The sequence below is a fragment of the Marmota flaviventris genome, chromosome 17 (genome assembly GCF_047511675.1).
Source record: "Marmota flaviventris isolate mMarFla1 chromosome 17, mMarFla1.hap1, whole genome shotgun sequence".
Taxonomy (NCBI): domain Eukaryota; kingdom Metazoa; phylum Chordata; class Mammalia; order Rodentia; family Sciuridae; genus Marmota; species Marmota flaviventris.
In genome coordinates, this window is record NC_092514.1 from 56,220,188 (window position 1) to 56,437,577 (window position 217,390).

At 47.0% G+C, this 217,390-nt stretch overlaps 10 protein-coding genes and 1 non-coding gene across 23 annotated transcripts; 7 read left to right on the forward strand and 4 right to left on the reverse strand.

The window, feature by feature from the left end:
* Positions 1-10,068: 10,068 nt before the first annotated feature.
* Positions 10,069-16,713, reverse strand: Ormdl3 (ORMDL sphingolipid biosynthesis regulator 3). Of its 4 annotated transcripts, none has more exons than XM_027923128.2 (4): positions 16,588-16,713; positions 12,866-13,059; positions 11,972-12,123; positions 10,069-11,599 (listed from the first exon to the last, which is right to left on the reverse strand). In XM_027923128.2, exons 2-4 carry the CDS (start codon positions 13,037-13,039, stop codon positions 11,464-11,466), a joined length of 462 nt encoding a protein of 153 aa, XP_027778929.1. In that variant the 5' UTR covers positions 13,040-13,059; positions 16,588-16,713; the 3' UTR covers positions 10,069-11,463. The 4 variants fall into 4 exon arrangements, with proteins under 4 accessions (XP_027778929.1, XP_027778930.1, XP_071459898.1 ...); XM_027923129.3 differs by having other exon boundaries at positions 12,866-13,064; XM_071603797.1 differs by lacking the exon at positions 16,588-16,713 and adding an exon at positions 16,086-16,104 and having other exon boundaries at positions 12,866-13,064.
* A 12,181-nt stretch (positions 16,714-28,894) lies between these two features.
* Positions 28,895-30,086, forward strand: Lrrc3c (leucine rich repeat containing 3C). The gene is made up of 2 exons (XM_071603918.1): positions 28,895-28,935; positions 29,280-30,086. Exon 2 carries the CDS (start codon positions 29,317-29,319, stop codon positions 30,079-30,081), a length of 765 nt encoding a protein of 254 aa, XP_071460019.1. The 5' UTR covers positions 28,895-28,935; positions 29,280-29,316; the 3' UTR covers positions 30,082-30,086.
* Positions 30,087-45,132: 15,046 nt separating this feature from the next.
* Gsdma (gasdermin A) lies at positions 45,133-54,740 on the forward strand. The gene is made up of 11 exons (XM_027923152.2): positions 45,133-45,346; positions 45,545-45,725; positions 48,403-48,568; positions 49,401-49,497; positions 49,974-50,021; positions 50,387-50,413; positions 50,945-50,965; positions 51,584-51,738; positions 52,608-52,722; positions 53,899-53,972; positions 54,498-54,740. Exons 1-11 carry the CDS (start codon positions 45,133-45,135, stop codon positions 54,738-54,740), a joined length of 1,341 nt encoding a protein of 446 aa, XP_027778953.1.
* A 3,498-nt stretch (positions 54,741-58,238) lies between these two features.
* Psmd3 (proteasome 26S subunit, non-ATPase 3) lies at positions 58,239-75,071 on the forward strand. The gene is made up of 12 exons (XM_027923132.2): positions 58,239-58,629; positions 61,693-61,883; positions 64,425-64,562; positions 66,193-66,329; positions 67,443-67,633; positions 67,766-67,869; positions 72,136-72,250; positions 72,352-72,471; positions 72,557-72,660; positions 72,932-73,087; positions 74,395-74,445; positions 74,613-75,071. The coding sequence occupies exons 1-12, from the start codon at positions 58,410-58,412 to the stop codon at positions 74,688-74,690; spliced, it is 1,605 nt and encodes a 534-aa protein (XP_027778933.1). The 5' UTR covers positions 58,239-58,409; the 3' UTR covers positions 74,691-75,071.
* A 6,140-nt stretch (positions 75,072-81,211) lies between these two features.
* On the forward strand, positions 81,212-84,811 carry Csf3 (colony stimulating factor 3). Its single transcript, XM_027923142.3, has 5 exons — positions 81,212-82,473; positions 82,639-82,799; positions 83,163-83,270; positions 83,398-83,544; positions 83,882-84,811. The coding sequence occupies exons 1-5, from the start codon at positions 82,365-82,367 to the stop codon at positions 84,044-84,046; spliced, it is 690 nt and encodes a 229-aa protein (XP_027778943.2). The 5' UTR covers positions 81,212-82,364; the 3' UTR covers positions 84,047-84,811.
* Positions 84,812-86,194: 1,383 nt separating this feature from the next.
* Positions 86,195-110,266, reverse strand: Med24 (mediator complex subunit 24). Of its 7 annotated transcripts, none has more exons than XM_071602896.1 (27): positions 110,225-110,266; positions 109,587-109,755; positions 109,419-109,501; positions 101,428-101,466; positions 100,940-101,013; positions 100,358-100,590; positions 100,166-100,222; positions 98,699-98,810; positions 98,410-98,560; positions 98,047-98,160; positions 97,467-97,514; positions 96,942-97,024; positions 96,590-96,676; positions 95,903-96,014; positions 94,896-95,038; positions 94,413-94,450; positions 93,800-93,882; positions 92,943-93,121; positions 92,726-92,825; positions 92,238-92,413; positions 89,790-90,054; positions 89,365-89,546; positions 89,072-89,162; positions 88,628-88,727; positions 87,283-87,363; positions 86,795-86,943; positions 86,195-86,656 (listed from the first exon to the last, which is right to left on the reverse strand). In XM_071602896.1, the coding sequence occupies exons 1-27, from the start codon at positions 110,225-110,227 to the stop codon at positions 86,540-86,542; spliced, it is 3,069 nt and encodes a 1,022-aa protein (XP_071458997.1). In that variant the 5' UTR covers positions 110,228-110,266; the 3' UTR covers positions 86,195-86,539. The 7 variants fall into 7 exon arrangements, 6 of the variants coding, with proteins under 6 accessions (XP_071458997.1, XP_071458999.1, XP_071458998.1 ...); XM_071602898.1 differs by having other exon boundaries at positions 109,591-109,725; positions 110,225-110,241; XM_071602897.1 differs by lacking the exon at positions 100,166-100,222.
* LOC114081698 (small nucleolar RNA SNORD124) lies at positions 94,082-94,185 on the reverse strand. The gene has a single exon (XR_003580843.1). It is a non-coding gene; the product is annotated as a small nucleolar RNA SNORD124 (small nucleolar RNA).
* Positions 110,267-120,064: 9,798 nt separating the features above from the next.
* Positions 120,065-144,461, forward strand: Thra (thyroid hormone receptor alpha). The gene is made up of 9 exons (XM_071603472.1): positions 120,065-120,273; positions 131,681-132,034; positions 134,410-134,477; positions 135,227-135,327; positions 137,261-137,408; positions 138,024-138,229; positions 139,363-139,509; positions 139,967-140,225; positions 141,083-144,461. Exons 2-9 carry the CDS (start codon positions 131,982-131,984, stop codon positions 141,331-141,333), a joined length of 1,233 nt encoding a protein of 410 aa, XP_071459573.1. The 5' UTR covers positions 120,065-120,273; positions 131,681-131,981; the 3' UTR covers positions 141,334-144,461.
* A 145-nt stretch (positions 144,462-144,606) lies between these two features.
* Nr1d1 (nuclear receptor subfamily 1 group D member 1) lies at positions 144,607-152,118 on the reverse strand. Its single transcript, XM_027923118.2, has 8 exons — positions 151,471-152,118; positions 148,401-148,733; positions 148,046-148,134; positions 147,798-147,942; positions 146,844-147,484; positions 146,357-146,542; positions 145,713-145,923; positions 144,607-145,091 (listed from the first exon to the last, which is right to left on the reverse strand). The coding sequence occupies exons 1-8, from the start codon at positions 151,499-151,501 to the stop codon at positions 144,892-144,894; spliced, it is 1,836 nt and encodes a 611-aa protein (XP_027778919.1). The 5' UTR covers positions 151,502-152,118; the 3' UTR covers positions 144,607-144,891.
* A 20,725-nt stretch (positions 152,119-172,843) lies between these two features.
* On the forward strand, positions 172,844-186,905 carry Msl1 (MSL complex subunit 1). 2 transcript variants are annotated; one of them, XM_027923116.2, is made up of 9 exons: positions 172,844-173,943; positions 176,879-177,102; positions 178,774-179,156; positions 181,063-181,110; positions 181,572-181,636; positions 183,005-183,072; positions 183,484-183,608; positions 183,775-183,847; positions 184,361-186,905. In XM_027923116.2, exons 1-9 carry the CDS (start codon positions 173,176-173,178, stop codon positions 184,449-184,451), a joined length of 1,845 nt encoding a protein of 614 aa, XP_027778917.1. In that variant the 5' UTR covers positions 172,844-173,175; the 3' UTR covers positions 184,452-186,905. The 2 variants fall into 2 exon arrangements, with proteins under 2 accessions (XP_027778917.1, XP_027778918.1); XM_027923117.2 differs by lacking the exon at positions 181,063-181,110.
* Positions 186,906-189,176: 2,271 nt separating this feature from the next.
* Positions 189,177-215,439, forward strand: Casc3 (CASC3 exon junction complex subunit). Of its 3 annotated transcripts, none has more exons than XM_027923120.3 (14): positions 189,178-189,465; positions 189,849-189,876; positions 190,269-190,306; positions 205,230-205,388; positions 205,475-205,626; positions 205,968-206,144; positions 206,312-206,997; positions 210,819-210,883; positions 211,181-211,295; positions 211,526-211,624; positions 211,860-212,074; positions 212,873-212,995; positions 213,142-213,205; positions 213,769-215,439. In XM_027923120.3, the coding sequence occupies exons 1-13, from the start codon at positions 189,235-189,237 to the stop codon at positions 213,163-213,165; spliced, it is 2,112 nt and encodes a 703-aa protein (XP_027778921.1). In that variant the 5' UTR covers positions 189,178-189,234; the 3' UTR covers positions 213,166-213,205; positions 213,769-215,439. The 3 variants fall into 3 exon arrangements, with proteins under 3 accessions (XP_027778923.1, XP_027778921.1, XP_027778922.1); XM_027923121.3 differs by having other exon boundaries at positions 213,774-215,439; XM_027923122.3 differs by lacking the exon at positions 213,142-213,205 and having other exon boundaries at positions 189,177-189,465; positions 213,774-215,439.
* The last annotated feature ends 1,951 nt before the right edge of the window (positions 215,440-217,390 follow it).

A 217,390-nucleotide genomic window follows, 5' to 3' on the forward strand; every position in this document is an offset into this window, starting at 1 on the left:
CTTTCCTGTAGAGGTAAAATTTATGAACCTGGTCCACCCCCATGAGACCCCATTTTTGTCTGCCTTTCCCTTAAAGACCATCTCCCTGTGTTTTTCTTTCTCTTAGCCTTGTCCTGTTAAAATGAACCATCCTTCTTTCCAGACACCCACCATCATTGCCTCCCACTTATCTTGGCTTCCATTTCCCTAGTTTGCCCCCAGTTTAGTCCCAACCCAAAGTTCTCCACTTCCAGGAAACCAAAACTTGGTTCTTTAGTTTTTGCCATCAAAATGCAGTCCTCAGACTACACTAGGAGTAAGGAGGATTTAAAATTAGCGAGGAAGTTAGCTGGGCACCAAGGCACATGTCTACAATCCCAGCTGCTCATGAAGCTGAGGCAAGAAGGTCACAAGTTCATGGTCAGTCTAAGCAACTAAGTGAGACCCTATCTCAAAATAAAAAGTAAAAAGGAGTTCGGATGTAACTGAGTGGTAGAGTGCACCTTGGTTCAATCCCCAGTACCACAAAAATAAATAAAAGAGGAAGTTAAATAGTGACTCTCAACTTTGTTCATGAGCACCTGGGAAATTATTACAGACCCCTATTCTTAGGCCATACCTCAGACCAGTCAAATCAGAGTTAATGGAGATAATACTCAGATATCATTAGTTGAAAAGTCCCTCCCCCAGGTACTTTCAAGATATAACCAATGAGCCGGGCACAGTGGCACATGCCTGTAATCCCAGAGTCTTGAGAGACTGAGGCAGGAAGATTACAAGTTTGAAAGCAGCCTTGGCAATTTAGTGAGGCCCTAAGAAGCTTAGCATGACCTTGGTTCCCTTATTCTGAATGTGCATCCTGGTCTGGGGATATGATTCAGTGGTTAACCGCCCCCCTCCCCCACAGTGTTCAATCCCTGGTACAAAAAAAAGAAAAAAGAAAGAAAGAAAAACAAAAAGAAAATGCAACCAATGAGAACCATTATGTTTAGAGGAGACACATGCAACCTCCACACTAGAGTTAAACCTTAACCCAAATCCCCATGCCACCACTCAGTTGACCCCACCCACCTGGAAGTCTTGGCCAGTTGGGCCGACAGGTGGATGGGTACAACCACCCTGAACTCACTGGGCTATCATCCTTACCTAAACTTGATGAACCACCACCGTTCTATGCAAAGAAGAATTTTAGAGACTCTTCAGTTCATCTCTAGTGCCCTATAGACATTGTTCGACCATGGATGAAACTTCTACTCCTGGAGCCAGAATCCTCACTGCCCATTCCAGCGAGCCCGCATTCTCATCATTGTGTGTAAACAGCAAAGCTGTATTTGCAGACCCCTTGCCCAGATGATTGAAGAAGCATCCAAGGCCCAAAGACAGGGCAATGTGTCCTCACTCACCCAGACCTCTATCTTTATCTCTTCCCAAGTCTTCTTTGGCAATACAATCCTGCTGGGATCCAGGAAAAAAAACAGAAATGGTTCCACAGAAAGCACATTTAGAATCACAGGAATCTTCTGGCCTAGCCCCTTCATTTTAAAGTCAGGAAAACCATGACTTGGGAGGCTGTGGAGCTAGGGAGGGGCAGAGCAGAACTAGACCTAAGCCAACTCCAGTCCTGTGCCCTCTTCACAGCCAGTGCTGGCTTGTGTGGACTAGCCAGGTAATGCAGCTGTGCTGCCTGGGCCAACAGGCCTTCAGCGAGGGTACTTAGCAAATCAGGTTGTCCTGGCAGCAGTCTGGAAGCCCAAGGCCAACATTCCACTCAGGTTTCTTCTCCAACAGGCAGATTTTCCCCTTTGCTATAGTTCCCATCTCTGGGTACATTTTACTACATTCTCAGCCTTAACAACTATACCATTCAAGGTTATTTGTTGTCCTCTGTTTAAAAATGATATCCTTGGGGCCAGGGTTGTGGCTCAATGGTAGTGTGCTTGCCTAGCATGTGTGAATGCACTGGGTTCGATTCTCAGCACCACATACAAATAAATAAAATAAAGGTCCATTAACAACTAAAAAATGTTTTTAAAAAAATGATATCCTTGCCCATTCTGGAATGATGAACATGAGGCCCAGCACCTCACTCACCCTCTGGAAAGGATTTCATTTGTCTTGCCCCAGAAATTAATAGCTAAACTAGCACAAGAAAGGCAGAGAGGGAAAGAAAGGCAGAAGCAGTGGGGGTGGAGGGAGGACCAGTTTTCTCCCTGTAAATTTCTTCTTTCCAGTCCCTCCCAATACCCACACCTTGCCCTCAAACTCCCCTCCTCCCCCCCCAAAAAAAAAGAAAAAAACAGGATAAACCCCACTACTACTGGGAGACTGAGCTGGGAGGTACCACATCTAGGAAAGGGCTGGTGGTGTGATCAATCTCAGCTTCTCAATCCTGAGTCAAGGGTTCCTCTTCCCTGGAGCTGTCCCCACATCTCCAGGCTCACCAGCTGCCCAGCCCAGGCTGATACAGAGCCTGACTCAATCTATCCCCATCCCATTGGGGTGTTCAGGGACCCCAGTGTACTCCCACCAGGCCTTGCATACTCATTCTCTCCTTGTCCACAAAAGGAACTGGTTTTTTTAACTATTATTTTTTAGTTGTAGATGGACACAATACCTTTATTTTGTTTATTTATTTTTTATTTCTATGTGGTGCCGGGGATCAAACCCAGTGCCTCACACATGCTAGGCAAGCGCTCTACAGCTGAGCCCCAGCCCCGGCCCACAAAATAAGCTGTTTTATTCAATAGTCCACGATCTGCTCCCAGAGGATAGTCACTTCCCTGAAGTGCTGGGGAAAAGGAGCTCACACTGATGGATCTCTAGTTACTCAGTTATAACAGGTTATCTTGCCTGGTCTTCAAAAAATTCCTGTGAGGTAGACATTTTTATCTCCATTTTACAGATAAGGGCTGAGGCTCTGAAAGGCAAGTCTGTGAGTCAGTAGCATGGCTAAAAAAAGGGGCAGAGCTGAAGTTGAACCTGTGTTTGACACCAAACTTATGGTATTCCCTCTGTCCATTCAACAAATGCTTTGTTCTGGGCACTGTGGCTCTTGCCCTCCTGCCTGCTGGAAAGGAAGAAAGACAATGAGCAAGAAACAAAACCCCTGTGTAATTAAGAACCGTGGGGAACACTGTGGAAAATGAAAAGAGGCCATCCCTAGTGAGGGGAGGGAACTTGACCCCTTGCTTGGGGCAAGAAGGCCAAAGAGCAGCCAGAACAGCTCAGGGAGGTCTGAAGCAAGAGCTAAGAGCCAGCATCCCCTTGAGCTGCAGTGGGTGGGCCATGGCTGGTTCTCTCACCCCCTCTCCCAGGATCCTAACCTTGTTTTCATAGCTGAAAAAGAATTTCCAGATCAGGCTTCAAATGTTATATTGCTGTTCTCCTTTGAAGATTTTCCTCCTCTTCTGTCTCTAGACTTTCTGACGTCAGGAACAGGTCTTCTTTTCTGTTAATTTTTTTGGAATGAGAGGGGTAGTTTCTCCTTCAGCTTCCTGGAGAGAGAGTGGGGGTGAGAGGTGAGAGTTCAGAATCTCAGGCCCCACCTTCCACTGACACCCCTCCCCATCCATCAGCTACTTCCTATCTGAAGTTAGAAAACTGGAACACAGCACCCATCATAGCTGGCTTTACCCACTGTGGGTGGGGAGTGGGGATGCAAAGTGGGAAGAGAACTCACTATTGTTGACAGTAGCTTCTGCACATCATCATCAACAGTGAGATATTCCAGAGGAAGCACATTTAACCCTCGCCACACACTTATGGTGTGGGCAGAATCACATCCATTTTTCATATGAAGAAATTGAGGCTTAGTGATGGGTTGTGGATGGTTCAGGGTCAAACCCAGGTCTGTGTGAGTCCAAAGCATATGCTTTTCCCATGACACTGATCTGGGCGTCTGGCAAGTAGGCACCCCCTTCTCTGAGAAGGGGTTCCAGCTCCTTACATTGGTCCCTGGAGCCCACCTGGCTATACTGCCTGCCCTTGAGCTCCTGAGGCATCTCTGATTTCATAAGGAAATTCACGTTGACTTAAAATAGCTTGATGGACCTTCTGTTATTTGCAACCAAAGAAAGCCATGCATTGCTGCCTCTGATGATCTTCCCCTGCCTATCTAGTGTCCCCATGTATAAAGATCATACACCCTCACCCTAGAAAAAAACAGGCATCCCAGAAAAAAACTGAGCTCCCTTAGAAAAACCCTGGAGCCTGCCCCCAGCATTGTTATGGTAAGCAGTGGGAGTTCAAGGGACCGATGAAACCTCACTGAGGTCCCTAAAAAAGGGAAAGACACCTTCTCAGGGAGAGCTATCCTGGAGAACTGTGGGCTCCTTCCCCTGAACTCCTCCTCCACCACTAGCAATTCCAGCTGGGTAAGAAAAGACCAACACCCCCAGCAGCAGAACTGTTGCTGAGGGTGAAGCTGGTGATGTCCCCTTAAGTCAGGAAGCACATGCCTTCCAGCTAGCAGAACCTCCAGGGCATTTGATTGGTGCCAGCTGTGGGTGGGGTGGTGGCAATTTCTGTGCAAGAAATGTTCTGCAAGCGGTGTTTCGATTTTACTGTATGCTTTACTTCAGCTCTTTTGTTGAGCACCTGCTGTGTGCTGGGGGTAAACACTGAGAGGTGAGTAAAGTCAGTCCCTTGTCATGAGTTGCTTCCAGTGCAATGAGGAAGGAGGACATGGAACCATGGGCTTGCTCAAAAGAGCAAATCAAGCATAAAATGCTGGCTCTGCCACTCAGTACAAAAGAGCAAGGAGTGGCCTCTTAAAACCAGCAGAGGAATTTATCACCCCTGAGGGCAGCAGGGATGGGTGGGAATGGGGGGCACCAGAAGAAGGCTGTGTAGAGGTTACTCCTGGAGAAATGATCAGAGAAGAGGAAGTGGGTTTGAGTGAGGAGTGGGTTGATGCGTGCCAGGATGGGGTGTGAGAGGCTGCACCAGCCAGGGTGGCGCATGTATGCCCTTGGTGCCTAGGATGGGCTTCTGCCCTTTTCCCTTCTCACTGCTGACCAACTCCAGCCTCATTTGTTCACAAGAGATTCCAAAAATTTCTGGTGTATACACTTCTTCACCATCTTGGTATATACTTCTTCACCATCTTTCCCCCCAGAAGCCACCAGCAATTATTTCTCCTTTGGATAATTTCACTATCAACTTCAAGTCCTTGTTGTCCATTATTTGTATCTCAACTTCTTTTTTGTACCAGGGGTTGAACCCAGGGGACTCAGCCACTGAGCCACATCCCCAGCCCCATTTTGTATTTTATTTAGAGACAGGGTCTCAGTGAGTTGCTTAGTGTCTCACTTTCACTGAGGCTGGCTTTGAACTCGTGATCCTCCAGTCTCGGCCTCTGGAGCTGCTGGGATAACAGGAGTGTTACTGTGCCAGCTAATTCAACCTTTGGACCTGGAAAGATAAGGGCAAAGGCCTCACTAAAGCTGACCCAAAAAACCTTTCTCTGGAACACCCTCACACAGTGCTAGGTTTGGCCCACCTTCTTACCAAATGACCTCGAGTAAATTTTACCTGACCTTCTCAAATTTGCTTCCTCATCTATAGCTGAATATTAACAATATGTACTTCCTTTGCTTAGGGAAATTAAATAATGCAGGTAGCCTTTAACAAAGTGCCAGGCACACATTCCAGGGAGCTAGTCTTATTTATTTGAGAGGCTGAAATGAGACAAGGAAAAATAAAGCTAAAAAAAAGTAGGAGCCCTTGCCAATTGGAAAATAAAAATTAAGCAGAATTAAATCCCAGGCATTTGTATGAACCATGCAGATGGAAAGTGAGGCAACTCTGGAATGTTGCCCACCTGCATGGGTTCTGCCCCAACTGATCAGGGCTAATCACGGCACTGATGCTGAGTCAGCAGCCCTGTCAGGGTTAGTGAAGGAGCCAAGGGCCATTCTCTGAGGCCTTCCAAGTATAAACCTGCAGAGGAAGGAGAGCCCCAGCTGATGGGTTTGGAGAACAGGACTGGATTTCCAGAAAAAAAATGCATTTGGAACTGGTGGAAACAGACAGGAACAGTACCTGAAATCAACCCTACACATATGACACAGTAATATCTCAAGGCATGTACTTTGTCAGAGAGAAAAATAATAAAATTTTATATGCCCAAAGAGTACATTATGGAGAAGTGGAGCAGGGAAGAGTAAATTTAAAGTAAAAAACTTGACAAATACTTCTTCAGCCAGGGAATCAAGGTCAATATCAAAGTGATAAGACATGTTAATACTATATACCCCCAATATAATGTGATAAGAACAGTACTTTACCATGGTCTTCCTCCTCCAAATCCATACCTACAGTTGAACATGAAGAAAAAATGAGAAAAATTCCAATAAAGGGACATCCTACAATACATCCAACCGGTACTACTCAAAACTGTGAAGGTCATCAAAAACAAGGAAATCTGAGAAACTGTCAGAATCAAGAGGAGTCAAAGTGCTGGGCACAAAGGTGCACACCTGTAATCCCAGTGACCGGCTGAGGTAGGATGATGACAAGTTAAAAGCCAGCCTTGGCAACTTATCAAGGGCCTAAGCAACTAAGCAAGATCCTTCTTGTCTCAAAATTAAATATTAAAAAAAAAATTGAAGACTAAGGATGTATGTATTTTAGGGGTAAAGTGCTCCTGAGTTCAATCCATAGCACCAAACGAGGGCGGGCGGGGCGGGGGGGGGAGGCAAAAACAACATGACAACTAAACATAATATGGGGTCTTAAAATAGAAAAAGGACATTAAGTAAAAACTAAAATAATCTGAAGTAAGGACTTTAGTTAGTAAAAATACAATAACAAAAAAAAAATGTGCACTTTAACCATACCAACAGCACCATAGAGTTGAAATACAAATATATTTTTGAAAAGAGAGCAGGCCAAGTTGCCGAAAATGAATTCATAAAACTATTTAATTTAACATCATTGCAAGGATTTTTTCAGTTTGGTTTCACCTCTGCCCCTGAATTTTGTATGCAAACAGATAGGCTTTTCTTTTTTTGTTTTTATTTTGGTTCTTTGTTGTTTTGTTTTTTGTTTTGTTTTGAGAGACACAAAGATTTATTTAGGAGAGCAGAGATATTCAAGGGAGAATGTGAGCCATCGCCAGAGAAAGAGACAGCACCAAAAAGGTTCCTTGAAGCAAGACCCTGTCTCAAAATAAAAAGAGATGGGATGTAATTCAGTGGTAAAGTGTACCTGGGTTCCATCCCAATACCAAAACAAAACAAAAGGTATGAGGAGAGCTCAGCTAATTTAAAAGAAATCTCTACTTCCCCTTCTCCCTTCCCCCATGCAGCTCTTCGGTGTGTTTCTTAAATTGGGGTGTGCAGACGTGATATACAAATCAGTTGGTTGGCTTGGCTGATGGCAGTAGGGAATTGAGAATAGAATAGAGTAGGGCAGTCAAGACTCTCTGCCTAGTCCACCTCCTACTGACCTGGGAGCCCAGCTCCAACTGTCACATGATGCTTCGCCCTCCTGCAGTCTGTACTGCAAGATGAGGTCTGTTCTGTAGTAGTGCCATCCCCAGGGGCTCCTCTTCTCCCTCATCAGAGAGAAGCAGTGGAATCTGCCAGCATCTAGGATGCTTCTGATAGCAATCATATCCTCTCCAGCATCCACCTCATCCAGTCAAATTTCTGTGACATCCTCAAATACACTAAGCATTGTGCCTGGACCAACTGGCTAAAGGAAGCTAATTTCAGTTTGCGGGAGGAGGGTACGGTTTAGGTATTTAAATCTTCTACCTTCTGCAGATTGGAATCAAGGAAGAACCAAAGTTTCCAGACAAGTAGGACCTAGAATGGTTTACCTTCCCCGTTTTTAAAAGTAAGGCATGATAAATAAGAGTAAAAACACAGATCCCAGATTCTCCTCTGCCCCTGTGGAACCCATCTGGAGGAAGGATGGAGTAGGGATTACCCCAAACAAGCAAAGTGAGACCCATTTTTTGCATCTCTCATAGCAGAGTTACCCCCTGTTCCAAGGGGCATGAAGACTGGAAAAGCAAGCCCCTTCATCCCCCAGCCAAACTGTCACCAATGTGACAGAGGAACTGGGAAGAGATAAGGGACAGAGCATCTAGACTTCACATGACCAGCCCCAGCTGGCTGTTTCTTCCCCTGGCTCTGATTCCTGGCCTCCTTCCCTTGCTGTATTCTACAAGGCAGTTGGGATGGGTACTCCTTAGCAACCATTTGCCAATGGGGTGGTGATTAAGTTGGCCTCAGAAGGAAACAAAGCTTCCCTAGATCTGCTTCCCATCCTACTTCTGGCCACCTTCCCCTCAGTCCCTGCTGCCTGACCCAGGCACCTACTCACCTGCTCCTTTTCTGCCCCAGCCCCCATTGTGGAAGCCAACTCTCAACTTACTCCCAACCTGGAAATTCTTCTAGGTGTTTGGAAAGAGTGACCAGGACCACAGGCCTAACTCAAAGGCTACCAACCTTCTCTCTTGTCCTCAGCTACTCACCAAAAATAGAAATTATCAGAATTCCCTGTCGGATCTCTACATAATTCCTGGCCTCAGAGTCTCAGGAAGACATAAAATATCTCAAAGTTCTCCAGGTGGAGCACTTCTGGGAAGGATGGGTAGGGCTACATGCCCCACCTCCTGGGCCTTTAGATAAGCCTCATAAGCCATAGCTGGGTTGGAGGCAAATTAAACCAAAACCTCTTCATTTCTTTCGGACCCAAGGAGTAGATGGGAGATCCTGATAGATATCCAAGGTGAGTTTGAGCCAGAGAATGGTATAGAACAAGACAGCCTGAGCTGTGCTGCTATCCAGTGAGTTAGAATAGAAAAATGGAGGGCTGGGGATATAGCTCAATTGGTAGAATGCTTGCCTTGCATGCACAAGGCCGTGGGTTCAATCCCCAGCACCACCAAAAAAGAATAGAGAAATGGCATATGGGTGGATATTAACCAAGTGTCAGCAAGCAATGCATGGCTGTCAGGGACATGACAGTGACCTAGGAACCAGCACACTATGGTGGGCAGCAATGAAGACCCCCCAAAGAACAGCAGTCAACACCTGCAAAGAACAGGCTGGGCCAGTAAGAACTCAGCCTCCCCACCTACCACATACCCCGAGAACCCTCTCAGGGAGATGCAGGTCCTCCTTATCTGGATGCCACCTACTCTTCTTCATCGACTTCCTTCTCCCCCACCCCTGTGTCTTCCCTCAGCTATAACCACCTATGTGAGTCCAGACTGTATTCTGGTCTCTGCACCCCTCATTTCTTAAAGAAAATGGTGACAATTAATCATATGGCTCACAACAGAAGCCATATGATTAAGAAGCACTATACAGCAGAGGAAGAAAATTGAAACTTAGAGAAATACTTGGAGGAGGCCACATAGCAAGTGACAGCACTGGGATTGGAACAGAGGTCACTGTTGATGTTCCCTGAACCTTGCCCCAACTGCACTCTTTCCAGCCATGGAAGCAACCCAGGCAGTCCCATTCCCAGGACTGGGCCCAGTGGCTGCATTTCTCCTCCCACTGCTGTGTGGCCCCACTTGGGGAGTGGGACGGTGTCTGGCCTTGGGCAAAGATCCTGCACTCTTCCAGACCCCCACTTCAAGGATGTCATGAAGCAGGACCAAGACTGGAAGAGCCAGGCTGCTGGGGGGAGGTCCTCCCTCCTGTCTGGGACTTTGCACCTGTCCTGGGAGTAGGAGATAATGCGGCACAGACACCCTGAAAAGCCATGTCCTCAGGAGATAAGGACTCCTCTTTCTCGAGGCTATACGAGCCTCAAGAAGTCCTGGGGTTACCTCTTCCCTTCCCACTTATGCTCAGAGACTAGGAAAGACCTTGGAAGAATGGAGAGGGATGGGGAATTTCAGAGGGAAGGGCTGTCCCTCTCACCCCCACCACTCCAGTTGTAAAACCATGCCTGGACTGACCTTCTCCCTGGTCACTGAAGGGCCCCTGCCTATGAAGTCAGAGGTGCATGGCCTAATGGGGCCTAAGAAAAACCAGCAGTCCCAGAGTCCCCACCACTGTGTCAGCAGGAGCTGCTGCCCCCTCCCCCAGGGCCCTCCAGGAAACAGAGGCCAGACACAGAGGAAACAGGAACATATTGCCCTTTATTTGCGTTTCTCAGAATACTGTACAAAGGGAGTAAAAATCCTATTCACACTTTGCTTAGAAAGATTTAAGGTGAAAGTTCCCTGTGATACGTGGGGTGGGGATGGGATAAGAGGCAGAAAACAGGATGAGTGAACTCTCCTCCTCCCTCAGGCCCCCCAGCAGAGGGCTCAGGCACTCACACCTTTTCAATGTAACATGCTCCCAGTAGGACTGGGGAGGGGAGAAGGCACCTCCTCTCTAGCCAGCCCCACCTGTCTCCCTCCTTGGATTGAGACAGTCACTGCAGCCACCACCCTGCCTGACCCTTCAGCCCACCACCAAGTGGAGGTGGTTTCAGAGCCCCACGTGTACCTGTCCCTCAAAAGGCCCTGCATGGCACCAGTCTGAACAGGGAGGTCACAAGGTGAGGGACTATGGAAGGGCCCCACTGTCCACTGTTTCTGTTGCAGCTTCCTCACACCCAGAGGACAGTGTCAAACTGTACCTGTGCTCACAATGACATAGCCTCTTCCACCCAAGTCCGCCCCTCACGCCAGTCCAGGAGTTTCAAACCCACAGCCACTTCCCTAACCTCTCCCCAAGACCATGGGTGAGGAGGAGGTAGGACTAGCTTCTGCCCACTCCCCTTTTATAACACACCTCCACTACTGCTGAGGCCCATTCTTCTAAGACTCGGATCACTACCCCACACTTACCCACCAATGCCCTCTCCCCAACCTCCACTGGGACCAGATGGCAAAGCCCTAGCCCTTTGCCTCCGGAACCAGGCCATGTATGCCCCACCACCACCTCCCCTCACCCTCCCCGCTCCCATCCAGCACCCAGAGTAGGGTGCGGGGGAGCCACCAAAAGCCTGGGACTAGGATCAGACAGCTCTCTACCCAGAGGAGTGAGGTACTGTCACTCACTTGCTTCCATAGATACAAAAATACACTGTCGTCCTATAGCCTGAAGAACCAAAACGAAACAATTCAGAAGCCGTACCTTCCTCTGCTCCCTCACAGGGGTTAAAGTGCTTTGGCTGCCTGAGGGTAAACAAGCAAGCAGGGATTTCTCCCTTGCCTCCTGTCCCAACCCCGGAGATCTAGGTCCATGTTCAGCCCGGGAGCCCAGCCCTTCCATGACCACCCCATGGAGTCTTTTCAAAAGGCAAAAGGAAAGAATCAAAAAATCAGAATGGGTTAGAGCCCAGGGGCCCACCCCAACCCACTACAAGCTACTCCAAGTCGGCTACTGGGGAAGCAAGGGGGAACTAGGCCCAGAGGCATGATCCCCATCTCCGGCAGTGTCCAGAGGCTCCTTGTCTTCAGCATCACAGCAAACGCCTTCCACCCCTCCCCTGCCACCCCAGGCTGGGGAAGGGGCTGCACCCTCAGTACTTATTGATGCCAAAAATGCGGACTCCATGGAGCTGGGGCAGCTTAGGGATGAGAACGCTCATCAGAGACACAGTGTTGAGGATGAAATGGATCTGGTCGTACTTGGTGTAGAAGCTGGTTAGGAAGTACCTGGAGGGAAAGGTTAGGGAGAGAGATGAAAGAATGGAGGTCACCTCCTCCCTCAGAATTCTGACCACTAAGGATATAGGAGGTGTCTCCACACCAGAAGTGGAATGGCAAGATCTCCCGGGCTACCGCGGCCCCTGTCAACTCAGCCCCCTCCTGCACCCAGGCCTGTGGGCCAATGTCTTTCCAACTGAGAAAAGAGGGCCAGGGAGGCCCAGGCCTGAGTGCAGTGTAAGACCCAGGGATCTTTCGCCTTCCCTTCTGTTTATTCCTACATCAAGGGCCAGAGTTGGGGAGGGATTTAGGTCTGGCTGGACCCAGGCTTCCCCAGGCCTTGTCCTGCCTGCTGGTGTCCTCACTAGTGAAGGCACTCACAGCACAATGGGCGTGATGGTCAAGAACTTCCGAGAAGCCGTGAACTGGACCCCGTAGTCCATCTGCTCCCAGTGGGTCAGCAACCTCGCTTTGCCCTGGTCTGGGGTCTCGAAGGGTGTCCCTTTCACTGTGTGCAGGAAGATGTACATGCCCTGGAGAGGGGTGCCTTCGTTAGAGGATACAAAAGGCCAAAGGGCCCCCAGCTTAGCTCCTCCACCCAGTCACAGAAGTAGTTCCAGGTGATCTGCAGCCTCCCCCTGTTGGGCAGGGGGATATGGGCTGGAGGCCAAGATGGAGCAGCTGGGAGACTGGCAGAACAAGAGGACTCCAGGGGGAGAGGGCAGGCCTGGAATGAAGAGACTGAAAGGAAAAGAAGTTAGCTGAAGAAAAGGCATAGAGATGCTACCTTCCGGCCCAGGTGGAGCCTCCACGAGCCAGAAAGGAGGGGCAAGCTGAGGGGGACTGAACCCCTGCCTGTCCACCAAAGGAGTAAGAGGCAATGACTGCTAAGGGGCAAAGGAGGACCGGAGTGAGGGGTAGCATGAGATCCTGACTTGGGGAAGGAGCCTTTCTGCTCCAGGCTAGGTACTAAGATTCCTGGGTGCTGGGGATACTTCAAAGCCCTTGGTTCAGTTCTCAGTAGCCATCTTCCAAATCCACAAGCCACCCCATCCAGGAGATGTAGACAACTCTGCAGATTTGATTCTTCTTATAGGTGTGTACAGAGCTGAAACCCAGGAGGAGGAGTGGGATGGAAAGGTAAGAGGTAGGCCTGGGCGCTGGCAACAGCTGTTGTCAGGTCATCACCCTGCTACCCGGCCCACGTTTGGCAGATTCCTTCTATTCCTCAGCCCCATCAAAGAGCAGCACATATGGTCAGATGCAGGTTCTCACCATGTTGTGGATGAGGTTGGTGAGGGTCCAGACGACAGGGACACTCACGAAGGGGATGCTCAGCAGCACGACATGAAGAAGCCCAATGGCGAGCACGTAGGAGAGCCAGATGCCACGGCTGTTCATCACCCGCGTATTGGGGTTCACTTCGCTGTGTGCTGTGCCCACATTCATCCTGACACCCCTCTCCGCTGCTGCTCTGCAAACAAGCAGCACAGGTGAGACAGGCCACACCACTTCCTCTGCCCCCTCACACCCTCTGGATCTTCCTTCCCTGAGAACTCCATATAGTCTCACTGCTTCGGTTCACAAGAATGGAGGCTGGAAAAAAGTTTATGTGTACTTGGCTCTAGTCATTTCCTGCTGCTGGGGTGGGAGTAAAACTGGGCTGTACTATGCATCATCCCATCAGGACAGTGCCCTATAAGTGCCTGGGGACAGATCATCAAAAGATATTCAGGTCCAGAGCAGAGAAATCAATGCCCATCCCCTGCTATTGCACTTCCATGAGGGTCCCCTTCCTACTAGGGGGAGAGAAGAGGCCTGCCCCCTAGAATTCTCCCTCAGTGTAATTCCTGCTGGCTCTGTCTCAACTGAGGACCTGTTTCTCCTACCCTAAGTCCTTTCCACAGGAGTAAAAGAAGGTGAGGCCTGTGGGTGAAGTACTTTGAGGTCACTATTCCCACCCACCCCTAATTTTCCAATCATAGATCTCCCCAAAGTTTACCCAGGAGGACTGAAGGAGAAAGAGGGTGGGAGGAGAGAAAATAGCATTAAGAGACAACATTTGCTCAGATCTGGAAGGCTCCTTTTTGGTGACACAAAACTATACACCCAGACATTTTATCCATTTGGCAGACACTCAGGCTAACCCTTGGGATGCCAGCCATTCTGGTGTCAAATCTCCAGGGCCCTTTACCCCACCAAAATTCTCCCTCAGCATGATTCCTGCTGGTTCTGTCTCACTGAGGACCTCAGTAGACCTCTCCTATTCTAAGCCCTTCCTACAGGAGTAAAAGAAGGCAAGCCCTGTGGGCACAAGCAGTAGTGGATGAAGTACTTTGGGGTCACTGTTCCCATCCACCCTAATTCTTCGATCCTAGATCCAAACTTTGGCCCAGGAAGACTAACAGAGGAGAAAGAGAGGGGAGGGAAGGAAGGATACAGAGCATGGCCAACATCTATAGTTCCCACAGGCAGCTGGAAGCCAACCTCCCAAGGACACGAAATTGTACCAGCGACTTCCCTCCTGCCTTTTTCCTTCCCTGCCCCAGCCATCCTCACCTCAACCTCCATTCTCAGCACCTGTTTCCATGTATTAACACTGTCCTTTCCCCTGCCCAGTCCCAGTGTTAGAAGCCCTGCAACAGGAGGAACCAGAAGGCTGCCCTTGATGCCCAGGAAATAGTGATCCCTATCTAGAGTGGGCAGAGGGGAGAAAAGAAGGCAGGAGGGGGAAGATCTGCCGCTTGTCCAGAGCCTGGTTGTCCCCAGACCCCTGAGGGTCCTATGACTAGCAGAAGGTGGGAACAGAAGTCACCTGTGTACTGCTCACCTCCTTATCTAAAGTAGGGTCTTGCCTGCTAAAGACCCCAAAGTCATCATCATGGTAGCAGCCCCAAATTTCCTGGTAATACAAAAAGGAGTCCCAGACGGAGATATTCTAGAAGTGCCCAGAAGACCACCTCTATCACCCCATTGGGCCAATCCCCTCAAACTCAGAAACTACATCTCCTGGCAGGATCCTAGCCAAGCCTGCACAAGACCCAATATCCTCATGGGTTAGTTCCTTACTTACAGAACAATGAGAGCAAGTTTCCTCTTCTTAAAACTCAAAGCTTTCAAAGCTTACAAACACAGTTTCCCAACAAGTAAACATTGTCAACCTCTTCTCCCTATTTCTCCACTTCTGGGAGAAGGATCAGTTGATTACTAATGGAAATGACATGTACCCGCAGACACCAAAGTCCCAAGAGTGCGTTCTGGCTGCCAGATTTTTTCTTAGTTTATGAATTGCTAATGTCTATTTTTTGGGGGAAGGGGGTGGTGGTATGATAGGGTTTACTTCAGGGTAAACGCTGGGTACACGCTGGTGGAAGTGATGCTCCTGGGGCCCATTGGCCCAGCCCATTAAGCTGGATAATTGAGCCTAACAGAAACCCAAGGAACTAGAAAATCCGTTGTTTACCTTCCCAGAGCCTTGGGACTTCAGTTACCCTAACACAGCCCTTGGGATACCTACTACGCAAAAGCCTCCACCTGGGACAGGGGCTGTGTCTGTCTAAGAAGTGAGGCCTCTGAAGGACTTACCACTATGGAGTGGGAAAAAGCTCTCCAGAAACTGTTGGCCCTTCCTTCATAAGTCAGACCTCCAGGGCTGTAGGTGCAGAAAGACTTCTAGCCCTCCCTAGCATTTTGTCCAGAAGTGAGAAAAGCCTTGCTGGATCTCAAATCATAAGACTCTACTCCCTCTTCTGTCTAACAGTGCATCCAACAAAGCCCAAAGAGTCTAGGAGGAACCTTGATCTAGGTCCTAGATAACACCTTGGGAAGCTTCTTTCTTAAGCCTGAACACTAGGTGCCCTGAGAGCAGGAAACCCTATTAGACCACCACCCCCTTCCCCCAAAAAATAGACATTAGCAATTCATAAACTAAGAAAAAATCTGGCAACCAGAACGCACTCTTGGGACTTTGGTGTCTGTGGGTATATGTCACCTCCATTAGTAATCAACTGATCCTTCTCCCAGAAGTGGAAAAATAGGGAGAAGAGGTTGACAAAGGCAGACAGGTCCCCAGCAGCTGAGGCTCTAAAGTTTTGCTGCCATAGCTGGCAGGTGGCTGCCATCACCAGCCCCTGATGTGGTTTCATAACCTGCCTCAAACTAGAGCCTGCAGCAACTCTGTTCTGTTAACCACTTTTTTGCTGGTAGTTCTTTTCCCCTCCCCCTTGGCTCCACACAGGAACATCCCGGCCCAACCAGTCTGTCAGACACTCACGTCAAGGCCAGAGTGCGCCCCAGGGCAGCCACTAGGTAAGTGTTTCCCATTTCCTCCCCCAGGTAAAAGCAACCCTTTAAACAGCAAGCCTCCTGCCTTGTGGATGATGAGCCCAAACATCCAGGCCTGTACCCTGAGGACCCCAAAGGAAAGTCCGTGGCAGCACACCACATGACACTACCACTCCACCCACCCACAACTTGCAGGACCAAAGTGGCTCACCTCTCGCTCTGGTCCAGCCTCCCAGACTCGAGGGGTTGGTGGGAGTGGAAAGAAAGGGAACCCTCTCCAACCCGGGGGCAGGGAGGAGCGAGGAGGCGGAGTCCTCACTATTGTTGGGGTTTTCGGAGTGGGACTTCTGGCACGAGGGCCTCCCGCTTTGCTTTCCAGCTAGGGACCTGACACTCGGAGCCTAGCAGGGTCCGGGGCCCCACCCCCCATCTGCATGCATTCACCAAGCCAAAACCTTTATCCCCTTAGTCCAGCCTCTCCCCGCCCCCCACCCCAACCGAAACACTCCTCCCCGAAGTCCTACCCCAGGCCTCCTACTCCTACTTTCCTCCTCCGGCACCTCCTCGTGTGATGCAGCCCCCTCCACCCCCAACCACCCTACCCCGATCTCCAGTCCGCGGCGCCCCTCCAACAGCCCCCAACTTCTCTGTCGCCCCTCCTCTAGCCCCAGGCCTTCGGATTCCGCCACCCGAAGCTACCGGTCCGAACTCACCGTGCGGAGCGGGAGGTCGAGGGCCCGGGAGGGGTGCCCGGGAACAGGGGCCGCAGCTGCTTCAGCAGCTGTAACAAACAGCGGCGGCAGCACCCCGCTGGCAGCTCCGGCCGAATCAGCGCCTCGCGCCGGCCCCCTCGACGTCACCGCCGCGCGCAGGCCTCCCGGTGCCTCCTGGGATTCGTAGTTTTGCTCCGGCTCCCGTTCCCGTTCCCGCTCCAGCCACTCTAGGGCCGCACCGCCGAACGTTTTGCGGCGACGCTAGAGTGAAATCAGATGGTGTTAGTTCGGCGCGTAAAGACCCCACCTTTTGCGCCTGCGCCCTTCAAGCGTGATTTACTCTTGTCTCGTTTTTATTTTGCTTTGTTTTGTTTTTACAATACTGGAAATTTAATTCAGGGGCGCTCTACCACTGAGCTACACCCCCAGCCCTTATTATTTTTATTTATTTATTTATTTTGAGACAGAGGCTCCCCAAGTTGCCCAGGCTGGTCTCGAACTTTCGGTCCTCCAGCCTCAGGCTCTAACTGGGATTGCAGTAGTACGCCCTCACGTCCTGCTCCCTACCCCAGTTTTTCTAACGAGAAAACCCAGAGCTTTAAGTAACTTGCAGTAGAACTCCGTTGGGAGAGACTGACCCATGTGCAGCGGTTTTACCACTACACCTCACTCCTTGTGCTCCGGCCCCAGAAGGGCCCCTCCAGAAACTGAGTAGCCCGGCCCTTTGCCCTGCCGTATTTGTTGCCTGGGTTAAGGGTCTGTAGGGCAGAGAGCAGAGCCTGTCCAAACCCTGCCTACTTGACAAGTGACATTTGATCCAGGCTGGCCTGAGCCCTGCTGCATCCTGGGTCACTTCAGGCATCAGAATAAACCACGTGTCATAGAAAGATTCTTTGATGAATAGTTAGGAGCCTGAGTTACTGTCTCGGGTCAGCCTGTGTGGCTTTGGGTGGGAAGCTGTGGTCTGCAATTTTCATGTCTGCATGCTCTCAAGGCAAAGGCTCAGACTTTACAGCCAGGTAGACATAGTGTAGGCATTCCTTTATCGGCAGTGTGATCCTGGGCAATTACTTTATTTGTCTTCACCTCCACTTCCACATTCATGAAACCCTACCTCCAAGGTTGTTGTGTGAATTCAAAAGAATGTATGTAAAACACCTATCATATTGTAGGAAGTTGAACTAAAAGGTTCTTAAGGTCTCCTGGGTCACTCCCACTCTCCATGCAACAAGAGGGCCTTGTCTGGGTAATTTCCACTCCCCCACCCAGCTCCTCTCTAAGTCCACACGGCTCAGCAGGGCTGGAAGAGCAGGATCAGATGATGTCATGGCATGCCAACCTGGCTGGCTAGACATGCACCCTGAACTGAATGTGTGGGGACAAGAAGAGGGCTGGCCCAGGAAAGCTGGGGAGCACTTTCTTCAGATCACCAACACCTTCTCAGGGGGCTGCTGCTAGGAAGCAATTGTAACAAAGCTGGAGTGGGACCCCCAGCGGCACCTAAGCTGGCATCAAGCTGCAGAACTGGCAGCTCCTCAAATATTTCCAGGGTCAGTGGCCCAAGAGTACTCATCCCAGGATCTAAATAATCAGCCCAGATGGTGAAAAGCTGTCTTGTGTCCCCGGAAGTGCCTCCTGGTTGGTGGAGGCCCTTTCCTTAATATTCATCCCGCTATAGACAGTTGTCCTCACAGAAACTTGCCTGCCCTTGAGGCAACAACAATATCTCTGTTCTGTCCAAAGTGAGCCTGCTTGACTTTTCTGACTTTTTTCTGGATTTCTTCCATCCTCCATCAAGTCCATCCAACCGTGGATCTTTGCTAGTTTCCTCATATCTCTGTGAAGTTCAATGACCATACAGAGTCCCCATCTCCAACAAGGCTCTGACTAATACAGAGTCAACGGAAAGATCACTGCACATGTCATAGCCTATTAATAACTCCTGTTATCAAGGGTTTTTTTTTTTTCACAATGGGAATGAACAGAATTCTGACTCACTCTGGTTTTGTGGTATATTGTGGATCACTTTATGCTTTATTTAGCCAGAGTCCTGTCATCATCTTTCTCCTGTAACTCTTTGCCCTTATAATTACTGTGTCTTCACCAAATATCCTGAGCATCATTCAAGAATGAGTGACAGCACTATTATATGGTGCCAGGGAACACACAAACCCTTGGACAAACAATTGGCACTCTGTGCCAAGAAGCTGAAAAATTGTTCATGCCTTGGAAAGAAAAAATTGTTCACACTTCTGGTAGCACATTCTAAGGAAGCCATTGCATGTACAGGAAAAGATGCAATGTGTGAAGATGTCCATTCCAGAAATATTTATAGTAGTGGGAGACTGGAAGCAGCCTAAGTACCCAGGAAAAGGTTATGGTCAGGCTGGGGATGTACCTAAATGGTAGAGTGCTCGCCTGGAAGTGCAAGCTGTGGGTTTGATCCCCAGCACTGCAAAAAAAAAAAGTCATGGTATATCCAACTATATGGATATGAAGCCATTTAGTACATGATTGTGAAAACTCTGGCAGTATGAAAAATTGTTTGCTAGGTTATATGAAAAGATAAGGGTCAGGCACTGTGGCAAACATCTGTAATTCTATCAGCTGGGGAGGCTGAGGAAGGAGGATGGCGAATTCAAAGCCAGCATCAGCAAAAGCAAGACACTAAGCAACTCAGTGAGACCCGGTCTCTAAATAAAATACAAAATAGGGCTGGGGATGTGGCTCAGTGGTTGAGTGCCCCTGAGTTCAATCCCCGGTACTCCCCCCCAAAAAAAAAATAATAATAAGGATACAGAATATCATAAACATTTCCCAGGGATGTAATCAGCAAAGGGAAACTCTCTTAAATAAGATAGGAAGTTTAAAGGGGGGACTTATAGATTAAAATAAATTAAACGGTATATAAACCAAAAGCCTTATTTGGATCCTGGTTCAAACAAACAAACAAAAAAAACTTTAAAAAAAAAAGATTTTATTTAAATATCAAGGGAATTTGAATGCTGACTAGGTATTTGATGATAAATTATACATTTTAGGGCATGATATGGTCCTGCAGAAAGGTGTTTTTAAATTTAAAAAATTACCTTATCTTTTAGAGATATATAGTAAATTATTTGTAGTTGAAATGATACAATAACTGAATTGGCTCTAGAATAATCTGGACCAGGGAAATAAACAAACAGATCATAAGGTGATAATTATGGAAACTAGGTGATAAGTTCATGAGGTTCCTTATATTATTTTCTGTATTTTTTTATTTTTGAAAAGATAAAAAAATAATAAAAAGATTTTCTACACATGCATATACATTGATGATCAAGATAAGCAAAATTAGGACTGGGGTTGTGGCTCAGTGGTAGAGCACTTGCCTAGCACATGTGAGGCACTGAGTTTGATCCTCAGCACCACATAAAAAATAAATAAAGAGGCTGGGGATGTGGCTCAGTGGTAGAGTGCTTGTCTCACATGCGCGGGACCTTGGGTTCGATCCTCAGCACCACGTAAAAAATAATTGAGTGAAATAAAGGTATTGTGTCCAACTATAAAATAAATATTTTTAAATAAATAAATAACATAACATAAAGTTATAAATAAAAGTAAAAACCATAATCTAAAAAAATAAAAACAATAATTAAAACTAGAGCTGGTAAGATCCTGGCACCAGGTTCAATTCCCAGCTCCTCTAGTTAATGCTGTGTTACGTTAGGCAACTAACAAAACCTGACTGGGCTTCAGTTACTTCCTTTATAAATGGAGATGATGACAATCATAATACATGCCTCATGTTGTAAAGATTAAATGGATCAATAAACCTGAAATGCTTAGAACAATTCCTGGTACATAGTTAAATGCTCCATAGGTGTTGCCTTTTAACAATTCATTCCACATTTGAATGATTTGGGAGGCTCTACTAGGCTATGGAAATGCAACAAAATGAAAACAGACCTTGTATTAGGGATTCAGGGCGATCTTTTTCATTCTCTAGTTTCGGACTTTGTGTAACGTGATATTACTTTTAAATGTTTTATGAAATGTGTTTTTAAAACAGAGCCAGCTGCGGTTACAGGCTCTCCCTGCCCTCTGGGAGCTGCTTAGTGTGCTGAGGTAGGTTAGCCAGCTTTCCCAGTGGGGGTGGCCAGACAGCCCCCAGTGGGCAGAGATGGCCCTTGCAGGCAGGCAGCATGATAAACAGGGAGCAAATTCTCTGAAAGAGGGCAGTGGCAGAAGCCAGGAGGCAGGGCATCAAGAAGAGGAGTGCCTTGCCCTAAGTCCTGGGGAAGAGAATACCACTCCTCCCCTCCTACCACCTCCTGTCCTCGACCTCCTCTCCACTGCTTCCTACAGGGGAGGTGTTGAGGTCTACCCAGAGCAAGGAAGGCAAGGCTGTTGGTTTCAATGACAGTTGTGTTGTTTTGTTTGGGGAAGGGGCACCCCGAGCTTATGGAGGATGTAGGGATGGATGCCAAACAGAACAAGGAGAATCAAGTGACCCTCCTGAGGACTACTAAGCAGGGGAGAAGCCAGAAGAGGTGCAGTGGGCACAGGTCGTGTCTCCAGGGGGTACTCCATCCTGACTCCCTCACCCAGCCCTGTGGTTGGCCCTTTGGGGCTGCAGAGGAAAAGGGCTGAGCCAACACTTGGGAACCAGAACCTCCCCTCTCTGGGAACAAAGTGTGGGGAGGTACTGCAGGAACCCTTCAATCTGCATATTCCCTGATATGGAGAATTGAATAAAATAGTTTCTAAAACTGGAACTATGCCTGGCTTGGTGGAGCAAGCCTGTAATCCCAGCTGCTAGGGAGGCTGAGGCAGGAGGATGACAAGTTTGAGGACAGCCTTGGCAACTTACTGAGATGGTGTCTCAAAATAAAAAGGGCTGGGGATGTAGTGCAGTGGTAGAGCACTTGACTAGGACGTGTAAGGTCCCGGGTATTACAATCCCAATATTGCAATAAAAAAAAAAAGAAAATGGAAACTATTACAAAGCAAAAGTACAGTGGAATGCCGGGTGCAGTGGCACACACTTGTTAAAAAAAAAAAAAAAAGTACAATGGATATAAAGTCAATAGATTTAAGACAAGACCCTCTAGCACTCTTCCAATTGAGTTTCTACTGCTAGCAGGTCTCACCCATCTGGAAATGCAGACCACCTTCTTCCCCTGATGGAAGCCAGCTCATCCTACAAACATAATTATAACAAACATTATTCAGTGTTTGCTGTGTTCCAGGCACAGGATAAAGAGCTTTATATGTACAAACTCTGTTACAGCCAGCTTACCATGCTAGCTGCTCCTTCTGGGTCTTTCTCACATTTGCATTTCCTGCACTGAGCAAATCTTAGCAAATGTTAGCTGAAGTGCATTTCTGAATATACACCCCAGATTGCAACCACTCGGAGCTACTTACCTTGCTCTCTCTCTCTCTGTTGCCTCAACCTGTAATGTTTTCCTCTTGGTCTTTCCATCTAGTAACCCCCTATTCATTCCTCAAAGCCTAGCTCAGCTGTTACCCTCTCCAAGGTCCAGGCAGAGCCCACTGCTCCATCCTCTGGACTCCTGGGACAATTGCAAACCTCAGCTAGACCTCACCCCTAGGTGAGGCTAGTGGCTGTATTTGTACACATACTAATCCATTCCTATTGTATGGGGGATATTTAATTATCTCTGCATCCCAATGCCTAAGAGACCCTGGTGTTCAGATGTGTGTTGAGCAAATGAGAAAGTACATTGAAGGGTGGGAGCTTGAGATGCCTACACTTTGTCCTTTTCTACAAGGAATAAGAATAGCAAAGACCTTTCTGCCCATTCCCCTTAAACTGCCCAGTAGTCTGGCATTAGATGGGTCATGAGAGGGAAAGTAACTACCCTCCTTCTTTCCTTTCAATTACCCCTTCCATGCAGACTGGACCTGAAGCTCTCCAACATCAATGGGACAGAAGACTGAGAGGATTACTTTCCTAGCCCTGAACTTGGGAGCCAGAGCCCTGCCCTGCCTCAGCTTCTCCTCTCCCTACCATGGTGAACACACTGAGCATCAGGCTAGAAGGGATCTCAGAGTCTGTGAGGTCCAGAGAACTGAAGGCCCAAGGGGACTGAAGAAGGATGTGCCCAGTAACATAAATATCAGGTGGTCTTGGCCTGCCCAAGGGTGTTACCATATACTCCACAGGCCATAGCAAGGCATAGAATGCCACACTAGGCATTCCTCCCCTGCCATGGCTTCCACTCAGGCCCTTATCATCTCCCACCTGGACTGTTACTATCTCTGGTCTTCCTTCCACCAACATGTCCTGCACACAACCAGCAAAGTGATCCAAATATCAAATCTAATTCAAAACCTCTTCCATCCATTAGCGCTGCCAATGTCTCAATTCTTACTTGGTATACAAGCCCACAAATATCTGGTCCATTTCCACTTCTTTAGCCTCTGCTACCAGCTGTTCCACCGGCTCTACAGTCTGGAAGTTAAGCTGTTTCTGGCTTCCCCACCTGAAGAACCCAGCCTTGAAGACCAGCTCAAAGGTCACTCCTTAGTGAAGCTTTGCATGATACCCTAGGAAAACTAGTGTACCGGTGAGAAAAACCCAAAAGAAGCAATGATTCTTCCCCTAGGTGAAATCTAATGAATTACCTGAAGAACTGCTTAAAACCCCCATCATCAGACACATGCCAGACCTCAGATGCATCCTTGTGGTGGACCCTGGCATCATTTTTTTTGTGTGAATTTTTTTATACCTTTATTTATTTTTTTATGTGGTGCTGAGGATCAAACCCAGTGCCTCACACATGCTAGGCAAGTGCTCTACTGCTGAGCCCCAGCCCCAGCCCCCAGGCATCATTTTCAAAGACTTCTAATGTGCAGCCAAATTGAAGTAGAAACTTACCTTTCTCACATAATGAATTGAAAGGTAGGTCGTAGCTGGTGTTATTTGAGTGATGTCCTGGCCATCATTTCAGTGATGATCTTGACTCTTCCTTCCTGCTTTATTGCCTTATGATCATGAGATGACTAGAATTGACCCTCCTTGTTAAAGTAGGGAGAAGAGCAGGGTCTAGTCCTATCCTCTCTTATGAGCAAGTCAAAGACTGTCCCAGAGATCCTTTCAGCCAAACTCCTACTTAGATGTCATTGACCAGAACTGGGTCACCTCCAGTTGTCAAAGGAAGTTAGAAAAGTGGGCTGAAACAGAATCCCTGATACCCGAAGGACCAATCAGTTTTAATCATCAGGGACTGAGTACTTAGCTCCTCCCCAATCATGTGTGTTACCACAGAAGAAGGTAAATAATGGATACCACGTGAGCATCCAGCAGGTTCTGCCGCATTTCTTCTCTCTGTGTGCTTCAAAGCTCCTTGTATGCACAGCAGTTCTGGCCATGTGTCAATGCATGGAGACATGCATTGGCATGTCTATGTCTCTTCTAGACCAACAGTTCTCAATTTAGGAATACCCAGAGAGACTAGTGCTCAGACCATCCACGGAGATTGTAAATTTTTTAAATATTTTTTTAGTTGTAGTTGGATATAATACCTTTATTTTATTTATTTTTATGTGGTGCTGAGAATCGAACCCAGCGCCTCGCCTCACACGTGCTAGGCGAGTTCTCTACACTGAGCCACAACCCCAGATCCCCCACATTGTAATTTTAATTACAGATGAATCCTCTGCATAAGTGATTCTAAGATGCAGGATGAGTTTCAAGAACCTCTGCTACAGACCAGCACCTTGAGAACACGTCTGTATCTTCTTCAACTAGCACAGTACTTGGAACACAGGGCTCTCAAGAACTCCTCACTGAATGAGTGAACAAAAGAATGAATGTCAGAGAAAAATTTCTGCCAAGCCCCAGCCTTCAGTGTGTACCATGATAACTATGGGTCCTGCCTCCCTTCAGATCTCCCCTTTTTTTTGAGCCCTGCACTCAGCCTCCTTTAATGAACCATAACCACAGCCCCAGGTAGCCCCTTCCATGTGCATAGATTGCCTGCCTCTCCCCCAGCTGCTGTGCTGGGTAGCCCAGTCCCACTCTTGCCTGGCAGCTGTCTTAGTCTGAGAAGGAGATAACTCTCCATCAATGACCAGGGTCTACTGTTATGCCTTAGCTAACCCCTCTGCTCAGTATGAGAAAGCAGCAGGAGGGGAAGGGTTTCACAGCTTCCTATTCCACATTTAGCCACAATCCCAAAATGGACACCCAAGTATTCAGTGGCAGTGTGCCCAGCTTAACTAACAAGAAACCTTACAGAGAAAATGTTTGCTTCTCCTGCCCAAATGTAGAAAATGTATTTGTATCTGATTCCTTAGATGAATATGAGCCTGAGAGATGCTGAGAGATGCCTCCATTGATTCCATAACAATGAGTCAGGGATAAGTAGATCCCCAGAGGTGACATAATGTGGTATTCTACCATCTGATTCTGACCCCATCATGCTTCTGAAACTGTTCATTCCAAGTTAACCCACAGGGTCTCTCTCTCTCTCTCTCTCTCTCTCTCTCTCTCTCTCTCTCTCTCTCTCTCTCTCTCTCTCTCTTCCTGGTTTCCATGTCTTGAGTTGCTTTCCTCCACTACACCATTCACCCATAATGTTCTGCCTCACCCTGAGCCCAGAGAAGACCAAGTCAAAGATGAAGAGAGCTCAGACCAGCATGGAAGAAGCATTGAAGCAGAAAAGTTGTTTCTAATTCTTGGAATACTGATCCATATTTAGAAGCTTTCCTCTGTCATACCTTTCTGCCATGATGTTCTGCCTCACCTGAGAGCCAGAGCAATGCAGTGGATCGATAATGGACTGAACCTCTGAAACCATATTGTGTCCAGAGAAGGGGGGATACTCCTGACAATGGAACAAGACCAAGTTCATGCAGGAGATTCCCCAATGAAAGAGAATCCTAACCTGAAATCGGTGGAATGGTAGGTCCTACCCACAAACAGCCACAGAACTCGGGAGAAGCTGGACACTCCTCATGCCTTGATAAGTAGAAATTATTGAAAAATAACTGTTTCTTTATGGGTCTGCCATTCCACTTGGAGAAATGAACCAGGCAGAGTCAAGCGGATTGCTGAATGCCTAATAATGCCCTGATAAAATGTACAAAATAAAGTACTACTCTGGAATGCAAGTCATTCCACACACAAAACAGCTATTACTTTTCAGGTAGTTCTTGACTTTTCAGGCTTTCTATGAGAACTCATCAGAATAAAACTAAATTATTAGTTTTATTATGTTAACTTCTAATGACATTGCAAATGGTTTTGGGACTGCTGAAGAGAAATGGAAAAGTCTCTTAATCTGAAAATACCTGAATTACAGCTTTTTTTTTTTTACCTTTACATTCTCGTATGAGTAAAAAACACAATAATGTAAGTCATTCATTTTATATTCTTTGATATATTTGGGAGGCGAGGTACCAGGGATTGAACCCAGAGGTACTTAGCCACTGAGCCACATCCCCATCCCTTTTGGGGTTTTTGTTTTTGTTTTTGTTTTGAGATAGGGTCTCAATAAGTTGCTAAGGCTGGCTTTGAACTTGTCATTCTCTGGCTTCAGCCTCCTGCTGGGATTTAGGCATGCACCATCAAATCCAGCCTTTGATATATATATTTTTTTAATTGGGTGATTTAAAATGTAAAACATTTACATTAGCAATATAATTCATGTGAAACAGTATTCAAAATATTAGCATATTAATATACTATCTGTTAGAAAGATGAAGCACAAAAGTGAGGCTTATAAAAAGTTTTTAACAACATGGAAATGCTAAAAGTATAGTGTTAAAATTTTTAAATGGCAAAACAAACTGGTGTTTATGCAATTTGATCTCAATATGTAAAACAGGTGTATGGTAAATTTAAAAGACACATACAGAAAAGCAAAAGTTAACCCACAGGGCTAACTTCATTCATGAGCAGGCAACCTGCGAAGTGACAAGAGGCCCTGTCCTGTGCTCAGAAGGCCCCACACTCTGCTGACACTCTCTTGAAATACTTAAGTTTTTGAACAAAGGGCCCCATATTTTCATTTTGCACAGTGTATGATCCTGGTCACCCATAATCTCTTAACAAAATCCAACCAAGTTTTCCTCTTCAAAGGTCTGCACAGCGTCTGATTTCATCTTCCTTTGAGCAGACTCCCCCTTTCTAGTCTTTGTGACACCCCACACTACGGTTCTCTTCCACCTTTCAGACCTAGTGGGAGAGTCAAGGTTCCTGCAGGTATCATCAGGGACCAAAAGACAAAGACACAGGGTATTAGCAAGTGCAGCATAGAGGTAAGAGAGGTGCCAGTGGAATGGGAAGTGGTCGGAAAATGAATCAGGAATCTTAACTATGGTCAAGTTATAAGGCCACTGACTTACTGTGAGACTCTGGTCACATTCTGGATCTCACTTTACCTATCTGCAACCTAAGAGGGTTCAACTATATGGTCCCTTCCTTTGAGCTCCATGAGGCTCCAAATCCAGCAGCAAACTGGAGATGGAGAGGGTAGAATGGTACCACACAAAGTGAGGCTGTGGAGTGGCCAAGAGAGTCAATATAGTTGAACTTGAAGGTCATGGGAATTACAGAAGGAAAAATCACCATGAGCTAAGGGATTTAATGGGTTATTCACATACATATTCATCTCCATGAGCTCCTGTCACTCCTGCCCCTGCAGAACACAAGAGATGAGGTGGAGAGGGAAAACTTGTCCTGGGTGCTAAAATCATGAAGGCAGACCATAGTGTGTTCTGGGAAACAGTGATTGTAACAATTAGCATCTGCACAGTGCTTCAGAGCTCCCTCATGTCCAATTCACCTGGTGGATCCTCTCACCCTGCAGCAGTATCCTCATTTGCAAAGGCAAACATGAGGACTTGGAGATACTGTGCCCAGTGCACACACAAAACATGTCTTCTGGCTTTGAATCCTTCCTTCCCAAAGTGCCAACCTGGGAGGCCAGGGCCCCAGCACATGGAGAAAACTTGATTCTGTTACAATCCAGAACATAAAGTTAGCAGGAAACCTCCTGGGCCACTTGATCAGACTTCAGGCAGCTTTAAGAACCCCTTCCAGCCTCGGTGGCACACGCCTGTAATCCCAGCAGCTCAGCAGGTGGAGGTAGGAGGATGTCAAGTTCAAAGCCAGCCTCAGCAAGAGGGAGGCGCTAAGCACCTCAGTGAGAGCCTGTCTCTAAATAAAATACAAAATAGAGCTGAGGATGTGGTTCAGTGGTTTAGTACCCCTGAGTTCAATCCTGGGTACCAAAAATAATAATAATAATAATAATAATCCTTTCCATCTGACATTGTGGTTTCTGCCTGTAATCTCAGATACTCTGGAGGCTGAGGCGGGAGCATTTCAAGTTGGAGGCCAGGCTGGACAACTTAGGGAAGCCCTGGATTCAATCCCCAGTACCGCCCCCCCCCCAAAAAAAAAAACATCCTTCCAATTCCTAGAGGGACCAGACCATCAACCCACCCCAAGAACAAAAGAAAATTTAATCACAGCGCCCCCTGGCAGGCAAGAGGGTTAGCAATGTGAGAAGCCAGTTTAGGTCCTCTGAAGAGGTATAGGGAGGTTTGCTTACCATGAAAGACTGTGGAAGAATGTCCACAAGGTGTGGAGAGTAGAGAAGAGCAGTGACAGGAATGGAGTTGGAGGATACAGGTTGCTGGAGGCAATGGATGTGAGATGGGGCCCTCCCACTTCTGACCTCCGAGACTGCCAAGCAAGCAGTCCTTCTGTCTGGCCAGGCTCAAGTCAAGGTTCTGGGAGGTAACCTTAGCACTGCCTGGGAGAGAATTAATGGGAGATGGCAATGATAAGGACTTCGGAGGGGGGAACCCAAGGCAGGGAGTGGACTTGGGACCTGGTCTCCCACAGCTGAGTTCATCAAGGTCCAGGATCTGCTCTCCCTTGGCATCACCTGGCCAGGTCATGGCTCAGGTATCCGACACCTGTGGCCCAGAGTCACATGCAAGGAAACCCAATACACTTGGGCCCCAGGCCCCAGCTTCCAGCTGCTATGAGCAAACAGGTCTTCTGAAGGAGGGAGCGGGTCTCCAAGCCCAGCAGCAGGGAAGAGGACAGCACAGGGAAGGACTCTGCCATCAACAGGGGTGAGAGGCAGGGAGGAGGAGGGAGAGGCGGAGGGAGGACAAACAGAGCTGAGTAGAGGGGTGGATGCTTCTGGAAAAGGGTTTGATGGGCAACAGAGTAGTCATGGAGCTTAGCTTACCTAGTCAAATCAAGTCTAGCTGCATGCTCTGAAGTCCTATCATTAACCTATCCTCCTTGCCTCCTTCACATGAATGCCAACCAGATCTTCTGACGCCTGCCGGGCTCACCTAGCTGTCGCCCAGGTAGGTAGGAGAAAAGTCGTTATTCCAACAAGGAAATCAATACCCAGGCAGAAGAAGAAACTTAGAAACCCCCAGACTCATACCAACAGGGCCTTGGACCAAGAGACCTCATAGATTAACCCTTCCAGAATCAACAAATCCTAAGTCTCTATCCAAAGAGCCCTATTGAGATGTCCTAGATCAAGAGAGAACCCAAGGAGGAAGTAAGAAAGTCACCCAGGCTGAGAGAGCTTCCAAATGGCCCCAATCCAAAGACACTCCACAGAGGGACATCAGGAAGAAAGAGCTGGCAGTGGGAATGGAATTTTCTTTGCTCTTCCTTCATGTGATCTTCTCTTCCCCAGATCCTACTCCACTCCAGGACTATGCCAATCTGTGGCCATGCTCCCACCAGCTGTTCGCCTCCTGCCCCTCCTACTGGTGATAGGCACAGGGGGTCCTGTGCCCAGCCTCCGGTCACCTCCCCAGGGCTGCTACGTGGCACAGGAAGCTGGTGAGAGGACATTCCGCTGCAGCCAGGCAGGCTTGAGTGCTGTGCCCTCGGGCATCCCCAATGACACCCGCAAGCTCTTCCTGGATGCCAACCAGCTGGCATCACTGCCAGCTGGTGCCTTCCAGCACCTGTCCATCCTGGAAGAGCTGGATCTGTCCCATAATGCCCTTGCCCACCTCTCAGGGGCTGCTTTCCAGGGTCTGGCAGGCACTCTACGCCACCTCGACCTCTCTGCCAACCAGTTGGCCTCGGTGCCTGTGGAGGCCTTTGTGGGGCTGCAGATCCAAGTGAACCTGTCTGCCAACCCATGGCGCTGTGACTGTGCCCTCCAGGAAGTGCTCAGGCAGGTGAGACTGGCCTCAGGCACCGGGACAGGCATCGTGTGCGGCCCAGGAGCCCGACCAGACCTTGTAGGGCAGGAGTTTCTGCTGCTGGCTGGGGAAGAAGAGCTGTGTGGGACAGGGTGGGGAGGGGCTCAGAGGAGCACTGACGTGGCCCTGCTGGTCACCATGGGGGGCTGGCTGACACTGGTGGTGGCTTATCTGGTCCACTATGTGTGGCAGAACCAGGATGAGACCCGGCGCCCTCTCAAAAGAGTCCCTGTGCTGCAAGTACGCTCTGAGGACTCCTCCACACTCAGCACGGTGGTCTGATAAGCAGAAGCACCCACAATCTCAGTCCTATGCTCTCCCTCTTCCTTTCTGTTCCACCCTCACCCCACCCTCTTTCCTGTCTCCCCTAAATACCTGATATCTCTCTCTCTCTCTCTCTCTCTCTCTCTCTCTCTCTCTCTCTCTCTTTCCCCGTACCAATAGTATACTTGGTACCTGGATTTTTACATGCCTCATCTGTGCCTGCATTGTGCTAGACTCCTAGAATGCAAAGCTCCCAGGTCTATGGTTGGGATTGGGGCTGACAGAACAGAGCATAACCCCAGGTGGTCTATGCTAACTCAAGGATAGGTGCAGACAGCCACCATGAAAGTGGGAGCCTGGGCCTGGCTCTGGGTCACCTCAGAGGTGTCACTATAGAGATGTGTGAACTGATACTTAGGGAATGAGGAGGAGTTGGGGCAAAAAAGAGGGATGGGCCTTGGTGCAAGTTCACGTACAAAGGCAAGGAAGATGCGAAACAACTGGAGTATCCAGGCAGCAGCAACCCCTACCTGGGGCTGGGAGAGAGGGTTCAAAGAGGAGTGAGTGGACCGTGGACCAAACTGGAGGTGAGGACAGAAAGACAGGGTACATACCACCTGATTGAGGCTCCTGTGGGCTCCTCCTCTCTGCTCCCTCTGCTCTACTGAAAAACTCCCTCTTTCTTCTTGCCTCTCTTGTTCCTGGTCTCCTTTCCCTGTGCCCTCTATTGGGGATCCCTTGGCTCAGGGTCCCCTACTTCCTTTCCCAAAGACTCCCATCTTTCTGCTCTTTCCTCTATATTTATACACTGATGTGTTCCCTGAGCCCTTTCCCTTGGGGGAAAGGTGGTCTCCTCTAGGCGGGGGTGGGTGACTGCAGAGCTGGGGGCAAAGAGGAGATCCCAGAACATCACTGGGCAATAAAGTCCATTTTATGAATGCCCCAATCTCTTTCTTATTGTATTTGATTTGTTTGTCTGTTTATATACTTATTTATTTTTGTGGAACTGGGGATTGAACCCAGGAGCACTCTACCACTAAGCTACATCCCCATCCCTTTATTTATTTTTTTTTATTTTGAGACAGGGTCTCACTAAGTTGCCCAGGTTGGTCTCTAATTTGCAATCCTCCTGCCTCAGCCTCCTGAACAGCTATAATTACAACACACGCCACTGTGCCTGGCTCCATATTGTTCTTTTTTTTTTTTTTTTAATGTGTGAACTAGCAGTAAGGAATAAGAATTGGAGGGGTGTTGAGCTTTTCTCCACCCCCTTTACCTCCCCTGTGATGGGGGTGCTCTGATTGGGCTGAATGCCAACTTCCTCTCTCCCCTCCTGCCTCCCAGCTCCTGATACCAGAGTTCAACTGTTAGGGAAGCCAAGGCATATGAATGAAGGATGATGGAACTGGAAGAGTGGAGGATGAGAGGGAGCCTCCAGGGAGGACCAGCAGGGAGGAGGGAGAGAGGGCAGTGCCCAGACACTAGTTATCAATGAGCAGTCTCCAACTTGCTGGCCCAACCAGCCTCCCTAGGACCAAGAAGGGGTCAGGGGAACTGTTACCTTCTTGGCAATCTGTCTTTTCTCTCAGAGGGTGAGCAGAATGCAGAGATAAACCAGGTGTGTGCAAAGTTAATAAAAGAACTTCTTGGTAGGATACAGGGGTCAGGGGGGAAACCAAGTTGGGAAAAGGAGGGAGCATATGATATATCACTAATACCACATAGACCTCTTAAGAAACCCAAGAGGGTCAACACACTGTCTGCAGTTGGATAATCCTCCATTCAGGATTATCCACCCATGGGGACTCCTTGGAAGAAAGCTATTTTGGGAAGCTCATGCAAGCCCAAATAGGAAGTAAAGATAGGAATCACTGAATAGGGTTCCCCAGACACTGGGGCAGAGGGTAGTCACTCAAAGAGTGGCAGAGAGAAATCCATTACCTCCCCTGATCCCACCGCCCCATCCTGCCTTCTCTGTCTCCTTTCTTGCCCTTCCCTATCTGTGTTTTGTTTGTTTATTTTTGGTTCATGGGATTAAACCCAGAATGAGCTACATTCCCAGCCTTTTTCAATTTTATTTCCAGACAGGGTTTTGCTAAGTTGCCCAGGCTGGCCTCAAAATTTCCATCCTCTACAAATCCTTCACCCCTTTTGTTTAATTCCTCTAAATTTATTTTGTATTCATTTTAAACTATTGCAAGTAGCACTTTTTTCTTTCATTATCTAATTATTTATTGTCTGTAAAAAATAAATATATTTGATTTTTGAAAAAGAAAAAAAAAAGAACTAAGAAGTGAAGTCAGAGAAAACTTAGGAAACCGTTAGTGATCTTAGCCAGTGGAAATTCACCAGAATGGTGGAGTCACAATCCAAATGGGAGTGAACCAAAACAAAAGGGAAATTAGGAAATGAGAAACATTAGATTTTGAAAAATATGATGGAAATGAAAGTGTGAAGAATTATGGGAGGTAGGGTACAGATGGGCCATAGCCAGAGAGAGAAAAAAGGTTAAAGGAACTAGTTATTAATGTTTCTTTTTCTTTTTTTTTCTGAAAGAAGTGGAGAAAGAGAATCAAAGGTTTAGAAGCTGAGAAAGAAAGAACAAAAACAGTGAATCCTCCTTAATAAAATATATTTTGTTCCATGTATGTATGAGTTTGTTGGGATGAACCCTACTACTATGTATAACCATAAAGCTCTAATAAAAAAAATCGATCTTCTTTCCTCAGTCTCCCAAGTAACTGGGATTACAGGCATATGCCACTGTGCTAACCCTCCCCTATCTTTCTATCCCTCCCCTCTAGATCACCAAGACCCTCCCCATCACAGCCACTCCAAGTCTCAACTCCTGACTTCATTTAGGAAGCCCCAGCTTGATTCATCCCAGAAAAACCTGGGATCCACCCCCATCATCTTTTCTTAGCCAACCTGGGCCTCCCTGTGTCCAGAGATGCTCAGGGATGACGAGTTCTTTCCATTATGAGGTAAGGGAATTTTCAGGCTCCAGTTCTAACTATCCATCCTGGCTACGCCTTGGCCTGGGCCCTGGAATCCTGGCCCCATCCCTAGTAAAAGCAGCATCAGTCCCTTCCCTGCCACTCTCAAAGAATGTCTCACTCTGCTCATCCAATCAGGTTGGGGCTTGGCTCCCTGGGTTCTAGAAAATAAAGGTTGCATTGGTAGGGAGGTAGGAAACAGCCATACCCCGGGTCTCTGTTAATGGTGCCCATTCCTGGAGCCACATTTGACTCTCTTTCATTCTGAGCACTGAGACTGCATCTTTAAGTCTGCAGAGAGCCAGCTTGGACTCCCCCTACCCTGACACCTAACCCCTACTGTCAGGGTAGGAAAGGATTCAGGGAAGGGGGCTTTGACTGTAGCCCAGCTCAGGAGGGATCTTAGAGCCAGGGCATCCAGAGCCCTGGATAAATGTTCCACCAGTTCCCCCCTGGCTCCCCTCCAGTTCCAACTCCTTTCCTTCTTGAGAGCTAGGGCAGCAGGAATGGCAGAGGGAGTATAAGGGGAACAGAGATGGAGGGCTAGGGGGAGGTTGTGACAGAGTTGGCTCCCCTCCCCAGGAGAGAACCCTTCACCCAGCCATTTGGGAACCATGAGTCAAAACTTGGAAAGAAGAAGATGCCAGAAGCTATAACTTCAGCTCAGACTACCACGGGGTAGAGAGGCGCTTGCCTGGAACAACAGTCACTAAACCCCAGGGCCCCTCCCTTAACTCCTGGCCTCTGGCTTGGGCAGGCAAGAAGGAGTGGCATCACTGGCTTTACCCCCATCCTCATCTCTGACAGGAATCTGAGAGAACATTGGGCCCCGGTGAGCCTGAATGGCCTCATTGATGTTGTTCACTTCTGACCCTTCTGCCTGGTAGAAGGGAAGAGAGTGTGCTCCGTCAAGACCAACCTCTCCCAAAGGGAGGTATACTGAATCCCAGAACAAAGCCACCAGCTACCAAGAGAGCTCAGCCAGCTGCCCAAGCCCTGCTGTGAGGCAAGAATGAGGCAGCTCGGAACAAGCATGGACAAGTAGCATCCTGGAGCCAGTGGGCAGTGGACAGGGCTGGGAGGAGAGGAGAAGGCCCTCCCAGCCTTCCACTGCCAGCTTCTTTATGCCCTATGCTGCCAAAGCTTGCAGCCCAACCCACCTTCAGAGACCTTCCCCCCACCCACCTACCCACCCCTGTCTGAGGGAGAGTGAAATCAATCCTGAACTTCAGGAAACCAAGAAACCCCAGATTCAAGGCTGAATAAGTGCTTATAAAGCCTCATTAGCTATGAAGGGAGATGGGTGAGAGTAAGCCAGCTCCCTGGGATGAGGGTCTGCAGCCAAGGATGCGCAGGATGTCAGAAAGAATCAAGACTAGAACCCCCAAAGCCCCTGATCCTCTGGAGCACACTCATGCCTTCTCGAAGGCAATGTGATGAGGAAGATGTAGGGAGAGAAGGGTGTGGCCTGGGGTGCAGCTGAGATGGGAAGAGGTCCTATCCACTCCAGATCTCTTAGTCCAGCCTTTTGCTGCCTACCACAGGAAGCTCAAGAGGCTGTGGGAATGCTTGAAGGAGGCCAGGTTGGAGAAAGGGACAAGGCTGGAAGGGGAGTCCCTGAACTGTCCCTGCTGCTACGGGGGACTCAGGTTGGGATCTCCAAGGTGCTTCTCTGCCCACGCCACCTGTGCGTTTTCCCCACTCCTTCCCTCACACCCCCCATCCTCCCCTGCATTCCTCCATAGTGGCACTTTTCTTTTCTAAGGGCTTTTCCATCTATCATTTCACATGCACCCTGTGAGGAAGGTTAAGTTGCTTTGTAACCCTCATTTCAGAGGGTTTAGGAAACTATACTTGGAAAAGTCCAGCTCCTTAGCCGAGGTCACAAGCTGCTGCTTGAGGAGTCTGTGAGTCATGCTGGACCATTCTGCGTTTGCAGACTCCCGGTTGGCACTCACTGCTTGCAGCTCTGCTGCCAGCAGAGTTCTTCCCTGCTCCCCCAGGGTTCTTTCTTCCATCTTTACCTTCCTCTTCCTGTTTTTTGGTTGGCTGCTGTCTTCCTCCTGGGCTGTTTCACCATCATCAATCTATCTTGGGAGCCCCCTTGGCCTTTCCTCACTAGCTGCAATCCCTGGAGAGAACAAGGTACTAGAATAAGGAAGCTTGTGGCCTTCCATTTCATTTTGGGTTCTGTCTCCCAAACCAGACTCTCCCTCCCCCTCCTGGGCCCCTCTCACCCCCTACTCCATAGCCCCTTCTCTGTGGCTGCCTAAGGTGTGCAGCTTCCGTTCTCTTCTCCCCTGTCCCAGGAGACCCCATCTGGGGTGGAGTGGCCTGGAAGGGCAAGAAAGTGTCAGTGATTGCCAGTGTCCCATTTCTGACCCTCCCAGGCATACCTCTCCCCTCCCCCATGTCATAATCTGATGGGGCTGGGGAAGAATAGACCAAGACTTAGGATGTTAGAAGAACACAAAGATCCCCTTCCTAAGCCTAAGACACCTGTCGAATCAGGATCTGAAGATCAGAGCCCTTTCTCAAGACCTTTCTCAGACTGGCAGGGAGTGGTGATGACCAGAATACTAGTCACAGGTTTCTTGGGCTCTTTTTGATACATCCTGTCTGCCCCATACCCTTCCCTCAGCCTCCACCACCCTGCTCTAGGAAAGTTGAAGCTAAACCCACCCAGGCTGCACTGAGGTGCAGGAGTATGCTTCTTTACCGCGACTCTCAGAGCTTGTGCTTCTGTCAATCTATCCATGGCAGTTACTCCAGGTGACAGGGTGTGTCCCTCTCCCTCTACAGAATCCTCAATGCCCATCCGAAAACCTTGTAAGGAGTTGAGCTCTGCACCCCACGCCAGACCCTGCTCTGGCCAGGGGTGTCTGAGAAAGGAAACAGGACGTCAAGCCCCGTGCTGGGAGCGAGGGACTTGCTGGGTGAAGACATATTGAGGCGGGTGGAAGACGGATAAGAGTCCGAGTCACTACTATCATGTATCCGATGCTCAGTCTTTCAAGCGCTGCAGGCTGAAGTCAAGGATTAGCTATTGTGCGGAAAAGATAGACCCCGGCGCCGACCGCCAGTGTCGGGAATGGCTCACTGCTGCGCCCGGCAACCGGCTGCAGGAGCTGGCAAGCGCAGTGAGCAAAGGGGCTGGGTAGAGTAGAGTAGACGGCCTGCAGATAGCAGAGCCTGGGTGTTGACAGTAGCCGGGGGCGGAGCTAGGTGGTGATTGAAGAGCTCGAAGACAGGAGGCGGGGCTTAAGACTTCTGAGGGGCGGGGCTGAGCGGGGAAGGCAGGACTAGAGGAGCACTAGGCGGGGCATAAAACGACTGGAGGTGGGGCTCGACAGTGCCAGCAAGACAACGCGAGCTCCAGGCTGGGGGTGGGGGGGGCGGGAGTAGGTGGTGGCGGCAGGACTAAGGAGGCGGGAGGCGTGGCTTAAGAAGCTAGGGGCGGGGCTTAAGAGCCTCCGGTCGGCGCTGCGTCGCCTGGGCCGAACTGTACGCCCGCTGCCAGGCCTGCGTGGTGAAACTGTCGGGAGGTGGAGCAGGGTGGTGACAGCAGGGCTACCAGGGGTGCAAGGCGGGGCTTACCATAGCTGGGGGTGGGGCTGATCGTCCAGGGGCGGGGCTACCGGCGGGGCGGGGGGCAGTGGTGGACTGAATGAGGCGTGGCCGGCCTTGCTCACCTGGATTATCTCAGTACATGCATCCTCCAGAGAAGCCTTTCTTTTTCTTTCTTTTTTTTTTTTTTTAATATTTTTAATTGTTGATGGACCTTTATTTTATTTATATGTAGTGCTAAGAATCGAACCCAGTGCCTCGCACATGCTAGGCAAGCACTCTACAACTGAGCCCCAGCCCCAGCCAGAGAGAAGCCTTCTTTATCCTGAGGGAAATACTGGGCCCTTAGCCTGAAAGAATGCCCACTTCCCTTTCTCAGGAAGCTCCCTGTATCTAACTGGGGGACTATCTGACATAACTCATCACACCCCATCTCTCTGCCAGGTGATCAGGCCCTGGATGTTAACGAGACAGTGGTTCTGGGAGAGGGAAGCAGAAACAGTCTTAAACGGCTGCAAGAGACTTGTAGCAAACTCAACTCCATGCTGACAGGGAACATCGTTCACCTGCTGGGGCATTGCCTGGTGAAAGTCCAGTGAAGGCAGTCTCTGATGTACTGGCTTACCATTAGATAGGATGGTACCAAGCACGAACCTATCACATAATGTACGGGTCCCAGTACAAAATGAAAATGCAGAGCCCATTATTAAACAATAATTGAGAATTATTATACAATGGGATGGGGTTGTGGCTCAGTGGTAGAGCACTTGCCTAGCAAGTGTGAGGCCCTGGGTTCGATCCTAAGCACCACATCAAAATAAATAAATAAAATAAAGGTATTGTATCCAACTACAACTAAAAAATAAATATTAAAAAAATTATTATTCAAGCTGGGCCCAGTGACACAGGCCTTTAATCCAAGTAACTCTGGAGGCTGAAGCAGGAGGATCACAAGTTCAAGGCCAGCCTTAGCAACTTGGTGAGGCCCTAAGCAACTTAGCGAGACTTTAAAAAATAAAAAATAAAAATAAAAATAAAGTGTGGGAATGTAGCTCAATGGTAAAATGTCCCAAGTTCAATTCCCAGTGCCCGAACCCCCCAAAAAATATTCAAGATGGCAGCAGCAGAGCATTAAAGCAAGCATGAACCTGTGCCACTGCTTAAGTTGCAAGCCTATGAAGCCGGCCCTGGTACCAAGTGACAGGGTGCAAACCCTATTGTCCTCTTCTCCAGGGGAAAGGTGAAACCACCTGTCTCCCCTCCTCCTCACCCCCTCTTTTTTACAAGATATCTTTCCAGGAATCTCCTATCATCCTGTGCTGGAGGGGAAAGGGTGAATCAGCTGCCTACTGTCACTTACATACATTCTCATAAGGCCGAGCTCCCCAAACCACCTTACTATCCCCTGCCTCCTGGAGGGAGATGGCATGCACCTGGTCCCTCACACCAACAGTTGCTGGCCATGTCTGTGGAGAGAGAGACCATTCTCCAATAGACCAGCTGGTGTGACATCTGGGTTGCAGGGTGAACCTGGGGGTGGCAACTAGGACAAAATTGAATTTGATCTCATCCAGCTCCATTCCCTCACTCATAATTGAGCACTCTCAGGCCCTAAGAGCATGAGGGACTTTCATGAGGGTCACACTTCAGGCTCCTAGTAGAGCTCTCTACAGAACGTAGGTATCCCAGTTCTTAAGCCTTGCCCATTTCTGCTCAACTCTAGCATGAACAGGTTGGAGACAAGGGGAGGGGAGGAGTGGCAAGCATGGGGATAGAGGCTGAAATTTAAAATGTCATTGCAGACTTTCTCTGAAGTTGGTAGCTCTCCCAATGCAAAGTTATCTTGTGATGTTTTTCTCTATGGTGAAGATGAAGCCCATCCTGGACCAATATTTCTTCCAAAGGGAGACAGTTCCCTTCTGTCTTCTCTGTAAGCTGCTCAGGGGCTTCTGGAGGGAGGAGTTGGTGACTAGGCCCTGATGGAACTTTGTGGCCTTGTCATACAAGGGGACAGACTCCTCTACACCTGGGAGTCAAAAGCCTGTCACTGTTCTGTGCTCTGTATGCCATCCTTTCCATATTTTAGGTCCTGGCCAACAATTCCTAGCTCTCCAGATATTTTTTCCACTAAAGATCCCAACTCTGGGGGCTGGGGATGTGGCTCAAGCGGTAGCGCGCTCGCCTGGCATGTGCAGCACTGGGTTCAATCCTCAGCACCACATACAAATAAAGATATGTCTGCCGAAAACTAAAAAAAAGTAAATATTAAAAAATTCTCTCTCTCTCTCTTAAAAAAAAAAAGATCCCCAACTCTGGCTAAGAAATATAGAATAAATGAGGCTTGGGACAGGCCTGGAGGAGCTGGTAAAAAAAAAAAAAAAGCAGCTTTGACTCCAAACTTGCCTTAGATATGAAGGTTCCATCTAGGACCCAGTCTCTTTTTAGCAAGGTTCAGGAGATGACATCCATCAAGAGGGCTACAAGATAGACGAGAGCTCAGACTCCTACTCCTGCCACATCCATCAGCAGGGGCTCAGGATGAGTTGGGGTGCTGGATGATCAGTTGACAGAGGAAACTTATCTGGGTTCAGGCTGCCACTGGCATTGTGATCCTTGGCTGAATGAGCCGAATGGGCAAGGGAATTGGCAGTGGGGGGCTGGAGACAGGGCTGACACTTTGAAGTTTGACACTGAATTTGGTGCATATCAAGCTGAACATTAATATCTACTCAACTAGGAGTTTGGGGGTGTCTTGAGCTCCAAAGCTGATTTAGTAATTCAGGAAGAAACCTCAACATTTTTAGGGGATAAGGAAAGAATGTGAGGGGCTGGGTTTGCAGCTCAGTGATAGCATGCTTGCACAAAGCCCATGCTTGATCCCCAGTGCTGCAAAAAGAAGAACAAAGAAAACAGTGTGGGAGTTTTGCTTTGTTCAGATTGGAACATTTGTGGAAATATAGCTCACAATCTGTGATCTGCACACCAAAAGTTCCAGCCTCCCATATGAGATATAAAACACAACACCCTGTGAGCATTCTTCCTACCCCTCCACCAGACGGTCACATCCCCATTCTAACCCATCTTCATATCCAGATTTTCCACCTCATTTTTCTCAAAGAAGATCAGGAAATATATATGTAGGAGGGGTCACTGATGTAAACTCTCCAGGCATCCCATTTTATACAAGGGGTTCCCCTATCCTACAAGTATGTTCCTGATTCTCCTCAGCCCATAATCCACAGAATTGCAGCTTATTCCCATTCTTACCTGTGTCAGTCAGTGGCTTCCACCTATCTATCACCATCTATCCTTCTCTCTTTCCCTTTTTGGCCCTTTCCATAAGGAAAAATCAACCACAATAAAAAGAAAAAATGAGTAAGGAAATAAGGCCCTGTCCCAATGTGTGTCTGCAGAGCACATTCTGGGTCAGACAGACATTAAGATTTCCAAAGAGGGGCTGGGGTCGTGGCTCAGTGGTAGAGCACGCGCCTTGCACGTGTGAGGCACCGGGTTTGATCCTCAACACCAAATAAAAATAAAGGTACTGTGTCCATCTACAACTAAAAAAATTTTTTTTAAATATTTCCAAAGAGCAGGTGGCTGGGGCTTCCTGCCTAAATTAAGGCAATTATTCTCTTTCAAGAGTCCCGCACAAATTTTGAGCAACCCCACACAAATTATAAACTTGGTCCTCCTCCTATCACTTACCTTGATTGGCCACCAGAGGGAGATGAAGAGCAAAGCAAAGCGGCCACCTGCCTCAGCACCTTGCACAACTCCCCACCCTGCATGGGCCAGTTTCAGCATTAGTCACTTTTAATTGACCTAAAGAGTTCTTACAGATTCGTCACTTTTTTAATTTAATTTTTTTAATACTGGGGATTGAACCTATGACGTTGCCCGAGATTTATCAAACTTAAATCTCTTACAGTGCAATTTAAACTCTAAGCACTGGGAGTACAGATCAGTGGTAGAGCAGTTGCTTAGTCTGCATGAGGCCCTGGGTTTAATCACTAGTGGAGGGAGGGAGGGGGAGAGAGAGAGAGAGAGAAGGAAGGGAGAAAGGAACATCCCAGGGACTTTTGACTGACCTCACAAGCCTTTATATCTTCTCTCTTCCTTGAATCTTGTAAACCCTATGCTTAGAACATCACCAGGCAGTTTCGTGGAATGGTGCAATGGGGTGGAGTGGGGATGGAGGTGGGACAAGGAGAATGAGGACAGGTTGGAGAGATCAGAGTGGACAAAGGAAGGCAAGAGATATGAAAGGAGCAAGACTTGTGGGCCAGAGGAGAAAAAGTCAGCTAGGTGGATTTTTTGAGTCCTCAGAGCAGAAACACATATGACTTTCCTAAACCAGTGTTCTCCAAATCTTTAGAAAATGAGCTAGATCTTGACCTTCAGCCCCTGGAAGGAGATAGAGGTTAGGAAGTAAATCGCAAAAGTCTGGCAGAGGCAAAAGTGGGTTGGCAAAAAGGCAGAGAATGGAGCTTCCTTCCCTAGGGCTGATTACGGGACAGAAGACTGCACAGCCCCAGGGCTTTATGCTGGATTGCAAGTGTCTTATCGATGCAGTGATTCAAAGAGACAGAAATCCAGAAAGAACCAGGTTAATAGAGAGACAGATGGAAAGAATATAACATATGTGGAGAGCAGGCTATGCTCTGCTCTGAGTTAATCCATGATATATAGAACAGCAGTTTTCAGGCTGTTCCTAAAACTTTGTAACTCCATTTTGTAAAGAAGTAGTTCACCATAAGCTACTCCATTTTGAGTTTAAGTGCTGAGGTGTAAGGTTTCTATATCTTGTTTATACAAGTAAATAACCACCATCTGCCTGACACAACCATAAGGCATAAATAGATAAATAAATTAGTCATGCTAATAAGAATGACCACCTGTGAACTATCAAATTAATCAAAAGCATGTGGATGCATGGGTGTATCATGCTCATATCGGAGATACCAGACAACCAAAAGAAACAACCATCTCATCCGAGACCCATAAAAGGAGAACCACCCCAAGAGTGGACACAGTGGCACCTTAACCTCATCCTCTGGTCACTCATCACCAGCTTTCTCCAGGAAAATCATCACAGTGACAAACCTCCAAGTCTCTGTCCTTGGGTTTTAGCAGCATTCAGTTTCTCCTGGCCCAGATGACCACACAAGTCCCACTCCATTCTGACGTCTCAAACTGACATTCCAAGGTGACACTGTGAAACTGCTGTCCCTCTGAACCTTGGCCTAAAATGAGTTTCTGTGTTTTAACAACTCTGAGCCCTGAATAATTTCTTTGGCTGACCATCTACAGGGACATTACATTCAGATAGTCTGTCTTTACTCTGAGTTCAGCCTTCTAAACCCCTGTGGCTGCCTTAACCATTTTTTAACCTTTCAGTAACACACACACTCACACGTATAAAGTAGAATTTGTGACTTGAGAGTGTTATAGATATTAAACATTAAGATTAAAATTTAAAAAAAAGAGATTAAAATTTAAAAATCTGCCTGATTTAGGACTACCAGATGATCCACAAGTATTCAGTAAACTGCCGCTGATTAAAGTGGTTTAGCCTATGAATTTATTATTATTCAATAAATTCTGACATCATGGCAAGATACAAATATGTTTCATCTATGTGTTCATGACAGAGCACACTCAGGACAACATACAACACATTTCTACATACATGCACACTTGTGACAGGGACCAAAAGACTAATGACAACCTTCCCACACACTCACCTCCCCAACTTTGCCTCTTCTAAGGAGGAGGGACATTGGATGGCCTATGCAACGGTTAGAGGTGTTGAAGGAGGAAGTGTATGATAGATACACAAAGAGGGCAGGGGTGGATGAGAAGGGAAGCAAGCAGTGTGGTAAGGAGTGGGGACCAGAGAGGCAAAGGCAAGGTGGTTTTCATTTTGTTTTGTTTTGTTTTAAAACATAGGGAGGAGCCATATGGGAGCATCTGTCACACTGAATGAGACCTTGAAGACAAAAGTAGAGTAATGAAATGTTTAGGGAGTTTTACTGAGTCTGGGTGGTCTCATCTTCCCATTCACCACCAGCTCCTCAAGGAAACCTCCAGAAAAGATCAACCGTACTCTTCACGTCCTTCATGTTCGTATTACTTTTTCCATGAGCACTGCTGAGGAATGCCTCACGGTGAACGCAACAGCTCATGGGTGTTCAGGACCCATGTGCACACATACGAGACCACGGAGCCCCATGCTACAGGCCTTGCGTGTAAATCCCTTAACTTGTCATCTACAGAGCTAGGCATGGGTGTCAGGTCTCCTTTAAAATTCCTTCCAGGCCCAGACAGAAGACAGAAGCAGGACCTGAGTGACCTACAGTGAGACTCCTGACCCCCCTCAACAGGCATCTTGGGCTTTTCCAGTAATATTGCTACTATGCCTCTGCCTCTGTTGACAGACATGTGTGCATTCAGTGTTCCACGAGCAGCTGAGACACAGAACACTTTACCCCAGAAAACCTCCTGGCCTAGCTCCCTCTCTGCCTAGACTTATGTATCTAGCGGTAGCAGAGATATGTATATGGGGCTAAAACAAATGCACTGAGGCAGGGATGGGGAGGCTGACACACAGGTCGGTGAAGAACAACTTCTCAGCTGCTCTGTTCTCTCCTGGAATCTCTTCTGGAATCTTATCCCCTTATCGCACCTGTAAGGCCTACCATGAATCCCAGATGCTTCCTGATAGACCACGTTCACATCAAAACAAAGATGCCGTCCCTCCTCATTCATACACACATACGCACACACGTGTGTGTGCACACACACCCCCACTCCCTCTGCCTCTCTGTACCTCCCAAAGATGGCCACAAACTAACCTTCACCTGCCACCTAGCTCTTGGCCCGGTTGCCCCCACCTACGCTAACACCTTCCTGGCAGCACCCTATCCACCCCCTCAGCCCTTTGGATGCCAGAGCCTGGGGGCCTGGGGCAAGGCGCACCTGGAACAGGTTGATGCTGTTCTCCCGGAAGTGGAGCGGGAGGGGGTGGGGTCACTGAGGCAGGCGGGGTCCCTTGAAGCCTATATCCCTGTCTCCACAGAGGCATAAAGCAGCCTCTCCTGGCAAAGGACAGTCATCCTCTCAACCTACAGGCAGAGCAAGCCCTGGGCCCTCACTCCACACCAGGTTTCCTGAAGGACCCAGAGCATCATTCCCTGGTAAGAATTTGATGACGGGAGAGGAGGCAGGGGACAGTTTGGTGATCTAGGGAGCTGAGTGGGACCAGAAGGGCAGTCGGGTAGGTATCCTGATAGATCTTGGGGACGGAAGGGGAGGTGGCCCAGTGAGCGCCTCTCTGGTGAGGAGTCCCATGTGCCCCCAGTTATCCCCAAGAGGTTGTCCTAGCCCATCATGGTCCTCCCAGGAGTAAGGGGTGACAAAGCACATTGAAGCATGAAGAATGGCCTCACACATCTGTGACTGTGCCTCCACTTCCCTGACTCTGTGAGGTACCACAAGAAAGCAAGGCACTTCCAGGCCAGCTGGTAGGTTCTCTTCCACCCACAGGGATAATCTGGGTGTGCCTCCAGCTGCCCAGCAGAGCACCTGGACTTGAACATCAAAGACAGAGATCTAAGATGGTGAAGCTCGGGCTCTCGTAGGCCCCACATTCTCTGAGGCCCTCTTACCCCAGCATGTGTCTCCCAGGGCTGCATTCATTCATTCATTCATTCTTTTTTCTTTTCCGCACTCATTTGCCAAGCTCCAACTCTGTGCCAGGCACTGCCTTGGTACTGATGCTACAGAGGTGACTAAGACCCATTGCCAGCTGTCGGGGAAGTCGCAGTAGAGTAGGTGAGTCAGGTGAAGAGATCATAACAACATAAAGTGGCAGGTGTTTCAGGAGATGTACACAGCACTTGGCTGTGAAGTCACCAGATGCCTGAAGGAGTGAGGGGAGGTGTCACCAGGGAGTGACCTAAATTGAGTCTTTAAAAAATGAATAGGAATGCTTTAGACTGGGAAGAGGGTATGAAAAGCAGAGAGAACAAAGGCAAAGAACATCAACATGCCTGGAGCAGTGGGGCAGCCACCATGATGGGAAGTGAACCCCCATCAACAAAGGGCAGCTAGTGCAGTGCCCAGCTCTGCCTTCCCGCACCTTGACCCCAGTGGTGGCTGCTTCCCTGGCAATGGCTGCTCCCAGGTGTGAGAGAAAGCTTCACTTCTACAGCTAATGAAATGCTCCATCCAGGCTCTGTGACTGTGAAAAAAAAAAAAGAATGTAGACTGAGAAAAGAGCCCTTTGGTTGTGGCTTCCCTAGCCCGCCATGTAAGCTCTGGAACCTGAGTCTCCTCACCATAACGTGAAAACTTCTCGGGTTCTTTCCAGGTCTAACATTTGAGAATTCAGGCATCTTTAAGAGCTCCCCCTGCCCCAGAGCAGGGTGGCTCCCCACGGCAGGGACCTTACCAGGTCCTTGGCAGCCATCTGGACAGTCTCATCTCTCTCCTCACAGGGACAATGACCATGTTTGAAAATGTCACCCGGGCCTTGGCCAGACAGCTAAACCCTCGAGGGGACTTAACACCCCTGGACAGCCTCATTGATTTCAAGCGCTTTCACCCCTTCTGCCTGGTGTTGAGGAAGAGGAAGAGCACACTGTTCTGGGGGGCGCGCTATGTCCGCACCGACTACACCCTTCTGGATGTGCTTGAGCCAGGCAACTCACCCTCAGGTGAGCCTCAGCCGTGGGACTGGATTCTGAGGGGTGCTGCCGGGTAGGAGTCAGGCACCTGCCCCACGAGGAGGACTGGGAAGCTCCTCTCTGACCTGCTATGGTTAGGAGTCATCTCCTCGACAATCTCATTAGGAGCTGAACAGATGACAGAGAATGCCTCTCACCCCAGACCCTTCTATCTTCTCCTTCCTGCAGATCCAACAGACTCTGGGAACTTTGGCTTTAAGAATATGCTGGACGCCCGAGTGGAGGGAGAGGTGGATGTACCAAAGACGGTGAAGGTGAGGGGGACTGCCGGGCTCTCCAGGAACAGCACGCTGGAGGTCCAGACACTCAGTGTGGCTCCCAAGGCCCTGGAGTCCTTGCACGAGGAGAGGTGAGAATGGAAAGGGCACAGGGGCTAGCAGGGTGGGGTGGGGTGAGGCAGGGCATGGAAACGGTGCATTGGGCCCTGAGTGAAAAGGTGAGACCCTCACACTGACCTACGCCAATGTGGTCACCACGGGGAGTGTATTCAGGCCATTTCCTAAGCACTCCTTTCTGTCCTTCACTACCCCCAGTGTCACACACACCTGGGGATGAATGCATCCACGTTCATGAGACCTTGGAAAAGTCATTTCTCTCAAAACTTCAGTTTTCTGAATGATGGAGTTAGATGATCATTCCTAAGGTTCCTTCCAACTCTAGAACTATTAAATGCCTTAAAATGGGGAGGGGCCTGATCTTAAACTGCTCCCCCCTGAAGCATGAGCCCAGTGGTCTGCTCCCATAAGTGAAGCTTTCTGCCTGGCCCCATACACACACCAAGCACACCCTCGGGGATGCTGTCCCAACAGCACATGGGGTGTGGCAGATGCCACATTGATGCTAGGCTCCATGTATGTTTGGCTTGATGGGGGAACTGACTTTCAAGTAGTTAAGTAGTGGTTAAAAAGAAGAGGTAAGGACTGGGGAGTCCAGCTGGAAGGGCTGGAGTGTTCAGAAGTTACTCAGTAAACATTTGCACCACTCTGGTTGAATGAAAAGCATCCTGTTTTGGGCTTGGGTACCCCTCGAGCATCTTTGTCCAAGAACTCTGTGACCTAGGAAGGTGAAAACTAACATATCGGCAATTACTAAAATCCAAGACAAGAAGTGGTCAGTGCCAGGGGAATGAACCTTGTGGAAGGCCATAGGAACTTCTCATCAGGGAAAGAAGGTAAGACCCCACAGAGGTGGTGGCCCATGATCTAGGGCTTGAAAGATGAAAAGAAATTATTCACCAGGGCTGGGAGAAGACACACAGGTGAGACCTCTCAAAACCAATAAGAACAGTCCATCTGGCAGGTGCAAAAGAGGCACCCGTGAAATAAGAAGAAGATGCAGGGTGGACTCAGCTCATGGAGGATCAGGGCCAAAGAAAGGAGGTGGACTTGTAGGCTCTGATGTGTCCCATGACAAGATGGAGGAAGTTGTTGGATAGAGGAAGAGGGAGAGGGGTTTGAGAACCAGGAAAGATACCGTTCTACTACCCATCAGAGATGTAAAATGACGACAAGAGCTGGGCGAGAGCAGCTGGAATGAAGACAGAGGAACAGATGGACAGCCTATTCTATGCAGAGGGCAATAGAATGGCCAGATGCAGTGGGGTATGCCTGTAATCCTAGCAATTTGGGAGGGTGAGACAGGAGGATTACAAGTTCAAGGCCAGCCTCAGCAACTTAGCGAGGCCCTAAGCAACTTAGCAAGACCCTGTGTCAAAATAAACTACAAAAAGGGCTGGGATGTGACTCAGTGGTTAAGTGACACTGGATTCAATCTCCACTACTACTACTACTACTACTACTACTACTAATAATAATAATAATAATAATAATAATAAAGGCAATAGAATGGACTTGGCTTGGCAGCTGATTGCAGGGTGAGGGCAAAGATTTTGTCAAAGATGACCTTGCGTTTTGACCCAGATTGTGACATTATGAGACATTGAAGGTGACATTACAGGTGATAAGAAGACAGAGGTGAGAAGTGGATCTGTAGAGAAAGATTGTGAGTTTCTCTTAGACATTTTAAATTTGTGGTTCTGCTTTGGCATCAGCTGAGAACGTTTAACAGGTAGTTGGAATCAAGGACCTAGAGATCAGGAGTGAGAAGGTGCTTTGGGCCCTCAAGTAAAGACACATATGTGTTGAACAGCAAAATAATACTGTAGAAACTGGGGGGAAAGTTGGAGGGATTTCCAAGAGCAGAGGGGTGAGAACAAGATCTCTGAGAACATAGCATTTTATGGAGCCAAATAAACTGGAAAAGGGGGATTCAGACAGAATGGGTAAGATTCAGGAGCCAGAAAGACAGGGGCAGAACCAGCATGGTATAGTGTGCTCAGAAACCAAGAGAAGACAGAGTTGCCTTGGACAGCAGGTGCAGTGTCATTGATTTTGATGAACATTGATTTTTGTCATTGTGATTTCAGCTAAGTTGGGGAAATAGAAGCCAAGTTATAGAGAATTCAGAATTCAGGGCAGTGAGGAATTAGAGAGTGGGTACAGTTGGGTCTTTTGAGATATTTGCCAATAAAGTAAAGGAAAGAAATAGGATGGTCATTTGAGAGAGTAACTGGATCAAAGGAAGTGAGTTTTTAGGATCAAGGACGTGTTTATATGAGGAAGTAAACAGAAGGAGAAAAAAGAGAGGAGAGACTGGTGTTAATGGCAAGAGATGAACCCAGAAGAGATGAAGTGGAAGGCAAGGAAGGAGAATCATGGCCAAGCAGAAGGAGAAGAGGAAAGGAAGCAACCATGAGGCCCTTTCTGGGCCAGGTTCTGTGCCAAATGATGACCTGGTTTACCTCCACACTGGAGGGAACCATCTTTATCCTCCTTTTATAGATGAGGCAACTAAGCCTCAGAGAAGCTGTAGTTGATCTGGGTTTCCAACTCAGACTGATCCCAGAGTCCTTACTCCTTCCCTGTCACCATAATGTCCAGTTCCTACAAATGACCGTAGAAAAGAGAAGGGCATGGCCCAGGTGGGGAGAAGCTCTGGATGGTCCCCTTATCCTTCTTCTGCCACAGGAAGCTGGCAGCAGATCACCCTTTCCTGAAGGAGATGCGAGATCGTGGTGAGAATCTGTATGTGGTGATGGAGGTGGTGGAGACGGTACAGGAGGTCACTCTGGAGAGAGCCGGCAAGGCAGAGGGCTGCTTCTCCCTCCCGTTCTTTGCCCCACTGGGGCTACAGGTTTGGTTCAAACACACACACACACACACACACACACACATAGGCATTTGCATTCCCAGAGGTTTCATTAACTTTGCTGGACAGGTACCCACTCAGGATACTGAAGAAGACTTACTGACTTACCCCTTCTCCTACCTCCTCAAGATCCAAACCCTAGTTGGCCAGACACAACCCCCTTCTCCAGTTGATGGTGCCCAGTGTGAGCAGATCTCTATTCCAGATGCCACAGGGAATATTGGGAAGGGGAAACATGCTCCTGAGTTTTCCCTCATAGTACTCCCAAGCTAAAAAACAGAGCTCCTTGCTCACAGAAAGTTCTCAGGCTCAAAGTCAAGATGCATCAGTTAAATCCCAGAGACTACAGTCATGGGAAATTCAATGGAAATACGCAAGGCTCACATACCTATACCTAGTAAGTGTAAATATTCAAGGGATGATTTGGCATTTGGGGACAGGAGGAGAGATTAGTCATGAAAGACTTCTGAATGAGGTAAGCAAAGGACAGATGGAGAAGAGAAAGAAGGAATCAGGGCCTGGAGGTGGGACAGGGTGGTGTACAGGTACTTGATGGAGCAGGTTGGCCCAGTTCCTTTCATGCATCTGAACCAGGAAGAATCCTGGATGGGCACTGGAAATGAGTGGGAGGGCTTCAAAGCCCGTTCCACAAGTTCAGACTGGATAGAAAGATGATCTGGGACACTACTGAATGGTTCCCAACTTGCTATCTCCCCAAAGCTCTCAGGCCTGGCTTTCCACCTGCCCCCACCACCACTCCCAATGTCTCATGCTTAGGATTTCTGCAAATTCACAAATCCTCATTGTCTAATTCTAGGGATCTGTAAACCACAAGGAGGCTGTAACCATCCCCAAGGGCTGCGTCCTAGCCTTTCGAGTGAGACAGCTGATGGTCAATGGCAAAGATGAATGGGGTGAGCGGAGTCCTGGAAGATTTTTCCCTAAGATGACAATTACTCGCATCATTACCAAGGCATCCTGGTCCCCTCTTGTGGCCATGTCAGGGAATGGCAGAAGGAGTGTATTGTATCATCCAGTGCTGGGGACTGAGCCACAGGGCCTGCTCCAGAGGAAGGGGGAAGGGGCTTCTGGGTTCTGAGCATCTGCTGGGTGCTAGGCATTGTGGAGGCTGGGACAAGGGACATAAAACTAAACAAAATCAGCCTCCACTCTCAAGAAACCAAAGGAGGATCAATGCCAATACTAGGATGCCAAGTAGAAACAGTGCTATCTAGGAGAGAACTTCAAACTTCCTGTAGTGGAGGTCGAGTGGAGAATTAGATGAGCCATTTGAGGGACAGGATCTAGCCCTGAGAAAGGGGCCCTTGGGCTTGAGGCTGGAGAAAGAAGGGTAAGCTATCTCCTGATCTTCTTCTCTTGCTCCTTGCAGATATTCCCCACATCTGCAATGATAGCATGCAAACCTTCCCTCCAGAAGGTAAGTGAACTGGCTCTCCACAGCTCCTGCCCTGCCCTCTACTAGCAGATTCTGTAATCCCTCTGGGAGCCCCCTGCTTTTGTCTCCCACATCCCAGAATATCTATCCTCAACTTTAGGAAAGACAGAGGTATATAAATAGTGCCCACAAGGGACAGAGAGAAGGACAGAGACCAGAGACACAATCAGAAGCAGAAACAGGACTCGGAGTCAGTGTGTGTTGCCAAATTGTGGGAGTGGATGAGCTAACAGGATCTCCATGTGTTTGTATAATCATCCCCCATGAAGCTACCTTGACAGATGCTTTAGACAAAAAAGGCAGAAATTAGTTTTATGCTGACCGATGTGCATTGTTTCTCTCTTCAGAAAAGCCAGGAGAGGGGAAATGCGCACGTAAGTGATCCTATCACTCAACTGCAACTTTCTTGACTCTAGTTTAAAAAACACTAGTCTTTTCCCCTCCTGCGTGAGACTGACAGGGAAGAGGGCAGAGCAGGTCTCATTAGCAATTGTCCCTGACAAATGGCAGAAATTCTGCTAGCTTAGGAAAAAGCAGTGGAAGGGGGAGACCTTTGGACAAGATGCCCAGGTGGTCTGATATCTCAGACATTTATCCCCAAAGTCCTTGGTAGCTATAACCTATTTCAAACATATGTGTTACTCTGCCACCCAGAGACAAAAACTGAGTCACAGTGATGCCAACTCCATCTGGATGCCCCTTTTCACATTCCTGATAGCTCTTCTCCTGACCCATTCCTGATTCCCAGGAATGGTGCAAGAGTATCTTTAAGATAGTTGGGATCTCCCAGGAGCCAGACTGGACCTGTTACCGCATTCCGATTAGTGTTTCATGCCCTGGGGATGGCTGCCAATCTGAAGGTCTGTATTCTTATCTATTTTGTTTGTTTTTCTTATGTTTTCCAGTTATCCAGGCATCTGATGTTGGTAAGGAATTTTGTTTCTTCCAAGATTTTGTCACGAAGGTGGCAGGAGAAGCATTAGGGTAGAGGGAAGGCCAGGCAAGGGCTGAGTGCCAGGTTCTAGGGTTTGGAGCCACTTCCAGGGAACCACTTTTCTGGTGCAGAATCAATGTATTCCCTGGATGCCAGGCCCCGAGAAAGCCAAGTTCTGGTTCATGCTCTCCCTGGATACAGAGCCACTGCTCTCTGAAGCATCCCCGTCTTGGCCTTTAGGAGGTCACCAAAGTCATTCTCCCTTGTCTACTAAATCTTGAGAAGGGAGATTAGACCTTCCTCTCAACGTTTAGCTGGCATCTCTGAGAATGGGAAGTTATTTGCTTACTGATACAGGATGAGGCCTGGGGTCTCCAGGATGATTAATTGTTGGATTAGATGACACCGCCTTGCCCCACCCCTTCTGTTGGGGCTGGAGGATAACTTCATAACTCTGATCCTTGGTAAAGAAAAAAAGGCCATCTCAAGCTGGAAGCAGGGGATGGAGCCCTGAGTGGGGCGAGGGGAGGAGCCTAGGGGAGAACACTTTCTAAAAGAGAGGAGAGGCTGTCAGTTGAAGGACTGGTGTGTATATTTCCTGTCCTCATAGGGGAGGTACATGAGGATTTTGGGACACTGAAAGAAGAGGTTCAGAGAGAGACCCAAGAAGTGGAGAAGCTGAGTCGAGTGGGGCAAAGTTCCCTGCTCAGCTCCCTTAGCAAACTTCTAGGGAAGAAAAAAGAACTCCAAGACCTGGAGCTTGCAGTAAGTCCCCAGCAGGAGGATGGGAGGTGTGGCAGAAGGAGGGGTTTGGGTGGTGGGCATTTGGGGCACTGCTCTTGGTGGGGATACCTGACAGAGGCAAAAAGTGGCCAATGGCCAGGAAAATAACTTCCCTGAGACTGGGCAAGTGCCCCCAGGCTACCAGGTGACCACTGCCCTCTCTGTCCCCTGAAAAAGGCCAAACCATACAGGTTTCCCTGAGATACACACTCCCTTTCATGGACAGAAGGTGGACAGTAGACCAAAAGTGCCTCTGCTGGAAGGAGCCAGAAGCTTTCCAGAGTCCAGAATCCAGTAACCAAGGAACGCAGGAGTCTAATCCTTTACAGGATTTGTTACTACATAAAGAGAAACTGGGAAAAGGGAGAGAAGTGCCATGTATCGAGGGACTATCATGTGTCAGGTGCCACCTGTTCAAACTTTTTTGTCATTTTTTGGTACCGGAGATTGAACCCAGGGGCACTTAGCCACCGAGCCACATCCTCATCCCTTTTTAATATTTTACTTAGGGCTGGGGATGTGACTCAAGTGGTAGTGCACTCGCCTGGCATGCGTGAGGCACTGGTTTCAATCCTCACCACCACAAAAAAAATAAATATATTGTGTCCACCTAAAACTAATATATATATATATATATATATATATATATATATATATATATATATATATTATTTATTTTATTTTATTTACTTAGACAATGTCTCAATGAGTTCCTTAGGGCCTCGCTGCTGAGGCTGGCTTTGACCTCCCATCCTCCTACCTCAGCCTCCCAAGGCCCTAGGATTACAGGCGTGAATCACCACACCAGGCTTGTTTGGGCAATCTTAAATGTCACCTACCTTTTCCCACAGCTTGAAGGGGCTCTAGACAAGGGACATAAAGTAACCCTGGAGGCACTCCCAAAAGATATCGTACTATCAAAGGAGGCTATGGATGCTGTCCTCTATTTCCTTGGAGCCCTAACAGGTAAGTAGGGAATAAAATCTTCACTTTTTCAGTGATAGAAATGAATCACCTGAGTGAATACCAGGACATTATACTACAGTTTTTGTAGTTTATATATACATTTTTTTAAAAGAGTAGATTCTTTTTTTTAAGAGAGAGAGAGAATTTTAATATTTATTTTTTAGTTTTCGGCAGACACAACATCTTTGTTAGTATGTGGTGCTGAGGATCGAACCCAGGCCGCACATATGCCAGGCGAGCGCGCTCCCACTTGAGCCACATCCCCAGCTCTATATATGCATTTTTAAAAAGTAGTTCTATTCCTAAGGATTCATTTGATCTCTCTTTTGTGTATGTGTATATTTTGTTGTTATTATTATTTTTGGTATCAGAGATTGAACCCAGGGATGCTTAACTACTCAGCCACATTCCCAGCCCATTTTTATATTTTATGTAGAGACAGGGTCTCGCTGAGTTGCTTAGGGCTTTGCTAAATTGCTGAGTCTGACTTTGAACTCCCGATTCTCCTGCCTCAACTTCCCAAGCCACCACATCTGGCTCACTTGATCTCTTTGGATAACGTGAGAAGACAGTCTTTCTTATAGATTTGGGAATTAAGCCCACTTTTTTCAACTACATATATAAACCTTCTGCACATAGCTAAGCTCACACACTTCTATACTGATATCTGTTAGCTTTCATTTCTGAGAGTAACATCCTATAATCTTGTCTCTACATTCTCTCCTTCCCTCTACATGAAACATCCCCCCACTTAGAAAACTCTGGTGGTTGGAGTCAGGTGATAGGTGGCGAAGAAGGGGAGGAAACAAGGAAGAAAAAAAACTCTCTTGTCCTTTAGGTATAAGCTGAGGTGTTTGTTCCCATAAGAAGGCTGCCTTCAAAAGCCAGAACCAAAGTAGACCCCTCAGCCATGGCTCCCTTAACACCCCAAACTGTAATTCCACTACAGTTTCTTTGTCTTCTCTATAAGACTGCAATTTTCTTGAGTGAAGGGAGTATGATTTTTACATAACACCTGGCAGAGAAGCCTAGCATAGTGCAGGCATTCAACCATGAATGAAGGAATGAATTAATCAATCAATGCGTGCCTGAGTTCCAGAAGTATACTATTTGGAGTCTGCTATCCTCTCTGCACCAACAACATACATCTCTTTCTCTGCTTTTTTTTTTCTCCAGTGCTGAGTGAAGCCCAACAGAAGCTTTTGGTAAAGTCCATGGAGAAAAAGATCCTACCAGTGCAGCTTAAGCTGGTGAGAAATACACACACACACACACACACACACACACACACACAGTGTCAGGCAGAGTTCAGGAGGAAGTAGCTAGAACCAATGGAAAGGTATAGATTTAGCCTGATGACAGAAGAGTCTGGAAGGCCTCTCCCTTATTCCAAGAGCTCATGCTCACTTCTCTTTCCATGTTTCTTCCTTTTTGTTATTTCACAACAAGGGGAAGGGCGAATTTCTGGCCATACTCTGGGTTTATCAGCCTGTTCTTGGGAGAAGAGACAGAAAACTGGCTTTGCTTATTCCAAGTGATGTAAGCAAATCTTTTAATGTCTCTGAGTCTATCTCGATTTATTCCTCAGTAAAATGGGGCCAAAATAAATGCACTGCTGATTGTATAGGGCTGTTAAAAGACCCCCATGGAGCTGTAATGTGAAAGATAAGGAGTTATGATAAGGAGAATATAACCTTATGGTTTTTACAAAGTCGGGAAGAAGAAGAGAGCCTTCTAGATCTTCCTTTCCATGATATTTTGTTTGGTTCTTGCAGGTGGAGAGCATGATGGAACAGAATTTTCTGCAGGATAAAGAGGGCATTTTCCCCCTGCAACCTGAGTTGCTCTCCTCCCTTGGTGAAGAGGAACTGACCCTCACAGAAGCTCTAGTGGGGCTGAGTGGCCTGGAAGTGCAGCGATCAGGCCCCCAATACACGTGGGATCCAGACGCCCTCCCCCACCTTTGTGCCCTTTACGCTGGTCTCTCCCTCCTTCACCTGCTAACTAAGGCTTCCTAATGAAACTTCTGTCTGCCCCCTGCTCCCCAGTGCCTGCCCAGACTCACAGTGCTGTGTCCTTAATACCCAAAGGCATTTCAGAACTACCAGGACAAAGAGGACTAAAATCCTAATTGATCACCCATGATAACCAAGTTCTACCTGCCCCACTCTGTATCTCACCCTCTACCTCCACAACCCACTAAGCTGGTCTGCTAATGCCTAAATCCTGTAGAAATAGAAGCACTCAACCTTTAAACTATGAGCCATTTCAGCAAAACTGAAAAAAAAAAAAGATAAATTAGTTTCCTATCCTAATCTCTCCCACTTGTGCTTAGAAAAAAACAAGCTTTATAGGAATTAGAGGAAATTAGGATAATGTGTCTTTTGGTGTTTTTCTTTAAAGAATTTGTCATGGGATGAACCAAACAGCTATGTACAACCACAAAGTTCTAATAAAAATAAATAAAAAACAATTTGTCATAAGGAAATTCTTTATGCCAAAAAAAAAAAAAAAAGAAAGAAAGAAAGATTAACCTACTACCTATGAATCATATGTACAAGATACTACTCTACTGTCCTCAGGTCAGTTGGAAAATGCTTAGAGAACATTTATAAGGGTATAGAAAGTGGAATGTAGAATGACAAGATCATCAAGGCATCTTGTCTTCAAATAAAAACATTTGGAGTCCTCTAGCCCTAGGTTGAGGGATTAGGGGTGGGAAAAAATAGAGCTAGTACAAGCACACAAGAAGAAAACTTTCAAGTTTGTTGATTAGAAAATGCAGATGAATCTTTAAAAATGGAACCCAAAAATGAGATTGACCCAAAACTTTTTTTTTTTTTTAAATTGTGTTATCTCCACCAGGCATAATGGTGCACAAATCCCAGCAACTCAGGAGAATGAGATAGGAATAACACAGGTTCAAGGCCAGCCTCCGCAACTTAGTGAGACCCTAAGCAACTCAGTGAAACCCTGTCTCAAAATAAATTTTTAAAAAGGGCTGAGAATGTTGCTTAGTGGTTAAGTGCCCCAGGGGTCAATCCCCAGTACCCAAAAAATCCCCAGTACCCACCCCAAAATTGTATTATTTTCTTCTTTCAGCTTTCTATCTTCAATTCAGGGTGATTGTGGGAGAAAGCAGTGTGCATAGGTTTGACCTATTGACCTGCTAATATGTGTATTGCACTCTCATTAAACTTCTATGTTTACATCCTTCTCTGTCTAAAACTGGGCTTGAACATCTTCCACCAATCCTTACCACCCCCACTCCCACTCCCACCCACAGTGCTGGGGATTGAACCCAGAGGTGCTTAACCACTGAGCCACAACTCCAGCTTTTTTATTTTGAGGCAGGATCTTGCTAAATTGCTTAAGACCTTGCTAATTTGCCGAGGCTGTCTTTGAACTTCTGATCTTCGTGCATCAGCCTCCAGAGTCGCTGGGATTACAAGTGTGTACCACTGCGCCCAGCTCCACCAATCTCTTTTGAAGTAGTTTTATGGGAGGGATAATCTCTCCAAGGCTTTCGACCCTAGGAATCAAACTCTCCCTCTTCTTAGCCAGCACTTGCCCAGGCTAATTCCCTCACTCACCAAGAATTCATGATCAACTGCCAAAAGCTTTGTGTTAAGCCACCTCCCACTTCTGGGCATCTTCCAAAGCCTCACTAATTGCTCATGGACATCTTGGGTTGTTATCTGCTGACTTGGTTGTTTTTCCCTTGTGATGTAAAATTAATAGACAGGTGAGTTATATCTTAACTATCCAGAAGGGTAACTTGGATTGTAAGGATGAACAACACAGCAAGTCTATATTCTGCCTTTATCATTCTCATCCACCTCAGCTACAGATATGGTGTTGTGAAGAAGACACTTTAATGTGTTTACTCCAGTGATGATTCAAAAGAATGTTATCCAAACTCTAGCCCTGGGAGGTGAGAGGACAGGAAGGACTTGGTCAAAACATGTTCTTTAAAACTGGAGCACACACTTTTTTCATTTAGCAAGGTGGCTGTTTAATACAGGCAATTATTTGCAGCAATAGTATGAAAGGAAGAATACAAAAGATATGTTAAGATATCACATATAAGGGCTAGGATTGTGGCTCAGTGGTAGAGCACGGGCGGAACCCGGGTTCGATTCTCAGCACCACATAAAAATAAAGGATGTGTCCATCTACAAAAAAAGATATTCTCTCTCTCTCTTAAAAAAAAAAAAAACCATATCACATATATTCATATGAATACGAACCAGAATATAGTCAAAACATATCCTCTGCCTCTAGGTTCTTGCAACAGGGCTAGATTGTGTGAAGGATCCATCCAAGGTCTAAAACTTAGAACTTCCATTTATGGAAAAAATCAAGGTTCCAAGATAGGAAATTACTGTATTGTATCTTAAGAAACTGGAACCAGTATCCTCCTACCCTACAGAATCACTGGGGGAGTTCTTTGAAATGTAAGTGGGCAGGGTTTCTTTCTGGTCCAATTTAAGGCCCCTCAACAGGTTCCCTAAAGCCTCTGCCAGTGGAGACTTTCCACCCTTACAATCTGCTGCAGGCCAGAGCAGACTGTCCACTATCTTACCTTCGGACACCTTTCCCCCACCCCTCCCCGCTACTGTACTAAATTCTTGAGCAGTTTTCCACACCCCCACCCATGCCTTCTGCTAACCTTCATCCACACAGAGAGTGGACCCCTATCTTTTATTAAACTGCAGTGATTCTACGCAAACACACTCTCCCCCATTCACACTCCCAGGCTGCAGAGATTTGGTGAGGGAGGGTTAGGGAGGGTGGCGGTGTACTGGGGATTGATAGAACCCAGGAGCACTTTACCACTAAGTTACATCTCCAGCCCTCTGTTTTTAAATTTTGGGACAGGGTCTCGCTAAATTGCCCAGGTGGGACTTAAATATGAGATCCTCCTGCCTCAGACTCCCGAGTCCCTGGGATTATAGGCGTGTGTGCCTGCCACCGCCGGGCTAGGCTGCAGAGAAAGCAGTAAACTACAATCTGACAAGGAAGTCCGGATCCATGGGTTTCTTCCCACTCCCCAATTCCGTTTATTTAAACCCCAACAGCCTAGCCCTCCTCCACAGCCTTCTTTTCTTGCCTCGCGCTGGATGCCCCGGGCAGCCGTTGAGCACGAGCCCGGCGGATCCCAGTGGCCACTCGGGACCCAGCAAATTCCTCGAGCCTGGACACAAAACCCGCCCGGCAACTTGTGACGTCATCTCGCTCTACGCTCGGATAGGCCCTACCCACTCCATTCTAGTTGGGGTACTCTTAGAGTCCGTTGTAGTCCAGGTTGGAGTCTGAGGGGACCTCTGGTGGACACCCACAGAAATGCACTCGAGGAGAAGTTAAAATCAACACATTTAAGCACTTCAAAGAAAGCCCCACAAACTCATACAGGCTCCTCCCCGTCCTTCCTCCAAGATCCGCCTTCATCCTGCACTTCGGCTGTTGACTTCTTTCCCCTTAGTTGACTCGGCCATCAACCCACGGGGCCTGGCGTTTCCCAGAAGACCCAGCGCCGGGAAGGGGTTTGCAGCTGCTCCGTCATCGTGCGGCCCAACGCGAGCCCGCGCTTGTGTGCAGGCCCGGCTCGGTTCCTGGTCCCTGGTACCAGGATTCACGCGAGGCCCCGGCCTCGTTCCCCGGACTAGGCCGCGACTCCGAGCGCCATGAAACAGGAGGGCTCGGCGCGGCGCCGTGGCGCGGACAAGGCGAAGCCGCCGCCCGGTGGAGGAGAACAAGAACCACCACAGCCCCCGGCCCCTCAGGATGTGGAGATGAAAGAAGAGGCAGCGACGGGTAGCGGGTCAACCGGGGAGGCCGACGGCAAGACGGTGGCGGCAGCGGCTGAACACTCCCAGCGAGAACTGGACACCGTCACCTTGGAGGGTACGGGAGCCCGGGTCGGGGAAATACCAAATCAAGGGTGACAGCGACCCGAGTGATGCGGATTCTCCCTGGAACACCAGCGCAGCCTCCACCACCCTCGATTCCTTGGGTTCTGTCATTGGGCCTGGGGTCGGGAGTGCCTGCCCCCACTACCCTGACACTCTTCTGACCTACTCCACTTACATCCTATCCAAATGATTCTTGCACCCTCACCATATGACTTACCTCTCTAGAATCCATTGTGCGTGCATGTGTAAACTTGTGTAAAAGGTGCATGAATAATACAGATTACATGTTCCCTTAGTTTAAAGAGTGTACAAAGGGTTTCTGTTGTCCTACCTGCCCTTAGTAAACTTCCCTAACAGCGCCATTTAAACCTATTTTATTGTTTACTTATGTCTATAGTTGAAGTGCCCAAACGATCCCCTCTCCTTTCAGATCATTACTCCCTCTTGATATCCTAAGTGTTTAAACACATACACACTTTCAACTTTGTTTAAACTTTTGGCGTTTTTGAGTTCCTAATTATCACTTTGACCTCAACTCCTATATACCAGTACCATTCTGTCCAGTACCCATTTCTTTCCTCCTGGGTGCCATTTCCCATTCTCTTTTTCCTGTAAGCATCAGTTTTGCATTTCCCATGTAGAACATCCTGTGCACATTTGGAGTGGGTAGAGAGAGACTTCCCATGTGACCCTGATTCTATTTTCTGGCTTCTGGATCAAGTGGGACCAGACTACTTATTTAACTGCATGAGAAACTACTTTAAAGCATTGATATAAGTAAAGCTATGCTCCTTGGTGATGCTTTTGAGGATTTGATAGTGTTGACTGCATCAGCTCCTGCTCTGAAGTTGGGCAACAATATCATAGAAGGTCCTTTTACTAAAAGGATAGCTAGTAGCAAAGGTGCCATTCAGCATTACCTGTGGGGTAATAGATACATGTGTTTATTTTTTTCCTTTTTTTTTTTTTTTTTGGTAGTTGTAGATGGACAGAATGCCTTTATTTTGTTTGTTTATTTTTATGTGGTGCTGAGGATCAAACCTAGTGCCTCATGCATGCTAGGCAAGCACTCTAACACTGAGCTACAGCCCCAGCCCTACATGTGTTATGAACACTTTCTTTTTTTGGGGGGGGGTGGGGAGTACCAGGGATTGAACTTGGGGACACTTGACTATTGAGCCACATCCCCAGCCCTTTTTTGTATTTTACTTAGAGACAGGATCTCACTTAGTTGTTAAAGACCTGGCTTTTGCTGAATTGGCTTTGAACTCAAGATCCTCCTGCCTCAGCCTCCCAAGCTGCTGGGATTACAGTCCTGCACCACTGTGCCTGGCAACACTTTGATTTTCGTGTTTTAAAGTAGTTTTTATTCATCAATTTTGGGAAATATAAAAAGTCTAAATTAACAAGGGAAAAAAATCCAACCATGGTTATTTTTTTTTTTCCTGTGAATTTTTGATCTAGTCTCCCATAATTGAGAGATACAATTTGGGTCAAGATGGAACTAAGTACAAATAATTTCCTACTTTTTTCTTTTTTCATTTAACATCTATAAAGATAACATTCAATTTACTCTAGAAACACATATCAAATACCTAGTATATTGGTTAAGAGTACAAGCTCTGGAATTAGTTTCCTCATTTGTATAGGTGAAAGGGATAGAACCTATTAAATGTTAGTATATCAATAATGTGTCCCATATACCCTGTGCTAATTACTGAATATTCAAAGGTGACTAAAAACTGCCACATTGCACATCTGAAATATTTGTAGGGTTTGAAGGTATAGCTAGTGGAAAAGTGCTTGCTTAGCCTGCACAAGGCCTTAAGTTCAATTCCCAGATCCAAAGAAATAAAATAAAAGTATTTTTAGTTTCATTCTTTTATAAATAGCTTTACATTGTTCCTCTTTGTATCCAGGTGTTTTTGGTTTTGTTTTGGTACCAGGAATTGAACCCAGGAATGCTTAACCACTGAGCCACATCATCAGCCCTTTTCTATTTTGAGACAGGGTCTTACTTTTGCTGAGGCTGGCTTTGAACTAAGATCCTCCTGCCTTAGCCTTCCAAGCCACTGGGTATGCATCACCATGCCTTGTGTGCCCAAGTTTTTAAATCTATTCTTATAATTATTTCTTGTGCTGGGTACATGAGCAAGGTCCTGCATCTGATCCCCAGTATTGGGGGGGGAAAAATTTTATTTTTTTAAGTATAGGTTCCCAGAATCTACATGCCCAAGTAAAGTTTTTGATACTGTCTAGAAAAACTGCTGATTTACATTATACTCGCAGAAATATTTTTTTTTAGTTGTATATGAACACAATATCTTTATTTATTTTTATGTGGTGCTGAGGATTGAACCCAGTGCCTCACATGTGCTAGGCAAGCACTCTTCCACTGAGCCACAACCCCAGCCCAGCAGAAATATTTTTTATGCTACAATGTGTTTTCATTTTTTAAATATTGCTAATTTGGTAATATTAACATTTGCAATTATTCAAATACTAGCCAAATATATTTTATGTGACTGTTTGCTAATTGCCTTTCCTCTTCTGGTTTATGACCATTTTTATTTTGAAATTATGGCAGTAGAGTTTCTCTAAACTATTTATACAAGCTTTTTATAGAAAAAAATATGAATCTTTGGTTACATTTTCTGGTAATATTTTTTTTTGTTTACACAATTATTCAAAAGGTTTTTTTGCAAAATCAGGTTCTTCCATTGCACGTATATACATGTGTATTTGTCACATTGTTCACAGTTAGAAAGTTTCCTATTTTGAAATCTAATAAATTTCCTCTTTTTTTTTTTTTTTTTGCTTTTTTTCTGATTTTTTTTCTTTCTTCTCATTCTGTCATCCTCTGCCCGTCTATATTTTTCCTTGTCTCTTGGTTATGTCTGAAAAAGAGTGTATAAATCTATAAATATTGCTTAACCGTATTAGGGCAAAAGAAGTGATTGCATATTCTGCCCTAGAAGCTCCCTAGAACTGCTTGCCCAGAGTGGTGATAGAATAAGAGGAGTCAGAAATAACGTCTTTTTCTTCTCTTTTACAGACATCAAAGAGCATGTGAAACAGCTGGAAAAGGCTGTTTCAGGCAAGGAGCCAAGATTTGTCCTGCGGGCCCTGAGGATGCTACCTTCCACATCACGCCGCCTCAACCACTATGTTCTGTATAAAGCTGTGCATGGCTTCTTCACCTCTAATAATACCACTCGAGACTTCTTACTATCCTTCCTAGAAGAGGTAAGTGGGTCAGTTGAGCTTAAAAGGTGTGGACTTGGCCTCAGACCTCCAGGATAGAATTGAAGACCTCTCTTACAACCTTTTGTGGCATCAGGAGTCAAACCAGAGCAGCATATTTAACACTTACTTGCCCAATAGCAAGGGATCTATCCTTCTCTTGTATGGTGTCATTCTTCTAAATCAGGGAATCCCTGATTTAGAAAGAAAAAACAAAAACAAAGCAAAAAAAAAAAAAAATCAGTATTCAAAAAGAGTTGAGGTATAGCTCAGTGGTAGAGGGCCACTGTGTAAAGGGTGCATGAATAATACAGATTACATGTTCCCTTAGTTTAAAGAGTGTACAAAGGGTTTCTGTTGTCCTACCTGCCCTTAGTAAACTTCCCTAACAGTTAAACTCATATTTGAATTGAAATCCAAACTATTTAGTACCTATGGGACTTGGACTGTGACTTAATCTCCCTGTACCTTATCTTCTTCGTTTGTTAGATGTGATGAATAGATTAGAGGTAGGGTGGAGCTAGTACAGAAAGCTCTTAAAACAGAGCCTGGCATATCATGGATGCTGATGAGGTCTGTGTAATGGGTGGCTGTGTTCTCCATGGCAGGAGAGACCTCTCCTTTGTAGTTATGGAATTCCCTCTTCATTCATGGTACAGTCCAGATCTTAGCCTTCCCAAACCTCTCAGACTTTCCAGCCACTGGCATCTCCCTAAAATCCTATGCACTCAACAGTCTATAGATGTGAAAATCCCTGGAGGCAGAACAATGAAGAGTTTATTATCTGGGAAAGGAGGAAAGCACACCCTCCCCAACCCCACTTTAGATGGTTTTAACCTTCACATCTCTAAAGTCACCACATGTGATTAATTTTGGGGCTGACTTAACACATTATGTCTTCCAGTGTCAGTGACTAGATCAAAAATGTCAGTGACTAGATCAAAAATAAGTATTACATATATATGTCAACTTTATTTCCTTTGTTCACTCTCCAAAAAAACCCACAACTTTTTCTTAGTCTCATTTTGCCTCTTTTTCCCTCCTTGCCATACTGGGGATTGAACCCAGGGGCCCTCTACCACTGAGCTATACCCCAACTCTTTTTGAATACTGATTTTTTTTTTTTTTTTGCTTTGTTTTTGTTTTTTTCTTTCTCCTCTTTCTAGTATCCTTTATCCGTCTGTATTTTTCCTTATCTCATGGTTATGTCTGAAAATGAGTGTATTGATTCTATAAATTTTGCTTAACTATATTAGGGCAAAAGAAGTGATTGTATATGCTGCCCTTTAATAAGAGGCTCCCTAGAACTGCTTGCCCAGCCCTTTTTATTTTTTTGAGACAGTCTCCCTAAGTTGCCCAGGTTGGCTTTGATCTTGCATTCTCCTGCCTCAGCCTCCTGAGTAGTTGGGATTACAGGCGTGTTTCATTGTTCTCCGCTTATGTCATTATTCTTGAGTTCATCTTTAGAATTATATCACTCATTAAGCCCTGTCTGGTAGGATTTACAATGGTTCCAGGTGTAGTGTTTTATTTATTTATTTATTTTGAATTTTTTAATATTTATTTTTTAGTTTTCGGTGAACACAACATCTTTATTTTATTTTTATGTGGTGCTGAGGATCAAACCCAGCACCCCGTGCATGCCAGGCGAGCGCGCTACTGCTTGAGCCACATCCCCAGCCCCTGTAGTGTTTTAATCTCTACTTAGATTAGAGTCTCTTTGAGGAATCCTCACATTGTTTTTTTTTTTTAAAGAGAGAGAGAGAATTTTTTAATATTTATTTTTCGGTGGACACAACATCTTTTATTTTATGTGGTGCTGAGGATCGAACCCAGCGCCCCGTGCATGATAGGTGAGTGCGCTACCACTTGAACCACATCCCCAGCCCCTCACATTGTTCTATATGGTCCCATTGTATTCAGAAAAGAAGCCTATGATACGTCTCTTCCCCTTTTATTTTTTAAAAAAACAGAAGGCTTATTTTTTTTTTTTTTAGTTGTAGATGGACACAATACCTTTATGTTATTTGGTTTTAATCTTTATGTGGTGCCAGGGATCAAACCCAGTGCCTGACATATGCTAGGCAAGCGCTTTACCACTGAGCCACAACCCCAGCCCCTTCTACCTCTTTTTTGTATTTATCATATAGCCAGTCTCCTTGACTCCCTCAGGAAAAACTGTCTTTGTTTTTTTCCTGGTACTGGGAATTGAACGGGGGCACTCGACCACATCCGTAGCCCTATTTTGTATTTTATTTAGAGACAGGGTCTCACTGAGTTGCTTAGCACCTTGCCATTGCTGAGGCTGGCTTTGAACTCTCAATTCTCCTGCCTCAGCCTCCCGAGCTGGGATTACAAGTGTGTGCCACCATACCCAGTGGAAAAACTGTCTATTTTATTTTATTTTTAATCTCTAATGCGTAGCAAAATTTTGGAACATAAAAGGTATTCAGGAAACATGTTGAAACACATTGTGGGTGCTCAATAAATTCTCAGTTGATTGATCTGATTGAGCTCTTCCATGGTAACTTTCTCCTCTCCCAGCCCATGGACACAGAAGCTGATTTACAGTTCCGGCCCCGCACAGGAAAAGCTGCATCAGCCCCTCTCCTGCCTGAAGTGGAAGCCTATCTCCAGCTCCTCATGGTCATCTTCCTGATGAACAGCAAACGCTACAAAGAGGTATCCAGGACGCTGGGAGAATGTAGTGAACCCAAGCAGTATGAGGGGTTTGTGGGGAAGATTGTCCCAGGTGAAGAAATGGAGATAATCACTGTTTTGTTTTGTTTTCCCCTTAAGAACCATCCTGCACACTCTTTTCCAAGTGGGTATGTGTTTGACCTCAAAACCAGGGAGATCCCCGTTCTACTACTTTCTGGGCACCATGGGAAAGGGCTGGCCATGGTCATTCTATCCCTGTCTTTGGTTTGATACCAGTATAATGGATTCTTTTGGGGAGAGTAGGAGGCTTGAAGACAAAGACCTGGGTTCCAATCCTAACTGTATCTTAGGCAAATTTAATTTCTCCTAGCTATATGTAAAAATGGGAATAACTGTGCACTTTACAAAATTGTCACTAGTATTGCTTTATGTAACATGCTTAGAGGCTGGGGATGTAGCTCAGTTGGTAGAGTGCTTGCCTAGCGTGCACAAGTCCTTGGATTCAATCTCCAGCACCACCAAAAAAAAAAACTTGTTTAAAAAGTTTTTAAACACTTCTGCACGAAGTAAACTTTCATTGTATTTTAATAAATGTCAACTATTTTTATGGGACTAAAGAACTCCATTTTGGATACAGGTTAAGCATCCTTAATCCAGATGCTTCAAAATCTGAAATTTATGGTGCTATAAAAGGAAAATACCACCCCTGACCTTATATGACAGGTCTTAGTCAACAGACGTGCACAAAAAGTACTGTATAAAATACCCTAGGTGTGTAAAATGCCTATGAAACATGAGTAAATTCCATGTTTAGATTTGGGTTCCATCCCCAAGATATCTCATTATGTATATGCAAATATTCCAAAATCTAAAAGAATCCTAAATCCAAGATACTTCTGGTACCAAGCATTACTAGTAAAGAACATTCAATCTGTACCACACTTCTACCACCACCACCCCAGCTAGGGCCAGCTTCCTCCTCAGTCATAGCCACTGTCACAGAAGGCTGCTTAAGAAATGACAGGTGTTACTCTTCAACTCCTTATTTTGTTTATTTCTTTCCTCATCCTGTTTTGTTTGTTTGTTATTGAGATCAAATTCACCCCTTTGATGTGTACAGCTCAGTGGTTTTTATTATATTCACAAGGTTGCATAGTGGTCAACACTAGTTCCAGGACACTTTTTTCACCCCAGAAACACCATACCTGTTAGCAGGTATTCCCCATCCTCCCCTCACCCCAGTCCCCAGTAACCACTAATCTGCTTTCTGTATCTATAGAAAATTTGCCTACTCTGAATCACAATATATACAAAGAAGCCTTTGCATCTGGCTTCTTTCACTTAGCATAAGGTTTTATAGATTTATCCATACCTAGTGTGCGTCAATCGGTTCTTCATTCCTTTATACGACTTAATAATATTCCATTATATGAATATACCACATTTTGTTGATCCATTCTTCAGTCACCAAGGAACATTGGGTTGTTTCCGCTTTTGTTATTATGAATAGTATGGTTATGAACATTTCTGTACAGGCTGTTCTGTGGACATGCTTCGAGTTCTCTAAGAGAGGAATCAACTGGCTCATATGGTAGCTCCATGTTTAACCTTTTGAAGAACTGCCACTTGGTTCTTTTGGCTTCTTCCTCAGGCACAGAAAATCTCTGATGACCTCATGCAGAAGATAAGTACTCAGAACCGCCGGGCCTTGGACCTTGTAGCTGCAAAGTGTTACTATTATCATGCCAGGGTCTATGAGTTCCTGGACAAGCTGGATGTGGTACGCAGGTACAGATGGCCAGGTCTCCCTTGGCAGCCCTTCATCATCACTATGGAACTATGGGCATGCAGAGAGCAATGAGCTGGTGGGTATAAAGTACCCAGCAGGTAGTGGGAACAACAGTTTATATGCCCTGAGTATGGAGGGGTGATCTTGGACAAAGGAATGGAGATAACCACTGGACTGTTAAGAACTGTCTTCCCACGGGGTGTGATGGCATGTGCCTGTAGTCCCAGCGACTCAAGAGGCTGAGGTAAAAGGATCGAAAGTTTAATGTTAGCCTCAGCAACTTAGTGAGACCCTGTCTCAAAAAATAAAAAGGGCTGTGGTTGTACCTCAGTGATAAACACCCCTGAGTTCAATTCTGAATACCAAAAAGGTGGGGAAGGAACGAACTATCCTCTGGCTCTTTTTTTTCACCCCCACATCAAGGGAGGACTGAGAAGTAGGTTAGGAATGAAAGGAAAAACTGGAAAATATTTTCCCCTTCTACTCAAAACCTACAGTGGCTCCCCATTTTTCTCAAAGAGAAACCAAAATCCTCCCATTAGCTCATAAGGCTGACATGTCCTATCCCTTACCACCTCCTTGACTTCACCTCTTTCTGCTCTGCCCAGCACACTCGGTACCCTCAACCCCATTAGCCTCCTGCTCTTCCTTGAGCAGGCCAGGCGTAGTCTTCTTCAGCCTTTGCACTGGCTCTCCCCTCTGCCAAGAAGGCTTTCCTCCCTGCCTTTTTCAAATCTCCACTTAATTGTAACCTTCCCAGTGAGTCCCGCAGTGATCAAGCTATTTGAAATCACAGTTACATCCTTGCTTCCTGCAGTCCCCATTGCACTTACTCTGATTTCTTCTCAGCCCATACCACTACCACCACCATCTGTCATGCTACATAGTGCCATGAGCATTGTCTCTCCATGAGGTTCCCTAAGAGCAGGGTTTTATTCTTTTTGTGCAGCTAGCATGGCACTTCACACAGCTGCCAGTCTAGAGTTGAATATTCAGTGAGTACCCAGAAAAGCAGTTTGTATCACATTTTTAGGAATCAAGAGAGAATGCAGAGTCAAAGACAGTTCAGAGAGTTGTGGCTTGAGGCCTTTGACATCCTTTCTTTCTTGAAGCTTCTTGCATGCCCGACTCCGGACAGCCACCCTCCGGCATGATGCAGATGGGCAGGCCACCCTGCTGAACCTCCTGCTGCGGAATTACCTACACTACAGCTTGTATGACCAGGCTGAAAAGCTGGTGTCCAAGTCCGTATTTCCTGAGCAGGCCAACAACAATGAGTGGGCCAGGTACCTCTACTATACAGGTGAGTAGAGGGGCCTGATGACAAATCAGAAGAGGTCTCAGGCTTACTTAATGCAAACTTTCTAAGGGTTGGTCCGTGTGCTCTCTGGTGATGGCACCACTCTCCTGACCATTCTTCTTTCCTCCACTCCAGGACGAATCAAAGCCATTCAGCTGGAGTACTCAGAGGCCCGGAGAACGATGACCAATGCCCTTCGCAAGGCCCCTCAGCACACAGCTGTCGGCTTTAAACAGACAGTAAGTAGCAGTTGCCATCATTCCTTCACCTCTAACTCATCTGATACCACTTCAATTTGCTTTGATGTCCAGGGTGCCAGGAAAGGCTTCCTTAATCTTTGTCATCATCTGGTCCCTCAGCGCACATCTGAGATCAGTGCTGTCTGTGGCCAGGGAACCCAGAAATTTCCTTGAAGCTGATGGGCCAGGTGGAGACTTAAGAGCTGTGGGTCACCAAGGAAGTTTTGAGCTTTGACTTTGGTATTAGGCATTGTGATGGACAGGAAATGGCATTCTTAAGGATAACATTTTGAAGAATTAAAGAATGTTGATTCAGGCTTGCAGGCCTGAATAAGGTCTCAGAAAGCAGTAGCTCGGATTTGGACTTTGTTTTCCCCTACTGAAGACCTCTGCTTCTGCCTTCTGCCTTCTGCCAGGACATATACCACACCCTCAGTGCCCGACAGAGAACAGGGTGGATATGTTTAATGATTGGGTCAGTATAGTGGAGATTCCTTTTGTATCTCTTCATAAAGGCAGAGAAAGACAATTTTATTTTTGGTCTAATAATTAAAGAGATCAAAAAGTTTAAATTTGAACTGATTTTTGGAAGATGGATAGAATTTTCATAGAAAGAAATGATTTTCCAGACACATTGGCATGTGAGTAAATGATTAGATTACTTAAAACCTAAGTCACACTAAAGTGTCTTTTAAGAAACCGGGTGCATGCCTGTAATCCCAGCAGCTTGTGAAACTATGGCAGGAGGATTGCAGGTTTGAGCCAGCCTTAGCAACTCACTGAAACCCTGTGTTAAAATAAAAAATAAGGGGCTGGGGATGTGGCTCAAGCAGTAGCGCGCTCACTTGGCATGCGTGCGGCCCGGGTTCGATCCTCCAGCACCACATACAAACAAAGATGTTGTGTCCGCCGAAAACTAAAAAATAAAATATTAAAAAAATTAAAAATAAAATGTAGCACAGTGGTAGAGTACTTGCTTAGCATGCTTAAGACCCTGGGTTCCATCCCTAGTACTGAAAACAAACAACAACAACAACAAAATACAAATAAGGAACACACAGAATGTCTGGTGCCAGAGGAAAGGCTTTTGGGGGCAAAGCAATATTTTCAAACTAGACATAAGGTTTCCATTTGTCCTGTGGTGGAGCCAAGTGGCAGGAAGGAGCAGAGAGCTAGAGTGAGATCTTTGGCCAGTTGAGAAAGCCTGGGAAGATGAAAGGGGATGTCTGTATATTTGTGCGAGAGCCTGCTTCCCTCTGCCCTTCCCTTTACCCCGAGACCCCAGTTTACTGCATGGGAGGCACCTGGGGTTCATAATGAAGGCAGGCATTTCTAATAGGCTCTCAGATGATGCCAGTGCTGCTGGTACATGGACCACACTATGAGTAGGTGGGTGGCTCTCTGGCTCATGTCCTTCAGGGATAGAGGAAGGCCATTTAGCATCTGTTAACACAACTGCCTTCTCTCAAAACCTGATGTCTCTCCTTACCTCTCCTCCCACCCCCAAAAACACCCAAATTTATTATCTTAGCTGAGCATGGTGACACATACCTGTAATCTCAGCTACTTGGAAGGCTGAGGCAAAAGTATCACAAGTTTGAGGCCAGCCTCAGCAACTTTTTGAGGCCCTAAGCACCTTTGTGAGATCCTGTCTTAAATAAAAAAAATAAATAGATAAAAGACTGGAAATGTAGCTCAGTGGTGTAGGCAGGGCTAATGTTCCTCTGTGGAGGCTCTAGGGAAGAATGTGTTTCTTTTCTTTTCAGCTTCACCTCTGCTTTCTTCTTGGACTCTGCCTCCCTTTCTGCCTCCTTTTCCACTTTTAAAGACTTGCCTTGGGTTCTCCCAGTGACTTAATCCACCTGGGCTACTAAAATAAAGGACCATAATCTGTGGATGGTGCATTAAGAAAATAGATAGAAATTCATTTCTCCCAGTTCTGGACTCTAACAGTCTGAGATCACAGAACCAGCACAGTTGGGTTCTGGTGCGACTCTTTTCCAAGTTGTACACTTCTCGCCTCTCACTGTGTCCTTGCTTGATAAAATACCCTTACTTCACTCATTCTTTCCCTCCTGTTTTTACATAAAGGTAGCTTCTCAACTGTATTCTTGATCCTGTTCCTTCCTGTCTTCCAAAGCCTTGGCCTGACACCTGTTCGCTTAAAGTCTACCCAGGAAAGAAGTTCTGCTGCTTTCCCCTCAGGCAATCACACCCGCACTGTCCTGGCCCCTCACTGGCAGTCCACTGGCCAAGCACCTCATCAGTCATTTCTTTCCCTCTGCTTCTTTTTACTTCCCCAGTCCCCATCAGAACACCTTGAAAGCTTACCTGCTCATAGTAACATCCACATTCTCTCCTCCAGTAATCTTGCACATTCAGAACTTCAACCCTCGCCTCTGTTAATTTTCATTCAAGTCTATTACTAACCATGTGAGTTTGCTTGGGCTGCCACAAGGCACCACAGCTTTGGTAGCTTAAACAGAATTTAATTTTGTCCTAATTATAGAGACCAGAAGTGCAAGATCAGGCTGTCAGCACAGTTGCCTTCTTCTGAGGCCCTCTCCTTTGTTTGTGGATAGCCATCTTCTTCCCATATTCTCACATGATCTTCCTTCAATGGGTTTCTGTGCCCTGTTCCCTTAAAAGGATGCAAGTCATACTGGGTTACAGCTTATCTGTGTGACCTCATTTTACCTTAATTATCCTTTTCTCCAAATATGGTCACATTTTGAAGTCCTGGGGGTAGTCTTCAGCATCTAATTTTGAGGAAGGATATAAATCAACCCAAAACATTAATTCTGACTCCTCTTGTGAACACCAGACCTGGAACTATAACCCCCTCATCACTGTAGACACTCCCCGATTTTTCAAACTCAGCCTGTCCCTAACATATTCCTTTTTGCCCTTATAGCCTTTCCTTCTACTCTGCAAGAAGGAACCTCGGGGTCATCTCTGACCTCCCCTTCCTTTTCCCCCTTACTGAGTTGACTGCTGAGTTGGCTCACGTCTTCAGTATTTGCCTGCACTTTCATGTTGCCAGCCCTCTTCTTTGAGCCACTGATCCTCCCCCTAGCATTCTGGACCATTGGGACTGGTCATGTTCTTCCCCTCTCTAGCAACCCAGCTCCCATGCAGTTGCTAACTAAGCAGAGCTTAGGCCTGCCTTTCCTTTGCCCAGGAAGCCTCCCTTGCTCTCCATCATCCACCCAGTGGAAGGCCATAATACTTTCGTGAGGCAGACAGGCCAGGTGCTGTTATTCTTATGTTCTTTTGAGGGATGAGGAAGCTAAGGACCTAGTGTTGAGCACTTCCTGGCTCGCACAATTAAAAATTGGACCTCACATGTCCAGGTACACATTCTGAACTGTTCAGCCTCACATTCAAGGTGGCACATTTCTCCTGAGGGCTCCTAGGCACTTTTCCTGCCTCTTTAATCTTCTCTCTTGGCTCAAATGTGCTCCCTCCTTTTTCTCTCTGTCAGAATCCTTAAGGCGCTCATTAAATTCTATCATTTCCATGGATTTCCCCTCTCACAGGGATTATGCCAAGCAACAGGCAATCTCATGGGTATATGTGGGGGGTGAAGAATCTTTGCCTAGCTGTGAACATAATCACATACTACCATTTTCACCCTCACCTCTCCTGTGACATTAGCTGTCTGTGTCCCTGTGCCTCCTGCTTGGTTGGCAATCCCCTCCACCATAGTTTCCCTTCCACGGTGCTAACCCTATAATGGGCGCCATTCAGAAACACCTCACAATCCTATGGAGGCGGAAAGGCCCCATTTTCCGGCCAGCCTTCTGTGTCTGTCCCTTGCTCCCTCACTGAGGTCTGCCAGGCCCTCCCTGTGCTTCTGCCTCTAGCTAGATAAGTAGCTCTACACATTGTCCCCCTCCTCTCCTCCAGTAACAGTCCACCCGTCAGCCTCTCCAGAAGATACAGTCTTCCCCAGGCCTCCTATCCTGTCTGTCCTCTGTCTGCTTCAGAGTGTTGCCTTTGCAGAGCAGTGTGTGCTCTGATTGCCCAGATGAAACTAAGCTGAGGGCTCTGTGTGGCCCAAGGGTCAGCTGTTCTCAGTACCTGGCTGCAAAGATGTAGCTTTGATTCTCTGCCCAGCATGGGTCCTCCGGGATTTTCCCCTCCCTGGGAGCCTCATCTCAAGGCTGCCCCCTAGTATGTCTGACTGATTGAAGCCCCGTTTCATTTTCTTCTTCCATGGTGGGACTCCCTGCCCATTGTGCTCCCATGTCATGCCCTGTCTAGGTGCACAAGCTTCTGATTGTGGTGGAACTGTTGCTAGGGGAGATCCCGGACCGGCTGCAGTTCCGTCAGCCCTCCCTCAAGCGCTCACTCATGCCCTACTTCCTTCTCACCCAAGGTAAGGCCAGTCCCCTCCCAGAGCCTGCCAGAGCCCTTCTTTGGCCTCTCTGATGCATGTGCCCATTTGCATTATCTAACCCATGCCTGTTCCCCCTGCAGCTGTCAGGACAGGAAATCTAGCAAAGTTCAACCAGGTTCTGGATCAGTTTGGGGAGAAGTTTCAAGCAGATGGGACCTACACCCTAATCATCCGACTTCGACACAATGTGATTAAGACAGGTATGGGTCCAGGTCTCTGGCAGGGTTTCTCCAAGGGACAGTGTCCACACCAACCCTGCTCACCCCAATGCACCTTCCTCCCCAGGTGTGCGCATGATCAGCCTCTCCTACTCCCGAATCTCCCTGGCCGACATCGCCCAGAAGCTGCAGCTGGATAGCCCAGAAGACGCAGAGTTTATTGTTGCCAAGGTGGGGCTGGGTCGGGAGCTGTGCTATCCCAGGTTCTCACCTTCCTGCCTGTTTCAGGGCCAAAGTGGGAGGAGATTGGCCAGAAGGGAATAGGTAAAGCAGTGGCACAGTCTCTTCAGGAGTGCCAATCATTTGCAGAGAAGCCAGGAAGTTACCAGAAAGAGTGTGGGTGTGACTTTGTGAGAGTGTAAGGATGACCAGGCAACAGGATGGGACAAGAGGTTCTCAGATAGGCATTCTGGTAACCTTTCCTTCTTTGGGGGGTTTGCAGGCCATCCGGGATGGCGTCATTGAGGCCAGCATCAACCACGAGAAGGGCTATGTCCAGTCTAAGGAGATGACTGATATCTACTCCACCCGGGAACCCCAGTTGGCCTTCCACCAGCGCATCTCCTTCTGCCTGGACATCCACAACATGTCTGTCAAGGTGCGAACCCTTGACTGAGGCCCAGTCGCCACCTACTTCTGAAGCCACTGAAGTGGGCAGACAGGCGCAGTGGGGGAAGGACTCTACCAAGGTTCCATAACCACTTGCCTACGGGACTCTGCTGCCTTCTGTTGCTCCTTAGGAATGTGATTGCTTGCGGGGCACCAGACAGCGAAGCTGGCTGCAGGGCTCTAGGTCCGTGTTCTTTGAGCTAATGGTTAGGTACTGCCTGCCTGCCTGCTTGTTTGTTGAGTAAATGACATCACCATGTGAATTCAGGCACGTGACTAAATCTAAACCATATAAAATGTAGGGCTGGGTTCCACAGGGGTGATAAGCCCTTGTCCTCTGTCAGGTATTGAGTGTGATGCTATTATTTTGTGTCTACCATTGTTCTTTTCTCCAGTCTTCTCCCAGGAAACCAGGGATATTACTGCCTTGCTTAAAATCTGCCAAAGCCACAGTCAGTGGGACATGCAAGATCCTTTGTAGGGATCCCTTCTCATCCCTTCTCACCTCCCCTTCTACCACTCCTTCCACCCCCAACTTGTGCTACCCCTTAGGCCAGGCTTTTTCACATGTGAGCCCTCCACCTAGAAGGCCTAGTCCCTTTCCCATAACCAGTGCCTCCTTCCTCCCTCTTCATCTCTCTACCAAAGAGCAGGTCAGCAATCCTTCCCTCCAGATCCTTCCAATCTCCCGTTTTAAGCATTTACCACCTGATATTATAATAATTTATTTCTGTGCTGGGCACTACCACACCTACTTGTAATCCCAGAAACTTGAGAGGCTGAGGCAGGAGAACGCCAAGTTCAAGGTTAGCCTGGGTACCTTAGTGAAACTCTGTATCAAAAATGTTTTAAGCCTGGCACAGGGGTGCACACCTGTAATCCCAGTGGCCCAGGAGGCTGAGGCAGGAGGATCAAGAGTTCAAAGCCAGCCTCAGCAAAAGTGAGGAGCTAAGCAACTCATTGAGACCCTATCTCTAAATAAAATACAAAATAGGGCTGGGAGTGTGGCTCAGTGGTCATGTGCCCCTGAGTTTGATCCCTGGTGCCTAAAAAAAGAAAATGTTTTAAAAAGGGCCAGGGATGCAGCTCAGTTGTAGAGCATCCCTGGGTTCAGTTCCCAGTACTGCAGAAAATAAAAATAATTCATTGTTGCACCCAGCTCCCTAGTCAGCTAAAGTAGAGATGGTCCCTGGTGTTCAGATCTTGTTATGGTAACCTTGGAGGGGTGTGTTAAGTGACCACCTCCCCTGTGGTTCCTCCCCTGCCTTCATCCTGCTCTTCTTCCTGCTCTACTAGGCCATGCGGTTTCCTCCCAAATCATACAACAAGGACTTGGAGTCTGCAGAGGTGAGCTTCCTTCTTTTTTGACCAGACCGAAAGGCTGACTCTCCACTCAGAAAGCGGGGAGGGAAGTGTGTGGAGAGCCAGGAGCTGCTCTGAGCTTGGGCAGTCCCTGGCCTTGGGTGAAGCACCCAGGGAAAGAGCCCAACCAGCCCTCACCCATCTCTCCCCAGGAGCGGCGTGAGCGAGAGCAGCAGGACTTGGAGTTTGCCAAAGAGATGGCAGAAGATGATGATGACAGTTTCCCTTGAGAGGGGGACAGGGTGGGGGGGTGAGTGGGGACTGGCTCTTTATATTTCCCCCTAAGGGGTCCCCTGCCCAGGGATCTGGCCCTTTTTTCCTATACACAGCTCACAGGCTGCATGTGTGCAGGGGGTGAGGGGTGCTGGGAGCCGGCCACCCCTACCTCACCCCAGGCCCCTCTCCAGTGGTGACTTAGCACACAGTGGGGAGGAGGGCAGGCAAGCAGCCTCCCCAGGGCAGGGTCCTGGCTAGTGGTGTGGGCAGCCGGAGGGGAGGGACAGCCCCGTGCTCTTTTCTAGGCAGTTAGGCCTAGAGTTGGAACGTGTTGGGTTGTTCGTTTTTTTGAAACTTCAATTATGATTTTTAAAACAATAAAAAGTTCTCCAAAACTCCTTGTACATCCCATCAGTAACTGTGCTTTGCTCTTGCTGCAGTATTGATCAGCCTAGATTTTTTTTTTTTTTTTAGGGCTAAGAGTCTTTGCCCTAGATCTGAGGACCAGTGTGTCTATAGAGAGGGGAGCAGAGGAGGGTGAAGAGGCTGAGCTGGGGTCAGTAAGAAGGGCTCGGGTTTACTTTTACCTGACTCAAATACAGGGCAAATCACAAAATCTCTTTGGTTTCCCTTCCTTTCCTACATTTATCAAAAGAATCAGATTCAGTGGCCTCCTGGTTTTTCAATGTCAGAAACCTAGGCCTCAAGAGGCTCAATAAAGGGCAAGTGTCTGACACTCCACTAGGGGACACAGGGGAGCAGAGTATGGTCAGGTTGCAACAGGCCAACTTTGGCCCTATGGAGTATGGGTGAGCTGCTCCCTGAGCATCGTTGGGGGTTAGCAGGGGCTACGGGGCTGTCTCCAGGTAATTCCAGATGCAAATAGTGAGGAAAACGTCTGCCTGTGACCAAGTCTCCCAGCCACTCCTGACCGAGCTCCCTATAACAACAGGACAATGGAATTATTCCTGTTCACTGGCTGGCACCTGGGACATTGCTGTGCATGTCCTTTTGTTCCTGCCATGCTCTTGGAAAACTGTGGACTTCTGCCTCCACCCTCACTGCCTGCCTCACCACCTGGCTGAATTCTGCAGGCCCTCCAGGCTGCCTGCCTCCAGGGGCATCCATGCCTCAGCTTAGGGGCCACTCAAATGCTTTTGTTAGGAGGAGGCTGCTGGGGAAGCCATGTCTTCTGCCTGTTGGTGAGCTCTTCTAGAGCTGGGCTCTGGCCTCCTGGCCTCGGGTGCTCATGCACCATGCAAAGTGCACCATGCATTCCTCACCAGCTACAGATTGATTCAACGTGTGTTTTGACCCAACCTTGCTTTTGTTCCCAATTCCTGCCCTGGTCACAGTGATCTGGCATGGCCACATCCCTTAAGCTAATGCCACCTCGATGTCACAAAGTTGGCTGTGTTGAAATGGCACCACCTCCTGTTTCCCAAACTCACTCTGCAATGAGTCCTCTTCTTGCCTTGAATATAACCCTTGCAACTTATTTTAAAATGGTACTGGGACTGGCAGCTCTTTTTAAAACTGATGTGTTGTATTTTCCCTTCCTTTTCTTCCTCTCCCCCCCTCCCTAACCATGAGAGTAACAAGATTAACCTTCCCGGCTAGGTTGAGTTATCTGGTCTGCTCACCTTAGTAGGAATGAAGGAATCCAGACTTTGGGGTTGGCACTTGCAGATCTAAAAAATGCCAATCTCTCAAGGCTATAAATGAATTATGACCCCCCACAGGGCACACCTGGAGTTTTCCTCTCTTTAAAAGATATCTTCCATCTGGGCATGGTGGTGCATGCCTGTAATTGTGTAATTGCAATGACTCAGGAGGCTGAGGCAGGAGGATCACAAGTTTGAGGCTAACCTCAGCAATTTAGTGAGACCCTAACTCAAAAAATTGAAAGAAAAGAACTGGGATGTAACTTGGTGGGGAAAGTCCCCCCTGGGTTCAATCTCCAGTAGGGGGGGGGGGGGGAAGGAAAAGGTTTCTAGCAAAGAATCCCACTGAACTACCTTCTTCCTTTTCTCCAAACCTTGTCCTCATTATTGGAGCAGCATCAGGGACAAGGACTAAGCTTATGTATCAACTCCTGAGTCTGTGGAAGATGATTTTATCCTAGTGTCCAAATTCTTAATGTTTGTTGTTTGTGGTGCCGGGGATGGAGCCAGGGCATTGTGCGTGGTTGGCAAGTGCTCCTTGCTGCGCAGTTTCTCTTGCCTGCCACTAGTTGTAAGGATTCCCATCCTTTCCCTATTTTATCCTCTGATTTTGCTGACCAAGGGTGAGGCGGGCCATGGATGCAGAGCACCATCTGTGTCCTTTAATGACTCTGGGGCAGTTCCTGCATGTCAGATGTATAGGGGGCGGAGCATGGAGGTGGCCCCAACCTGAAGCCCACTGCACCGCAGGCTGCATGCGCTGCCTCCTCCCGGCCTGAGGGGGTCTGTTATCTGGTTGGTCTGTCTGGTTCTGGATCTCATCCTCCCGGCCTTTGACCTCTTTACCTGACCTCCAAACTTGGCTTTCTGAGCCTGTGGTTAGGAGGCTAGTACACACAGGAAGGAGCAGGAGCCTCAGCTCTCTCTAGTCCGCTTGAGGTTTCTAGTTACAGGCAGTGTTCTTGCCAGCGATGCCACCTCTATGAGGTTACGAATCTTGAAAGTCAGTGCTGACCCAACTCAGGCCCTCTCTTGGTTGGAAAAGGATTGGTGAATTTGTCACGTCACTCTCTTAGGGGGAATTGGGTTTATTTGCCATGATTTCCTGGTTCTTGCCCTCTTCAAGCCTATGGACCCTTTTTCCTTCTACTCGCTGAAAGTTTCTTGTAATTCCTGCCCACTGGCTTGGATTTTACTTCCTGGAGAAGTTTAGTGTCCCTTTCATGTTTGGAGAGTTCATAATATTCTGTATTTCCTGGTTTTGTTCTTTAGTTTGAAAATTAGATAGGACAAAAAAAATAGCCATATACTTTCTACCCAAGTTTAATCAATGTTAACATTTCATTCTTGTGTGAAATGCTAATCAACAAAGAAATAAAACAGGTTTATTTGTTTTTGTTTATTTTTTGGTACTGGGGATTTAACCCAGGGATGATCTACCACTGAAGTATACTCTTAGCCCTTTTTATTTTTAATTTTGAAATAGTCTTGCTAAATTGCTTAGGATCTTGCTAAATTGCTGAGGCTGGCCTCAAACTTGTAATCCTCCTGCCTCAGCCTCCTGAGCTGCTGGGATTAATAGGTGTGTGCCACAGCACCAAGCTACAGGTAATTTGGAAGTTCATCTTGCTCCTGCCGCAGAGGCAGCCACTCCCATTAATACAGCGGGTAGCTTTCCAGTATATCCTTTTATATTTTTACTACAAAATATCATTAAATTTTAATGGGAGGCTGAGGCAGGAGGATTGTGAGTTCAAAGCCAGCCTCAGCAAAAGTAAGGCACTAAATTTTCCATAAGTGGTGCATCACATGATGTAACTCGCTCAGTTCTCACTGGATATTGTTCTGATTCCTGGTTATGTGTGTGCTCAGACCATACAGCCTTGCCCCTTCCCTGTGGAGCTTTCATTCTGTGGAAGAGGGAGGCTTATATGATGTTTTTTAGCCATTTCCCTGCTAAGATGCATTTAAAACATGTTTCCAAACAACACTGCAAAGAACTCTGTATATGTCCCCTTGTACATATTTACTATGTATAGTCGTTCCTCTATATCAGGGGGATTATTGCTTATGGGACCCCCATGGGCACAAAATCAGAGGATACTCAAATCTTTTGTATAAAATGGTGTAATATTGCTGGGCACAGTGGTGCATGCCTATGATCCCACAGCTTGGGAGGCTGAGGCAGGAGGATTGTGAGTTCAAAGCCAGCCTCAGCAAAAGTAAGGCACTAAACAACTCAGACTCTGTAAATAAAGTAAATACAAAATAGGGCTGGGGATGAGGCTCAGTGGTCGAGTGCCCCTGAGTTTAATCCCCAGTACCACAAGAAAAAAAGGCATAGTATTTTCATAAGACCTCCACACATCCTTCTGTATACTTGAAATCATCTTTAAATGCCTTATAATACCCAGTAATATATAAATGTTATATAAATTGTTGTTATACTGTATTGTTTGGGGAAAAAAAAGTTTGTCCAGTTCAGTACTGACACAATTTATTTTTTCTGAATATTTTTAATCTGAGGTAGGTTAAATCTACAGATGCAAAGACCAGGAAGCTGAGAGAACTGTACATAGTTAGCAAATTTAAAGGATCATAGAGCAAATTCATAGCCTTTTGGCCATATGTTCTCTATTACAATTCATCAATTTTGCTTTTCTAACACAAAAGCAATATAAACAATATGTAAATGAATTACTTTGGGGATTTGAATTTCAAATGATTTTTGTGTGTTATTTTTGTTCCCCCAACCAGTTAAAAATCTACAGGCCATTCCTAACTTAGGATGTACAGGCCTCATCAGCCCAGAGGTTGAGTCTACCTCTCCTGCTCTAGACAGGCCTGAGAGGTACAACTGCTGGCTCACAGGACATGCCCATTTCCACCTTGACTAGATGCCATGAAGGTGCCCTTCAAGGAGGTTTTACAATTATACTCCCCCCAGCAACAAATGAGTGTACCCCAGAACCTTATAAAGATGCTGAACCCAGCACCAGATGACAACAAAGTGTGAGAGGAAGTTGCCAGGAGTTCTGACCATTAAAAAATACCTGGGAAGCCAGGTGCAGTAGCACACATCTCTAATCCCAGCTACTCAGGAGGCTGAGGCAAGAGGATAGCAAGTTTGAGGCCAGCCTGGGCAACTTAGTGAGAGCCTGACTCAAAATTTTAAAAATTAAAAAAGGGAGGGTGGCTGGGGATTGTAGCTCAGTGGTAATATGTTCCCCTGGGTTCCATCCCCAGCACCTCACATACAAAAAAAGAGAGAAAAGAAAAAGAAAGAAAAGGGGAATATCTGAGAGTGGGAGGGGCATAGCTCAGTGCTCAGTGGTAGCACACTCACCTAGCATGCACAAGACCCTCAGTTCCACCCTTAGCACCACACACACAACACAAAGAACTGCCCGCGAGAGGATGGAAGGATATTGGAAGGATGGACAGTAGGGGTTTCTAGAGACAGATCACTTTAGCCTCTAAGCTTCTAATCTATCTAGTCCCTATGTGTTGTGGCTGGTGATAACAAGTCCTTATGCTCTGGTTATTATCCTCCCCTGGGTAGGACCAAAGTCTGGATTGAGCCATTACCCAAAATGTATGCTATCTGGTTGGGAAGACAGCATAATGAGGAAAGAGCAGGGCTTGGGGAAGAGCACCTACTACAAACCAACCCTGGCTCTTCCACAGACGACCTTGGTCAAGGACCTTCACGTCCCCTCTCCCTTTCTCATCTGTAACATGCCAATTGGCTGACAAAATGAAATGACAAAAGCACAATGAAAGGTGCCTACACGTAAGAGGTGCCCAGAAGGGCTGTGGCTGTGGCTCAGTGGTAGAGTACTTGCTAGCACGAGTGAAGCACTGGGTTCAATTCTTAGCACCACATAATAAATAAAATAAAGGTTCACTGACAACTAAAAAAAATTCAAAAAAAAAAAAAAGAGATGCCCAGAAGTGCTGGCCAACATTTTTAAGAATGCTGCCCTGGCCAGGTGTGTTGGCATATGTGTGTGATTCCAGCAACTCTTGGAGCTGAGCAGGAGGATCACAAGTTTGAGGCCAGCCTCAGCAACTTAGTGAGGCCCTAAGCAACCTAATGAGACCCATCTCGAAATAAATATAAAAATGGCTAGGGGCCTGGGGATGTGGCTCAAGCAGTAGTGCGCTTGCCTGGCATGCGCGGGGCACTGGGTTCTATCCTCAGCACCACATAAAAATAAAATAAAGATGTGTGTCCACCGAAAACTAAAAAATAAATATTAAATAACTCTCTCTCTCTCTCTCTCTCTCTCTCTCTCTCTCTCTCTCTCTCTCTCTCTCTCCCCTCTCTCTCTCTCTCCCTCTCTCTCTAAAAAAAAAAAAAAAAATTGGCAGGGATGCGGCTCAGTGGATCAGCGCCCCTGGGTTCAATCCCCAGTACCAAAACAAAAATACAAAAGCCCGCTGCCCTCCTGCCCTCCTTAGTTCTCTTGAACCCACCCTTCACTTCTGAGGAGTTGGGCACAGATCTGAGTGTCATCCTTATGTGAAGGTGAACTAACTACTAAGGAGCAAGGAGCGCAGCGGGGACAGGAAAGCAAAATGTGAACAGATTGGCAGGTGAGGTCCCTGCCAGTTGTGGCCACCAGAGGGCCCTCCCGCCCCAGAGATGGCCCCGCCTGCTCAGACACCCGCTCTCCACATTCTGTAGGCTCCTTGAGGGTAAATTAGTTCAGAAAGTGGACAGCCTGGGGTGAGGTCAGTCAGACCAGGTAGGCCTCGTCCCTCATGGGAAAATCTCGGGACTGAGGCAGAGCCCAGGTTGGAATTCCAACTCTGCTATCTGCAACCTTGGGCAAGGCACTTCCCTCCTGGCCCAGTTCAGAGCTGAGATGAAATTGAGATCACTTCAATGCTAGGGGTGGAGATTGGCACTTTCTCCTTTGTCACTCCCAGCCCATGTCCACTTCAGAGCAACACACTCTGGCTGGTAGCCTCTTCTCTGGGGCAGTGGGTTATCAGGGAAGTCACATGTCCCAACCCTGCCAATTCCAAAGCTCCAGGAACTCTGCTGTCCAAGGGGTAGTGCACTGGGTAGTGCGCAAGGAGGTGAAAGGGCAAGGTCACGTGAGCCAGAGCCCCAAAGGGTCTTACTTCATTCAGGATGGGCATCCTGTTTCCTCAGGCTCTGCCGGGATTCCAGGGGCTTAATGGAATGAGTCATGGGTGGGAGTTATTGGGGAGTTCCCAGCTAATCAGCTTGGGACAGGACAGCCTGAAACGAGGGATGGTGCCTATCCAAGCTTTGGGTGGGCACAGGAGGCAAGACCCCAATATCTCAGGTCCCTGTCCCTGCAGGAGTTTGGGAATAAGAATAGGGACAACTAGCTTTTGCCTTCTCTTTTAGAATTTGTTTTCACATTTTTACAGTTTATTGTGTGCCCCCCATAGCAGAGTCATAGTTGGTACATTCTCCTCCATGATTTGACCTAAGACAGTAACACAGCTAGGGGCATGAAATAAGAACAGCTTAAGTTTCTAAATTATGTCTCTTTTTTAAAAATATCTTTTATTTTATTTTCTAATTTGTTCTAATTTGTTATACATGACAGTAGAATGCACTTTGACACATTGTACACAAATGGAGCACAATCTTTTAGAATTTTTACCTAAGATAAAGCGAGGGGCAAAAGAAGCTGCCCAGCACATCTGCCAGAGGGAGGGAGGCAGCGTCAGGTCAGCAGCCTGAACAGACTCTTGCCTCCAGGGCTCTGACCAGCCGCATAGCCTCCTGACAAGTTCTGTTCAAATACCCTGGGGGCAGTTTAGGCCTGGGTGGGGCTGGAAGGGGGAAGAGAGTTTGAGGGGGACTAGACGTCAAAGAAGGATCAGAGATTCCACAATTTCACAAAACTTTCGCAAACAGCTTTTTGTCCACCCCCCCTGCATTGTCCTGGACGCCAAATTTGCATAAATCCTGGAAGTTATTACTAAGCATTATTAGTGGCAGCCCCAGGTAATTTCCTCCCAGGCCTCCATGGGGTTATGTATAAAGGCCCTCTGGAGTTGGCCCCTGACAGAGCCCAGAGCCTGCAGCCCAGACCCCACAAGACCATGGCTGGCCCTGCTGCCCGGAGCCCCACGAAGCTGATGGGTGAGGATCCTGGCTACCTATTTGCTCTGGGTTTGGGAGGGGGTCCAGAGTGGCAGAGGGGCTGGGATCTCCTTTCTGGGCTGGGGGATTGGAGACACTTGGCCTTGTCCCCGGGAGGGAGCCAGGTGGGAGGGGACAGCATCTCCTGAGCAGGGTCTGCTCCAGCCCTACAGCTGCTGCTGTGGCACAGTGCATTCTGGACGGGGCAAGAGGCTGTGCCCCTGGACCCTGCCAGCTCCCTGCCTGTCCCCCAGAGCTTCGTGCTCAAGTGCTTAGAGCAAGTGAGGAAGATCCAGGCCCAAGGCTCTGTGCTACAGGAGAAGCTGGTGAGTGAGACAGTGGAAGCCGCCTGAGGGTGTGGAGGAAACAAGACCAGAGAGAGAGAGAGAGAGAGAGAGATGGAGGGAGCAGGGAGGAAAGGGGAGCTAACTGAGGGAACTGAGAAGATGTCATCAGGAAGGGGCGCAAAGAGTGAGACACATGGGGGACATGGAAGAGAATTAAGAGAGTGGAGCTGAGGCCGAAGGGCAGGGCCCAGGGCAGTCAGAATTGGGGAGCAGAGTAGAATGGGGCTGAGAAACTGGGCAGGACACTAAGGGAAGGGAAGCCCAGGGAGATGGGAAGGCTTAAGGAGGAGCAGCCTGCAACCTGGCCCTGGTGAGTGGTCCTCAACATCCTTCCATTCCCAGTGTGCCACCTACCAGCTGTGCCATCCTGAGGAGCTGGCGCTGCTCGGCCACTCTCTGGGCATTCCTCAGGCTCCCCTAAGCAACTGCTCCAGCCAGGGCCTGCAGCTGGTGAGTGGCTGGAGGGGAATGGGGAGAGGCGGGTCAGAGGGAGGGAGCACACCCCTATGCCAAGGTGCCTGGGAACAGGGAGTGGCCCACCCCATGCAGCGCCTACCTCTCCTACTCTGCTCTCCAGACAGGTTGCCTGAGCCAACTGCAGAGCGGCCTCTTCCTCTACCAGGGCCTCCTGCAGGCCCTGGCAGGGATATCCCCCGAGTTGTCTCCCACTGTGGACATGCTACAGCTGGATGTTGCCAACTTTGCCACCACTGTCTGGCAGCAGGTGAGCCCTGGAGAGAGAGGCAAGTGACTGACGGGGGTGGAGACCAGGTCATACTGCCATGGCCACACTACATCCCGGAAGCTCGCTACAGTCAAGAGAGCATTCTCGGGGGGCCTTGTGCAGTCAGCCACACCCCTGCTTTCAGGACTCTCCTGCTGGCCTACCTCCAGTCCCTCCAGCCAAGGGCAAGGAGTCAGGTCTCAGACCTGAGTCTCAGTTCCACCATGAACTGCGTGGCTGCCCACAGCCCTGCGCAACAGCCCCCTCCAGTGTTTTCTCACTTGCAGCAACTCCTGCTCAGCAGAGCCTGATCCCTCATCTCTTCTTTCACCTGCAGATGGAAGACCTAGGGGTGGCCCCTGCTGTGCATCCCACCCAGGGCACCATGCCAACCTTCACCTCTGCCTTCCAGCGCCGGGCAGTAGGTGTCCTGGTTGCTTCCCGACTGCAGAGGCTCCTGGAGCTGGTGTACCGGGTTCTGCGCCACCTTGCTGAGCCCTGAGCAAAGCCCTCCCCACCCAGTGTATTTATCTCTATTTAATATTTATGCTTATTTAAGCCTAATATTTAAAGTCAGGGAAGAGAGAACAGAGCCCCAGACCTCTGTATCCTTCCCTCCATCTCCGAGTTTCATTCTCCTGCCTGTAGCAGTGAGAAAAAGCTCCTGTCCTCCTGTCCACTGGGTGGGAGGTAGATAGGTAAATACCAAGTATTTCTTCTTGGAGCTGCTCCCTGGCCCTAGCTCTGTGGGGCACTAAGAAGAGCCACAGTGAACCCTGAGGTATCTACCTTGGGGCCCCAGGAAGCATGAGAAGGTCTCCCATGTGGGAGACAAACCAACCCTGTTTAATATTTAAACAGCAGTGTTCCCCAACTGGATCCTTGTATCCCTCGTTCTGGTCAGCCAAGTCCTGTGTCCCCTCACATCCCCATCCCCATAGGCATTATTAAGTCTCTGGAGAAACACAGGCAGCCGGGACTTGGAGTCTTGGACCTGGAATTTGTTGAAGAATCTAGTTTCTTTCTGTTTTGGGGGGCATGTTTGACTCCCAGTACAAGGAGCTCAGACATCAGTGTCCTTGGGTTTCTTGCCCCTGTCCCCACCAAAGTCAGATTCTCCTTTTAGGACTGGGATTAGGAAGGGAGAAGACAAGGGGCAATCACGAAGGGAGTGTGATGTGAAAGGAAGCCCAAGCTCAGCCTCTACCCTGTCCCCACTCTTCATTGTAACCATGCTGAGGATAATAAAGTGTTTGTCTCTAGTAAATGTTCTTCTTTCTTCTTGAGTCCAGCTAGTGCCTGGCTAGGGGCTGGTGAATGGTGGGAGAGGCCAGAGGGAGTGGGGAGGAGGCTGAGGAGGAGGCAGGTCCTCTAGCTCACCCAGCGCTGACTCCTTCAGCATGTACCGCCTGGGCGCCTACTCTGCAAGTACTGGGCTGTGCTAGGGACAGAGCAATAAAAAGCACACATTCCTTGTCCTGGTGCAGCCATAGCCTTGTAGGAAAGGCAGAAGGCAGACAGACTGTGGGTGCTGGAGGCGAGAGAGGGCTTGGGCCAGACACAGGCCGACTGGGCTATAGCCAGGGGTCCTGAACATGTGCACAGCTGGCTGCTTTACCAGCTGCCATAAACTTGAGCCCATCCAGAGTTGCCCACAAAGACGGAAGATGAGGAAGCCGAGTGTTTGGTGACCACTTGGATCAGAACTCAAATTCCAGGGTCTGGGATTGTGGTTCAGTGGAGAGCGCTCGTCTAGCACATGGGAGGCCCTGGGTTCGATCCTCAGCACCACATAAAAATAAATAAATAAAATAAAGATATCATGTCCAGTTACAGCCAAAAAGTAAATAAATAAATAAATAAAAACATTAAATTAAAAAAAAAAAGAGAACTCAAATTCCAGGCCCGGTTATCTCTTCCTCACAGAGCACTCGTCCAATCGGCCCTTTCCTGCCTGGCTCAGCCTGCGGGTGAAGAGGTCCCAGGGCAGGGCTGGGATGTGGCCAGGGAGAGCTGGGTCCTCGCCTCCTTACCACGTGTGTGAGGCACACCTGTAACTGAAGGGTCCCTGCCTGGTTTGGGAGTGTCCCCCAAGCCAAGTGGAGCCACCATCCTCAAGACCTCCCACCTGTGGCTCCTCAGTCACCTCCATTCCCTTCCCCACCTGGTCCTTAGGCAGGGTCAGAGCCCTGCAGGATGGCTCAGGGCCTTCTGCCTCAGGCTTGGAGAGTGGGTTATGAACAAAAAAGGGTTAAGGAGTTCCTGTCCTTATCACCCCTGCTCTTTTTCTGGAGGGGACAGATCAAATTATGGGTCAATCAGACTGGGTGGGGCATGAGAGAAGAGCAGGACACCCTGCCCCAGCATCTTATGGCCTTCTGCCCAGGCTCCCTTCTCAGGGTATGGCTCAGGGCAGGGAAGGCGGTACCTCTCCTTTCCACCCCAGTCGAGTCTGTGGAAAGCAGCTGTTCTCATCCCCTGCCCTGCCCTGTCCTCCTGAGTGGACAAGCGGGAACCTGAGTCCTGCCTGCCTCTGCACCTCTTCCTTCTCCTCCTCCCTCCTCACCACAGGATTGAGCCCCTCCCAGCCACAGCCCAGCAGGAAGAGTGCAAGGAGAAGTCCCCATCCTGATCCAGGCAACACAGGTACTAGAGGCACAAAGGACCCGTAAGGACTTTTATTTACAAGTGAGCTTTCCCTCAGTTACTACAAAAATATATTTATATACATATACGAATCTGTAAAGTTCCTCAGGGCTAAGTGTACTTCTGGTATGTGGGGGACACCAAAGGCTGAAGATCCAGGCTGCTCACGCTCTTCAGGCATTAGCATAAGGGAGAGGAAATCACAAAAGAAACTGTGAAAGTCCAGAGAAGAACAAAAATCTGGAAACTGACAAAGGGTTCTCAGATCATGTGGATTTGAGCAACAAATGTTCCCATCTAACGCTCTTGGGCTGGAACCTAGCCACTCACTGTGGCTCCTCTAAGTCCCTCAGAGAGCAGCAATGGCTTTGGCAGCCACCTGGCGGCCCAGAGGAAGGCTGAGGTCTGTGATGGCCAGAACCACCTTGGGGCTGGACATGGCTGACACCTTCACCAGTTCTGAAACCTGCAAAGAAAGATGGATAAACGGCTGCTCACTGGGTAGTTCAGGCAGGTGTGATGTCCCAGGAGGAAGGAGTCCCTTCCTTCTGTGAACCGCTACCCCTAAGGCTTGCCACCCTCCTCATCTAGACGTGGTACTCACAGTGGTGAAGGGCATGAACTGCAGGATGCTGCCCCGACTGCCCTGCTCCAGGCAGTCCACGCACTCCTCCATGAACCACTGCACAAACTGGGTGTGGGGGCCCGCGGTGCGGGAGCCCAGGATGGAGGAAATGAGCAGAAACAGGTTGGCTGTGCGGAGGGGGAGAACAGAGAATTCATGGGAGGATCTGAGAACAGGTCAGACTCAGGGGGAAGACGGGACTGAGAAAGGAAGACAAAGAAGTGCCGGAAGTGCTCCGGATGGGGATATCAGAGAGAAAAAGCAAAGAGGAAAACAGAGAGGAGAAGGGGGCAAATGGGAGCCGGGGAGACAGGAGAGATGGAGGGGAGGGGTGGGGACATGCGGTGGAGGGCAGTGAGGGGGTACTAGGAGGACCCCTTCCACGACAAGGCCTGCTGGCTTCCCCTGAGGAAAGGGGACTCCTTCCAGCTCAGCCCCCAGATTCAGACGCAGTTGAGAAGACTCACCCAGGACTCGGTTCAGAGGGTCCCTCATGTTGACTGTGTGGAGCTGAGAGGCTGAGAGGGAGCTGTTCATGGACCGGTCAGCTGTGGGACAGGGCAGAGGGGGCAATGCACTCAAAAACTGACTCTCCCAAGGCTAGTCCTCACCTGTCCACCCACAGGAGGTATTTGGTGTGTGCTGTGTTAAGAGAAGATCTTTGGATCAAGAGTCACAGTAGGGGGGCTGGGGATGTGGCTCAAGCGGTAGCGCGCTTGCCTGGCATGCGTGCGGTCCGGCTTCGATCCTCAGCACCACATACAAACAAAGATGTTGTGTCCGCCAAAAACTGAAAAATAAATATTAAAAAATTCTCTCTCTCTCTTAAAAAAAAAATTAAAAAAAAAAAAAAAAAAAGAGTCACAGTAGGGCCCCAAATACAGGAGATGAGTGAGAAGAACTAACAAGCACCACCAGGGCCAACCTTGGCACTTCTCATGGAGTACGTGGCTTAACGCTCTCAACGCCCACTTTACAAATGGGAAAACTGAGACTCAGATTTGCAAAGTAACCAGCTATAGGTCACAGGTTTACAGGTGGCAGACCCAGCATCTTTCAAGCATGTGGTTGGTTCCCTAGTCTCTGAAAGGCCCCAAAGAAACTTCTACAACCTCTGAAAATAGGAGAAATTAAACACCGCCGAAGCCGCCTCTGGCAGGAAGCCTGGCAATGAGGAGAGGACAGTGAGAAGGTAATGACATCCAAGGAAGCAGGATGGAGAGGGCAGGAGGAGCGGGAATTAGCCTCAAGTCTCAGCCTGGGCCTGCTCCAGGCCACAGGGCAAGTTTCGGGGGGAAGGAAGGAAGGCCACAGCTGGTGAGTCAATGGCACAGGCTGTGCCGAGGTAGTGAACTCCCTTAATGCAGGGTCACCCCTTAAGCCCGTGCTGAGGAGGTTCGGGAGGGGTAGCTGTGGGGCTGGGAGGACCTGGGCAGAAGAGCTCCTTATTTATTTATTTATTTATTTATTTATTTATTTATTTATTTATAGTGCTGGGATTGAACCCAGGACCTCGTGCATTCGAGGCAAGCACTCTACCAACTGAGCTATATCCCCAGCCTGCAGAAGAGCTTCTTTAGGGACAGAGAACAGTGACCTTATCTCTAAGGGTAAGCAAGGGAGCATCCCCTAGGGAACAAAATGACACAAGCCCCTGCCACACCCTCTGACCAGCCAGCACAGACTGGTGACCAAGGCTGTAGCTGAGGTGCAGGGCTGAGGCCCAAGGCAGGGATCAAGCGGAGCAGCTTCCCCAGGGAAGAGTGAGTGCCCAGGCAAAGAGGGACCCATGCAGCCCTCCCACACACTCACTGGGACTGGAGAGGATGTTGGCGTTGTCCTCATTGGAGCTCAGCAGTCGCATCAGCTTTGATGGCTGCATGTCGTCCAAGGGAAAGAGGCTGATGTAATCCTGGAGAGCAGGAAAGTCACTAACACTTACCCCCAGTCCTCAAAGTTCCAGCCACCAGCAAAGAGGACTGGAACTCAAGTCTGAGCCCACAGTATCAGCATTGCCAGCATGCTGGTCCCTTGCCTCACCCCTCCACAGACCCAGTGAGCAGATAGGACCTCGGCCAAGGGCAGCTGGGGGTCCACACAAGCCACCTCTCCAGATCTTGACTGACCAGGTCCAACCAGCTGAGGCGAGGGCAGTGCCCATGTTTCTGACCCTACTTCCCGAGGAGGCCTCTTTTACCAGCAAACACTCAGAAAAGGTGAATAGAGACATTAATAAGTGAGCAGAGAAGCCTCTACCTCAATGTCTTCCCGGTGTCTCTTCTTTTGGCGGGAGGATGCCTGTCCCTTGTGGGAGGAGTAGGAACTCAGGGCACACCATACAGCTAGTCTGGCAAAGGGTTCCAGGAAAAGGAGGTACAGTTAGTGGGAACCAGAACAAGGTACCTGTGTCCACACTGATCAAGCCCCACCTCACAGGATATGCCCACAGCCAAGCTCCCAAGGCGGTACAGGTTGGGGTGCCTAACTTTGGGCGGCAGGGGCTGGAGGCCCACGTGTGGGAGCCAGGCAGGCTCTGAAGAGAATCCTACTTCGCCAGTGCAGTGCCGGGGGGATCCATGAGGCTGTGCCACTTGGAGGAGTCGGTGAGCAGGCCAGGCAGGATGTGGCCCAGCAGGACGAGGGTCACTTGCTGCATGTCCAGACAGAAGATGGAATAGAGCAGCTCCACTGCCCGCAGCGTGTGCTCCTTCCGAGTCTCCTTCAACAGCTCCTGATGGGCAGGTGAGCCGGGCTGCTGAGGAGCTGAAGGCCCGACTCTGGCACTCAACACCCCTACCACTCCTGTGGGCTCTCTGGGCAGGTACGGGGGCCAGAGTGCTTTATTCCCCCACCCCCATCCCATACTCAGTATTCCCAGGAGGCTGCCCAGCTCACAGCAGCATCTTTAAGAGAATCCTAGCCAGCCGGGCTGGACACCTGCCCACCCCAGCCCACACCCACCCAGCCCAAGTACCTTAATCAGGTTGTTGCAGAACCAGTAAACACCTCCCATGTGCAGCAGGGTGTCGAAGATGTGGATGGAGCGGCTGTCCACCCAGCCCTTTTCCAGCACCTTGGCAAAGATGTCTGTTAACACCTCCTTGATGGGCCGCTTGGGGGGCAGCAGGTTCCAGTAGGGCATTGTGTCCACCCCCGTGGATGGGAACTTGATCTGAGTGGCTGTCTGCTGTAGCACATCAGCACACATGTGCTCCAGGATTGAGTTCATAATCACCACTCTGCAGGGGCCAGGGAAGAATATGCAGGCCAGACTTGGGTTGAGGGAATTAATGCCACTCTGTGCTAGTGGAAGAGACAACCCCATAGCCATGGAACTGGCTGGGCTTTCACCTGCTGGGCACAAAGCCTAGTAAAGGTACCAGGCAAGAGCTGGATCTATAGATGGATCTAGCAATATATTTATATTTTCTCTGCCTTCTCCCTCTTCAAAAGTCCCCATCCCCCAGGTCTGGATCTTGCCAACTCTCTGGAATAAATAAATACAATCACTTCCCCCTGGGCTGAGTGCTTGGTGGGGGGGTCCCCACCCAGCCTTGGCCTCTTCCCAAAGTAAACTGTCACTTCCAGGAGAGGGCCCAACGCCTGCCCCACAGGAATCTTCCCGGCCCTGGATAGCTGGGCAAGTACATACGTCTATCTAGAATCCTGTCATGAGAAACTTGAGCTGTACGTACAGACCGGGGTCTGAGCACTGACTGTTCTGAGAACGCTGTGTGGCTCCGGGAAGGTTCTATCACTTTCAGCTTTCAGAGCCACTTTTTTCACCCATACAACGGAGCCACAGATTCTCCCTGTTCTTTACCCAAAAGGTCTTAAGGTGCTTAGGATGGGTGACGGCACAGCAAATATTACATGACTTGTTGAGGGAAAATGAGGGAAGAAAGGAAAAAAGAAAGGAGCAAAGGAAAGCAGGTGTGACTTCACAGAGCCCCTGGAACCTCACTTCAGCTATATCTCCTAAAATATCCTCTACAGCTGTCTTGTGAATTGTCACTCAACACACATTCACAGCCGCAAGAAACGGAAGCAACCCAAGTGTCCACAGAGGGATAAATGGGTGACCAAGATGCAGTATATCACGTACAATAGGATATTACTCATCCTTAAAAAGGAAGGAGATCCTGTCATATGCTACAACATGGATGAATTTTGAGGAACTTATGCTTCGTGAAATAAATTAGTTGCGAAAGGGTAAATATTGCCTAACTCCAGATATGAGGTATCTAAAGTCATCAAATTCATAGACAGAAAGTAGAATGGTGGCTGCAGGAACTGGGGGAGGGAAGTTGTTGTTTAGTGTACAGAGTTTCAGATTTGCAAGATAAAAAATGTTCTGGAATCTGTTGCACAATAATGTGCACAGAGTTAACACTACTGAACTGTACTTTTTTTAAAAATACTTTTTTAGTTACACATGAACAGAATGTCTTTATTTTGTCTACTTATTTTTATGTGGTTCTGAGAATCGAACATAGTGCCTCACATGTGTGAAGAAAGTGCTCTGCCACTGAGCCCCAGTCCCAGCCCTGAACTGTAGTCTTAAACTTGGTTAAAATTAAATTTCCTGTCATGTGCTTCTTGTCACAGTTAAAAAAAAAAAAAAAAAGCCAACTAAACAACTTATTGGTGACTACATGAACTAGAATCACTGAGTTCAACACAGCAGAGGTCACCAGAGAGGTCATGCAAGAGACAGGACATGAAATAAATGTCACAAAGATCGGTCGGGGAAGGCTGTCAAATCCACAGATGGCTCATAGTTCCTCGAGAGCGACACAGCCAGATAAGCCCTTTGCTTTTCTGCTCAGTTAGTTCTCTAGAACTTGAGCCCTTTGAGGATCTGAATCGTAGCTGTTTGGGGTCTCCATTTCTGGTACACAGAGATGCTGGATTAAAACACTCCTGGCATAGAAATACACATTCAATGTTTGCTGAGCCAGCTAAATAAATGTTTGAATAAGAATTGGGGGGGGGGGGGCTGGAGTGGCGGCTCAGAGGTAGAGTGCTTGCCTGGCACATGTGAGGCCCTGGGTTCAATTCTCAGCACCACATACAAATAAATAAATTAAATAAAGGTCCATCAATGACTAAAAAATATTTTTAAAAAAATATCATTGACTTAAAAAAAAAAAAAGAATTGGGGGGGAGCGGGGGCGGGGGAGGGAAGCAGAATGTGAGCAAGTCTACAGCCATACTACCCTGAATGTTCCTGATCTCTGAAGCTAAATGGGGCCAGGCTGGCTAGTACTTGGATGGAAGGACCTGAGTGAGAATGGAGGCCAGTGAGGGCAGGAATGAGTGTCATGTTTGGGATGGTGAGAGAAGGATGTCCGTTACTGGAGGTGCTGACTTATCACGACATACCTGCAGGGTATGAGAAGGGCAGGGACAGTTTACTGACCTCTCATTGTAGAACTGCAGGGTGTTCTCACTATACAGTGGCCCTGCCAGCTGGCGGATCATCTGCAGTGACTTCTCACGCTCGTCCAGCCCCAGCATCCGGACATGGGCCACCAGCCAAGCCACAGCACACACGGCCAGACTACATACCTTTCCCTTGATATTATCAGTGATTTTCTAAGAGGAGGGGAAAAGGGTGACTGGAATCGCTCTCTCCCCTGCCCTGCCATCATTTCCCCAGCCTCAGTGGGCAGCTGAGTGCAGCAGGTATAGTCTTAGGCCACAATCCACACCTCTTTCTACCACAAGTCTGACTTTCCCAGAGCTACCTGAGTGAGGAAGTGGCTAAGACTACCATTCTAGGGAAGACTGATGGCAAAACATGAACTCCAGATTAAAGATCTTCTTGTTCTTAGGAAACAAAACAAGCTATCAATGTCTGACTCTGGGTCTCAGGGAAAAGAAAAACTGCTAGAAAGATGGGGCTACCTGGATGGACTCGAAGGCTAGTACTCCATTCTCCCAGGCATTGAGGATTTCCAAGATGGCCGCCGAAATGCTCAGACAAGCTTCGTGCCACTTCATCTGCCTACAAAGAGTTGGCAGTAAGAGAAAAATCACCACAGGGGAGTAAGGAAGGGCTTAGGAGAAAGGGTCTTGGCTCTATTCCACCACTGCCCTTAGAGCAGGCACCCAAACCACTAACACCAGCTTCATCTCTGAGGAGTTGTTGAGCAGGGCCACCAAGGATTCCACTTTGGTGGAGTCGGGCCGGAAGCAGGGGTGGTCAGGGTTCAGGATCTTGCCCTCCTCCGGCATGCAGGTCTGCATCCAGGTCTCAAAGAAGGGTACCTCTGCTCCTGTGCTTGACTCTGACAGAATCACCTGGGCAAGAGTGAAAGGAGAGACCCTAGTTAAGTGAGTAGGGTGAGCCTGGGATTTAATTTCTGTTTCCTGCCCCCTGCTATTTCCTTCCCAGCCTGAAGAACTGGTCTCAAGGGATGCAGACAGGGCCTATGCTGCCACCTAGTGGTTGGTGTGGCTGTGGCACTAAAGTATGTGAGGTATGACTAGGGGCATCTATTGACTTCCCCCAGGGGTAGACACCTGATTTCTGAGTCCAGCAACACCAACTGGCTTGGTGAGGAACAAATTGACCAATTATATTGTTATGCTGTGTGTATGTACAAATACATAACAATGAATCCCACATAACAATGAATAATTATAATGCACCAATAAAAATTTTAAAAAGAAAATGCAATGTAATCCAGAATAACACTTCTACCTCACACATAAATTAAGGCCCTAAGAGTCCAAAGAATTTTCCCAAGAAAATACAAGTGTATTTTCCATGTTTTAACAAAAATAATGTTAAAGAAGCTATAGCGTCAATTAGTTGAATCAGAATAAAAATTCTGACCAATGGCAAACAAAAAAACAAAACCCCCAAAATAATGGCTTGGAAGACTTACGGGGTGAGGGGAAGATATTGATTGGTTGCTTCATCTTTGCCCTGCCTACTTGTCATTCCCTAACCCCACCTGTAGTCCTTTCACTCACCTCTGAGCCATAGGTCTGGGCCACATGGCACAACATGAGGAAGGAGATATCAAAGAGCAAGGCACGAACTGAGGCTGTTTTGGCTGTGGAAGGGAGAAGAAGGCCAGCCCCTCAGCCCAGGGTGAAGACCCAAGGCCTGTGTCTGGATCATGAGAACAGAATTTGTCTTTTTGTTGTTGCTTTTTTTTTTTTTTTTTCTTTTAGTGGAGCTAGGGACCAAACCTAGGGTCTTGTACATGCTAGGCACACACTCTCCCACTGAGCCACATCACTAGCCCAGGATTTGTCTTAAGGAAGGTCAGGGACCATATGGTTCCTTCAAAGCTCTGAGGCTCAGAATCCTTTTCTTGAGTCTCAATTAGAACATCATCCCTTCCTTGGAATCCTTGTGTATCCTCCAATACACAAACAAATCACAAAGGGAGCAGGTGGGAGAAAAGCAAAAGGATGGCATTAGAAGATCCCATTCCCAGCATCTCCTTCACTCAAGGCTCCCAAAGCTTTAGTCAGTCATGGCTCAGAGGAGGAAACCCAGCTGCCCCAGAAGAAGCAAAGGCAGCCCCTCTCTCTGCACCCTCCCTACTGCCACTGAGGTCTTGCAAAGTTGACTTACTGCTCTCTCCACTGCCATGGGTGGTGAACTCATTCAAACTGTGGAAGAAATGGACAGGGTAAGAGTTAAGCAACAGCCAGGAACTGAGGGCCGCAGGGCTCGGAGGGGCAGTCACTAGAATATAAACTACAGGCTAAGCTTAAAATGAACATCATTATACCAGGAAAAAATTTTTTTTCTATTATTAAAAGAGTTTTTAGGCCTAGAAAATAGCTCATTGATGGAACAATGTTCTATATGTCAAGTTCCAGGAAAATTAAAAAAGGCAACAGAAATATGAAGTTCCTTATTAATAACTGGGAAAGGAAAAGACCTCTTCGAGTCAAGAGAACTGGCTCCTCTGTCAAGGCCTCTGGCTGGGTTGCCCTGGCCTGGCCTGTGCATCTCAAGGTAGACCCAGACCCTGGTGCCCAACTCCTACTCTGCCACCTCCTCCCTTTAGAATGTCCTCCCCTCCAAGGTCAAGGGCTCAGTCATTCTCACTTGATGAATTTCCGGGCAAACGATTTAAGCTTCCCAGTGGCAGCAGCAGCAGCCAGCAACAAGTCCAGGCTCTTCCCAGACAGCATGTGTCCCAGGACCCCCAGCAGCCCCTCTGGGGACTTGGAATGGTCTGCATCCATCGTCTGGGGACAGGACAGGAAGTCAAGTCCTGAAGAACATTGAAGATCCCCACCCAACCCAGACACAGCCAGGCATATTTCCTCTCTTCACGTCTCTAGCAGCTAGCATACCACCTCTGCAATTTAATCTGTCGTTCTGCCTCCAACCTGGAAACCATTCCCAAAATCTAAACACTGCTCTATAATCCATCCCTCTCAACCATACTGTCATGATGGTAGTGGGGATAGGAAGCTTGGCTATTGTGTCCTTTCCCCCCCCACAGTTCTAGAGATTGAACCCAGAGTTGTTTTACCAATGAGCTACTTTCTCATTTCCTTCTATTTTTTTATTTTGAGTGGGTCCTACTAAGTTGCTGAGACTGGCCTTGAACTTGCAATCCTACTGCCTCAGCCTCCCAAGTCACTGGGATCCCAGGCCTGCACCACTACACCTGGCTACTGTGTCCTTGTGAGATGGCATCTCTGAAACACCTACACATGAAGCTTATAGTGGTAGCTGCCCTTGCCTTCCCCCTTTCTCTGCTTCTAAAGTAACTATGACTGGAATCCAGATGAGAGAGATCTATGAGCCCTGTTTATTTATCTGGACATAGAGGAAAACCAGAAGGAAGAAAGGGAAGACTGCTGGGCACAGTGGCACACGCCTGTAATCCCAGCAGCTCAGGAGGCTGAGGCAGGAGGATCGTGAGTTCAAAGCCAGCCTCAGCAAAAGTGAGACACTAAGCAACTCAGTGAGAAGCTGTCTCTAAATAAAATACAAAAGTAGGGCTGGGGATGTGGCTCAGTGGTCAAGTGCCTCTGAGTTCAATCCCTGGTACAAAAAAAAAGAAAGGGAAGATCCTGGTGGCAAGGAAAGGATGCACTCACCTTGAGAATGTTTGTGACAGTAGGCTCTGCACGGAGGATGAGCCCGGGATTAGGCTGGATGTTGGCATTTTCTGATGACTTTTGCTGGGGTGCATGTTCCCGATCTGCTGAGCTATGGCCATGACCAGTTGGCAAGAGAAGGGGACAGGAACCAAGAGAAATTTTTCAAACGCTCCCTACTCCCTAGTCCAACCCCAGAAGCAGAGGCACAGAGGTGGTGGGAAGCATACAGAAATTCTGGGGGGCTGGGATGTAGCTCAGTGGTACAGTGTTTGCCTTGTATGCACAAGGTCCTAGGTTCTCTTTTCAGCACCACCAAAAGGGGAAAAAAAAAAAACTTTGGTGTTGGGATGAAGTTTATGAAAAGGTGTTCGATACTGGAATCACTTCAATTTGTCATGAGTCATTACATTTATTTTGAAAGTTAATTTAAGATTTGTTTGAAAATTTGAATTTTTTTCTTTGGTCACAAAAGAGGGTGAGTTAAAGAACAGCAAAGAATAGTGTAAAACTCCGGTCTGAAGTCAGCATCTTCTTTCCCCCCTGGTTTCCTGTGTTACAAGGTATGGTGCCAGTCACTTGCAACCCAGAGTTCAAACAGAAGAGGGAAAGGTACCAGCAGCCAGTCTGACATGACAGAGGGATGTCACGGGGCTCTTGAGGCAGCCCAAATGGACTTGCACTTACCGCTTGGCTACAAGGTTGGCGAAATTAGCTTCAGACAGAAGGCCCTGCTTGTTACATTCTTGGAGGAGGAAGTTTGTACAGTCACAGCTGTGAGGGAAAACAGGATGAGGGAAGTGGGCACAGAGCTAGGGCTTTTGAGGAATGGGAACAATGGGTTCCTGCCCTGTCTCCTCCCTCCTTCAGGATGAAGACAATTTGGAGTGCCCGAAGGCAGGCAGAATGACTGTGGATACTTGACAACATTGTGTCACCAACAAGGAGACAGGATCCCTTGAAATTCTTCTGACATAGAGAGCAGGGGAAGGGCCCAGACATCTTCTAGTAGCATAGAGGTAAGTAGGGGAGTTCATACTTGCAGCGCTGGTCAGCTTTGTCCAGCAAGGGTGTGAGCTTCAGCAGGAACTCAAAAGCACAGTTGACATCCTCAGTGAAGTCCTGCAAAGAGTCAGCAACTTCCCCTGGATTTTGGGTCCTCCATGCCTCCTGAAGCCTATGGTGTAGACTCACAAGGATAACATGCTGGGTACAGGAGCCTCAAATAGGCTGCACCCACCACTATGCCCCAGCAGCTGGGTGGGGAAATGTTGGAGGCATCACTGCTCCCACGTGTCCACTCTTGCCCAACCATCATGGGCAACCTTGCCTGTGGAGGGTCCAAACTGAGATGTGTCCTATCAGAAGCCCAGGAGTGCATCCAAGGATGCTCCCAGGTGCTCAAGCACATCCATGGAATTCTAGCCTCCCCCACCCCCCCGCCCCCCAGCACACACACTCTGCTGCTCAGCCAGGGTCTGAGGGACCTCTTCTTGCCCTTGTTTCTCAAGGGAAGAAATACCCTTAGCTGCTCCCATCCTGCCATCTCATTTCTCCAACTCACCTTGTCCCCATGACAGTATTTCTTCAACTTCACCAAAACCTGTGGAATCTAGGGAGTGAGGTAGGAGAAAAAACAGGAATTTCAATTTCTTTTCTCTTTCACCCGCCACTGAAGGCCCCCCATTCCCTGCCCTGGACACAGTAACAGGAACATTACTGCCCTGGAAATGAAAGCATTCTTATTAAAGACCAATCTTAAAGTCCATGGGCACCCAAGCACCTGATTCCCCTCACCTAAAAAGACCTGGTGACCTCTCACTTATGCTGATTCAACAAAAAAATGTCATTTGCAAAAGTGGAACCCAAGCTTCAAGGGGGACCAGGACCACTTTCTCTGACTCCCTCAGCTGCCCTGCACCAACATGACCAATGACAAACTAAACAGCACCTTGTGGCAAGAAACAACAGAGCCCTGTCAAGTGGGCTAAAAAGACTTTCAGAGGAAATAATCAATTGGAACTTGTGCTGGGGACTTAGCAGGCAGGGTCTGATGCCAGCAGAAGGCACATGTCCAGCATTTCACTGCTTCTCCTAAGAACTATCCCTAGATGGGCTCTCTGTTGCTCGCATGTCCCAGGTACCTTGAGGTAGGTGAAAGCCGTCCACTTGAGCTCCTCCGTGCCCTCAGGAGACTCAATAAGCCCCACAAAGCAGGCTTTCCAGATCTCCAGGACAAAAAGCGGGGTGGGGATATGCTATAGGAAGATCCAAGGGTGGAGTATAAGAGAGTGCCCTGTTCCCCTTCATCCTTCTGCAGGCTCTGGGGACCAGGTTGGGTCAACATTAGGACTAGGGACCTAATGTTAAATGACAGGACTGTCATCCACTTAGTATCAGGGACCAAAAGAAAACCTATTCCTCCCAAGAAGTACCAGAAGAATCCTCCCTCTTCCCCAAATGGCCAGCCCCCCTTAGGGAAAGGAGAGCCACTCGGCCCTTCCCACCTGCATGCGCTTCACCATCATCAGCTGCTCCACCATGGGCTGCGTCTCACCGGTCAGGTTCATGGTGCCCTCGAGCAAGACCACTGCGTGCACAGTGGGAAAGCCAGTCTTGTGCAGCTGCTCTGAGTGCACAGATAGCATGGTGGGGATGCTGAAGAGAACAGACACAGGGCAGTGTTGGGGACTGACGGTAAGAGCGAGAGGACAGAGTAGGTACCACATCTTCCCTTGACACCCCAGGGCATTTCCTCTCTCTCCCTTCACCACCTTCACCCTGGAAGCTGGGTACCTCCTAATGAGTGTGCCACACTGTTCAGCCTGGCTCCGGAGCTGGGGGTTGCTGAGATTGGCCAGGATCTCCCCAAGCTTCAAGAGCGAATGCTCAATGGCAGTCCAGGAGGCTGGCAGAGAGAAAGAAATGCAGAGCCATGATGGGAAACAAAGGAGAAGCAGAGCCTGGCCCCAATCTCCTCAATCGTGGCACTCCCTGGGCCCAGGAAACCGCACAGGGAGGCTTCCCCTGAGGACGACACAGAGGTCTGGGCCATGAGGGCAGCATGCACTAGAAGGGAGTGAGCATCAAAGGCCAGAGCCCCTTAAAGCCATTCCCGAGGGCCTGACTTCCAGGGCCTACACAACTGACTTCACTGACTGGCAGGCACATGTAGGCAGTGAGAGAGAGAAGTGAGGGAGGCTAGAATTCAGCAGCACAAAGACAGAAGTGACCACAAATTGGGTCAGAAGCAGCCAATTCAAAAGGCCAGCCTTGTAGTGGCCATCACTCCACTCTGGGCAAGCTGGGATCCTACACACTACCCACCCTTCATCTGGGCTGGATGATCAGGGCTCCCCCCTTCTGAAATGCCTCAGTTATACATTCTTCATGGCTCTGTTCCCTTAATAACCTGCCCAACTGGTCTAACCCACCCATCTCTCTCCTAAATGCCTATACTGCATATTTATCACTTAGTTATAAGTCATTTATCCTAGTTACAATTCCAGAGGGTCCAATGATGAATAATGGCACCAACCAGCCCATTGACTATCATGTAGCATGGGGTGGGGGGGGGAAGAAGACAAGACCTGAGATCCATTAAAAATAAATATTCATTCACTTTCCAGCAATAAACATTTATCACATGTTCAAAGTAGGCAAGAAACTGTCAACATAGCCTATTTTGACACAGATTCTCTTTCTGGACTTTGCATTCCCAGACAATAAAACATATTTAGAGAAGTAATAAATAAACTTAGCTCTCCAACCCAGGACACTGGGTGTCACCCACTCTAACACTTATCAGAAGACAAAAGCTCCTTAGGTGGTCCTGAGTCACCACAGTCTAAGCAAGACTATGGCCTCAAGACCTCTCAGGGATGATGGAGGCTTCCCTCCCACAGATCTTCCTGTTCTCAGGCTCTGGAAAGTTCCAACATTTTAGCATCTGAACTCGAGTGAAGACATGGATGGTACACAGGCCTGATAGGCACCGAGTTTAAAGGGACATTTCAGGTCATACTCAAATTCAAGAGTTATTTGCTTCCAGAAGATGAGTAATATGGAAACACACAAGAACAGATGGTATAGTTGTCTTGTCCTCTAATTTTCTTTGCACATATGATGTACTAGTCTTGCTTCCCACTAGTGTGTAAGCTTGTTGAGGGCAGGGACCCTGCCACATGCTCCTTTGGGAGCCCCCCTCCCCCCTCCCCCAGCACCTGGCACAGTGCTGGGCAGACGACAATGCTCAGTAAATACCTGTTGGTTGATTGGCTCGGGTGCCACCCTGCCCAAGTCCCTGGGATGTATGCAATGCTTATGGGGAGAGAAAAAAGGAAGTGGGATGGTTTCAGATCCTCCTGGAAAGAAGTGGGATGGCATCCTGCCTCTCCCCTCTCAATTAAAAGGAACAGCTACAAGAATAGTGGCACAGGTAATCAGGGGACATACAGGCCTCCTCTAGTTTGGCGATGTGCAGCAGGGCCCGATTCTTGGTGCTGCTGAGGGTATTCTCCAGGCGCTGCAGGCACATGGCAAGCTGCTTCTCCCCAGTGGCTGGAGTGCCGGCCTCCACTCCTTCCTGGAGCCGCTCTGCAGAGGCCGCGGTGCAGCGCAGCAGCCAGTGGAGGGCGCTGAGAAGGGCTCGGCACAGCCCAATGCACTCCTCTGCTTTGCCGTGACAGCTACCAGGAAAGGATGTGAAGTCTGTCTCTGATCCAGAGGCTGAAATCTGACCCACACCAATGTTCCCCAGAGAACTCTGGCACTCCCCTACTAGGGAAGAGAGCTGGAAAGCTAGCAAAGTCCTAGGGAAGACACCGAACTCGGCTGCCTTCCACCAGACAAGATTTCAAATGAGCTATTCCAAGTAAAGAGGCATTTCGACTTAAGGGAATAAATAGAAAATATGGGGATGAGCAGTTGGGTAGAAAAAATGTGGGAATCCACAGAGTTGATCTCATACTATATGCTAGGAGCTTCTCCTATACCTTGAGAGAATGCTGGGTGAGAATCTCGTCACCCAGCCCTTACCTCAGTTGGTCACAAAACATGTCCATGATATCCAGCAAAGCCTGAATACACAGGTCTCGGGAAAAGTCATCAAACTGTGGAAAAAAACAATAGAGAGGTTCAAGGATGCCCCAGCCAACCCCTGGATCTCACACATAGAACAGGTGGCACAAATAGGACTCCTGCTTTTCTTTCCTCCAATCTCAGGTTTCAGATTCAACAGCCTTCTCATATTAAAAATTGGCTTCTAGAGCTGGGGATATAGCTCAGTTGAGTGCTTGTCTAGCATGCACAAGGCCCTAGGCTCGATTCCCAGCACCACAATAAATAAATAAATAAATAGATAGATAGATGGCTTCTACTTGCTAGCCCCCACTTCCCAGGACCTCCTTTCCTGATGGTAAGGGCAGCATCCAGCTTCACAAGTCATAAGAGGTGGGCCTTGCTGGCACTATCATAGCTCTCTGGTCCCTGTATCCTACCTGGCTGGTGAGTGGTTATGTTCATACCTTACTGATAGCTGTGAGAACAGAAGAGTAGGACACCATCTAGAGGGAAAGAAGAAAGAAAATATTCAGATTACTAGTCTCCTACTCAAAAGGAACAATGATGCTTAATGTTACTGCAGCTCTGAGACTCTGACCCCTTCAAGAGGCCTCCTCAACCCATTAAACAATATATAATAATGCCATACATTGCCCTATTTCTACTTCTATCAGACTCATTGCAAATGATACCATCAACATAAGCCCATTGAGATGAGTTTAGGGCCAGGTGTGGTGGCGCATGCCTGTAATCCCAGTGACTCAAGAGGCTGAGGCAGGTGGATTCCAAGATTGAACATAGCTTCAGCAACTTGTTGAGGCCCTGAGCAACTCAGCAAGACCTTGTAAAATATAAAAAAGGACTGGGGATGTGGCTTGGTGGTTGAATGCCCCTGAGTTTAATCCCTGCTACAAAAAAGAGATAAGTTTGGGGGTACCCAAAGGTGCTATATTTCATGTTCACATGCTACTTGTCCATATAAGCAAGGTTTAACTGACTACCAGTGAGTAAAAGAACCAGCAAGGGCTAGGGATATAGCTCAGTTGGTAGAGTGCTTGCCTTGCATGCACAAGGCCCTGGGTTTGATCCCTAGCACCACACACACAAAAAAAAAAAAAAAAAGAAAAAGAAAAAAAGAAAAAGGAAAAGAACCAGCAAAAGTGAAGGCTATATTATTTTATTCCTATAACTTCTTTTTTTTATTTTTTGGGGTGCTGGGAATTGAATTCAGAACCTGGTGTATACTAAGCATACATTCTACCACTGGGCTACAACTCCCCCAGCCCTATTCCTATAACTTCTATCATGAAGAGTAATTTGAGCTGGGCGTGGTGGTGCATACCTGTACCCCTAGTGACCTAGGAGGCTTAGGCAGAAAGACATCAAGTTTGAGGCTAGCTTCAGCAACTTAGTGAGACCTTGTCTCAAAATAAAATAAAAAGGGCTGAGAGCAAAGCTCAGTGGTAGAGACTCTGGATTCAATCCCTGGTACTGGGAAAAAAAAATGTGATCTTGGTTGAGGGTACAGCTCAGTGGTAGAATGCTTGCCTAGCATAAATGAGGCCCTAGGTTCAATCTCCAGCACCACTAATAAAAAAAGAGGAGGAGGAGCGGGAAAGAGAGAGGAAGAAGGGAAAAAGGAAAGAGTAATCTTATTTGGGCAGAAACTAAACAGAAACAAACATCTATGATGAACAAGGGCTACCTTCACTTTGAAATATGGAGTGAGCTTCCAAAGTTGAAATTTTTCCTCTATGTTCCAAGTAATTCCCTTACAACCATCATTACACATGCTGCCCCCACAATCAAGGAGCTCCTTGAAGATAAGGACACTCTTATTCAATGATTACCTCAATCTGTTTTTTTGTTTTAGTACCAAGGATTGAACCCAGGAGCACTTAACCACTGAGTCACATCCCCATCCTTTATTTGTTTATTTAATTATCTATTTAAATTTGAGACAGGGTCTCACTGAGTTGCTTAGGTCCTTGCTAAGTTAATGAAGCTAGCTTTGAACTTGTGATCCTTATGCCTCAGCCTCCCAAACCTTTGAGATTACAGGCATGCACCACTATGCCTAGTTGACTACTACAATCTTGATATTTATAGAATAAATTAAAATGTATCTTTGGCTGGGTGAAGTGGGGTATGCCTATAATCCCAGCGGCTCAGGATTACATGCCTATAATCCACAGGCCTGGAGTTTGATCCCTCCCCCCAAAAAAACCCAAATATTACACAAACACAGGGCTCTTTTTTTTTTTTTTTGGTAATAGGGATTGAACCCAGGGGTGCTTAACCATTGAGCCTCATCCCCAGCCCTTTTTTATATTTTTATTTAGAGACAGGGTCTCACTGAGTTGTTTAGTGCCTCAATCAGTTGCTGAGGCTGGCTTTAAACTCACAATCCTTCTGTCTCAGCCTCCCAAGCTGCTGGGACTACAGGCATACACCATCACGCACGGCTAATACATAGCTTCTGGGTAATATAAATTTGGGAATCCTTGATTAAACATATATACATAGTTTTCTTTTTTCTTTCCTTTTCTTTTTGTAGTACTGAGCCTTGTACATGCTAGGCAAATGCTATTCCACTGAGCTATAGCCCTACCACTTTTGAGACAGGGTCTAAATTGCCAAAATTGGCCTCAGCCCTCTGCGTTGCTAGGATTACAGGTGTGCACCACCACAGCCAGCTTACATAGAGCTTTCTTTATTGTAGGACTTCTCAGAACTATAATATATTCATATACAATGAGAATTTCTAAGATGGCTGGAGATAAAACAAGCAAAATTGTTCAGATTTTTTTGACCAAAGGATCTCATTTACCTAGTATTTCCAAAATACATTTTGGGAAATTCTACATGAACAGAAAGTTCCCTGAGGACCTGGGAAGAGTATTGAATTTATATCTGTTTCTCCAGCACCTAGCACCGGGCCTGCTCCTAACAAAGTTTTCATTACTTTAAATAGTTGAATTTTAGGGCTGGGATTGTGGCTTAGTGGTAGAGCACTCGCCTAACATGTGTGAGGCCCTGGGTTCCATCCTCAGCACCACATAAAAATAAATAAGTAAAATAAAGATATTGTGTCCAACTACAGTTAAAAAAAAAAAAGTTGAATTCTAGAGACTGGAGTTGTGGCTCAGTGGTAGAGCACTTGCCTGGCATGTGTGAGGCCCTGGGTTCGAACCTCAGCACCACATGTAAATAAATAAATTAAATAAAAGATCCATTTACAATTAAAAAATATTTTCTTTTTTTTTTTTAATTTTTTTAACATTTATTTATTTATTTATTTTAGTTTTCAGCGGACACAACATCTTTGTTAGTATGTGGTGCTGAGGATCAAACCCAGGCTGCACGCATGCCAGGTGAGCGCGCTACTGCTTGAGCCACGTCCCCAGCCCCTTAAAAAATATTTTCAAAAAAAAAGTTGAATTCTATTAATTAATTAGCTACATTCTGAAAAAAAATTTATCTTAAAATAAATTTGTTAGTAAAACCTATTCAGGGGAAGGTAGGAGATGTGAGCATAAGGAAGATAGTAGAATGAAACAGACATTATTACTTTATATATGTATGTGACTGTATGACCAATGTGATTCTACAATATGTATACTCAGAAAAATGAGAAATTATATCCCATCTATGTATGATATATCGAAGTATATAAGTGTATTCTACTGTCATGTATAACTAATTAAAACAAATTTAAAAATTAAAAAAAAAAAGTAAAACCTATTCGTCACCATAAAATGGAGGATACCCAGTTCAGAAGAAATAATTTATCCTTGGGGCTAGGGGTAGAATTCATTTATTGAATGCTTACCTAGTATACACAAAGCCATGGGTTCAATCTCCAGCTCAAAAAAATTGAGATGGAAATTTTTTAATATATTTTTTCAGTTGTCAATGGACCTTTAATTTATTTATTGACACATGGTGCTAAGAATTAAACCCAGAGCCTCACACATGCTAGGCAAGTGCTCTGCCATTGAGCCACAACCCCAGCCTGAGATGAAGAATTTATACTGAATAAATTTAGTCCATACATAAAATCTCTCAAGTTGTCAAATGTTTAAAAAATAATTACAATCTGGTATGCATACCTATAACCCATGTGACTCAGAAGGCTGAGGTAGGAGGATCACAAGTTCCAGGTTAGCCCTGGAACAAGTTCATCTCAAAATAAAAAAAAACAGGGAATTTGGCTCAGTGGTTAAGTGCAATCCCTAGCACAAAAATATAAAAAAAAAAAATTAACAAGCAGAATGCAATGATAGAAACTACCAGAATAATCACCCACCTCCTGGGTTGTCTGTCTCCGCTTAAGGAGAAGAAGCCTCCAAAGATTTGAGAAGAAAGCTACATCAGCTTCAATGACCTGAGTATGCATTTTCCCTCCACATATAAAAATGATCCATCACCTAAACAGACTGCTCTCTGTTCAGACATCTTTAACTAGAATTCTTGAACAGGAGCAAAACACAGAGAGGGCTTAAATACAATCAGTGTTCAGAAATACCATCAGCAGGACATACTGTGAAGCCAAAGCTAGTGTCTTGACAGTGATCAGGAAGCTGGGAGCCTGCCTGGGCAGAATGAGCATAACCTTCCAGGCTAGTGTTTGTTTATTTACAACTGATGTCCCCATAGCAAGAGCTTGGCAAAGAACTGAACTTTGTTGGATACCAACCTCTAGGTGGAGCTGGCTGTTCCCAGTAAAAGAGACCCCACACTACAAGGAAAGAAACTCCTAATTCTGCATGTTTTGAGGAATGTTGTTAGACAAAATTAATTTATGGTCTTCAAATTGTGAATTCTGTAGGTTCATCAAATTTTTGTTAAGTATATTAATAAAACACTGCTCCAGAGACCTGAAAACACTTTCCACGTGGTAAACTTTCACACAGCAGGACTTAACCTATTCCAGTCTCATTAATTCCATCAACATGCTAGCTCTGAACCACCACAAACCCCCGAGGCTGGAGGACAGTGGCATGGCCAGCTGGACACGTGGCTCGCCCAGCCTGACCTTGCAGCTGCTCTCTAATCCTCTCTGCTCTTCTTCATATTCAACACCCCAACTACTCCTAAGTGCCCTCTCCAGGCACAACACTGGACCAAAGAGCCTCTTGACTCTGAAGAACGAATTACTGATTTTGCATAGCACTTGACAGGTCATGAAGGTCTTTCATGTATATTTATTTCTTACTCTCTTCAGCCTCTTTCTCCTTCTTGCCTTTCTCAACACTGTTTACACATCTCAAGATTCGTCTACTTTTTTTTTTTTTTTTTTGTGAAATGTTCTGGTCTAATTAGATAATCTCTTTCAAGATTCGTCTACTTTTGAAAGAGCTTCCCGCAGACCCCACATTTCCACTTAGCTACTCACTGTCTCTACCCACCCTCTTCCATGTGCTCTTCAACTCACTCCAATCACTTCTGTTCTGACCACTCTGTGAACCTTCTCGTTAAAGTCATCAACTAACTCATGCTGTTAAACCCACTGGATCTGTTCTGATCAACTTCCTTGTTTATCCATCTTCCTTTCCCTTGCCTTCTCTTTTCTTTTTTTCCTTTGCAGTACTTGGGATTGATGCTAGCCAACAGCTCTTCCTCCCCGAGCTCCTCCCTTGGCTTTTTTTTTTTTTTTTTTTTTTTTTAGTACCACAGATTGAACTCAGGAGTACTCAACCATTGAGTCACATCCTGAGCCCTGCCTCTTTTTTTCCCCCCATGGTGCTGGGGATTGAACCCAGGGCCTTGTGCATGTGAGGCAAGCACTCTACCAACTGAGCTATATCCCCAGCCCCCCAGACCTTTTTTTTTAAAATTTATTTTATATTATTATATTTTTAGCTGTAGATGGACACAATACATTTATTTTGTTTCTATGTGGTGCTGAGGATCAAACCCAGTGCCTCATGCATGCCAGGCAAGCACTCTACCACTAATTAAATGTGTCAATATTGGAGTATCTATATGAATCAGTCATGAATATTTTCCAAATGACAAATCTGTGATTTGCAAAAATCATACCTGGATAAAAGATCTATTTGAAGTGCAAGAGAGAGAGATATCAATGGATTCTAATGTTAATAGCATGTAAAATCTTCTTTGATAGGGCTTCAGATTACCTGTCAAATTTTAGTACAGTATCAAAGAAAAACATCCAGTTATCTTTATTTATTTTTTAAATATATAATATAATATAATATATATATATATATATATTTAATTTGTAAAAATTTTTTAGTTGTATTTGGACACCTTTATTTATTTTTATGTGGTACTGAGGATCAAATCCAGTGCCTCGCACATGCTAGGTGAGCACTCCACTGCTGAGCCACAACCCCAGCCTCCTCAGTTATCTTTAAACTTATTAATATTTTTTCTTTTCAAATTAAACATCTAATGTGTAAAATCAGATTTTCTTCATATGCTTTAAGCAAAATAGCCTATTATGACAATTGAATGTAGATCCAGGTATTATGGCACATACCTATAATCTTAGCAACTCAAGAAACTAAGGCAGGAGAATGGCAAATTCTAGGCCAGCCTTAGGAACTTAGCGAGCTCCTATCTCAAAATAATATAAAAAATAAAAATGGCTGGGTACGCAGCCAGTGGTAAAGTGTCCCTGTGTTTAATCTGCAGTACCACAAAAAAAAAAAAAAAAAAAAAAATTGAATTCAGAAGCAGTTTTGAGAATACACATGTCTATTTAACCTAGACATTACATTTGCAAAAAAGTAAAACAATGCCATTTTATTTTTCTTTTTTTCCGATAGTACTGGGGATTATACCCAGGGGTGTTCTACCACTGAGCTATATTCCCAGAACTTTGTATTTTTTATTGAGATAGGGTCTTGCTAAATAACTGAGGCTGGCCCAAACTTGCAATCTTCCTACCTAAGCCTTCTAAGAGTCGCTGGAATTCCAGGCGTGCCTCCATGTGGCAACAGTGCCTTTTCCTTACTAATATTTTTTGTTTTGAAAAATATGGTTATTATTCACCATAATGTTATTTATGTTAATATGTAATGGGGGAAAATATGTAAATTTTTTTTTTACTTTTAAGTGAATTCATAAATTAAAAACTGAGAAACATAAGAAATATTTATCAGATAATATGAATAGATATGATGCACATAAACAAAAGGTTTGTGAGAGTCATAATTTTTAAGAGAGCAGGGGTTGTGGCTCAGTAGCAGAGCACTTGCATTGCTCATGTGAGGCACTGGATTCAAACCTCAGCACCACATAAAAATAAAGAAACAAAGATATTGTGTCCATCTATAACTAAAACAAAAATTTAAATAATAATAATAATTTTTAAGAAAACAAAGGAGTCCTGAAAGCAAAAATGCTGCCCTGGCCATAACAAATTATTTTCAGTTCTTAAAAATACCATGAGGGGACTGGGGTTATAGCTCAGTGGTAGGTCACTTGTCTTGCATGCATGAGGTGCTAGGTTCAAAACTCAGCAACACATAAATATAAATAAATAAAGATATTGTGTCCATCTACAACTAAAAAAATATTTTTTAAAAAAAAACAACACCATGTGATTTCTGCCTCCCAGACCTTGCACACATTTTTCTCTTTGCTTTATACACTTTCATTAATCTGCCTGGTTCTTACAAAACATTCAGATCTTTTTTTTTTTTTTAATTTTAATATTTTATTTTTAGTTATCGGCGGACATAACATCTTTGTTTGTATGTGGTGCTGAGGATCGAACCTGGGCCGCACGCATACCATGTGAGCGCGCTACCACTTGAGCCACATCCCCAGCCCCAAACATTCAGATCTTAAGCCTGAATAGTTTAACATGGCTTAAACATCACTTCTTCCAGAAAGCCTTCCCTGATTGCTCAGACTGAAATTGGTACCCCTTCTGTGTACTCTCATAGTACCTATACTCTTTATCATAAATATATCCTGTGATTGATTAAACATCTGTTATTACCCACTACATCCCTTATGTACTGAGATCAGCTCGTTTATAGTTATGTCCCCAGGAGTTAGCACTGTCTGGCAAATATAAGCATTTGCAAACACTTTTTTTTTTTTTTCCGGGGTGTGGGGTACTAGGATTGAACCACTGAGCTACATTCCCAGCTCTTTTTACTTTGAGACAGGGTCCTAAGTTGCTTAGGGTCTGGCTACATTGTTGAGGTTCACCTTGAACTCCAGATCCTCCTTCCTCAGCCTCCTGAGCAGCTGGGATTACAGTCTTGTGCCACCATGCCTGGCAGCATTGGTAAACACTTATTGGTAAACTGAATGTAATATTCATCAAGATAAATGAGTTATTATGTTTGCAAGAAAAGTGCAGTTCAGAAAGTGCTCTATTCAAATTCACTTAAAATGTGTAAACTGACAACTGCATTCCAAGTGTTTTACCTCTAAAACCCTCACTCTTTGGGGGATGGGGGCAGTTTACCTGGGAACTAATGGCATACTTCAGATAAGACAGGATGAGAGGATTAGGGGAAGGTCCAATCATGGCCTGCTCCAAAAGTGCTTCTGCAAGGGAAATAACAAAGTAAGACTGAGTGGTTGCTTTTGGGGGTTTATTCCTCCCATCCATCCTTCCCGCTTTACTTGAGACCTGCCAGGTTGAGAATGTCCCAGGTGGCTCCTTTGGGAAAGAATTTCTTCATGTTGATTGCCCATTGGTAGTCACTCCATCGCTCCTTCCAGGCTTGCAAAATGGCTTGCTTCAGGTTCACCACCTTCATGACTTCACTCTGAGGAGGCGAGGCCGACAGTCGCCAGCTCTGAGGTAAAAGAAATGGAAAGAGAGAAGGGATGAGGTGCTGAGGGCAAGAACAGGGAAGGTAGAGTTAAACAGAAAGGAGATTCGGGAAAATAAAGCAAGGCATAAGAACCGGACGGAAAATAAAGAGAAAGGGTGCAAGGCAGAGATCCTGTCAAGATCTCCCCTCCTGAACATCCTCCCTTAAACTGGGGCACTAAAAGAAGGTGTCACGTTATGTATAACTATAATGCACCAGTAAAAAAAATATGGAAAAATAAAAAAGAGAGTGTCAAAGGGGCTGATACAAAAACTAACAGAGGGCAGGAAGGGGTTAACCCAGCTCCGGTTGTCTCATTACGCCCTTAGCTCTCGCTGTGTCCCTCAGCCATACCACCCCAAATCCTGACAGCCCTCTTTTCCCCATCTTCTCCTGAAATTATAATTCCCCACTTCCATTTCATCCACTACCACCCCAAATTTAAGCCTACCATACAATCGAGTTCTAGATCTTAGGCAACGCCATTTTGGCACCTATGAAGGAACTCGTTTTCTATTGGCTGGGGATACCAGATACTAACCAATGAGAATGCAGCAAGAGACAGGCTCCCGCCGCAGTGTCTTCTGGAAATTGTAGTTCGTTCGACCCGGGTCGCGTATGTCTAAACTAGCGGGAAAACTACGGAATTAATCTAGTGGGCCTTTCTCTCCTTCAAAGGACAACATCAAGGAGCTGAGGCATCAAAAGATTCAGAGGCTAGGCAAGCAACCAGGCGTTGTCCAATGACGTCACTGTCTACCGGACCCTCAACTGCATTCTGACACCCCTAGTTAGTAGGCACTGCAAGCATGTTATGCTCAGTAACACGTTCTTTTCCGGCTTTGCCCTATTCACCCACTCACTCCAAAGCCCTGGCACCACCAGAGTTCTCATTTCTACACCTGTATTTCAGAAGTGACACTGAGGCGTAGTTAGTTGCACACATCACTACCTCACTCTAAAATCTGACAGTTCTCCCAGAATCTCCAGGCTATGCATACTGCTTGCATGCAGGTTAAGATCACCAAACCAAGTAAAGTCTAAGAAACTGTCCAAAAGGACCTAGGGAGACGTGATGAGGTAATGTGGTACTGTGAATGAGATCCTGGGACAGAAAAAGAATATTAAAGAAAATCTTACTGGGCACGGTGGCACATGCCTCTAAGTCCGGTGACTTGGGAGGCCAAGATAGGAGGATTGAAAATATAAGGACAGGCTGGGCAACTTAGCAAGATCCTGGGTCAAAACAAAAAATAGGGGCTGCGATTGTGACTCAGGGGTAGAGCACTTGCCTAGCATGTGTGTGGCACTGGGTTTGATCCTCAGTACCACATAAAAAAATAAATAAAATAAAGGTATTGTGTCCATCTACAATTAAAAATTTTTAAAAATAAAAATATAAATGGTTGGGTTGTGCCAGGCGCTGTGGCCACACCTGTTATCCCAGAGGCTGCAGAGGCTGAGGCAGGAGGATCACAAATTCAAAGCCAGCCTCAGCAATGGCAAGGCGCTAAGCAGCTCAGTGAGACTCTGTCTCTAAATAAAATACAAAATAGGACTGGGGATGTGGCTCAGTGGTTGAGTGACCCTGAGTTCAATCCCTGGTACTATCCCCCAAAAAATGGTTGGCTTGTAACTCAGTGGTAGAGTGCTTGCCTAGCATGTTTGAGGTCCGGGGTTCAATCTCCAGTACTGAAAAAAGAAAAGGAAGAAAAAAAAAAACTAAGGAAATCTGATAAAGCATGGAATTTAATTAAAGGTTATAACTGTAACATACTAATATCAGGATATTAATAAAAGAAAAATTGGAAGCCGGTGTGGAGGCCAGTGGTAAAAACTTGCATAAAGCCTTGGGTTCCATTCATAGCACAGAAGGTAAAATTAAAAGATCTCCAAGTATGTGGAGACCCTCTACTATCTTCAAATTTTTCCCTAAAAATCTAGAGCTTTTTGAAGTTCATTTTTAAAACTCTCTTTATTCCTAAGAACCATATTGTAGTTTATTATGTCCACAGCTTTTGCTTGTTTCCCTCCAGTGGGAAACCCAAAACCAAATGTTATCCACCTCTGGTACGGATGTCTGAGCGTCCCTTCTCAAAGTCCCCATGCCTTTCCTGTTCTATGAACAACCAGCTACAAGAATAACATGGAGGCCCGCCACCAATGTTCTGTCATTCCTCATTTTTAGCCCCCAAACCCATGTTCTGAAGAGCATGATATCCCAACCCATGAGTCTAGTCTCCATCTTTCTCTCTCTTTCTCTCTCTCTCTCTCTCTCTCTCTCTCTCTCTCTCTCTCAGACAGATTTTGACTATGTAGCCCAGGCTGACCTCTAACTCACAGTCCTCCTATCCTAGCCTCCCAAGTAAGAGGAGGGCTGGGGATGTAGCTCAGTTGGTAGAGTGCTTACCTCACATGCACAAGGCCCTGGATTCAATCCCAAGCATCAAAAAAAATAAAATAAAAAATAACCGTATAAATGGAATTACAGATGTACACTACCACAACTGGCTCCTCCTAGGTCATCTTTTGAAGGAAAATCTTGATGATTCCAGAAGAGCATCCCACTCAAGCTCTGAAACTAACCTTGTAGCTATGTGGGCAGATAATAACATGATCCTGGTTTTCTGGAGCATGGTCTAAATGGGAAGATAGGAATACTGTCCAAAGGTCAGGAGGGCCACAGCATATCCCTCTAAGATTGATACTGCCTATGGCCTTCCCCACTCTACTCACCCACATTCCCCTCCATTCTGTTCCCTTTGTGCCTTCCCAAGTGACACTACTAGAGAAGAGTGTTTATACAAGACAGTTGTCAAATATGTGTAGCTAAAGTATTAAAAGCATGAAGGAGGGAGAACCCATACTCCTCATGCTTAACCTCCAGGTTCCCCCAGAAACCCCCCGCCAACACACACACCTGACACCACTACAAGCCCTATTTCTCTGTAGTCTCTCACATAGCTGATTTCCCTTTTTCTCCCAGGACCCTCACTCCACCTTTGCCTGCCCCCACTTCTTCCTATTCCTTTTCTATTACAGAAGCCTAAGCCCCCAGCCTCGAGCCATTCCTGGATCCTGTGCTACTATCCCATCCCTCATAGCCCAAACTGCCCTTCTTGGAGAGAAGCTGTTAATGTGGTGACTGCACTTGACCTCACTGAGTTAGTGGGTCTTGACTCCGGTCCACCTGGGAGGGGGGAATATTTGGACCCTGAGGATAGTAATAATCTGACCTCAAACCATGCCCTCTGGCAGGAAGCCTGGAAGATTTCTAAGGAAATGCCTCTTCCCCATTTCATAGTGATGGGAAGGCAACTGTTGTAGTCAAGTCATCTGCCTTCCCTATCACCGTACCTCTCACAAGCAGTCCTTTCTCTAGTCTTGGCAGGGTTCCTCAAGGACCAGATTCCTATTCAAGGACTCCCTTAGTTCTGGGCAAGGGCTATTTTCAATTTCTCTACTTTGACTCTTTTCTACTTTCTACTCTTTACTCTGTAAATATCAGAGACAGCCTTTCCCTAGTCACCTCTACCCATGCAACAAAATATCTTCCTGGGGATCCTCTTAAGCTCTCTGCCTTGCCCACCATAGGAACAAGACTTCACAAAAATCTTCCAGAGGATCAGAAAAGATGCTGAAGTCCTCTTTGGATTAAAAGGAAGTGTTGCCTGAACACCCCCCTTAAAGTCCCCTCCTAACTTTCCACTGTCCTTGGCTGTCTCTCAGCACCAACAAGGCTGGGCTCCCACCTCTGCTCTCCCACCCCTGAGCCCCAACATTTTCACCTTGTTGATTGGTCCCAACAGGAAAGGGTCTAGCTGGAGGGGAGGGGCAGGCAGAGTGACCTGGCAACATCAAGAATGGTGGCAAGAGGCTGGGGTTGTGGCTCAGTGGTAGAGTGCTCGTCTAGTTCGATCCTCAGCACCACATAGAAATAAATAAATAAATAAAGGTGTTGTGTTCAACTACTTCTAAAAAATAAACATAAAAAAATGGTGGCAAGGGCTGAGGTTGTGGCTCAGTGGTAGAGCTCTCCACTGGCATGTGTGAGACACTGAGTTTGATTCTCAACACCACATAAAAATAAATAAAATGAATGTATTGTGTCCATCTACAACTAAAATAAATAATAATAATAATAAAATAATGGCATCACTGGCATCAAAAGGTCTGGGGATATAGCTCAGTTGATAGAGTGCTTGCCTCACATGCACCACACACACACAAAATGGTGGCAAGAAAGCATCTAAGCCAGGGTCTGGTAAGAGGCTGGGAGAAATAGGCTTTGGAGTTCTCAAGGGGAAGGGGACATTTTTTATCTAGGCTATCGAGGAAAAGAGGCAAGAGTCTAGACCCCCATACACTGAAATTATCAGTAAGCATATAAGAAACAGAGCTTTATAGCTTCCTTTCGCTCCAGAAGGAAACTGAGTCATTCCTGTCCCCAAGGTAGAACAATTTCCTCTGGAAGCTTTCCTGGGTCCCCCAACTATGAGCCGTGGGTGAATGGGAAAAGAGAGTTGTTACCATACAGTCCCACACGGATGGCTCCAAAGCTGTTTCCTCTCCCTACCAGTTCCCAAATCAAAATCCCTGCTTTCATCAGGTGTGGCGGCTGGTAATCCCAGAGATTTGGGAGGCTGAGGTAGGAGAATCACAAGTTCAAGGTCAATCTCAGCAATTTTGCAAGGCTGGAAGCAATCTGGTGAGATCCTGTCTCAAAATAAAAGATAGAGGTAAAAGATAAAATGGGCTGGGGCTGGGGGATCTGTGGTTAAGCATCCGTCAGTTCAATCCCTAGTATTAAGAGAAAAAAAAAAAATCCCTGCTTTCTACTTATCTGGAGGAAGAAATCACAGATAAGAGGCCTGTGGAATGTCTATAACCTCAAGCAAAGCCCCAAGGACAGCCCTTGGACTCTCAGATCCCTATCGCTGTCTCACACTGTTTCAAGAAAGGCAGAATTTGAACTAACCCTCTCTAATACTTTGGAGGACACCCACCCTCTCCACACTCCCCGCACAGCAGGGAAGAAAGGTGTAGTGATCCTGAAGCCTGACAGTATCAGGGAAGGGAGACCAGCCTGCATTTCCTGCGTATTGCACCTGCTCCAGGCCCTGAGAGCCACTCTACTTTTCCTGGCTGTATTTCAGGGTTTCTTCTACCTTTATTCATTCGACACCTTTTTCCCCTTGTACTGTGAATCGAACCCCATTATACCCCGTGGTGCTCTGCCACTGAGCCACATCGCCAGCCCTTTTTTATGTTATTATTATTATTCTAGTTATAGGTGAATGGACACAAGGTTCATTTTATTTTCATGTGGTGCTGAGGATTGAACCCAGTGCCTCATGCATGCTAGGCGAGCACTCTACCTCTGAGCCAGCCCAATCCCACATTCCAGCCCTTTTTATTTTTTATTTTGAGACAAGCTCTCAGTAAACTGCTGAGACTGGTCTCAAACTTGCAATCTTTCTGCCTCGGCCTCCAGAATAGCTGGGATTATAAGCATGCACCACTGCCTTTGGAGTCTATTTTATACCTCCACACAGGACTGTCCCATCCTTCAGAATAGTAAGCCCCAATTCTGATGGTAAAGGAGACTGCTCCCTCTTCTCTTCTCCGCTCTCCTCTTTTTTTTTTTTGGTACCAAGTGTTGAACCCAGGAGGTTAACCACTGAGCTATATCTCCAGCCCTTGATATATATATATATATATATATATATATATATATATATATATATACACATATATAATACACACACACACACACATATATATATATATATATATATATATATATATATATATTTAATTTTGAGAAGTATTGCTTAGGGCCTTGTTAAATTGCTGAGGCTGGCTTTGAACTTGTAATCCTCCTGCCTCAGCCTCCCAAGATGCTAGGATTACAGGCATGCGCCATCACACCCGGTGCTCTCCTGACAAAGGTAAGTTGAGGGGGTTCTGTGGGGAAATGAAACCAGAGACTGGGAACAATTGGGGGATGCAATATCTGACACAAAAAAATTGCTGGGCACAGTGGTACACGCCTGTAATCCCCCAGCAGCTCCAGAGGTTGAGGCAGGAGGATTGCAAATTCAAAGCCAGCTTCAGCAATGGCGAGGCACTAAGCAACTCAGTGAGACCCTGTCTCTAAATAAAATACAAAACAGGGTTGGAGATATGGCTCAGTGGTTGAGTGCCCCTGAGTTCAATCCCCAATACTCCCTGCCCACCCCCCGCCAAAAAAAAAAGAAAGAAAGACTGGTCACTGGTCACAGTGGTGTACACCTGTAATGCCAGCTACCTAAGGAGGCTGAGGCAGGATAAGTGCATGAAAGACACTTAATAAGACCCTGTTTGGAAATAAAAAAAATAAAAAGGACTGAGGGTGTAGTTCAGTAGTAAAGCACTTGCCTAGTATTCTTGAAGCCCTGAGTCAGCTCCTATTACTGGAAAAAAAAAAAGTGTCAAATTTAAAAATAAAGGTAGGAGAATCCCTAAAAGACAGATGCCTGCTTCTTTTTCCATTTCTTGCTTCTACTACCAAAAGCAAGCCTCCACCAGATGTGATCCTTCCCCTGACTCCCTCTTTGATGATTCATAGCTAGGGTGTTTAATGAGACAAAGGTGATAGGGGAGAAATAAGTGGCTATTTTACTCTTTTGTTGTTGTTGTATATTTGTTTTGGTGCTGGCAAGTAAACCCAGGGTGCTTTACAACTGAGCCACATCCCCAACCTTTCTTATTTATTCTTTTTTTTTTTTTAAATTTTGAGACAAGGTCTTGTTAAGGTACTTAGGGCCTCACTAAGTTGCTGAGGCTGGCTTTGAACTTTCGATCCTCCTGCCTCAGCCTCTGCAAATCACTGGGATTACAGGTATGTGCCATCATGCCCAGCTGCCCCCAAACTTAATTTCCTCCTTCATTTTCATCTCTTCTTCTTCTTCTTTTTTTATCCAAGCATCATTTATTCTTGATTAGGAGATCATTAAAGGGGAAAAGCATCCAAGTTTTATGTTCTCTTAGCTGGTGGTACCATAGTTTCCTCAGTTTTCCAGAGCACCCCTAATAAGAGGGGCTGTGTTTACAGAGTGAAGGGGTGTCTGCTGGACACTTATTAGTTGTTGACATTACCCAAAGTCCAGGAGGTCAAGATGCAGTAGGGGGACTGGTAGTGTAGTTCAATGGTAGAGATCATGTTTATTGTGAGTGTGGCCCTGGGTTCATCCCCAGCACCAAATAAACAAATAAATAATGAGATAGGGAAGGGAAATTATTAAAGTTCAGGCCACAGAGTTAGCTCCAGGGCTAGCTGGCAGAGGCTTGTCCCCTGTTTTCCCAAATTATCAAAGATGTATGATGCTTCTTGGCAGAGGTGAAGGATGCTCTTCAGAAAGAAAGGAGGAATCTCTTCAGAAAGATATCTGGGTCCTCTGGCTGAGAGGGGTTAGATCCTCAAGAAATCTTGGGGTGCTTCCTAGCAACAGTCTGGGAGGAAGGGAGGGAGAGAAGCGAAAGAGAGAGGGAGGGGCCTGGGCATGGCTGCTCCTACTAGAGCCCAGAGAACAGTCTGTTCCTGCTGCCTCCTTGGCAACCAAAATCTAAGCTGGAGTGGAAAGGAGGGGGACCGTCAGATTTATCCCCCTTGGAGGGTCCCTAACCATTCACATTCATACCCCACCCTCTGGCTCTCCCCATAGGAGCTGGGTGTGCCGTGAAACAGAGTATCAGGGATGGGAGGGGATGGTCTAGGTGAAGGGTTTCATAGCAAGAAGGGAACAGGAGCTGGGGATGAACTGAATCTGAATCTGAGAAGAGCTAGAAGCTTCAGGAAACAGGTGGGCAGGGTGACCGGGTGAGAAGAGGAGGATGCAACACAGGGACAGGGGCTATAAGCCCAGACTTGGGTTGGATCTGGGCGTCTGGTGAGACACCTGCTCTGGAGGCAGTGTGCCCTTCATTTTGCCCTTGCCCAGGTCTGTTACCAGACCCTATTGGGAAATCAGGAAAAAGGGAGAGGTCAGGAGAAGATGGGAAGGGTTCAGGTTACCCCACTCTGTCCCTAGCAGGGGCTGGAGGGAGGTAGATCTTGAGGCATTTCATTTTTTTAGCCCTGGCTTTAGTATTTCTTTGGGGAGGAGGGCATCTAGGATTTCAGAAAGTCTCCCCCGCCCAGTATTTTTAGGACACTGCATCAAAGACAGATGTGGTGGAGAGAGAGAGAATAGAAGGGAAACAAAAACAATAGCACCTTCATCTTCCCCTTCTGGATTCCTCACCCCTGCCCTAATCCAGATGACTGCTGGGCCTCTCTGTTGCCTCCTATTTTTACCTGGTCGAGGCAAAATATAAATGTGTATCTCATGCACCCAGGTTGTCTCCCAACTCCCAGGGCAGCCTGGACCTGAGAAACTATTTTCATGCAGGATAGAGCATGCACGCTGCAGCCTTGCTCCCCAGGGTTTCAGTCAAACCTGATCACTGATGAGGTGGCATCAATTGGCAGGCAGCCACCCTCGAAGCACCTACACTGCACACTGCACTGACTTCTCACTGCAGCCTTCCACCCCACACTGCAGCTGTTGAATGTGTTCGCTCTGAGTCCAGACTGAACACAGGTGCCCTTACTGCGTGCTGATTCTGCACACTGCAACCTCAATTCCCCACTGCAGCTGCCACTGCACACCGCAGGTGCCCTTCACCTATTGCATTGCCCTCATCACCACCAATTAACTGCACACCCCATGGGTGTGTCAGCCCAGCTGCCCTTCTCATCCTCATGGTCTCAGGGGCTCCAAGAAAGGAATCCTCCCCTCTGTTATGTATTGCAAACCCTAACACTCTCTGTAAGAGAAGTGGTTCCATCAGAGAATGGAGATGGCTAAGACTAAGATGGGCAAAGGGAGCCGAACTTGGATAGGCTGTTGGTCAGAACCTCAACTCAGCAAGTGATTCTGCCCAGTATAAACTGGGCGATGAGCAGAGCAGTCCGCACTCCCCCCACCTCATACACACACACACACACACACACACTCTCTCTCTCTCTCTCTCTCTCTCTCTCTCTCTCTCTCTCTCTCTCTCTCTCTCTCTCCTCCCCAAGAACAGCCTGTGAAGGCAGTGCCCCGCCCTGGGAACCGTGGGAAGCTTGTGGCCCCCGCTGGTAAAACTGGGCTAATGACAGCGGGGGAACCGGCGGGGCCAGAGGGGGGGTGCTAGAATAATTAGACCTCTGCCTGGCGCTAAGAGGTCCTGAGATGAAAGGGGCTTTGGCGTCACTGGCATGGTTTTATGTCCATGAATGCAGGTGTGTGTGTGTGTGTGTGTGTGTGCGTGCGCGCGCGCGCGCACTCGCTCGCTCGTGTCTGTGTGTGTTGTGTGTGTGTGTGTGTGTGTGTGTAGGGGGGTGGGGCTGCAGTGGAGACCTCTTCTTCCGGGAAGGGGATCTATGTGTACGCAGCCCTCCCTCCTCCTTAGGTTGGCCCTGGTACCATTTGGATTTTGTTGGGGCAAACATGGGAGGAAATACCACGTCAGTAAAACTGGGAGATGAGGGATTATGGCAAGTCTTGACCCCTTAGAAGCTCAGCCCGGGGAGCAGATTGTTAGGGAAATGGCAGGTGGCCTTGAATACAAAGAGCCCCTACTGAGAAGGGTGTAGTTTGAAAGGGGAGGCAGTGGATGAGTATTAATGTTAGAAATGAGGGAAGGTGGTTAAGAAGAAGGATTCCCCCGAAGGATTAAAAACATAGTTAAGAGGACCCCAGGATTCACCTGCTCAATCCTCTCATTTTTAACTGGAGGTAACTCTACCCCCGCAGCAGTGGTGATTTGTTCAAGGTCATACAAGTGAGTGACTGGTAGATAAGGGACCCGAACTCCGAAACATACTCTACACCTCTAAGCGTTTTATATTTGGCCTTCTTTCCCAATTTATTAGGTGGAAGTAGCTCTTCAATACTTCCTCCCCCACCCCAAGATGCAAACCCTCAAACCCCCAATTCCCTCAAAAAGCAAAGGCTGTTTTTTAAATGACATCTTTTCCAAATCATGTCACCAAGTACCACTCCTGCCGGGGCCGTCGAAGTGGGAAGGCGAGTCCGAGCCCGGCAGGGGCCCGGGCGGCCGGGGGGGGGGGGGGGGGCAGCCGAGCCGCTGGCCAGGGTCCCGGGGCGCGGCGGGGGGCGGGGGGCGGGGGCCGGCGGCTGCAAGGCGGCCTGCAGGGAGCAGCCGCGAGCCGGCCTGGCGCGCAGATCCAGAGCCTGAGCCCCAGCCCGAGCGGGGCGGAGGAGGGAGGAGCCAGAGCGGCCGCCGCCTCTGCCGGAGGAGCCGCGGGGCCGCCACACTCGCCCCCCGCCCCCCCGCGCTCACTCGCTCTCACACCCGGGCGCTGGAGGCGGGCGGCCCGGGCCCCACCGGCCCCCCATGGACGCCCCCGGTACGGGGCGCTGAGACCCCAGCGTTGTTGCCCAGCCCGGTCCAGCGCGCCACGCCGAGGTAAGGAGGAGGGAGCGAGGGGGCATTAATATGCAAATGTCTCGCGATTGATTATGCAAAGCCGCGGGTCTCTGTGGGCAGCTTGCAGGCGGGCTGGGGGCGCCCAGGGGGTACCCGCTGCCAGCTTCAGCCTTTCCAGGCGCCCCGGTGACCCTGTCACAGCCTGGGAGCTTGCAACTTACGCCCTGGGGAAGGGAGGTGCTGCTGGGAGGTCGGTGGGCCCCGGGGTTCGCCGAAGGAGATGGCGTCTGGGCCTCCCCCTCGAGGGCCCGCCCGGCCTCTGTCCGGCCGGTCTGCTGCGCATTCCCAGGCCGGGCCCCGCTGCCGGAGCTCCCCCGCCCGCCGCGCCGCGGTTTGTTTACGGTGCGCCGGAGGACTGCCCCCACCAGCCCCCACCCCTAGCCTCGGAGGCCGAGTGGCCTTTGCAAAAGCTGCCTCCAGCTGCGGAGGGCAGTGTGAGTGAGGTGGTGGTGGTGGTGGTGGGGAGGTTTGCGTGGATCGGAGGAGAGGGAAGTCCCCCTCCCCTCACCCGCCTCCCCAATTGAGCATGGCTTTCTGGTTGCAACATTACTAATTGCAAAAAAAACGAGGCTGGTGGGGTGGGGTGGGGGGAGCGTGTGCATGTAGTGGTGAGGATGTGCTTGATGGTCCCTAGATGTCTTAGGAGAGTTGCTGGCTGGCATGGCTGGGGCAGAGAGGAAGGAATAGAGCTGTGTTGTGTGCCCCCTCCTTGTTTCCCTCCCTTTGCAACGTGTCTCTGGTGCCCCTTCTCTGTCTAGGGCCCTCCCTTGTCCAATGTGAAAGGAAGGCCTGGAGGGATGACAAGCAATGGAAAGAGCCATCAATTCCAGGGATTGGAGGGGTGGGCACATAGAAGGAAAGCCAGTAAAATGGGAACCTGCCTCTCAATACTGGCTCCAGCCCCAGAAGTGGGGGAATAAAGGGGGTTGCAAGATGAAAAGGGGAGCAAAGGTGGCATGCAGACACAGATATGTCCACACAGACAACTACCCAGGGACACCCAGGCAGACTCAAGGACAGGAGCTGCTGGACACACCCACATGGGGACAAGGGAAGAGGCTGCCTGCTGATGCACTGTGGAGCTCAGGGTGGGACACACCCACGGGAGACCAAGAGCAGGGAGACCAATCCATGCATGTACCCACGCACAGGGTCACACAGAGATGCTGTCACACACAGGGGCAAGGAGGAGTCACTGTCACCCACACAGAAAAAGTCACTATCGCATGCATGCATGCACACAGAGCATTTGCACACAGCCCGCACAATTACAAAAGACCCTGTCACTCACAAGCACACACGTGCTCACATGTGCCCAGTCACCAAGTCATCATCGCCTGCCGTGGCAGTTGTTGTCACTCAAACACAAATGCAGCTACACATCAGTACCTGTGTACACAACTTAGCAACAAGTATTTTCTGGACTCTTACTGTGGAACACAGAGGTTCTATAGAAAGAAAAAAAAAAAAGAAACAACCATAAAATTTGAATGAAAAGACTTTCCTGCATAATGGTGCAAAGATTACATTCTCAATAACACATTCCAGTCACTATTGCTTGTCATACCACTGTTACTAGATGGCAAGCTCCTTGAGACCTGAAAGAATCATTGGAAAAGTTCTGGATCCCTCTCAGAACCTAGCCCAGGTTGTACTCTGTAAACACTTGTTAATTGATTGACTGTGGGAACTCCAGACACAGGTGCATTTATTTGCGCACAGTCGCACGGACTCAGGTGCAGGACGCATGCACAAGGCTCCAGTCCACACAGTCACAGGTTCACACCAGCAGTGTTCAGACAGCCCCGGGTGCACACATTGCAACAGGGCTGCCTGGCATACACCTAGATGCACAGGATTATAGACTTTTTCCTTCACCTTCTTTCTGTCTGCTTCCTTTAGACTCAGCACTGTTGGCAATGGGCTTTTTTTTTTTTTCCTTTTGGAGGGACAGAGAAACAAGAGCAAGTGGGCACAGGGGGGTTCCAGAGGGCCGAATCATGGACCCAAAACAGTGTCCAGTGACTTCTAGCAGCTGGGATTGTCCTGGTTGCTCTGGGAGGAGGGTGTCTTGGGAAGAACTGGTTCCTAAGGAGCAGATCTCTAAACCCTACCCTAAAAGCCAAAAGGGACCTAACTGCCCCTGCTAGGGGTTATTTGTCTGGGCCTTTCTTGGGGACCCTCTGTTGCCCCCAGCTGAGTGCCTGCCTCCCACGGAGAGTCCGCCCCTTTTCCCACCTCGGCTCTCCTGTCCAAACTTGGAAGCTTTCCTTAGGAGGCCCTAGGCTGGCGAGTGTCTGCGTGAGTGATGTGTATTTTTGACTTGGAATTTCTCTCTAATGCTGTCTCTCTGTTGCTCTGTCTTGGGGTGTCTGATTCTCCCTCTCTTGTTCTTCTGCCAGTCTGTAACTCTCTCTCACCCTGTCCTTGTTTCTGTTTCTGCCACAGCCTCTTTTCTCAAGCTGGGAACTGGCAGCGACTGTTCTTCATACTTTTCCAGTTGTTAATATTCAAACTGTGGCCCTCTGCCCCGCCCGCCCAGCCTCTGGGGTCAGCGGGAGGTTGTGGTGGGGGTGGGGGGCTGGGGGGCTCAGCTGGCTGCTCAGGACATCCTGCACTTCCTTAGTGCTGCAGCTGCAGCTGACCAGCAAGTTTTGGGGGCTGGGAAAGGGGGAAGGGGGGGTCAGCTACTGTCAAAGGGGTCAGCTACTGTCCATGCTGACCCCTTAGGTTGGCAGGTTCCAGCCAGGGGACACCAGTTCTGTGGACACCCTTGCTTTGCAGATTGCAGCTCCTAAACAAGCCAGTGAGGCCTCCTCACTGACCCAAGCCAGTGGATATTGGCTGGAGTTGGCAGGACTAGGTCAGCTGGGTCCACATCAGGACTTGCAATGGCCTTTCTCCACACCCCTGGCAGCTGAGACCCACCTCAGAGATGCCCAACAGCTGTGTCCTTCTTGCCTAGGCTCAAGCCTGGTTCTGAGGGTACAGCTGTTCAGAATCTGTGGGGCTCGTGAGGCCCTGTCACACACCAGCAGGTTCCAGCCCAGAGAGGGCAGAATGGGCAGGAGAATTTGAGCAGTGGGCACAAGGGCAGGAGACCCAAAGCCCAGGGAGGCACCAAACATTTCTGGCCATGCTTCCTTCTAGCCTTGGCCTACTTGGATGAGGAGGTACTGGTAATGATTCCATTGTGGAGACTCCTTGGGCTGCCACAGGAAGGAAAACTGAGGCTTGGTCACAGGAGACACTTAGCAAGATGAAAGAGCAAGGTATCCTTTCCCCAGTAGATCAGGGATTTTATTTATTTTTGTGGTGCTGGGGATTGAACCCAGGGTCTTGTGCATGCAAAGCAAGCACTCTGCCAACTGAGCTATATCCCCAGCCTGCAGAGATTTTTTTTTCTTTCTTTTTCTAGAGACTCCCTGGGTTTGAATCCCACCTCTGCCTCTTGCTGGTTTTGTGACCTTGCACAGAGTGATTAACTTCCCTCTTATCTATAAATTGGGGATGGTAATCTCTACCTCATTTAGCTTTTTGACCTTTAGAGAAGTTAAAATACATAAAATTATTTTAAAAGTGTCTGGGTCAGGCATGGTGGCGCACGCTTGCAGTTCCAGCAACTCTGGAGGCTGAGGCAGGAGGATCTCAAGTTCAAGGCTAGCTTGAGCAACTTAGCAAGACCCTGACCTCAAAATAAAAAAATAAAATTAATAAAAGGGCTGGATATTTAGCTTAGTAGTACAGTACCCCTGGGTTCAACCACCCCAGTACAAAAAAAGGGCGGGGGGAGTACCTTGGTACACTCATACCAAGCTATATGTGTAAGCTTTACAGTAGACGAAGAAACCTATGGGCCTGGGGTTCCCAAGATTTCTTAGAAAAGTGTGGTAGAAAATTGAGTCTCCTAGACACCACAGGAAAAGGAATGGAACTAGGGTGGGGGACATTGGGTCTCCAGTTTCTAGCTTCCTCAACCCTTCACATCAAATCTTTTTTTTTCCTATACATTTTTGCAACCATGAACAAGTGTACGGAGCCCAAGGCAGATTCCCTTGCCCACCCTCCTTGACTCTCTCCTTTTAGCTTAAAGGAAGTCCTTGGGAGGGGCTGGGGTTGTGGCTCAGCGGTAGAGCACTCATCTAGCATGTGTGAGGCCCTGGGTTCCATCCTCAGTATCACATAAAGCTAAATAAATAAATGTATTGTGCCCATCTACAACTAAAAAAGTATTAAAAGAAAGTCCTTGGGAGCAGGGGTTGTGGCTCAGTGGTGGAGTGGTAGAGTGCTTGCCTCATGTGCGTGGGGCACTGGGTTTGAACCTCAGCACCACATAAGTAAAATAAAGGCATTGTGTCCACGTACAAATAAAATTTAAAAAAAAAAAAAGTTAAAAAAAAAAAAAGAAGTCCTTGGCATCTCAGCCTGGGACACACCTCCTTAGCTAAGGGAACATGCATGAATCTTTGTACATAGCTACATCTCTCTTGGGACAAGTCTGAGTGAAGGGGCAGAGAGATAACAAAGAAAGTCTTCACTTCTCCTGTGTAGGTATAGCACAGAGCTCAGGGAGGAGGCAGCACCCTTCCTCTCAGGGACCCAGCACTGCAGCTACCAGGACCCAGTCCTGGCTGACAGATGCCAGATTCCACTTCCCTGCACAGAGCAGGCATTAATATGAAGGGTGGTGGCAGAGAGAAACTGAGACCCTGAGGAAGGACCAGCATGGTGGGCCTGGTACCTGGAGATCCCGGGTCTCTCCTGTGGTGTCTCTTTCCTATTTTGAGTCTGATGATCAGGATTCCCTCTTCCCCAATCCCCTTTTATTCAGCCTCTGCTCTTCAAGGTGAAGCAAGGACAATGGTGGATGCCCCATGGTGGGGTGACTGAGAGGCTGTGGAACGGGAACCCATTCAATTCCACTTCTCACAGCTGTAGAGATGCTTGGGGAATTTTGGTGCCTCTGGGGGGATGGGGGGAGGCAGGCCTGACTGTGGAAAGATCTCTGCCTGGGAGTTGGGAGGCTAGGTTTTTGCCATTCACCAATTGTGTGATTTGGGGCCTAGGTTTTTATTATTGAGAAACAATGATGTCCTTCCTACTCAGACTGAAGATAAAGGACATAAGGTAGTTCAGGCTGGTGTGTAGCTCAGTAGTAGAGCCATTGCTAGCATGTGCAAGGGCCGGGTTCCATCCCCAGCACTGCAAAACAAACAACCCTCCTTAAGATGGGAAGATACCTCCTTCAATCCATTGCTGGTTGGTATGGTAAGCAGTGCCTGGGGATCTTCCTCCCCTCTCAGAACTGGCACACAGTAGGCTGGGTATGCACATACCACTAGGAACTACTAAGACTGTTCTCAGTAGTGGGGACACATGTGTTTTCACCTTAGTGTCACCTGGCAGGCCAAAGTTAGGGTTCTAATGGCAACCTCCCTCCTGATTGGTATGAGGTAGTCCAGAGTGGGGGCTAGAAGTTCCCTAGGTAGACCAGGGGAGCCAGATGGATGTTATTGTGTCCAGGAAATGCTATCCTTGCTCCCTTGCTTTGGGAGTGGGCACTCAGTCTGGAGAGCAGGGACTGGGGTTAAAAGTTAGTGCCAAAGGCACAGCCACACCCCCTAGCAGTGGCAAAGAGCTGCGTGATTGGGCCAAGCCCCCAGTCACTGCTGTCTTCCTCCTCCTCCTCCTCCCCTCTGCCTCTGCCTCCTCTCCTCCTCCTCCTCAGAAGAGATGGGCTCTTGGCTGTCTGAGCACTAGCTGCCTGTTTCATTTTCTCTTTTTCCAGGCCTGGGGAGGAGGAGGGGACGGGCTTTGGTGGCTATCAGCATTTTCGTACACATCAGTGAGTGGGTGTGTTGTGCACGCATCCATGTGAGAGTGTTTTTGTGCATGTGTGGGCTGGGGAGGGCTCTGAATATCTCCTGGAACCGTGCTGGAGCCCTGCGGGTCTGCGCATGCGGGGTGAGTGTGTGTGTCTGCACGTGTCCGTGTGTGTGCTGGAGACTCAGCTGCATTTGCTTGTGCACTCTAGCTTTCTCTCTCTCTCACTCCTCTCTCCCTCTCTCTCTCACCCTCTCCCCCCTCCTTCCCTCCCTCCCTCTTCCCTCTCTCCCCCTCTCCCTCTCTCTCTGCCTCTTTCTCTCCTCTCACATATACATGCACGCGAACTTCTCAATCCCTCTCCGTTTTTCTCTCCCTCCCTCCTTCCTCCTCCCTCCCTATCTTCCCCTCTGTCTCTCCTTCTTTTCCTCTCCCTCCCTCTGCCTCTGCCAGTTCTCCCTGGGTGGGGGCTAGCTCCTGCCTCCTTAGGGCGCCTGGGAGAACATCCCTGCCTTTCTTTTCCCTTCCACCTTTCCCTCCCCTCCTAGGCCAGACTCTCAGGGCTGGCAGACAACTTCTGCCTTAGAAGAGTGCAGAGGGAGTACCCCAAGCCCTGTGCCCATGATGCCATCTGCAGCAAACGCCTTGGCCCTGTGACATTCATGCCTCCAGCATTCAGCTGCCCCAGCTCCCAGCTCCAATTACCCACTGGCTGCTGGGGGGAGGGTGGGGAGAGTATGCCATGCCCAACTTGGGGGTGCTCCTCATTCTGCCTTCTTGATCATTTAGATCTCCTGCTTCCTTTCCTGAGGGGAATTAGGACAGGGGGCCTGAAGTTCTGTGGGCTGGTAAGGAAGGTGCTGAACTCTCGAGCATGGCTATAAGCCCAGTCATCCATCAATAGGTAACCCCCTAGTCCTGGATGCCCACCTTAATACCTGACTGGAGCTGGCCTGGGCTGCAGGAGGGGGGGAAGGAGAAGCAGGTGGGTGAGGTTATGGGGGGAGTGGGAGGGGAAGCACTGTCTTTGATGTTAGTACTGGGCATCTGGCCCAAGACAGGGCTGCTGTTTATGTCTTTCTGTCTTTGACCTGCAGGGGGGAGTTTCCTGTTATATTCTTTGTGGGGGGGGGGCAGGGAGAATCCTTTGTTTAAGTAACCAGTCTCCCCCTTATGTACATCCCCCACCCCATCTCCCATTTTCTAGCCTCTAAGTCCCCATAATAGCTGGGAGATGAGATTCTGTTCTTAAGCTCCAGAATCCCATCTCCTAGGGGACCCAGGGAGCGCCCACCCAAGGGTGTTGTTGCCTCACTCCCTTCCTGCCCTCCATGCCTGTTAAGCTGTGCCCAAGTCTCTGTGTACTTCTGTGCCACATCACACCTGCCAAATTGTACCTGCCTTCCTGCCTTCACTCCCCTTTCCTGGCACTAGGATAACAGATTTGGGTGGGGCAGCCCTGTTCCCTCTATACCTGAGAATAGAAGAGAAGGGGGTCTGGGAAAGGAAACAGAGGTCGCAGCCCTAGAGAAGCATCTGACTCTTAATGTGGGGTGTGTGCTTCTGCTGCAGCGCTGCAGTGGCCACAGACTCCCACAGACAGTTGGGTTGGTGGCTGCCCGTGGGAGCCCACCTTGACACAGGGGCAGCGTCTGCACATGCATACCTGTCTGCCTGCGCGTGCCATGTGTGTTTGGGCTACAGTGGCTGCCCTGGTCCCTTAGTATTGCCCTTCTTGGCCCTGGTGGTGTGGAGTCAGGGCATCCATGCTGGATGATTGGGAGTGGGTGGTGGGGGAGGGATCTCCCCCCACCCTAGCAGCAAGCAGAGAGGAAGGGGAGAGGGAGGTGTGAACCCTACCCACAGCACTATTAATAGCCCACATGCCAGGCCACCAAGAACCAGCTGTCACCGTGGAAACCATTCCTACTCCCCCTTCCCCCAGCCTCCATGGGGAAGGACTTAGGCGGGGCACAAAGCACCCCCCACCCATCTTTCTTTGTTACCTTTCTCCCTTTGTCTCCCTTCCTTCATCTGTCTCTCCTCCCCTTAGCTGTCCTCTTTCCCACCTCACCCCTTCTCTCCCACCCTCTTCCCATCCTTCCCTTTTCTTCTTCCCCTTTACTACGTTGACATCCCTAGCTCTACCTTCCCATCCCTGCGCTGTCTCTTTGTTCTCTCCCCTTCCCATTTTTCTTCCCCTCTTTCCCTATCACCTCTTTTGCCCCCTCCTCCTCCTCTCTCTCCCCTTTTCTCAGCCACCCCCCTTTCCTGTATGTGTGTCTGTGTGCTTGTCAAGAAGGAGGGCAGGGCTGTCTTCAGAACATTAAGGGCAAAGTTCAGGGGGCCCCAGAAAGGTGGGGCCAAAGCCAAGCTCAGAGTAAGAGCCACCGGGTGGCAGCATGGTGTGCAGTGTTTGAAGCTAGATCCTAGGGGCAGACAGTTCCTGCTGTCAGCCCCAGAAGTCCCCTGGGGGTGTCCCTGAGATCCGCAGGATTGCGGAGTGGGACTGACAGCAGTGGGAACCTGGCATGGTGCCCATGGATGCCGCATTGGCTTCTCATCCCTGTACCCCCATCACAGAAGCACTTAAGCTTAATGAAATGCTTCCCCCTCTGCGGGCACCTTGCCCACGCTGCCACCAGGCAGCTCTTATCTGACAAAGAGGGAGTGGGCAGCCAGGCCAGCCGACAGGTGGGTCTTACTGTCCTGCTATCCAGCAGACAGCAGTCTCAGAGTCTGTAGCTCCACCCTCTCGGCTTCCTTGAGACTGAGCCTGTGCCTCTGCAAAGGATGTTCCAGGAAGGAGCTTAGGAATATTAAGCTGGACCCCTGGAGGAGGGGAAAGGGGCTGCCCTTCAGGGAGGGTATCCCTGTACCAGCCCCCTTCCCCGCTGACCTCTTTCTGCCCCAACTAAAAAGGCTCACATGGTTTGTGCCTCCTTACATTCTAGGCCTTCTTCATGGGCTCTGTGTTTCCTCAGAGGCCCAGATTTGTCACTGAAGAGATATCAAGGAGTCCCCATGAATCCTAGACTCCTAGTAGGTGCCAGGCAAGAGTGCCCTAGGCAATAAGGGCAGCACCTTGGTCTTCTGCCCACTGCCAGGGCCTAACTATAGTCTGAGCAGCACTGAGTGGCACCAGGGCACAGCTCTGCACAGAGGTGGGGCAGAAAAGGACCCTGCCCCTCCCCCAGTAGGCACGTGCAAGCCCTTGGCAGTGCCCAGACACATTTGGAGTTAAAGTTGGGCTGGGGAGGGGGAAGGGGAAATAAACAGGGTGGCTTAGGTTGGCATTGCCCCAGGTCGGCCCTGTAGCAACTGGTAGTGGTGGGGTGTGGGGGAGGGGGGTCCTCCAGAGCTAAAGCCTGGGGCAGGAGCTGCCTGTGCCCTGTGGCTGTTGCTGGGGTTCCCTGCCCAGTTTGACTGATAACTGCTAATGCCCATTCCTATATGGACCTCTTTGCCTGCCCTGAGGGCCTGCTCCCCAGGGCTGCCCCTCTCTTAGCTTGCCCACTCCTGGGCCTGCCTCCTCCCCTCCCTGGGGGCGCTTGGGCCTCCGGCTGGCGAGTGGATTTTTCCAGCTTCTGTAAACAAGTGGTGGCAGTGTGCCAGGCGGGCAGGAGACAGGCGGGGGCAGCACCGCAGCCAGGGTGTGCCAAGCACCGAGGCACAGCCTGGGGGGAGACAGGGAGACACCCAGAGAGAGAGAGAGAGACATTTAGAGGCAGACAGACAAAATGAAGCCTCTGGGCTCAGATAGAAGTGGGAATAGAATAGCCTCTATTGTCCAACCCAACCCCCACAGCTTTTCTAGCCCCCTACCCCTCTCTGTTCTGGCTGAGAGTAGCAGGCCTCAGTGCCCAGCCCCTGGGCATCCCCACCCACTCCTTCTCCTCCCCCCAACCTCCACCCCTAAGGGCTGGCTACGCCATTATAAATTTATAACAGGAATTTCTCCACAAGCCAAGAAAAACTTGACCTACTTTCTTGACGGCTCCCTGGGCTAAAGCTCCCTGCTTCCCCCCACCACCCCCCAGTCTCCTGTCCAGCCCCGACTGCCCAGTCCTGGCCTGAGGGGGGGATGTCAGAAGCAGAATGAGCCACTTTTCTGTACTCCTTCCACACTCCCCACCCCAGGGGCCGTCTGGGTGCAGAGGCCCTGCTCAATGCGTTGACTTATCTCTGCCCCCTCCTCTTACCCTGGCTCCTTATCAGTTCCGGGGGTGGGGCCAGGGGGCCCAGGGCAAGGTATCTGGTGCAGCAGCCATGTGATGGAGGTTGTACTTGGAGAGCTGTACCCTTTGTCCCCCTCCCTCCCATACGCCTGCACCTGCCACAGATCTGCAGCCCAGAGCCAGAGGTACAGTACAGAGGGATGGTGGGCCTGGAATGGCACTGCTGTGGCTCCAGGTATCAGACCAAGGCTAGCATTAGAGCCAGGCTGTGAGGCTATAATTCCTGAGCCACCTGCTTCCTCGCTATATGTACTCGAGTAAATAGTCAAGTTTTCTAAGACTCAGTTTCCTCATCTGTAAAGTTCTGAAGCCCACTTGAGAAGGCACATATTATCCACTCAGTCAACACATATTAGTGTCCTTTCCTATCCTTGTTGGTAGCAGCTCAACCAAACCAAGAAGTCTGGCCCTTTCTGGGTGCAGTGGCATATGCCTGTAATCCTGGCTATTTGGGAAGCTGAGGCAGGAGGATCACAAGTTCCAGGCCAGCCTCAGCAACTTAGCAAGCCCCTGTCTCTAAATAAAAAGGACTGGGGATGTAGTTCAGTGGTAAAGAGCCCCTGGGTTCAATTCCCAATTAAAAAAAAAATTAATAAATAAAGTCTGGTCCTCAAAATGGACAGTGGGATTTGGGACCTTGTTTGGTGGTCTGGAATCCTTGAGGGGCCAGAGTTATGGGGTTCTTTCTAGGTCAGCAGCAGGGGAGGTCAGCACCCAGTTTCTTTCAGTGTCTCTGTTTGTTAAGGGACTAAGGTGAGCATTCAGGATCCCTGCATGCTGCCCCCCAACCCCCGGCCTTTGTGGGCACCCTTATGCCTGTGCTGGAATTTGCTCATCTCTGGTCCCCTCTTACAACAAAGATACTGATGGATCTTAGGAAAACTTGGATGGGGGTGGTAATAATAACTAAAGTTTAATTAATAGAGAGTTATTAAGGACCTTTCATTTGTTTGAATGGGGCTGGGGACGCAGCTCAGTTGGTAGAGTGCTTGCCTCGCATGCACAAGGCCCTGGGTTCAATCCCCAGCACCACAAAAAAAAAAGATTTGTTATCTGCTACCCATGTAGGTAATCAAGATGAGCATGTAGGTAATCAAGATAAGCTCATTCTTTCCCTCCATACCTTCCCATGTCTGGGGCTTGGGATATGGTTCTCCAGTCTTCACAGCACCGAGGTCATTCTGGTCCTGTCCCTGCACCTGCCCTCCATGCCCACTGTCATCTTATTATGAGCCCCAGAAGCCCCAAATATTGCCACCAAAGGAAACCTACCCACCTCCTGCCAGTGGTGCCTTCTCACCCCTGCCTTTCTCTTCTCTCCACAGGGATCTCTGGACAGGACAAGACTCTGAAGCTACTCCCCCAGCCCCTAGCCCAGGATCCCCCATAAACCCTGCTTACCCCCCAGCTATCCTACCTGCCATTCCCTGGCCCCTCCCACCACCCGCCCCCCTTGGGGTGCAGGGCATGGTGTGAAAGGCCAAGTGCTGAGGCGGGTACCATGGGTGCTGTGCCCTAGGGCCTGGGTGGTAGTGGGTGGGTGGCCTGTGGGTGTGCCGGGGGGGCCATTGTGCCCACCCCAGTCTCTTGGCGTGCTGGAGGGCATCCTGGATGGAATTGAAGTGAATGGAACAGAAGCCAAGCAAGGTGGAGTGTGGGTCAGACCCAGAGGAGAACAGGTAATGGGTCCAACAACCTAGTAGTTCCCACTCCTAGGCAGCAGGGCCTAGTCAAAAGAAAACTGAGCTCCCTTTGAAGCACTACCTTTTAAGTACCTCAGGAGATGGGTGTGAGGCCAGCAACCCTGATGCCTACTACCTTTATCCAGGAGATGAGGGATGTTTAGATGCCACAGGGAATTAGACATTTGGATTAAGAGGTGCCCATTTTGAAGGGCGAAGTGATTTAGAACAGAATAATCATAGGCAGCAAGCATATGGCCCCTTCCTGGACTCTGCTGAACGGTCTCTAGCGTCCCCAGTGTTGCTGCCCTCATCTGGGCATGTGTGATCCAAAAGGCATTACCATTATCTTCCTCTCCTTATCAGCCCTTTCACCATCTGACCCCAAGCAATTATGTTGTCCATAAGCTATACTGCATATAACTTGACATTTCAGGGCACAGGCACCAATAACTATTGGTCATAACCCACGCTTGAATTTGGAATCTATTGGGAGCCCCACAAGCTTTTCCTTGTTCATGGTTAAGGGTGGGCACTGCTATGGAGGTCCTCCCAGGAATTGGAAGTGCAGGCCAACCATAAAGATTTTGTTTACAGGTGGGTGAGGAGTCAGCCCTGCCACACAACTAGGGATGGGTTACCTATGATATGCACTGCCCTTGAGCAGCCTAGAGGGTCTTTGCCCCTCCCATCAATTCCAAGTGGCACAGAGCTCTGTCCCAGTTGGCATGTTGTCCCAGGAGCTGGGTACAGCCTGTGCCTATGGCTAGGGAAAGAGTGGGGGTGGGGGTACTCTGGGGAGCAGTGTGGCTGGCTGTTGCCTAGGAGATCAGATCCTGAGCCAGAAGGCCAGAGGCCTGGCCAGGCAAAGCCCTAAGGCTCAAAACTGGTTCCCTGGAGAAGGAGAGGAAATGGATGGGGATTTGCAATTGTTTAGGCAGGGTGCTGGAGTAACCTCCCTCCCTGAAAGGCTGACTTCTGGCAAAAATATAAGAAGGAAAGTCTGTCTTGTCATTGTATATCTGTCATTTGTAGCTCCTGCCCAGACTTACATGGGTTTGGGAGAATCAGCCCTGAGAGGTTGTACAAAGGCAGGAATGCAGGTTCCCAGTTCCTCAGACTGTAGCCCCTCCCCCATGTTCCCGCGCCACCTTGTGACTGTCCCTGGGACAGCAATTATGAGTCTGGTAATTGCTGAAGCCAGTCACTCCACTGGGGCCTAGGTGGCCGAGTTCCTCTGCACTTACTCCTCTGGAAGGCGGGAGGAAGGTCTGACCCTCCAGCCCTGTAGGAACCAGACAGGGGTAATCCCCAGGGGGCGTGGAGCACTGGGCTGTCTGTGACTGTGACCCTGGCCAAGGTCACTGTGTCAGTGTGTTGGGAGCTGCATCCGGCTCCAGGAGGAGGGGCTGTGCAACGTGCCACATGCAGGGTGGGTGTGGAAGGTTATACAATCCTTGCATGCGTGTAGAGGGCTTATGTAACCTGCATGCACTGAGGTTATGTAACATGTATGTGGAGAACCCAGCCACATATATGTGAAATGACTGAGTTGCTAATAATACCTTGCATGAAGGGGCTCAGGGTCCTTGTCCTGGCTCTGACTTCATTGCACAGTGTCATCAGGCACAAGTGTCACCGTTTGCTGCTGTGTTAAATGGAGGCTAGGAACAGGGTGACTCTAGTATTTTCAATCATTATGGATTATGTAGCATGTGTGCATGACCTGGAAATCAAACAATGCATTCACACTGGGGGAGGGGGTAGTAATATTAGGTGGCTGTCCAGAAGCATATCCTAGAAGTCACATAACACACTTGAGAATGCCCTGAAAGTTGCACTGATATGTAGACCCTTATTTCCATCCTTGGGTTTATACTGAAGATTGTATTGTTATTCATATGCACAGGTGTCCTGTTGCATGTATGTGTTCAAAATGATACATAGCTTTAAGAATATTCTGATGATTCTTTTTTGCATATTTATCATCTGCTGAAGGCTTAAATATGTGGATATCCTGTGTATTGTGAGCGTTTAAAATCTTTATGTATGGGGGTATATGTATACATATATATATATATATAGAGAGAGAGAGAGAGAGAGAGAGAGAGAGTGTGTGTGTGTGTGTGTGTGTGTGTGTGTGTGTGTTGGGGTCCTAAAACATGCTTTTGCCCTAGTCAAGCCCCTTATCTTTCCCCTGCAGCTACCAGATAGCTGGATCCTTCTCTAAGTTTTGTCAGCTGATGTTGGGGGTGGGTAGGATGAGGACCTAAGATGGAGGAGTTGGGCCTATAAGATCGAATGAGGCTCTTGGATAAGAAAGGGCTATCCAAAGACTGCTCTGTGATTCTACTCACTTTGCCCCCGTCCAGTGCCAGGTCACCAGATGGAAAGCGAAAAAGAAAGAACGGCCAATGTTCCCTGAAAACCAGCATGTCAGGTGAGCCTGGCTGCATGTACCCCTTCTCTATACTCCTGACCCCATCAGACCATATGGGGCCCTCTCTGGGCCTAGGTTCCCTTCTAACACCTTCTATGTCCCCTGGAGAGCCTCCTACAGGGCTTGGGATGGATTTGCCTGGGGGTGAGAGTGGTGATATGGGACATGCTCCAGCCCTTGAGGAGGGATTAGGACAAGGAGGGCCTCTTCCTTTCTCCCATGATCTCCTCACATTACACCCCCCACCAGAATCAGAGCTTGAGATGGAGGATGGAAGGTCTGTATTCTCCTGAAATGAGCTGCTCCTGTTTGTGTTTCTCTCTCTCTGCCATCCTCTGTGCCTTAGATATAGCAAAATGTACCCATGGTGTGCACACCTGTAGTCCCAGCTACTTGGGAGGCTGAGGCAGGAGGATCACTTGAGCCCAGATCAGCCTGGGCAATGTAGTGAGACCTCATCTCAAAAAAAAAAAAAAAGGAAAGAAAGAAAAAAAAATGAAGGGGGGGAACCTTAAATGGGCAGTCAAAAGAACTGACATCTGGTATATTTGTAGAAAAAGGGATGGACAAAATTAGCTCCCATATTATCTCCAGGATTCTACCTTTCTACTTGGAGACAGAGATCCCTTCAACAAGGCCGGGCTAGGAGATGGGCCAGAAAGGAAAAGTTGGGGATGGGGAAAAGTATAGGAACCTCTCTGCTGGGCTCCTCGCCATGCCTGCTGCCTCCATCCTTTCCTCCCTCCCAGGGTATATCCCTAGTTACCTGGACAAAGACGAGCAGTGTGTCGTGTGTGGGGACAAGGCAACCGGTTATCATTACCGCTGTATCACTTGTGAGGGCTGCAAGGTATGGACCAGCCATCTCCTGCCCCTCCCCCACCACCTGAGCCCCCTTCTCATTCCCTTTGAGTCCCTCAGCACCTGGCATGACAGACAAGCTCTGTAAACATCTAACCTAAAGCCCACCTGTGATATCATCATTTTTCTTCTCTTAAACATTCATTTATTCACTCATTCATAATCCCTGTTCTACCACTCACAGGTTAATGGCCTAACCTTCCTGAGCCTCAGTTTCTTCATCTGTTCCATGGAGATAATCATACTCCCTGTTTCACAGAGATGTTGGTAGAATTAGATAATTCACATGAAGTGTGTAAAACAGTGCCAGGCACATAAGAAGCCCTGGATAAATGTCAGCTGTTACCCATCCATGCAGTTATAAGGAGTGAGGAGTGCAGACTATGCCCTGCCCTCCAGCTGCTCACAGCCTACAAGAGAGGAGCAGATCTGAAACAGACATTGGTGTTTTTCAAAATGTGGTTCATGGACCACCCGGAGTACTAGCTAAAATGCAGATTCCAAGGCTACATTGCCACCCCTACTTGGTCAGAACCTTTTTGTGCTGGAGCTCAGGGATTCCGACTTTAAACAGGCTTCCCAGGTGTTTCCAATGCACCTGAAATGGTGAGAACAAGTGCTGGGGGGTATGGTGGGTGCACACAGGAGATGAGAACAGCAAGTTCTCCCTAGGCAGAGGGGCAAGGTCATAGACTTGGGGAGGCTTAATTAGATTTCACTTTGGTTGTTTCGACCAGCATGGTTTTTCCAGGATCACCACCTTCTGCAAATGTCAGACTTTCCAAGAAACAGATCATTTAAAAATCTGTGAAAACTTGGGCTGGGGATATAGCTCAGTTGGTAGAGTGCTTGCCTTGCATGCACAGGCCCCAGCACCACACACACACACAAAAAAAAAAAAAAAAAAAAAAATCTGTGAAAACTTAAAGTTACTCACTTTCTTAGTGTCAACCAAATCTGGTGGTCCAGGGATTTAAGTTCCAAAGCAGTGCTCCTAGAAGCAGTGCTCGTAGTGTAGCATAGAGCAAGACATCTGGGTCCCAGGGAACATTCCCCCAAAGACAGAAATGTCTTGGCTCCTTTCCTAGAGAGTTTGATTTTGTAGGTGTGGAATGAGAACCAGGAATCTTGTGTTTTTTGTAATTGCACTAGATGATTTTAATGCACCCCAGAATCTAAGATCTCAGACCTTGATGTTCTCTATCCTTTACCTGGGGCTGAGTTCTGGCTCTGCTGTCTAGTTAGCCATATTACTTTGGGCAAATTGCTCAATCTCTCCAAGCCTCAGTTTCCTAGTGTGCAAAATGGAAACAATGACAATTTCTACCTTGTAGGATTGTCATCAGGGTTAAATGTAATAATGCAGAAAAAAAAAGGTATATCTTTACATAGTAAGCATTCAACTCAAGTCCTAGCTATTTTTATTGCCACCGCCTTGATTCTTGAGATTTTTCCTTTAAAGCAAAGACTAATCCTGATACATGTAATTTTTTTTTTTCAAGCTGCTAGAGTTCATACCCAATGTTTTTTCATGACTTTCACTTTCCTATTTCATGAGTTCCACCTGCATGGGCAACAAGCAACATACTGTATATGAGTCAGTGTCGGGTTAACAAGATGGAAAATAAGATATCAATTGGACTTCCAAAGCTGCTATTCCTTTAGGTTTCACAGCTTCTCACACCATCCCAGACCCAGTGCTCACCAATGCAGCCGTCATTCTTACCTCTGCCATTCCCAGATACTCCCCACTTCTCTTCGGCCTGGGGGCTGTATTTCTCAGGTCATTGTGCCTGCGGTGTCAGGAGGATGCCATGTTCCTTCACTGATCTTAACTCTCTCACCAACCCCCAGTGAGCTGAGTGGTTGGCCCAGGAAGGGGAAGTCATGATTGGAACCTGCTTAATCTCCCCCTATACCAGGGCTTCTTTCGCCGCACAATCCAGAAGAACCTTCATCCCACCTATTCCTGCAAATATGACAGCTGCTGTGTCATCGACAAGATCACCCGCAATCAGTGCCAGTTGTGCCGCTTCAAGAAGTGCATTGCCGTGGGCATGGCTATGGACTGTAAGGGGCACGGGCCGGGGGAGTTGAGCCACTCAGTTGGGCTAGGGGTGATTCAGGGATGGCATTTCCCTTCCATTGTACCCTTGGGGCAGAGTCACAGTTCAACCCAGGTCAGGTTGGTGGTGGACTCTTCTGAGTCTTGGTCCCTGATACCCTTATCATAAGGGGAAAGGGATCAGGATTCTCTATGGGTCTTACACATGGGCCCCAGTGCCCACCTGCCTTTCACTACTTATGGGACTTAGAGAGGGCATTGTTGGGTAAAATGAACTCCTGAGAACTCTCCTAGCACTGTGATCCTGACCCCCAGGAAAAACCTCCTTTCTGGGTAAGGGGGTATTTTTATTGGCTGGGGACTGGGAGGCAGGATCATCTAGAAACTGTTATCACCATAACCTATTGGGCCATAACATAATACTACCCTGGATCTTTCCAAATTGGAGTTGACATTGTCCCCCTTACTGTGCCACCCAACTCCTAGGTGATTTGGGTGATCATTTAACCTCTCTGACCCTTGGTTTTGCCCAACCTCTGCACTAGAAGAATAGCTTCTGAGAGGACTGTGGATAGGGGAGGGAGAGTGCCCTGCAAGGAGTCTCTTGTCTCTGTTAACAGTGGTTCTAGATGACTCGAAGCGAGTGGCCAAGCGCAAGCTGATTGAGCAGAATCGGGAGCGGCGACGAAAAGAAGAGATGATCCGATCTCTGCAGCAGCGACCAGAGCCCACTCCCGAAGAGTGGGATCTGATCCATGTTGCCACAGAAGCCCATCGCAGCACCAATGCCCAGGGCAGCCATTGGAAGCAGAGGCGGAAATTCCTGGTAAGGGGCACCAGGAGAGCAGCAACCGGTTGGCAGGAGAGGAGAATGGACTCTGAGGCTTGCCTCCTATGGAAAGCCTCCTCAGTGTAATCCAGCCCAGAGCTGATACTCTCCACACCTTGGTGGTCTGTGCAAAATCACTGCTCTCTGGTCCTACCTATTTCCTATGATGGGGTGCTCTATGAGGACAGGGCTTGTTTTACTCATCAAATTTTTAGTGCAGAGGTGACCTCTTCTCATTTTCCTGCCCACAGTGCCTGAGAGGGAACCATGAGGGCATAGTCATGTAACAAACAATATTTTTTAGCACCTGCTGGGCTTTAGGTGTTGTGTTAGGCCCTGGCAAAACTGAGTGACAAATGGATGATTGTTGTTTTCAGAAGATGGACAAGTGTCCTTATGTGGAGGGGGGAGACCAAAACCTGGATCCTGGTTCCTGATAGAATGTGCTATGGGGTGGAACAGTGCACTGTTAAAAGCATGTGCTCAGCCAGGCACAGTGGCCCACGCCTATAATCCCAGGGGCTCAGGAGGCTGAGGCAGGAGGATTGTAAGTTCAAAGCCAGCCTCAGCAATGGCGAGGCACTTAGCAACTCCATGAGACCCTATCTCTAAATAAAATACAAAAAAGGGCTGGGGGATGTGGCTCAGTGGTTGAGTGCCCCTGAGTTCAATCCCTAATATCCCCCCCACCCACAAAAAAAAAAAAAATTGTGCTCCAATACCAAGCAGATGTTTATCAAGATGTAGTCATATGACTTTGGCCCTAATACTTAACTACACTAGGCCTCAGTTTCCTGCTCTGTGAAATGGTGATAATTTTATCTTCATCAGAGTTGTGGCAAGGATTAAATAAGATATGTAGAACATGTAGTCTAACGCTTGTTCAGTCATTACAACTGGGATTATTATTACATTACTGCTGCTACCATTCTTACCATTGTTGTTATTAGCAGACTTGGAGTGCTCTCTAGGGTTTATCCTCTGCCCAAAACCTCGGAGATGGGACACAGCTAGTCCTATCTGGCCCCTCTTCCCCAGGCTGCCTTGGAGCTCCCCCTGGTGGGCAGGGAGCCTCAGTGAGAGGTTGAAAGGGGTCTGCAGCCTCAGATGACCCCTATCTCTTCCTCTAGCCGGATGACATTGGCCAGTCACCCATCGTCTCCATGCCTGATGGAGACAAGGTAGACCTAGAGGCCTTCAGCGAGTTTACCAAGATCATCACCCCGGCCATCACCCGTGTGGTGGACTTTGCCAAAAAACTGCCCATGTTCTCCGAGGTGAGTGGCAGATGGGAGGAGAGACATGGTGCCAGGTTGGAGGGAACCTGGGGCAGCTCCCCAGGGCACTGCATGCTCCTCTGAGGTTCTCTGGACAGGGAGTCCTATAACTAACATACAACCATTGCTAACTCCTTGTGCCTACCTCCCCAGCCCTTCTCCCCTCAAGTCTCCGTGGCCACCCACCTCCAAGCAGCCTAAGCATTCTCCTCATTGTGGGCAGGAAACAGACTGCTCTCCTAGCTGCTGGACTTTGGCCAAGTTACCTAAATCTCCTGTACCTCGGTTTTCTTATCTGTGGTGGGCTGGGGTGAATAACAGGACCTCCCTCAGAGGCCTAACTGTGAAGTTTAAGTAAAAATAGGATAGACATGGTTCCGCATCAGGTCAACTGTGGGAGAGACTGGAGCATGGGGAGGGCCATGCTGAGTGGTCCTGTGACCCTGCCGCCCCACAGCTGCCTTGTGAAGACCAGATCATCCTCCTGAAGGGGTGCTGCATGGAGATCATGTCCCTGCGGGCTGCTGTCCGCTATGACCCCGAGAGCGACACCCTGACGCTGAGCGGGGAGATGGCTGTCAAGCGGGAGCAGCTCAAGAATGGCGGCCTGGGAGTGGTCTCCGACGCCATCTTTGAACTGGGCAAGTCACTCTCTGCCTTTAACCTGGATGACACGGAAGTGGCTCTGCTGCAGGCTGTGCTGCTAATGTCAACAGGTACCTGCTGGTGGGCTGGGAGGGCTCAGGAATTGACAGGGACCCCAGAGCTAGGCTGAACCCTGGGCTTGTTGGCTCTCCTTTTTTCTTAATCTTTAAGACTCTATACCCAAATCTACCTCTCTGACCCATTCCCTCTTCTGCAGGCTACCTGTCTATCTCCCAGGCTGCCCTCTTTTTTTTTTAGTTGTAGATGGACATATATCTTTATTTTTACTTATTTTTGTGTGGTGCTGAGGATTGAACCCAGTGCCTCACACTTGTGAGACAAGCATTCTACCACTGAGCTACAACCCAAGCCCTGCGCTCTGTCTCTTATTCCCTGTTCTGTCACCTACCCCATCTTTGGTCCCCAGGCCTATCACTGTTCCCCAGTCCCTGTTCTGTTCCTTATCATGCCTTTGCCCTGTTCTTTCTCTCTGCCCCCCATCCTCTGTCTCTAATATATTCCTTTGTTCCTTACCTTCCACACTCTCTTCCCATCCACCTTCTGTCCACCATTCCTTCTATCTCTAAGTCCTACCTCTTATCCCCCAAACTCTTTTCTTCCCTCATTACCACCCCACCGCTCTGCCCACCAATGCTTTTCTGTCCCCTGGTCTTCCCCTCTCTCCAAACTTTCCTCTTGTCCCAGGCTCCCCTCCCCATTCCCCTGTCTTCCTTATGTATTGCTCTATGCCTCCTTCTGCCTGGTGGCTGGTCCTCATATCTCTTTCAGTGCAGTTTTCTTCTCTGATCTCTCCTAACCCCTCTGCCTCGTCTCCCTTCTTGTCATCTGCTCATATCCTCCCCCATGTTTCACCTATGTCTCTCTCAGACCCTCACCACTCACCTGTCATCCCCTTCCTTCTTTGCAGACCGCTCGGGCCTGCTGTGTGTGGACAAGATCGAGAAGAGTCAGGAGGCATACCTGCTGGCGTTCGAGCACTACGTCAACCACCGCAAACACAACATTCCGCACTTCTGGCCCAAGCTGCTGATGAAGGTGACTGACCTCCGCATGATCGGGGCCTGCCACGCCAGCCGCTTCCTCCACATGAAAGTCGAGTGCCCCACCGAACTCTTTCCCCCACTCTTCCTCGAGGTCTTTGAGGATCAGGAAGTCTAAAGCCTCAGGCGGCCAGAGGGTGTGCGGAGCTGGTGGGGAGGAGCCTGGAGAGAAGGGGCAGAGCTGGGGGCTGAGGGAGATCCCCCCCCACACCTCTTCTCTCCTTCCTCTCATCCTTGGATAGATGCAGCTCCCACACACCCCTGCACTGCCCAGGTCCCCCTCAGAACCTCCAGCCCTGAGACAGGGCAAACAAATGAACTTGCTATGAAAGGACAGTATGGGAGGCTGGGACCGTGTCCTGCAGTTCCCAGGGGCCCTGTCCCCTAAGAAAGTAGGGGAAGTGAACCAAGAGGGACAAGCCATCTTGACTGTAGGGATAAGAGGAATGTGGGATGGGGGAAGATGCCCTCACTCACACCCTACACATATAAGAGATTCCCCCACCCAGTTCCTTGGCCTAGGTTTCCCCTCCAGGCTAAGGGCCTCTACTTTCCCAGATGCCTGGGTGCAAAAAAACGGCTTGGCTTGGATCCTCCCCTGGAGGTTAAAAAATGATAGTCATCCTAACTGCACTTTGGAAACCAAGCAAGGGGAAAAGTTAAATGAAGAAAAACTAGACAGAGAGAAAAAGACAAAAAAAGAGAGAGAGCGATAGAGAGAGAGAGAGAGAGAGAGATATTAAGTTATTAACTAAGGCTGGCCAGAGGGGAAGGATCCCCCGCTTTCCCATCCCCATGCACTTTGAGAGCTGCCCTTCCTCCCCCCAGATCAGAGAGAACCCCCCCTAATTCTCCAGAGTAGGGCTGCCGATCAGAGCTGTGAGTTGACACAACAGGGTCCTGGCCACCCCCTTGCCTTGCCCCTCCCTCTGTGCCCCTTTGGCACCACCACCCCAGTACTTTCTCTGCTCTCTGCCACTCGTGCCCGCTGAGTTCCATCTACCTCTCACGCTGGATGCCAGCTGGCCCCTCACCAGCCTGCCCTACTGCCCACACAGCTCCCCTTTCAAGTGCCCAGCCCCAGGGGCCTCTCCCTATCCCCCCTCCTTCTGCACCTTGGCACCCACACAGGAAAAAACTGTGGCCCAGGCTCCTTCCCTCCTCATATCCTGCAGTATTAGCTAAATCCAGATGCTGCGTGGGGGGTGGGGGGGTTGTGTGTGAGCGTCTCCCAGAGCCTCCACCCCTGTAGGACTCTTTCCCTGTTTCCCCGTCTTCTGGGCTCTCTCTCTGATCTCTGCCCTCCTTCCCCACCCCCACTCAATGCACTGGGGCAGGCGAGCAGGCATATAATGGGGTTGTTTCCATTGATGGCACTTGGTTGGGGCCCCAGGGGAGGAGGCAATTGGTGCTCCTCCTATTTTCTTTGAAGCTCTTCAGGCTGGCCACCCCTTTGCCCCTGGGACCCCTTTCCCCTCTTCTTTTCTCTATTCAGGGACTTTGGCTTGAGCCATCTCCCACCCTCCTGGTGAGGAGTGCTCTGTTGGTCTGCACTTGGGTGAGCTGCCCTCCTCTTCCTCCTGCCTTTGGCAGTGCCCACTCCTCAGGGGAGTGGGGGGGAGGAGATGGCCCTCCCACAGGTGGGAAGGAGGAGATGAGGGAGACGGACAGAGCAGACCAGAGAGCCCTGGGTTCAAGGCTGCATGTCGGCAGGGATGGATGGGTGGACATAGATGCCCCCGGAAGCCATGGGGAATAGGGCAGGGGGCAGGGGAGGGGTGCCAGGGCTTCCTGCGCTTTGCACTATTGGGGCACAAATGTCTTAAGTAGTGGGGAACCTGCCACCCCACTCTGACCCTCAGCCTGCCACAGCCCCCTACACACACATACACACACACACATACACACACACACACACACACAAAGGCAGTGCTCCGCTGTCTGCCAGGGCAGTGTCCTTCCCCACTCTTCAGGTGTTTCCTCCAGGTAGACTGCCTGGAGGAGCACACTGTCACCTGTCTGAACGCCTGCCCCAATCCTCTGGGCCCCCATGCTGCCCATGCTGTCTTTGTTTCTATCCTCTCTCTCTCTCTCTCTCCTGGGGTACTGATTCCTGGATTCTTCCAGTCCCATGGGGAAGCCCTCTCATACCTTCCTCCCACACCTGGGGGCCTAGTGGAGTTCCTGACCTGTCTGCTGTCTCCCCACTTTCTCCAGCCCCACCCCTGTCTTTCTATCCCCTTTCTCAACCATGGACATGGTGGCCTCTTACATGCACATGGGAATCCCCCCACCCTTCTCAATCATGTGAGCTGTGATCCCCCACCCGCTGGCCCTTCCCCTTCCCCTCAGTGATGTGGAGTGTATGTGTGTGTGAATGTGTGAGTGAGTACACGTGATGGGGGAGGAGCCAGGGAGACTCAGGAGTGCCACGCACCTGCTCTAGAGAGGCAGCTGTCCCAGTCCCTGCTGAGGAAGTGGGGGACAGGGCCCTCTCCTGGGGGCCATTGGTGCTAATGAGGGGGAATGGCCTTGACGTGGGTGCTTAGCATGCCTCCTCCAGTGTTGGCCCGGGGCACTAGGGCAGGCTGGGTGGGGCAGCAGGTGCAGTATTGGTGGGAGGATGGGTTGCTGGGAATAGGTTGAGGGGGCCAGGCCAGGACAAGGGGGTGCCAGAGCCATGACCACTACCCCACCCCCACCACCCGCCTCTCCATCTCAGTATTCCCCTCCCATCACTTATAACACACATACCTCATCCAGCCTCCTCCCTGCTCAGACTTGGGGAGGGTGGGGGAGGAGGAGCCCCTACCCCTATCCCCAGTGGCAGGTCTGCAGGGCTGGGAGAGGGCAGGGCGTGTGACCTAGACACCGTCCAAAAGGGGACAGTACTTCCTGCCCTGGGAACTCCTGGGTGGGGGGAGGGGGACACTGCCCAGAGGCGCTACTGAATGTATGAGAAGCTGGTGCTGGGGTGGGGGGAGGGGGGTTGTGGCCAGAAACAGGGAAGGAGGTAGGTCCCTTTCCCAGGGAGGGGTGGGACCGGTAGGGGTGACTTGAGGGGCTCCTACTCCTGCCCCACGTTGACAATCAGTATGTCTGTTATGTGCGATTTTTCACCCCGTTGTGTTTTGGGTCAGGATTTTAAAGAAAGATATTTTTATGGTAATTGTTGCTCGTCTATTTTACTATATATTTATGTAATAAATATATGATGAAAATAACCCCCTTGGGCACCCCCCCTTAGACTTGTGTGCTGTTTCCCTATATCCTCCCATCTGCTGGCAGAGTACCCGCCCCACAAACTGACCAGATGGAGAGGTGTCCCCCCCCAAGCCTTGGCAATAGTCCCACCCCAGCCCCCAAACGAGCACACACCACAGAAGCCAGCTCAGCTGTGAACTATTGGATTTGAGACAGGAACAGAACAAATGGGGGGCCAGAGAAGGGTGGGAAAGTGAGAGTGGTTTAAATAGGGGAGGATGGGAAGCATGGTGATGGGGGAGGGAGCAGGTATTTACAAGAAGGCTCAGGGGGCCAGAGGCTCATCTTGGAATATTTTATAACAATATAAATAAGATTCTGGTTTGCTTTTCCTTTTCGTCTCGTAAAGGAGAGAGAAGTGCAGAGTTCGATTCTGTACAAGGGGGCAGCGGCAGAAGGCCGGCCGGGCGGGTCACTGGGCGTCCACCCGGAAGGACAGCAGCTTCTCGGAATGCATGTTGTTCAGGGTCCGCAGGTCCGGCAGCTTGAGCAGCAGCTTGGTGAAGCGGGAAGTCTCCGAGGGCCGGTTCTTCAGCACCAGAGCCCGAAGAGCCCGCAGCAGCGTCTCCTGGAGCTGCTCCACCGAAGCGGAATTCTCCATGCCCGAGCGGTCTGTGGGGAAGACGACAGCAGTGAGGCAGGCTCCCTGAGCTCCTCTGACGAGGAACCGGAGGTCTGCGAGGACCTGGCAGGCAAGGCAGCCTCTCCCTGAAGCCCCTCTGAGGGCCCGTGGGGAAGGAAAAGGAGCGGCACAACTCCTTCCAGGCCTCCGCCCAAGAGCAGGGGGTGCCTGAATGCTGGGAGCACGGCTGGCAGGCTGGCCACCTCCCGTCCTACAAGACCACTCTCCTCCCCTGAAAAGGCCATGTGTGGCCAGGCTCCCTTGCTTTTTGCTCTGTAGTTCCCTCTGCCTGGGATGCCCTTCCCCCTTTCTCTGCCTGGCAACATCTTACTTGTCCTTTGAGACCCCACTCAAGTGTCACTCCTTCCCCAGCTCCCCCAGGCAGAAATAGTTGTCTGTGCTTCCTTGATTCATGCTTTTACTGTGACACTTATCTCACTGTTTTATAATTAGTCGGGCATGAGTCTGTTTCCCAAGCTAGACTGTGTCTGAATCATGTCTGTATCCCCAGTGCCCTGTGCAGGGCCTGGCATAGAGTAGGTACTCCATAAAAGGTGTGTTGAATTGAACTGCGTCTGCCTCCTCCCGGGTTAGGCGAGAGCTTGACCTACCCGCAGAGACAAGCACCACCGCGGTAAAGAGGCCCAGCTCCTCCTCAGTAAGCGCCAAGGAGTTGAGCTTCTCGCTAAAGTCGAACATGGCATTGAGCAGGTCTCCCATGCCCATGGCACCAAGCTCCTGCAGGCTGTAGGTGGTACGGCTCAGGAACATCACTGTCTGGTCCTTCACGTTGAACAGTGATGCAAAGCGCACCATCAGCACCTGAAGGGAGGACAGTCATCCTGGGTTAGGTGGGAGAAGCAAGTGCAAAACACCCCAGAAGTTTGCCAAAGGGTTTAGTGGTACTGCCCTATGTTTCTCAGTGTGGGAGGGTTGTTTCTGAATGGGCAATGCGGTGGGAGGGGGCAGGTGGAGACACTGGGAGCATCCCACTGGCTTTGGAATAGGTACTTCACCAGTTAATTTGCTCACATCTAGAATGGGGGTAGCACTTTTCATGTAATGGGGTACAATTAGATGCCGGCTGGGATGAAAGAAGTTCCAGCCACCCAGAGGTGGGCATGGGAGGGGTTCTGCCCCTCTATCAGATACTGGGATTCCAGAGCCTTTCAGAGCCCCTGCTCACCCCAGATATCAAGCCATTCTGCTGGATCCTTCCCAAGCTTAAGAGCAGGGAGCACAAAACATCACTCACCTCAAAGGTGCCGGCCTTGAGCAGGGTGACCTGGTCATGCTGAGAAAGGTCACGGAAGCCAGGGATGTGCTTGGCAAACTCTACTACCTCCCGCACAGCGGGGGTGAAGCTCATGGAGAAATCTTCCCAGATCTCCTGCACAGTTCGGCCACTGCGTCCATGGGGATACATGTTCATGGGACATGCCTGAGGAAAGAAGGGTTGCGGGGAGGGTGATGTCAGCCAGGTTGGCTTAGATGGGTTTCCCAGTAGGGCCAGGCTGCAGATTTTGCCTGGGCTAGGGGCTGTGGCCCTGGAGAATGGATAATAGCAGTCAGGTGCCAAGTGGAGATCAGGGATTCCCAGGCAGAGCCCAGACTGCAGGGCAGGACACCCTCACCTGGGAAGAGAATATCACCACACTTAGCCTCCAGGAATACCCAGCTGTCCTATATTTAGTCTGTTCTTCCAGGCCCCCAGCCCTCTCCACCCCTTCCCATGTCCTCACCAGCAGAACATTCTTGGAGTTGCCTTGCCGCGGACTGTTGGCAGGTGCCTCGCCTTCTGGGGCTGCGTACATGTGGGTGGGGCACAGACGGTGCCCATTGCTATTGGGCTGGTGGCAGTTGTGGTGAGGAGGGCCGGGGGGCCAGGCAGGAGGATAGGAGGAGGGGCCCTGGCGTAGACCATTCAGGGCCTCATTATGCCGCTGCGCAGCCAAGGCGTTGTCATTGGGGGCAGGTGGGCAGCCCTGACTCTCCCAGCGATGTGGGATGGTGGCTGAAGGGCTACTCGATGTATGGTTAGCATTGAAGTTGCCAGGTGAAGTGCCCAGCTTGTCGTGGGCATAGGTGAAGATCTCTCGATGTGCCCGGGCCACCTGAGATATCACATCCTCCACGGTGGGCTCAGGGCTTGGGGATCTGGGTGGTGTCAGCTGTTGTGGGAATTGAGAGAATCCCACCAGGGGTGAGGGGGTCGGAGCAGGAGGTGGCGAGGGTCCCATGGGGCCTGAGGTGGGATGCTGGGTGGGTGAGGTCTCCAGTGGGCACTGGCTGCTCAACTGGTTGTTGGCCAGGTTCATGGCACTCTGCATCTCAGCAAGCATCCGCTGCTTCTCTCTTTTGGGGATGCGCCCAAAACGCACAGCTGTGACAGGATGAGAGCAGTGTCAGGAAGTTCTCAACACACTCACATGCATCTCTTCCTTCCTCAGACCTTAAAGGCCTGAGGAAAACCAAACCCAGAAAGGCCACACCCATCAAGGTGATCTTTCCAAGTACAGAGGGATTGATGGGAAAGAAGTATGTGTTTACCCAAGAGGATAACATAGGGGCATCCTCCATGCAAATGAGATTCACAGTACCATGTGTCTCAGTTTAGGACTGTTTTTCTTAAGGGAGGGATTAGGTCAGAAGGTTTGGGTGGAAGGAAAGGGGAGGATATGAGAATGCTGCCTCACCATCTCGAGACATGCCCACGGAGAGACATTTCTTGAAGCGACATTGTTGGCAGCGGTTGCGATTGATGCGGACAATGGAGCAGTTCTCATTTTTCAGACACCGTTTGTACTGGATGTTCTGCTGGATGCTTCGACGGAAAAAGCCCTGGAGGGCAGGGGCAGTTAGTGAGCATCTCCATCCAAGCTGGGCCTATGTGTTCTGGGAGAGGTTGTCACCTGCCCCTGCCCTCACCCCCAACCTGCCTCACCTTGCAGCCCTCGCAGGCGTGCACGCCATAGTGGAAGCCTGAGGCCACGTCCCCACACACTTTACACAGTAACACCATGCCATTCAGCTCTGTGGGAAGAGATGGGCAGTGGATAAGCAGAGGCCCTTCCGTCTGAGTGGCTTGAAATGTGGAGGTTTTCTAGGGTTGAGATTTTGCAGGGGAAGAGTTAAGGAAGCACTCCAGTGTTTAAGGGCCCCTCAGATGACCAGACTGGGCTGGACAAGGGCAGGCTGAGGCCAAAGTATGCCCTGAGAGTATCTGTTTCATGAAAATGAACTCCCAACCTAGCCTTGGCTCACTTCCCTTCCCTCAAATCATCTGGACATCAACTCACTGGTGATACTGCTGGTGCTCTTGCTGGGGGACACTCGGCTGCTGTCCTCCATGGCCACTTGTAGACTCCCTGGGGGGCTCCCATTATAGAAGGAGGATGACGATGAGGAGGAAGAGGAGGAAGGGGAGCTGTCATCACTTAGGCTGGGTGGAATGCTCCCAAAGGAGCGAGCTGGGTCCTGGGTAAGGGAGCCAGTGGGCGATGGTGGGAAGTAGGTAGGGCAGCCTTGGGTCAGGGACTGGAAGCTGCCATTGGAGTTGTCACTGTATAGAGACTCCGGACTGGTGCGGCTTGGGGAGGAGCCACTGGAGCCAATGTAGGTGATGACGCCACCTGGCAGGAGAACACAAGAGAAGGGGATGTCAGCCCTGCCATATTTTTGATCCTAGGGCATCACCAATTTCATCCCAAATCACTGTTCCTCTTATAAGTTAGCCATGTGGAATCCCTAAGCTTGGAGTTCATTAGTAACTCCCAACACAGACATGACATCGCTAATCTTGTCATAATAAGTAACTCCCCAATACATGCTAGGCATAGCATGGCCAAACAAGTGCACTGTCCTTTCTTCGCAGGATACAATCAATTTCTGCTTTGAGTGTGAATCATGATGCCTGTAGTCAACTCATACCTCCTGCCCTAGATACTCAGCTAGGAAATGTCAACTGTAGGCAATGACTTAATTGTCAGTGTCAAAACTAGGGATGGGACAAGTAGCAGAGAGCCATTCATAGTGCTGAGTCTTCAAAAACAAAAACCAGCTCCCAATTCTAACTTCTTGCACAAAGACCATTCCAGGGATAGAGATCATAGACCAAGAAGGGTGGCTAGCTAACAGTAAAGAGAACAGAGGTCTGTCAAAATAAAATGGTCATGCCCCCCCACCCCCAAAAAACAGGGAGACAAATTCTTGTAGGTATTGCAGGGAAGAAACCAGCTCAGCCTTGCTTCCCCTGCCTCCAAGAGATGAGTCACAATGGACTCTATCTCTGAGTCCAGGAAGGGCTTAGCGGTGAGCTGCAGGAGGTGGAAGTGAAGTACAAATTGTCCAGCCTGGGGCTCTGGAATTCCCCCTTCCAGATCTTAGACTGGTGACATATTCGGCGCTCTGGCCACTCAGGAACTTTGGCACTCTAATTACAATCAGCTGGCTCTGCTCTTATGGTTTCAGGAGAAAATGGTGACCTGCCTGCCACACCTCTGCCAAGCACCTAGCAGGGCCTGCCATGGGTAGGGTGGGAGAAGGGAGGATCCCAGGACACGTGTAAACTGACACATGCCATGCCACCGTGTCTACAGAGGCACATGTCTTGCTCACCCACTGACACACACTAAACTGGGCAGGGCAGCCTTAAAATAGCTCAAGGTTGGTCAGGGTGAACCCAGCTCCCTGTAAAGTAGTTGCACAACAGATCAGCTCCTACAGTTTCAGGGCTGAGGTGGGGGATGGGGTATTTATTTGGTAGTAAATGAACTTGACCCAGTTTATCCATCTCCAAAGGGGGAGCAAGACCTTTATTCAAAGAGCCTTGCAACTTTGAAATGAGGGGCCCACCAAAAGAGTCTAATTCTAGATCTAGATCTTTCACCAACCAACTTTGGTTGGGACCTGGAGGAAATCATCCCTCTGCCCCCTGCCCAGTTTTTCCTTCTATGAGGAAAAAAAAAAAAAAAAAAGGAAAGAGAAGAAAAGCAATATCCTTTCAGCTAGGGTTCTGGGTTATAGTTATTTGGGGGCAGTCCTTAGAGGCCAGCTGCTGTTTAATCTGTGGACTGCTTCTTGATGGGTGGAGGTGGAGGAAGATCATGCTTAGCGGGAGGAAAGAGATGCTTGGGGAACTGTAAGAACTGGGAATGTGGATAAGGAAGTTGGGTCCAAACGCAGTACAGTGAAGTACAAGCAAACAGAATTGAGGGGGAAAAGAGAGCAGAAGGATAATCAGATGTGAGGTGCCTTTGGGGAGCATAAACTCGAGGCCAGGAGAGGTCAGGGGTGGCTCCATCTTACTCTGCCTCTGTGATGGGGGAGGGGGGCCGGCAGGCGGGCGAGAAAAGGAGGCAGGCGGGGGCGGTGAGTCAGCCCAGCTTCACCCAGATCTCGGCTGGGCGGGGCGGGAGCCCAGCCCTCAGCCGGCCTCACGTCCCAGCTCCACGTGTGCCCATCGCACGTGGCTCCCCAACGAGGAACCCCGGAACTCAAGGCCCCGCCCTCTCCGCTTCCCGTCTGTCGCGAGCAGCAGCCCCGCCCTCCCTCCGCCCTTCCCTGCAGTCCTGGGTCGTGGGCTGGGCCCAGAACACTTGCTGGGCCAGGACAACCAAGGGGAGGAGAGAAGGGGACACGCGTTGCCGGGGCAACGGGGGCGGAGCTCATTATGTAACGGGGCCGGGAGGCAACAACCAATGGGGTGGCGTCCACGGCCTCTGCTGAATGAAAACAAATGCAGCACGTGGGCCCGGCTCTGCGGCCATGTGAGCCCTCCCGGAGCCCGGGCACTGTGGGTGCCCTCCCTGGGGCCGAGCACCACGCTCCGGACTCCTCAAGTGCCGCTCCCTACTGTCACTGAGGATTCCCCTTTGAGATTCGACCCATTCATTTCCCCCGCCGCTCCTGCCCCCATCGCCCCACGGCTTCTGATTCCCTGGAGCGTGCGGGGAACTACTGGAAAGAGAAAAGAGAGGAGAATTCCTCCTTCCGAGGCCAGGCATACCACAGCTGCAGGGGATGACGGATGGGGACGTTTCAGGACACTGCTCCAAAGTTCCCAGTCTCCCTAAGCTCTTCAGCTCACTATTCCGTACCCGCTCTCCGCTTCCTCTTGCCAGGGATATGAGTCCTTCTGGCTCAAGGGAGCTTTGGGACTGATGGGTGGCGGTGGTGGTGAGCTTCAGGGTGCATTCCCAGAACGAACAACCCGCTGTGGAAATCCCACCCTATGACCCCTCAGCATGCTAGCAAATGTCTGAGCAGAGGGATTCCCCAGTCTCTTACAAAGTTCCTCTTGTGATAGGCGTAAGATGGAAGTTGGAGACAGACAGAGGCAGGATGATAGCAGTAAAGCAATCTCTGTACCTGTATTGTTATTGGAGTCCAGGGTCGTCATGTCTTCACCGGTCGAAAGCGGTCATTCAAACTGGACCTTGACACAGACTGGAGGTTGCGGTTGCTGCTCTTTCCCCCGGGGCACTGGCTGAGGACGGGGAGTGGACCCCGCTGCTCAGGTTCAGGATCCGAGGCACCCTGCAGCAAGCTCTTAGGGTGGCCGGACTGCAGCCCTGCTGAAGGGTAGGACGCTGAGGCAACGGAGGTCTGCTTTGCATGGGAAAAGCGAGATAATGTGTGTGGGGAGATCGGCCTGCAGTAGTTCTGGCTAGAAGGTACCAAGGAGGGTCGGGTCTCTGCAGTGCACCGGGTGCCACTGCCTGACGGCTCCGCAGCGCTGCAGGGTAGCGAATCTGGAGCTCCCGGTGCAAAAGTCCCAGAGGGAGAGAGGTTGCAACCAGGAAGTAAGTAGGTGATGGGAGAAACGGGGCACCCAGGCGCAAAGAAGAGAGACGTGTGCCCTGCTACGTTCCCTCGGCAGCAATATTTCACTCTGCCAATCTCAGCCGCCTTTTGCCCGAGCCTTTCCCTGGGACAGAGGGCTCTGCGCAGGCGCCAGCAGCCCAGGGTTCCCGGGCCGCACGCGGCACTGGAGCAGGTACCATGTGATCCCAGGGAGCGCCTCGTGCCCCAGTGACACACTTTTCCAACAGCCGGCACGTTGAACTCCGGGCGCCTGCGCACGCTAAGACTATCGGGATTTGTAGTCCACTGACAAAGTGGGCGGACTGCGTGTGTTTCCCCTTTCTGCTTTGCAAAAGTGCTTGCTGGCAGCGGGGAGGAGCTGAAAGTGGAGAGGGGTGGGGTGCGCTGAAGAGTCAGGGTGGCGTGTTTGGAAAGCCTGTATGGCAAGGGCATGTGAATTCCTGGGGAGGGACTGGCAAGTTTGTCTGCTCCCTGGGAGATCAAAGCTTAAAAGGCCCTTTCTGCAAACTTTGCAAACGTGAGAGCTTCACGTGATTGCAGGGCTGACCTCGCCCTGAGGTTACTGGTGACACGAGGAGAGAGACAAACAGGGGAGGGAGATTTCCCTGGAGTCAAGAGCTTAAGCTGCTTTTGCTGCTGGGCTAAGGCCTGAGATGGAAAGGCAATGTGACCCCTTTTCCCTTCTACTCCACTTAGGGAGAACACCCCAAGGGAAAAGAGTGTCAAGGAGGTGGGGATATCCCTAGGGACTCCCTGTTTGCTTGTATGACACCACCCCACCCACTCGAGGTGACTTCTGGGTGAGTCATTTCCCTTTATCTGGGAAATAAAAAGGACAACCAAGGGGAACTTCATGGTGAAAGTGCTTTGAGGTCCTTAAATAATGGGGCAAAGGTGAAGCTGAGCCCTGGAGGAGGAATGACAGCCCCTACCCTTCCTCCACAGTGCTTGAGGGTGGCCCATGGATTCCACAGAAGATAACAGAGGAGAATATGAAGATCGTCTTAATCTTCCCTTCTTTTACTGAAGAGGAAAATGAAGCTTAGAAATTAACTAAGGGGGGTCTGGGGATATAGCTCAGTTGGTAAAGTGCTTGCCTTGCATACACAAGGCCCTGGGTTCAATCCCCAGTACCATAAAAAAAAAAAAAAAAAGAAAGAAAGAAAGAAAAAGAAATTAACTCAGGGTCACTTATCCATTGCTAGTTTCATCTGCCCACCCTGAACATCAGAGAGATGGGTAGATGTGCAACTTCCAGTATACTCCCTTCAGAGTAGCACCTACCATGGTAGTGAAAAAAGTCTCCAGGGACTGGGGATATAGCTCAGTGGTAGAGCGCTTGCCCAGCATGTACAAAACCTTGTGTTCTATCCCCACCACTACCGAAGGAGAAGGAGAAGGAGAAGGAGAAGGAGAGCTCCTGTTCTCAAGCTGAGGTCAGTCCTCTCAAAAGGCTTGGATAAGGGAGAATGGGAGCTTTCTCTGGCAACCAGGTGAACCTGAGCCCCTGGCTGCTCCTGCCAAGTCCTCAGGTCTAGTACATCTAGGAAGGATTTTCTTCATGCAGGAAGCCCTTCTCCTCTACAAGCAGCTCCTTGGGCAGCCATGATGGATACCTGGGAAACATGATAGCCGCCAAAGAGGCAGAGAAAAGAGTAAGGGCTGGGTGTGGTCGTATACACCTGTAGTCCCAGCTATTCAGAAGGCTGAGGCAATAGGATCACTTCAGCCAATGAGTTAAAGACCAACCTGGGCAACATATAGAGATCCCATCTCAATTAAAAAAAAAAAAAAAGAAAGAAAGAAAAGAGAAAAAAGTGGGGCAGCGGGGTCACCAAGGAAAGAGCTGGCTATTAAGGCCAGTGAGGTTGGCAGCTAGCCAGCTGACCAATGACCCCTCTAACTCCCAGCAGAAGAGTGGCTCCCTAGAATAGCCTAGGCTTTAGCTTTGTTCCCCTGCCCTCAACTAGAGAGAGAGAGAGAGAGAGAGAAAGAGAGAGAGAGAGGTGGGGGGGGGGGGGCAGTGGGCTTTTCTCTGGCCTGGAACCTGGCTCTAGGGCCCAGAGCCTGGAAGCTGCTGCAGAGCGTGGGAGGAATTGGGAGGGACTAGGAGAAACAAGGAAAGAGACTTTTCAGGAAAACTGGGTTCTGAGTTCAGCCTCCACCCCGCCCTCCCTCCTCCCAGGGGACTGTGGAGGGAAAGCTGGGAGGTAAGCCACCATGTCTGGTGCTGTCCACTTTCTGCAACCCTCCTGACTCTCCCCCACAGCCAGGGCCAGAACCCCAACTCAGGTATCTGTGAGGGGTGGACTTCAAATCAGGACCCCTGTGGTGATGTCTAGCTCCCCACTGGCCCCAATCCTGCCACTGGCAAACCTTCCCTTTAATTGCCCTGGCTCCGCCCCCAAGACCCCCTGATGTTTGTGGCTGTGGTGGTCCTGCCCACTCCCTGGCTAGTTGCTGAGTGTTTCTCTCTAGAGGAGAAGGGCCAGGGGTCAAGATTCCCTCCCTGAGTTTTCAGCCAGTGAGAAGGAGGAGGCTGAGGCAGCAAGAGCTGAAATTCAGTTGGCCTAACTCTACTCTTGGCAAGAAGCTGGGTTGTTTTTGCAGTCTGTGTGAGATATGAAGGCAGAGGCTGGGAGGGAGGAAACCAAAGAGAGAGGTTACCTCTGCCCTCTCCTTCCTCTGCACTTCATATAGGGCAAAAAACATAAGTTTTGGCTGGACATGGTGGTCCATGCTTGTAATCCCAGCTACTTGGAAGGCTGAGACAAGAGGATGGCAAGTTAGAGAACAGCCTGAGGGACTTAGTGAGACCCTGTCTCAAAATAAAAAATAAAGGCTGGGATGTAGCTCAAGTGGTAGCGCACTCGCCTAGCATGCGTGAGGCACTGGGTTCGATTCTCAGCATCAAATAAAAATAAAATAAAGATATCGTGTCCCCCTAAAAAACTAAAAATAAATATTTAAAAAAATTAAAAGGCCTGGGGCACCCCTGGGTTCAATCCCTAATCCCCCTAAAAAAAAAAAAGTAACTTTGGGGTCTTTCTCCTTCCTCTTCCTTCTTTTCTTTCTTTCTTTTTTTTTTTTTGTACTGGGGATTGAACTCAGGGGTGCTCAACCACTGAGCCACACCCCCAGCCCTATTTTATATTTTATTTAGAGACAGGGTCTCACTGAGTTGTACCTTGCAATTGCAGAGGCTGGCTTTGAACCCCATTCTCCTCTCTCAGCCTCCCAAGCCGCTGGGATTACAGGTGTGTACCACTGTGCCCAGCCCTCCCCAGCCCTTTTTATTTTTTATTTTGAGACAGGGTCTCACTAAATTAGTGAGGCTTCCTTTAAAATTGTGATCCTGGGCTGGGGATGTGGCTCAAGTGGTAGCGCGCTCGCCTGGCATGCGTGCGGCCCAGGTTGATCCTCAGCACCACATACAAACAAAGATGTTGTGTCCCCGAAAACGAAAAAATAAATATTAAAATTCTCTCTCTCTCTCTCTCTCCCTCTCCCCCTTTAAAAAAAAAAAATTGTGATCCTCCTGATTCACTTTCCCAAGTCGCTGGGATTACAGGTGTGCACTACTATGTCTGACTGAGTCTTCCTTCTGCAATGTGTGAGGGGGATACACAATGAAAGGCAGGGCTAACCCTTGTCTCTAGAAGCTTCTAGTCTATCCATCAGTCTACTTTTTATACTAGATGCTACTGGCAGGGCAGAGAGTAGGAGACCCAGAACTAATAAACTGGGGTTGGGAAGACTGGGTTGTCTGGCCGTTGGGAACGTGGAATAGATTCATAATCGTTCTTTGACCTCACCTTGGCTTTAGATAACAGGTGTATCTCAATACAATCTTCCTCTCCCTCCCACCAGCTGGACATTCCAGTGCACTTCTACACACACACACGCCATGCACACATGCACAAACACATCATTCCTCCTATAGCCCAATTTGGCCCAAGAAGGGACCACACTCAATGAACATGCTCAGCAAGACACAGTCCTGGATCCATATTATATACACTTCCACTCTGATTCCTCAGAATCCGGGATTGTAGAGACCAGCCCACCATTTAGGGGCTGCGTTGGATCCTTCATGTGTGTGTGTTTCCAAATACGTCTCTCATTTAAGATTCTAGAAAAGACAAGGGAGATAAAGGAAGGAAAGGGATCAGGATCTTTATATTCTGGTGAGTGTGTCTGCATGTGATTCTATGATTGTAAGTGTGAAACTGTACCTTTGAATGTGAGTATGAATGCTGTGAGTGTATGTGGGTGTGTATTTGATCCAAGATCCCGTCTCTTTGCCAGTAGGTTGTTCTGGGTAACAGGGCAACGCCCTGTGCAACTCTTGGGTGGCCTAAATCTTGGACTGACTGCTTGACTGACTGACTGACTGACTGAGGGTGCGTCCATGCTGAAAACAGGTCAGACTTCAGTAAGTAGCTTCCCATCCCCTTCCTTTCTCACCAAGGAACCATTGCCCAGGATAAAACCTGTCTGCCCAGGTGATGCAAACCTGGAACAGAAACCCTGGGGATGCCCCCAAATCCCGGAACCAGCTGTGTACCTGGAAGAGTCTCATTCCCTGCCCTGCTATATCCTTTTCCTGGTCTCTAAAAGGCCAGCTTTCTTTCTTTACCCCACCCAAGTCTTCAGTGTCTGGGGAGAACTTCAAGACATGCTAGAAGAGTAATAAAATCTGAGCTACCTTGTTCTTTGGGAGATGGGGAAAGAGAAGGTGAGGTATGAATTGGCAGTGGGTTTTATGAATGTATTTCACCTCAGATTCTATCTTTTTAAAAAATATTTTGTTAGTTGTTGATGGACTTTTATTTATTTATATGTGGTGCTGAGAATCGAACCCAGTGCCTCACACATGCTAGGCAAGCACTCTACCACTGAACTACAACCCTAGATTCTTTTTTCTTATTTTCTTAGTTATCAATGGACCTTTATTTTATTTATTTATATGTGGTGCTGAGAATCGAACCCCATACCTCAAACATGCTAGGCAAGTGCTCTACCACTGAGCCACAACCCAGCCCCCAGATTCTATCTTTTTTAAAAATATATTATTATTATTATTATTTTAGGTGTAGATGGACACAACACAATGCCTTTATTTTTATGTGGTGCTGAGGATCGAACCCAGTGCCTCACACATTTGAGGCAAGCGTTCTGCCATTGAGCCACAATCCCAGCCCCCAGATTCTATCTTTAAAAAAAAAAAATAATAATAATTTTTTTGTAGTTGTCGGCATGGACAGCATGCCTCTATTTATTTTTGTATGCAGTGCTAAGGATCGAACCCCATGCCTCACACATGGTAGACAAGCAGCTCTACCACTGAGCCACAGCCCTAGTACCTCATATTCTATCTTTATCTAACTACTATTCTTTCCAAGGAAAGGAAATAATAAACATGTATTAAGTACCAGTTTATTAAGTGCCAACTATGACAGACACTGCTCAATACGCATATTATTTCACTTAGTATTCACAACAACCCTATGCTGTAGGTGGCATTCTTATTTTAGAGATGGGAAAACTGAGACTTACACATGTTTACTAACTTGTGCAGGGTGCCAGAGAGGCTAAGTGGTTTGTCTTAAAGGCATATTTGCATAGTACTTAAAACTGAGATGTCATATGGAAGAATGACTGAGCCGATGGAGATTATTCAAAGGGCTAAAACTCCCAGCTCCCGCCCACCTTTGGTACTAGGGATTGAAACCAGGGTTGCTTTACCACTGAGCCACATCCCCAGCCCTTTTTTTAAATTTTATTTACAGAAAGGATCTCACTGAGTTGCTTAGGGCCTCATTAAATTGCTGAAGCTGGCTTTGAACTTGACATCCTCCTTCTTCAGCCTCCTGACCCACTGGGATTATAGGTGTGCACCACCGCACCTGAATACTCCCCAACCCTTCTTGAATTACTACTGTCCACATCATGATGAGTATGGCAGTGCTAGGATTCAACACCAGGCCCCAAGTCCAAACTCTTTCCACTGGCAACACTGTCCCTCCCAGAGAGACTGGTTGCTCCAGGGGGCACTTCTGAGCAGCAAACATCCCAGTGTTTCCCAAGGATTGATGGTGCTTGGAAGTGAAATGAACAGAAGAAACCTGTTCAGCATCCCTTGTTCCTCCCCCCACAAGAATCTCAGCTTCCTAGAACCTCTCTTTTATTTATTTTTGTGACACTGGGAATCGAAGCCAGGGCCTCAGTCATGCTAGGCTTTACCACTGAGCTACACCTAGCCCCTCCCTCCCCCTTTTGAAACAGGTTCTCACTGAATTGCCCAGGCTGGTCTTCAACTTGTGATCGATCCTCCTGCCTGAGCCTCCAGAGTAGCTGGGATGACAGGCATGTGCCACACACCTGGCTTAGAACTTCTCTCTCTCTCTCTCTTTTTTTTTTTTTTTCTTTTGGTACAGGGGATTTAACCCAGCGACATTTAATTTCTGAGTCACATCCCAACCCTTTTTATTTTTTATTTTTAGGCAGGGTCTAAGTCGTTGAGGGCTCCCTAAATTGCTGAGGCTGGCATTGAACTTCCAATCCTTTTGCCTTAGCTTTCTGAGCCACTGGGATCACCGTGCCCAGCTTAGAACCTCTCTTTTAACTTCAACACATCTTCTTCCCTAAACCTTTCCCTTTTTCCATCCTACATTCATCTTTTCTGGTTGTAAAGTTGGGAAGAAACCACAGTAGGGTGCAAAAACCAAAACAACCAGGTAGCAACAAAATCTCCCACATAGACTGCTTTAGAGGTAACCAAGCAGGCATCTGAACTCTTTTCCTTACTCCAACCCCAGACTTTGGGGTTTGTACCTGATGGGGGGATAAAGGGAAAGGTAGGTCCGGGCCCATTAGAGTTCCATGGTGCTATCTTCTAGGGGCTATATTAAGAACTGATTGAAAGTGTGGAAGGTCACCAGGGTCAGAAATTGGGTACAAAACCCTAAGGAAGGAACTTCTGACTTCCCATTTACCTGCTTGAGCAAAGTGCATCTCTACAGCTGCCATCCTGAACAGATGCTTCTCCAGTAGATTCTTTGGGGGAACCCAAAGGACCAAAGGACGATCCCCCTCTCAGAGTAGAGGATCCCACAGACATCATAGGATCCCAAAGGTGGCATGGACTGTCTTTGGTATTGGAAGACTAAGCCCCAGGTGACCCATTTTCTGTCGTGGAACTCCTCTTCCTAGTTAGAGGGTAATGGCATCCAGCACATGCAATGCCAAAGTCTTCTTCCTGTCCACTCTGCTGTTCTGCTGTTGGAATCCACTGGTGGTATCATCTTCCAGGCCCCTGTGTCTGACCACTGACTGTCCCTTGAGCTTCTGTGGACTGAGATACAGGGGAGTATGGGCATTTGTATGTGCATGTGTGTTGTGTATACATGTTTGTGATGGTAAACCTATATGTCTGCCTCTGTCTCTGCCCCTTACCCCAAGATGCATTTCAAACCCTCTGCTTATCCAGCATCTCCCTGTTTTTTGGGCTTATGCAGATCTCTATGCAGCTTCCTGTGGAGACCAGAGGTTCATGATAGTCCTTGTGATCAGGATGGACCTCAGAGGAACTGAAGCTGGCGCAGGCATTAGGGGCCATGTGTAGCTTCTGGGAGGCTTACATAAACACTGGCTGGGATGAGGAGGGGAAGAGGGGGTGTGCAATGGGCCCAGGAAAAAAAAAAAGCAAACCCCACCCCACCAGCCAGCTCAGCCTGCTTGGAAACATGGAACAAGGCTCACTTTCCTTCCTCCTGCCCTTCTCCCCTGATCTGCAGCTGTTAGTTGGGCTGGAAGGACTGCAGAATCTTGGGGGAGGGAGGCAGGGGAAGGAGAGGGAGAGGATGCAACTTCATAAATTTGGGATCTTTCTCTCTCTTCTAAATTAGGGGGGAGGGAGGAAGAAGCAATTTGTCACAGAGATTTTCAATGCCGCAGGAAGGAGCTTTGGCTCATTAGAATGCACAGTTTGCACCCTGGAAAAAAAAAATCTGTGCTGGTTGCAAAAATGCAGACGTGTGTAGGGGCCCAGCGGAGATTTAAAAAAAAAAAAAAAAAAAAAGCGCTAGCTCTGCAATGCAGGATCTCCGAAGTTTTGGTGCGATGAGGAAATGTGGGTCGTGCTCATTTCATTTGCTTGTTCCTGCTAACCTACTGTCCGCCTGACTCCAGCACAATCTCCCATCCCAGCAAAAGCACTGCTGCTCAGAATGAGGGTCACAGGCCGCGGGTGGGAACAGAGGACTAAAGTGGGGGTCTGGGATTAAAGTGAGGGGAGGAGACACTTTAGTGATGGGTGGAAGTTGAAGTTATCTTTTGCACACTTACTTGTTCTCCAGCTTGGGACAAGAATCTATGCAAAAGTCCTTCCAGTTCTCCCCCACTTACCCATGACCCACCTTTGGGTCCTCCTCACCCCCTTCCTGTCCTCTGACAGACCACTGCTGCAGAAAGGAACTTTGCTCCAAGTCCCTTATCCCACAAATCCCTAAATTCTTCTTGTTCTAATCCGAGAGCGGGCACTAGCTGCATGCACATGTGGCATCTTTCTTCCTAGAAAGAGGGGACAGAATAGCCTGATTTGAGGAGCCCAGGCTGCAAGCAAAGCAAGTCTTGGCTCTGGGCTTTCATCAGCACATCAACAGGAGGGGCTGGGGAGGGAGATTCTGTGCTCTCAGTTGGGGGAGGCCCTTTATTCTTTTGGGGGTTAGGTCTTTGGGCGGTGTAAAATGCCAAGGGACTGCCTGGAGGAGAATATGCCTGGAGAAATCATGTTTCCTTGCTGGTGTTTGTTCCCTGGTGGCTCAGGAGAGACAAAAGGGCAGAAGCAGGATATAGGGCCAGGAGACAAGGGAGCCCAGTGCCCTTTCACTCTTGCCTCCCGTTCCTCCGGCCGCTGGAGGACAGGACCAAGTGTGTTTGTGCCGGCTGGAGGCTCACGCGGGCTGCCCGGGTCACATGGCCCGGGCATGTGCAGCCTGCTCCATTTCTACCACAACAACTCGCTCATAAACAGCCCGGCTGCTGCGGTGGTGGCGGCGGAGACATGTGCAAGCGAGGGGGTGGGGCACGTGGCCCTGCCCGAGCCAAGGGAAGGCAGTCGATCGCTCAGCATTGCCTCCACCCCTCCCGGTACTGGCGCTGCCTCGCCACAGGAAATTCCTAATGCTCCGTTGCTGCTGCAAAACATGTTTTTGGGAAGTGACTTTCAGTAAGGATGGAGTCAATAGACTATTTGAAAAAAGATATCACAGATAATCAGTACAACACCAACTTATTCTTGCCCTCACTCTATGTTTCTTAGCACCCTGAGGTGGAGGGCTAAGCAGGAGTCACATGCTCATTATTCTCACCAATTCTTTCCTCCTGAATTATATAAAATTGGGACTCTCTTGGGTGAACATTGAAGTGAGGGGCTGGAATTCTCTAAGACCATTGTTCTCAGCATCAGCAGCAGGGCCAGCATCACCTTGGAACTTGTAAGAGATGCAAATTCTCAGCGAGTTGTGGTTGTGCACACCTGTAATCCCGGTGGCTCAGGAGGCTGAGACAAGAGGAACTCAAGTTCAAAGCCAGCCTCAGCAATTTATCAAGGCTCTAAGCAGCTCAATGAGACCCTGTCTCTAAATAAAATAGAAAATAATGCTGAGGATGTAGCTCAGTGATCGAGTACCCCTAAGTTAAATCCCCAGTATTAAAAAAAAAATGCAAATTCTCAGCCCCATCTCAGGCCTACTGAATCAGAAATTCCGGGGGACAGAGACCAGCAATCTGTTTTAGTAAGCACTCCCGGTAATTATGATGCATGCTGAGGTCTGGGAACCATGAATCTAGGTGTAGTTTCCTCAGAAGAATGTAGACCAGGACCTGGGAATGTTTCTACCTTTCCTGTTTGTGTGGCTTCATTTCAAAGTTCAGCCAGAAAGCATAATCAGATTTAGTTTGACTCAGCATAAAAATCATTTATTGAGGAGCTGGGGTTGTGGCTCAGTGGTAGAACGCTTGCCTCGCATATGTGAGGCACTGGGTTCAATTCTCAGCACTGCATATCCTTTAGAACAACCAAATGTGGTTTAAATAGCTTTGAGGCTCAAGGTATAAATTGTTTTCTTGTCTATTTTTGCTGGCCATAGGTATGCTAAGATATTTATGTCCATAGACTCTTGACACCCCATGTGTAACTAAAAGGATGAGGACCATGCACATATGAATACACGAACTCATACTCCTTGGGATCTCAGAGGCAATATTAGGGAGAATCAAGAAAAGGAATGAGGTCCCAGAGGGGTGGAAGTTCCCTGGGCAAAATGTGTTTAACAGATAATAAGCAGGAAAAGTCTTTCAATAGAAGAGGGTGGGGACAACTCTGGCCTACTCCAGCTTCCTGAGACCCAGAAACTGTGACCAGAGGAAGCAGAGAGTCTCTGAGGCAAATCACAAAACTCCTGAGAATAAAACCTGAGCCTGGAAAGTGACAGGAGAATAGGGAACAGACATCAGATCAAAGGGTTCCCTTATCCAGGCAAAACAGAGCAGGGGAGAAGGGAGCAAAAGCCAGGGATGGGGGCATGCCCAGCCCCTCTCCCCTGGCCTTCTCCCCGTCACAGACAATGCTCAGGAGCAGAGCTTCTGCTACTGTCTCAGCTCTGACCCGTTGACTCCTGGTTTCTCCCTCTTTCATTTTCTGAGGAATTTCTTTCCCTCTGATTCTCATAGAGCTCTTTTTGCTTCTTTTCAAGGCTTCCTCTCTGTGCCTGACAGGCTCTGGGCTCAAGGAGCAGACAGCCCTGCAGGCTCAGCTTCAGTGACCTACATTGGTTCTCCCCTAGGCCCTGGGTGTGGGGGCTGAGGTTTCAAGATAGGAACTTGGGAATCTGGCACAGGTCTACAGATGATGACGTCAGGCAGATAGGCTGCAAAAGTGGCAGTGAGGGACTGTGAGGCAGAGGGCGCCACAGGACTGATTTCTCACTTTGTTATCTAAGGGCCTTTGTAGATAACATCATAAGAGTCTCCTCCCCCAAATGCAAAAACATTTCTGAGCAGTGACCCTTTAGATAGGAGCCAGAGGTCCCTTTAGGCTTTGTCTCTGTTCATAAGATCTGAGAGTTGTTTCTGTCTGCTCCCCATTCTTGCTAAACCCACTCATTTGCTTCAACAGAAAGTTCGTCAGTCTTGATGTGGACAAATGGGTTGAGATCTCAGTTGATTTAATTAAGGGAAATGGAAGCCAAGAGGAGGTTAGATATGCACAAATTCGCTCACTTTTGGGCTTACCTGTATAGAGACCATGGTACTTTTTTAGACTCAAAGCTTCTGAAAGGGATCCAGAAGGAGCTTTAGGGATGAATCATCATTTATAACCCAGGGCTCTGGCAACTGAATCTCTCTTTCTACCTACAAGCCTCTGGGGAAGGCAGATTTTCAAATAGGTGCCTTCCCTCCAGCTCACTATAAGCCACAATGTTCAGGATGCCCACCACCTCCAGGTTGTGGATGTTTTGTCCTGGCAAGGATATCCTATGGTGGTGAAGGGGAAGTAGGTGGTGCTGGTGATGACAGAGTATGACAGATGAGCCTTTTGCTTGGGGCAGTGGGGTGTGTGTGTGTGTGTAGGACAGGGTGACTCTCCTGTCCAAAGGGCTTTCCCTTGGCCAAACCACTCCCCAAAGCCCAGAAAGTACACAGCTTGGCACCCAGCCTGGGAGAGCATTCCTCAGGACTACGACAGGCTGGGGGATGGTTCCCACCATAAGAATGGGGGACGGAAGGAAACTAGCAGGGAAGGAAATGACCACAAAGCTTGAGAAGTGGGCAGTTAGTTCCTAGTGACATGCGTATTTTTTGTTTTAGAGAGGAGGGCTGAGACTGGATGCCTTCCAAGGACCATGCAAAGGGTCTGTAGTCTTAGAACAGGTGACCCCTGGGTCACCTTTCCGCTCAGGGTCATCCCTGACGTCCCAAGTTGTCCTCTAGAGGCTCCATAGCTTGCTTACTTTCTCATTCCCTTATTCTGGGGCTGTGGTTGAGCTCGGGAGCCCCCGAGTGGCTAAAAACTGGTACTGCAGTTGGGCTGGGGGAGGAGCCCATCTAATCTCCAGCTGCCCCTCCACCTCGCCCCTCCCTTTTCTTCCCACTAAGCTCAGAACTCTGGAAATAGCACCTGGTAATGGGAGCGCTGACAGATGCTGAGTTATAGAAGAGCAAGTGTCCCGGTCAGAGTCCTCAGTCTTCTATCTTGATCGTTTGGGGGCTGTCTCCATTGAAAGTCGGTGCCTTGGGAATCCTCCCATTCCTTTCCATGCATTGCTCCTTAACATGCCCTTAGTTAATGTGCTGTTTGTCTACCATGAGTTCTCCCTCTGTGGGCTCCAAGGCTTGTAGCTCTTGGGCCATCTGCTATTCATGACCCCTGTGATGTTGGAGGACAAATGGCCCCATGATAATTCCGAGTTTAAATTTATCCTTCCCTCCCCACACGACTTAGCCCTACTTTTTCCCCCCCTCTGAGCATCACAATTCCTTTCCGCATGTTCCATAACCCCCAACTCCCTATACAACTCTTTAACTCCACATCTCATGTAGGGTGAAAATGGACAAAGTCTATGTCAAAATTTTTCCTAAGGAAACTCATTCCCTCTTTTTGGCTTCATTTGACCTATTTTCCAGCTTTTCCTGGTTAGCTCCCTTGTTCTATACACTCCCACTGGATTAATTTTTGCTGCCTAGTCCACTCCTTCTTCCTCTAACACTATCTCCTGCCTGCTCTTTCCTTCCAGGGCAAATGTTCCCCAATACTGGAAGAGGGAGAGACACTGTTTTAGAAGTAATCTGTCATCTACACGGAGAGAACTTCTTAGGGAAGCGGGTGGTGATGGAGGCCAGGACCAGCTCACCCACCCCAGGAAAGGCCCTGTATCACTCAGCCCATAATTAGGGAACTCTTGGCTCTTGTCTGATATGGGAGGATCTGAGCTCTCTGCCAACATCATGAAGAACTCTAGGGGAAATGGAGTTAGAGTAGAAGTAACCAACTTACAGTTAGGGAATTAAAAACTTTACCCAACTCCATTCCAGTCTTGTTTTCTTTGCTATCCCTTCTCTCAAACCTGTATCTTTTTCTGGAGGTTGGGGGTGGGGAGGAGGAATGCTGGGGATTGAACCCAGTGCTTCAGCAGCATGCTGTCTACCTCTGAGAGCCACCCATGGTCTGTCCCATCTTTTAGTTGTGTAATTCTTTGATTGGCCAGGAAACTGTGAGGATATGAAATCTTTAAGCCCAGGCAGCTGCATTCCCCTATTGTACTCGATCCCTCAGCAACCCCACAGGATGCTGCCCCACAATCATCCTGAAGGGGGCACTTCTGTTCGGTTGTTAAGGTGGTGCCAGCTAAAAGGAGGCCCCAGGCAGGAAACATAACAATTGATCACGTGTTGGGGGTGGGGGTTCTCGCAGGGGCTGCTGGGACAGGGAAGGGAGGTCCACGTGGAGTGGGCGGAACGCGCTGAAAGTTTTGGCGGGGCCTCCGGACGGAGAAAAATAGCCAAATTTGAGTTGTGATTTTATTTAAAAAAAAGCGGGGGTGCGGGGTGGGCAACAGGGAGTTGTGCCTTCCCCTCGGAGAGGCCCTCACAGAGGGGATAAGGGGAGAAACACACGAGCATCCTGATCGCGGAGGCCTGCTGGAACGTAGGGCAGAGTTTCTGCCAGAAAGAGCTCTGAGCCCGGCCAGGCTTTGGAGCCGGAAGCCGGTATGGCTCCATACTGGTTTTCCATACCCCACCCTCCCAGAGAAGGGAAAGGTGGCCTCTCAGGCTGTGGTCTCTTTCGTTCGTGGCTGGCATTAGCCCAGCCCCTCAACTCCAGTCTTTATTTACCTTTCCGAGAGCCTCAGGAAGCCGCCCAGATGAATTCTCTCTCCCTGGGATGGAGCCAAAACAAGTCTCTGCTTTTTAAGACCTAGTTCTGCCCTGTTAGCAGGAAAATGCAGCTTTATAGTCATAAAGCTGGAAGAGACTTTAAAGATGATCTATTTATATTTTCTTTTGAGTCTGGGAAAACCAAGTTCAGGCAGGTAAGAGGGCTCTCTACATGCTCTTTCCACACCACAGCCATTCCTTTCAAAGAATGGAGTTCATGGAATTCTGTCATTCTTAAGCCTCGGAAGGGTGGTTAAAGTTGCTTTAACTCTCTCCACACCATTGGCCAGAGGGCAAAAGGAGTGGTTATTATCCCATTACCGATAAAGTAGAAGACTATTTAGGGACTTGATTTACGAGTCCTAAACCATTTTCTTAGGCTTCCTAACAGCAACTCCACATTCTCCCTCTTGGCCTTACTCTTTGAAACCTGGTTTCCTCACATAGCTTAGTTCAGACATAACCAGTTTGAGATCTATTTGGAAGAATTTCCTACTCAGAAGACTTCCCTTCAGGTTTTCAGTTTTGGGGGATGGTTTATCCAGGTTATCTTAAGAATTGAGATGAAGATAGGGCCTCCAACTCAAAAGTTCCAGTTTTAGTTTTGGGGGAGAAAAAGTAGGGTTGCTTAGTTTGGAGCAGTGAAACCTAGACTTTGTATTTCAGAGATCTTACCTTCACCATTCACCAGGGTACAGGGATGGAAGGGAGTTGAGGACTGATGTTGGATTGCCAGCTTTTTACTTTGCCAATAGGGGCTTTTTTCTTTTTCTTTTCTTCTTCTTCTTCGTTTTTTAAACGTTTTACTTATTTATATATGGTGCTGAGAATTGAACCCAGTGGCTTACACGTGGCTAGGCAAGTTCTCTAACACTGAGCCACAAAACCAGCCCTGCCAATAAGGATATATAAAAACTACCATGCCTGTAATCCCAGGTACTTGGGAGGCTAAGGCAGGAGAGGATCACACGTTTGAAGCCAGCCTGGGCAACTTAGACACTGTATCAAAATAAAAATATAAAAGGGCTGGGGATATAGCTTAGTTGGTAGAGTGCCTGCCTTGCATGGGTTCAATCCCCAGCACCACAAAAAAAAAAAAAAAAAAAAAAGAAAAACAAAAATTAAAAGAGGGGAGTTAGGGATGTAGCTCAGTGGGAAAGTGCTTGCCCAGCATGCATGAGGCCCTGGGTTCAACCCCCAGTACCACAAAAGTAAATAAATAAATAAATAGATAGATAGATAAAAATACAATAAGAGCGGCATGAGGGTAATCCCAGCAATTTAGAATTCTGAGGCAGGAGGATAGTGAGTTCAAGACCAGCCTCAGCAATTTAGCAAGGCCCTAAGCAATTCAGTGAGAACCTGTTTCTAAATAAAATCTAAAAAGGGGCTGAGGATGTGGCTTGTGCTCCTGGGTTCAATCTCCAGTACAAACACAGAACAATTCCCCCCCTCAAAAAAAAAAAAAAAAAGCAAGTAAATAAATAAATAAACAAATAAATAAATAAAAAGAGCAGGGGTGTAGCTCAGTGGTATAGGGCCACTGAGTTCAATCCCAGTACTGCAAAAAACAAACTAACAAAAAATCTACCACCATCAATTGCTGTTTATTATTATCCTTTCATACAAGGAAGTACGTTTTAACATAAACAAAATAGAAAGTTTATCATTTCAATATCAGGTCATTCATTCAACATTGATCCATAATGGGTACTAAATAATGCTACTCCCCCATTTTGCCTTAGACTGGCTCCAGTTTAGTTTCTCCATCTCTAAATCAAGTGGGGGCAGCCTGAAGACCAAGTCCAGACCAATGTCTTTTTTTGTCCCACAAGTTAAGAATTTTTCTGTGAAAAATTTGTTGGTACTAGGGATTGAACCCAGGCTCTTGCAGTGCTAGGCAAATGCTCTACCACTGGGCTACATTCACAGCCCTTGTTATTTTATTGTGAGTCAGGGTCTCTTTGGCTAAATTGCCCAGGATGGCCTTGAACATGTGATCCTCCTGCTTCAGCTTCCTGAGTAGCTGAGACTATGATGTGTCATCAGGCTCAGTTTAAGATTTTTTTTTTTTTTTTGTACCAGGGATTGAATTCAGGGGCACTCAACCACTGAGCCACATCCCCAGCCCTATTTTGTATTTTATTTAGAGGCAGGGTCTCATTGAGTTGCTCAGTGCTTCACCTTTGCTGAGGCTGGCTTTGAACTGGAAATCCTGCCTCAGCCTCCTGAGCCACTGGGATTACAGGTATGCACCACTGTACCTGGCTACAAGGATTTTTAAGTATTTGCAAAATTTAAAATAATTCATGACATGAAAATTACATAAAATTCAAGTTTCATTATAGTAAAGTTTCATTGTAACATGGCCATACTCAGATTATTTTGAGGCTGTTTTTGCACTACGGTGGCAAAGTTGAGGAATGAAAAAAAGACCCTCTGGCAGTGAAAGCCTAAAACAGGCTTTTCCTTCAAGAATAAGTAGGTAGGAAGCCACATGCCTGTAATCCCAGTGACTTGAGAGTCTGAGGCAGGATTGCAAATTCAATGCCAGCCTCAGCAACTCAAAATTTTAAAAAAGGTCTGGGGATGTGCTTCGGTGGTTAAGCACTCCTAGGTTCAATCCCTGGTACCAAAAAATAAATAAATAAACAAACAAACGGTAGGAGCAGGGTGCAATGGCACATACCTATAATGCCAATAATTTAGGAGGTTGAGGCATGAGGATCACAAGGCAGAGGCGGGCCTGGGCAATGTAGCAAAACCCTAAAATAAAATAGAATAGGGCTGGGGATATGGCTCAAGAGGTAGCGCGCTCGCGTGGCATGCGTGAGGCCCAGGTTCCATCCTCAGCACCATATACAAAGATGTTGTGTCCGCCGAAAACTAAAAAATAAATACTAAAAATTCTCTCTCTCTTCCAAATAAATACATAAAAATAAAATAGAATAGACCTGGGTGTGGTGACACATGCTTATAATCCTAGTGACTCAGGAGGCTAAGGCTAGAGAATTGCAAGTTCAAGGCCAGCCTCAGCAATTTAGAAAGACTGTCTCCAAAATAAACTTTGTGGTAAAGCATTCTCAGTATTAAAAGATAAAATAAATAAAAAAGTGCTGGGGATATAGCTCAGAAGAGAAACTTCCTGGATTTAATCCCCAGTACCAGATAAACCAAACAAACCACTATGATTGTTTCATTTCATTAATTTTCAAAGTAACCATCTAAGGTAAAGTACTATATTATAGTCATTTTACAGATAGGGAAATTAAGGTAGAGAGTTGGATAACACCCTGCCAATAAACGTTGGAACTGTGATTGATTCTTACAATTTCACGTCTTTTCTCTTAACTGCTTAGTTTCCTACCTGCCATTCTATTGCCACTATCTATTTATTGACATTGGCACCTTAATCACTTATCATCTCACATCTGGACTAATGGCCCTCAAGTTGGTCTCTGCTTTTCCTGAAGAGACACAGATATTGTAGTTAGCTTTCAGATCTAATCATTCTATACTTTGCTGAAAGGAAATCCTTCTATGGTTCACCATGGCTGGCAAATTATACATTTCTTTCTTTTTTGGTACTGGTGCTTAACCACTGAGTCACATCCCAGCTTTTTTTTTTTTTTTTTTTTAGCACTGGGGATTGAACTCAGGGCTCCTCAGTCACTGACCACATCCCCAGCCCTATTTTGTATTTAGACACAGGGTCTCACTAAGTTGTTTAGCACCTTGCCATTGCTAAGTCTGGCTTTGAATTTGAAATCCTCCTGCCTCAGCCTCCTGAGCTGCTAGAATTACAGGTATGCACCACTGCTCCCAGCTAGCCCTATTTTTAATTTTAATTTTATTTTTTAGTTGTAGGTAGACACAATACCCTCACTTTATTTACTTACATGTGGTGCCAAGGGCCTCACACAAGCTAGGCAAGTGCTCCATCACTAAGCCACAACCACAGCCCTCAGCTAGCCCTGTTTTTTTTTTAATACCTTTATTTATTTATTTATATTTATGTGGTGCTGAGAATGGAACCCAGTGCCCCACATGTTCGAGGAGTGCTTTACTGCTGAGCCACAACCCCAGCCCCTAGCTAGTCCTTTTTAATATTCCATTTAGAGACATGGTCTCACTAAGTTGCTGAGGCTAGCTTTGAACTGGTGATCCTCCTGCTCCAGCCACTTGTCAGTCACTGGGATTACAGGCATGCATCACCATGCCCAGCCCAAAACACAATTAATGTTATATGACTGCCACTCTCAACCATGGTAAAGGTCAAGGGCAGATATCTTCTCTTAATGTATATATCTAAAGAGCTTACCCATTCAATGAATATTTATTACATGCCTACTTTGTGCCAGGTATGATTCTAGGTGTTGAAGACACAGCAGTGAACAATACATGCAGTTTATATTTTAATGGGGGAGGACAATGAACAGGATAAATTACATATTAGATGGTAATAAGCACTTTGAAGAAAAATAAAACAGAAAATGAGGCAAATGTGGAGAGGGTTGAGTTTATAGTGTGGCCAGAGAAGGTGCCACTGAAAACATTTAATTAAGAGCTGAAGAAAGGGAGGAAGTCATGTGAATATCTAAGAATGATCTATGCAGAGGGAACAGCAGGTATAAGAACCTAAGCAGATACATGCTGGGTGTTTGAGGGACAGCAAGGTGGTGTGGCAGGAGGGACATAAATAAGGGGGAGAGCAAGAGTTGAAGTCAGAGAGTAGTACTAAGGTGTCAGACCCTACAGGGCATTATGATGATTTTGCTTTTATTCCAAGTGAGATGGAATGCTATGAAAATTTTGAGTAGAGTAGAACATGATCTAAATAATATCTTTTCAGGATCATTATGGCTGCTGAGAGCATACCTAATTGGGGGAAGGCAAAGAGAGACCAATTATAAAGTTACTACAATAGAAGGGGGAAGAGATAGAGAAGTGGGGAGGGCATGACTTAGACCAAGGTGGAAGTTGTGGATGTGCTGAGAAGGTGTAGGACTTTGGATATATGTCCTGAATGGCAAGACGATTGACTGACTTATCAAATATGGGGTGGCAGAGAAAGACAGGAAGAGTGTAAGAGAATCAGAAGCTTGATTTTAGATGTAAATTTAGAATGCCTATTAGATATACCTAACAGGGGTCTGGGGGTATACAGTTCAGTGGTAGAACATTTGCCTAGCATGCACTAGGCCCTGCGTTTGAGCCCCAGCAACACACACACACACACACACACACACACACGCGCACTAGGCCCTGGGTTTGAGCCCCAGCAACACACACACACACACACACACACACACACGTGCGCACGCGAGTCTGCTGGACATAAAACATGATTTTGTAGTAAGGAAATGAGTTCAGGAAGAAATAAATTTGAGAGTTGTCAGTGTAGAGATGTTATGGAATGTCCTGACACTGAAAGAGATCGTGTTCTGCAAGCAGCCCACCCTCCAGACCCTCCAATCCTTGGTATCCTTAAGGACAATACTTCCCTTGCACATTTGAGGCCGTTCTGTCTGTTGGAAGAGGACTGAGGCTCTCTTGGCTTCTTAACACATTCATACCTATTTGTTTAAAATTTCCAGTGCTTGATGCCTTGGGTCCTCAAGGCAAAAACAGTTTTAATTAGAGGCTTTCACAATTAGACCAGAGAATGTTTGTCTTCTCCATCTCCTTACAGATTTTAAAAAGCACACCTTGGACAGAAACGAAAATCAACTGGTTAAAACTATTTAAATATTTCCGCAAGGAAACTCTTATGAGGACGTGTTGGCATTAGTTATTTGGAAATGAAGACGCACACACATACAAAATCGATCTGGATAGGAAGAAGTGCTCACACAGGAAGACCCTAAAGCACCCCTATTCCCCATACAGGTACAAATCCCTTCAGAGATTTCCTTCCTGAGCCTCCTCTACCAGATGTTAGGAGTGGCTTAAGAAGGCCGGGAGATGGCCGCTGGGAAACAACTGTTGGTAGTTGGCAGTGCTTCATCCCAAAGAGGTTATGGCAACAACTCCCTCGGGCAGCAGACAACATGGATTTTCCTGCCTCTGGGACCCAGTGGTTCCTTCGTTTCTGGTCTGCATCCCTTAGAGACAAAGAACTTCATTCTCTCCCATGCCAGTGTGGGACTGCTGGGGAGCGTACGAAGTAGAGGGTTTAGAATTCTACCCCATGAAAGACCCACAGGTTGCAAGAGGGGCCTGGATCCTGACCGGTCCAGGAGGGGCGCGGGGTCGCTCCGGCGTGGGCCAGGAGCGTTGCCAAGGTGCGCGGGGAAGGGCCACCCAGCGCCAGCCGGCTCCGCGGAGCGCTCGGTACGCTGCCACGAAGGGCGGGCGATCTGCCTCCCGAACCTCCTTCCTTCCTCTCAACTCATTTTCCCGGGGAGCCTCGGCATTGCTCAGCTACCCGAGGCAGCGCTCGCCCTTTTTTCCTCCTCCTGACCCTCCCCCGGCCCGCCCCTCCCTCGACAGCCCACCTTCGCCCGCTCCTCCGCACGCTCCTGGGTCCTCGCCCCTCATCCCCGGCCTCCCCTCGCCGGGGGCACCCTCCCCACCCCCCTCGAGGCGACGGCGGTCCCTTTCACAATAGCGCTGCCAGCCTCCCTCCTCTGGGCTCCCGGTTCGCTCCCGCCCGCTGCCCTCCCCGCGCATGCGCCCTCCGGTCGGCGGCGGCTGCGGCTGCGGCGGCTACGAGCGGCTCCGTTTTTTTAAAGGGAAACGTTGAGGCGCCGGGGGTGACTGTGGGGGAGGGGGACTCGGAGCTGCGGAGACCCCCGGGGGAGGCAGCAGACCCCCTCCAGGAGTAGGAGGGCTTTGGGCGGACCCATCCCTCCCACCCCCTCCTGAGGAGGAGGGGGGGGGAAATGGAGGCTCGGGGCGGCTGAGGCGAGCTCCGGGGCGGGGGGCCGGGGCGGGGAAGGGGGGTGTGGGGTGGGGAGACGAGGCGGGCCCGGCCGGGCCAGGGGGGGCCGAAGCGAGCTCCGGGGATGAGCTCGGGGGCGGCTGGGTGCGAGCTCCTGCCTCTGAGGCGAAGGCGGCGGCGGCAGCAGAGGCGGCGGCAAGGCCCCTATGGGCCGGCGGCGGGCCTCAGCTGCGGCCTCCACTTCTCCGCACGCCGGCGGGATGGCGCCCGGGCCTCGGCGGAGCCGCGCTAGCAGGGGCCTGCTGCCGCGCTGCTGAGGCGAGCCCGCCAAACTCCCCTCCCCCTCCTCCGTCCTCGACCCCCCGCACCTCGCCCCTTCCCCACCCCCTCCTCCGTCTTGGTCCCCGGCGCTGCTCCGGACCACTATGACCATGAGATCCGCAGTGTTCAAGGCGGCCGCGGCCCCTGCCGGCGGCAACCCTGAGCAGCGACTGGACTACGAGCGGGCTGCGGCGCTGGGCGGGCCGGAGGACGAGCCCGGGGCGGCCGAAGCCCACTTCCTCCCCCGGCACCGTAAGCTCAAGGAGCCGGGACCCCCGCTGGCCTCCTCCCAGGGCGGGAGCCCCGCGCCTTCCCCGGCCGGCTGCGGCGGCAAGGGCCGGGGCTTGTTACTCCCGGCCGGGGCGGCCCCCGGGCAGCAGGAAGAGAGCTGGGGCGGTTCGGTGCCCTTGCCCTGTCCGCCCCCGGCCACCAAACAAGCCGGCACCGGGGGGGAGCCAGCCGCAGCCGGCGCTGGCTGCAGCCCCCGGCCCAAGTATCAGGCGGTGCTGCCCATTCAGACGGGCTCTCTCGTGGCGGCGGCCAAAGAGCCTACGCCCTGGGCTGGGGACAAGGGTGGGGCGGCTCCTCCAGCTGCCACCGCTTCGGACCCGGCGGGACCCCCACCACTACCTCTGCCCGGGCCGCCACCCCTCGCGCCCACCGCCACCGCCGGGACCCTGGCGGCCAGCGAGGGCAGATGGAAGAGTATGAGGAAGAGCCCTCTCGGGGGTGGCGGCGGCTCGGGAGCCTCCAGTCAGGCCGCCTGCCTCAAACAGATCCTTCTGCTGCAATTGGACCTCATCGAACAGCAGCAGCAGCAGCTGCAGGCCAAGGAAAAGGAGATCGAGGAGCTGAAGTCAGAGAGAGACACGGTACGGGAGGGGTTAACCTGCGTTCGGGACGAGGAGCAAGTTATGCGCATGCTCAGGGGAAGGGGTGCTGTAGAAGACTAAGGTCCCCTGGGTTAGGGGGTAGAGGAGGTTGGCCACCAGCAAGGGAGTATCTTAGGTGCCGGGTCCTTGGGAGCCAGGCTCACAGACACGTTGGGTCAGAGAGAAGGGTTAAAGGGCAACCTCCCAGGGGGAGGGGGAGGGAAGGATTTGGGTGTCAAAGGGTTAATTTAAAATGACAACCCCAAACTTGTGGGAAAGGCATTTAGAGTGGGAAAACACCTGAATTGTGAGGGGTTAAAAATGAAAGGGTGGGGTGCAAATGTGATGTCTGTATGGAAGGGGTTAAATTAAAGAGCTATTGCGTTAGAAATTGTGGAGGAGAGGGACTTAGCAGCTGTTGCTCTAACCACTGCTGCAGCATCTTTAGACAGGAGGGGCAATGGCCTTTTAGCAAGCAGAGGGATAGAGGTGATTTACCTGGAATCTTATTTTAGCATTCTTAAATGATGTTATGAGAATCCCTGCCCTTGATTTCAGACAGTTTTTTTTTTTATATTTATTTTTTTAGTTGTAGGTGGACACAATATCTTTATTTCACTTTTTTTTAATGTGGTGCTGAGGATCGAACCCAGTGCCTCAGGTGTGCTAGGCGAGCGTTCTACCACTGAGCCACAACCCCAGCCCCCAGACAGTTTTTAATAGGAATCTGAGTTATAAAACATGACCCATTGACCAGATCCCTTGTATAAGCATGGTGTTTGAAGCTGGAAGATTTTAAGACATCAGGGGAAAGTAAGCTTGTTCAGTATATTAAGTAGACACCCCCTTTGTGCATAAAATCCCTGTTTTAGAATCTTAACGTAGTTGGAAGTCGTTTATTATTTCTTTGTGCTTCTAAGGAGTGTGACTCCATAGGCTTGTTTTTTACTGCTGCAGTTAGTTAAGGACACCTAGGCAATAAACATATTCCTTCAGATATCAGGGGAGCTTGGGTGATGGGGTATTACTGTGTTAACATACCTTTAGCTGTCTAAAAATAAACATGGTTTCTACAATTGTGTTCAGGCTGCAGCAGTTTTCTCTCTCCTCTCTCTCTGTGGCGTTGTGTGCGCCAAGGGCTGAGCACGGGAGGAAAGGGCTATTCATTTTGTTTGCTTTTCAAATGAATCGCATCAGGCAGCTGTTTTATTGGAGAATGCATTCTGCAAGGTAGAATGAGAGCTGGGGCAGGTCTCATTAAAATATCTCATGATGTTGATTTGTGGAAGTTACTCAACATGGAGGTGGCAATGCTCAGCTACTGTACTGCAGTCCAGGGGTGTGATGGTACTGTAATTACAACACATCATATCCTTACATGGGGAGGGGGTGGAAAGAGAAGGGCCAGTGAAGAAGAAATCAAGGAAATGTCACCCACAGACTGTGGTTAAGTAATGCTAAGGCTGTGAATCAAAACAGATATAAGGAGAAGAAATGAGAGTGTGGCTGACAAGGGGTCTCTCTGCTGATTGTTGGGGTTTCTGCTCAGTTCCTGAGGTAATAGCTCCTTTGGAGGCTTTCCTAAGCCGGGAAAGTGGGGTGAGTTAAGGATAGTGTCAGTTTGAACTTGGCATTGGAGGTTTCTGTTGTGTATTGCAGTCTGAGCATTGTTTAAGCTTTTTTTCTCTTATTTTAGTTGTTTGGCCTCTGTTGAAATCTATGTAACTGATGTAATGAAGGCAGCATTAATATCACTGTTTAACCCAGACACAATTCTTGTAATAGGGTGTAAGTAGCACAATGGGCACCTTTCTTAAAACTGAGTTTATGTGAAGTTTTGGATGACAATAGACTTCCATTTTCTGTGTATGTGATCCTTCCTTTTACTTAGAATTAAAGGGCTCTGATTTTAATAAGTATTTAGATAAGTAGGTATAATCTGTTTTCTGTTACTTAAAATGCAAAGCAATATGTATATGTTGTGTTTGAATTATTGAATGGAGTGTTCATAATTTTAGAAGTATCCCCCCAATGCATAAATACACCACTTACAAATAGCACTGCCATCCCTAGTGTCACTGTGGGAGCTCTTAATTCCTTCTCAATGCACTATTTGGACATCACCATTGTGTACAGAGTTCTGGAGTGGAAGTAGAGAGAATAGGGTTTAGACATCTTGGGACCTCTTAAAAGAACATAGGGCTGAGGGTGTAGATTAGTGGTAGAGTACTTACTTAATGTGTGCAAGACCATGAATTCAGTCCCCAGCACCATAGGGGGAAAAGGTAGAGAACATATATAAAGGGGCTGGGGATGTGGCTCAAGCGGTAGCGCGCTTGCCAGGCATGCGTGTGGCCGGGGTTCGATCCTCAGCACCACATACAAAGATGTTGTGTCTGCCGAAAACTAAAAAAAAAAAAAATAATAATAATAATAAATATTAAAATTATCTCCCTCTCTCCATGTTTAAAAAAAAAAAAAAGAGAACATATATAAAGTAATTCTGGAAACTCTAAAACCGACTAGGAGCCACAAGGATAGCAGTACAAAGACTGTGCCATTAAAAGTCCTGCTGTGGCCCCTCCCAATGGAGAGGATCTTCTTTCAGACTTCCCCATACTTCTTCCCATCTAGATAAACCCCTAAAATTAAACAGTATAACTTGTCTTTTTTACTGCGTTTAAGGAAAACTATTCGGATTAATGTCTGCCAATTAAAAATAAGTTGAATAGGACTGGGATGTAGCTTAGTAGTAGAGTACTTGCCTAGTATGCCCAAGGCCTGGGTTCTATCCCCAGCATTGCCAAAAAAAGACCTGGTTGAATCCATAGGGTCCAGAGAAAGGCAGAAGACTATGCTGATTCCTAAATGGGCCAAAGTGCCTGTGTTATTTTTTGTGTGTGTGCTAAATCTCCATTTTGCCACTCTCTTTTAGCTCCTTGCTCGGATTGAACGTATGGAAAGGCGGATGCAGCTGGTAAAGAAGGATAACGAGAAAGAAAGGCACAAGCTGTTTCAGGGCTATGAAACTGAAGAGAGAGAGGAAACAGAGCTATCTGAGAAAATTAAACTGGAGTGCCAGCCGGAGCTTTCCGAGACATCCCAGACTCTGCCTCCCAAGCCTTTCTCATGTGGGCGGAGTGGAAAGGGACACAAAAGGTGTGCTGATAACTTTTTTCTACTGTTTGGACCTGATGAGAACACTTGTTACCAGTGACTGAGAGTAGGGGATTGGGATTTATGAATTGGTTTTATAGGAGCCATAGCCTGAATTATGAAGTCTTCTATACTGAGAAATTGTCTTGAAACTTTTTTATGTAGGCTATAAAAGTCTGTTAGGAACACTTTGGTCACAGTAGTAATTACAGAATGCAGAGTACATCATAAAGAGAATGTGCAACAAATATGACAGCTGAGTTTCTTAAAGAAAACTGTAGTAGTTCAAGTTAAGAAGTATTAATACTTCTATTGTGTTAGGTGCTAGTAGACACAAAATATAGTGCATAGCAGGGTAGGTACAGTGGCGCATGCCTGTAATCCCAGTGGCCCAGGAGGCTGAGGCAGGAGGATCGCGAGTTCAAAGCCAGCCTCAGCAACAGCGAGGCACTAAGCAACTCAGTGAGACCCTGTCTCTAAAAAAAGCACAAAATAAGGCTGGAGATATGGCTCAGTGATTGAGTGCCCCTGAGTTTAATCCCCAACACCAAAAAAACAAAAACACACGTAATTGTCTTTGGACTTAAATTAATCAGACTATAAGGATAGGCAAAAAAATTTTGAAAACTCAGAATTCAAATTTGTTAAAATATGCAGATTTACAAAACTGATACAAACTAATTTTTTTAAGATTCAGGAATATTAAAGATTATTCTTAGTTAGAATTCTGAAACTTCGTAAAGAGCAGATGGATCTTAAAAAAGAAGTAAGGAATTTAGATTGGCAAAGAGGAAAAAGAGATGGCGTTCTGGAGATGTTCAGGGAGGGAGAGAGAGGTAGGAGAAAGAGAGCCAGCAGACAGCAAAGAAAAAATAAGAGATTGTAATCAACATGGTATATGATTGGGGGATAAAGTAATTATTTTATTTTTTGTACAGGGATTGAACCCAGGAGCACTTTACTACTGAATTACATCCCTAATTCTCTTTATTTATTTATTTCTCATGTAGCTGTCCAGACTGGCCTCAGACTTGCCATCCTGCCTTAAAGGCCTCCTGAATTACTGGGATTATAGGCATGTGCCACCATATCCAGCTGGGGGTTAAAATAGAGATTATATTAATCTGTAGTTGGAAGTAATGAAATAGTTGGCACAGAGTAATGGCACCAAACTTTGGCTATAGAACTTTGAATAAAATAAAAATGTTTTTTAATATAGTAAGCAATTCCAGGTGCAGTGATACTTGCCTGTAATCCCAGCAACTTGGGGGTTGAGACAGGAGGATCACAAAGTAGCCTAAGCAACTTAGTAAGTCCCTGTCTCAAAATAAAAAAAGGAAAGGGTTGAGGATGTAGCTAAGTAGTAGAGTATCCCTGTGTTTAATTCCCTAGTTCCTAAGGGTGAAAATTAGCAGAAAATAGGTACTATTAGATTCTTAAGTATGGAAACTAACTTGTTCAACAAGCACTTATTAAGGGCCTATTCAACATACTGTTTAGGTATGAGGCCATTTCTGCTCATGACTTCCAAATGAGCACCAGATATTTAGGTACATGATGGTACTCATTCTGGGTCAAGAGAAGAAACTCGTTGTCTTGTTCCAAAATGTAAATTAGGTCAGATTTTATTCAAGAGTCAATAAATTTTATCACATTTTCTTCCCTATCTATTAGGAAAACCCCATTTGGAAGTACAGAAAGAAAGACTCCTGTTAAAAAGCTGGCTCCTGAATTTTCAAAAGTCAAAACAAAAACTCCTAAGCACTCTCCCATTAAAGAGGAACCCTGTGGTTCCCTATCTGAAACTGTTTGTAAACGTGAATTGAGGAGCCAAGAAACCCCAGAAAAGCCCCGGTCTTCAGTGGACACCCCACCAAGACTCTCCACTCCCCAAAAGGGATCCAGCGCTCACCCTAAGGAGAAAGCCTTCTCAAGTGAGATAGAAGATTTGCCGTACCTTTCTACCACAGAAATGTATTTGTGTCGTTGGCACCAGCCTCCCCCATCACCGTTACCATTACGGGAATCCTCTCCAAAGAAGGAGGAGACTGTAGCAAGTAAGGCATAGAGAACACTTGCTCTTATACCCTAGTGGTGGCGGTCAAGCTAACAAGTGTGAAAATGCCTTTGGCATTTTTTAAAAAGTGCAATCAATAAAGCAGAGTTCTGTCAAGAATGAGTAAGTTAACAGCCAGAGACAGACACTGTGCAGGCATTGCAAATAGATGGAATTACAGCAAAATGTGCTCAATGTATTTGCCTGCTTACAACACTGGGAGATGTGTTTGCCAGTAAGTTGCTCATCACAAGAGCACCAGACTTGGGGGTGTAATCTCCGGCAACTTGCATGCCCTCTGAAAGAAGGGTTTTCTGTGCTGTGAAATGCATAGAACTTATACTTTGCCATGCACGACTGTTCCTGCAATTGATATTGTGTGAAACCTGGGAGGGTGGTCTTTGGGTGTTCTCAGGGGCCAATGGTAATTTATGGTTGGGGAGCCAGCTTGGGGTGGGGAATTTCACCTGGGCCTCCGCTCTAACTATATAAGCATTTATCTGTATCTCTATGTCCCGGTCTGGGGGGCAGGAGGAATCTGCCAAAGACCAACAGTCTTACTTTATCTTACTATACTTCACAAAGGTTCTAAAATGTGAAGAGTTTACTTGGATTGCAGTAGCCCATTGGTTGTTCATATATTTAAATAAAATGGTCTACAAACTATTTTTCAAACAATAAGGACTATCTTGGGATATCTGAGCTGCTTGGGGAGGGTGTGGGGTGTGGGACTTTGGTCTTCATTCCCCTTTTTTTGTTTTCTTTATGGCTTCCACACAGAGATGCTCCCCTATCTCCTACATCAACCAGTAACTGAAATGTGTCTTCAATCATGTGACATTAGTCTATGACAGTCGCTGTGGGTGCTCTGGGGTAATGGTGGGGAAAGCCTTCTTGGATAGAGCCTCAGCCCTGAGTTTCTACCACTGTGCCTTTCCCTAGCAGAGATGGGGATGGGAATCCATTCCAATAAGTTGAGAGCATTCTCCAGGCTTTGTTTGGCTGCTCTGGTGACAAAATTAAGTGGGGAAGGTAGATTAATTACCTAATATTCATTAGGTCTCACACTTGAGTACATGAGATAGAGTAGGATCCTGATCTAGATTCAGATTTTTTTTTTGTTGGTTCAGTCAGTTGAACAGGTTTATCCTTAATGCTAACCTTTTTGCTGCCATGGCAATGCTGTGTAACAACTTAAGAGAAACCATGAAGCAACTTCCCATCCGGAATTGGGAAATGGCTTGGTCCAGAGCTATTCTGTGTGGCTGGCTGTTTTTGAAAACTTTGTCTGCCCTAGTACAGCAATTTCCAAACACCTCTGAGATTGTGGGCATTAACAATATGAAGGAGTATGATTGGAGAGATCCCAGTTCCTTGAGGAGCCTGAGTTATGAGTAAATGTGTGAATCTTTACTCTTGATGCCCCTATCTCAAGAGGAAGTCTCAATGGCTTGTTCTAAGGAAGCTAAAGTCTTTGTACATGTTGTTGAGGCTGGACCAGCAAGGTAGTTTGTTTGGAGGGAGGAGGGAGCTGTTGAAGAAGACTACATATGTAAGTTTTGAGAACACTGATCTTTTATTTGAAAAATAGGGTCAACTTTTACTCACCTGCCATGTTCTGAGTTTAAGGTTTGATATCCTTGGCCATCAACTGTTGCAGGGAAACCACCCTAAATAATGAAGAAAAGAAGTCGTCTCAGTGTAAAAAAAAAAGTGGTGGGCTTATTTTCTTTTCTTTTGTCTGTTGTTCCCTCTTCCCCTCCCCCAGAGAGAAATTCTCAAAAGAGCAACTCAAAAAACAAAATGGCTTCCTAGTGAGAACTTCAGTGATGATCCTTTCCTCCATTTTGGGTATGGGCTTTTTTTCTTTTTACACTGAGATGATTCTTCTTTCCTGCATTATTTAGGGTGTCTGATGCCATCAAGTGTTGCAGGAGAAACTTCAGTCTTGGCTGGTGAGTAGAATAGGAATTGTGATGGCTGGGCCTGGGGTGGGGGTTGGTGGGATGGTGGATGGTTGGGAGCTGCATTCCCCATCATTTGGATGTGGGAGAGTGAGATTCCTTGGTGTTTGATTGATTCGCTACCATAGACTTCAAAATGACAACAAATTTCAGTTGTTTTTCAGGAACTGCAATAGCATCCATTATATGAATTGTCAGGTATTGGCTTAGGGTTTTTTGTGATCCTGAGTTTGGCAGACTGCAATGGCATTTTAGGTTCTTTTATACCATAGCGAGGACACTGAATATGGCTTCAGGTGAGGCCATAGAATGGATTCCTATCACTTGGTAACCTTGTCTTATCTGGGGAGAGACCTCTTGTCCTAGTGAATAGTTGGAGGGTTGTATGACTCTGGATTTAAGGGTGGTTCCACCCCTCCTCTCTTTCTTTTTCTTTTTCTTTTTTTTTTCAGTTCCTTCTTGGAGGGACCATTCTGTAGAGCCTCTAAGGGACCCAAATCCTTCAGACCTTCTAGAGGTAAGTACCTACCTAACAGTGATCAATGGGAGGGAGTAAGAAACTCAAGAGAATATAGGAATATTTAGCTGGGCATGGTAGCATGTAACTGTCATCCCAGCTACTCTTGAAACTGAGGCAGGAGGATTGCTTGAATCCCAGAGTTTGAGGCTCGCATGGGCAACATAGGAAGACCCTGTCTTTAAAAAAAAAAAAAAAAAGCTGGGCAGCTCATAGCATGCCTGTAATCCCAGTGACTCAGAGGCTGAGGCTGGAGGATCACAAGTTCAAGGCTCACCACAGCAAGTTAACAAGACCCTATCTCAAAATAAAAAATAAAAAGAGGTAGAAATGTAGGTCAGTGGTAGAGTAGTACTGTGTTAAATTTGCAGGTGGCTCCCTACACACACACACACACACACACACACACACAGGAAGTGTAACTTGAATATGTCATAGTACTATGGAATAGATTTAATAGAACTTTAAGGCCAGAAAGTCTAATTTCTTCGTTTTATACATGAGAAAACTGAAATCCAGAGTAGTTAAGTGATTATTAAAAAATAAGTAGCTAGGGGCTGGGGTTGTAGCTCAGTGGGAGAATGCTTGCCTAGCATGTGTGAGGCTCTGGGTTCTATTCTCGGCACCACATAGGAATAAATAAAAATAAAGTCCTATCAACAACTATATAAGTAGCTAGGTAGTGTCCAAAACAAAGTTAGATTTCATGCTAAAGAGGAAAGTGAGCATATTCAATTTAGCAACAAACTTATATATTCTGACTGGGCATGGTGGACACCTGTAATCCCAGCAGTTTGGGAAGCTGAGGTAGGAGGATCGTGAGTTCAAAGCAAGCTTCAATAAAAGCAAGACACTAAGCAACTCAGTGAGACCCTGTCTCTAAATAAAATACAAAATAAGGCTGGGGATGTGGCTCAGTGGTCTGAGTGTCCTTGAGTTCAATCCCTGATAACCAAAAAATAATAATAATAATAATAAAAATTAAAAAAATATATATATATCATACACACACACATGTATGTTAATTACAAGCTCATTTGACTCTTAAAATTTTAGTATTTTAAACTTAGACTCTTATAAAGAATGGTGGAGGGAGAGTTTATGGCAATATCAGGGGTGTTTCAGTTTGACCTAACTTTTACCTTGGAAAATTATGGGAATGATCTTGAAGTTCAGAGATTCTGAAAAGGTGAGGGTAGGGAGAGGAGTACATGTTTAATTGATCTGTTACCAAGAGATTCACATGATATCCCTAGAACTCACAGACTCAGGTAAAATATTTTACATTCCTGGAAGCTGGATGTTACTTAGTTAGTATATAAGGGTGACATGGTGATAAATAGTTTATCACTGTTGTTTCTTACACAGAATCTGGATGACAGTGTGTTTTCTAAGCGGCATGCAAAACTGGAGCTGGATGAAAAGAGAAGGAAAAGGTAAGGCCAGAAACACGCATTCTGTGAACAGTTCCACTCTAGGACACTGACCTTCCACTTCCATGCTGTGGAGAGTCCTGGAGCTCTTAACCCTATTACATTACTAGCTTCCCAGATGGTTGAGTATTTTAGTTGGAAGTGGTAGTTGTAGGGTAAACAAGTTTGGCTTCTTTTTCTTCATTTATGCCCTTATTCTGTTCTGCTTTGTGTGGAACACCAACACGTGGCCTAGACTCCTAAACCTAAACAGCTCTTCCCTAAACAGGCAGTCAGTTCTCTTTACCTCACCTAAAGGAGTCAGCAAGGATCTTCCTAGCATCTGGATTGTGTGAGTTGCTTTTTTAGAGAAAATTTTGGGTAAGTAGTAATATTGGGTTTGTTTGTTTCTTTTGTTTGTCTGGTTTTCTACAGATGGGATATTCAGAGGATCAGGGAACAAAGAATTTTACAGCGACTGCAGCTCAGAATGTATAAAAAGAAAGGAATTCAGGAATCTGAGCCTGAGGTTACCTCATTTTTCCCTGAACCAGATGATGGTAAGTAAGTTCTGCCTATCTAAAAAAGTAGGTTTTTCAAAGGAGAAAAAAAAGGGTGCAAGGCTCCACATTGTCATGTTCTGTACTATATTTTGGAGCTGAGTATAGTTGCTAGACACTTGGCATCTTTGTCACTAATGAGGTCCCATTTGACTTTTTTCCATAGTTGAAAGTTTGATGATTACCCCCTTCTTGCCTGTTGTAGCATTTGGACGACCATTACCAAAATTAACTCCACAGTAAGTATGAAGATCTTTTCTCCCTCCCCTCTTAGGTGGCCTGTATCTCCTTTTCAGATGCATGGAAGCCTAGATAGAAGGTAGAACCAGGTGGCTTAGGGATAGCCATGATTCTTTGATAGAAATAAGGCTACTTGGACAAATAGCTTTTGCAGGGATAAAATTCCCAAGCCAGGAATAGGAGGATTGCTTTTTGAGTTAGAAATAGATTATTCTGTCTTTGTGTGTGTGTGTGTGTGTGTGTGTGTGTGTGTGTGATGCTGGGGATTGAACCCAGGGCCTTGTGCATGTGAGGCAAGCACTCTACCAACTGAGCTATATCCCCAGCCCTATTCTGTCACTTTAATGGTATACTGACTGTTGCTGTGGCTTTGAGGCAAGAAAGACACTCCAGACTTGGGACTCAGAATTCAGGGCTAAAAGTCTTGAGAGACATGATGTTTTGGAATTAATATGGTGTCCACACTGAATCCTTTCTGGTCTTGCAAGTTGTTCCTTATCCCTTTTTGCCAGGAATTTTGAGCTGCCCTGGTTGGATGAGCGTAGCCGATGCAGGTTGGAGATCCAGAAGAAGCAAACGCCTCACCGGACGTGTAGGAAATAGCTGTGCTGACAAGAACCCTCTGTCTTCAGATAGTTGTAGCATGCCATTCCCAGAGAGTGGCAGAGACCTGTATATGTGACCTATGTCCTCATGTATGTTATCATCATTCTTTGATAATACCCTTCCATACTCCCTCAATTTTAGTTTTGTTTTCATCACTCTGATTTCCTAAAAACTCTCTTTCATTGGGCTAATTGTCAATTATGGAGGGTGATTGGGATTTTCTTTCCCTTTTTGGGGAAATGAGTTCTCAAGCTAAACCTATAGGATGGGTCTGCTTCTACACATTTGCCTATGTTAAAGGGGTACAAGGGCTCTCTTCATTAGACATGTGTTAAGATGAAGCAATCCCTGCCTTTAGGAGCTGTCTGCCTGGCACTCTTCTTGCCCTCGCATACTCTCTGTATAGCTTGGGTGTAGTGGTTTTTACCCTAAAATAAAACAAAAAACCTCACCATGAGCATTAGGACCAGATGAGGAATAACAAGTGAAGTGATGAAGCAAGTCATCTTTACAGAGTAGGAAAAAGATTGGAGATTTGGTAGATGAATATCTGGAAAAGATAGTTGTTCTCTTAAAACTATTCTGTGATATAGCCATGTGGGAAGGGATATGTGACTGATTATTTTCTTAATTAATGGGTAACTAAAGTTCTTCCCCCACCCCTCAAAAAATAAAATCTTTGGAAAAGTGAATGGGAATGTTAGTTTCAGACAAGTTGCGGTGCTAAAAAGAAGCATTTGTCATTTGGGGATGGCATGCCAGAACCTGTATAGATGTCCTTGTGTCACATCACTTCTCAAGTATTCCTTAGTTGGGCTTTATCCTTTTAGCTGAGCTCTTGATGGTGGGGTAGAGATTTAGGGAGGGTGGGGGGAGGGGGTGGAAATGTGTGCTTCCTTTGGCTGGCAAATGTCTAAATCTTGAAACAAACAGATGTACCTAATGAGCTTCTCCATTCACTTTGTAAAAATGCATTTGTATGTGTACCATCTTGGTCCCTTCCCCTGCCTCCGTTTTGTTAGAAAAATTTCAGGACAGCACTCCCAGGCCACTTTGGTCTCAGTGTACGATCCCTGTTAACTATCTGGAAGAAAAATAGAGACAAGACTTCTGGTCTTAAATATATAGGAATTGCCTTTCCTTAGTCTTCAGGACTATTGTGTGAAAACAAGTAGGGGTCTAATCTCCTAGAAGGTAGGGGCTTTTATCCATGAAGAGAATATGTCCCCAGATTATTAGCACTTTTAGAGGAGAAGCCAAGGTATGTAGGGTGTGTGGCCGGCCCATCAGTGGAGCATGAGAGAGAACGGGACACCATTGTGGGAAGAGAAGAAAAGTTCCTCAGGGGCCTCCCACTGCTAAAGCTTTTTGTGAAATGTTGATCTGTGCTCCCTGGGTTTGACTTTGAAAGAATTATTCCGGCAGCACAGGTAGTATTCTTGGATGATCTTGCTGCTCTTATTTCTCTGTGTGTGTGTGTGTATGTGTGTGTGTGTGTGTGTGTGTGTGTGTGTCTATGGGTTTTCATTTGTAACTCCATCTGCTTAGGAGAGTGGGCTCTCTATACGGGAACCTGCTGCAAACTTCATTGCAGTAAGGATGTAGAGAGAAATAGGACTTACTCCACTAGGGGCTCTCATCTCACATCACACCTTAAGGAAAAGGAGATTTCTAGAAAAATTGGGCCAGATTTTCTTTGTTCTCCATTATTTTAATGTGGCAAGCTGTTTAGTAGTCCTTTTCTGACCTGTTATGTTCCTTTATAATGTGCCCCAAAGGAAAAAATACCCCAATCAGTGTCTCTTTACTTTGTTCCCTGATCCCTCTCAGTTTCTTCTTGATTTCAGCACTTGTCAGATTCCTAATTTTAGGGGTGAGTTAGGAAATTTAACCTTAATATTTCTGCCCTACACAGGGGACTCCTCAGATATTGAACTTTTGCTTGACTGAGAGGAATCCATGAGGTGCTATCTGGCCAGACTTAAGTGGATTCTATTTCCTTGGTTCTCCCTTTCTCTGAGGGCCTCTTATTTTATTGTCCCCTCTTCTAGATAATTCTCCTTTGATTTGAGTACTTTGAGGTTCCTTGACAAGGAGGTTGGAGCAAAGTTCCAAGGGTGAAATTACAGTGTGTTAAGAGTGAGGGGAAAATTTGTCTTATTTTTCCCTACATGGGATACAACACTGTGAAATTCAATCTTCAACTGAAGGCCCTGCAATTCTCCTAAAACATAGTTTTTTGTTTCCTTCTTTAACGAGGTTTAAGCTAGCGTTAATAAATTAAAAAGAGAAATTGCTTGTCTGTCCACTTCAGCTTTGTTTTATGCCCATTTCATATTGTTGTCTGTGTTGTAATTCATACTTTTGATACCATTTCTGATGTGTAAAATTGGTTGTCTTGTAAATATCTTATAAAGAGTTCAATTGTAAATAAACTATTGTGGCTGTTAATTTTTGAACTTCTGCTTCAATTTATTAGGTTTGTTGAAAAATTCTGCTTGTATATTTAAAAGATGGGAAAAAGAATCCATTTCCACAACAAAATAGAATAACATAATTTTCCCTTTTATATAATGTACTCCTTTCCATTTGTGTAGAGTGCAATGTTTGTTTCATCCCTCTGTTGAGTGCTTCCTTATACATAACTGGCAATTTTAAAAACGAGATTGTAGGATACTTGATGCCCAATGTCTACAATAATAAAATCTCATAACTGGAAATATTTTATAGGTCATCTAGTCTGACCCTTAATACATGATTTCTCTTGGACAACATTCCATACAAATGAATCCAGCTCTGCTTCAACCCAATATCTTTCCTAGGCAACCCCTATTGGGTCCTCTCTATTCCTGCAGGAATTCTCTTCTCACTTGAGAAAATCCTACTGTAATTTGCTGAAAACAAAAATAACACCTAACTTCCTGTTGCTTGAACCCACTGGTTCTTGCTTTGCCTTTGAGGGTGATGAAAAAAAGTTAATCCCTTCTTTTCCTTAGAGTCCATCTAATAGTTAAGATGGCTATGGCTATCCTAAGTCTTCTCTTCATGGTAAACATTTAGAAATCTTACAATTGTTCCTCAAAAGAAAGAAATTCAGAATTTTCAGTTCCCTCTGGATGAGTGAACAGTTTAGCCATGTCCATTTTTTGAAATTTATTTTTTAGTTTTAGGTAGACACAATATCTTTTTTATTTTTAGGTGGTGCTGAGGATAGAACCCAGTGTCTCATGCAAGCTAGGCGAGCACTGTACCACTGAGCCACAACCCCAGCACCCTGCCATGCCCATTTGAAAACTGAATTTGGACCAAATAACTGAAAGGACAAAATGACAGACTTCCCTTTCCTTATTAGACATTAAAGTTCATATCCTTATTTGCATTAATTTAGCTTATGATCAATAAATTCTCCAGGTCTTTTTCTGTAACTTATTAAATCGTACATCCTCCATTTTGAACTCAGGCAGTTGGATTTTTGGAGCTGGATTTACAAATTGTTACATTTGGCCACCTATACAGATGGTTTTTGGCCACCAGTTAAGATTGTTTGGATCCTAATTCTGTTTCAGAAGTCCTTCGTGGCGGGGGCGGGGGCGCATGCCTGTAATCCCAGCAGCTCCGGAGGCTGAGACCTGAGGATCCCAGGTTCAAAGCCAGCCTCAGCAACAGCGAGGTGCTAAGCAACTCAGTGAGACCCTATCTCTAAATAAAATACAAAACAGGGCTGGGGGTGTGGCTTAGTGGTGGAGTACCCCTGAATTCAATTTCTAATATCCCCCATCCCCCCAAAAAAGAAGGCATTCGTAATTCCTTCTAGTTTCATACTGTCTATAAATTTGATACGCATAAGGATCCTTAACTATGATTTACAAAAATATTAGCAAAGAATTTGTGCTATATCAGTGACTTTATTTGTTCGTTATATAATCTTAATGTCAACTCCCCTAGGTACAATAAATAACTTGGCTCCTGCACCTTGTATATCCTTATTATGGTCTAAGAAAATATAATTTTTTTCATTGCTGACAAACGCCTTGCTAAAATCAAAGCATTCCCGTTTGGTAACCCTGAACTAGAAGGAAATCAGATCAGGATTTTGAACCAATACTAGTTTCTATTTATCTGTTTAAATCGGGCCTAAAATCTTGATGAAACTAGCATCACTTTGGGAGAGGTGGCAGCTGGGGTGTGAAGTCGCATGAAAAGGAGAGGAAAGGAGGACAACAGAACACACTGCAACATTAAGTTCTCTGACTCCACTGCAGATAATTAGTTTCTCCTTCACCCCTTAGCTTAAATTTGATGTGGCAAATATGACCCAGTACTTCAGCTTTAAAGATTTACCTTGATTTGATTCGTGATTTGACCAAACGAATGCAGTAAAATGCTCTGCCTCAAACGTAGGCAAAACGAAAAATGGAGACAGAAAACCATGAAACAGTCCAAATGCTGCAATGGAGCCATGACAGATCTATCTACGCCTTCTACTAGGAAAGCCCAAGATGGCCGGGTGCGGGACCCGAGTGACAGCCAAAGTCCAGCTCCCGGCACCCTGCGCCTGCCTAAGGGAAGCCAAGGACAGTATCACTCTCCCTTACGTCACCGAATACGTAATCCCGTTTGCCCGAAAACGTGCCGCAGGGCGCAGGCTCCGCCCCCCGAAGAGCGGGGCGATCAAGCGCAGGACGTGAAGCATGCCGGGATTAGCTCTGGAGCTTCCCAGTAGCCTCTGCGGCGGGCGTGGTGCGTAAGGAGCTGGCCGGCGGTGGCCGTTCTCCGTAAGATGGCGGACCGGCGGCGGCAGCGCGCTTCGCAGGATACGGAAGACGAAGAATCTGGTGCTTCGGGCTCCGACAGTGGCGGCTCTCTAGCGCGGGGCGGCGGGAGCTGCAGCGGGAGCGCTGGAGGCGGCGGCAGCGGCTCTCTGCCTTCCCAGCGCGGTGGCCGCGGCGGGGCCCTCCATCTGCGGCGGGTGGACAGCGGGGGCGCCAAGAGCGCTGAGGAGTCCGAGTGTGTGAGTGCGCGCGGGCGGGGCGGCGAGCTGGCTGGGGGCGGGGTGTAGGTGAGGCGAGATGCTGGGAGCAGATTTTGTTAGAGAAGAGGAGAGTTATCCCGGGGCGAGTTTGCAGCCATCCGGAATCCCAAGGGAAGGAGAGGTTGGGGGATTCTGGGGAGCGGGGAAGAGACGCTGCAGATGAAAAGCGGATGTTTATTCAGAAATTGGGACTGGAGATGAAGAGGCAGGCCTCCCTCAGATATTACTTGTTAAAGATTTACCTTTCTCCATGTCTGTTCAACCATTTTGTGTTGAGTCTTCAACAGTCCACCTACATTTCTTCATTGGGCTTCTCACTTCTGGAAATCACAGAGCTAACCCTGTTTTCTCCTTCCCCTCAGGAGAGTGAAGATGGCATGGAAGGTGATGGTGAGCACTGTTTTTTACCTCATCACAAAGAGTATTTGTGTACATAAACTCAGGTCACCTATTTCCAACAATAGACATCCTCTCAGACTGTTACGGATTTGAGGGACGGTGCTGCAGAGTGGCTTTTTGGAACATAGTGGTTAAGAGCATAGTTTTTGGCTAGGCACAGTGGTGCATGGGGATCAATCCTCAGCACCCCCACTCCCCAAAAAAGAAGAGGTTCTGGGAGTGTGGTCTTTGGGGCAAATCAGTCTCAGTCAATTTCCCCTACTTTTATCTCTTTGGTAGGTTGATGTAAGAATTGAGAATTTTAGCCTGACCCACAATAAAAAGTCAGGAATGCAATTATAATTTCTGTTGCTTTTTCTTCACAAATTTCTGTTTTCTTTTAGCTGTTCTCTCCGACTATGAAAGTGCAGAAGACTCAGAAGTGAGTGTAATAGATTTTTTCCTGTGGTGTAAGTCATAAAATGCATTTTGAAAATATCTGCAAAAATACCATGACCCTACTTGTTTCTCTTCTGTATTCTTCATTTATGCTTCTTCAAAACTTAATGGAAGTATTGTTTAGTTAGTGGTAGAAACTTGGGGCAAGCCTCTTGAAGCTACAAGTGTTGGTTGAACTGTTAGTAGTTGGCTTCTCTATATTTGAAAAAAGTAATGTTTTTGTTTTTTGTACCAGGGATTGAACTCAGGGGCACTCGACCACTGAACCACATCCCTAGCCTATTTTGTATTTTATTTAGAGACAGGGTCTCACTGAGTTATTTAGCACCTTGCTGTTGCTGAGACTGGCTTTGAACCAGATCCTCCTATCTCAGCCTCCCAAGCCGCTGGGATTACAAGCGTTTGCCACTGCGCCCAGCCTTTTTTTGTTTTTTATTTTTATTTTTTGAGATGGGGTTTCCATGTGTTGACTGGACTTCTTTCTACCTTAGCCTCGTGAGGAGCTGGGACTATAGATGCCTGAACCAACATGCCCAGTTTGAAAATAAGAGAACTTTCAAGTCCTTCAAAAGGTGTTTGACAGTTTTATGCTGTCTGGGTTGAGAAGCTAGACAGTTGGATTATTACTTTTTTTTTTTCATATGTACCTGGAGACTTTGAAAGGATAGGATATTGAAAGATTCAAAAGCATCTTTCATATTTATTTATTTATTTTTTTTTTGAGAGAGAATTTTAATATTTATTTTTTAGTTTTCGGTGGGCACAACATCTTTGTTTGTATGTGGTGCTGAGGATCAACCCGGGCCGCACGCATGCCAGGCGAGCGCGCTACCGCTTGAGCCACATCCCCAGCCCAAGCATCTTTCATGTTGTAGATAAGACTTTCTGACTCTAGGGAAAAGTTTCCCAGAGTAAAGCTTATTTGTTTTGATTGACTAAGTAATTATAGATGCTCCCAGAATGGCTGTCTTAGAGTTGTTGAATAATCCTGAGTTCTGGATTTAATGATGTGAGTATATGCAGGAAGAATTGACTTGAAGATTAAAGGTTCTGTAAATTTTATGAAACTGTTATTACATCTTGAATTCTGTTAAACCTCTGGAGATGCAGCAGTGAACACCTAACATAACTACTATCTTTCGGATCTTACAAAGGAAGATCTTAAGGAAGTCCACAAACATTTAGGCAGTCTTACCTAAATGAAAGAGTTGTCACTTTATGACAGCTCTTGGGATAGGGTTAAGAAAAGTGTTGTTATAACTGAACACTGAATCCATTGCAGGCATTCAAGAAAGAATATTATAATTAGCAAAACAAAACTTGTACTAGGCACAGGGGGAAACAGGCAGGAAAGCCCAGAGACAGGAGAGAAGGTGGAGCATTTGGAGACTTGAAATAGTTTGATATGGTTAGAGCATTGTTGGACAGGATGGGTAACAGAAAGAAAGGTAAGTTGATGAGCAGGGGCTGGATCATGAAGGGGATTACTTGTTCTTTTTCTTTACTAAGTACCTGCTTTATGCTAGGACTGTATTAGGCACTATGTAAAAGACAGACGTAGTTCTTCCCTTGTGGAGTTTTACTTTCTGGATCAAAGAGGGGAAAGAGACATTTAAGCAAGAATTATTATAATGTTTGATAAATGCCATGATATTGGAAGCATAAGATGTGTTGGGAGCACATTGCAGGGGCAACTGATTGTTTTTAGGGTATTTGGAAACAGAATGGGATGTTTAAATAGGAGTTAGCCAGGCAGAGAGGTTTTTGTGTTTTTTTTGGCACTGGGGATTGAATCCAAGGGTGCTTTACCACTGAACTACATCACCAGCCCTTTTTATTTATTTTTTTTATTTTGAGACAGGGTCTTGTTCAGTAGCTTAGGGTCTTACTAAATTGTTGAGGCTAACCTTGAACTTTCGATTGTCCTGTCTGGGATTTGCTGGGATTACATACCTGTGCCACTGTCCCTGGCTTAGGCAGAGTTTTCTAAATAGCAGGAACATTGAAAAGAAGACCTATAAGGTTGGATTGCATGATGAATTGTATAATATGAAATGTTTAGTATAACTAAGACATAGGAAGGCAAGGGCTGGATATGGTGGCAAATGCCTCTAATCCTAGCAACTCAAGATGTTGAGGCAGGAGTCTCAGCAATTTAGGAAGGTCCTGTCTCAAAAATAAAAATGATGGGGCACACAGTATGCATGCCTGTAACCCCAGCAAATGAGGAGGCTGAAGCAGGCGGATTAAATTCAAAACTGGCCTCAGCAAGACCCTGTCTCTAAATAAAATATAAAAAAGGACTGGGGATGTGGCTCAATGGTTAAGTGTCCCTAGGTTCAATCCCTGGTACCAAAATAAAAATAAAAAAGTATTTGGGTTCTATTCTAAGGAAGTGAAAAAATTTTAAAGTGTTTTAAAATAAAAGTCCCATATGGTTAGATTTAAATTTTAAAGCAGTGTTTGCCAGATACAGAGAATATTTCCTTGAGAAAATCCAGTTGGCCAGTACCTACTGAAACAAAATCTTGGAAGGGCTTGGGAAACTTAGATGTTTATGTTTGTAAGATCCCAGGTTGATGCTAATGCACAGTAAAATTTGAGAAGTAATTATAACAGTTCTTTTATCTGTAGCAGGGAGAATTGATCGATAAGATTGGACAGAGAGGAGCTAGTTAAGGAAGCTATTAGGGAAATATAGGCCAGCAGTGAGTGTGGCATTAGAATAGTGGCAGTGAAAATAGAAGTGGACAGAATTGAAAGTTGTGAGAGGCTTGGGATGAGGAATATTTTGCAGTAGCCATTACAGACTGGAAGCATTGGAAAGATTGCTTGGCACTTGGAATGTTTAGTGAGGTTTGGTGATTCTGAATTTATAATGGCTCACCATTCTATATATAAAGGAGTTTGGATGTTGTCTGATGGCAAGGGAAAAAATGGAACTGAGGATTTACATGTAGATCATGAATCAACAGCAGGGCAAGAGAACTGTTAGTTTGTTAGGATAGTCCAAGAAACATGATAGTGGTGCTCTAAAGAAGGGTAAAACACCAGTGTGACTGGTAAGACATGGATAGATTTAAGAGATTTTGGTGGTACTACTCTTACCTTTCAGTAAATGAATTAAGGAGTCAAAGGAATGTCCCAAGTTGATGAATAGTGCTAATTAATTACTAAAAAAAGGGACTATAGGATGAAGAGATTTTACAAGGACCATGGTGGGTTAGGGTTTTTGTTGTTTTGGTACTGGGGATTGATACAATGTTTCATTAAGTTGCTGAGGTTCTCACTAAGTTGCTGATGGCTTTGAATTTGCCATCCTCTTGCCTCAGCCTCCAGAGTTGCTGGGACAACAGGTGTGGGCTACCACTGCCTAGCCATAGGTTAGGTTTTAGATGTTTTCTTTTGTTTGTTTTGCAGTGGTATGAATTGAACCCATGGCTTTGTATGTGCTAGATAAGTGTTCTGCCACTGAGTTACACTCACTGAGCCAGGTATTGGATGTTTTGGGATTGAGAATTTGTAGGACTTTGAACTTGGCCTCATGCATATTAAGCAAGTGCTCTACCATTGAGCTATATCCCTGGCCTTTTTTATTTTTAATTTTGAGACAGGGTCTCACTAAGTTGTCAAGGTTGGTCTTGAACTAGCAATCCTCCTGCCTCAGCCTTCCAAATGGCTGGAATTATAGGTTTGCACTATCATCCTAGCTAATACGTGAGTGCAGTTCTTTTTTTCCCCTCATCTGAATAAATTCTATATCTAGATAACATTGACAATATCAGTTTCTACTGTTTCCAACCCAGAAGCCTGACTAATAGACTTTACTATTAAAGTAATTTTTTAAATATATAAAAGGAATATATCTTACTTTTCCTAGGACTGCTATAACAAATCACTATAAAGCATATTGCTTAAAACAACAGAAATTTATCTCAGAATTCTGGAAGCTGAAAGTTTAAAACCAAGGTGTTGGCCAGACTGTCTCTGGAGGCTCTAAGAAAGTCTTTTCTCTGGCTTTCTCCTAACTTCTTGTGTTTACTGGCAATCCTTTCCATTCCTTGGTTTGTATATACATCATCCAATCAATATCTGCTTTTATTTTCACACAGTGCTCTTCCTGTGACTATTCAAATCCCCCCCACACTTTTTTTATTGATGCATTATACTTACGATGGTGGGATTTGTTGTTACATATTCATATATGCATACAACATAACATCAAATATGTGATTTTTAACTGATTGATCATACCTTCCTAATCCTGAGTTTTTATTATTTAGTCTGTCTGTCTTTATTTTATTTTAATTTATTTTATTTTATTTTGGTACTGGATATTGAATTCAGGGGCACTTTATGATGGGGCCACTTCCCTAGCCCTTATTTTTTTTTTTTTTTATTTTGAGGCAGGGTCTTGCTAAGTTGTTGAAGTTGGTATTGAACGTGGCGATTCTCCTGCCTCAGCCTTTTTTTTTTTCTTTTTCTTTTTTTTCTTCCGGTACCAGGGATTGAACTCATGGTCTTACTGAGTTGCTTAGCGCCTCCCTTTTGCTGAGGCTGTCTTTGCACTCTTTTTTTTAACTTTTTAAAAACTTTTATTTATATTTTAGTTGTAGATGGACACAATATCTTTATTTATTTATTTATATGCAGTGCTGAGAATCAAACCCAGTGCCTCACACATGCTAGGCAAGTGCTCTACCACTGAGCCACTACCTCAGCCCCATGCACTTATGTTTTTGAGTATAGGGGATACCTTATAACCTAATTTTATTGTAAATGGTCCAAAGGGTTTCAGTTTTGCTATCCAGAGGCTCTTTCATTCCATGTGGAGATTTGAAGAGAGATCAAACTATGTTGTTTCCATTTTCCCAAAATCTTTGAGAAAACTTTTAAAGAAATTCGTCTCTGAAGGATAACCTAGAGAGATGATAACTGGAGAGAGCTCTTTGATGCCAAAAGGTGGTTTGATGGTGGTTTTTAAAGTTGGAAGGGTCTTAAGTTTGGTCAAAGATCGAAAGAACAAGTTCAGAAGGAAAGAAAAGAAAGGGAGTGGATAATATGTGTGCTGGTGTCCTTGCCTGAATATGTGAGAGGTAGGAACCAGAAAAGAGAACTTGTAATTATAGAGAGGTGAAAGGTATCTGTGGAGGAAACTGGTGTTCCTTTGTTTTTTCTTTGTGAAACAGAAAGAAAGACATCTATTTCAAGAAGTGAGGTTGAGCCTGATATGGTGTCACTGGCCTGTAATCCCTACTACTACAAAGACTGAGGCAGAAGGATCACAAATTCAAGGCCAGCCTGGGCAACTTAGAGAACCCTGTCTCAACTTAAAAGTTGAGGGGCTGAGGTGATGGCTCAGTGGTAGAGCGCCTGCCTAGCATGTGTAAGGCACTGAGTTCAATTCTCAGCACCACATATAAATAAATAAAATAAAGGTCCGGTGACAACTAAAAAATAAGTAGAAAGTTGAGAGTGTAGAGTATAGCTCAGTGGTAGAACACTTGTCTACCATGTGCCAAGTCCTGTGTTCAATTCCCAGCACTACCAAGAGGAAAAAAAAGATGTTGAGTTTGGTGGTAGGGCATGGTAGGAATTGTGAGACTGAAAGAGGTTTGAGAGTTGAAGTTGGAGGTGACATTCTGTGTGTATATGTGTAACCTCCTTCATTGATGGGGTAGTTTATTGTAGAGCTAGAGAAAGCAAAAAATTGAGTTGATATAGTCCCAGGCATTGGGGACTGGCAAGGGAATAGAGGGTGTTCCTAGTAGTGATAGAAATGAATGAGCATGGATTCTAGAGCCAAGAAAAATAAATGTGAGACTGGGGTCATGGCTTAGTGGTAGAGCGCTTGCCCAGCATGTGTGAGGCACTGGGTTCGATCCCTAACACCACATAAAAACTAAACAAAATAAAGGTATTATGGAAAAAAAAAGAGTAAATGTGAAAAAGGATTGATAGAAAGTTGAAGATCAGGGCTGGGGTTGTGGTTCAGTGGTAGAGTGCTTGCCTCACTTGTGTGAGGCACTGGGAAAGGTCCATAAACAACTAAAAAATATATATTAAAAAAAATCAAGGAAGTAGCTGTCTTTAAGAATTTGGAGATGAGAGAGTAAAGGAATAATTAATAATAAAAAGCAGCCCATTCCTTCCTCATACTGGGGGGATAGAACCCAGGGCCTCACACATCCTAGGCAGTTGATCCAGCACTGACGTATATCCCTAGCCTTTTTTTTATTTTGAAACAGGGTCTTGCTAAGTTGCCCAGGCTGGCCTTGAACTTGCTGTTCTTGTCTTAGCTTTCCAAGTAGTTGGTATTAGAGGCATGTGCCCAAAAAAAGTAGTTTAAAAACAAATAGTGTTATTGATAGTTTGCTTAGTGTAAATTTATATATATATAAAACTTACTGTAAATTATTTTATTGTGATACTGAGAATCAAACCCAGTACTGCACACGTGGGAGGCAATGGGAGGCAAGCACTCTACCACGGAGTCCCAGCCTGCTTACTGTAAATTTTATTAATTTAAAGGGTACAGTTTAATTTTGAAAGGTACAACCACTACTGTGTCAGTTTCAGATGTTTCTCACTTCAAAAAGAAACATGTAACCTTTAGCTATGAATCCCTCTTCCCCCTCTCCTCTTCCCTCAGGTCTAAGTAAACACAAATGTACTTTCTGTAGATTTTCCTTTTCTGGCCTTTTATATAATTGGAATCATGTAATATGTAGGCTTTTGTGATTGGCTTCTTTTATTTAAAATAATGTTTTCAAAACATTTTCAAAGTTTAGCAAATATCAGTACTTCATTACATTTTATGACTGAATAATAATCGGGTTGGGTTGTAGCATGTGTGAGGCACTGGGTTTGGTTCTCAGTACCACATATAAAATAAAGGTCCATCCAATAACTTAAAAAAATTTTAAAAAATAATCAGTTATATAGAAATATAGTTTTTTAATTCATTCATCCATTGATGAAAATTTGGATTGTTTCTGTTTTTCCTCCAGCTTTATTGTGGTATATTTGATGAATAAAAATTGTATTATATGAAAGGTCTATAATGTATTTTTTTTTTAAACCCCCCTGCAACCAGGGGAAACATTGTGATGTTTCAATATATATCACCTCATGTAGTTAATTTATTTTGTGGTATGTAGTTAATTTTATGATGAAAAAGCTTAAAATCTGCCTTAGCAAATTTCACATATGTAAAACATTGTTATTATTATTATTTATTTTTTTTTAAATTTTTATTTATTTTTTAGTTCTCAGTGGACACAACATCTTTGTATGTGGTGCTGAGGATCGAACCCGGGCCACACGCATGCCAGATGAGCGCCCTACGGCTTGAGCCACATCCCCAGCCCCACATTGTTATTATTAACAGTAATTACCATTTTAGCCAGGTGTGGTGGTTCATATGCCCTGTAATCCCTGTGACCTGGGAGACTGAGGCAGGAGGAATTGCAGGTTCAAAGCCAACCTCAGCAACTTAGCCAGATTGTGTCTCCAATTAAAAAAAAAAACAAAAAACAAACAGGGCTGGGGTTGTGGCTCAGTGATTAAGCATTGCTGGGTTCATTTCCCAGTATAAAAAGAAAGGAAAAAAGTTACCATAACTGAAGGTTTATATCATTTGGCTCAAATAACCCCCATTTCCCCTACCTTCCAGTTCCTGGCAACCAACTTTCTACAAATTCCACTTAAAAGTGAGATCATTGCCATGTTTTGTGTCTGGTTTATGTCAGTTAGCATAATGTCTTCTGGGTTTATCCATGTTGTCTCAAAATGGCAAGATTCCCTCTTTTATTTTTTTTAAGGCATGAACAATACTTTATTTAATGTGTATGTACCACATTTTCTTTATCCTTTTGTCCATCAGTTGGCACTTGGGCTCTTGGGTTGTTTCCTTTTTTCTTTTTTTTTCCCTCCTCTTCCTTTATGATTCTGGGGACTGACCCAGGTACCTTGCACATATTTTTATTTATTTTTCACCCTCTGTCCTTTTTTAAGTTTTATTTTGAGACAGGGTCTCCCTAAGTTGCCCAGGATGACCCTCAAACTTGATTTTTCTGCTTCAGTCCCCCAAGTTGTTAGAATTACAGGCAAATGTCACAATGCCTAACTATTTCTGTAGCTTCTTTCATCTTTTTGGTTATTTTGAATAATGGTGCTGTAAACATTAGTGTACAAGTTTTTTTTTTTTTTTTGTGGTGCTGGGGATTGAACTGGGGCCTTGTGCATGATAGGCAAGCACTCTATCAGCTGAGCTATATCCCCAGCCCCTAGTATATACATTTTTGTGTGAATATATATATATATTCCTTCCTCCATATTTGTTATTGGTACATTATGATTATAATTATGCAGAATGGTGTTTCACTTTTCTTGAGTTTGTACCTAGGAATGAAATTGCTGAGTCATGATAACTGTGTTTAATTTTTTGAGGAACTGCCAGATTGTTTTCCAAAGTGTTTGCACCATTTTACATTTCTAGTAGCAATGTATATGTTTCAGTTTCAGTTTCTCTACTCCCTTGACAGCACTTGTTATTGTCTGCTTTTTTTTGTATTAATTCTATCCATCCTAGTAGTGTGAAACCTGTTTGATTTGCATTTTCCTGATGACTCTTCATATATTTTGCCCATCTTTTAGTTGGGTTATTTGTCTTTGAATTATTGAGGGTTTTTTTTTGTTTGTTTGTTTTTTAGTATTTTTTTAGTTGTTGGTGGACCTTTGTTTTATTTATATATGGTGCTGAGAATCAAACCCAGTGCCTCGCACATGCCAGGTAAGCTCTCTACCACTGAGTCACAGCCCCAGCCCCATAATTATTGAGTTATTTTGTAAGTCCTTTATTGTATGTGATTTGCAAGTTTTTTACTCCTCATTCTGCGGATATTTTTTCCTTTCTTTAATGGTGTTCTTTTAAGCGCAAAGATTTTATTTATTTATTTCTATACTGGGGATTTATTTATTTATTTCTATACTGGTCAGTGGGTGCTAAGCTATATTTGTAGCCTTTTAAAAATTCTTTTTTAAATTTTGAGACAGGGTCTCACTAAGTTGCCCAGACTGCCCTTGAAGTTTTCCATCTTCCTGCCTCAGCCTCTGGAATAACTGGGATTACAGGTGTGCACCCCTGTGCCAGTCTCAAAGGTTCTAATTTTTTTTCCTCTTTATGGTGGTGCTGAGGGTCGAACCCAGGGCTTCACACATGCAAGGCAAATGCTCTACCACTGAGCCACAACCCCAGCCCCTCTAATTTTGACTAGGACTAATTTATCGTTTTTTTTCTTTTGTTGTTTATGTTTTGGTGCTATATTTAAGAATCCTTGTCAATCCCAAAGCCCTAAGGATTTATTCCTGTGTTTTCCTTTAAGACTTTATCGTTTTAGCCTACTTTGTGTAAGTCTTTGATCCATTTGAGTTAGTTTTTGTATGTAGGGAAAGGGTTTAAGTTTGTTCTTTTTCATATGACAGCACTAGGGTATTTAGATTTAACATTGTAATAGTTGAGCAGGTTTACTATTTTAAAAAAGTGTGTAGGGGGCTGGGGATGCAGCTCAAGCAGTAGTGCACTCTCCTGGCATGCCTGCGGCCCGGGTTCAGTCCTCAGCACCACATACAAACAAAGATGTTGTATCCGCCGAAAACTAAAAAATAAATATTAACAATTCTCTCTCTCTTAAAAAAAAAAAAAAAGTGTGTAGCAGTTGCAGGTAAGACTAGTTTGGAGTATAGGCATGAAAATGAGTGACTAGAGTGGAGAGAAAGATTGACCTCTGAGCTAGTCTTTTAAGTAAATGGCAGGGTGGGCCCAGGCAGAAGCATAAGTGATAGAAGCCTCAAGCAGGGATTTAAATTGAGGATGAGAAGCTGGCCATGTATAGTCAATAGCTACACATAAGACTGAGGTAGGAGGATCACTTGAGCCTAAGCAACATAGCAACACTTTGTCTCTAAAATGTGAGGTATATAGATATATATATATTATATACATATTTTTATCTATTTATACACACATACACATAAATAAAAAGAGAAAAAGGAGTTGAATCTGGAAGAGATGTTGGGAATGGGGAGGACACCAACCCTACCTCTTAAATCTGAAAGATGTGGGGTAGTGGGTGGAACAAAAAGCTCAAGTCCCTGCATAGTAATTTTTTACTGGAAGCAGTTGCTTCAGGATTGGTGAGAGTTGGAAAGAGGTCAGTGCAGAATGTAGAGGAGTTTGTCTCTTCCAGCAAAGACCTTTTTTTTTTTTTTAGTTATAGGTGGACACAATGTCTTTATTTTACTTTTTATGTGGTGCTGAGAATCGAACCCAGGGTCTCACGCATGCTAGGTGAGTGATCTACCTCTGAGCCACAACCCCAGCCTAGCAAAGGACTTTTTAATTTTTTTTTCTTTTTTTAGTTGTAGATGGACACAACACTTTTATTATTTTTATGTGGTACTGAGGACCAGACCCAGTGCCTCATATGTGCTAGGCAAGTGCTTCACCACTGAGCTATAACCCCAGCCCTAGCAAATGATTTCGAAGACATCCCTATAGGGTAGTACCTTGGCTTGAGTTAGACCAGACTTTGACTCTGTTTTGGAGTCTCAGCAATGTGTTTATCTTGCCATTCTTCCTTGGAATCAAAATTAACTTCTCATTTGGAATAAAAGAATTGCCTCATTTAACATTGTCATACAGATTAGAGGGGGCAGAGCATAAAGAGTTCCTTAATTGATCATGCTTGATACTATTTTAAGGTCATATAAAGTCATTTATGGGGCTGGGGTTGTGGCTCAGTGGTAGAGTGCTTGCCTAGCATGTGTGAAGCACAGGGCTCTGTCCTCAGCACTGCATACAAATAAATGAATAAAATAAAGGTCCATCAACACACACACAAAAATTTCTTAAATAAAATAAAGTCATATATGCACATCAAGCAAGTTATTGAAATTTTCACTCCAAAACCTGTGGGGAAATAATTATCAAGGAAAGAATTGAATGATTACCACCACCTGCCCCCATATAAACAGGAGAGAAGATTTCAAATAATTGAAGAAAATGAGAAGAATCAAGGGTGATGGGTTGGAATGCTGTAGATAAAGGCTTGATTCTCATAGTAAAGGTATAGTCAAGTTGGGCGCAGTGACAAGTGCCTATGATCCCAGCAATTTAGAAGGCTGAGGCAGGAGAATCACAAGTTCAAAGCCAGCCTCAGCAACTTGATGAGTTCCTAAGCAACTTAGACCCCATCTCAGAATTTTTTTAAAAAGAGCTGGGCGTGGTGGCGCATGCCTGTAATCCCAGTGACTCGGGAGGCTGAGACAGGACAATCACAAGTTCAAAGCTAGCCTTAGCAAAAGCGAGGTGCAAGCAACTCAGTGAGACCCTGTCTCTAAATAAAATACAAAATAGGGGGGCTGGGGATGTGGCTCAAGTGGTAGCGCGCATGCCTGGCATGCGCGGGGCGCTGGGTTCGATCCTCAACACCACATAAAAATAAAATAAAGATGTTGTGTCCACCGAAAACTAAAAAATAAATATTAAAAAAAAAAAATACAAAATAGGGCTGAGGATGTGACTCAGTGGTAAAGTGCCCCTGAGTTCAATCTCTGGTACCAAAAAAAAAAAAAGGGTGGGGGGTGTGGTGATATGGCTCAGGGGTTATATGCTCCTTGGTTCAGTTCAATTCCTGGTACGAAATATATATCTAAATATAGTCAGGCAATGTCCCTTAGTTCTTTGTCACTTTTCTGGGAATCAACTTAAGACACTTGGAGGCCAAAATACCCAGATGTTGAGCAGTGAACAATGAGGAAGAGGGATTAATTAGCTTGTCTGGGCCAATCAGACAGACCTAACTCTATTTGGAGAAAGTGGATAGAATGTATATCTTGAGAGCTTCTCACTTAAAAAGGACTCTTGGTTGAGTTTCTTTGACCAGATTGTGGGGGTCAACCTGGCTTAGAGAGAAAATTGTGGTTCAGGTCAAATGTCAGTCCCTGTAGAACAGAAATCCCATGTACACATATTTGCCAGATGGTAGAGCTAAACCACCAATGGGTACTAGACCACTTTTCCATTAACGCATTTCTTTGGGGTGTTGTAGCCATTTAAGTCTACTTCCCTAACCTATGGTTCTACCTCCTTAGGTAAAATCCAAGGAGGACAAGGAGAAAAGAGTAACCTTGTTCTAAAGCCATTCCCCTGCTCATGAGTCTTAGCTGCTGTTGTTTTTCCTATCTAGGGCTAGCTATACCTACCTCCATTTTCTGACCTATTCTAGTGCCCCCTATTTAGAGAGATGGCCTAATGACTCTCTTTGTGTGAAGAGACTCAACACTTTTTCTTAGGAGCAGAATTATCCAGTCTTGATGTGGTAAGAGGGGAAAAGTGGATAGGAAAGAGATCACAAGTTTGTTCGTGTGTTGTTGCCATGTCACCTCCCCACTTCCGCCCAATATCTAAAACAAGATGTTCTGAGATTTTTCCAGGTCAAAATTTTATAATGTGATTCTGGACAGAGTTCTTGGCTCTAGAGATCTCATGCTGCAGAAAACTTAGAAACCTTCTTCCCCCCCCCCCCCAAAAAAAAAGAAAGATAAACTTGGCACCGATATTATAGACAGGAAGAATGTTAAGTCATGGGGCTGAGGGTGTAGCTCAATGGTAAAGTGCATCCATGTGGGGTCCTGGGTTCATTCTCCAGCATCAAAAAAAGAAAAAAATAATCACTATTTCCCAATTTGGAGGTAACAATGCCTTGAGAAGTGTTTGGGGATTTAGTTCAGTGAAGAGTGCTTGCCTAGTCCATGAAAGGTCCTGGGTTCTATCCTTTTGTGGGAGTGGGGTGGGAAGATGAAAATAGTAACTTGAGAAATCGTAGAATCATTACAAGAAGTTTGCAAATTCACTAAGTAATCTGTTGCTATGAATTAAATATATATCCTACATATATATATATATATATATATATATATATATTTTTTTTTTTTTTTTTTTTTTTTTTTTTTTTAATTGTTGACAGACCTTTATTTTATTTGTATGTGGTGCTGAGAATTGAACCCAGTGCCTCATGCATGCTAGGCAAGCATGCTACCACTGAACCACAACCCTAGCTCCTACCTTTATATATTAATTATTGTAATTCCTAGTATTTTGGTACTAGGAATTGAACCCAGAGGCACTTAACCACTGAGTCCTATTCCCAGCCCCTTTTTTTTTTTTTTTTTGAGACAGGGTCTTGCTAGGTTGCTCAGGGCCTCACTAAGTTGCTAAGGCTGGCCTTGAACTTGCTATCCTCCTGTCTCAGCTTCCTGAGCTGCTGGGATTTTAGGTGTCTACCACTATATCTGGCTGTACTATTATTTTTGAAGATATATAAATTAATAAAATGTGAGTTTTTTAAAAGTGTTGAATGTGTAGCAGTTATTTATAACATATATATATATTTTAGTCTAGATATATCCTGAAATTTTTAGATCATAAACTAGACAGGGGTCTGCATAATAAAAGATTAGAAATTTCTGCTCTAAGTCATTTGAGATGGGTTAAATGAGAGTGTAGTTATGCACTGTGTGTTTAAAGAGACAATTTATGGAAAGGGAATGAAGTTGTCAACAAAGATATAGCTCCTTCAGTATATAAGGTAGTTTAGTCTATCTTCTATTTATTTATATTTATTTTTTAGTTGTAGTTGGACACAGTACTTTTATTTTATTTATTTATTTTTATGTGGTTTTGAGGATTGAACCCAGGGCCTTGCACATGCTAGGCAAGTACTCTACTGCTGAGCCACAACCCCAGGCTTCTACCTTCCATTTATAGCCCCTGGATCCCTTCTTCATGCTGCCACTGCTAACAGTTCCTTGCATATATTCCATGTACAGGCGTGCATGCATGCAGATACATGTTTCTATATATTCATATTTTATATTTATTTTAATTAGGTATATATGACAGCAGAATGCATTTTGATTCATTGTACACAATTGCAGCACAACTTTTCATTTCTCTGGTTGTACACAATGTAGCATCACACCATATGTGAAGTCATAACTGTACCTAGGGTAATGGTGTCTATCTCATTCCACCATCTCTATATATTAATATTTTGTACTGAGTGCTCTTACCATTTGGAAATTTGGGTAACAATGTTGATATGCTTGCTCTTTCTGTATGTGATGCTAGAGATTGAATCCGGGGTCTTATCTCACCAGACAAACACTCTACCAATTGAGCTTTATCCCCAACTCCTATTAGCTTGCTTTTAATTGTTTTGTATTGGGGAGTGGTACTGGAGATTGAACTCTTGGGTGCCTTACCACTAAGCCATATCCCTGGCCCTTTTTATTTTTTGAGACAGGGCCTCACTAAGTTGCTTAGGGCTTCATAAGTTGCCGAGGCTAGCCTCAAACTTGAAATCCTCTTGCCTCAGCCTCCGAGTTGCTGGAATTACAGGTGTGCACCACTGTGCCTGGCTTAATTCTTATGCTCTAGTAAATGTTTCTTAGAAAATATTTTTCTAAAGTATGGAGAATATTGTTATATCGTGCATTGTGTTTATACACAAATATGTAACAACAAATCCCATTAATATACACAATTATAATGCACCAGTAAAATAATATAGGAAAGGCTGGGCGCAGTGGCACATGTCTGTAATCCCAGTGGCTCAGTAGGCTGTGGCAGGAGGATCATGAGTTTAGAGCCAGCCTCAGCAACTTAATGAGGCTCTAAGCAGCTCGGTGAGACCCTGTCTGTAAATAAAATTTAAAAAAGGGGTGGGATGTGGCTCAGTGATTAAGCATCTCTGGGTTTAATCCCCAGTATCAAAAAAAGGGGGAAAAAAGTGGTATCATTCAGATCCTGTCTCCCAGCTGACAGGGAAACATTTTTTCAGGCTGAAGAAGGGGAATACAGCGAAGAAGAAAACTCCAAAGTGGAACTGAAATCAGAAGGTAATGATGCTGCAAATTCTTCAGCAAAAGAAGAGAAGGGAGAAGAAAAGCCTGACACCAAAGGCACCGTGACTGGAGAGAGGCAAAGTGGGGATGGACAGGTCAGTACACAGCATAGTCCTCTTTGGGAGCTTGAATAAGGAATTGCAATCTTGGAAGAGTAAGGAGCCCTTTATCTTTCTTTTAGGAGAGCACAGAACCTGTGGAGAACAAAGTGGGTAAAAAGGGCCCTAAGCATTTGGATGATGATGAAGATCGGAAGAATCCAGCATACATACCCCGGAAAGGGCTCTTTTTTGAGCACGATCTTCGAGGGCAAACTCAGGAGGAGGAAATCAGGTAATGGCTACTTGGTGCTGCTGCATTCTAGCATGTATTTTGAGCTTACTGTATGTCAAGACACTTTATCAAGTGCTTTACCTGTATTATCTTGTTTACTATTCAAAATTTAAGGTAAGAATCACAATTACTATGCTCTTATACAGATGAGGAAAATAAAGCATAGAATGTTTGGTAATTTTTGGTAGGGAAGCTAAGACCCAGACCCAGTCAGTCTCCAAAACCCATCACATTTCTGCCTCCCTTAATAGGAGGCCTCTGAGCTATGAAGTACTTGCATAGGATAAGAGATGTTTCAAAGTACCAAGTGGATCAAGACACTTTTCCTTGATTTTGTCTAGACCCAAGGGGCGTCAGCGAAAGCTATGGAAGGATGAGGGTCGTTGGGAGCATGACAAGTTCCGCGAAGATGAACAGGCTCCAAAGTCCCGACAGGAACTTATTGCTCTTTATGGCTATGATATTCGCTCAGCTCACAATCCTGATGACATCAAACCCCGAAGAATCCGGAAACCTCGGTGAGGAAATTTTGGATTGTTGATATTTAAAAAAAAAAAAAAACTCCTCTGCTTTTCTGAATGCCTTTCTAGCTAATAAGTGAGTGGATAAGGAAATGGAATGTGTCCCTGAATCACTTTATATCTATCATGGTCCCTTAAACAGTTTCTCCGTTTCCCTTTTTTAGATTTGGGAGTCCTCCCCAAAGAGATCCAAACTGGATTGGTGAGCGTCCAAACAAGCCCCATCGCCATCAGGGTCCTGGGGGTACCCTACCACCAAGGACATTTATTAACAGGAATGCAGCAGGTACTGGCCGCATGTCTGCACCCAGGAATTACTCTCGATCTGGGGGCTTCAAGGAAGGTCGTACTAGTTTTAGGCCTGTGGAGGCTGGTGGGCAGCATGGTGGCCGGTCCGGTGAGACTGTTAAGCATGAGACTAATTACCGGTCACGGCGCCTGGAGCAGACTTCTGTGAGGGATCCATCCCCAGAAGCAGATGCTCCAGTGCTTGGCAGTCCTGAGAAAGAAGAGGCAGTCACAGAGACATCAGCTGTTGCTCCTGACACAGCACCACCAGCCCCTGACAGGCCTATTGAGAAGAAATCTTATTCCCGGGCAAGAAGAACCCGAACCAAAGTTGGAGATGCAGTCAAAGCTGTTGAGGAGGTTCCCCCTCCACCTGAAGGGCTGACCTCAGCACCTCCAGTCTCAGAAACCACCCCTCCTCCATCTACTAAGACAGGGAACTGGGAAGCTCCAGTAGATTCTGCTGCAGGTGGACTAGAACAAGATGTGGCACAACTAAGTATAGCAGAACAGAATTGGAGTCCAGGACAACCTGCATTCTTACAACCACGGGAGCTTCGAGGTAGGTATTATAGCGTTGATGGCTAGCTGTTTTTCTGTATCATTGGGCTTAGGAATTTGGGAATTATATCTTACCTTTTCATTAACTGAGTAAAAGTATGGGTTAATTGGTTCATTTGTCCAGTTCTCAGAGCATTTGTGTCTTTTACCCAAGGATATCTCACTACTTTTTAATTTTTTTTTCCTTTTCTGGTACTGGGGATTGGACCAGGGCCTTGTACATGGTAGGCTAATGCTTTACCACTGGGCTACATCCCTAGCACTTGTTATTTTATTTTGACACAGGGCGTCACTAAGTTCCCAGGCTGGCATGGAAATCATGATCCTCCTGCCTCAGCCTCCCAAGTGTCCCACTACTTTAGGTACTATTAACTGATCATTGTTGAGCCTCTGAGTCAGAATCCTTTTCTGTTCTCTATATAAAAATGTAGAAAAGGGCTAGAATTGTGGCTCAATGGTAGAGGGCTTGCCTCATACCTGTTAGGCACTGGGTTCGATCCTCAGCACCACATAAAAAAATAAATAAATAAAATAAAGTTATTGTGTTCATCTACAACTTAACATATTTTTTTAAATGTGGAAAAAAGGGGCTGGGGTTGTATCTCAGTGGTAGAGTGCTTGCCTAGCATGTGTGAGGCACTGGGTTTGATACTCAGCACCATATATAAATAAATAAAATAAAGGTTCATCAACAACTAAAAAAACATTTATTAAAAAAAATGTGGGGGCTGGGGATGTGGCTCAAGCGGTAGCGCGCTCGCCTGGCACGTGTGCGGCCCGGGTTCGATCCTCAGCACCACATACAAAACAAAGATGTTGTATCCGCCGATAATTAAAAAATAAATATTAAAATTCTCTCTCTCTCTCTCTCTCTCTCTACCTCCCCCTCCCTCTCTCCTCTCTCACTCTCTCTTAAAAAAATAAAAAATGTGGAAGAAAGGGGCTGGGGTTGTGGCTCAGTGGTAGAGCACTCGCCTAGCACAAGCTGCAAGGCCCTGGGTTTGATCCTCAGCACCACATAAAAATAAATAAATAAAATTTATTGTGTCCAATTATAACTAAAAAAGTAAATGTAGAAAAATTATTTAAAAATGTGGAAGAGGGGCTGGGGATGTGGCTCAAGTGGTAGCGTGCTCGCCTGGCATGTGTGCGGCCCGGGTTCGATCCTCAGCACCACATACAAAACAAAGATGTTGTATCCGCCAATAACTAAAAAATAAATATTAAAATTCTCTCTCTCTCTCCCTCCCTCCCTCCCCTCTCTCACTCTCTCTTTAAAAAAAAAAATGTGGAAGAAAGAAAAACAAAGTGGAAGAAGGTGGCAGTGTTGTTAATTGTTTGAGACACCAGCTGTTGCTCCTGACACTGCACACTGTTTGAGCTAATGGTTAATATGTGTGCGTGTGTGTGTGTGTGTGTGTGTGTGTGTGGTGCTGGGTGAACCCAGGGCCTTGTGCATTAGAGCCAAGCACTCTACCAACTGAGCTATATACTCAGCAGCCCCACTAATGATAATATTTGAAGGCAGAAACTTTCTCATTTGAGTCTGGATTGGGCTCTTCTGTTTTTGAAGGAATGTCTGTCAAATGTCATTAGCCTTCTAGAGACAGAGTGCCCAGTAGAACTTTATGTAATTCTGGTGCTTTTGAATACTTGAAATGTGACCAGAGGGAGGAAGTGAACTTATTTAAAATTTAAATAGCCACATTGGGGCTAGGATTGTGTGGCTCAGCGGTAGACCAGTTGCCTAGTATGGGCAGGACCCGGGTTTGATTCTCAGCCTCACATAAAAATAAAGGCATTGTGTTGTGTCAATCTACACCTAAAAAATAAATATTAAAAAAAAAATTTTAAATAGTCACATATGGCTAGTGAGTCATCATATTAAACAACATAGTTCTACAGAGTAGGACCTAATGTCCCTTTTGCCCATTCTGCTTTGTCTGCTAACCAGATAGGCTGAGGTGTCTTCTTAGTTTCTGAAGACTAATGGAAACTTAAAGATAGGAAGTCCTCATCTGAACTGGGAATGCAACACCCTCCTCTAGTACATGTGATTTTTAAATACCCCAAATCAGTGTAGCCTATATTGGACCTAGAATTGATCTCTAAGAGTAGTAGATACACTTGGCTGATTTGGGGGGGTTTTGAGGGGGATTCTGGGGATTGATCTACTTTTTGAGCTACTTTTCTGCTTTTCTGGTACTGGGGATTGAACCAACTCTTTTTGTTTTATTTTGAAATAGGGATCTCTGTAAATTGCGTAGGGCCTCACTCAGTTGCTGAAATTGGCCTTGAATTTGTGATCCTGCTGCCTCAGCCTCCCAAATTGCTGGGATTACAGGCATGCCCCACCACGCCCAGCTTCCCACTAGTGCTTTATTATCATTCTAAGACAGTCTCTGATTCTTTTTTATCCTGAGTAATTTTCAGCCAATGTGGAATCTTCCCAAATACCGATACCTGTGCCAATAATGTAATCAAGTAGATTTAACAGAATATTAACTGCTCTCCAGTTGCTGCTCTGAATTTTCTGGGCTGAGATTTTACAGTATGTTTGATAATGTGCTAATTATAACCTCCCAGGGCCTCTATTCAGGGAAGTGTTTGGTAGGGAAAATTTGAGCATAAGGGGTTTTTGTTTATTGGTTGGTTGAGTTTTGTTTTGGTTTTGGTGCTGGAGATTGTACCCAAGGGTTCTTTGTCACTCAACCACATCCTAGTCCTTTGGGGGTTTTTTTGTTTGTTTGTTTGTTTTTTTAATACTGGGGATTTAACTCAGGGGCACTCAACCACTGAGCCACATCCCCAGCCCTATTTTGTATTTTATTTACTCACTGAGTTGCTTAGCACCTTGCTATTGCTGAGGATGGCTTTGAACTTGTGGTCTTCCTGCCTCAGCCTCCTGAGCCTCTGGGATTATAGGCATTCGCCACCGCTCCCGGCTCCAGTCCATTTTTATTTTGAGACAAGGTTTCACTAAATTGCAGAGGTTGGCCATGAGCTTTCAGTCCTCCTGCTTCACTCTCCTGAATTGCTGGATTAAAGGTGTGTACCACCTCATCTACCATGAGTTTTTTAAAATTTTCAGACATGATCTCATTAAGTTGTCCAGGTTGTCCTCAATTTGTGATTCTCTTGCCTCTGCCTCCTACATGGGATTACAGGTGTGTGCCGCTGCACCCAGTTGAACATGAGTTTCTTCACTGAAGTCATTTTTTTTTTTTATGTTTAAGTACTTTATTACTGTGTTAAGGTGGTTGGAAATAGGGGCAAATTTTCAAATGCTATTATTGCCCATAAGGAGATAGTTTAAAAAGAGAAAACTAGGACTGGGGTTGTGGCTCAGCGGTAGAGCACTCACCTAGAACATGCGAGGCCCTGGGTTTGATCCTCAGCACCACATAAAAATAAATAAATAAAGGTATTGTGTCTTACTACAACTAAAAAATAAAAATATTAAAAAAAAAAGAAAACTAGCAGGTGGTACACGCCTGTGATCCCAGTGACTCAGGAGCTGAGGCAGGAGGATTGCAAGTTTGAGGCCAGCCTCAGCAATTTAGTGAGGCTCTAAACAACTTAGATCCTGTCTAGAAATTAAAAAGGGGCCAATGGTTAAGGCCCCTGGGTTCAATCCTTGGTACCAGAAAAGAAAAGAAATCCAGCTGGTTCAATCCCCAGTACTGTTACTACTACTACTAATTATTATTATTATTATTACATAAATAAAAGAAGAAAGCTTTTCCCCATGTTCAACTTGTCATTTCTTGGTGACACCCTTGAGTCCCACTCAAAACAGTCACTTTTTGTTGTCTACTACAGGTGTGCCGAACCACATACACATGGGAGCAGGACCTCCACCTCAGTTTAACCGGATGGAAGAAATGGTACAAAAAGGGAAGAGGAGTAATTGGGGGAGGGCTGCATATTATAGCTTGTTTACTGTTTAAACCAAGATAAGGTCTTGATGTTAATTTCCCCATTGATTGCTCATGTTTCTTTTAATTTAAGTCTCAGAAATGTAGAGTAGAAGATTTAGATTGGGATATTGATTCTTTTCATTGATTTTGCAAATACTAAACACCTTCCAGGTACCAAGTGTTTTCCAGCATCTAGCAAAAGATAGAACTTTATATGAGAGTCAGCCATTAGAAGTCTTGTTCAGGTCTCTCTCTTTACCTCAGGGTGTCCAGGGTGGTCGAGCGAAACGCTATTCATCCCAGCGGCAGAGACCTGTGCCAGAGCCTCCTGCCCCTCCTGTGCATATCAGTATCATGGAGGGACATTACTATGATCCACGTGAGTTGTTTGTTACTGTTTGGGTACCTTTCTTGGCATGGTGAAGTGAATTAAGAGGCCAGCCTTTTATCTCTTAATTTCCCTTCTTACCTCTCAAACTATTCTCAAACATTGCCTAGTTGCTTTTTTTTTTTTCCACGTGGAAAATTGAGGACATCTTTTAAAGGGTTTGGGAGACAGGAAGACATTTCCTTGTGATATGAAGAGAGTCACAATATGATATCTTACAGTGCAGTTCCAGGGACCAATCTATACCCATGGTGACAGTCCTGCCCCACTGCCCCCACAGGGCATGATTGTACAGCCGGAAATGCACCTTCCTCACCCAGGTAAGTTTTGTACTTCTGTCTGTATGCTTCTAGTATATAAGGATGTGTTTTGGGTACTCCATAAACCCCAGCATACTTGAGTTCTTTGCTGCTAGCCTGTGAGGCTGGCCATCCTAGCTGTTTGAGTCCATTCTGAGGATTTCCATTCTGAGCTGCTTTGTGCTGCAGTTCACCCAGACCATCCTGTGAAAATGGAAGTATCTTTTTCAGTTTTTGTCATCCTGTTCTTGTCCAGGTTTACATCCCCACCAGACACCGGCACCTCTGCCCAATCCAGGCCTCTACCCACCACCAGTGTCCATGTCTCCAGGACAGCCACCACCCCAGCAGTTGCTTGCTCCTACTTACTTTTCTGCTCCAGGAGTCATGAACTTTGGTAATCCCAGTTACCCTTATGCTCCAGGAGCACTGCCTCCCCCACCACCTCCTCATCTATATCCTAATACACAGGTGAGATGGCTAATGAGCAGATTTTTCTAGGTCCATATCTTTTAAATCAGACAGGACTGTGCTGTGAGGAGAATGCTAAAGGAATTTGAGAACTTTTCAGTGATGCTGATTTCATGTGGGGCAAGGATGCCTCCTGGTGGTCAGGTGCTGGAAATGCAGCTTATGTAATGCTTATCAGTTTATTCACTTCAGCTTCTTTAACAGTATTTCATTGAGTGTTTTGAGGGTATATCATATCTGCTGTTTACTCAGCAGCACAAAGGAGCTGTATTCTAGCCAGTTATGGTGGTAAACACTTATAACCCCCTAGCTATTAGGGAGACTGAGACCAGAGGACCAAAAGTTTGAGGACAGCCTAGGTAACTTAATTAGCAAAAACCCTATGCAAGTCCCTGCATTCAATCCCCAGTAAAACACACACACACACACACACACACCACAGAGAGAGAGAGAGAGAAATTCTCCTCGACAACTTGCCCTACTTTGTCCTGCTTAACTTCCTTGATACCATCTGTATCTGGAGTGTCACCATTGAGCTCAGCCTTTGCCATTTGTTACCAGATGGTAGAAAATGAAGAAAGCTGGGCAGTATTTTGGAGGAAGTAACCAGAACATAATAGTGACATATTAAGGCAGAAATGAAAAGTCACATTATTTTAAAGGGGGCAGCTTAAAACTTAAAAATTATAGAAATTCTCCAGTACTCTTAATTTTTGTGGGTAGATAATGTTTCCTCTTTGTTATAGGCTGGATGAAATAATTCTTAGCTTTTTCTTCTCTTGGCTTGTGGGGTCTCAGGCTCCATCACAGGTATATGGAGGAGTGACCTACTATAACCCTGCCCAGCAGCAGGTGCAGCCAAAGCCCTCCCCACCCCGGAGGACTCCCCAGCCAGTCACCATTAAGCCCCCTCCACCTGAGGTATGAGCTCCTCCCCATATTTATGGCATATGCTTACATTAGTGGCTTTCCATTTTGCAGAGAATTTCTCTGCTCTTCAGGTTGTGTTCCTGTGGAATGTAGTCTTTTTTGGTATGACCTGATAGGAAATTTTAACTTTATTTCAGATTGTAAGCAGGGGTTCCAGTTAACATGACTTTCTGAATATTTTAACTCTAACATCATAGAGAAGTAAGTGAACAACTTATTATGACTTTTGTTCTTAAAACTAATGATTGTACTTGCTTACTTAACAACCAAAATCACCTAATTAATGTTTTATGTTATAATCATGGGATATATCTGAAGCTTTAAAGGAAGGACACACAGAATCTGCCAGTTTCTTTGTTTTGCAAATGTATTAGGCAGAGTTGAAGCAGAATCTATTGTTAACTTGACAGTTTCATTTGGGAATCTGTAAGGAAAATACACAGGAATACAGTATATTTACCAAGAAAAGTGGAAATCAGAATTGAAGGTAATATAGCAGAAGGAGTCAGTTTTGAAGATCATAAAGGAGAAGGAACATGAGGGTTACTGTGTTTTAAGATCATTAAAACATTTAGGGTCTGGGAGTGTAGCTCATGGTGATAGAGCATTGCTTATCATGTGCAAGGCCTTGGGGTTTATCCTTAGTGCCACAAAACATAACAAAACCACATTATTTAGAATGTGGCTTCATGAGAACAGTTTGTAAATGATCAGAGGTTCACTAACATTTTGGTGGTTCTTCCCTTTCTCAATCCTTTCTCAAGAACAGCGGAGATGAGATCTCAGGAGGGAAGAGAAATTCAACTGGCTATCTATCACCCTGAGGGCTTCAAAGGTATAGGGTGGCCCTACCAGCAAGCATCTGAAGGAGGAGGAGCCCTCTTCCTCTGAGGACAGGCTCTGCTGGAGAGAGGAGAAACAGGTGACCTCCTCGCACCTCCACTCTTCACTTGAGCTGTCTGTGCTCAGGGGAGCAGAGACCCAGACAGCCCAGGCTTCTGAGGATAGATTCAGAAGCCCAAGTCTTGCTCTTCTTCATTTTCTCCTGGGAAATTTAAGTGTCTTCTCCCAGGGAAGTTCCTGCCTGTTTGTTTTGTTTCCTAAAATGTTTGTTTTTAAAGCCTGGCTTGCTATTTTTAAATTAATATTTTTAGTTTTTCTGTTTCTTTCTCTCTGCCTTTAAATGAAACAAGTTCATTCTTCTGGTTTTCTAGCCCCTCTGGGTTCCCTTTTGACTCTTTTCCTGCATCCCAGATAATTGAGAATGTATCAACCAAGTGTAAAAAGAGCTGGCCTTTCACTTTTGGTGGGCCTTTGTTATTCTCTTGTATACTTGAATTCTCTTAACTCCTCTAACCCTGTGGAAACAAAGCTGTCTACACACAGTGTCCCTTTGTGGAGAAAAGCTCAGAGTGGGTGAGTAGGAGCCCTTTTTTGATTTAGGTTTTACAAGTCTGAGCTTCAAACAGTACCTGTGCTCTGGTGGGCTTCAGTCCTCTACTGAGGGCAAAGTCTCTACTGTGGGGAGAAATGGCAAACCAGATACTTTTTCAAGGAAAGAGGGTCGAGTAAGAGTCTTTGCACCTTAGGGGAATGTATTCACACAGTCCTCAGGACTCAGACTTTGAGGTTAGTGGAATTAGAGGACCCTGCTTCTCTTCTTTCCATTCCTACCCCACTCCCTTCTCAGTTGCTATGGACCAATGCATCTCTCTAGAGGCAAATACAGCAAGCAGTCTACCTTGTCCTCTGCAGTTGCTCTTCTCCATAATTTTCCTGCTACAAGTGTTTTAGGTGTTACTTCCCCAAGTTGTCCTGTTCTTGCAAACAGAAGATATGGCACCTGGGCTTAAGGCCTAAGGAAGCCAGTCAGTCACCTTCTGGGCAAGGGCTCTCCCTTCTGTCCTCCCTGTCCATGGCACCAACCTGCTGCCTCTGCGGGATAGCTTCCTGTTATTGCAGCACTGTGTCTGCCAGGGGGAACTTGGCCACTATCCCTGTCCTTCTACAGAACCTGAGGGAGAAGGTTCCCCTAGTAATGTCACTGTCTGTTCTTACTCCTTCCCTCCAGCAGCTGGCCTAGCCACTGAGTCAAGGTGTGGGATTAGGAAGGAGGAGAGGCAATTAAGCTGTAACCCCCAAGAAGGAAATAACTAAGAGGTTCCTTCCAGGGGTAGCCGGCGGTTGTGCCTTTTGTAGGCTTTCTTTTGCCTTAAACCTGAAGATGTCTCCTCAAGCCTGTGGGCAGCATGCCCAGATTCCCAGACCTTAAGACACTGTGACAGTTTTCTGTCTGTCCACTATGTTTAGTTGCAAGGATTTCTCCATGTGTGTTGTTGCTGTTTTTATTTTTTGTTGTTGTTACTGTTTTAAAGGGTGCACATTTGTGATCAACATTATGACTTGGAGATAATAAAATTTAGACTATAAACTTGGCTACCTTGCCAGTGTTTTGTGTGAGTATTGATTTGGGAGGAAATGAAGAGGACTTGCTAAATCCCTCACAGATTCACAGTCACAACCCAAGGGCTGGGGATGTAGCTTCTCAGTTGGTAGAGTGCTTGTCTTGCATGGATAAAGCCCTGGGTTCAATCCCTAGCACCACCAAAAAAAAAAAAAAAAAAAAAAAAGTTGTGGTGGCTCCTGTGGTTATAGAAAACTGGGCTCATACCACTTACCATGGAGACAACCCAAGCCAGCTCAGACTTGTGAAATGGAAGCTCAGAAAGGTGAGGAGCCTCTATGAGGCCCTAAGTATGTCTGTGCTCCCCGTCACTTCTGTTTTTCTGATAAGAAAACCACATTTACATTACCACATAGGTATCAGGATATCATGGAGTCCCTTATTTGGAAGTGTCATGAACAATAAAACTTAGCCCATGTGAACATCTATGCCTTCTTTTGTGTCTTTCTAAAAAAATAAAGATACTGGCACTTAAGAATTTCGGACCACAATGTAAGGGAGAGGTTCCTATCAGTCTTAATACAGATAAAGGGAAGGGAAACTCAAACACTACCAACTGTGGATCATTCTGCCCTTTACCTGGGCCCCTGGTGCACACAGGATGATTCCCAGCTTTGAATTGACTGTTGCTTCCAGATCTGGATAGGATGGAAGTTTGCTGGTATGGGAGAATTTGATGTGGAGTTTTTGTCCTGGAGTTCCAGAAAGGCTTATACTGGGGACATGGATATTCTTAAAACGACAGATGGAAGTTCCCCCAATGCTGCTGCTACGGCCAGATAACCATGAATTTTCCGAGCCCATCCATTGTCATTTTGCTTCCCTTCTCCCCCACATGATGATGATGATATCTGTAGGCCTGGTCTCCAGGGTCATGCAAAGAATGCCAACCAATCTTGGGGGTGGAACAAGAATGTTGAGATGCTTCCCCCTCACCCCTGCCTCCTGCTTCCCTGGTCCTGCAGTTAGATCCCATTGCTCTCTGTTGCCCTGGTAACCAGCTCTGCAAGAAGAAACTCAAGCTCAGCAAAGCCCCCAGGTTCTCTCTGCCCTCCCAGCCTGCTTCTTGGTGGACAGAAAGAAGTGGAGTACAAGGGGCAGATAGATCAGCCTTAGATAGCCCTGCCCAACCCCCTTCTAGACACCCAAAGGCTAAGCTCTCAGTTAAAGCTTTTTGGCCCCCATCTCACGGTTGTAATTCATACCACTCTACTTTTCTCTTTATTTTAACCATGAAAGCAGGTGCCTTACCAACACTCCCCCGGTTGGTTAGCACACAGGCCTGCTACCTTGTGGGTGACTCAAAAACTGCAAAGATTTGGAATCCCAGAGTCATCTCAGCATCTACAGCTCACTAAGACTGGGTTGTACCTCTGATTTTCAACCCTGATTATTTTAATCACCTGGAGAGCTTTTAAAAAATACAAGCTTGGCCCTTCCTCATTTAATTGATTGGGATGTGGCCTGGGCATCAGTATTTCTATAGTTTCCTGTGATTTCAGTGTGCAATAAAAGGTGGAAAGCACTACTGCTCCAGGAGGACCATTTCCTGGATTCAAGGTCTTGAACTTAAGTCATTACCTGGTGTCCTTGAGTAATTGTCGGTGTGGGGGGGAGTCCTGTCCCCCAACCTTTTAGTTTTCAGAAGTCAGTCCATTTTATTTACAGCTCCCACACCCTTCACACTCCCCAATTCACCCTAACCGACAATCCCAAATCCTGCCCAGAGAGAAGGTTACCAAGGCAACCGGCTTAATCTGGTAACTGTGGCATGTGCTGGGAGAAAAGCCCTCTCCTCTTCCTGTTTGGATCATAAAATGCTACCTGGGGAGCTCCAAGCCACTCCAGCCAGTTTCCCCTTTCAACCTGAGAGATACTGGGATGTCCAAAAAAACGGAGCCCAGGAAACTGATACTCAAACC

Excerpts from the sequence above, each read along its gene's own strand:
- Ormdl3 (XM_027923128.2), bottom strand. The coding sequence starts at position 13,039 with ATGAATGTGGGCACAGCACACAGCGAAGTGAACCCCAATACGCGGGTG. Across the intron at positions 12,124-12,865 it reads CCAACCTCATCCACAACATG|GGCATGTACATCTTCCTGCA; the intron begins GTGAGAACCTGC and ends ACCCCTCTCCAG. Across the intron at positions 11,600-11,971 it reads ACCATCACGCCCATTGTGCT|GTACTTCCTAACCAGCTTCT; the intron begins GTGAGTGCCTTC and ends CTTTCCCTCCAG.
- Med24 (XM_071602896.1), bottom strand. Across the intron at positions 109,502-109,586 it reads GGACATTCTCAACCTGGCAG|AAGCACTTTTGGAGCAGGCC; the intron begins GTCTCAAGTAAA and ends TTTCCCTTGCAG. Across the intron at positions 94,451-94,895 it reads TTTGCCCGGAAATTCATCAA|TTTGAATGAGTTCACCACCC; the intron begins GTGAGAATGACT and ends TTTCTTCCACAG.
- Csf3 (XM_027923142.3), top strand. The coding sequence starts at position 82,365 with ATGTATAAAGGCCCTCTGGAGTTGGCCCCTGACAGAGCCCAGAGCCTG. Across the intron at positions 82,474-82,638 it reads GAGCCCCACGAAGCTGATGG|CCCTACAGCTGCTGCTGTGG; the intron begins GTGAGGATCCTG and ends GGTCTGCTCCAG. Across the intron at positions 82,800-83,162 it reads CTGTGCTACAGGAGAAGCTG|TGTGCCACCTACCAGCTGTG; the intron begins GTGAGTGAGACA and ends TTCCATTCCCAG.
- Nr1d1 (XM_027923118.2), bottom strand. The coding sequence starts at position 151,501 with ATGACGACCCTGGACTCCAATAACAATACAG. Across the intron at positions 148,135-148,400 it reads GAGCACCAGCAGTATCACCA|AGCTGAATGGCATGGTGTTA; the intron begins GTGAGTTGATGT and ends CTCTTCCCACAG. Across the intron at positions 147,485-147,797 it reads CGTGGGCATGTCTCGAGATG|CTGTGCGTTTTGGGCGCATC; the intron begins GTGAGGCAGCAT and ends ATCCTGTCACAG.
- Lrrc3c (XM_071603918.1), top strand. The coding sequence starts at position 29,317 with ATGCTCCCACCAGCTGTTCGCCTCCTGCCCCTCCTACTGGTGATAGGC.
- Psmd3 (XM_027923132.2), top strand. The coding sequence starts at position 58,410 with ATGAAACAGGAGGGCTCGGCGCGGCGCCGTGGCGCGGACAAGGCGAAG. Across the intron at positions 67,634-67,765 it reads CAGGTACCTCTACTATACAG|GACGAATCAAAGCCATTCAG; the intron begins GTGAGTAGAGGG and ends CCTCCACTCCAG. Across the intron at positions 72,472-72,556 it reads ACACAATGTGATTAAGACAG|GTGTGCGCATGATCAGCCTC; the intron begins GTATGGGTCCAG and ends CTTCCTCCCCAG.
- Gsdma (XM_027923152.2), top strand. The coding sequence starts at position 45,133 with ATGACCATGTTTGAAAATGTCACCCGGGCCTTGGCCAGACAGCTAAAC. Across the intron at positions 50,414-50,944 it reads AGGAGAGGGGAAATGCGCAC|TTATCCAGGCATCTGATGTT; the intron begins GTAAGTGATCCT and ends TATGTTTTCCAG. Across the intron at positions 53,973-54,497 it reads TACCAGTGCAGCTTAAGCTG|GTGGAGAGCATGATGGAACA; the intron begins GTGAGAAATACA and ends TGGTTCTTGCAG.
- Msl1 (XM_027923116.2), top strand. The coding sequence starts at position 173,176 with ATGACCATGAGATCCGCAGTGTTCAAGGCGGCCGCGGCCCCTGCCGGC. Across the intron at positions 177,103-178,773 it reads AGTGGAAAGGGACACAAAAG|GAAAACCCCATTTGGAAGTA; the intron begins GTGTGCTGATAA and ends CCTATCTATTAG. Across the intron at positions 179,157-181,062 it reads GAAGGAGGAGACTGTAGCAA|GGTGTCTGATGCCATCAAGT; the intron begins GTAAGGCATAGA and ends TGCATTATTTAG.
- Thra (XM_071603472.1), top strand. The coding sequence starts at position 131,982 with ATGGAACAGAAGCCAAGCAAGGTGGAGTGTGGGTCAGACCCAGAGGAG. Across the intron at positions 135,328-137,260 it reads TCACTTGTGAGGGCTGCAAG|GGCTTCTTTCGCCGCACAAT; the intron begins GTATGGACCAGC and ends CCCCTATACCAG. Across the intron at positions 138,230-139,362 it reads AGCAGAGGCGGAAATTCCTG|CCGGATGACATTGGCCAGTC; the intron begins GTAAGGGGCACC and ends CTCTTCCTCTAG.
- Casc3 (XM_027923120.3), top strand. The coding sequence starts at position 189,235 with ATGGCGGACCGGCGGCGGCAGCGCGCTTCGCAGGATACGGAAGACGAA. Across the intron at positions 189,466-189,848 it reads GCGCTGAGGAGTCCGAGTGT|GAGAGTGAAGATGGCATGGA; the intron begins GTGAGTGCGCGC and ends CCTTCCCCTCAG. Across the intron at positions 211,625-211,859 it reads AATGCACCTTCCTCACCCAG|GTTTACATCCCCACCAGACA; the intron begins GTAAGTTTTGTA and ends GTTCTTGTCCAG.